At 46.2% G+C, this 288,358-nt stretch overlaps 2 protein-coding genes and 1 long non-coding RNA gene across 3 annotated transcripts; 1 reads left to right on the forward strand and 2 right to left on the reverse strand.

Annotated features, from left to right (window-relative positions):
- Positions 1 to 16,052: 16,052 nt before the first annotated feature.
- Positions 16,053 to 127,140, forward strand: UGGT1 (UDP-glucose glycoprotein glucosyltransferase 1). Its single transcript, XM_059927720.1, has 41 exons — positions 16,053 to 16,271; positions 21,278 to 21,413; positions 26,449 to 26,531; positions 28,691 to 28,821; positions 32,976 to 33,088; positions 34,766 to 34,940; positions 36,877 to 36,973; positions 37,884 to 37,962; positions 40,061 to 40,161; positions 40,865 to 40,964; positions 42,076 to 42,136; positions 45,264 to 45,355; positions 46,682 to 46,832; positions 48,833 to 48,952; positions 50,259 to 50,344; positions 53,760 to 53,895; positions 55,867 to 55,998; positions 72,000 to 72,164; positions 83,295 to 83,415; positions 86,747 to 86,845; positions 87,781 to 87,804; positions 88,318 to 88,412; positions 90,330 to 90,536; positions 91,388 to 91,519; positions 92,307 to 92,437; positions 95,263 to 95,358; positions 99,401 to 99,503; positions 100,561 to 100,640; positions 102,027 to 102,216; positions 106,191 to 106,349; positions 107,214 to 107,299; positions 109,046 to 109,130; positions 110,268 to 110,356; positions 110,865 to 110,969; positions 112,215 to 112,299; positions 113,341 to 113,523; positions 114,926 to 115,086; positions 116,139 to 116,253; positions 120,351 to 120,467; positions 120,914 to 121,082; positions 122,840 to 127,140. Exons 1-41 carry the CDS (start codon positions 16,214 to 16,216, stop codon positions 122,863 to 122,865), a joined length of 4,674 nt encoding a protein of 1,557 aa, XP_059783703.1. The 5' UTR covers positions 16,053 to 16,213; the 3' UTR covers positions 122,866 to 127,140.
- Positions 116,680 to 157,026, reverse strand: LOC132368907 (uncharacterized). Its single transcript, XR_009504182.1, has 3 exons — positions 156,940 to 157,026; positions 121,928 to 122,092; positions 116,680 to 121,132 (listed from the first exon to the last, which is right to left on the reverse strand). It is a non-coding gene; the product is annotated as an uncharacterized LOC132368907 (long non-coding RNA).
- A 15,759-nt stretch (positions 157,027 to 172,785) lies between these two features.
- HS6ST1 (heparan sulfate 6-O-sulfotransferase 1) lies at positions 172,786 to 215,899 on the reverse strand. Its single transcript, XM_059927721.1, has 2 exons — positions 215,308 to 215,899; positions 172,786 to 176,187 (listed from the first exon to the last, which is right to left on the reverse strand). Exons 1-2 carry the CDS (start codon positions 215,832 to 215,834, stop codon positions 175,479 to 175,481), a joined length of 1,236 nt encoding a protein of 411 aa, XP_059783704.1. The 5' UTR covers positions 215,835 to 215,899; the 3' UTR covers positions 172,786 to 175,478.
- Positions 215,900 to 288,358: the final 72,459 nt, after the last annotated feature.

Raw genomic sequence — 288,358 nt, forward strand, 5'->3', positions numbered from 1 at the left:
GAGAAATGCCTATTTAGGTCTTCTGCTCATTTTTTGATTGGGTCGTTTGTTTTTTTGTTACTGAGTTGTATGAGTAGTTTGTTTAATTTGGAAAATAGGCCTTGTTTGTCACATCATTTGCAAATATTTCCTCCCAGTCTTAAGTTGTCTTTTTGTTTTGTTTATGGTGTCCTTTGCTGTGTAAAAGCTTATAAGTTTGATTACAACCCATTTGTTTATTTTTGCTTTTCTTTCTATTGCCTTGGGAAACCTAACAAAACATTGCTATGATTTATGTCAGAGAATGCTCTGCTTATGTTCTCTTCTAGAATTTTTATGGTGTCATGTTTTATATTTAAGTCTTTATGCCATTTTGAGTTTATTTTTGCATATGGTGTGAGGGTGTGTTCTAACTTCATCAATTTACATGTGGATGTCCAGCTTTCCCAACACCACTTTCTGAGGAAACTGCCTTTTCTCCATTGTATATTCTTGCCTACTTTGTCGAAGGTTAATTGACCAAAAGTATATGCGTTTATTTCTGGGCTCTCTATTCTGTTCCGTTGATCCATATGTCTGTTTTTGTGCCAATACCATGCTGTTTTGATTACTGTAGCTTTGTAGTATTGTATGAAGTCTAGAAGGGTTATGCCTCCAGCTTTGTTTTTTTTCCTCAGAATTGATTTGGCACTTCTGGCTCGTTTATGGTTTCATATAAATTTTAGCATTATATGTTCTAATTCTGTGAAAAATCTCATGGGCAATTTGATAGGGATCACATTAAATTTGTAGATTGTTTTGGGTAGTATGGTCATTTAAACCATATTAATTCTTCCAATCCAAGAGCATGGGATATCTTTCCATTGCTTTGAATCATCTTCAATTTCCTTTATCAATGTTTTACAGTTCTCAGCATATAAGTCTTTCATCTCCTTGGTGAACTTTATTCCTAAGTACATTTTTTGCATGTGATTTTATAAGGGATTTTAAAAAAAACCTTTCCCTTTCTGATATTTTTTTGCTAGTGTGAAGGAATGCAACAGATTTCTGTATGTTAACCTTGTATTCTGCTACCTTACTGAATTCATTTATCAGTTCTAGTAGCTTTTGTGTGGAGTCTTCAGGGATTTCTATACATAGTATCATGTCATCTGCCTATAATGACAATTTTACCTCTTTCCTTCCAATCTGGATACTTTTTATTTCTTTTTCTTGTCTGATTGCTGTGGCTAGGACTTCCAATACTATGTTGAATAAGTGTGGTGAGGGTGGGCGTCCTTCCAGATTTTAGCAGGAAGGCTTTCAGCTTTTAACCGTTGAGTATTTTTTTTTTTAATAATGTGAGTTGTTTTGTTTTTGTTTTTTTTTTAATTTTTATTTATTTATTTATTTATTTTTGGCTGTGTTGGGTCTTCGTTTCTGTGCGAGGGCTTTCTCTAGTTGCGGCAAGTGGGGGCCACTCTTCATCGCGGTGCGCGGGCCTCTCACTGTCGCGGCCTCTCTTGTTGCGGAGCACAGGCTCCAGACACGCAGGCTCAGTAGTTGTGGCTCATGGGCCTAGTTGCTCCGCGGCATGTGGGATCTTCCCAGACCAGGGCTCGAACCCGTGTCCCCTGCATCAGCAGGCAGATTCTCAACCACTGCGCCACCAAGGAAGCCCTACCGTTGAGTATTATGTTGGCTGTGGGTTTTTCATAAATAGCTTTTATTATATAGAGACATGTTCCCTCTTTGCCCATTTTGGAAAGAGTTTTTAATCATGAATGAATTTTATCAATGTTTTTTCTGCATCTATTGAGGTGATCATGTGGTTTTTGTCTTTTCTTTTGTTGATGTGGTATATCACATTAATTGATTTGCATGTGTTAAGCCATCCTTGTGACCCTGGGATGAATCCAACTTGATCGTGGTGTATGATCTTTTTTTTTCTTTTTTTTGCCATGCCATGTGGCTTGTGGGATCTTAGTTCCCTGACTGGGGTTGAACCTGGGCCCTCCACAGTGAAAGCGTGGAGTCCTAACCACTGGACCACCAGCAAATTCCCTGTATGATCTTTTTTATGTGCTGTTGCATTTGGTTTGCTAATATTTTTTTCAGAATTTTTGCATGTGTATTCATCAATGATATTAGCCTGTAATTTTCTTTTTTGGTAGTGTCTTTGTCTGGTTTTGCTATTAGGGTGATGGTAGCTTCATAGAATGTCTTTGGTTAATTTATTCTTTAAAAAAAATTTATTTATTTATTTATTTATTTATTTGGCTGCACCAGGTCTTAGTTTCAGCATGCGGGATCTTTTAGTTGTGGCATGTGGGCTCTCAGTTGCATCATGCGGGATCTAGTTCTTTGACCAGGGATTGAACCTGGGCCCCCTGCATTGGGAGTGCTAAGTCTTAACCACTGGACCACCAGGGAAGTCCCATAGAATGTCTTTAGGACTGTTCTCTTCCCTTCAGTCTTTTGGAAGAGTTTGAGAAGGGTCAGGGTAAGTTCTTTGTATGTTTGGTAGAATTCCCCAGTGAAGCCATCTGGTCCTGAACTTCTGTTTGCAGGGAGTTTTTTTGTTTTCTGTTGTGTTTTAATTAAAGATTCTTTTTCACTTCTAGTGATTGGTCTGTTCAAATTATTTCTTCTTGACTTATCTATTTCTTCTTGGCAGGCTGTATGTTTCTAGAAAGTTGTGCATTTCCTTTAGATTGTCCAATTTGTTGGCATATAATTGTTCATAGTATTCTCTTATGGATTTTTGCATTTCTGCAGTATCCATTGTTATCTCTCTTCTATCATATCTTACTTTGTTTACTTGGGTCCTCTCCCTTTTCTTCCTGGTGAGCCTGGCCAGAAGTCTGTTGACTTTGTTTATTGTTTCAAAAAGCCAGCTCTTGATTTTATTGATTTTTTTCTATTGTTTTTATCTCTATTTTACTTATTTCCTCTCTGATATTTATTATTTCCTTCCTTCTGCTGACTTTAGGTTTTGTTTGTTCTTCCTTTTCTAATTTTTAAAGTGGTAGGTTAGGTTGTTTGAGTTTTTTCTTGTTTTTTTGAGGAAGACCTGTATTGCTATGAACTTCCCTCTAAGGACTGCTTTTGTTGCATCCCATAGATTTTGTATGGTTGTGTTTTCATTGTCACTTGTCTCAACGTATTTTTAATTATTCTCTTTGATTTAATCATTAATCTATTGGTTTTTTAGTAGCATGTTGTTTAATCTCCATGTAATCATTTTTTTCTCATTTCTCTTTCTGTGGCTGATTTCTAGTTTCATGCTGTTGTGGTCAGAAGAGATACTTGAAATAATTTCTATCCTCTTAAATTTGTTGAGGCTTCTCTTGTGTCCTAGAGTGTGGTCTATCCTAGAGAGTGTTCCATGAGCACTTGAAAAGAATGTGTATTCTGTTTCTTGTGTGTTTTTTTTTTTTTGATGTAATGTCCTGAAAGTATCAATGAAGTCTAACTCTTCTATTGTGTCATCTGGGATCTCTCTTGCTTTATTGAGTTTCTATCTGGAAGATCTGTCTATTGATGTCAGTAGGGTGCTACAGTCTCCTACTATTATTGTACTCCCATCAATTTCTCCCTTTGTATCTCTTAGTATTTGTTTTATGCATTAAGGTGTTCCTACATTGGGTGCATATATTTTAATGAGTGTAGTATCCACTTCTTGTACTGATCCTTTTATCATTATATAGTATCCTTCTTTATCTTTCTTTATGGCCTTTGTTTTAAAGTCTCTTTTGTCTGATGTGAGTATTACCACCCTGCTTTCTTGTTACTTCTGCTTGCACAAAATATCTTTTTCCATTCCCTCACTTTCAATATATGTGTGTCCTTGGCCCTGAAGTGGGTCTCTTGTCAGCAGCATATTGTAGGCCCTTTTATTATCCACTTTGCCACTCTACTTCTCTTGATCAGAGCATTTAGTCTCTTGACATTTAAGGTGATTATTGATAGATATGTATTCATTGCCATTTTAAAAAATAAATTTATTTATTAATTTTTTTGGCTGCGTTGGGTCTTCGTTGCTGCACATGGGCTTTCTCTAGTTGCTGTGAGCGGGGCCTACTCTTTGTTGTGGTGCACCGGCTTCTCATTGTGGTGGCTTCTCTTGTTGTTGAACAGGGGCTCTAGGCACACGGGCTTCAGTAGTTGCAGGACACGGGCTCAGTAGTTGTGGCTCATGGGCTTAGTTGTTCCAAGGCATGTGGGATCTTCCCGGACCAGGGATTGAACCCATGTCCCCTGCATTGGCAAGCAGATTCTTAACCACTGGACCACCAGGGAAGTCCTTTCATTGCCATTTTAAATCATGTTTTCCAGTTGATTTTGTATTTCTTCTTTCCTTTCTTTTTTGTTTTTGTTTTTTTCTTTTTTAGTTTGATTGTTTTCTTTTGTATTAGGTAGCGTTTAACTTTAACATAAGTCACATCTGTGAAATGTAGGAGAATTTTATCTATAGTTAGCAAATATGAGACTTACCACTGAGTTTTTATTATGAACGTCCACATAAGTCTCAACCAGATATGTGCATAATAGCTTTGTCCTTGAGTGTTCTGGGTTAAAATACACTCAAGAACAGGCATTGAACAAAGTCCTTCCAATTTTTTTGTTTTGTATTGTTTATTTTTTCCTGCATTATATATACATATGAATAGAATAATATTCGATATCAATTTTGTAATGTTTTTATATGATCAAATGTATAAAGTATTGTCTCATGAAATATTTTTCAGTTTTATAGACATGTTTATGAGCATTATGTCACAATATGATATATGTTACTGTTTGTTGCAGTCTAAACACTGTTCTAGATTTATCATTAACATGCAGCTGCTATGGATAAACCTCATCTCAAGTTCAAACAATCTGGGGTGTTGGACTTTTTTTTCCTACAAGACTGTTTACAAAGACACAATATTGAGAAAAAAATGATTCCCAGTGAATACAGGGTTTCTTTTCTAGGCATCATTGAGCTACATGCCTCAGGATACCACATGGAGCAGGGATTCCTCAGAAATTGCATGAAACAAGCATGGACTACTCCTTAGCAAAACTCTATATCTGGTCAGAGTAATGAAGATACAATTTACAGCTGCTGCCTGTACTCCCAGCATGGGTACCCCTTGCCCATCCAACTTCAGTTCTCCCTGGGCTGATGTGCCCCAGGCCATTCTGTGTGCACTGGCACAGGGCCACACTGCTTTGTGGCTTTGAGATATGTAACAAATTATACCAAAACATAGTGGCATTAAAAAACAAGAACCATTATCTCACATAGTTCCTGTGAGTTGGGGCCAGTGATTGGCTTAACTGAGTGGATCTGCCTTGGTGTCTTTCACTAGGTGCAATTAAGATATGGGCAGAGATTGCAGCCATTGGACAGTGGGAACATCCAACTCCAAGATAATTCACATACACGGCCACAAAGTTGATGCCGGCATTTAGCTTGGGGCTCATGTCCTGCTCACGTAGACCTCTCCGTGGGGCTGCTTGAGTCTCAACACTAGCACGGCAGTTGGCTTATTCCAGAGCAAGTGATGCAAGAGAGAGCAAGAGGGAAGTACCAATGTCTTTTATGACTTAATCTCGAAAGATGTTCTCCATAATTTCCACAATAATCTGTTGGTTACCTAGGTCATCCATGTTCACTGTGGGAGGGGACCTAAAACTGTCCAGATCCCAATTCCAGTTCGTGGTGGGGAGTGATTTGCTACACAACAGCAAGCAATTCTTGGATAGTAGCTGGGTGTCCTAGAATTCAAGTCAATTCTACATGGAGATAGTGTCAGATCCCACAGGTTAAGGGTTCAGTCCTACAAGACTGACTCCCCACCCCCTCTTCAAACACTAATCACACAACCAGGTTGTTACCAGTGGTACTGACAGATGGGCTACAGATCGGAGGATCCCATAACCCCTTCCCTGGACTTCAAATGCCAGTTGCAAGACTATTGGCTATAAATCAAAAGTTCCCCCGACCTCCTACTTGGGTTCGATTAATTTGCTAGAACAGCTCATAGAACACAGAGAAACATTTTATTTACTAGATTACCTTTTTATTATAAAAGGATATAACTCATGAAGGGCCAGATGGAAGAGATGCATAGGGCAAGGTACATGGGAAGGGACACGGAGCTTCCATGCCCTCTCAGAGAGCGCCGTTTCCCCCAAATCTCCATGTATTCACCAACATGGAAGCTCTCCAAACCCCTCCCTTTTGGGTTTTTTGTAGGCTTCATTATATAGGCATAATTGATTAAATCATTAGCCACTGGCAATTGATTCAATCTCCAGCCTCTCTCACCTCCTCGGGGGTGTGTGTGGGGCGACTGAAAGTTCCAACCTTCTAATCATACGGTTGGTTCTGGCAAATAGCCCTCACCTTTAGGTGCTTTTCAAAAGTCATCTCACTAATATAACCTAAGAGACATCTTTAAGCTCTCATCACTCAGGAAATTCGAAGCATTTTGGAGCTGTGAGCCAGGAACTGTAGATGATGACCAAATATTTATGAGAGATATATTTTGGTCATCTGAATGACCAAATACATATATTTCTTTTTTTTTTCTTTTTTTAAAAAAATATTTATTTATTTATTTAGGCTGCCCCAGTTCTTAGTTGCAGCATGCATGTGGGATCTAGTTCCCTGACCAGGGATTGAACCCAGGCCCCCTGCATTGGGAGCATGGAGTCTTACCCATTGGGCCACCAGGGAAGTCCCTATATATTTCTCATAAATTACAATATCGCAGGACCATGCAAGGGTGTGAATACTAGGAGGCAAGAATCTTTGGAGGCCATCTTCAAACCTCCCCACAACCTCCTAAAGCAATCTTAAAAAAATAGCCTAAAAAAGGTGTATTTTACTTTATTTTAGCAGAATAAATATCTAAATTATAGTCACCAACAGGTGATTATTCAAGTTTCTTTAAGAATATAATTGAAAGCAGCCCAGGAATGAGAGGATGAACCCATATTAAACAGAATCTACATTAAAAGAACAGTAAGAAATTATTATGATGTGAACACCTTATTAACCAAAGAATCCTGGGGTATAGAAGTGCTTAGAGAAAATCAAGACTTGGAAACCACCCCTCCATTCCAAACGAGAAAGTTTTAGGGGGTGAGAGTTGGGAATTATGTCTCCAGTTGCCATCTGATAAAACATCAAGTGATGACCTCTGAGTCTAACTCTTGTACATGTGTGCACATGAAAGAGGTGGTTTGGCCAAGATGGACCAAGGGCAGGCAGTCTCCCAGGGAATCAGTAGTGTCTCCTCAGTTTGGGTAGCATTCAACTGAGATAGGAAGGAAGAGGGCAGGGCACAACCTGTAAAAGAATGACACAGCCATTGAGGATACGACAAAAAATGGTTAGAACCAACTAGGTCCAAGATGGCAGAAGATTCGACTTGCAGTAGAACTTGAGCCTCATTATACACTCATTGTAATACATTAGCTAACCTCCATGTAGAGAAGCCTGAGAAATGGTACAGCTGGCCCATCCCCGAGCCATGAATAACCTAAAGGTCAGGCTTCTAAATCCTAAGGGGTCCATGGCTAGTTGGTCTGTGGAATTAGGGCTTCTTGTTTAGGGGAGAAAGTATAACTTGTGGAACACGTGAAACTCATTGCTCACATCACTGACTCGCAAACCAGTCAAGCCAGCGCTCCTGTCCACAGGTGGGGAGAGGTTTTAGGTGTTGCCTGCTCTTTCCCTTGGAACCTCCATCTGTGTATTCTTTCTGCCTCTTCCCCTTTCCCTCTATTTTATTTGGCTGCATGTTTGAAATATGTTTTGAAAATAAGTTCATTTACTTTATTTAGACAGGTAATATTCACATATTTTACAATTCAAAGGCTACAAAAGTATGTGCAGTGAAAGTTTCCTTTCCTTCTAATGGTGGTAAATGTATAACAACTTGCCCTTAAAAAAATGCCTCTTTCTCCAGCAGGGTACCTTGAGCTTCTCTACTTGGAGGTTGGGCCCTGAGTGCAAAGGCAGAAACTGCCAGGCTCCTTAGGGTTTTGGCTTGGAAGTTCCAGAAAGACACACATCCACAGCATTCTCTTGGTCAAAGCAAGTCATGATGCCTGCCCAGATTTGAGGGGTAAGGAGATAGATTCCACTTCTTGATGGAAAGAGTGGCAAAATCACACTGTAATAGAAAGGCGTGAGTCACTGGGGGCCACGCCACGCAAACTGGATGATCCTAGGTGTCTCTGTTGCTACTCTCTTGCCCAAGACAAAATACACAGTACACCTGACATTGGAAATGCACTTTGGGGTGGGTGAGTGAGATTTTCTAGGAAATCAGATCATCCTATTTGCTGGAAGGTATATGGATCTTCTAAGGGAACTCACTTTGCTGAGACAGCTTATTTGCCAGCAGTCATCTCTCACCTCCCCCAAATTTTAGGAACTGGAGGGAATCTGACCCCACAAAATCTCAGGGAGCCACTATCTTGACCTCAGTGATTCCTCATCCCCCAGACCTCCCTGATGGAATCATCTTCCCCTCTGGAGTAGCCTCTGTTTCTCATGGCTGGACAATCTTCCTTTGGGATGGCCTTCTGCAGTGATGGCCTTCTAACCTGACCACCTTTTCAACTCTGCAGTGTGCCACTATAAGCATCTGTTGTCTTGCACTCCTTTTCTATGTAGAAAACAAACAAACAAACATTAAATCAACTTTGCTTTCCGCAACCAATTTCTTCTCAGATTCCTACAGTTCCTAGCAAGTTTCATATGCTACATTCAAGTTTATCCAAAGGTGTACGTAGAGCCCCCTTAACAGTGAATTCAGTTTTCTGAAGATTTGCTTTGAAGGTTCTACATAGTCCCCATTGCCAACCTTATAAAAGCTGTCTCTCGTTTATATAACTTGTGTTTCCCACCTATGTCTCCCTTTAGAACCTGTTTTTCTTTAAATTTATTTTTTTGAAATATAGTTGATTTACAATGTTGTGTTAATTTCTACTGCACAGCAAAGTGATTCAGTTATATATATATATATATATATATATATATATATATATATATATATATACATTCTTTTTCATATTCTTTTCCATTATGGTTTATCACAGGATATTGAATATAGTTCCCTGTGCTATACAGTAGGACATTGTTGTTTATCCATTTTATATATAATAGCTTGCATCTGCTAATTCCAAACTCCCAATTCACCCTTCCACCCCTCCCTCACCCCCTTGGCAACCACGAGTCTTAGAACCTGGTTTCTGGCCATAAGATGCTTTCTGAGTGTTGTTCCCCTCTCTTTCTCTGAGCATATTCTTTTCCCCCCTCCCTTTTCCTTTGGCAGTTCAAAGTTTAATTCCTTCCTCTTTTTTAACCAATCTTACATGCTCCTCCAACAATTTAGCATGATTGAGGGGCTATGTGGCACTGTTTAGAAGTAGCTAAATAAGTGGTAGAGACAGTAAGTGCTAAGAGTTCCGAGGACAAATGTAGACTAGACTTCCTTACAATAAATAGGCACCTCACTGCAGGAGCATGGGAACATTATATAAATGGACATGCACATTCACACAAAGAACCAGAGCTTAGGAAAGGCGGAGACACAAGGGCCAACAGAGGCCTATCATAAAGCAGAGCGGGGACCAGTGATACAGAACCAGACACTGCCCAGCAAGTTCTCTGAAGTGATAAAGTGAACAACTGAAAAGTCCCCACGGAGCTTCAGTTCCTTTTTATAAATTAGTGGAGCCGTTATGGGGCCAATCAATAAAGAGGAGAGAATAAGGAGACAGGAGATGTAAAATAAGAATTGATTTGACAGAATAATACAATTAGAAGAAAGACACGTAAATGTAATCACAGATAAAACAGTGTAAAATATTTATAGGTAGGCATTTACAGTTAACTCATGGCTATTTTTAGATATCCTGTTTTTACTATGTTTATTAACTTACTTTTGGGCAATTTCTTTTGCCAGGCAATTCCTTTTCTTCATTGGGCACTCTAGTAAGGTAACTCTGTAAATGTAAAATGCATACTAGATTTCAAACACTTAGTACAGAAAATAGAAAAATATCTTAATAACTTAAAAAATAACTACACATTTAAATGATAATTTATCTGGTTGGCTTACAGGGTCAGGTGGTGTGGGTCTGACTGTAGGGCCAGCACCCCTGCAGGACATAACTCTCCCATTGGGTCCCCTGAACCCCCTGTTAAGAGAAAAAGCACATGGAGCCAACAGTACGATTTAGTTTTCTGAGTGACAAACAGAGCTTAAAACCTGGAGGATTCTATGCTATGTCTCTTAAGCAGCTCCAGGGGACTCACTGATCTCAAGGCAGGTCCTTTGCCCACAAGCTGACTGGGTGAGAATAATAGCAAGGGCAGAACGTCTCCTCCGTTGAGTATGTCCTCACGGACAGAGGGGGGTGGTGTGGCTGGAACTCATCATTGGATGTTGCATGAGCACTGCCCTGGGGCTGAGGACATAGCACGGAACTAAGTAATGTCCCTTTCCTCATGGGGTGACATCTAACAGGGGACAGCAGACTATAAACAAATACAGAATGGAAAAAATAAAGTAGGTGAAGGAGAGAGAGGGTAACAGTTTGGGGGATGGATTTTAGGTGGGGTAGTCAGGAAAGTCCCTCTGAAGAGGTGATGTTCACAGTGACCTAGGGGAAGAGTATGAGCAAACCTTGTGGAGAAAGGGGAAGAAGGCAATCCAGGCAGGGGGGATAAGCAGAGCAGTGTGCCTGTGTGTTCAAGGAACAGTCCTGGTAAGGATGTGCTCAGTTCACTCTTGCTATTAATTTTTTATGATGACTGATGGGGTGTAGCAGAGTCTGTGGCTCTTGAGCACTTAAAATGACTGGATTGAGGGACTTCCCTGGTGGTCCAGTGGTTAAGACTCCGTGCTCCCAATGCAGGGGGCCTGGGCTCGGTCCCTGGTCAGGGAACTAGATCCCGTGTGCTGCAACTAAGACCCGGCACAGCCAAATAAATAAATAAATATTTAAAAAGACGACTGAATTGAGATATGCTGTAAATGCAAAATGCATGCTAGATTTCAAACACAGTACAAAAAATAGTAAAATATCTTAATAACTCTTAATATAACTACACATTTAAATGATAATGTAGTAGATATATTGGGTTAAATAAAATATGTTATTAAGATTAATCTCACCTATTTCTTTGTACTTTTTACGTTTTTTAAATGTAAGTATAGTTGATTTACAATGTTGTGTTTAATTTCTGCTGTACAGTGAAGTGACTCATTATACATATATATATTCTTTATTATATTCTTTTCCATTATGCTTTAGCACAGGATGTTGAATATAGTTCCCTGTGTCTTTGTACTTTTTTAATGTGGTTACTAGAAAATTTTAAACCACATATGTGGTTCACATTTTATTTCTATCAGATAGCACTGATCTAGAGACCTGGGTTCTGTCACCAACTCCTTGCCAAGTGGTCTGTCTGGGACTTCTGGTTTCTGCTCTACGAGTAGTGTCTGGGAGTCATCTTTCCTGTCCTCACAACAAGAAAAAACTGAATGAGCTGAAAATCAAGAGAGAATTAAGTCAGAGGACAAACTGCCACCCCCAAAACTGGAGAGATGGACAAACACAGAGAATACAGAGCAGGTTACCTGCAGTAGGAGCGGCTGCAACTAGTAACTGGTAGGAACACTGAACAGGCAATTTGGGTGAATTTTTAGAGGCTGAGTCTAGACTAACTTGAGAGTTAAATATCCCTGAGGACCCAGAGTAAGGTGAGAGGGCTCCCACACTTTTGTGGGATTTGCCTCAGGAGACTTACCAGGTTCTCACAGTGGGTACCCTAGAAAAATCCCTTCATGCTCAGCCAGGGGGAGGGGAAAAGTAATCATTTTGAAACAAGCCCAGAGAATTCTCCAGAAAAACATCCTACCCAGCAAGGATAAAGCCATTACCATAGCTTTTTCTGACTTGGAGGGGAAGAAATTACCCAACTCCAGCCCCCTCTGGCTACCCTATCTCATACAAATGGGAAAAGCACTTATGAAGGTCACAGCCCAGGGGCACAGGCCTCCTAAAAGCTGAGAGCTAATCATAGGGTTGCAGAGCTTTCCCTCTCATCAACCTCACCACCATATCAACAGGGCTCCTGTATAATAAGGTGGATTACAGCTGAAAGAACTACAATGTCAGGACTCTATTTAAGAAGCAGCTTCTTGGGAAACCCAAATACAAAAGAGGAGACAAAAGCAAGGACAGTGGAAGAAATTTAGGTCTCTGACATATACAGCTACAGCAAACAGTAAACACAGCCTAACTCCTAGCCAAAAACACATAAAACTTCATACTATGGTCTATTTACCTCAGTTCCTTTTACCCAGTACATCATGTCTGGGTTTCAAGCAAAAATTACAGCCATCCTGAAATTCAAGAAAAAATATAATCTGGAGAGATAAAGCACCAGATCAGACTCAAATATGGCTGAGATTTTGGAAACATCAGACTAGAATTTTAAAGTAACTTTGTGTAATATGCTAAAGACTTTAATGGACAAAGTGGACCACAGGCAAGAACTTCTCTTTGTGTCCTCAGATGGGAGAAAGGCAAGGGAGCTCTCTGGGGTCTTTTCTATAAGGGCACTAACCCCATTCACAAGGGCTCCACCCTCATGATCTAGCACCTTCCAAAGGCTCCACCTCCAAAGATTATCACATTGAAGGATTCAACATATGAATTTAGGGACATGACACAAACATTCAGTCTATAGCAGATGGTGATAAGATCAGTGGTTGCCAGGATTTCGGGGCAGAGGTGAATAGGTGAAGCCCAGGGGATTATTAGAGGGGTGAAACTATTCTGCATGAAGCTGTAATGATAATTATGTATGCATTTGTGAAAAACCCATAAAACTGTACAATGCTAAGAGTGAACTGTGATGTAAACTATAGACCTTAGTTAATAATAATATATCAGTATTATTTCCACAATATTGAGTTTTGAGAGTCCTTTATGTATTTTAGATTCAATTCCTTTGTCAGATATGTGGCTTGGAAATTATTCCGTTTGAAAATTATTCCAAATATTCCATTATATATACGTAACTCTAATGTACCACACTAGTGCAAGATGTTAATATTAGGGGAAACTGGTATTGGGTGTTAGGTGTTGGGGTGGGATGGATATATGGAACTGTATGTACTATCTGCTCAATTATTCTGTAACATTAAAACTGTACTAAAGGAGCTTGGGATGAACATACACCCACTACTATATATAAGATAGATAACGAACAGGGACCTACTGTATAACACAGGGAACTCTACTCAATATTCTGTGATAACCTATATGAGAAAAGAATCTAGAAAGGAATGAATATATGTATATGTATAACTGAATCACTGTGTTGTACACCTGAAACTAACATAACATTGTAAATCAACTATACTCCTATAAAATTAAAAAAAATATATAAAACTACTAAAAATAAAAAGTCTATCAATTATTTTTAAAAGTTTGAGTCTCACTTTTACTCATTTTTTTCAACGAGAATAGAGGATTAGGTTACTTCTTATATTCCTTCCATCTTTAACATTTATGATTTTCACTTTTAAAAAGACTTCATATTTTGGACTTTGGAGCAGTTTTAGAGCCATAGCAAAATGAGCAGAAAGTGCAGAGAGTTCTCAGATACCCCCAACGCCACACATGCCCAGCCGCTTCTGGTATTAACATCCACAGTGATACATTTGCTACAGTTGATGAACCTACATTGGCACATCCTTACCACTCAAAGTCCATAGTTTACATTAGGGTTCCTGGTGTACATTCTGTGGGTTTGACAAGGGTGTAACTACATGTATCCATTCCTAGAATATCATAAAGAATAGTTTCACAGCCCTAAAAATCCTCTGTGCTCCACCTACTTGTCCTTCCTTCCCCCTAACCCACTGGAAATATTTGTGGTGCTGGAATAGTTCTTGATTTTGGTGGTGGTTACACAAATCTACACAAGTGATACAATGACAAAACTATACAAACACATTGTACCAATGTCAATTTTCTGGTTTTGAGACTGTACTATACTTATTTGAGATGTAACCATTGGGAGAACCAGGTACATGGGACCTCACTGTACTATCTTTGCAACTTCCTGGGATTCTGTAATTATTTCAAAATAAAAAGTTAAAACAATAAAAAAATCTGCATTTAGTCAAATAAAATAGCACTGAATTTTCTGAGAAAATTTTAGAAAAAGAGAAACCCAACTTTCTTAGAAGTTCTGCACTATCACTTGATTGTATGCTATAACTAAGCAAATGTTGGTGCTATTCATGCATCAGTAGTAGAAGACCAAGTTAAAACAGAGAGTGAAAAACTAACTCTGTAATTCGGTGAATTAAACAACAATTCCTTTTTTATGGAAGCATCACCTGAAGTGATTTTAAAAGGGATACAAAACACACAATGGAAATCTACTAACACAAAATCTCCCTTAAGAAATAAATTTTAAAACAGTCATTTCCATTCCTTAAAATTATTTGAACTCCTTTTAGTCCAGCAAGGAACAGAAAGCCCAGTAATCAGCTACAGAAGTTCTTAAGCACAGTAGAGACATACAGTTACCAGATTAAGGCAAGTATTTTTAGTCTTGTTCTGCCATTCTCAAGCGAAGGACTGTTTGTGTCATATAATCAAAAGTCAGTTAAAATTTTACACCTTCTATGTACTTTTTAATGTATTTTTGGTTTTTAGTTCACTTTATGAGTTAAAAACATACCCTCCAAAGACGTATTCATTTCCGGGTGGCTAAAATGATCTGTCCAGTGTCACATATTCTAAAATAATTTTAGATAGTAATTTATATTTGCAAAAAAAATAATTTAAAGGACAAAGTAACCTTTGCAGATTAAGTTTCCACTGCCCGTATAAAATAAGCAAAATCGTCTCATAAAAATAAAAAAAACTTTCCTTTCCCCTGCTCCCTGTGAAACTGCTAGGTGGCATTTTGGGGCGGGGGGGGGGCTCTGAAGAGTTCCAGTCCTTTACGTCTCAATGCAGAAAGAATTCAGCAAGAGGCAAAGTGATTTATTAGAATAAGAAGTGATTTATTAGAATACAACGTTTGTGAGGCTTACAAGCCTGCGGGCGAGAGGGTGTCGCTCCCTGAGAACTTAGTGGGCTACAGTTTTATAATCAAAGGAAAAGTGGGGAGGGGGAAAAGACCACTTTCCTCCTCATTCTTGAGTAGACATCATGCTTCCATCATCAGCTCCTCCTCCAGGTTGGGCAGGGGAGTTTTCTTGTCCCTACATGGTCAAGCTAGGACTATCATGGCACTATCGAAAAATTATTTCAGGTCTCTGAACAATGAGCATCTTTCATTGTGAAATGTTACCTTTCCATAAATTATTGTTTTTTATGTGTTCTAGGGGTCATTAACTTACTGAGCTCACTGGGCAGGATGTGGGTCTCATGCCACCATTGTTCTCTTGTTTTGGGGCATGTCTTGTGCTTCCATTGCACGGTTTTGTTGCTAAGCAAGCCTGCTTGGTTTTGTGGTTAAGTAAACCTGCTTTCTTGAGGGATCACTAACTTACAGGGGTTTCCCATACTTTTTTCTACCTACAATCCCCTAGTGGGATTAACTATTTAATCACCTACTTTGTCCCTTTACTCTGTCCCTATCACCTGGAACGGAAGCTATCAAAACTTAACGGTTTAAGATGGAAGTCTAACGTGCTCAGAAACAGTGAGTCATTTTGTCCTATACTGTGCAACAGTGCTTTTAATAGAAGGGTTTAAGGAAGTAGACTCTGAAGCTCCCCCAAACAGAAAAAAGTATGAAACCCCAACCCAGCTTCACCATGTGCTAAAGCTTCTGGGTCTCAGCTGTCCCCCTATACGTGCCCCCACGACCTCGAAGACCGACGCCTGCCTAATCACACTGAACTGCACAGAGCAAGGCGAGAGGCGGGGCCTCATCGGATGTAAGATGGCGGCCGAGAGGCGCTCTGGGCGGCTCCGGCCGCGACTCGGTAGCCGGAAGTCCTCCGTCTCTAGCCAGTAGGAAGCGGAAGTAAAGGGCGGTCGGCGGCTGGGCTGTATCTTTGCGAGGCCGGCTTGCGAGCGGAGCCGCGGGAAAGGCGCGTGTCGGCCGCTCACTGGCGCAGCTGCTGCCGCCCTGCCGCTGCCCCGCCCCGCCCCGGCGTTGTCGCAGGTGCCGTCGCGGACGAAGCGCGACCCCAGCATGGACTGGAAAGGGGCTGCGGGCGGCGCCTGTGCTGCCGCTCCGTGGCCGGTGACAGGTACCCCTGGGGGGGAGCGTGGGGAGTTCTCGCGGGCGGAGAGAGGGTCTGGGGAGCGAGGCCACCTTATGTCCCGGTCACCTTGAGCTTCCGGTTCTTCCCTGACTCAGTTTCCCCTCCTGTATCCCAGCCCTCCCCTTCTTTGCGAGTCCCCCGAGTTGTCCCTCGGTGTCCTCTGGGCGCATATACCGTCTCTGCGAGGGTGGTCGCGGGCTCTGTTTAGCCGTTTTGAGCCTTCATTGAAGAGCTTGGGGACCCGTGTGCCCAAGTGCAGACGGAGGTGGGGGAAGTGCCCTAACGTGAATTTCGACCAAACCTGACCCCAAGTAGGCTTAGAACCAGCAGTTTGCAGGACTCCGGTTGGAGAACGAATGGATCGTTTTATAAATTTCTCTTTTCCCTAAAATGAATTCGGGTGATGAATATTGGTTCCGTTTTCATTTAATACGAGGATCTGGTGGCTGAAAATTGGATGATCTGGTTTCACTTTTAGTGTGGGACCTGCCAGAAGAGAAACATCTGCGTACATCGCCAATAAGTTATGGGTGTGAGCTCTTCGTGTTCCTTGGCCAGAATCTCTAGGTCGTTTTGCATTTCTTGCCCGATTTGAGAACTAGCATATTTTGTTCATTCAAAGTCCTGGGGTCTTATGTCTTACTGTGTTACACTATATTGGAAACATTCATTCATCGTGTACTTGGCCAGCCAACTTTACTGTGTGATGTTTGAAGACATTTTAAATAGCTACATGACAACAACACAACATTTGGGTTGATTGTAGCCTTTCCATTTGACTTGCTTTTGTTAAACTTAGCTGAAACTCATTTTTATTGAAGGAAATAAACGTTGCTTTGTACAGTAGTAGGGCATCTTCACAGTGCATATTTAACTTGAGGTGAATAAATTGAACTATGGAGAAAATCCTATTAGACTTTTTGTCCAGTTACTTGCGATCATTTTCATATTAGATGTATAGTATCTACTTTTAATACGAAATTGGATGTGTGTGGTTCACAGCAAATGGGTTTTGCTAATAGGTATAAGTGTATATTAAGTTTAATTTTTTCAGAAGTAAATTTATTTATCAAGAAGGGTACTTCCTGATATTTTTCCTCGCTGTTATCATATATGTTGAAACTCAGATGGCTACTTATTAACTTGCACCCTGCAAGGTTTTTCTTGAGTTTGTTAGCTATTTTCTTCAGTTTAAAAATGGAAAAAGAAAAAGTTGATGATGATTTATAATTTTATGCCTCTTCTGTTTTCCAAAAGTGAAAAACATTTGCCATAATATAATTTTGATAAATATTTTTGATAACTGAGCAAGAGATAGTGTCTTTAAACTAAAGAAACCGGGCCACACACTAGATCTTACGGATGAATCTTTTGGGCGTAGAACCTATTAAAGACTTTTTAATTTATCCATCATGCTGGAAACGTGATGCCTGTAGTCATGCAGTGCCACGCTGCAGATTCTGACAGCTGTTATTTCACAGCTTCTAAGGGTTGCTTTTAAGGTCAGAGGGTCAGAGTGATAAGGGATCTCGTAGAATGAAGCCATCCTCAAACAAAAGGCCACTCAGTGATGTTCTTATTTCTACTTCTCTGGACAACCTTTTCCTCTGGTGTTACCTGTGGTGTCAAGGATGTGGGGTCTGGGGGTGGGAAAGCTCTTCTTTAATGTGTAGCTTTCCTCTCTTTCCCATCTCTACTGATGCTGTACTGTGCCCCAGAAACTCTGTGTCTCTTTAAAAGAGGGCTGGGGGATCTCTGGGTGAGTCATGGTACGTAGAGTTTTCATTTTCACCCTTCTTAAGTCTTAGGCTTTTTGTAGCGCCTTTGCTCTTGGTGTCACATCCCTTCCTTCCAGTGGCTTTCATTCATCCCTTAATGAACAAAGTCTGTGTTTATTTTGTTTTGAGCGCCTCCTGTGTTCCAGGCATTATGCTAGGCATGTGACTGTGACCGACAAAACTCCCTGCGCTCGAGGAGCTCACATTCAGTCCCCAGAGCCAGCCCAAGTTATGGATCTGTTCAGGCTGGTTGCTTGGTTTGGTTTGCTCCCAACTTCAGGCTCACACCCTTGGTTTCAAGTTGAAGCTCTGCCTCTCTCAGCCACCTGGGTCCCGAGGACTCTGCCCCTAGAAAATCCCTGGACTTGCCTTGAGTCTTGTAATAAAGTCCTTTGCTCAGTCTGGGTCTACATAGTGTGGATTCTTACCCCTTCTTAAAGCCAGAGGACCGGGGCAGAGAGCATGGTATTGTGGAACTTTTGAAAACAGGCAGATGTGGGTTCCAAACATTGCTATTTATTAGTCGGGCAAGTTACTTAGCCTCTCTGAGCTTCATTTTCTTATTTTTCAAGTAGGGATGATAGTGTTTCACGCGTTATACAGCGTATTTATGGACTGCCTGCTGTTGGCCAGGCCCTGCGCTGTTGGCTCTGGTGGGCAAAGTGGGCGAGGCTGCCCCGCTCGGGAACTGCAGTCTCCTGGGGCCTTGCGTGGAAGGGCTGGGCAACGCGTTTGCAGAGCGCTTGGCAGTGGCGCTGTCCAGAGCGATTCGCCCGGAGTAATTGCTCTGTAAATGCGGGTGTTTCCTGGGGCCTTCTGTCCCTCCGTGTCCCCTCCCCACTCTGTGCATGCCCTCGGCCTGGGAGTACTGTGCCGCAGCATCTAATTTCTCACCTGGAATCACCACTGTTGTGGGATGACACGTCTAGGTCCCTTCAGGAAGAATGGTGAACATAGCTGTAGCATTAATACTGCTTGAACATAGTTCATATGCGCTGTCTCCGCTTTAGAAACTTCGTGACTTTGGGGGAGGATATTTTTGATTTTTTTTTTCCTAGCCACAGAGGATATATTTCCAAGGCATATTTTTGAGGTCTTGTAATAACGATGAGTTATTATTCTATAATTTAGAAGACAGTTTCTAGTTTCTCTTCCTTACATATTTTAACTAGAGCAGTTAGTTCTGGTGTAGTAGTTGACACTTTACAAAGTGACTTTCATGTTGCCTTCTCAGTTCGCCTGGTGGCGCATGTTGTGGCAGATACTGTTATTCCTGTTTTAGAGAGTGGGAGACTAAGGGCGAGCGAATTATCAGGTAAGATGCCTGTGGTGAAACTGCTAGTAAGTAGCAAACTCAGGAATTGATCACAGGTGCCTGACTCTAAAGGCTTTTTCTTCTTGCTAACCCATGTTTGTTCTGTCATGAGGGGCAGGTTTCCGAGGCCACCGTCCGTGGGCCTCTGGGGAGAGTGTCGGAGAGAGTTGAGTGGGCTGAAATTGTATGTAAAAGTTTGGGTCCTCGCTTGCTGCTCTGCGGGAAATGTCAGTAACTTTTGCTACATTCCGAGAGGGGCCTGCATCGTCTCCGACCTCTCCTCTCCCGCCCCCCGCCCCCAAGCCAGGAATCACTGCCAGCAGGTTTCATTGTCAGAGGTCTAGTTTGGTTAGCCCTAGTCTTTATCGATGTTGATTTTTTTTAGTGTTTATTTATAAGTGGGATGTTCATATTAATTTTTTTTTGTTTCCAAAGAAGCTGGCAGTGCCTGAACTTCAGACTCTTTTAAAAGCAACTTTTCTATTTGGTAGAATTCATTTAGCTTCGGACCATTGTTCTTTAGAGGTATTGTGTGTCATACGAAGCAGGATGTTGGCACAAATGATAAGGCTTTTTGTAAAAGGAAGATACTGACTGGTTGCTCCGGTATATGGGCCGTCTCCCCCAGCACTGTATATTATAACTGGCGGCGAGGAATTGGGGTGAGCTTTACCAGACCATAACATTCAGAAGCACCAGTTTGGTTTAGTGTTTCCCACATATTCATGTCCCCTTTGGGTTCCCATTCAAATGGGGGGAACTTGGATGCTGACTATTTATATCACAGTGGAAGTCTGATTAGGGTTCTGTTAGGCAGACTTCCAGGGATGAAAAAACAGATCAAAGACGTCTGCAGCCGGAGACCTTTCCTGAAATGATGTGGACGCCAAGGATCTCGGCATGCTTGGTGAGGCTGCCGCTGGGAGTGTAGGAGGCCTGCATTCTGTGGCCCTGCTGATTCACTAGTGACCCCAACTTTCTGATTTTATAGATGGGGATCTGTTGAGTTCTTACATTTCCTCATTCCAGAACCCATATTTGATTTTACATTCGAGACCCACCCTATTAGCTTCCTAAGGCTGCCATAACAAAGTACCACAAACTGGGTGGCTTAGAACAGCAGTTTATTGTCTCACAAATTTTTGGAGGCTAGAAGTTCTGAATTAAGGTGTCACAGGACCATGTTCCTTCTGAAATCTGTAGAGGAGGATCTTTCTTTGCCCCTTCCAGCTTCTGGTAGCCCTAGGTGTTCGTGGCTTGCAGTATAATTCCAATGTCTGCCCCCGTCTTTACCAGGCATTCTCCCTGTGTCTCTTCATGTAGTCTTCCCTCTGCATGCCTGTCTCTCTGCCCACATTCCCCCTCCCCCACCCCGCCCCTTTCTTTTAATAACACCAGTCATTGGACCAGGGCCTACCCTGGTGACCTCATTTTAACATGATTACCTCTGTAAAGACTGTATTTCCAAGCAAGTTCACATTCCGAGGTACTGGGGTGGGGTAGGACTTCACTCTATCTTTTTGGGGGAATACAGTTCAACCTGTAACACCTTTCATTTGTGTTTTCATCTGTCTCAGCTTTATTTACTCTCCTGCTTCATAAAGTATGATTGTGTGCAACCTGCTGGGCCACCAGCTGACTTTTATATCTCTGTGTGGTATAGGCACCCAGGAGATGAAGTGCAGCCTTTGTAGGAGAGAGTGTAATGAACGACACACCTTTAGTTGTGTGTCAGTCATCAGCAAACATCTGCTGAACTATCTAGATAGTAGGTGCTGTTACATTTCGGAAGCATTTTTATGTCTGTGATAGTCATGTTACTTTGTATCTCTAATTATTAAGATTCCAGTTTAAACATTGCCTTGCAGCGAAACTTTTTTTTTTTCTTCCCTTTTTAGGGTTTTGCCGTAAAATGGGCCTTCTGACTGCACTCACGGGACTATGGCTGTTTTCCTCGGTAAAGGCAGACTCAAAAGCCATTACAACCTCTCTTACAGCAAAGTGGTTTTCCACTCCGTTGTTGTTAGAGACCAGGTAAGAGGACATTTCTTTTTTCTTTCACATGTTTGAGTGAAAATGTAGGCTCTGCTAGTGAATATGCAGGAGCTTTTTAGGGAGTGAGATTCTCATCACATGCATTTAGTAAGAGCTTCTTTCAGTGTGCACTGTGCTTGTGTGCTGCTCACAGGCTGTTAGAACACAGACCATCTGTCAGCAGGCTAGGACTGAATTGATGATAGAGATCTTTAGGGATTTCTTTAGACAAATATATTGAATTGGTTAAATTATTATGTTATCTTCCAGGAAAAGTGTAAATGTGGTAATAAGGGAAGAGAGAGTTGTACTTAAAAGAAATTTTCTATTTATTTGAAGAAGGTGTTAAGAGGTGTTTAATAAAAGGAAGAGAAGAGAGCTTGGCAAGGTGGGGGAAGAGGACATGCCCCTCCCAAGAACTTGGAAGGAGACCCCAAAATAAGAGAGTGCAGGGGGAAGCTGAGAAAGTGGCCACATTTTATCCGATTGTAGCATCTCCAAAATCAGGATGCATTTAATCAAATCAAGATGTTATCTTAAAATTGGTGGCATCTTTCACTCAGTGTTTCATAAAACAATGGTATGTCTTAAAATTGACAGTGTCTTTGGGCAGCATTTCATCCTGCTATTCCTGGAGCATACTGGACCCCAGTCTCCTACCCCATCTCTACCTTAGTGCTCCTCTGCTGGGACTGTACCATCTGGGGCTACAGGAAACTCTAGAAGATGATTCGTGCCTGTCTGCCTGATCCCCTGCATAGCCATTTCTGTCCCGCTTTGTTCCTAGGGTCTTGGTGCAGAAAATGAGTTTCAAAGGCCTAGGCCTTGAAGGGATTTAGAGCATAGCAAATATGCAGTAAATCACATCAAGCTTCCCACTGTTATCTCTCAAACTAGAAGAGATTCCCTGGTCTGGGGAATACAGAAGAAAATCAAAGTTGAAGGAAACTTGACAACAGCTCAAATGAACCCTAAGAAGGAGTTAGTAGACGGATCGTAGAAACCACACATAGGTTTTTAGGAAAAAAAGAAAACATACATCTCAGTTTCTCAATGAAGAAGATCTCCCAGGGACTTTCCTGGCAACCCAGTGGTTAAGACTCTGTGCCTTCGATGCAGGGGGTCCTGGTTTGATCCCTGGTCAGGGAACTAAGATCCCGCATGCCACGTGGCGCGGCCAAAAAAAAAAAAGATCTCCCAAACTTGGAAAAAAGAATTGACAGTGTCTTAAAATTGATAAAATGCAATATAGTCAATGATTTCTTGGGAGATTATAACCCATGTACAATTTAGTTAGTGTTTGTAATATAAATATAACCAGATACCTCTCTTTTAGTCGGTTTTTTGTTTATAGAGGGAAACTTATTTTTATTGTATCTCAAATAACATATAGCTAGGACCTGTAGATAATCTTTCTAAAGCATACATTTAGGTAGGTGAACCGTAAGCATTGGGTAAATTTCAGAATTTGATAGAGCTGGAAATTTGAACTGTTGTGTTACATCAGTTAACTTTGTGGTCTAATTGTATCTGCTGCCATCTTCCCCTTGATCCCTGGGAAGACGTGAATGGAGAGTCTTGTTGTGTTGACAGTGTGTACGGATAGTTGTGCCTTCTAAGGCAAAGCCTCGTTTGGTGCAGTATTGAGGAGAGGCCAGTGGGAACGTTGGACGTGTGGGAGCTGGTCTGACTGGCTGAGGAGCCTCCCCGACTTTCTGCTGACCAGACTTTCTCCCATCACTTCTCTGTGCCTCCCTTTCCTCAGCAATAAAATGGCAAACCCCCTCCCCCCGCAAAACTCCAACAACCCCGTCTCACCCCCAGAAACCCCCAAACTCCACTGCATGTATTTCATAGTGATGTCAAAATAACTAATTTGATAAATAGGTCGAGCCCCCCAAATGGCCGCGCTTTATTAGATCTTGGTGGTGGTAACAGTGAAGTGTCTGAAGGTCGTGTGAGGTCCTGGACCGCCTGAGCCAGGACTCTTGTAGCTGAACATTTTTTCTTCCTTTCTGCTAATCTTATTTTGGATGATTTATCTGGTGTCAATCTAAGTCATTGAGATTTACTATCACTTTCTAAATAATTTTGTGCAACTAACCGTAACAGATGTTTTACAATATTCTGCTTAACATTCTTCACTGGATTACATCCCATTACTCTCACTTACACTAACAAATTTCTTGGTGTTTGTATATTGTCTTAGAAGAGTCTTATGGCATATACTTACAGACTTTTGAGAAAGTATGCTAAAATTGTCAGCCTTAGTTGATCAATTTTTTTTCAGTTTCTTTGATCTCTGTGAAGTGAGTATTGTAAACTGTTTCCTTCACTGCAACTTACCCATAACAAACATAGCCCCTTTTCATGATATCCTGGCCATTTGCCATTTTGGTTCATTATTTTTACTTCTCTTCTGTGGCTATTTGCAAACAGTTTGCCAAGGAAATGGGACGTGTAGGCAACTCAAAAACACTGCTGTGCTTTTTTGAAACTACTCTATATTCACCTCCAGAGCTAGCTGAGGCCACTATCCTTCCCTCCTGGGTCCGTGGCAGACACTGATGGTGGGTCACAGCACTGTCCATTGGGGGGAGGGTGAAGGGACAGAATCTTTTTCCACACATCGAGGCATGTAGCTAATACAGACATTTTGTCTTCCTTGCTTCTGGCCCTTAGGAACTAAAACTATTCTTGTGTGTATTTTTATTTTTAAAATTTTTAATAAATTTATTTGTTTTATTTATTTGACTTCTGGCTGCGTTGGGTCTTTGTTGCTGTGTGCAGGTTTTCTCTAGTTGTGCCGCGTGGGCTCCTCATTGCAGTGGCTTCTCTCGTTGCGGAGACGGGCTCTAGGCGCACGGGCTTCAGTGGTTGTGGCTTGCGGGCTCAGTAGTTGTGGCTTGTGGGCTCTAGAGCGCAGGCTCAGTAGTTGTGGCACATGGGCTTAGTTGCTCCGCGGCATGTGGGATCTTCCCGGACTAGAGATCGAACCCGTGTCCCCTGCATCGACAGGCGGATTCTTAACCACTGCGCCACCAGGGAAGTCCCCTGTGTGTATTTTTAGGTTGGACCTGATGCTAATGAAGGGTTTGTAGCTTTCTGGTTGTCCATGAAGTGATATATATTTAATTGAAGTAGAGCTCTGAGTATGTTTTGAGCAGCTATAGTTACTAACAGAAATATTGTGTAAATAACGTTCTACTTTTGAAGTTGAAGCAATCATTTATTGAGTGCTTATACAATCATTTATTGAGCTATTATAATGGCCTGAGAATGCAGCATGATAGATTTGAGTGATTGAGATTGGAATGTAAATTCCAGACTTTTCATTTACTAACTCTGTGCCCTTAAGAAAGTTAATAAGTTTATAAGTGGAGAGAATGGTATATATAATGTGCTCTCCCTCTACCTGTCACCCAGTTTTAGTGATTGTCAACTCAAGTCCAATAACCGTCACCACCACCACCCTCCTACCTTCTCCCGCTAAAATATTTTAAAGCAAATCCCAGACATCGTATCATGTCATCTGGAAAACTATCAATATTTTACTCAGTGGAAGTTTTATCGATATTTTACTCAGGTATCAGAAGCTAAAAAACAATTTAAAACAAAAAGCAAGCAAACTTAAGCATACTATAAACAAATGGCAGCATTCCTTTTAATAATATCTTGTATTGTTCCTGTCTTCCATGGATTACTTCAGTGGATCTGGTAATTAATTTTCTTAAGGCTGTTTGACACTTAGACGTTGTAAGACTTATTTATGCAGTGGAGTGAAAAAGAATGTATGTTTAAGAAGTTTTCCTGTAATTATATGAAAAGTATATATTTATGTGCATATGGCCTCTGTAGGAATCTAAGCTAAGATTCATTTTGTATTCTTACAAAGAATACAAAGCATTTACTTGCATATCATAATCTATCTGTTTTAGTACCTGTTTTCTTAGACTATAAGCTATTATAAGGTTGGTATAATGTCTATGTCAGTTACTCGAAAGCCTAGAAAATGCCACACTCAAGGAGGCACTAAATAATTTAATACATTATGATAATGGGTATTTTCAGAAACCTATTTTTAGAGAAGCTGTGCATTACCAGGAAATGTTTCTTATTTTGCCGTATTTCTGTGTCTAGCTGTGGAGTAGAGTGAGAGTTGTACAGCCCAGTGTTGACAAGTAATGGGAAAGTCTTCCTTTGGCTAGGTAAGCTGAGATCCAGATCTGTAGTTTGCTTTCAGACAGGGAAAGACCACCACTACATTGGTATGCCTTGGAGGAGAAGATTACCAATTTACATGAATCATTCAATTAGTACACGCATTTTCTTTTAAGGGATTTTAGGCTCTTGAATGCAGGGAAATGTAGAATAGCCATTTTATTTTAGGTCAGTACAGTAGTGTAAAGTCAGGGAAAAAATTAAGATGGCATTAAGTTCTAAGACCTGATTTTATTAAATCAGTGCTAACTTTAAACTAATATTTGGTGATTTTGAAAATTTGGATTTGTGGATGTAAAAAGATTACGACATGCTGCCTTTAGTCTCCTAGAAATTTTTCTAGGGTTCATGTTTTCCTCGGGAGAAACTTAGGCAAAAACATATTTTTTTGTTCTTTGCAAGGTATTTCAGAAAATGAGTGAGCAGAACTAGTACTAGAATTATCAATTCCTAATTCTGCTTCTACTACTGACAGCATTTTCACAAATGAGATTTCATAACCTTTCTTTATATTGGGACTTCCCTGTTGTTACAACGTTTCTATTATTCTAGGTTTCTTTAGGGATACCTATTAAACTATTCAGTGAATAAACTACTAAGCTAATTATTAATAGCTAATAAGCTAGTAAGACTTGCTTATCATTAGAAAATATATGTTATACATGTTCGTGTATAATATATATTATCAAATAAAAGCCAAGCTTTGGACATTTGGTAATTTAAAAATCGATTTTTACTCCCCTTAGTAATAGAGCTTATATTAGAAGATTTTATTAAGTTGTTTTATTTCTGATATTTCCCCCTTTTCTCTCAGTGAGTTTATAGCAGAAGACAGTCAAGAGAAATTTTGGAATTTTGTAGAAGCCAGTCAAAATATTGGATCATCAGATCATCACGGTAAAATTGAAGCAAATGCTTCTTTGACTTCGGTGTCTGGGAATATATTAGAAAAATTGATCTCTTTCAGAGTATGTGTGGCATGGCAGTTAATGGAAAACATTTTTATCTTTAATGACTAGAGTTGTGATGGTAGCCAGCAGAGTCAACACAAACTAGTAACTATTTTTGAAAAAATTTGTAACTTTGGTGATAAGAGCTACCTTTGATTTTTTTTTTGTTTCTCCCCTTGTTTTTGTTCTTTTGTGTTCTTTTATTGAAAGTGCTACATGAATATTTTGTGGAAGTCAAATTCATTTAAAATCATTCAGCATTTACTTAATAACCATCAGATTTGATTCACTTTCTTTTGTTATGAACTAATTATACAGCTGATCTGTTATCTGTTAAGTTTGTTATCATTAAGGTAGTGCCATCCGGAATGTTTTCCATTATGCATGCCAGCCACACACAACTGGAGTGTCAAGGTGTCAAATTAATGACAAGGTAAACTGTATCGCTTGTTTACAGTTTTTGATGAGCTTTCACAAACATTTTCCAATTCAATGTAAGCTATATAGAGTATGAACATTAATAGTCAAAGATGCTGATACGTGAGTAGTTAAAACCTGGAGCATTACATTGACAGGCATAATAAGTCCTTGTTGAAGAGAAAATGTGTAAGAATTATGTGACTGCTGTGAATATTTGACTAATGGATTTTTAACTTCATGATATTTAAAAATTAATACATATTTAAAAGGTCAAGTCTGAATCTTTTTTGGTGATTTAAGTGCATAAAAGTTTTGAACAAGCTTTAGTTACATAATTTGTAAGCTTTAGTTACATAATTTGTAAGCTTTAGTTACATAATTTAGAGTCAGCTAGAACTGTTTGAGTTATCAAAAAAAATCATTTTAGTTTATGATTTCATAAAACAAATTTATCGAAGTGAGTTTTGTAATGAATTTTGAACTCTGACATTTAAAATGAAATTTCTTCAGTATAAATGCTAATGTGTTCCTGGTTAAAATTAGGGGAGTGTGAATTCTTGGAAGTGACCATAAAACTATGTTAAACATTTTATTTGAAATACTACTCCTAGTCCCACCACCCAGAGACAGTCACCATTAACATTGTGGCAACATTTTAAGATATTTCTTTCTGATCTCTTTTTCTACTTAGAAGGTGCTAATGCCATATAGACCTTTTACATTTTGATTTTTTAAATGTTAAATATTTTTCTTAAATTTCTTTTTGGGATAGTTAATAGTGGTTTAAAAGTCAAAGCTATACAAAAGGCTATACACAGAAAAATCTTGTTCCTCCTGTTTCTCTTGGCTTTTTATAACCATTTAAATTAATTTGTTTAGCCTTCAGTGTTTTTTTTCTTTTTTACAATAAATACATAAGTATGTATTCCTATTTCTTATTCTTTCTAAGAGTAAGAAAAAATTGCATACTGTATACATTGTTTTGTACCTTGTGCTTTTCGTTTAATATATCCTGGGGATTTTTTCATACTGGTACGTGCGTTTTTTTTCCCCTCAGATAATTTGTTCCAGTTGTTTTAATGCTTCTCCCCAAACTGCAGTTTCATTATATCCTTTCATACCTTGTACTTCCTCACCACACTGCTCCATCTTGCTGGGTTATTTGAATAGATAACATATGCAGACACTGTGGATACAAAGACAAGTCATAGTTTCGGGCTTTGGGGGCCCAAAGGCTCTTTGGGAGGGGCAGTTAGTAAATAGGTAAATGAGTAAATGATGTGCTAAGTGAAAGAGGTAAGTGAAGAAATATTATGGGAGCAAAGAAGAGATGAACTTGGTCCAGTGAGGCAGGGGGTAGGGATAGGCGGTGCCTCCCTGGAATAGGTGCTCTCACAGCTGAATTCTTCCTGAGGAAGAAAGTAGGAGTTAGTCATCCAGGTAAGTGGGAGAATTGCAGTCCAGCAGTCCAGGGAGAGGGAATAGTCTGAACAAAGGGAAGAAAAGTCCAATTGCATGGTGTACTCCAAGGAATTCTAAGCATTTGACAAGCAGTTCAGGACAGTATAGTGGTAACATTTTGCAATCAATATGCTTTTGTAACACATAGCTTTATACTTTATGAACTATCTTATTTGGATACCTCTAGTCATATAGAATTATTTTGGTTAATGTTCTTCCTGACAGGTACTGATTATTCCTATTATCATGCAATATTGGAAGTTGCATTTCAGTTTCTGTCACCACTACAGCAGAATCTGTTGAAATTTTGTCTGTCTCTTCACTCCTACTCAGCGACAATTCAAGCCTTCCAGCAGGTGAGTTCAGTGCTTACACGTGACAGTATTTTTTAGTGGTTGCATATCTTGATCGGCTGTATTGCAGTTGTCCTGTCATTGTGTTACAGAACTATACCTTTTCTACCTGAAATTGTCTAGGATTTACAATTTGTTTATAAATAATAAGCAAAATTGATGATGTTAAATCTTCAAATAACATATTATAAAAAATATAATTTGCACTTATTTTCATTTAAGGAAAAATAAAATATCTACACAAAAAACTACCAGACTTTATTTATACAACACAGCTGAAGAGAGAGGCGATATAGTTTTTGCTAAACCAGTTAACTCTGAGTGTGATCATAGCCTGTAGATCTAAAAGCAGTTCACGGGAAATATAGCAGATAGGAAATGTGAAACAATATCACAGGAATACAGTCAGGAAAAGCTAGAATGAGGAAAGCTTTGTAGTAAAATGATGTGATTTTGTCAACAAATAAGTTTAAAGGAAAAGAAAAGAGGGAAGGAGGAGCTTCAAGAGAGACTTTAAAAAGGTGTCAACTTAATGCAACGTGTGGGTCTTGTTGGATTTTTTAAAAAATTTATTTATTTATTTTTATTTTTGGCTGTGTTGGGTCTTTGTTGCTGCGCACGGGCTCTTTCCCAGTTGTGGTGAGCAGGGGCTACTCTTCGTTGTGCTGTGCGGGCCTCTCATTGGGTGGCCTCTCTTGTTGCAGAGCACGGGCTCTAGGTGCGTGGGCCTCAGCAGCTGTGGCACTCGGGCTCAGCAGTTGCTGTTCGATGGCTCTAGAGCACAGGCTCAGTAGTTGTGGCTCATGGACCCAGTTGCTCCGCGGCATGTGGGATCCTCCTGGACCAGGGCTCGAACCCGTGTCCCCTGCATTGGCAGGCGGATTCTTAACTGCTGCACCACCAGGGAAGCCCCTTGTTGGATTTTGAGTTGAACAAACTCGTAAAAAAATAGAGAGCAAGAGAATCAAAGGTGTGTATGCTGATTGTATGTTTGGCATAAAAGAAATGTTAATTTTAAAACCTTTTTTCTTATTCTGAAATAAAACCAGCGTAGAAAATGACTCACAAGAAATATGTAGTATAAAGAATGATTACGAAGTGAACACTTGTAGTTTTCACCCTGGTCAGGAAATTGAGTTTAGCCGGGCACCACGGAAGCCCTTCCTGCTGTGTCGCCATCACAGCTGACTTCTGCCCTTCAGAAGGAATCACTTTCTTCTGTTGGAATCATTTGCTGTTTTGTTTTTTTAAAAACACCATTTCATTGCCCAAGAGTTCATCTCCAAACAATAGAGTTTAGTCTTGCCCAGTTTTAAAAAATTTATTAATTTTTTTGGGGGGTGGGTGGTCTCTTAATTTATAGGTTCTCCCTCTATCCCTTTCTTTTCTGTTGAATAACTTACACTGTTTGCCCTATACATTTTTTTTTTTTCTTTGGCCCCAGCAAGGGCCTTGCTGGATCTCAGTTCCCTGACCAGGGATTGAACCCAGAGCCCCGGCAGTGAAAGTGCTGAGTCCTTAACCACTGGACCACCAGGGAATTCCCAGTAGACTGCTATCATTACAGAAATTTCTCTTGTACAGCACTCGTCTATAAGAATAAGGGTGTTACTCTGTTCTTCCCCTCTCCCCTTTTCTTGCAATAGCTTTGTATGGGATTTGACACAGACTTCTTCTGCTCAATTTGATGTGAAATTAGTTTTCCTTAACTTTTGGAGGTCGGCGTGGCTCGCTATTCTGTTGATTTTATGTTATGTTAAAATAGGGTGGCTTTAAAAGAAAGGGAGCTTGCTTTTTGAAATTTCCTGGCTCTGTTCCCCTCTTGCACTTTTATTTGGACTTTTTCTTTTATTGGCTTTTATCTCTGTCCTACTTGAGTTTTATTCTGCCCTCAACAGTTTCTCCTTAGAGTGGAGCCCTTTCCTAGAAGGGAGTCCTAGCCTGTGAGTTATGAGTTCACAGTGGTCAGACTGCCTTGTGCTTACCTGTACTAGGTGAAACAAAACCCGTTGGCCCACCATACTTTCCAGTGAAAACCTTTTGGCTGTTTTGGGGTTTTCTTGTTTTCAGGATCATCAGAATCTCTGTAGTTTCCCTCTGCTTCCATGGCCTCTGATAACCGCAGGTCATTTTTGTGTTTTGTATCATGGGGATTTCCTTCCACCTAGTTTTGTCATAAATGTGGTCCACTGGTTTTTGTTTTCATTTTTGCTTTGTTTTTATGGGAGCACTTGGGAAGATTGAAAAACTATGCTGCCGGTGGCCATCAATGCAGAATTGTTTTACTTTTTTTAAAAGTGTGATAATGGTAGTATGTTTTTAAAAAAAATCTCTGTGTTTTGGGAGTTCCCAGGTGGCCTAGTGGTTAGGATTCTGGGCTTTCACTGCCGTGGCCTGGATTCAAACCCTGGTCGGGGAACTGAGATCCTGCAAGCCGTGCGGCCGGCCAGAAAAAAAAAAAACAACCCTCTGTGTTTTATTGAGACATAGTGAAACATTATAAATGAAATGCTGTTTGGAGCTTGTGTCAAAATGATCCAATGGAATGTGGTAGGAAGGTGGAAGAAATGAGATTGGCCATGAATTGATAATTACTGAAGCTGGGTCATGGGTACATAGGGGTTTACTGTACTATTCTTTCTTCTTACAAACACAAGTTTGTAAGTTTTGTAATAATTTACAAAAAAGAAGAAAAATGTAATGGAAAGTTTTAATATTAATTTTTCATAGCAAGCTTTCCATTTCTCCTCATCTTTTCTTAATTATTTGTATTCCAGGAGTAGAAAAGGTCATTCAGTAGGAATATATCACATAAATGACATCAGTGCATACCCAGACCTTGTCATTATGTCCTTTCCTTTCCCTGTCTCTATACACTCATGCTTCTCAGTGTGCTTCTCATTTAAGTTGCAGGTGAACTTATCTCATTGTGCCTGGGCGTTAGTGCATTTCACTCTAAACATACCCCACGTCTCATTCAGCCTTTCCTTTAAATATCTTAGCATGCTCCTTGGATAATTTTACCTTTCCATCTGTACTCTTTTTTTAGGCCCCGTTGGTTTTGTAGTTTCAGTGTCATTCTTCCTGTTTCAGGAGGGGCTTCACATTAATCTGCGTATTATACTTAATTAGGACTGCATTGTTATACTTTGACACTTACAATTGACATTTGTAAGCTTAGTTTTCTACAAGGTACATACTGTGTTCCCTGGATATCTTTTTTTTTTTTTTTTAACATTTTAAAAAAAATTAATCATTTATTTTTGGCTGCATTGGGTCTTCGTTGCTGCGTGTGCGCAGGCTTTTCTCTAGTTGCAGCGAGCGGGGGCTACCCTTCGTTGCGGTGCGCGGGCTTCTCATTGCGGTGGCTTGTCTTGTTGTGGAGCACGGGATTTAGGTGCACGGGCTCAGTAGTTGTGGCGTACGGACTTAGTTGCTCCGCGGCATGTGGGATCTTCCCGGGCCAGGGCTCGAACCTGTGTCCCCTGCATTGGCAGGCGGATTCTTAACCACTGTGCCAGCAGGGAAGTCCCCCCCTGGATATCTTTTGATATCTTCTGAGATAGAATTTTAAAGTTCTATTTTGGGGATAATAATAACACCTACCTCATGGAATGATATTGGGAGGAACTAGATGAAATAATACAAAGAAAGCAGTGAAACATAAAGCTCTTTCTGTCACATAATGGGTGTTCGGTAGATGTTAATTTTTTGCTTTTACTGATGTTGTTTTGTTTTGCTTTGTTTTGTTTTTTTTTAATAAATTTATTTATTTATTTATTATTTTTAGCTGTGTTGGGTCTTCGTTTCTGTGTGGGGGCTTTCTCTAGTTGCGGCGAGCGGGGACCACTCTTCATTGCGGTGCGCGGGCCTCTCACTATCGCGGCCTCTCTTGTTGCGGAGCACAGGCTCCAGACGCGCAGGCTCAGTAGTTGTGGCTCACGGCCCCAGTTGCTCTGCGGCATGTGGGATCTTCCCAGACCAGGGCTCGAACCCGTGTCCCCTGCATTGGCAGGCAGATTCTCAACCACTGCGCCACCAGGGAAGTCCCTGATGTTGTTTTATTATCATTTTATTACCTATTTAGAATACTCATGTTTTCATCTTGTTTTTGGTTAGAAATTATTTTTAAAAATGTCTTGTGTCTTAAATGACAGATAGCAGCTGATGAACCTCCACCAGAAGGATGTAATTCATTTTTTTCAGTGCATGGAAAGAGGACTTGTGATTTTGATACCCTTGAGACTCTTCTACTAACAGCTTCTGAAAGGTAGATTGTGTGTTTCTTTATTTAAATGTCATGCATTCGTTGTGCTTTCTTCTATATCAAGTCCACCGTCTGATTTTTCTTACGGGTTTTTTGGTCCGTAGGTATAGTGGTTTAGAATGTGAATTCTGGAACCAGACCAACTAGATTTAAATCCCAGCTCCATCACTTACAATAGTTTTGTGAATTTAGGCAAATTGCATAACCTTTCTTTCCTCATCTTGTTTCGAAATAGAGATAATAAGAGTACTTACTATTATTGTTACTTAGTAATGACTGTATCAGAGAGATTACATAGGCTTTGTCTTTAGCTTAGTAAAGAATATTCTGTGTATTAAAGCCAGTGCCTGGAGTAATGATATTAATGATAATGATCTCTCAGGAGAGTATTAGTTTCAGACAAAGGAGACTATTTAAGATAATTGCAAGCTTAATTTGAATATTAAATTGGTAATCAGTGGGCTGACTTTTTTGCTTAAAGGTAGGTTTCCTGTGGTGGACAAATAACAATAGGTACCTCTTGCTGTCTGCCTAGGGCAGTAACCCCTCTGTACATCCTCTAATGCTGTTATAAATTGTATAACGGTTATCTCTCTCTGTGATATTGCCCTGCTCTACCAGAAGTGCCAGGGGGTGTTTTAGGTGGGGAAATTCCTCTTTAGTGAGATGATCTGCTCAGCACCTGTCCTCTGCCCACCAAATGGTATGAGTGCTTTTTCCTCAGGGTGATCACCAGAAACTCAGTGAGCGTTCAGCTCTCTCGGGGTGAGGTATGGACATTCAAAATTGGCTGCATGGTAAAGTGCTGTTCCCTTGGGGAAAACAAAATTGACTGACTTGAAAAATTCTTTCTTTAATTTGTTACAATAATGCAGACCTTTATAAAGAAAAGAGTGATAATGTCTCCTCTTCTGGGAGGTGGTAACTATTTTTAATGGATTGGCATATATCCTTTTATACTTTTTTCTGTGGTTATAAATTTATACAGGTAGGTAGGTTTATTTTTGTAAGGGGCATTTTCCACTTAGTACGTGTAGGTGTACCTCCTTAAGAAGGATTGGTAGGTCATAAAGTCTGTGCATTAAGATCTGTTAATATCTTGATGTCATTCTTAGAGAAGTTTTCTTGAGGGGGGAGTTTTAAAATTTATGAGGAAAACCTAAATTTTAGATGCAGTAGTAGGATGATCATAATAGTAAAAATGATAGAGGAGGGAGATGCTGTAATTGGGAAGTTATATGCTTAAATTTATCCTCTGCTTTTTTGCATTATTTGCACTTAGGTTTTCAGATTAAAAGGTAATTACATTCTATTTATATGGTAGAATAATTTACTAAAGTTTTAGTACTATGAAGGCTGGATGTGTATCCTTTTTCTGGTTTTTTACCCCATGCTCTAGAAATTGGTAACAATTATTAGTCAAAGTCTACATTTTAAGGTTAGTATTTATATAATGTACATTCGTTAATTTTAATTATGAACAAATAAGACTCATACCTGTTTTATTTGTTTTCAGTATTCTTACTAACTGAAAACTATTTAAGATTGTGATACTCTTTATATTAAGATGCTTATAATGTTTGCTTAAATTATCATTGCTGTAGCTTCATTTTGTATTGTTTTTAATGTTTAAAAGCTTTTTTAAGTTAACAATTTTAAGCTTTTAATATTTATTTTCAGACCAAAACCTTTATTGTTCAAAGGAGATCACAGATATCCCTCATCTCATCCTGAAAGCTCTGTGGTTATTTTCTACTCTGAGATTGGCTCTGAGGAGTTTTATAAGTTTCACCGACAACTTGTATCAAAAAACAATGCAGGCAAAATCAATTACGTATTCAGACATTATATATCTGTAAGTATTGACTTATTTTATAACTGTTTTAAATATTAGTTTGCCCACCACAACCTTAGCACTTAAGCTAATAATTTCCCCCTTTATAAAATGATTTGAACTACTTTTTTGGGAAGTGTAGTACTTTCATCAAATCTGTTATTTGCACATAGGAGGTACTTTGCTTGCCTTTCTGAAGAAATGTAAAACAATATGCCTAAAAAATGGCTGTATAAAATTGACATTCTATTTCAGTTTTGATTTTTTTTTTTTTTTTTTTTTTTTGGCTATGCCATGCGGCTCCTGGGATCCTAGTTCCCCGATCAGGGATTGAACCCGGGGCCCTGGGCAGTGAAAGCGCAGAGTCCTAACTACTGGACCGCCAGGGAATTCCCTACATTCTATTTCAAAACGAACCATGTAAATTATATTTAATTTGGTCCAGATTTAATATGGTCATCATACTATGGAACTGATTCTTGAATTCACTTCCTTTCCAAACCCGTTTTTTTCCCTTTCTGGCATCTTTTTATTTGATAGAAAAAGGAGGATTTCTAAAGAGGTAAAATCAGGCAGAATTGATTTAAAATTAAGCTTTCGAAACCTTGTGTGGCATTTAGCATTTAAAATATTTATATGTAAAGATCGTTGGCCTTTAAAGTTTCTGTGTTGTATTAAGCTCAGTAAATATCGGATGTTAAGTCCATGGGAAAGTAAAATAAAAATTTTAAATGAAAATTTATGTGAGCAGAAACAGATTTATCAATATCCAGTTTTGGACCCCCCCCCGCCCCCAGAGCCACCTTGCTCTGTTGCTGGTTATTTGTTTTTTTAAAAATATTTATTAAAAAAAAATTTATTTATTTATTTGGCTGTGTCAGGTCTTAGTTGCGGCACGCAGGATCTTTTGTTGCAGCACGCGGGCTCTTCGTTGGGGCATGTGGGCTTCTCTCTAGTTGTGGCGTATGGGCTCTAGAGTGCGCTGGCTTAGTTGCCCCGTGGCATGTGGGATCTTAGTTGCCTGACCACGGATCAAACCTGCGTCCCCTGCATTGGAAGGTGGATTCTTAACCACTGGACCACCAGGGAAGTCCCTATTGCTGGTATTTAAAGGGCCATCCTCATTCGGGATGATGGTAAGCCTGTGACATTAGGTCAGCCCAAACCCTGCCTGAAGACATTTAAAGTAAGTAAAAAAATGTACACACACACACATACACACACACACACGCACACATTTACACACACGGTCTCAACAAAGCACTTCTAGGTTTGAAACCTCACCAGTTTTCAACGCTGTGTAGATCCTGGAACTGCTTTTTTGTTTTCTCCATTTCTTCACATGGTTTGGTGACCTTTGCCCTTTCCACTATCCCTTCATCTGTTTTTTTTTTTTTTTTTTTTAATTTTTTTTTTTAATTTACTTTTGGCTGCCTTGGGTCTTTGTTGCTGCATGCGGGCTTTCTCTAGTTGTGACGAGTTGGGGCTACTCTTTTTTGTGGTTAGTGGACTTCTCATTGTGATGGCTTGTCTTGTTGCGGAGCGCCGGCTCTAGGGCACGCGGGCTTCAGTAGTTGTGGCTTGCAGGCTCTAGAGCGCAGGCTCAGTAGTTGTGGCGCACGGGCTTAGCTGCTCTGCGGCGTGTGGGATCTTCCTGGACCAGGGATCGAACCCGTGTCCCCTGCATTGGCAGGCGGATTCTTAACCACTGTGCCACCAGAGAAGCCCCCTTCGTCTGGTTTTGTTTCTACCTTGGAATTCCCATTCTCACACTTGTGGCAGGATCCACAATCTAAGGATTCCCATGGAAGTTCAAGCATGTTTTGAGTGTGTAATCCTAGGTGATGGCTATGTGACGTTAACATGATCGGGCTCTGTATGCTGTGATGCATAAAGAGCTAGGTGGGAGTGCGTGGAGAGCTGAGTGGTGATGGTGGAATACTTGCTCTGCTTGCAGAATCCCAGGAAGGAGCCTGTTTACCTCTCTGGCTATGGTGTGGAGTTGGCCATTAAGAGCACTGAGTACAAGGCCAAGGATGATACTCAGGTGAAAGGTGAATTTGTAAATTAAGACCAATGTGTTTTGTTTTCTTTAAATATGAGTTAAAGGGGAATTTGTTTCTTTAATGAAAAAGAATAGATTTAGGAGTATTATGAACCTATGTTTGAATCTTGGTTCTGTTATGTCTAAGTTGGGTAACAAATTCTTTAGGTCCTAATTTTTTCCTCTGTAGAGTTCAGATAATGATATATGCCTCTTAAAGTATTTTTGAGGAGAAAATAAGATGTATAGGTAAAGAATTTAACAAAGTTTTTTTCACAAAAGAGTTCAGTAAGTAGTAGCTATTGTTATTGATGATAGGTAGTTCACAAATAGTAATTAATTTGTGACCCAATGTGAAATCTTAAGCCATCGTATAATTAACAAACAGTTTCATGTTTTTATATTATTTTCTGCACTTTACTGTGGATACTTCCTGTTGTAATATTCTAGGGTTTTGAATTCATTATTTCCACAAGTTTTATGCGTACTCTTTTTATGTCTTTTGAGCTTGTTGTAAAAGTAAAAATGATTGGTTTTGGCACATGGAAGATAGCCTAGTACTTCATCATCCTGTCCTCGGTAATTATATTTAGGATTAAGTTGCCTAGTTGCAAATTCCTCAGAATTTTGATATTGAAAAATCCGTTATTCATAATTTTAAAGGTATTAATTTTGAAATAGTTAACATGTAAATATTTCCAAAGTTTAAGGAAAAACATTCTTTCTTTATGCAGGAACACAGGATATGTCAAAAACACATTTATTCTGTTTGTTTGTTAACCACTCTGTTAGTTGAGGTATTCAACAGTTTAAATGCTATTATAGTTTCAGGTGTTTCAAATTTTTTTCAGATTTTATGAAGTTAATATTTTTATTTCTAATCTGAGTGATTAGACATGTTATTTGCTGTGCTTTTGTAGGAACTGAAGTTAACACCACAGTGATTGGTGAAAATGATCCTATTGATGAAGTTCAAGGATTTCTCTTTGGAAGATTAAGGTATGTGTATTCTTTTGGGAAAGGGGTCTTATTCTCTTCAAACCTCCAGGCTTCCTCATATTGTAAGCATCATCTTTCTCTTTACTGCCTGAGTACAGACCTCCCAACAATACTTTATGTATGTAATCTGATATGGGGAGATGAGTTACAGATCTCCCAACAATACTTTATGTATGTAATCTGATACGAGGAGATGACCAGTTAGTTTGTAGTACAGTTTATGATTTCTGGTAATTCTGAAGCACATTATTCTTACATGATACTATGGCTGCCTGCTTATGGCTTAAATTGATTTCCTTTTCTGGACCTTGCAGTTGATAGCATAAAGTTACATGCCATTTTTTTGATTCACATAATAGGAGAAATCTAATTGTTTTATGCAATCTTTTCCTGAGGAAAACCAAATGTATTTTACGTTAGAGAGGTCATAGCTATTATTATTATTTTTTTGGCTTGTTTGTTTCTTATCTCTTTTTTAAAAAATTTTATTTTATTGAATTATAGTTGATTTACAATGTTGTATTTATAGCTATTTACTTATGCTAAACATAGTTTGAAAAATTGCAAAAGAGTTGTAGTAGGAGGTGTGGTAGATTTTATATATGTTCAGTTGAAATACATTTTATTACAATTTACTTTATATGAAAGAGGATAGGAAGTGGCTTTTTGAAGAAAATTCCATAACTATTTTATGAAAGCATAATAGAATTTTATAGCTGAAAAATGTTCTTAGCTGTTATTTTAAATGTTGTAGTTATTTCTGATATGATTTGATCATTGTTCAGAGCCCTGAATTCTGCTTTATCTGGAAATCTTAATTAGGACATCTATGGTGTGCTTTTTTTTTTTTTTTTTTTTCAATAGAAATAGTATGTATAGGTGCAGTTTCATATATTTTAGCTTTAACATTTGACCCAGTGAAGTGACAGCTAGACTAACAGTTTAGTAGAGATGACTTTGTTGATGTTGAGTGACTGTGCATATGTTGAGTTCATCCTGTGCAAATGCACATTTCTTTGTGTTGAACATCAGTTATGGCTTTATTAATATGCAGTCAGGTTCCATTTTTACTGCATCCAGGTTTCCAGAATCCCTTTTCATATTCATGTTTTATATGTTTGTTTTTTGGATAGCATTATGATTTCATGTGTTTATAGCACAAAGGTAGTATGTAGAATATTGAAGACAATTTCCTTTTTGGACATTCAGAATAGTTATTTAGCTATCTAAAGTAAGTGACCCATTTTAAGGTATTTTTATCATGAAGAAAAGTAAAGTAACTGGAATGGGTTGATGGGATGGTGAAGGATCTGAGTAAATATTTTACTTTCGGCAGGTTGCATTTAAGAAATTTTGAGTTTTTAGTGTTAAAAACAGAATTACTCTGTTCCATCTGTCTGTCTGATCTAAATGATCTATCTCTGCCTCTGAAAACTTCTGTTTTACTAACTTTAAATAGAAGGCACTGTATTTCAAGATAAAACTAAACAAAACGCAATAGTCTTGGTTAGCTTGAATTATATTCATGTGACTAAAGGACTTACGAGCATGTAGCTGAAAGAAACTCATTTTGGGATTGGAAGCAGGGTATTTCCTATTTTATTTTGAGAAATTAAAAAGATTCAGGAAATGATGGAGAATAATATAACATACCCCTGTACTCACCACCCAGGATTGACTGTTTCTATCGTACTTGCTTTTCTGTACCAAAGAATTGTTTATCGAGGTTTTTTTTCCTGCAACATAACACCTTCTTTTACTTGAAGAAAGAAAGAACCAAGGTGAGTAAAACACAGCAGATAGAGTTGAGGTCCCCTCTGTTCCCTACTCTCAGTCCCACTCCTCTCCCTCCCCCAACTTAGAGAGTTGCTGTTGTAGTGATTCATTTTTTAATCTGTAAATTTTATGGTTTTTAAATTAACTCATACTTTTCTATATTAACTTGTTTTTTAAGAAAAATTTAATATTTTTCCTATATTGTAAGAATTTTCCTGTTACTAAGTGGGGAGAGCTGTGAAGATAAATTTGGGGTCAACTTCTAAATGTGCTTTGGGAAAGAAAGAACACCTGAAAAGGATTGATTTTATGTTTCCTTCAGAGACCTGCACCCTGACCTGAAGGGAGAGTTGAAAGAACTCAGAAAGCATCTCGTTGAGAGCACCAATGAAATGGCACCTTTAAAAGTTTGGCAATTGCAAGGTAATAAAAACGTAGAGGAATCATTCTAAATTTTATGGTATTTAAAAAAACAGAATTTGAATTTAATTGTATTTATTCACAGATTTTAAGGATCATGTGATTAATCCTGATTTATTAGAAAGGAAAGGAAGAAAGTCCTTTGTAGACAAATAACACTCTGCAGAGTAATATATATTTATAGATGAGTACCAGATCTTTCTTTGTGTGACCAGGTGCATAAGCTTGTAATACTAGAAACAAGTTTGTCTTAATCTTTGTGTTTCTATATGTATACATTTATTACACAGTTGGATGTTAAAGGCATGTCAGTATGGCAGGATATATGTGTGCTTTTCTGGTCCAAAGAACTATATATCAAGGTTTTCTTTCCCAGCATAATTTACTAAAGTCTTTTGCTGTACTTTGTGTTAATGTTGTAAATCCAGAAGAAGGAAAAGAATTTGGGGTGGATTAATCCTGTGCTAAATGTGTTGGTATATGCCTTAGTGTTTATGCAGGCAGATCAAGGAACGGCTACAGTAAACACTCTAGGGGCCTATGAAGTGAGTAAAACCTTCAATTCAACCATGGGCATGCTTTGAAATGTCATTCTAGGGCATTCTTAATTACCAAGAAAATAGTGGGAAATCAATGTGCTTTTTTCCTATTTCTTTCTCATTGCTATAGATGAATACACTTTAACTTACGTTTGATGTTGTTGCAGATCTAAGTTTTCAGACTGCTGCCCGAATCTTGGCTGCTCCTATTGAGTTAGCTCTGGTGATTATGAAGGATCTTAGTCAAAATTTTCCTACCAAAGCCAGGTAACGTAGAGTAATAAGGCTTTGAGACATTCTTCTTTTTAACATATGCCTAATTATCTTCATGTTTATGCATAAAATGAAGCCATTAAAATATGAAAATGCTTAGGAAATTAAAGTTCTCTTACTACCAGCACTGTACTACTAATGGCCCGTCTTCCCGAGAAGGCGACAAGCCCCTGTGTTGTGTGGTTGAAGAGAGCAGTCTAGGTTGTGTTCCTGGCACTGCCTCTTGCTAGTTGTGTGAACTTTGTAAATAATCACGTTCCTCAGCAGTAAAACAGAAATAACAACACCTACCTTTCAGGATTAGATGAGTTAACAAAATTTAATGTATGCAGATGTAACTAACTTAGGGTCTGGCATGGACTCTGGTGTTTTTCTTCCTGAAGAGTTTCTTATATATCATCTTACTCATTCTTGATGAAGGAAATGAATCATAGAGGCTGACTTGTTCATAGTGACAGATTAAGATTTTGAATGCAGCTTTTCTCCTATTGCTTTCAATTGTATAATGGTCCTCCACATCTCATAAATACAAGGCAAACCTGTTTTAAAAGCCACATTTTCAGAAACTTAAATAATTGTCAGTCCTCTTCTTGAGTCACTGAATGAGGTGTTTTGACTTCTGATATGAGATGTTTTGTAAATAAATTTGTTTATTTTATTAGTCTTGGGAAAATACTTCTTAGACAGGACTTAAGAATCATATAGTACATTATCATTTAGTCAAGCATGCTATTGAAAATATACATGTGCTTAAATAGCTTGAACAGTCTGCTGCCTTAACTTATTGAACATTATCCTTAGCCTGTGAGCTGTAGAGATCATATACAGGAATAGAGTTACATATATTTAACTAAGATCTTGGAAATAACTGCACTCGCATTAAAGTGCAACTATTACTGTTACTTTTCCTTGGTTTTATATCTTGTGGTAATGAACAAACACACACATCTGAGAGGAGGAATATATTTATCAATTGTAAAGGTTTAAGGTTTTTTCCATTTAGTTTTTTGTAATTTATGGAGCAATGTGTTGTTTCATATAGGGAAATTGAAGTCTTTTATATCAAATACTAAACCAAGCACTGATAATGTTTTTATTTCCTTAGAGCAATAACAAAAACAGCCGTGAGTTCAGAACTTAGAACCGAAGTAGAAGAGAATCAGAAGGTATTAACCAATGGAAAATAGTGGCTTTTCTGTTTTGTATTGTATCTTTAAAGATGCGGAAATGTGAGTTAAATCAGTGACATTTAATAGTTTTACTCTTCTTTTATTAAAGACGATGGTATTTTGATTCATTTCTGTAATCTTTTTTATACTTTCCGTAGTTAATCAAAGTTGAATATGAATATATAATTCAAAGCATCAAATGGTGCTACCTGTTTCTTTAGAAAAAAGCACCCCCGCCAACATGTCTCACTCCCTGTGTGTCCCCCTTCCCAGAAGCATCTGCTTTCAACTCCTAGTTGATTCTTTGGATATTTATCTCCAGATTCCAGCAAGCTTAAATTGGTACTTTCTCAGTTTCCAATCTTATGTATTGGCCTTCTGTTACAAGGATGAGGTCTGACTTTCTTTCACTGCTCTCCCCACTTCTCCCACTGTCTACCAGTACTCCATATTGGCACTTTCCCCATCTCTCTACCATCCCTGTGTTTTTGTCATGGTTTTATCAATTTTTGATCTGCTTCACTATGGACTGGTTGTTCTTTATGTCTAGTACATACCAGTTGTCCTGGGACCTTCCTTTAACCTCTTTTTTAGGATCTCCTATTTCTTGGATTCCATGTCTTCTTTGTTTTTGGTTTACTCCTTTATTTTGGTGCAGCAAATCATTCTTCATGAGAAAGGTTGCATGTGAGGGAAATTTCAGACTCTGAGAAGTCAGTTTTCCATTTTGTTTTTTTGTTTGTTTGTTTGTTTTTGGCTGCGCTGAGCGGCAAGAAGGATCTTAATTCCCCAGCTGGGGATCGAACCCACGCCCCCTGCAATGGAAACATGGAGTCTTAACCACTGGACTGCCAGAGAAGTCCCTTCCATTTCTGTTTTTATTGATAGCTTGGCTGGGTATAGAATTCTAGGTTGGAAGTCATTTAGAAGTTTGAAGTCATTGCTCCTTGGAATTTTGGTTTCCATTATGGCTTTTGAGAAGTCTGAAGCCTTTGTATGAGACCTCGTTTTTCTTTCTGGAATCATGTTGGGTCTTTTCCTTGACCCTAGTAATCTGAAATTCCATAGTGATAATGCCTTTTTAAAAAGTCTTTGTACTCTTGGGTGGTTAGTGGGCCCTTTAAATCTGGAAAATCCTTTCCTTTAGTATTGGGAAATTTTCTGGACATATTTCTTTGCATTTCTTCTTTTTGGTTTGTCTTTTCTGTTTTCCTAGAATTCCTATTTATTCTTAAGATGTTATATCTCCTTGACTAGTTTGGCCTGATTAAAAATCTTTTATTTCCTGTTTTCCAGTTCTTTTGTCTTTTATTTTTAAACTTTCTGGGAAGGATTTTTAGACAACTTGTTGAGATTTCTTTCTTTAGTTGTCAGATTTTTAATTTACAAGGGTTATTCTTGAATTCTTCCTTGTTATGGTGTTGTCTTATCCTTCTGAAGATATCGATGGTTCATGTATGTGTTTTCTTTTCTCTGCATAGTCTGTTCCCTCTTAAGTTGCCTTTCTTTTTGTCTTGATCTCTTGTGTTTAATGTTAGAGGCTTTCCTTAGATGTCTGGTGATCTCTCGCTAACTGCTCATATTAGAGAGTGAGGCAATAAAAAACTGATTGAAAGCCCGAAGGATGCGTCTTTGTGACTGTAAGCTGTGGTGGTATGGCTGTTTCCCAGGGAACTCCAGTGACAGAATCTTTAAACCTTTCCTCTTGAGCTGTTTAGTATCCCGAAAAGGATCTTCCGATCTTCTGCCGGGAGCGTGAGGTCTGGCTGCCAGAGTTGTAGAAGCCCAGTAGGGCAGAGCATTTGGTAACTTCCGTGCAGTCCCCTGTTTTCAGAATGGGATCCCCATCCTCTGTTGTGTTTCCTTTCACGTAGTTCCCAGTCAGTCTTTCCCACAGTCACAGGGTGCTGTATTCGCAGCCTGGGAATGAGTGGACGTGGAGTTTTTCTTTCCCTTGTAAGAAATTGCTGATTCTCATTGATGCAAATTTCTATTATCCCCTTAACTTCCTTGCCATTTTATCCTGGCAGGGCAGAGACGCAAAAGCCGTGGCTTCTGCATTGTTTTGTGTTTTTCCCATGCAGTCCTAGATCTTAGAGTTCATTTCTCTCTGTCCACTGAGTGAGGGGGAGTGAAGGGAGCTCAGCGATCCCTGCCTCTCTCCCCCAGCCCTGGGAGAGCTAAGGGATCCATGTTCTGTCCCTAGTATCTGATACGTTTCTTCCCTTCTCTGCTGTGTGGTGTTGAATATATGATCAACCCTTCCAGTTTCCTTGGAGAGAAAGAGGAATTGATTGGAAAGTATATAAGCCAACAGAAGCTGTGTATGATATGGCATCAAAGTCCAGTGGATCAAGCGGGTCTGAGGGCTGAAGGGGCTGCACGGTCACATGCGTTCCACTGCGTCAGAGAGCAGCAGCTGGAGGGCCCCATGGAGGTGGTCTTGGAGAGCTCGGGTGTATGTAGGTGCTGTCCTTAGCTCAGCAACTCAAAGTTTCTTGGCGTGCCTTAGATTGAAAGCTTAAGGGAGGTGTGGGGTTTTGAAACCCTTTTATTTTTTATTTATTTATTTTTAAAAATTGATTATTTTTGGCTGTGTTGGGTCTTCGTTTCTGTGCGAGGGCTTTCTCTAGTTGCGGCGAGCGGGGGCCACTTCATCGCGGTGTGCGGGCCTCTCACTGTCGCGGCCCCTCTTGTTGCGGAGCACAGGCTCCAGATGCGCAGGCTCAGTAGTTGTGGCTCACGGGCCCAGTTGCTCCGTGGCATGTGGGATCCTCCCAGACCAGGGCTCGAACCCGTGTCCCCTGCATTGGCAGGCAGACTCTCAACCACTGCGCCACCAGGGAAGCCCTGAAACCCTTTTAAGTCGGATCCCTGGACTTCATCCAGAAGGCCCAGCTGTCAGTGACTGCTAGCACAACCTTGGCTGGCATCACAGACAGGGAAGGGCAGCTGAAAAGTAATTCTCTGTGCTTGGCTTATTTAACACCCTCCCTATCCCCAGTATTGTAGGAAACAGTTGTATTAATCATTGTCAACATTTGTACATATAATAAAACCAGAAACTTGGAAATTTTTGTTAAATATTCTCTTTCTGCTCCTTAATAAGTTTTTAATATTTCAGTATTTCAAGGGAACTTTAGGATTACAGCCTGGAGATTCAGCCCTGTTCATCAATGGACTTCATATTGATTTAGAGACGCAGGATATATTCAGGTATGGATAATATTTTTCACCCTGAAAAGTTTTTATAATGTGTGGCTCCTTATGACATGTCCAGACTGTTGTTCCTCCTTGATGTGACAGGTTGCAAAGCCTGACGACTTATCAGGCCCAGTGCGTGCACTTAGGTAGGCCCATGCTCTGGCTGGGATGGGCAGGAGGATACTTGGCCATTTTTTATCATAATGTACATCTGATGCCTTGGACATTTAAGGCCCAGGTGTCTTTTGAGGGTGCCCTTTTAGAGCCTTAGTTTTCCTGTTAACCATAGAAACAGAAGAGAGCAGGTTCTTTTGTTTCTGAGAACAGTATGAAGTAGGTTTATGCAAAATGCGGCCTCTGGTGTCTCAGAAGGTGATCTGTCTTACATATATTATTTGATACCTTTTTGTTTTGTTAAAATGTGGTTTAGGACTAAATTGCTCTTAAATTTTCCTTATGAACTTTGGAGGGGTTGGGTGCAGAAGACAGTCAGGTAGAATTCTGATTTTATCTTTGATATTAAAATTGACACAGTTGATACTGTGGCTTCATAATAGTGAAAACAAAAGCTGTGGTTGGTTAATGCTTTAAAAGAAGCAGTTTCCACAGTAAGATACTTTTCACATTATGTTAATTGAGCTTTTATGTCCATATACTGCTTTCAGAGCTAGTAAAAAATTAGTAAAGGACACATTAAAAATTGCCCTTTTATTTTTTATTAAAAAAAATCTCTTTAATTTTCCAGAGTATTGCAAACTGTGTACTTGCTTATTGTAAACAGTTTTAAATAATGCAGCATCTTCTTATTTCTTCTTCCTTACCCAGAAAACCTCTTAAGTTGGGTGTGAATTCCTCCAGAGGGTTTTCTGTGATCATATGTGTGTGTACCTGTGGGAATTGATGCTGATATTGAAACATATATTAAACATATATTATTTAGTATATTTTTGGTGTTTTTTAAATAAACTATTTTCAGATAATTTTAGATTCATGTGCAGTTGTAAGAAATATCACAGGGAGATTACTTTAGTGTTTTTAAAAACATGCAATGTAAAATCCACATTTAGGATTATTTCATCCTCAAATTGTGTGTTTATACTTAGAGATAATTTCTATACACAGTGTATATGTTGATAAGTATAAGTAAACATCAGCCAAGAAGCAACTCCTCCCTACTTGGTTCTGCATATTTGGACAAAAGGAAGCAAGGGAAGAGCTCCCTCTTTTGATTTCTCAACTTGTTTGATAGGGCATTGAGTTTGAACTGATATATTTTTCTCATGGTGAGAATTTTTTTTTAAAGCCCTTTCTCCTAAATACCTATTTGTTCTTTTTCAGTCTGTTTGATATATTGAGGAATGAAGCTCGGGTGATGGAGGGTCTGCATAGATTGGGAATAGAAGGCCTTTCTCTGCATAATGTTTTGAAACTGAACATCCAGCCCTCTGAGGCCGACTATGCCGTAGACATCAGGAGCCCTGCTATTTCGGTAGGTATTCCGTGAGCGTGTCCAGGGAGTGGCCTGGCCAAGTATTTTATTATGGTTTTCGCATTTGTCTTTTAGCAGAGGTAAGTTATTCCTATTATCTCTTTTGTTGGCAACAAAGATTTACAACAACTGCTTATATGGGGCTATGTGTATATAATAAAGTAGGCTCTTAAATGCTCCAGAAAGTTGAGCTATTAGGTTTGCTGTGGTTAAGACCGTGATTTTTCCACTTTTGTACCTCTTTAGGAATTCGGCTGAGCATCTCTTGGGAAAGTGTTTAGTTTGTATATTCTCAGTTGCACACAAGTCTTGTGTGATTTTGTTTAAAAATATCAGTTTGTAGCTACCAACCTCCTTTAACAGGACTTTGATATTTTATATTGAAGGATTTATGTAGATTAATATCGCTCTGTGATGTCGCTGGGCTTTTGTCTCCTCGTCTGTGAAGAGACTAGGGGGAGCAGAGCTGTCTCGGGCAGTTGTGGAGAAAGTGAGGTCGGTGATGGAGACGTGCCTGGCACCCTCAGCTCTCCAGTCCCCTTTTCTTGGTGTCTGTCCTGCACCGATTTTAGGGAAATTTTTTGGAAAGGGGAATAATATAGAATGTAGATGTTCACTACTTGACTTCTCACTTGGTGGTGTAACTGTTATTTTGATGAATACTGTTATGTCATTTTTTTTCTGTTAAAAATTTTTTCATTATGAAGAGTAAGGAGACTAACATAATTAGCAATCATAGGACCCATCGCCATACTTAATAAATGCTAACATTTAATCATTTCATGTTTTCTTGGAAGAAAAAAATGTTTCAGTCAAAGCCCTCTTTATATCTCTTCCCAGTTCCACGCCTCTCCTCCCTGCAGGTAATTCCTCTTCTGAAGTGGGCGTGTATCCCTCCTGTCCCTTACTTGATCATTTTCTTCCCTATTGTATGTTTTAAAATTTTGAAAAATGCCATATCAGTATCCTTCATCAATTTTTTTTATTACTCAATAATTTTTTCAAGGCTTATGTAGGTTGATACATATAGATCTAGTTTATCACATCATGTTTTATATTTTACTTATTTTTAAAAATATCTTTTATAAATTCACAGTTTAGAATTTAAGACATACAAAAGAGTGTGTAGTGACAAAACTCTTCACCCAGCTGTCCAGTTTTTCACCCTGGAAGCAACAAGCATTGTCAATTCGTTGTATATCCTTCCAGAAATACTCTATTTACATGAGCAAGGTAATATACACATACTTTCCCACCCTGCTCTTTTTGTACAAATATTATATACTATTTATCCGTTCCTTTTTTATGGATATTTAGTTGTTTCTAATCTTTTGCTGTTATAAGCAGTACTGTTACGGCTCTTTTTGTACCTCTCTCTTCATGCATACATGTGAGAATATATTTGGGGTAGACACCTAGAGCTGTAGTACTTAGTGGTAGGGTAGTAATAAAGGCTTCAACTTTATTAGGTCATCTTCTCTAAAGTGACTGTTCCCAGACACCAGAATTGGGTGAGAATTCCCATTGTTCTATATTTTTGCCTATTCATGGATATTGACAAACTTAAAATTTTTTTTTTTGCAGTTTAGTTAGTGTGAAATTTCATTGTGCTTTTAGTTTATATTTCTTGGATTACTAGTGAAGGTGTACATTTTTCCTTGTGTTAATTGCCCATTTAAATTTCCTCTGTAAATTTCTTATTTATATTCTTGACTCATTTCCATTTCTCATATGTTGCTTGCCTTTTTTAAATTGATATATTAGATTTGTATAGATATTCTTGACACTAGTCCTTTATTGATTTCGTAGGTTGCAAATACCTTCTCCTATTCTGTGGCTTGTGTTTTAGTCACTCGTTTTTCTACTTGATCTTTATATTTTCAAAAATGGTCTTTCCCATGTGATTCTTCTTGAAATAATTTAAAGTCTTATTGTTATTTCTGCAAATTTCACTAGCGGTGACTAAAGTGTATGCACAATATTGTGGTTTTTATTTGTAGTGGATCAACAACCTGGAGGTTGATAGCAGATATAATTCATGGCCTTCTAGTCTACAGGAGTTGCTTCGCCCCACTTTTCCTGGTGTTATCCGACAGATCAGGAAAAACTTGCACAACATGGTAAGTAAAACTCCTTATTGCTGGGCTGTGATCTCTATTTCTCCCTTGCCTTCTCCCCTCCTTTCTGTCATATCTAGAATGTTCACTTCTCTCCTTTACTAGCTGCTTCTCCCCACCACCACCACTAGATATGCTCTTTTTCTAGCTCCATATTCAAACTGAAAGGGTTGGGAAGTGTACTGATTGTTTGTAGGGCTGTGAAATGTCAGTGTATAAGGAAATGCTCCTCATCCTTAACCTCACAGTTTAGACTGTGTTGAGTTTTAAGATAGTTCTTTTTTTACTCAGAAGATGAATGTATTATTACCGTTTTTCTTGAATATCTTAATCCCTAAAATTTAATAGTTCAATTTATTCCCTTAAGTAAGTCTTTGTCAGCTCCTGCTTTTTAATCCTTATTCCACTGCTTTAGAGAGATAGAGGAAGAGGGTTTTTAGTTGACGCTCTTTTCCCCTCTCATGTCTTTCTTTTACCTCATGTAGTTCCTAAAGAGACGGGACAGGTTATGGCCAAGGTTGGCTTCCTCAGAACTTTCAAGGGAAACGATCCTCTATACTTTCCTCACTCTTGAAACCACTTTTTTCCTTCCCAGTCAAAATTTCAATCTCTTTTACTCTTACCATATGAGATAATTTATTAAACTTTATTAAATGAGAACTTTATTTGATTAAATGAGATTAAATGGGATAATTATTATTTTTTAAAGTACATCATGAAAACTTAATACATAATAGCTACTGTTGTGGTCTAAAAATTGGGTTCTAAATGAATTCTTAATTCAGAGATCCTTCGAAATGAATACACAGGAAGCTAATCTCCATTTTCTAAGGTGGGAGAGTTAATAAAATTTGGGTTTTGTTGGGTGTAGTGAAGAATATGTATTAGCCATCTGGATACAATTCCCATGTTGTTAGCGTAAGATCATGAGAAAATCACTTAGCCTTTCAGTACCACATTCTTTGAAGACAGAGGGAGGGTAACTGCTCTTTGTATAACTCCTTTTTTATGTGGTTCAAAAGTAGCTGGAAAAAGGTGGCCTTCAAGTGTAAAGACTAAGGCATTTAAAAATTTTTTTTAACATCTTTATTGGAGTATAATTGCTTTACAATGGTGTGTTAGTTTCTGCTTTATAACAAAGTGAATCAGTTATACATATACATATGTTCCCATATCTCTTCCCTCTTGCATCTCCCTCCCTCCCACCCTCCATATCCCACCCCTCTAGGTGGTCACAAAGCACATTTTTATTGGCCCAGTGACATTTGAATAAAGGTCGTTTCATGTTTTCCTTTCCCTTCCCCTACAGGTTTTCATAGTTGACCCTGCTCATGAGAGCACTGCAGAGTTGGTTAACACAGCTGAGATGTTCCTCAGTAATCATATACCACTAAGGTAACACTGTTATCGATATGATGGTATATCTCATTTAGCTGAGGTTTTGTTTGTCATTCTTAACAAGTCTGGTGTTACTGAATTGTAGGATAATTAATCGTGGGGATCGTTAAGGGCAGTTTTATCTTTTGCTCAGTATGAAGCCGGTATCTTTTGGGGGAGAGAATTTGATTCTCAATGAATAGAATCTTACCGTCATTGAGTTATTAATAAATAGCCTGTGTAAAAATAGCATGTGATCTCAGCTTGCTTAGGGAATTTTCCTAAGTAAGTGTTCACATCACAAAGCCTACCTTCAGCAGAGATAAGGAGCTTTGCCAAGAACTTTTGTCAGACTGTCAAGGACTAAATGTATACACAGCTTTTTATAGATGCAAACAGACACATTTATTTCACTTGTGTTACCAAATCTGCCAATGGGGTACTTAAATGGCTGGGGTTTCCACTGTACCTTTTCAGAACAATGTTTGAAGGTTTTACGTAGGATTAAGATTTTCCCACATTCTGAATAGTATGTGGTAATTTTACATGTTGATAAAATTTGAATTCTTAGAAAACATGAAAATAAAGAAGAAGAGAGCTCTTTAGCTAACAAATGGTCTTGTGTGTTCCATACTCAGCGCTGAGCTAAATGCTGAGTGGAACATAAGCCACATTTCTACCCTCTTGGAAAAAATACTGTGCCTACTTTCAGTAAGATATTCAATCAAGTGCTAGGTTATGTCCTTACTAGTTCTAAGTGCTTTAGAATTTCAGGGAAAAAGAAGATTATAGACAGATATTTGGGAAGGACAAAGGTTTCATGGCAAAGTTGGATTTAAGATAGACTTTGAAGAAAATGGCGAGTTTTCATTGATGGAAAAGCAGAGATTTTGAGTTGAATGAAATTTTTAATGTAAACATGAATACCGCATGGTTAGGTGGAGGATCACAGCCAGAGCTCTGTCTTGATGAAACGGGAATAGAAGAACACAGAAGCAGTTGGCTCATGGTACACAGTGGGCATTAGGTAAAGATCTACTGCATCGCACTGAGGGACAGGAAGAGGGCATGGGCTCCTCAGATTGCAAAGGTAGGTGAGAGGAAGGCACTTAACTCACAGGCATGTCGTGAACAGTGCGTGGAAAGACCAAGGCAGACCAGCGGTTGTTTTCCTTTGTATGAGTTGCTGTGGTACACGGAGTTGTTGGCAGGGACCGAGGAGAGGAGGGGACAAATCTGAGAGCCTCCCTGCTGGTACTTGGTGAGGGACTGGTCCTGGGAGAAACAGAAGTCTGGATTTGGGGGCTTAGCTAACAGAACAGCTCTGTTGCCCTTTTCAAAAATTGAATACTTGGGAAAGGGAAGTACTTTGTGAGGAGATAATTAGGTTCTAGACCTTATTTTTATTTTCATAAGAATAATATTTAGGTCATTTCTGCCTGGCGCTTACTCATTTGATTTCTGTCATAAGAAGGGTTTTAAAAAGACAAAGACAATTTTTAATCTAAAAGCAAGCCCTCTCAACTACCTCATCCATGCATACACAAATTCTACACATACCTCCTGAGAGCGTGATGTTTGATATATGTTTATCATATATGTTTAGGCTGCACTTTTTAAAAAAAATTAATAGACTTTGTATTTTTTTAGAGCAATGCTGATTAATTAACTGGTATTGCTACATTATATTTAACTAAAGTCCATAGTTTACATTAGGGTTCATTGTTTGTGCTGTACATTTTGTGGATTTTGACAAACGTATAACGACATGTTTCCACCATTATAGTATCATATAGCTTAGCTTCACTGCCCTAAAAATGCCCTGTGCTCCACCTGTTTGTCCCTCCCTCTCTCCCAGCTCCTGGCAACAACTGATCTTGTTACTGTCTCCATAGTTTTTGTCTTTTCCAGAATCATGATGTATGTAACATTTTCAGATTGACTTCTTTCACTTAGCAGTACAGTATGCTTTTAAGCTTTGTCCATGTCTTTTTGTGGCTTAATACCTCATTTCTTTTTATCACTGAATAATATTCCATTATATGGATGTCCTATAGTTTTTTTAATTCATTCACTTGTTAACAACATCTTGGTTGCTTCCAGATTAGGGCAGTTATGAGTAAAGCTGCTACAAACATTTGTATGCAGGTTTTTGTATGGATATAAGTTTTCAGCACATTTGAGTAAATACTGCTAAGTGTGATTACTTTATCTTATGGTAAAAATGTGTTTAGTTTTTTGAGAAACTGCCACACTGTGTTCCAAGTGGTTGTACTTTTGTACATTCTCACCAGCAATGAAAGAGGGTGCCTATAGCTCCCCATCCTCTCCAGAGTTTGGTGTTGTCAGTACTTTGGATTTTAGCCATTCTCATAGGTGTATGGCGGTATCTCATTATGGTTTTAATTTGAAATTTCCTAATGACATATGATTTTGAGCATCTTTTAACGTGCTCATTTGCCAGCTGTATGCCTTGTTTGGTGAGGTGCCTGTTTAGATCTTTTGCCCATTTTTAACTGGTTTTTTTTTTTTTTTTGATTGTTAGTTTTAAGAGTTCTTAGCATATTTTGCATATCGGTCCTTTATCAGGTATGTGTTTTGCACACATTTTCTGCTCATCTTGGCTTGTCTTCCTTCTCTTAACAGTTTCTTTTGCAGAACAGAAATTCTTAATTTAAATGAAGTCCAGCTTATCAGTTCTTTTTGTTGTCGGTTGTGCTTTTGGTGTTAGATCTAAGAAGTTGTTGCCAAACCCAGGATCACCTAACTTTATCCTGTGTTTTTTTCTAGGAATTTTACAACTTTGTGTTTTACGTTTATGTCTGTGATCCATTTGAGTTAAAGACTGTCCTTTTTTTCATTGCTTTTGCTCTAAGATGGAGGCTAGTGGCCTGTGTAATGGCCAGTGCAAGTTTTTTTGGCCAGTCTGTAGATGTGTAATGGTAGCTCTTTGTGGTTTATTCCTTTAAGTTTTAAAATGTAATAAACTTTAACTTTGGGTGTAGCTTTTTGCCTAAGGACAGTAGTAAATATTTTTATGCTTTCCATTTACCTATGATGCCCATATTGCTGGTATGAAATCTCAAAATCCACCCGCCCCCTTCTATATGTTTTCACATTCTGAGAATTTTCACTTCCCCTAATTTTTATTTAAAAACAGAACAAAATCTCCATCTAAAACTATGGCAATGCCTTAAACGTCAGTAATGGCCTCATTTCATGATATTGAAACAGCTTGCTTTAATAGTTAAAAAGTCTAAGCCACCTTTGGGAACCTGCTTTTTTATTCTGCAGGTGATGAATGCCTTTGCCAACCATGTTAGAGTATGGTGTGAACTGTGTTTTTCAAGAGAGGATGCCTTTCCTTTTGTAACTGGTTGCATTCTTCGAGATGTTTCTTTTTCTTCTTTTTGCCCTTCCCTTTCTCCCCTAGACTTGGTTTAATCTTTGTGGTTGATGACTCTGAAGATGTTGATGGGATGCAGGATGCTGGAGTGGCTATTCTGAGAGCGTATAATTATGTTGCCCAAGAAGTGGATGATTATCATGCCTTCCAAACTCTGACACACGTATGTTTTTGTTCAAAATGGCGAATAATTTTTAAAAATCTAACTTACTCTAAGAAACAGTGTGTGGTAAGGAGATTCTATATTTCTGGAAAGAGAAAAAGGTAAATTAGTCACACAAACTTTATGCATTTTGTATTTCCGGAGTTGCCTTTACTGATACACTAATGTTAATAATAGATTGTTGTGATTTCAGCTAAGATTCCTTGGATACTAATACATTAATGTATCTTAGTTTTCTGCCTTTTGGCGATTTGAAATCACTGATTAATGCCTTTAGGTAAATGTGATGTTCTCTACTTGTTTAAAAAAACTTTGCTTTCTTCCCTTTTAAGACCGTCATGATATTTTTGTTAGGAATCAGTTTAATATTCAAGTCATAAAATTCTTATTATCTGTTTTCTCCATTTTAACTGGAAACTGTGAAATACCCTGATTTTTATATATATATTTTAAGATACTTGCTCAAGTTCAAACAGAGAACTCTCCTTGTTTTTTTTTTTTTTTCTATTTTTGAGTATAAAATGTTTACCAGTAATAGTTCTTTTGCTTACAGATTAGTGTTAATTATTGAAAAACTTATCTTTAAAGCAGTTATGTTCACAACTTTTATTTTACCCATAAACATGATTTCAGCCTGCTGTTTATTATGTTTGTTATGTTTACTGTTTAGAGATTCAGTCAGGGGCATTTTTTATTAATTGAAATGTCATTTATTTATTTGGCCAGCTTGTATTAAAGATGCACCCTTTGCCAGGCCCGTACCAGCTGCTAGGGATACAAAGAAGCGTAAGATTTTCCCCCGTCCTCAAACACGTTACAGTCTAGTGGGGGACGCCTCCACACAGGTGATCTGGTACAGTGCGGGAAGCACCGCTGGCTACAGCAGCAGTAGGCCCTCACTCCACTAGGGCTGGCCACGGGCATTTCTGTGGAGCGGGAAGTCGTCCCAGCTGAGCGTAGGAGGGAGAACAGGAGTCAGTTGAACAGTGGCTGCAAATCAGAGGTAGTGACTCCAAGTTGTTAGTGTGACTTGAGCAGAGTATTGTGAGAGCAGAGTGGAGAGGGGAACCTCAGTGCTCATTGAGGCCATTAGGCTGGGTAATAGGTGTCCAGAGCACAGAGGTAAACTCCAGTTAGAACCTCATCGTGATGCGTGTATGGAGGTGGATGTGGTGAAGGGCAGAGAAAGCGGCAGGGGTGCCAGTCGGTGAGCTGTCGCTGTGGGCTCTGCGAGAGATGGTGGCGGGACCTGAGCTAGCAGCAGCCTCTGCGGGGTGAGGTACGTTCCAGTGACACTGCTGAGGATAGTAAGGGTTCTTAAGTCTGCTTTTTAAAGTTCTTTCCCCTCACAGCTGTGTCGACGAAGGAAAGGATAAAGAGTTTTCATTTCTTTTTCTTTATTTTTAGTTGCAAAAGTAAAAAGAAATTATGTTCATTATTAAAACTTTTAAAAAATAATATTAAAGTGTGTTGATTAAAAACTCTGTCTCTGCCCTCCTTAGTCCTGCCCCTTCCAGGCAGCCACTGTTAAAAGCTTGCAGCCTTCCAGACGCTTAACTGGACGTGTACAGACACAGTTTTGTTGTTCTCTTACATCTGCCTTTTAAAAACAAGGATTATGCCATACGTAGTTGGAAACTTTTTTTTCCCCTTAAACTTCATGGACATGAGTTCTTATTTCAAGGATTACTTATAAGTATTCGGATTTTTAAAAAATTAACACATTTTTGCGTTTGGGACTTAATGTGAATATGAACTGATTGAGTCATTTTAAGAATATGTAGTTTCTAACCTAAGAAGGCGTAAGGAAGTATATGGAAAAGGGAGAATTGCTAATATGGCCCATTTGCTCTTTTTAAGAGAATTAGCTATTGTTTTCATTTTTCCTCTACATTCTGAAATCTTTTGTAATAAATACTCCAAAATTTACATGTGAAAGTGTAGTTGGTTACCTGGTTTTTCTTTCTTCAGATATATAACAAAGTAAGGACTGGAGAAAAAGTTAAAGTTGAACATGTGGTCAGTGTCCTGGAGAAGAAATATCCATATGTGGAAGTGAATAGCATTTTGGGGATTGACTCTGCTTACGATCAGAATCGGAAGGTAAACATTCTCTGGCACTTCTCATTTGACTGCACCACTATACTTTCCTTATCTCTCCTTATTATTGGGGGTTACTGTTAATAAAGGTGGTGATGGTGAAATATTTAGGTACTTAGCATTCAAAAATTTAGAAACTTGGTCACTTTTCTGTCTCTGCAAATATAGTTTATATTTCAATTCTGTGAAGATATCGTTGATTCTTAGCTGGCCTATTAACTATTCAATTGAAAAATAATTTCACTTTATAATGCATTGGTAGTACTTGAGTGATATATGTTCTGGATAAAATCTGTTGGAAGTATATGATGTATGCTTGTCAGGTATGATGTGTGTGCCTAATGTGTGTCATGTATTTAATTGTTTAAGCTAAAGATGGAAATGCAATAGGAAATGTAATAAACAGAATGGCAAAGTCTCATAATAAGGATATAGGGAAATATTTTAAAATCTTTATTTAAAGATAATAGTGAGACATTAAATATAGTGAAGGACCTTTATTGTAAGCAGGAACAAGGTGGTCAGTTTATTGAAAACAAATGTTAAGGCAAGGAATCAAAATACATTTCTGAAACAATTTAAAACAATAAAAAAGTGTATTTATTTACCAGCTTTTTTTCATGTTTTTGAATGAAGGACAAGGCCTTTGGTTCATCTGTTTGAGATCTGAGCCATCATTTCATTAGAAACCATACTGATAATGCATTGTTTATACTTTCTCTTTTATCTGAGTACAGAATCCTAGATTTTATAATCTCCCTCTCAAGTCTTACCCACACCCAATTCAACACCAGTTGTTTTTTAGCCTTTCACTTTTTTGTTTTTCTAGTCATTCAGTTTGTTTTTGTTTCCTTCCTTCCTTCCACTTATTTTAACTTAATATAATTTTATTATGGTAACATTGATTTGTAACATTATATGTTTCATGTGTATAACATTATATTTCTACTTCTGTATCCCCTACAGCTTGCCCACCACCAAAAATTTAGTTTCCATTCATCACTGTACAGTTGATCCCGTTTACTCATTTCCCCACCCCCAGTATCCACCACTTTGTTACATGTTTGTTTTTGTTTGATTTGGTTTGTTCATTTATCTTGTTTTGTTTGTTTATTAGTTTTTTATATTCCACGTGTAAGTGAAATCCTATGGTATTTGTCCTTCTCTGTCTGACTTATTTCACTAGCATAATACCCTCAAGGTCCATCCATGTTGTCACAGATGGCAAGATTTCATCTTCTTTTTATGACTGAGAAGTGTTCTATTGTGTGTATGTGTGTTTGTGTGTGTGTATGTATATCTCACATCTTCTTTATCCATTCACCTGTTGATGGACACTTGGGTTGTTTCTGTATCTTGGCTATTGTAAACAATGCTATGATGAACATAGGAATGCATATAATTTTTTGGATTAGTGTTTTCACTTTCTTTGGATAAATAACCAGAAGTGGAATTACTGGATCATATTCTATTCTTAATTTTTTTTGAGGAATCTCCATACTGTTTTCCATAGTGGCTGTACCAATTTACATTCCAACAGTGCAAGAGGATTCTCTTTTCTCCACATACTTACCAACATTTGTTATTGTCTGTGTTTTTGATAATAGTCATTTTGGCAAGCGTGAGGTGATATCTCATGTGGTTTTGATTTGCATTTCCAAGATGAGTAGTGATGTTGAACACCTTTCATGTGCCTGTTGGCCATCTGTATGTCTTCTTTGAAAAAATGTCGATTCAGGTCCTCTGCCCATTTTTTAATCAGGTTGTTTTTGTTGTTGTTGTTCTTGAGCTGTATGAGATCTTTATATATTTTGCACGTTAACCTCTTATTGGGTATATTATTTGCAAATATATTCTCTCATTGGGTAGGTTGTCTTTTCATTTTATTGATGGTTTTCTTTGCTGTGCAGAAGCTTTTTTCAGTTGATATAATTACATCTGTTTATTTATGCTTTTGTTTTCCTTGCCTGAAGAGACATATCTAGAAAGATATTGCTAAGATGGATGTCAGAGAGGATACTGCCTTTTTTTTCTTGGACTTTTATGGTTTCAGGTCTTACATTAAAGTTTTTAAATTCATTTTGAGTTAATTTTTGTGTATGGTGTGGGGTAGTGGTCTAGTTTCTTTTTTTTTCTTTTTTTTTTTTTTTGCATGTGGCTGTCCGGTTTTCCCAATGCCATTTATTGAAGAGATATCATTTCTCCATTGTATGTTCTTTGCTCCTTTGTCATAAATTGTCCATATATGTTTGGTTTTATTTCTAGGCTCTCATTCTGTTCCATTGATCTATGTATCTGTTTTCCTGCCAATACCATGCTGTTTGGATTAGTATGGCTTTGTAATATAGTTTGAAGTCAGGAAATATGATACCTCCAGCTTTGTTCTTTTTCTCAGGATTGTTTTGGTTATTCAGGATCTTTTCTGTTTCTGTATAAATTTCAGAATTTTTGTTCTACTTCTGTGAAAAATGTCCTTGGTATTTTGATAGGGATTACATTGAATCTGTAATGTAAATTGTCTTAGGTAATATGGACATTTTGTTTATTTATTTTTGGCTGCACCATGCACGATGGGGGATCCCTGACCAGGGATCGAATCCGCACCCCTTGCAGTGGGAGTGTGGAGTCTTGGCCACTGGACCGCCAGGGAAATCCCTTTTGTTGTTGTTGTTGTGTGTGTGTGTGTGTGTGTGTGTGTGTGTTTAATTGGCTTTATTTATTTTTTTCTTGGCCATGAGGCATGGCTTGCAGGATCTTTGTTCTCCAACCAGTGATTGAACCAGGGTCCACAGCTCTGAAAGTGCAGAGTGCTAACCACTGGACTGCCAAGGAAGTCCCTTAATATGGACATTTTAACAATGTTAAATTTTCCAATCCATGAGCATGAAATATCTTTCCATTTATTTGTGTCTTCTTTGGTTTCTTTCAACAGTCTTTCTTACAGGTTTCAGGGTACGTCTTTCACCTCTCTGGTTAAATTTATCGTGATTATAAATGGGATTGTTTTCTTAATTTCTCTTTCTGCCTAGCGTATAGAAATGCAACAGATTTTTGTATATTGATTTTATATCTTGCAACTTTATTGTATTTGTTTATTACTTCCAATAATTTTTTGGTGGAGTCTTTAGGGTTTTCTGCACATAAAATCATGTCATCTGCAAATAGTAACAGTTTTACTTCTTTCCAATTTGGGTGTGTTTTATTTCTTTTTCTTACCTCATTGCTCTGGCTAGGACTTTAAATACTGTGTTGAAAATGAGTGGCGAGAGTGGGCATCCTTGTCTTGTTCCTGATCTTAGAGTGGTAGCTTTCAGTTTTTCACCATTGAGTATGATGTTAGCTGTGGATTTGTTGTATGTGGCCCTTATTACATTGAGGTATGTCCCTTCTATGCCCACTTCACTGAGAGTTTATATCATAAATGGGTGTTGAATCTTCTCAAATGGTTTTTCTGCATCTACTGAGATGATCATGTGGTTTTTATCATTCATTTTTAAAATGTGGTGTATCACGTTGATTGATGTGGGGATGTTGAATCATCCTTTCATCCCTAGAATATATTTCACTTGATCATGGTGTATGATCCTTATTTTTTTTTGAAGATCATCTTTTTAAAAAAATTTTATTTATTTATTTTTGGCTGCCTTGGGTCGTCGTTGCTGTGTGCGGGCTTTCTCTAGCTGTGGCGAGCAGGGGCTACTCTTCATTGCAGTGCATGGGCTTCTCATGGCGGTGGCTTCTCTTGTTGTGGAGCACAGGCTCCAGGCGCGCAGGCTTCAGTAGTTGTGGCATGCAGGCTCAGTAGTTGTGGTTCATGGGCTCTAGAGCGTGGGCTCAGTAGTTGTGGTGAACAGGCTTAGTTGCTCCACAGCATGTGGGATCTTCCCGGACCAGGGCTCCAACTCGTGTCCCCTGCAATGGCACGCGGATTCTTTCCTTTTTTTTTTTTTTTTTGATGTGGACCATTTTTAAAGTCTTTATTGAATTTGTTACAATATTGTTTCTGTTTTGGTTTTTTGGCCACGAGGCATGTGGAATCTTAGATGCCTGACCAGGGATTGAACCCACACCCTCTGTATTGGAAGGCAAAGTCTTAACCACTGGACCGCCAGGGAAGTCCCTGTATGATCCTTTTGATGTATTGTTGAATTCAGTTTGCTAATATTTTGTTGGGGATTTTTACATCTGTGTTCATCAGAGATATTGGCCTGTAATTTTCTTTTCTGTGTGTTGTCTTTGTTTGGTTTTGTTATTAGGGTAACTCTGGTCACATAAAATATGTTCTGTTTGCTTCAGTTTTTTGGAAGAGTTTGAGAAGGACTGGTTTTAATTCCTTTTTAAATGTTTTGTAGCACTCACTAAGGAAACCATATGGTCCTAGGCTTTTCTTTGTTGGGAGGATATTCATTACTGATTCAGACTCCTTACTTACTATTGGTCTGTCCAGATTTTCTATTTCTTCATGATTCAGTCTTGGTAGGTTTTATGTTTCTAGGAATTTATCCATTTCTTCTAGGTTATCGCAGAAGATATATATTATGTATATATAATATACATCTTTTTTTTTTTCACACACACACTGTATTTTTTTTTTTTAATTAATTATTTATTTATTTATTTATTTATGGCTGTGTTGAGTCTTCGTTTCTGTGCGAGGGCTTTCTCTAGTTGCGGCAAGTGGGGGCCACGCTTCATCGCGGTGCACGGGCCTCTCACTATCGCGGCCTCTCTTGTTGTGGAGCACAGGCTCCAGACGCGCAGGCTCAGTAATTGTGGCTCGCGGGTCTAGTTGCTCCGTGGCATGTGGGATCTTCCCAGACCAGGGCTCGAACCTGTGTCCCCTGCATTGGCAGGCAGATTCTCAACCACTGCGCCACCAGGGAAGCCCTGTATTTTATTTTTACAAGAGATAAATAGACTGACACCAAGCATTGTACATGGATGACCACAACAAAAGCAACAATGATTGCAATTACCAAACATGAAACACACTCATACTATGTCATAATATTGACATTCAGTCCAGTAATCCTCCACTGTAACAGCTCCTTTACTTTGCAGTGAAAATTGATTTGTATATTCTTTGCCTCTGAGTCCTTGTGGGATTTTTTTTTTTTAATTCAAACAGAAAGTCACAAAAATTATACTCATCCATATCAGTTCCCCTACAGCTTGCCCACCACCAAAAATTTAGTTTCCATTCATCACTGTACAGTTGCTCCCATTTACTCATTTCCCCACCCCCAGTATCCACTACTTTGTTACATGTTTGTTTTCTTTATTTTAAAGTCTATTTTATCTGATATGAGTATAGCTACTCCAGCTTTCTTTTGATTTCCATTTGCATGGAATATCTTTTTCCATCCCCTCACTTTCAGTCTGTATGTGTCCCTAGGTCTAAAGTGGGTCTCTTGTAGACAGCATATATATGGGTCTTGTTTTGTATCCATTCAGCAAGCCAGTGTCTTTTGGTTGGAGCATTTAATCCATTCACGTTTAAGGTAATTATCGATATGTATGTACTTATGACCATTTTCTTAATTGTTTTGGGTTTGTTTTTGTAGGTCCTTTTCTTCTCTTGTGTTTCCCACTTAGAGAAGTTCCTTTAGCATTTGTTGTAGAGCTGGTTTGGTGGTGCTGAATTCTCTTAGCTTTTGCTTGTCTGTAAAGCTTTTGATTTCTCCATCAAATCTGAATGAGATCCTTGCCGGGTAGAGTAATCTTGGTTGTAGGCTCTTCCCTTTCATCACTTTAAGTATATCATGCCACTCCCTTCTGGCTTGTAGAGTTTCTGCTGAGAAATCAGCTGTTAACCTTATGGGAGTTCCCTTGTATGTTATTTGTCGTTTTTCCCTTGCTGCTTTCAATAATTTTTCTTTGTCTTTAATTTTTGCCACTTTGATTACTATGTGTCTCAGTGTGTTTCTCCTTGGGTTTATCCTGTATGGGACTCTCTGCGCTTCCTGGACTTGGGTGGCTATTTCCTTTCCCATGTTAGGGAAGTTTTCGACTATAATCTCTTCAAATATTTTCTCTGGTCCTTTCTCTCTCTCTTCTCCTTCTGGGGCCCCTATAATGCGAATGTTGTTGTGTTTAATGTTGTCCCAGAGGTCTCTTAGGCTGTCTTCATTTCTTTTCATTATTTTTTCTTTAGTCTGTTCCGCAGCAGTGAATTCCACCATTCTGTCTTCCAGGTCACTTATCCGTTCTTCTGCCTCAGCTATTCTGCTATTGATTCCTTCTACTGTAGTTTTTATTTCAGTTTTTGTATTGGTCATCTCTGTTTGTTTGTTCTTTAATTCTTCTAGGTCTTTGTTAATCATTTCTTGCATCTTCTCAATCTTTGCCTCCATTCTTATTCCGAGGTCCTGGATCATCTTCACTATCATTATTCTGTATTCTTTTTCTGGAAGGTTGCCTATCTCCACTTCATTTAGTTGTTTTTCTGGGGTTTTTTCTTGTTCCTTCATCTGGTATATAGCCCTCTGCCTTTTCATCTTGTCTATCTTCCTGTAAATGCGGTTTTTGTTCCACAGGCTGCAGGATTGTAGTTTTTCTTGCTTCTGCTGTCTGCCCTCTGGTGGTTGAGGCTATCTAAGAGGCTTGATGGGAGGCTCTGGTGGTGGGTAGAGCTGACTGTTGCTGTGGCGCTCAGAGCTCTGTAAAACTTTAAAACTTTAATCCAGTTGACTGTTGATGGGTGGGGCTGGGTTCCCTCCCTGTTGGTTGTTTTGCCTGAGGCAACCCAACACTGGAGCCTACCTGGGTTCTTTGGTGGGGCTAATGGCAGACTCTGGGAGGGCTCACGCCAAGGAGTACTTCCCAGAATCTCCGCTGCCAGTGTCCTTGTCCCCACCGTGAAACAGAGCCAGCCCCCACCTCTGCTGGAGACCCTCCAACACTAGCAGGTAGGTCTGGTTCAGTCTCCCCCAGGGTCACTGCTCCTTCCCCCTGGTCCCGATGTGCACACTATTCCGTGTGCGCCCTCCAAGAGTGGGGTCTCTGTTTCCCCAGTCCTGTCGAAGTCCTGCAATCAACTCCCACTAGGCTTCAAAGTCTGATTCTCTACGAATTCCTCCTCCCGTTGCCGGACCCCCAGGTTGGGAAGCCTGACGTGGAGCTCAGAACCTTCACTCTAGTGGGTGGACTTCTGTGGTATAAGTGTTCGCCAGTCTGTGAGTCACCCACCCAGCAGTTACGGGATTTGATTTTACTGTGATTGCGCCCCTCCTACCGTCTCACTGTGGCTTCTCCTTTGTCCTTGGATGTGGGGTATCCTCCTTGGTGAAGTCCAGTGTCTTCCTGTCGATGATTGTCCAGCAGCCAGTTGTGATTCTGGTGCTCTTGCAAGAGGGAGTGAGAGCACGTCCTTCTACTCCGCCATCTTGGTTAATCCCCCTCCCAATCAGCTTTTTAATCCTCTATCAACATACATCTTTTTAAAAAATTTATTTACAGTTTTAAAGAAAATAAATTCATTTATTTATTTATTTTTGGCTGCATTGGGTCCTTGTTGCTGCCCATGGCTTTCTCTAGTTGGCGGTGAGCAGGGGCTACTCTTCTTCGCGGCGCGCGGGCTTCTCATTGCAGTGACATCTCTTGTTGCAGAGCAGAGGCTCTAGGCGCGCGGGCTTCAGTAGTTGTGGCACACGGGCTCAGTAGTTGTGGCTCGCGCACTCTAGAGTGCAGGCTCAGTAGTTGTGGCACACGGGCTTAGTTGCTCTGCGGCATGTGGGATCCTCCTCGACCAGGGCTTGAACCCTTGTCCCCTGCATTGGCAGGTGGATTCTTAACCACTGCACTACGAGGGAAGTCCCCATAATATACATCTTAATCCTCTATATTTATCTTGTCCCTCCCCCCTTCACTCTCCCCCACTGGTAACCACTAATTTGTTCTCTATATCTGTGAGTCTGTTTTTTGTTGTTGTTGTTATATTCACTAGTTTGCTGTATTTTATAGATTCCACATGTGAGTGAAATCATACAGGATTTGTCTTTCTCTGTCTGACTTATTTCACTTGGCATAATGCCCTCCAAGTCCATCCATGTTGTTGCAAATGGCAAAATTTCATTCTTTTTTATGGCTGAGTAGGAGTCCATTGTGTATGTAAACTACATCTTCTTTATCCATTCATCTCTTGATGGACACTTAGGTTGCTTCCATATCTTTGTTTTTATTTTATTTTTTTTTAACATCTTTATTGGAGTATAATTGCTTTGCAGTGTTTTGTTAGTTTCTGCCGTATAACAAAGTGAATCAGCTATACATACACATACATCCCCATATCTCCTCCCTTTTGCGTCTCCCTCCCACCATTCCTGTCCCACCCCTCTAGGTGGTCACAAAGCACCGAGCTGATCTCCCGGTGCTATGCAGCTGCTTCCCACTAGCTATCTATTTTACATTTGGTAGTGTATATATGTCAGTGCTACTCTTTCACTTCATCCCAGCTTACCCTTCCCCCTCCTCATGTCCTCAAGTCCATTCTCTACCTCTGTGTCTTTATTCCTGTCCTGCCCCTAGGTTCATCAGAACCATTTTTTTTTTTTTTTTAGATTCCATATATATGTGTTAGCATATGGTATTTGTTTTTCTCTTTCTGACTTAACTTCAGTCTGTATGACAGACTCTAGGTCCATCCATCTCACTACAGATAACTCAATTTCATTTCTTTTTATGACTGACTGATATTCCATTGTATATATGTGCTGCATCTTCTTTATCCATTCATCTGTTGATGGACACTTAGGTTGCTTCCATGTCCTGGCTATTGTAAATAGTGCTGCAGTGAACATTGTGGTACATGTCTCTTTTTGAATTATGGTCTTCTGCTTCCATATCTTTAATTCCCCTATTAAAATTGTATAGTTGTCTTTTTCTCCCTTGAGATCTGTTAGTATTCGTTTCATATATTTAGGTGTTCTGATGTTGAGTGCATATATATTTAGAATTGTTAAATCTTCTCAATGAATTGAGCCCATTATCATTATATAATGACCTTTTTATCTCTTGTTATAGTTTTTGGCTTAAACTCTGATTTGTCTGATAGAAATATAGCTACTCCTGCTCTCTTCTGGTTTCCACTTACGTAAGTGGATCTTTTTCTGTCCCTTCACTTTGAGTCTGTTTGTGTCTTTAAAGCTGCAAGGAACTGTAGGCTCATATAGTTGGGTCTTACTTTTTAATTCATCCAGCGTTCTATGCCTTTTGATTGAGGAATTTAATACAGGAATATTTAGAGTAGTTATTGATAGGTAAGGGACATAGTAATGCCATTTTATTAGTTATTTGAGGCTGATTTATATTTCCCTTGTTCCTTTTTTCCTCTCTTGCTGCCTCCCTTTGTGAACTGATGATTTTCCATAATGGTATGCTTTGGTTCCTTTCTCTTTATCTTTTGTGAATCTATTGTAGATTTTTGTTTTGTGGTTACTATGAGTCTTACATAAAATATTTTATAGATAAAACAATCTCTTTTATGTTGATGACTTAACTTTGATCAAATATAAAAACTACCCTTTTATTCCCTCCCCTTTTTTGTTTTGGACATCACAATTTAACTCTTTATATTGTGTATTCAATAACAAATTATTATATCTATAGTTACTTTTAGTACTCTTGTCTTTCTTTTTTTGCTTCTCATCAGCATATTCTTTATATTGAAAAACAGCAAGATGGGGTTTTCTGCATGAACAGCATCATCATTAGAGGGCAGTTCAGGCAACTGTCATCCATCCCACATTCCCTTTGAGCATGGAGGGCACTGCTTCAAAATTCATGGTTGGGGGCCCTCTCTTGCTTCATCTGAATACTCTTGTCTTTTAACCTTTATAGAGTTAAATGGTTAATACACCATCATATTACAGTGTTAGGGTATTCTGAATTTGACTATATACTTACCTTTACTAGTGTGTTGTATGTTTTCATACGTTTTCATGTTACTAATTAACGTCCGTTCATTTCAGCTTGAAGGACTCCTTTCAGCATTTCTTGTAAGGCAGGTTTGGTGATGATGAACTCTCTTAGCTTTTGTTTGTCTGGGAATGTCTTTATTTCTCCTCCATTTCTAGATGATAACTTTGCCAGGTAGAGTATTCTTGGTTGGCAGTTTTTTCTTTTAGCAGTTTGAATATATCATCCCACTCACTCCTTGCCTGCAGCTTTTTTACTGAGACGTCCATTTTTAGCCTTCCCTGGTAAGTTACAAGCTTCTTCTTCTCTTGCTGCTCTTAAGAGTGTCTAGTTTTGACTTTTGATAGTTTTATTATAATGTATCTTGGAGAGGTGCTCTTTAAATTTATTTTCTCTGGTGAACTATGATCTTCAGGAACTTGGATATCCAAATCTCTCTCCAGATTTGGGAAGTTCCTATCCATTATTTCTTTAAATAAGCTTTCTGCTCCCTTCTCTATCTCATCTTCTCTGGAGCTCCAGTAATTTGAAAATTATCCATATACCATTTCTTTAATTCTTCGGTTGCTGTTGTTATTATTGTTGTCCTCTGACTGGATAATTGCAAAGTTCCTGTCTTCTAACTTGTAGATTTTTTCTTTTGCTTGATTTCACTCTGATGTTAATGCTATATCATTTTTAAAATTTCATTCATTATATTCTTCAGCTCCAGAATTTCTGTTTGGTTCTTTTTTATGCTCTCTCTCTTTGTTAAAATTCTGATTTTGTTTGTGTATTGTTTTCTTGATTTTGTTGAATTGTCCTTCTGTCCTTTTGTTGAATTGTCTTCTTGTAGCTCATTGAGTCTCCCCAAAACAGCTATTTTGAATTCTTCATTGGGTAAATTGCAGATCTCCCTGTCTTCGGGATTGGTTACTGGAAGATTAGTGCAATCGTTAGGTGATGTTATGCTTTCTTGATTTTTCATGTTCCTTGCAATTTTAAGTAGCAGTCACTTCTACCAGTCTCTACTCTCTGCTTTGGGAGAGAAATACCTTCCATTTCAGCCTTGCTAGGAATTTTGAGGCTTTCTCAGGATGTCTGTGGGTACACCTGCTCCATGCTGTTGTTCCCTCTTGTGCAGAATTCTGAAGCTTGTTTAACTCCTCTTGATTCTACATTGCCCCCAGGCTGGGTGCTAACAGGCCACCTCCTTTTTGCTTTCCCCAAAGTGGCACTAAAGCTCAAGTTTTTTGTCTCTTTCTGGCCTACTGATGTGGACTGGCTGTCTGTACGTCCTCACTATCCGTCTGGCAAAGCTCACTCTTGCTGCCCTTGTCAGGACTGTGCACTGGGAGCCAGCCACAGGGTGTGGGTATGTGGGGGTAAGGTGTGTGCAGAGCACTGCGGGGTGCCCATGAGCCATCTGGGGGCATCTGTGGATGAGGTGTCCTGGGTGTATAGGTGGGCTTGTTGATGCAGTAAGTAGGATCTGCCTTCCTTAAATGCCCTATGAGCGCACTGTCTGCTGTCCTCTCAGCCTCTTCCCACATGGTGATGCCACTCACAAATCAGCATTCTGGATGGACCGGGAGAGAAATGAGCCTCTTTGGCAGCATCCCACACAGCTGGGGAAGTTGAGTGCTCAACCCTTGCTCTTATGTCCCTTGTAGGAGAAATCATAGGCTCAGAAGATCTCTTGTGGCCCTAAGCTGTACTGCCTTGGGAGAGGGGTGACGTGAATAAAGTCAGACTGTTGCTCTTACCCTCTCCAGTGTGTCCAAATTCATATTTTTTTGCTCCAGTGGTGTCCTGGAACTTCTTGCTGGAAACCTGGACTTGCACAGAGGCTGTCTTGTCTGTGGGTGATTGCTGGAAACCTGGACTTGCGCAGAGGCTGTCTCGTCTGTGGGTGGTTGATTGAAACCTGGACTTGCGCAGAGGCTGTCTCGTCTGTGGGTGGTTGATTGAAACCTGGACTTGCGCAGAGGCTGTCTCGTCTGTGGGTGGTTGATTGAAACCTGGACTTGCGCAGAGGCTGTCTCGTCTGTGGGTGGTTGATTGAAACCTGGACTTGCGCAGAGGCTGTCTCGTCGGTGGGTGGTTGATTGAAACCTGGACTTGCGCAGAGGCTGTCTCGTCTGTGGGTGGTTGATTGAAACCTGGACTTGCGCAGAGGCTGTCTCGTCTGTGGGTGGTTGCTGGAAACCTGGACTTGCGCAGAGGCTGTCTCGTCTGTGGGTGGTTGATTGAAACCTGGACTTGCGCAGAGGCTGTCTCGTCTGTGGGTGGTTGCTGGAAACCTGGACTTGCGCAGAGGCTGTCTCGTCTGTGGGTGGTTGATTGAAACCTGGACTTGCGCAGAGGCTGTCTCGTCTGTGGGTGGTTGCTGGAAACCTGGACTTGCGCAGAGGCTGTCTTGTCTGTGGGTGATTGATTGAAACCTGGACTTGCGCAGAGGCTGTCTCGTCTGTGGGTGGTTGATTAAGATAGTTTTTCCCAGGAGTTCCCTGGAACCAGCTCATGCGTCAAGGCGGAGCCCGCAGCCAGGGTCAGAGTCCGTCTGCATGTTACCTGCTGCACGGGCGGGCAACACTTCTCCCGGCCTCTTGGCATATGGTGCTGGATTCCAAAGCTCCCACAAAGACCCTTTTGTCCGTGGATAGATGCCAAGCTGTTGTTTTTCTGTGGAGGAGACACTCATGAGGGAAGTCTTATTCAGCCACGATACTGACATCACTCCTGCCTCAGTGTTAAATCTCCTTGGTTTAAGGTTTGGAGTTGAAGCTGGTCATGAGAGCTACTCAGTTTAGACTGAACATGTTTCCATTATTGTATTGCAACCTTCTGTTCAGTCACTTACCTTCTTTTTTTTTTTTTAAATAAAATAATATTGATATGGGCACCTAGTGATTTTTCACATTTTCACAAACAACCTGAGTAGTACTCTGTAGAAAAAGAAAAGGTGAAATAAAAGGAAAGAAGGGCCACTTCGGGAATATTTGAGAAAATTAATGGAATTTTCTTATATTTCACTTTTGGAAAATGTTTAACTCTGGTTTTCTATCATCCTATTGAAGAAAAGGTACATGTTGCCTTTTTTATTGTGGATGATTGCTATATCAAAAGGATTTGCTTGAACTGTAGTGGACAAATTGGGGAAAAGGGTATTTTTACACGTTGTCTTTTATGCATTGAAATCTTGATTTTGCTGAAGAATCAAGTGGGAGTATCACAGACCTAGCTCCTCAATAGTTTCCCAGATTTGGCCATTTTCCTCATCTCTACTGGTTAGAGGCCCTTCCCATATAAACAGATCGTAATTACCTAGCTATTTAAGTAGGCATATACTCCCAAGAGAAGGATGTTGTGAGATTCCCAGAGGTCCTAAGAATCTAATGATCAATAAGATTTTTTAAGTTGCAGGAGCTGTACCCCTCATATGAAAAAGCTCAAGAAAAATAGATTTTTTTGAAAAGGAGGAATGACTGCATTTTTTTTTTTTTTAATTTTATTTTTGGCTGCGTTGGGTCTTCATTGCTGCGCACAGGCTTTCTCTAGTTGCAGTGAGCGGGGGCTACTCTGTGTTGCGGTGCGCGGGCTTCTCATTGCGTTGGCTTCTCTTGTTGTGGAGCATGGGCTCTAGGCATACGGGCTTCAGTAGTTGTGGAGCATGGGCTCTAGGCATACGGGCTTCAGTAGTTGTGGCACATGGGCTCAGTAGTTGTGGCTCGCGGGTTCTAGAGTGCAGGCTCAGTAGTTGTGGTGCACGGGCTTAGTTGCTCCGTGACGTGTGGGATCTTCCTGGACCAGGGATCGAACCCGTGTCCCCTGCATTGGCAGGCAGATTCTTATCCACTGTGCCACCAGGGAAGCCCGAGTGCCTTTTTTTTTTTAAAGGAGGAATGAGTGCGGTTAGCAAATGTTATTACACTTAGGAATGTCTGTACCTTTTGTATAAATCTGAAGCTGTGTTATCTTCTATGCCTGGTATTTGAAAGAAGTAATCATTTCTAAAACTACGTAGTACAATTAAAGTAGATCTTTTGAACTGAAGAGAATATAGTCTGATAGGTGCATATTTATATGTTTCAAAGCCAAAGTAAGAAAAAAGTTCTAACTTGTTCGTGCGAACATTTTACATTTGGCATATTAACTCTGAGTCTTTATTAATCTCAGTTATCATTTATGAATGGCTCATTCGTGACTTTGTAGTCAGTGTTTCAAAATTATGTGTAATTAACATTTTTAGTGATCAGTTGGTAGAAATTCTCACATGTAATTTTTAAGCGTGACTCTGATAATTAGCCTGCATTCTGTTAATTTTTAGTCTGATAATCTATTTGCAAGTTACAAAAATGGAAAGTTTGTAGTCAAAACATTTCCCTTCCACTCTTGCCTTTTACTCAGTTGCCACGTTCAGAGAAAACCAATGTTACTTACTTCTTATTGTCACTGAGAGTTATAATGTGGATTTTGTTTTGTTTTCCTGGGGTATTGATTTTCAAAGCTCAAAGTATATTAAAATTGAGTTTTTATGAACTTCTTTGAGATAGGTGAGATGTCAAAGAACAGAATTAATGTAACAGTTTTGGAAGTGTACATTTTAAAAGTTTTAACCATGATATACAGAGACGGCAGAAATCAACCTGGAAGGCCTTTCTCATTGTGCCATGTTAGTCCATCAGATAAGTCTGTACTATCAGTTATCACTGTGGCTAGATCTGAAACTAAGCTGTTGACTGGTATTAGTTACCGAATTGAGGTACTTTTCTATTTGTGCTATCTAAAAAGGTCATATATTTTAAAATTCTGCTATTTTCAGAAGATAGCAGTTACAAGATGTTTAGCAAGAATGCTTTAAGGACCTTTTTTTATATCTTGGGTAGTAATATCGTTTTTACTCTAAAATCTTAGTCTTGGGTGTGTGGTTGATACCTGGGGGAATGTACCTATGTCGATTGTTGGAAAAGTCTCAGATATATTTGTTAGCCTGGTACTTCCCTGCCAAGGAACCTCTTTTGTCCTGGAGAAGGCAAAAGATTGAGCTTAGTACATTATAGAGCAATTTTTGAGCACTGTTTTCCCACCAACCTTGTTTTGTTTTCTGTAGGTGTAACTTCTTGTTTAGTGATACGGACCCTTTTAAATTTAGAATTGGGTGTAAATATTTCATCTCAAGTTACCTGCCCAGGAACACTAATAATTTATGACAGTCTATAGTTGTGCTGCCCATTATGGTAGCCTCTGGCCACATGAGCTTTTAAAATGGAAATTAATTAATTTCATGTGCTCAATAGCTACATGTGGTTAGTGGTTAGTGGTTACTGCATTGGACAGTGAAGATAGAATATCTCCATCATTGCAGAAAAGTCTGTTGTATAGTTTGGGCTGTAGTATATGTAATTCAGGTCTGGTAGCCTGGGCTGCTTAAAATTACCCTCATCCCCATCTTCAACCACTTCCTGATTTATAAGGTTTTGTGGTTTTATTAAAACTCAGTAATTTAAACTCAGATTTACCTAGTAGGATATTAACTATGATGTTCTTCATATATTTTTTAAATTAATTTTTATTGGAGTGTAGTTGATTTACAATGTTGTGTTAGTTCTTTATATATATATATTTTTTTTTTTTTTTTTTAAAGAAATTCACGTTCTTTTATTTATTTATTTATTTATGACTGTGTTGAGTCTTCGTTTCTGTGCGAGGGCTTTCTCTAGTTGCGGCAAGTGGGGACCACTCTTCATCGCGGTGCGCGGGCCTCTCACCATCACGGCCTCTCTTGTTGCGGAGCACAGGCTCCAGACGCGCAGGCTCAGTAATTGTGGCTCACGGGCCCAGTTGCTCCGTGGCATGTGGGATCTTCCCAGACCAGGGCTCGAACCCGTGTCCCCTGCATTGGCAGGCAGATTCTCAACCACTGCGCCACCAGGGAAGCCCTCTTTATATATTTTTAAAAGAATTTTTCTTTAGTTATTTCTTGGTTTCCGTATTTCTGTTGTTTTTTTTTTTTTTCTTTTTAGAACATGTATATGTGAAAAATATGCTTTGTTCCATTTGTCTCAGGAAGGACAAAAATATGCTGTTTGTGGTCCCATGTGTTTCAGGAAGCAAGAGACTACTATGAGCAGACTGGAGTTGGTCCACTGCCTGTTGTCCTGTTCAATGGAATGCCCTTTGAAAAGGAGCAGCTAGACCCTGATGAGCTGGAAACCATCACAATGCACAAAATCCTGGAGACTACAACCTTCTTTCAAAGAGCAGTGTACTTGGTAAGTACTGTTTCAAGGCCGATTTTGAAAGAGAATGGTTTGCTTACATTTTTGTAGTCTCTGTAGTAGGCAGTAAAATTCTTTAAGTATCACTGTTTTCTATACACCACTCATAATTGACTTGCAGACTCCCAGCAGGTTCTGCTGTAGTGAAAATATCCCTGAGACTTTCTGTACGTTGTTTTTGAAATAACTAATTTTATTGGCTTCAAGATTAAATTTTATTTTAAAAATTCTTAAGAATTTAGCCATTCTAAGAGACATTTGTTCTACTTGTAAGGAATTTTGACTCAGAAAAATTCAAATATTTTATATATATATATATAGTTATTGTTGAGATATAACTTACATGCCGTAAGACTCAGCCTTTTAAGGTGGACTCTGCAGTGGGTTTTAGTGTTTACACAGAATTACGCAACTATCACCACTGTCTAATTTCAGAGCATTATCCTCACCCCTAAAATAAACCTGACACCCAGCAGCAATCACTCCCCATTTTCCCCTACCCCACCCCCTGGCACCCATGAATCTGTTTTCAGTTGCCTGTTTGGGACATTTTATATAAAGGGATTCATATAATATATGGTATTTTGTGACTGATTTCTTTTACTTAGCATAATGTTTTCAAGGTTTATCCTTGTTGGAGCATGTGTCAGTACTTCATTCCTTTTTATGGCCAAATACTAGTTCCTCCAATGGATATACCACAGTTTGTTTATCCATTCATATTTAGGTTATTGCCACTTTTTTGGCTACTATGAATAATGCTGCTGCTATAAGCAATCATGTAAAAGTTTTAATATAGACATATGTTCTCAGTTGTCTTGTGTATATACCTAGGAGTGGAATTGCCTGCTCATGTAGTTATTCTATTTTTAATAGTAATTCCATTTTTAACAGAACTGCCAGGCTGTTTTCCAAAGCACCTGCACCCTTATACATTCCTCTCAGCAATGTATGCAGGTTCCATTTTCTATAAATTCTAGCCAATTCTTGGTATTGTCTGTCTCTTCGATTATAGCCTAGTGGGTGTGAAGTGGTATCTCATTGTGGTTTTGATTTGCATTACTCAACCATGAATGATGTTGAGCATTGTTTCCTATGCTTATTGACCATTTATTTCTCTTTGGAGAAGTGTCTATTGAGATTATTTGCCTGTGATTAACTGGGTTATTTGTTTTATTACTGTTGAGTTATAAGAGTTCTTTGTATGTTCTAGACATGAATTCCATATTATTTATGATTTTCAAATATTTTCTGTCATTTTCTGGTTTGTCTTTTTACTTTCTTGGTAGTGTCTTTTAAAGCTCAAATGTTTTAAATTTTGATTAAGTTCAATTTACTTTTTTTGTTGTTGTTGTTTCTTGTATTATTTGTATCATATATAAGAAACTCTTGCTTAATCCTAGGTCATGAAGATTTCTGTGTTTTCTTCTGAGTATTTTATAGTTTTTTCTCTTAGCATTTAGTTCTTTGATCCATCTTCAGTTAATTTTTGTATATGGAGTGAGGTAGGATTCCAACTCTTTTTCCCTGTTCAATTTGAGACATGCAACTTGGGTATCTTTTTGAATATTCAGTTGCCCCAGCACCATTTATTGAAAAGAGTAGTCTTTCCCCATTAAATTGTCATGGTACCATTGTCAAAAATAAATTGCCCACTAATGTATAGGTTTATTTTTGGACTGTCTCTTGTTTTCCATTAACCTATATATCTTTTTCTGTGTAAGGACCTCACAGTCTTGATTATTGTCATAATCAAGTGTGAGTTTTCCAACTTTGAGCTTTTCTTTTTTAAGAATGTTTGGCTCTTCTGTGAATATTAAATACATAAACATATATGAATATGAAATATATAAATGTACAGTGAAGCAGTCATTATGATAGCAAATAATTAGAAATAATTTAAATATCCAACAATATGATGGAGCACAATGTAGCCATTAAAAAGATGTTAACTAAGAATATCTAAAGATATGTTTATAACATGTTGCCAAGTTCTGGCAAGTGGATTATGAAGTAGTGTGGCCAGGCTGATCCTGTTACTGTGTATATGTGAGTGTGTCTGGGTAGGTGTGTTCATATGTAAGTATGTCTGTATGTGTATATGTGTATGTCTGTGTGTGTGTTAGGCTGGAAATAAATACCTCAAATGAGAAGCTTTTTCATGAACAGCATGGCGAGATTATGGATGATTGTTTTTCTTTGGGCTCTTCTGTATTATATTTTCATCAATGAATATGTATTATATTGCTAATATGAAATAAAAAAGTTTTTAAAAAAGCACTAGCCTGTTTACCACCTCACAGATGGGAAACTACTCAAGCACAGAGAAAAACAATTGATTTAAAGTTTGAAGATTAAAATGAATATTTTTAAAAAGTCATATTTGAGTTCAAAGAGTGAGCTACAGACAAGATAATTACGTGCCCTGTGGTTTCAAAACTCATTGTGTAGTTTTAAATAAACATCACAAATTTCAACTCACTCTTTGCTAAAATGAATGTTTTTAGAAAGGAGCTCTTCTGATTCCAAATCCCATTGATTTAAATGAACACCTCCGCTTTTTAGTCTCCTCTTTCCACCGGGCTCTTCTCTGTGGTCAGACAGCCCCATCTGCCATTTTGCATCTGATCGGCTTACAGACAGTTGTTTATAAAATTTGTAAAATCCCTAGTGAAATTTGATTAACTGAAACCTTAATGAATCAGACATGTGGGGCTTTGTTTTTTAGGAGAAAGATCAAGGAAAAAGAAAATAAAATATTAGGGGCTTAAAACCAACAAAAAGCCTGTAAAGCTCAGCTTTGCATGTGTGCTTTGTGCTTGTTCCACCTTCAGACGAATTGTAAAAATCCAAGCAAAAAGAAACCCAGTTGTGGTCATCCATGTACAATGCTTGGTGTCAGTCGATTTATCTCTTGTAAAAATAAAATACAGTGTGTGTGTGAAAAAAAAAAAACAAAAAAAAAAAAAAAAAAAAAAAAGAAACCCAAAAAAGCAAATAAAAGAAAATTAACATAGCCCACAGTCTCTTAGATTTAGCCACCATTTGTGATTCTGTACATGTTACCAGTCTTTAATGCGTACACAAAACGCATGCACGTGCACACAAGCGTGTACGTACACACTCATACATGTGGTAATAAGGTGATGGCTGGGGACGCTCCCTTCCTCGTGGACGTTTGTAACTGCAATGTTAATATTTGCAATGTGTTGACAATTTTTAGTTTGTGGAGGTGGAGACGTCATTTCTCCTTTGGAGCAGACTTCTAACGTTTTTAGAAAAAGTCCCAGTCTGGGCTCTTTAGTTAAAAAAGTATAAAGGACTTAGCTAGGATACTGAGAGAAAATGTCAAGCTCACCATAAATATGACCATGGCTGTGTAGTGTGACATGGCTACGAATGAAAACAAGGCTATTCTTTAGCCTGACTATGCCCTTAAAGCAATGGAGAAATGATTTTTATCTAAATGAAAGTTTGGGTTGGACTGTTGGTGTTCCTTTAAAAAAAAAAAAAAAAAAAGGTTTGGCTCTTCTGTGTCCCTTTCAATTCCATAAGAATCTTAAGATCAGCTTGCCAGTTTCTGCAAGAAAGGGGCCATTGGGATTTTGATAGGAATTGTGTTGAATCTGTTGATCAATTTGGGGACTATTGACATCTTAATAATATTGAATCTTCTAACCCATGAACACAGGATGTTTTCCCATTTATTTAGGTCTTGTTACTTTCTTTTAATGATGTTTTATCGTTTTCAGTGAAGAAGTCTTACACTTCTTTTGTTAAATTTATTCCTTAGTATTTTATATTTTACTCTTTTTGATGCTGTTGTAAAGGTAGTTGTTTCCTTAATTTAATTTTTGGATAGTTCATTGATAGTGAATAGAAATGCAATGGATTTTTATATATTGATCTTATATGCTGTAACCATGTTGACATTGTTTATTAGCTCTAAGAGTTTTTTTGTGGATTCTTTAACATTTTCTGTATAGAAAATATTGTCATCTTTCAGATGACAAGGGCATGTCTAGGTGTGGAACTCTGGACTATAAGAAAGTTAATATAAGTAACTTTCTTACTTATAGTACTTTACATTTCTTTCTTGCTTATTTGTTTTTTACAACAAGCTACAGTATTTCCACTCCCTTAGTTTTCCACTTTTCAAGACATCAAAATATGACTCACTGTACAGATGTTTCAGGGGCCCAAACCAATGTATAGGCAAAGAAAATCTCAGTACACTTGAGGATTCTCAGTAGTAGCTTGAGAGGGAAATCAAGGTCTGGCACCCTTATAAGTGATGATTATTAAGACAGAGCTAATGGAAAGACTCAAATGATTTGTCAGTTTTGATCAATGTATTTAATTATTTAAAAATTCCCATGATTATTAAATCATCATAAAAAATAAAATTAAAAAATCTCCCTCTGTATATAGCCATTCATCTACCCACCTTCCAATAATAGGTAATTGCTGTTTTAAGTTTCCTCTGAGTTCTTCCAAAGCATTTTTGTATCTGTATGCTAGCAATGAATATTTACTCCTTCCCAACCTTTATTCAAAAGTGGTAGCAAATTACATAACTATTCTACACCTTGGTTTTTTTCACTTAACAAAATGCACGTTATGAGTCTTTCTAATTCAGTGCATAGCGTATTCTCAGTTTTTGAAGACAGCTGTGTAGTATTCCATCACATAAGTGGGTCTCAGTAAGAAGGAACAATTTTACCCCACTTGGCGGCACATTTGTCAATGTCCGGAGACATTTTTGGTTGTCATAACTGGGGGAAGGGAGGGGTGCTACTGGCATCTAGTGGGCAGGAGTCAGGGATGCTGCTAAACCTCTTAAATGCTCAGGTCAGCCCCTCCCCCTTCCAAAGAAGCAGGACAGCACCTCCCTTTCCAAAGAGTTATCTAGTCCAAAATGTCAATAGTGCTGAGATTGAAGAACATACATTATATGGATATACCCACATTACATTTCTTAGATACGTAAATTACCATTTTCCATCACATCTGGGAACTTTTTACCCTGTATTTCTTCTAACAGTCTTTTGGCCTGTAATGACTTCTGATACCACACTACTCAGAGTTAGGCCATAGTCCTAACAGATTAAGGACATAGTTCTCCACAAGATTGTCTCCACTTTAGACATCAGCCCCAAGTTCAGAGGTCCTCAGGCCACTGTTACTTACGATCAACTGGCTACAAATGCTGGCGTTCCCTCAGTTTTGATAATTTGCTAGAATGGCTTGCAGAACTCAGGACAGTGCTATCTTTACAGTTAGCATCGTTATAGTAATAGAATATGTATCAGAACCAGCCAAAGAGTAAGGTGCACACAGCAAAGCTTGGGAAGGTTCCAGATGTAAAAATGCTGTGTCTTTTCCCCATGAAGTCAGGATGTATTATCCTCCCAGCTCACTGATGTGTGATAACATGTGGCGTGTTGCCAACCAGGGAAGTTCAGCCAAGTTTTGGTGTCCAGAGTTTTTATTGGGGCTTCATTGCATAGCCACTATATATATATATATATATATATATATATATATATATATATATATAATTAAAAAAATTTTTTTGGCTGCGTTGGGTCTTCGTTGCTGTGCACGGGCTTTCTCTAGTTGCAGTGAGCAGGGGCTACTCTTTGTTGTGGTGCGTGGGCTTCTCATTCCGGTGACTTCTCTCGTTGTGGAGCATGGGCTCTAGGTGCGCAGGCTTCAGTAGTTGCAGCATGTGGGCTCAGTAGTTGTGGCTTGTGGGCTCTAGAGCGCAGGCTCAGTAGTTGTGGTGCACGGGCTTAGTTGCTCCGCGGCACTTGGGATCTTCCCGGTCCAGGGCTCAAACCCATGTCCCCTGCATTGGCAGGTGGATTCTTTTTTTTTTTTTTCTTGGCTGTGTTGGGTCTTTGTTGCTGCGCGCAGGCTTTCTCTAGTTGTGGCAAGTGGGGGCTACTCTTTGTCGTGGTGCACGGTCTTCTCATTTCAGTGGCTTCTCTTGTTGCGGAACACGGGCTCTAGGCGAGTGGGCTTTAGTAGTTGTGGCACACGAGCTCAGTAGTTGTGGTTCACAGGCTCTAGAGCCCAGGCTCAGTAGTTGTGGCTCACGGGCTTAGTTGCTCTGTGGCATGTGGGATCTTCCCGGACCAGGGATCAAACCTGTGTCCCCTGCATTGGCAGGTGGATTCTTAACCACTGAGCCACCAGGGAAGTCCCTGCATAGCCACTGTTGATTGAATCGTTGGGCATGTGACTAAACTCAGTCTCTAGCCCCCCTCCTATTTCTGCAGGTCATGCTGCTCAAAACACCAATCCTCTAAACACATGATTTGTCTTTCTGGCCTAGGCAGCCTGCATTCTGAGTCATCTTGTTAGCATAAACTACCTGAGGGCCCACCACCACGAATCACCTCTTTAGTATAAACTATCAGGTGTGGTCTGAGGGGCCCTGCATAAATAACAAAGACACCACTCCTATCATTCAGGAAATTTCAGGATTAAGAGGTTACCTTCCAGGAACCAGGGAGCTAGCCAAATTCTTTATTACACACTGTCCTTTCTTTCCCTCTCCTCCTTCTTGATGTATACATATATTGATACTGTTTACTGTCCCACAGGTTTCTTTTTTTCTGTTCCTTACACTGGATAATCTCAGTTGGTGTATCTTAAAGTTCACTGATTCTTTTTACTGTCAGCTGAAATATTCTGCTGTGTTCTTCTAGTGAATATTTCATTTCAGTTATTATATTTTTTAACTCCAGTTTTTCTATTTGGTTCTTTTCCATAATTTTTCTTTTTATTGATATTGTCTATTTGGTGAGACACGAGTCTCAAACTTACCTTTAGTTTGCTAGATAGAATTTCCTTTAGTTCTTTGAATATATTTAAATAGCTGATTTTAAAACTTTGTGTATTAAGTCCAATGCTTGGACTGTCTCGGGAACAGTATGTACTAACTGCTGCTTTTCCTGATTATGGGTCACACTTTTGTTTCTTTGCATGTCTTTAAAATTTGTTGATAACTGGACGTTTTAATTAATGTAATGTGACACCTTCATAAATCAGGGTCTTTGCCCTACCAAGGTTTGTTGTTGCAGCTGTTGTTTGTTTAGTGAGTTTACTGTATTGATTCTTTAAAGTCTGTGTTCTTTATCGCATGTAGCCTCTTAAGTCTCTGTTTGTTAGCTTATTGGTCGACTAATGAATAAACAGAGATTTTCTTAAATGCATGAATCCAAGAAAGTGTCCAAGTTTTTCCCAAGGGTGTCTGTGTACATGCTGGAGTATGCCTTCGGCGCTCAGCCAGGCAGTTTACAACTCTGCCTTAGCCTCTTCAGTTCTTGCTTGCTCGAGTGTCAAGGTTAGTTAGAGCCAAGAGTTTAGGGCCTTCAAAGATTTTTCCTGGGCATGTACACACCCCTGGCCACCATGCACGTGGCCTTTTAGATTCCAAGGAATATGAGAACTTTTCAAAATCCCTCATAGACATCTCATTCCCTAGCTTTTTCTTCTGCTCTTTTTGGCCAGCTTTATGTTAACCCAACTGCTGTCACCAAACAACTGAGACATTAAACAGTTACTTCTGATTGTTTTTGACAAACCCCTCCAGGAAAAAGGCACTTGGCACTGATTCCGCTCAATAAAAGAGAATGCCTGGGGACTTTCCTAGTCTGCTGGTTTTCACCTTTATTGCAGGGCTGTTGGTTTTCAAGGCTCCTGCATAGCTGGGGACAAGTAGATAGTGATAGGGCAAGTTAAAATGTCATAAAGGTAACTTTTCCTACTGCGATTCCACTATTCTACTTTCTGTGTCTATGCGTTTGCCTATTCCAGGTATTTCATGTAAGTGGCGTCATACAGTGTTTGTCACTTTTGTGTTTTGCTTATTTTAAGGTTCATACATGTTGCAGCATGTATCAGAATTTCCTTCCTGTTAAGATTAAATGATGTATATACCACATTTGGTTTATTCATTCAAATGTTGATGGACATTTGGGTTGTTTCCCCCTTTTGGCTATTGTGAATAATGCTGCTGTGAACATTGGTGTACAATTATCTGCTCAAGTCCTTGCTTTCAATTCTTTTTGATATATACGTAGAAGTGGAATTGTTGGATCATACAGTAAGTCTGTGTTTAGCATTTTGAGGAACCACCAAAGTGTTTTCCATAGCCCATCCTTGCCACCACCTCTTAGTTTCTGTCATTTTGATTATAGCCATTCTGGTTGGTGTGAAGTGGTATCCCATTATGGTTTTGATTTGCAATTCCCTAAGGACTAATGAGACTGAACGAACATCTTTTCAGGTGCTTATTAGCCATTTGTATATCTTCTTTGGAGAAATGTCTGCTCGGGTCCTTTGCCCATTTTCAAAATGGGTTTTTTTTAATTGATGTTGAAGTGTAGGAGTTCTTTATATATTTTGGATATTTATCCCTTATCAGACATGATTTGCAAATATTTTCTTCCATTCTGTCAGTTCTCTTTTCACTTTCTTGATGGTGTCCTTTGATTCACGAAAGTTTCTACAAGTAACGTCCAACATTAGAGGATGAAATAAATGTTACTGTTCATTTGTAAAAAGGAATATTATGCAGCATTCTCAAAGTATTGAGATAGAGTTATTATGTTCAGAAATGCAGAGCTAAGGTATATTCAATTAGAAACATAGGCTGAAAAATGCACATATACCTATGTATAAATCAATATGGGACTTCCCTGGCGGTCCAGTGGATAAGACTCTGAGCTTCCACTGCAGGGGGCGTGGGTTCAATCCTTGGTCGGGGAACTAAGATCCCGCATGCTGCGTGGCATGGCCAAAAAGTTAAAAAAAAATAAAATCAATATACATGGAGACCACAGAAATATTCCTCTAGAGATTGGAATGAGGGGAAGAACTTTCATTTTTACTTTATACAATTTAATATCCAAAGTTTAGTATTTTCTAAATATGTGTAGAAGCACAAATAACTTTTGTCATAATATTTTAAATATTAATATTAAAGTATTAAAATTAGTTTTTGATGAAGTCCTATTTACCTCTTTTTTCTTTTTGTTGCCTGTGATTTTGGTGTCATATCAGAAAAATCATAGTCAAATTCAGTGTCATGAAGATTTTCCCTAATGTTTACTTCTAAAAGTTTCATACTTTAGCTCTTATGTTGATGTCTTTGATATATTTTGAGTTAGTTTTTGTGTGTGCTGTGAGGTAATGGGCTCACTTTATTCTTTTGCATGTGGATGTCCAATTTTCCTAGCCTCATTTGTTTAAAAAAAAAAAACAAGCAGTATTTTTGAAAGAAGCTATTTCTTGTGCTGACTGTTAAGGCATTTATACACACACAAAAAAATGTTGGACAAATTTGGTTGCATGTCTCCTCATGAATAAGAATAGGTCCCAGTAGTTTTGTTAAGGAATTTGTTCTTCATGGAGCTCCAGGAATGAAACATGAAATGAATGGGTTTGGCTAGATAAGAATTTAAATATTATGATAAAAGTTATATGTGCTTCCACACATATTTAGAAAATACTAAATTTGGGAAATACTAAATTGTATAACGTAAAAATGAAAGTTCTTACCCTCATCCCTAGAGAAATATTTCTGTGTGTCTCTATGTATATTGATTTATATATATGTATATGTGCATTTTTCAGCTTTTTAGCTTACTTTTCTAATTGAATATATCTTAGCACTGCATTTCTGAACATAACAACTCTGTCTTAAAACTTTTAGATTGCTGCTATTCCTTTTTAAGAATGAACAATCATTTATTTTATCCCTTAATGTTGGACGTTGCTTGTAGATGTACACTTTTATAAATAATGCTCAGTGAATCTTCTAATATGTATATCTTTGTACTTTATAATTTTTTGAGAAATACCAATTATTGGAATTGTGTCAAAGGGTAATAATGTACATTTTAAATTTTGCACTAAATTCACTATATATAAAAGCATATGATATGCAGATAGTGTGAGATTCAAAATGTGTATAGAGGTATAAATGAAGAGAAACTGTCACTTATTCATTCCTCTTCCCCTGCCATTCATCTTTTCTTTCTGCAAACAACCACTGTGTGTGCGTGTGTATGTGTGTGTAGGTGAGCTGCATTAAAAGGTATGTACATGTAAAATTTTGATAGATTTGCCAGATTGCCTCCTTGAGTTAGGCTTTTTATTGGAATCAGTTCAGGTTTATGATAGAGACCAAAGTTTTATACATGAGCTTACATCTATAGCAAGTCATCGATTACCTTTGTAAGTCTTTTGAATTATGTGGTTGGTGCATATGCTTATTATTGGCTTATAGTTTGAGAATTTGTGAGTTATTGCTCTTGAGATAAGTAGCCACAGAAGATGCCTGAGTGGAATTTTTAAGACTTGATTGTGTATATTTGATTCACATCTATTCCCCCTGAAAATTATGTTGAAATATGGTTTTGTATGAAATATATTAAGTGTGAAAAACTTGCAAGTTTCCACAGCCATTTACATTAGATCACCCTCATGCAGTACAAGTATTTCTATAATATGAGAAGTATAAAGGGAAGAATTAATGATTCTTTAATTAATTCTTTAATTAATGATTTCTTCTCCCCCAGTGTAATTGTGACTCTGGAAATGTAGGATTACTTGGATGCCTGAGATTGAAAAAGGGGTGATTTTTTTTTTTTTTTTTTACAATGTATATTGACTGCCTGAGAGAAGTAATTTGGCTTTCTTCTTTAGAGAGAAGCTAACTGTGAGTAGATCTCAGGATGGATTTTTGCTTGTATGAACTCTTCAACTAGTCTCTAGAGCTTGCTTGTTTCTGTGGTGAGATCAAATAAACATGGGTTTGCGTTTCATACTCACTTCTCATTAGCTCTGTGACTTTGAGTAAGTTATTTAACCTTTCTATACCACATCTTCCTCACATTGTTGAACAGATTAGAGATACTGTACATAAAGTGCCTTGCTTGGCAATGACAGGAACCTATAACGTGGTAACTTTTATTTTTAGCTGTTACCAGTACATAAGAAGATACTATAAAGTTAATGATTTTTTAGGTCCTAATAAATTATTATTGATCATATTTGTTTAATGTGCATCTCACCCACACCCTGTTTTCTTTTTTTTTTTTCCTCTAGGGTGAACTGTCCCATGATCAAGATGTGGTAGAATATATCATGAATCAGCCAAATGTTGTTCCACGAATCAACTCTAGGATTTTGACAGCTGAACGAGAATACCTGGATTTAACAGCAACCAGTACGGAGTATTTCGGGAACAATTTTGGGCCTTTTTAATTTGTCTTTCAGAATCTTTGCATTTATTGGATTGTAATGTTCAGAATTTCTGATAACCCAAGATTGTGACACAGTTTCGTTCACCTTGAGTTCATTATATGAGCTTCTAAATTCACAAGTTTCCTCCAAAAGGAGAGAAATTCTTCCTGGATAAATCTTTGTAAACTTTGAAAGATATTCAGTGCCTTTTAAATGCCAACTAAACATAGGCATTAGATGGTAAGAGTGGACCTAGATTGTTGACTTTCTTACAGTCCTAAAGCTCTTAAGCAGCTATCTTCTTCCTCATTATGCAGTCAGTCAGTGATATTGTCGACAAATATCTCAGGTAGCTATACTCTGAGAACTTAAGAATGCCTTTTTAACAAATAAAGCTTCATTGAGAAATAGTGTACATCAGCGGTCCTCAACCTTTTTGGCACCAGGGACCAGTTTCGTGGAAGACAATTTTTCCATGGACTGGGTTTGGGGAGGGGGAGTGGTTTCGGGATGATTCAGGTGCATTACATTTATTATGCACTTTATTTCTATTATTATTACATTGTAATATATAATGAAATAATTATACAACTCACCATAATGCAGAATCAGTGGGAGCCCTGAGCTTGGGGCTCAGGTGTGGGTTGGGCTACACATGGACTAAAATAAGTGTCGGATTCTGACTTAAAGCCTGCCACCAGATGCAGCTGTACAGTTGAAGTCCATCAACTCACTTGCCTCTATAAAGCCTGCCACCAGATGCAGCTTAATTGTCACTTGCCACTCACTGATAGGGTTTTGATATGAGTCTGCAAGCAATTGACTTATTATAGTCTCTGTGCAGTCAAACCTCTCAGCTAATGATGATCTGTATTTGCAGCCGCTCCCCAGTGCTGGCATCACCACCTCAGCTCCACCTCAGATCATCAGGCATTAGATTCTCATAAGGAGTGCGCTACCTAGATCCCTCGCATGCGCAGTCCACAGTAGGGTTTGTGCTCCCATGAGAATCTAATGCCACCGCTGATCTGACAGGAGGTGGAGTTCAGGCGGTAATGCGAGCGATGGGGAGCGGCTGTAAATACAGATGAAGCTTCACTCGCTCACCTGCCGCTCACCTCCTGTTGTGCGGCCCGGTTCCTAACAGGCCACAGACCGGTACTGGCCCATGGCCCGGGGATTGGCGACCCCTGGTGTACCTGCCATAAAACTCAACCTTTCAAAGTGCACAGTTGTAAAGTGCACAGTTTTTAGTATGCTCGCAGAGTTGGGTGAGCATCACACTGACTTTAGAACATTATCACCCCCCCCAAAAGAAATGATGTAGTCACTCTCCATTTCCCCCTTGTCCTGTCCTTCAGCAGCCACTAATTAAGTTTCTGTTTCTATGGATTTTTCTGTTCTGGATATTTCATGTAATTGGAAGTTTTTTGTGACTGGCTTCTTTCACTTAGCATAAAGTTTTTAAGGTTCATCCATGTCGTAGCCTGTCTCAGAACTTCATTCCTTTTTTTTTTTTCAGGTAACAAATATCTTAAATCACAAACATAAGTATAACTTCATTGTCTGACAGTTCTGGAGGACTTCATTCCTTTTTATGACTGATTCATATTCCGTAGTGTAGATAGGCCACACTTTGCTTATCTGTTCCTCAGTTGATGAGTATTTAGGTTGTTTCCACAAGAATACCTTTTTTAAGAGGTTAAGCCCAGGTATAATTTGTTCCTTTTGCTTTCCCTGGAGACTCTTAAGGCCACTTTAACAAACTGCTGGAAATACAGTAGAGTCACCACTTGCTCAGGAAATCTCACTGGGGAAGAAAGGATATGTGTAATGGTGAAGTCAAAACCAAGTGTATTTGTTGTTGTAGTTGAATACAGTGAATGTATAGGTCTGTTTATGGTTGTTACTTTATTGCAACTACCCCTGTTCTACTTGAAACTAAATTCCTTTCCTTTCAGGCAGAAGGAAATGTTTAAATATAGGCAGAGGAAAAATGCACATGTATGCTTATATTTGAAAAAGAAAGTAGTAAGAAAGTGCTTTTTACCAGAAGTATTAGTAGAGCAAGGCAAGCAGTATTATGAATTTTGTCCTGAGTTTTTGTTGTTTCCATCATTTTAAATTAAATTACAAAGAGTTATCTTTGGAGTACCCATGAATAAGGACCATGAAAATAGTTGTGTTTGGGGGTATCGTTCTCCACTGAGCGTTACAGCCCTCAGCTGTGAAGCGATGCTAGTCCGCAGTGGCAAGGATGCAGTTTGCTTGGTGAGCATTTTGGAGCCCCCAGTGAAAGAGCAGCTGGCATCCTCCTAACCCAGTTGTCATAGCTCCATCATCGACGCTGCTCTTGGCCTTTGCTGTCCGGCAACTCGGTTTTAAGGCCATGGTGCTTCCTCCCCTCTGCTACATGAAGTCATGGGTGGTGTCTGTCTTACTTACCATTGCTTACCTTTGCCTAGACTATTGACTGAACAGATAGTAGGCCCTTGGTGTGCTTTGTTGAATGACAGGATAGATGGGTGAGTGGGTGGACAGACAAATACATGGGAGGGTGGGCAAGCAAGATGTGCTTGGAGGACATTGCAAGAAACGGGGCATTTGTATTGGGGAGTAAATAATGCAAAGGCCTGGGAAGATTGCTGGAGATGGAGAAGGGGTTTATGATACCAGGCTGGAGACCAGTTTGTAGGTAGGAAGAAATTACAAAGTATTGAGAGCAAGGGAATGACTTGATGAAACTGGAATTTTAGCAAGAGTTATCTGAGAGGGAAATAATTAATAAGAGCATTGCCCATAGGCACTAATCGGAAAAGATACATATCTGAAAATGACTTTTTGTTTCTGTTAAGGTTAAAAATGTTACTTTGATAGATGTGAAATAACTAAGAGTTTTTTTTTAAAATATTTTCTCTCCCATTCATCCCCTCTTACCCCCAAATAGGATAGGGAAGAGTCTACTATGGGGATGGACTGTGGAAAGAAAGGAGAGATGAAGTTAAGGGGGTCTCTTTAAAAGATCATCCTGTAGGTATAAAGTGAAAAGAGTGGGAATAGAATAAATTTAAACCATCAAACTGACAAACACATATCTGAGAGTTATGTGTGAGATGTGTACATTTTCTATTTGTGTCTTAAAATGTGATTAATGGGGTGGGTCATGTTGTGAACTTGTTCAGTAAACGTGAAACAATATATTTCGCTCATGCATTTTATTAAAATGTATATTATGGTCAAATGAGATTATCAATTGAATATTAACATTAGATTGAATTTAGGCATACTAATTATAAATCTAATTTTTCTTTCAGATAACTTTTTTGTGGATGATTATGCTAGATTTACCGTCTTGGATTCCCAAGGCAGGACTGCCGCTATAGCCAATAGTATGAATTATCTGACCAAGAAAGGTAACACATTTTAGGCTTACCTTGGATTCAACTTGTTTTTCCTTTTTTTTAGTATTTACAAAAACCTTAATTTTTAGTGTCTGTTGGGAAAGAGATTCCATAATTTCTTTTATTATTTTGTATAATTACTTGAGTCTAGAAAATATCTGTTTAAAATTTAATTTTTTATATATATTTGAAAATTCAGATGTTGTCTTTATAAATTTTATATTAGACATTAAAGGCAAAAGGAAAAATTTTTTCATGGTTCAAAATAGAAAAAGAATTATGATGTAAAAATGGGTTAATGGATTGAAAATTGGTTTGACTTGTCTCTTCAATGACAGTATTGGGTTAAATGTTTTTAGGATTTGTAAGATCAAATTTCTTGGTACAAGAAATCCTTGTGCATGTTTTTAAACTGATTTTGATGCAGAGTTATTTATTCAGATTAAAATTGTGTAAAATGATATCCTCTTAATGGCAGACAGGTGCTTTTCCCCTCTGGTCACACTTATTACCCTTTCAGAGCACTGACTGTCATGTAAGGCAGCTATTTTTTTTTTTTTTTTGGCTGCGCCATGTGGCATAGGGGATCTTAGTTCCCTGACCAGGGATCAAACCCGTGTCCCCTGCATTGGGAGCGTGGAGTCTTAACCACTGGACCGCCAGGGAAGTCCCTAAGGCAGCTATTTTTATCCACTGTGGTCTTCTCCCAGAGAGAATTTCTAGTTTCCCAGATGTATGTTTAAGTACAGGCAATTGCTCCATTTGTTTCCTCAAAGAAGTTGGTTCTGAGGGGTCCTGGAACAGTGCTGTAACCCTAGTGGGACTAAGGAGCAAAAAGAAGCATAGGTGATGTTGGGCATTATTTAAAATTTGACTCTTACAGTTGGCATTAATTAGAGAAATGACATTTTCTTTTCTTCTACTCTTTTTCCTTTACTTTTGTCCAGGAATGTCCTCCAAGGAAATCTATGGTAACTTTAAATTTCAGAATGTTCTATTCCTTTTGTTAATTAATTATCTTATGTGGTTTCAGGCACCACTGTAATTCAGAATTTATTGACACTTTATTGGGATGTCTCTGTAACCTGTGGGTAACAGATAATTTATCAATGCAGATAAATTCTGTGTGTAAATGTTTGCCAAGAATTATATTTCAGAAAGTTAATAAATGAATATGGTTAAAGACTATAATATGTTATCCACACGTTCAAAGACTCTTTTTCATTTTACATGCTAACAGATACCCAAATCAAAATAGAATTAATAAGTGCATGTTCTTAGTTTTTAATTAAGCCACGTGGAAGGTTACCCTGCTTTCATTCTAGTACCAAAGTTTCAATACTTTTGCTTTGTATCTTTATTAAGCTTGTCATTTTCTTATTTTTTGCATGGTTTTCAGAAATTACTTGGCTTAATAGCAATATTGAAGCATAGGATGTACTTTTTCCCCTCCCACTCAATATGTTGTTTTTGTTTTTCTATAGATGATTCTTTTATTAGGCCAGTAACTTTTTGGATTGTTGGGGATTTTGATAGCCCTGCTGGAAGGCAATTATTGTATGATGCTATTAAACATCAGGCAAGTATCTACGACTTCATTCTGTATCTTTGTTTGAGGCTGCAGTTATCTTCATTGGCATATGTGTGCTGATAATGTTCTGGTGGGGAGGCTGGATCCTGCTTTTTTGGTGCTTGAGGGAAAGAAGCATTGTTTTTTCAGAGGTCTGGCAGCTAGTGAGAAAACAGAGAAGACTGCAATATTCTGGCTTTATGTAAGGGAATAGATTTTTTTTTTTTGGCTGTGCCGTGCAGCTTGCAGGATCTTAGTTCCCTGACCAGGGATTGAACCCGGGCTCCCTGCAGTGGAAGCACAGAGTCCTAACCACTGGACCGCCAGGGAAGTCCCAGGAAGAGATTCTTTTAGAGGAAAAAATAATAAGATCGTCATCATAGACAAGTTTTTATTGTATGACTGTTCATGTTCTTGCTGCAGAGATGCTGCAAAGTTTGTGTTGTATATTGTATGGGAGAGACAGGGTCCTTATATTGAGAGAGGTCCAGATATGGGAGAAATACCACGGAGGCACATTAGCACGTGTATAATAGAAGTAGGTGTAGGCATGCAGAGGGATGCACATACGGGTGGTCTGAAAGCTGTGCAGCATATAAACCGTAGAAGTGGAGTGAATGGGCAGTGGTGAACGGCTGAAAAATAATCAACCCTTCTAGAGATTGTCATTGTCAGAGAGAGAGATGTTACATTTCCTTTTCCTGAGTGGTTTCAGATTGGATCTTCATCCAAGTTTCACACCCCTCCTGTGTCCCCTAGCCACTCTGCGTCCCAAGGAGGCTTACTGAAATATCCAGGTGATTTCAGCTTCACTGAGTGCCTTTATTGTCTAAGGGAACAGACTAGACGGTGCGGTCAGTTGTGTCAGGAGTAGTCCAGGTGAAGGACGATGTACGTATAACGCACTCTAACTCAAATTGACAAATGCTCAAGTGGTGAAAAGTGGGAGAACAGGGAGGGAGTAATTGAAGTAAAATATAGGTTCAAAAGACATGCACAAATCAGTAGGATGTAGTGTCACAGAGTGAACACACCCATATGACCACCACACAGGTACAGAAACAGAATTACCGAAGTCCTGAAAGCACGCCCCTGCCTGTGGCCGCATCACTAGCCCTCCCCTGTCCCTCTTCTCACATCCGAGGTTTGCCTGCTTTTTACTTTAGTTAAATGGACTCTTATAATACGTATTTGTTTGTGTTTGGTTTCTTTACTCAACATTTTGGAGATTTACCCCTGATATTACAGGTAGTGGTAGTTAGTTCTTTTTCATTGTGCAGTATTGTATCATATGGCTGTACCACAAAGTTTTGTTTGTTTAGTCTGTTTGATGGACAATTGGGTTGTTTCTAGATTGGGGCTAGAAGAATGCTGCAGTGAATACTCTTGTACATGTTTTTAGGTACACATGAATATGAATTTCTGTTGCTTATGGCCTTTTTTGGTTTTGTGGGCCCCAGATATCTTCTCCCACATGGATTCTTGACTTTTGACCCAAGGAGAGATTAATTTTTACTAGAAACCTGGAAAGGCCATGTGAATGAAGGTTCTGAGCAGAGCCCTTCAAGAGGGTTGGGACTTAAGGAAATGAAGATGGGTGTAGCTGGGGTTCACATACCAATGAGAGGTATAACATGCATTAGAAGAACGCAAAATGTGTTGGGGAAATACAGGACTCTGACGGTCTGTAATGTATGCTGTATTTACAGGGATGGTAAGAAATGAAGTTGGAAAGGTAGGCTGGGGGCCAATTCATGTAGGGGTTTGAATGCCTGATTATAGCATTTTAATTTTACTCTGTATGCAGAGGAGAACTACCAAAGGCTTAAGTGTTATTTGCTACTTATGGGATATGACTAATGTTAATGCTGCTTTTTAAATTCAAGACATCTACCGTATAACTCTTATTTCCCTTTTTGTAAATAGAAATCCAGTAACAATGTTAGAGTAAGCATGATCAATAATCCTAGTGAAGATATAAGTTATGAGAAAACTCAGGTCTCCAGAGCAATCTGGGCAGCTCTCCAAACACAGACCTCCAACGCTGCTAAGAACTTCATTACAAAAATGGCCAAGGAGGAGACTGCAGAGGCCCTGGCTGCAGGAGCTGACATTGGGGAGTTCTCCGTTGGGGTAAGTCTGTGCGTGGCACGAGGCTGCCTTGTATTGTGATTTCAGAAGTTCATTCCCATGGGCTGATGTGTCCTGTTCCTGTTGATGATCAGGATTTGTGATTGTAGCTCAGATGATTTTTTTTTTTTTAATTGGAATAGGTAGCATTTTTTTTCCCAAAAAAAAATTTTTTTTTAATTTTATAAATTTAAAAAAATTTTTTTTAATTCTTCGTCTTACCAAGAAATAACAATTCTGCCATATTCCCTTTATTACTTTTAAACTTGCTAGGCTTTAAGATGTGCATGATATAAGCTTATATATGTATTAAGCACAAAGCCATTGGTTTTGTAAGTTTTTAAAAGACAGATAATATTTGATTTGTTTGTAGAACAAAGAAAAATATTTGTTTATAGAGATTTAGGCTACTTAATGAGTTAGAGGTTTATGTGTTCTTGATGTGTTTCCGATATAAGCCCATTTTATTAATTTATGTTACATACGTCTGACTGTTTTGTAGTTTTAAGATTTCTTATAAAATGATGAATGTACTTGATATTTCAGTTAGAAAAAAGACTCTTACTTGAAATTAGCAAGATTTTAAAATGCAGAATAAAGGTATCATGAATTATAGTTTGCCAATTGAACGATTACATAAAGGAACAGGAAAAGGAAATAAGCATTACTTGATAAGTGGGAGGTTGGGAAAAAATGGGAGGGAGAGTGGGGAACGGAGACATCGTAGTGTTAATTACTAAAATTAGTCACTACGTTCCACTAAAAGAGCATTTTATGATTTATTCGTATGATTATTCATTTTTATGGTTTTCTTAATAACAATTACTTTTCCTTAATAACAATTACTTTCCTAGGGCATGGATTTCAGTCTTTTTAAAGAGGTCTTTGAGTCTTCCAAAATGGATTTCATTTTGTCTCATGCCATGTACTGCAGGGATGTTCTGAAGCTGAAGAAGGGACAGAGGGCAGTGATCAGCAATGGAAGGGTGAGAGCTTTGTCCTGAGACAAGGTTGACTTCAAATTAGATCAGTGAACAGTCTTGGCCGCATTCTCCTCTGAAGCTAGTAAGCTCTTCAAGCAGAGCCACTTTTTCCCAAGGTGATTAGGGCTTGTGCAGTGCTGATGATCATTCCTGCTCCCTTGTTTTAAAGGAAGTTTGCTCATTTTGACAGAAACGTCCTTATGTGAAACCTTCCTCCTGTTTAATTTTGTCCTGCCATTGTGTAAGGCGGTGAGAGTGTGGTGGTTCTCAGAACCCAAATCCATAAGACCTGTGATTCGTAAAGTATTCGTCCCATGTGGGGACCATGTTTATGGTTTGTGCAGTCTATATGAACTTAATTGGTTTATGCTTAGACTATTTCATAAATATCTGCAGCCACGGAAATGAGACTATGGCGGACATACCAAACTTTAAACTCTTAGCCCTTAGGGTGAAATCTCTGATATCTACCACTGCATTTCTATTTTGGCTTTCTTATTTCTATTCAGTGAGAATTAATGAAAATGATACTGCTATTTTATTTCTGAGTTTGCTTACTGTAAAAAAAGTATTCAAGTCTACATACACTCTGTGTAGTTGAGGAATTGATAAGTGAATAACCGTATGAGTTGATATGGGTTTTGTTTTCACTTTTTTCATTGATTTGACTTAGATGTAAACGTGTTTCGGGTCTGTAAAGTGATTTGGTTTGTAAGGTAGCCTGAGGACAACCAAGGACTTCTCTGCAGCCCGCTGATTCCAGCACTGACCACCCTGCTCTTCTTCACAGATCATTGGGCCACTGGAGGACAGTGAACTCTTTAATCAAGATGATTTCCACCTCCTAGAAAATATCATCTTAAAAACTTCAGGACAGAAAATCAAATCTCATATTCAACAGCTTCGGGTAGAAGAAGATGTGTAAGTTTTGCCATAGAAGAAATGAATCAGTTCATGTCACAGGGGCTATATTAATTGGACTTTCCTCATGCTACCTATGCCAAGATGTTTTATCTCCAGCTTTAAAATATAATAATGTTCTTCAATTCCAGTGTTTATTTATACTTCTGTTGAAACGAGTTAATTTATTTTGTAGCCAGCTGTTTAAAGAACTGGGTTAGTTCTCTCCATTTTGATTCTTTTTTTTTTTAACTTTTGATTGTGGAAAATTTCAAAGATATGCAGAAGTAGAGAGGTGATTTTATTTATTTCCTTGGAATACTTATGTAAAGAAATACTTTCCCTCATTATCTCTTTAATTACCTTTCAGTTTTATTTTGTTCAGGAAAAAAAAAGACAAGTTAAATGTTTCTTTTTCTTTATTTGCTAGTATGGAATAATGAGTTTTTTTTCTTGCATATTCCAAAAGTGATGATGAGTTGGTTATTGTTGGTTCTTTATTGTTATTTTAATTCTTTCAGTGTTATTATTAGCGTTTATATTTTAATGAGTTATTTCTCAATGGAAAAAAATAAATATTTGACTGATCTGTGTACCTGCTGTGTAACCGAAGCTCATAGTCATATTCACATGGTTTCTGCATTAAATATCAAATGAATGTGTAGCTGGAGGATGTATGGTTATGTTTAGTTTTTGAGGAAACATTATACCTTTTTCCACAGAGGCTGTACCATTTTTCTTTCCCATCAGTCATGCATAAGGGTTCTAATTTCTCCACATCCTCACCAACACTTACTATTTTCTGTTCTCTTGATAATACCCATTCCAATGGGTGTGAAGTGGTATCTCCTTGTGGTTTGATTTGTACATCCCTGATGATTAGTGATGTTGAGCATCTTTTTGTGTGCTTATTGACCATTTGTATATCTGTGGGAAAATATCTATCCAAGTCCTTTGCTCATTTTTAATTATTTATTTTGTTGTTGTTGAGTTGTAGGAGTTCATTTATATTCTGGATATCAGTCCTTATAGCTGTATGATATGCAGGTATTTTTTCCCACTCCATGGGTTGACTTTTCACTCTCTTGATAGTGTTCTTTGATGCATCGTTTGAGGATATAGAATTTTAAAGTTCTTTTGTTTTATTTCTTCATCTATTTCATACACCATGATGCTGCAGAGTTCAAGATGCATGTCTTAGTGAAGTGTTGACTTTGATAGCTGCGAAAGTAGTCTCTTTGCCAAGTTTTGTGTGATACGGAAAGGAATCTTTTTTCATCTCACCCAAACTGGGGCTACAGATAAAGAGGTTTCCTTCCACCTCATTGGTTGTTGAGTGATGCCCCTTGTTTTAGCCTAGGAAACACTTCCCTGATGCAGACCAGGAGGTACCCCCTGATTTGAAGCCACTGTGTCATAGGCATAGGTTTGGTGTGGTGTCCCTTGGACCACTCCCTGTCTCTGTGGAGGCTTTAGGGGGGCCCCTGGGAGTCCTTGTGGACGATATAGTTGCCAGACTATGCACAGAAGACTTGCCTTTTACCAACCAGAGATGGCTCTGGGTCTGTCCTGGTTGAATTTAGGGAAATAAGGTAGTCATGGGGCTGCCAGAAGATTGATGCTAAAACTGTTCGGGTTCTCAGAGTGACCTTGCTGGCCTCGGGTTTTCGTTAGTGCCAGGGCCGCTCCACCTTGGTTGTGCGTGCCAGCCACAGCTTTCACGCGTGACCCAGGCCTGCAGCCGGGAGGCCGTGCTCAGCCGTCCGAAGCTCACCTGCGGGCTCTGTGCTCATGGTGCCCGTCCCAGTCCGCAGAACCAAGTATCCCTTGACGTATTTTGTGGCAGTGTTGACACCTCACAGGAAGCAAATGGCCTGTTTCATATGTATTCAGAGTTAGTACTGACACGTACCAAAAGATGTAATTTGATACAGTTGTTTGGTTCGATGAGAGATACGTCAAGCCTATACATAGGCTTGATTCCAGTTCGAATATATTCACGAATATATTCAAATATATTTCAGCATTCTTAGAATTTAGTCCTCAATTCAACAGATTAGAGCATTTTTTCAGTCTCATGATTTAGTTTAAGATCTTCCTTGGTTAGAAATCAAGTTAGGAGGGGCCGGGAAAGCGGAAATGCTTTTCTAAGTTGTTTACTGTGATGTTGATTGTAATAGTGAAATAGATTATGATGTATCCATAAATATAATATTATGCAGTCATTGAAAATATTGATGTACCCCTATACTTATTATCCAACAAAATGTTTATGATATATTATTAAATGAAAAATCAGGTTACCAAATAATATAGTACCACTTTTGTGTGTGTAGGTATATATATTTTAAAATATGGAAGAAAAAAAATATGGAAGAATGATGAACTAAAATGTTATCAATACTTATTTCTTGAATTTGCTATTATTGTGTGTATCTCCATTTTCTCCTTATATTTTTTTCCTGAATTTTTTTTGGTAAATTATTACTCTAATGATCATAAAAAGTAATAAAGTTATTTAGAAGAGGGTGAGGGAGAGTTATGGGCAAGGCCCTGAGCTGCGTGCTTTATTTTCTCTGTTTCACCAGTGCAGTATTTACAAGAGCCATGCAAAGTAGGCATTATCTCCATTTCACATATGGAAAAATCAGCACCTACCCCAGGGCTATAAAACTTACCAGTGACAAAATCTGTACTTTTTTCTCATGCCAGTTGATACAAAGTTTATATTTTCTTTAGACCAGCTTGTTGACATTCAGTACTTAGGTTGATTATATTATGTTCAGCAACAATTGGAAAACCTTCAGTAAAAGAGATGCTAAATTTTCACCAACCACGTCTTTCAGGGCGAGTGACTTGGTAATGAAGGTGGATGCTCTCCTGTCAGCTCAACCAAAAGGAGATGCAAGAATCGAGTACCAGTTTTTCGAAGACAGACACAGGTATAGAATCAATGTTGAATTTGTGCGTATTTACCTTTACCTCAGCTCCTTTTTTTTTCCATATAAAGTGTGTATATAAGCTCTTACAGGAATGGAAAATTTGGCATGTGGTTTTTATATATATTCATATTCGTATATAAAACTCATGTAACAGATTTCAGTTGCATAAAAGTTGACATTTATTTCTACATAAATCTGAAATAGTTCTGAATATACCCTTTAAGAAAACAGAAAGCATTTAATGAAACCGATCAGTTGTCATTTTCTGATATTAAAGAATAAACAGGTTGTTAGAGCACTTGTCTCATCTTTTATTGAAAACTGTCTTGTTTTCAGTAAAACAAAAATAAATATACCATTATAAGGAAGTCCTTGTCTTTTGTTTTCCAGTTTTTTATTTTGGAAAGTTTCAAACCTAGAAAATAGCTGAAAGTCTATTATAGGGAATACCCAAATATCTTTAATCTGGCTTCACCAGTTGTAGACAGTGTGACACAGTTACCTGTGTGTGTGTATAGTATATGCTTGCATACAGACATACATGCACTCACATTTTTGGGGAACCATTTGAAAGTACGTTGCAGACGTCATTATATATCATGCCTAAATTCTTCGGCATATATCTCCTGAGTACTGGGAGTATCTCCATAGTACTGTTAAGCATACCTCAGCAGTCTAACCTTGATAAAGTAATATTATGTAATACCGGTCCATTTTCAAATTTCTCCGATGCCCAGTAATGACTTTTTACAGCTGTTTGCTTGTTTGGTCCAGATCACACATTGCAGTCAGTTGTTGTGTCTCTAGTCTCTTCTAAGCTAGAACAGTTTTGGGGTTTTATTTTTGTTTTGGGGGTTTTTTGGGTCTTTTATGACATTGACGTTTTTAAGCGTCCAGGCCAGTTGTCTTGTGGAATGTCCCACAGTCTGGGTTGTTCTCTCTTGATTAGATTTAAGGTTAACTTGTCTTGAGGAAGAATGTCTACAGTTGATGTATCCAGGAAAGTGTATATCCTGATTGCACCTTAGGATCACCAGGGAGGCTTTAGATGCAGAAGCCTGCATCCTGCTCCTCTATGATTCTGATTTAATTAGTCTGGAGTAAATTGGACTTTGGTTTAATTGACCTGTGCTTTCTCACAGCCAGTCCTTGTGGGGATAAAATTTGAAGTGATGATTCCAGGCTGGAATGGAGATCCTCTCCTTTCTCACTGGCTGTGGCTCCTTGCTAATAATCACCCTGGTTGGATTTTGCCCCCTAGCACCATCCTCTCTTTACTCTGTATGGTTTCAGGAAGTGACATGGTCTGGTTACTACCACAGGAAACATTCCTAATTGACCTGCCGTCTTGTTTGCCTATCATAGCCAAGACCTGAGCAAGACCTCTTCCCTGTTCAGCACATCGTTTTCTCCATGAGTCATATATAATTAAAATGTCCTAATTACAAATTCTATTATGATACAAATTTCAATTAGAGAAGTTATTTTTATTGGGGTCGTGTTAGTTAAATGAGTGTTTGTTATACTTAAGTCAGAAGTTTCTTATTTACGCAAGAAACAAGAAGTCTGAATTACTGGTTATGTATACCCTTTCCCTGAAAGTGTGGTCCATGGAACAGGGCACTGTCTGTGAGCTTGTTGGAAAGGCAGAGTCTCTGGCCGCCGCCCAGACCTCCCGAATCAGAATCTTTGTTGTAACAGGATCCCCCAGGTGACTCCTGCGTACCTTAAGATTGGCGAAGCGCTGGGTTCCTTGACGTTTGCTCTACTCACCTCTCAAAAATGTGGGTGATTCCCCTAATGTTGCTTCTGTGTCTGTCACTTTCAGCCTTATTCTGGTCTTTTCTCTGATGAATACAGCAAGTGTATTTAAACATCGTGTTGTCAGTTTATATTGTTCTCCATTTCCACACCAATATTCCTCTTTTCTTGGTGTTTGTCTTGCCCTCTTTTTTACTGCAGAGATGCGGGGGTGGTTAAAAGACCTTACAGGGTCAGTTTCTGAGGATGTCTGTTGTGGGTCACCTAGAGCACTGGCTCAGGACATGGGTATGCCGTACAGAGCTCTACCCCAAACCAGCCAGGCTTAGGGGCCTGACCCACACTCTGTGCTCTAGAGGACTGTTTGGGACCCCTCTTCTCGTTTCCTTTGGGAGAGTTTGTATAATGCTGTTCTCTAATGCACTATTCCTTCTAGATTCTAGAGTACCACAGAGGTCCAAGTTATCTGACGGCAGCGGCTCTTATACTTTGGCTTTTACTTAGAGAGTCTGTTGAAACGCAGATTGCTGGACCTACCCCCAGAGTTGCTGGTTCAGCAAGTCTGGGTTGGGGCCTGACAATTTGTTTGTTTACAGATTCCTGGGTAAAGCTCATGCTGCTAGTCTGGAGCCATACTTTGAGAACAGCTGTATTAGAGTAAAAAAAATGTATTGGAATAATTATTGGTAGCTGGAATTATTAATATCAAATTGAAAGCATGTGTTGCAGTACAGTCACAAAGCTATTCTGATGGTTATTTCCAAAACAGTTAAGATTTGAAATAACCTTCATTCCCATTTAAACTGTGTTTACCCAGTTTTATTAGTTATTATGTTCTGTTTTGAACTTTTGTTTTCATCCCACTGGGTAAATGTTTTTGCATAAAAGTGGTGATTAATTTCAAAACCACATTAAAATAGTGTTACAAAGATAAGCATTGATTAAGCAATTAATGTTTGGGGAAAATTGGATGTATTTTTAAATCCTTTCAAGTTTATTCCTTTTTAAAATGTATCAGAGGCTCCTGCTTCTCTTAAGCCACCTAAGTCAAAGTGGCTTTAGAAGGAGGCCATGTAACTAGAAATTGCATGTGGGGAAATGCGTGTTCTCCCCAGAAATCCTAGGAGTTGTCCTTTTTCACTTAACTATGAACAGACAGAAAAATTGTATAACGTAATGCTGACAAGATGTAGTGAAGTTCATTTCTTGGCTTTGTAAAATTGTTTAGTTCTTCAGGAAATGTGGTTGACGAGACATATTAGCCACAAAAATATTTGTGTCATTATGACTCAGTAATCCCATGTCTAGGACTATGTTAATTCTCAAGAAATTTCCAAGTGTGAAAAAAACTGGATGTGAGAAGTTCTTTACAGGTTGAAAGGCATCTAAATGTCCAGCAATATGGACATATATACACTACCAAATGTAAAATAGATAGCTAGTGGGAAGCAGCCGCATAGCACAGGGAGATCAGCTCGGTGCTTTGTGTCCACCTAGAGGGGTGGAATAGGGAGGGTGGGTGGGAGACGCAAGAGGGAGGAGATATGGGGATATATGTATACGTATAGCTGATTCACTTTGGTATACAGCAGAAACTAACACACCATTGTAAAGCAATTATACTCCAATAAAGATGTTAAAAATAAATAAGTAAGTAAGTAAATGTCCAGCAATAAGGAATAGCTTGAGTAAACGACAGCAGGTTCACTTGGTAAATCGAAGATTATTTCTTATTCAGGATATTGATGTGTAACAACATGGAAAAATCTTTATAAGAAACTTTTGGGGGAAGGAATGAAATCATTATAAAATTGCTGATATCCTGTAGGTGCATCTCATCTTTACATAGGCATTTAAGGAAGACTATGTAGAAATATGCCACAAAGTGGTTGAGTTGGGATGGTGAGATTTTATGATTATTTATTTCCTTTTTCACTCTTTTGCAAGTTTTTGTAACATTCTTATGTTCCTTTTACTATTTAAAAAAGTCAATTTCTTCTCTCCTCATAACCTTCTTGCCAAGAAATAAAAATTGGCATAATGTAACTGTCAAAAACAAACATCAGAAGCTTTTAGAGGGTTTTTAAACTTTGTGGTAGAGGTAATCACATAGTTGACCACCATGTAACCTTGTTGTTTTAGATCTAAAGTTTTTTTGAAATGTTAAGAGGGCTGATTGGTTGTGTTGGATGTGTCGTCTCCCCACTCCATCCCCCCCCAAAGAAATCAACTGTTTCCTGTTTGCCTCCAGATTAATGTTTTATCTTTTTGATCTCTGTAGTGCAATTAAACTGAGGCCAAAGGAAGGGGAGACGTACTTTGATGTCGTGGCCGTCGTTGACCCTGTCACCAGAGAAGCGCAGAGACTTGCCCCGTTGCTTTTGGTAGGGACAACTGCAGAGGCAGTTTCCGTCATCTGTGTCACATCGTATTTGCTGGAAGTGGTCCCATACCCTGAGATTCTCTGCGAGCATTGTTTTCCCTTAGTTATCTTTAAAGGGCATTGGAAAGTGCTATAGGGCATCTTGGGCAGAGCAGATGTTTTCATAAAGATTAGTAATGGCTCTGAAAACAACTTTATAACCTCTGAAAGTAGGTACAAGTTTGGTTGATTACTTCATGTAATTAAGAAAAAAAATTATCTTTATTCAGAGCAAAATGTCTTTGAATTAAATTTATTTTTGCCATACTTTATAGTGGCGAAGAGTAAAAAAGGTAAAAGCATTCTGCTTTATCATTTTCCTTTCTTATAACTAGCATTGTTTTTTGTAATGTGTCTTTTTTTTTGGGGCTGCGTCGCACGGCTTGTGGGATCTTAGTTCCCTGACCAGGGATTGCACCCGGGCCCTCAGCAATGAAAGCACCAAGTCCTAACCACTGGACCACCAGGGAATTCCCTGCAGAATGTCTTTTAGATATAAGATATTGCAATTTAAAAAAAATTAAAAGAACTCTGCCAAAAATATAGTTGCCTCAATTTTTTTTTTGAGTTGTGTTTTGTTTTTTTTTTAAGTTTTATTGAAGTATAATCAGTTAACCTTTTTTGTGGGTACTTGTATGTGTTTTGTCCTATGATAGTCTGTAAGCTGCACTGATGAACCTTTAAACTCTTCCTTGTGTAGACAGCTATATCCATTGCCTGTCTTGCTTCCCCACATATGTGGGGAGCAGTTATTTGCAATGACCTATTTCCCATGTTTTTGTCCACGTGATATGTATGTGTGATTTAGATTGTGCACTAGAGCTGTGATTTCTAGGGATTTATCCAGTGCAGACTTTATAACATTTATTATCTTTGTATTTTTGCTTGAGATATTAAGAAATGTTCTCTCTCCTAACTTAGTGTCGATACATTTCTGAAGAGACAATGTAGATATTGTATCTCAAATGTCACTTTGTAGGGAAAATTTTTATGTTTTGTCATCTGCTTTGCTCTTTTAGGTTTTAACTCAGCTGATCAACATGAATCTAAGAGTATTTATGAACTGCCAATCTAAACTTTCCGACATGCCTTTAAAAAGGTAAAACAAACTGGTTAAGAAATCAACCACTGGAAAAAATTACACTCAATCTGAAAGCTGAAATTGAATGTCAAGGATCAAATGGGTTTATATATGGACCTCATGTTTGAAACAAATCACTTATTTTGAAGTTCAGTTTTCCTAAATTTCTAAGAACTAATCAAAAGTTCTAAGAACTTAGTGTGAGCGTGGGAGCATTTAAAGGTGGAATTAGGGACTTCCCTGGTGGCGCAGTGGTTAAGAATCTGCCTGCCAACGCAGGGGTCACAGGTTCGAGCCCTGGTCCGGGAATATCCCACATGCCGTGGAGCAGCTAAGCCCGTGAGCCACAACTACTGAGCCCGCGTGCCTAGAGTCCGTGCTCTGCAACAAGAGAAGCCACTGCAATGAGAAGCCTGAGCACCGCAAGGAAGAGCAGCCCCTGCTCGCCGCAACTAGAGAAAGCCGGCGCACAGCAACGAAGACCTGATGCAGACAAAAATAAATTAAAAAAAAAAAAAAATGGAATTAACCCAGGCCACTTGCACCTGTGGTTTGTTTACTTTCCTTTTTTTTTGTTTTGGTCAGAATTACATAATTCTCTAAAAACATTTGAATCAATGTAGCTATTAAATTTACGTTAAAATGCGCTGTGGTGTAGAAAGACACTTGTCTATACTTCTTCTTCTTAGAAGAGCAGTCATTTCTAAGTTGGAATGTATGTGGCTCATTTGCATGTATCTTGAAAGGAAGGCAGGCTTATCTGCATACTCTCTGAGCTTTGGAATGGTCATTTGTGAAACAGGTCGCCTGGAAAGCAGTCAGTAGTAATAGTGTAGCACATCTGGGGACTGTGGTAAATTGCCACCTTGCGAATGCGCTGGCTTCTATAGGTTAGATTCTGAGTGAATTGAAGCTGTGTTTGAAAGTGACGGAAGGGTTCCAGCTTTCACCATTATCCTCGGATAGGAGCAATGTTTAAATGATTGCATACAGTGTTTTCAGGGCGCGCCCGAGAACTCAGCCACCACTTAGGACTTTGTTTTTGAGAGAGCGGAAAGTGAGTTTCTTTCACCAAGGGGAGGCAAGTGCTCAGGGGAGGCAAGTGCTCAGGACATGCTTGTGACTCCAGTAGTGGCTGCCCCCATCCCCCCACCCCCCAACAGGGCAGGAAGGAAGGACCTCCCCTCCCAGCCCCACCTCCCCTGCTCTCCTCTCCCGTCTGCAAGAACCACAGGACGTACAGTTAGGTCAAGAGGTAGTTTTGGAAACACTTTTCTCAGTCTGGAAGGAAGCCCTTCCAAATCCAGTTTGTCTTAAGCCAGTTGTTTACCTGTGTGGATGCATATAAGCTCAAGGACTGTGGTTGCATTGAAAGAAAATTCACATCTTTCTTTTCCATTTCAGCTTTTACCGTTATGTCTTGGAAGCAGAGATTTCTTTTACTTCAGACAATAGCTTTGCTAAGGGTCCAATAGCAAAATTTTTGGATATGCCACAGTCTCCTCTGTTCACTCTGAACTTGAACACACCTGAGAGTTGGATGGTAGAGTCTGTCAGAACGCCGTATGACCTTGATAACATTTACTTAGAAGAGGTAAGAATATCTTTGCTTCCCAGTGTCTAACCACATGCAAAGCCTGTTGAAGATGTAGTGGTGGTAGTCTCTGACTGAACAGACTGGACCACAGTCTAGGTGGGCTTCTGAGACAGTAGTGTTCGGGTATAATTGTATTTTTACAAATAACAGCCTAGTAGATCTAATTCACATACCATAAAATTCACCCTTTTAAAGTGTACAGTTCAGTAGTTATAGTATATTTACAGAGTTGTGCATCCATCACCACTGTCTAATTTTAGAATATTTTCATCACCCCTAAAAAAAACTCCATACCCATAAGTAACCACTCCCCATTCCCCTTGCCCCTGGCAACCACTAATCTACTTTCTTTCTCTATGGATTTGCCTGTTCTATTACATTTACCTAAATAGAGTCATATATTTTGTGACTGGCTTCTTTCACGTAAATTATTTTCAAGGTTCATTCATGTTTTGGCATGTATTAGTACTTCACTCCTTTTTATTGCCAGATAGTACTCCATTGTATGGATACACACATTTTATTTATTATTTATTTATTTATATTTCACTGATAAACATTTGGGTTGTTTCTACTTTTTTACTAGTATGAATAATGCTGTTATGAGCATATGTGTACAAGTTTTTGTAGATACACTTTTATTTCTCTTGGGTATATACTTAGGAGTGGGATTGCTGGATCATATGGTAATTTTATGTTTAACTTTTTGAGGGATTATCAAGCTGTTTTCCAAAGTGACTGCATCATTTTTCATTCCTGTCCTAATGACAAATGATGTTGAACATTTTTTTATGTGTTTATTGGCCATTTGTGTATCTTCTTTGGAGAAATGTCTATTCAGATCCTTTGCCTGTTTTTAAAAATTGGCTTGTCTTTTAATTGTTGAATTGTAAGAGTTCTTTATATATTCTGGATGCAAGTCTCTTGTCAGATACATGCTTTACAAATATCTTCTCCCATTTTACAGGTTGTCTTTTCACTTTTTTGATGGCGTCCTTTGAAGCACAAAAGTTTCTAATCTTCATGAAGTCTAATTTACCTATTTTTTGTTGCTTGTGCTTTTGGAGTTATAGCTAAGAAACTGTTGCTTAATCCTAGGTCACAAGGATTTACTCCGGTGTTTTCTTCTAGGTCTTTCACAGTTTAAAACTCCTACATTTTACTTCTTAGATTCATTTTGAGTTAGTCTTTGTATATGGTGTGAGGCAGAGTTCCAGCTTTATTCTTTGCATGTGGATATCCAGTTGCCCCAGCACCATTTGTTTTAGAAACCTATTGTTTCCCCCGTTGAATGGTCTTTACATCTTTTTCAGAAATCAGTTAACCCTAAATGTGAAGGTTTAATTCTGGGCTCTGAATTCTATTCCATTGGTCTCTGTGTCTGTCCTTAGGCCAGTACCATACTGTCTTATTTACTGTAGCTTTGTAGTAAGTTTTGAAATTAGGAAGTGTGAGTTTTCCAGTTGTGTTCTTCTTTTTCAATACAGTTTTGGCTATTCAGGGTTCTTTGCATTTTGGAATTGGCTTGTTAATATCTGCAGAAGAGGCTGCTGGGATTTCAATAGGGATTGCATTAAATCCCTAGATGAATTTGGAGAGATTGCCATCTTAACAATATTAAGTGTTCTGAACCATGAAAATGGGATGTCTTTCCATTTATATAGGTCTTTAATTTCTTCGAACAGTGTTTTGTAGTTCTTAGTGTACAAGCCTGTATAAGATCGTGTCATCTGCAAATAGAGTTTTGCTTTTTCTTTACAATCTGGATGCCTTTTATATACTTTTCTTGCCTGATTGGAAAATTTTTAAATTACTGATTCAATCTCTTGTTGTAGGTCTGTTTAGATTTTCTATTTTGTCTTGAGTCAGTTTTCAAAGTTTGCGTCTCTTAGGAATTTATCCATTCTATCTAGGTTATCTAATTTGTTGGCATATAGTTATTCATAGCATTTTCTTATAGTCTTTTTTATTGAATAGTGATGTTTCCTTTATCCTTGCTGATTTCAGTAAGTTGGTTCTTCTCTCTTTTTTTTCCTGGTCAGTCTAGCTAAAAGTTTGTCTCCATTTGTTGATATTTGCGAAGAACCAGCCTTTGGTTTCATTGGTTTTTCTTTATTGTTTTTCTGTTCTCTGTTTCATTTATTTCCATATAACTGTATTTGAAGTCTCTAAGGTAAGTGGTCCTTTTCCCCTAATCCATTTTCAAAGATAGTGCAATTTCATTTCACTGATGTCTCTTCCCAGCCCTCACTCTACACCTAGCTCAGAGTGTATTAACAAAGGAATTAAAAGACATGGTCTTTACTTCCAGGGAGCTTATGGTGCCTCAGAGCCTTCTTCCTTTTTAAAAACATTTGTCTCTGTGTCTGCCTTAAATATCTCTTATTACAATTGAAGCCTGTTTTCTGGTTCTCTCTTCTTGGGAATTGGGAGACTGGAAACTTGAAGATAGTTACCAAAGTAATTAGCAGCCCTCTTATCATGAGATTGAATAACTCTAGTTTCTTTAAGTAGAAACCCTTAGGTACTAAGTTGGTGGCAGGGAGAGAGAGAGAAAGAGAGTGTGCACGCACGTGTGTGTGTATGTGTACATACGTACACACCATATTTTTAACAAATAGGGAACCCTTGAGGAACCAACTCTTGTTGAAGAGACCACACAAAGCACTAAAGAACAGTGCACAGAAGTATAGATCAAATGCAAAGCAGGTTTCCTGCAGGGCCTTCCCTGGTGGTCCAGTGGTTAAGACTCCGTGCTCCCAGTGCAGGGGGCCTGGGTTTGATCCTTGGTCAGGGAACTAGATCCTGCATGCCGCAACTAAAAAAAAAAAGATCCCGCCTGCTGCAACTGAAGTTACCACACGCTGCAACGAAGATCTTGCATGCTGCAACTAAGACCAGGTGCAGCCAAATAAATAATAAATATTTGTTAAAAACCCAAAACAAAAAAACAAAAGCAAAGTAGGTTTCTTCCGTATCTCCCAGAGTTTTTACTCCTCTTTCTTAGGCTTCCTCCAGTTTCTCTGCATTCCACTGAAAATACAGAGCCTGAGACTTGTGAGCATGTGGAGGTTTCCCTCTTAGCTCTTATTATTATACTTTTGGAATTTAGTATTGCAATAACATGTTAAGCTCCAAGTAGTTCACTGTTAGGATTAGGTAGGGTTATAAAACCAAGCCTGAACTAGCCTGGGATAGAAACTCTTTAATTAGCTAAAGCCAAGCTGCCCTAAGACTTTGTAGTTGTATCCTATTTTCTGCAAGAAATTAGCAATAATTTAGGCAGTCGGTGCAGAACGTGAATGGTTTTATGCCATTATGGAGCCATTAAATTCATCTTGGACACTTGCATTTAGAATAGCAATATTTTCAGCTACGTTCCAAAGGCCAAGATGAATTTGCATTGCTCTCTGATGTTTCTCTCTTTTCTCGTATGAGCTAATCCTTGTAGGATTGTTTAATCTGTCTTCTCCATTATTTGCTTTTAGATCTGTTCACTCATTTGGCAGTTTCATCTTACATGCTTTTTTCCCAGTACTACTCTTGTAGATGAGCATCTTATCCTCTCTGTACTTTAGGAGTAATCTCCTTATTGTTTTTTTCTGTGTCCTTTTTCCTGACTCTCCTTCCACCCCACCGTAGTTTCTAAAGTTGTGTACTCTTGTTAACTACCAGCACAATCAAGATACAGAGCATGTCCATCACTCCAAAAGGTTCTCTCATGCCCCTTTGCAGGTAACCCCTCCTCCTCCCCCTGGCCCCAGGCAACAGCTGATCTGCTTTTTATCCCTATAGTTTTGCCTCTTATTGAATTTTTTATAAATGTGATCATACGGTATGTTGCCCTTTATGTCTGGTTTCATTCACTTTGCATAATGCATTTCAGATTCATCCATGTTGTTGCATGTATCAGTAGTTTGTTTCTTTTTATTGCTGAGTGGTCTTCAAGTGATTTAATTTTGATATTGCAGGTGGACAGCGTAGTGGCTGCTGAGTACGAGCTGGAGTACCTGTTACTGGAAGGTCACTGCTATGACGTCACCACTGGCCAGCCCCCACGGGGACTGCAGTTTACCTTAGGAACTTCAGCCAAGCCAGTCATCGTGGACACTATTGTTATGGCTAATCTGGTAAACAATCAGTACATCCGGTGGTGATACTCAGTCATGTTAATTTGGGCACTGCAATTTATGATAGAGCAATTAGCATTCTGAACATGAGGGAGATTAAAATTCAGGATGGACTGAATTTGGTCAATATAAAAATCAGCAGTTTAGGGCTTCCCTGGTGGCGCAGTGGTTTAGAACCTGCCTGCTCATGCAGGGGACGCGGGTTCGAGCCCTGGTCCGGGAAGATCCCACATGCCGCGGAGCAACTAAGCCCGCGAGCCACAACTACTGAGCCCGCATGCTACAACTACTGAAGCCCACACACCTAGGCCTGTGCTGCACAACAAGAGAAGCCACCACAATGAGAAGCCTGCACACCGCAACGAAGAGTAGCCCCCACTCACCGCAACTAGAGAAAGCCTGTGTGCCGCAACAAAGACCCAACGCAGCCAAAAATAAATAAATAAATTTGTTAAAAAAAAAAAAATCAGCAGTTTAGTTAAACTTGTAGATTGGAATTACATGACAACTTAAAAGAAAACATGCTAGAATATTCTACTCTAACCAGATTGGCTCCTGAAAAAGTATTGCTTGTGAGCCGACAGCGTTTTTCCCTTCTTTCTCTTTTTCTTTTTGGGATTTGAAGCTTATTCACACATCATGCATTGCTTCTTCACTGAAGTACAGCTAAAGGGCAGGCTTCTTGGCTTGACGGGCCAGTATTTTGCTAGTGTTTCTAATATGTAGATTTTAAGAGTTGCATTCGTTTGTTAACCATCTTATTTAAAATAAAGGTGACTGATATTTCAGAAAAAGAAATAACTGTCCCTCAGAAACAGCATTTTGATGTTTTTAAGAGCACTAAAATTTGTCTTCTTGTCCTAGGGCTACTTTCAGTTAAAAGCCAACCCAGGAGCTTGGATTCTCAGACTAAGGAAGGGACGTTCTGAAGACATTTATAGAATCTACAGGTAGGATTAAGTGATGCAGGTACATTTTTTTTAGAACATTCTGCAATGAGAATCAGCTTGAATTGAATACTGCACTGGCAATTACCCAGGCAATAAGAATTTAATTTGCAATTGTATGTGTGATGAAATGGTGCTTTTCTAGGAAATTAAATGTGGGAGACTTGTCAGGGTATAATTGGATAACAAGCAGTGTAAATACTAACAGTATATACAGTCAAGTTTGACTCTTTGGTCATTCTTTCGTGCTAACAGTATCCCAGGATCAAATCATTCTGTCACTGTGATGAAAACCATAGGCAGATGAGAAAGTGAGTCATTTCAAGAAAGGAGAAAAGAAATGAAGAACAGTCAGACTTTTCAACCCTGGATAGTATATTTCTCTACCCTGAGTGAGCTGCAGATTGACAAGACATGTGAGCTTTGGCCATGGAACCTTGGTGCGAGCACTTGTCTTTCCAGGCCTGAGGTGCTGCAGAAGTACTCCCAGAGCATCATCGGTAGCCTGCTTTTTGCTTTAAGGTTTGCTACAAGTGACTGTTAGTTTAAAAAAATTGTACTGCCTTTTAAAAAGGTGTGATCTAAATTCTGCTTAACACAGTTTAAATTAGCCTTAAGCTATGTGAGAAGACTTCATGCCAGTTCATTTCGGGAATGATTTCCATGAGAGTTTATTTGAAAACATCATCCTGTTATGTCTTCATCGTAGCTTCATAGTCTTTTCTGACCCACATGAGAGCTATGTGGATTTCTGCATATTTCTTACCAAGAAAGTAGAAGATTTTTGTATTATAGTAAAATTTTCACTGTACATAGTAGGGTTTTCGTCTATTAATGTTTTCCCCAAAAGCTTATGTGTTGTCTTTCTGAACTCCGTCCCTGCTGTGTGCCCTTTTCCTGGCCAGTCCTCCTACGGTGGCCAGCACCTCACGGTTGCGGGCTCTCTTCCTCCTGTGCGTCCCAGGCTCTGGAATGTTTCATGCTCCCTGTCAGGAGCTCGCCTTTGCCCGAGAACTTTGCTCTCTGCTGGATGACAGTGAATCCAGTGAATTCATGTTCTGTCGTGGCTTTCTGTAGTTATCACCTTAAAATTTGGTGACTGGTAATTTTAGGCATTACAGTTGATTAGTAGGGAAGTACTATTTTCAGTTTTTCCTCCTCTGCCCTGTCTGCTTGCAGACAGAGCTCGTTAGAGTTCTTCCTCCAGAGGAGGGGCGCCAGATTGAGTGCAGGGCCTAGGCTTGGCTGTGTGCCCCCAGGAAGGACAGAGCAGAAGCGTTTACAAAACTCTGAAGTAGAGCCATGTCTTGCGACTTGCCCACTACAGAGCAGTAGTGATGCGTCTCCGGTGACGGTGCAGGGGCCCAGGCCGTCAGGTGCTCCTTTATCGAAGGGCGCCGTGCTTGGCTCAGACCTTGTGAACACAGACAGTGGTTCCGTGCTCATCGTGTGCTTGCCAGCACTGGGAGCCTCTCACTCTGTGGAAGGTCGTTGCAAGAGGAACTCAGGAAGGAAGTTCGGGCTGTGACCGATTGGCATACTCAACGTGTACGGATAGAGATTTTGACAAGTGCTTCTGCGTAGCTTGAAGGGGTTTCCTGCGGATTGTGAGAAGATAATTTGTTCAGAAAAATCTCCTTTATGATAAAGATGATGGACAAATATGGGGGGTTGATATCAGACCACTTACTGCATGTTGAGACCTGTGATCTGTGATACCTGTCTTCCTCTCTTCCTTTCTTTTCTCAGTCACGACGGTACAGACTCTCCACCTGATGCTGATGAAGTGGTCGTTGTCCTCAACAACTTCAAGAGCAAAATTATTAAAGTGAAGGTGAGTTTGGAATATTAAGGCAGCCACTCTATTAAAGTTGGTAAAAGCAGCAGTAACTTGGTATTTCGTAGCTATTATGTAAAAATACGTATCTTGAAACCAGCCCCAAACCACGTGAGGTGATGGAATGTGTTAACTCCAGAAATAGTGCCGTTATTGTGCTGATCCTTTCACAATATATACCCATACCACGTCATCGCGTTGTATACCTTACATTTACAAGTGTTATTTGTTAATTACCTCTCAGTAAAGCTGAAGGAAAAAGAAACCAGCCCAAGACTTTAATTCACCTTTGGAATTCTACTGTAGCGTTTATAGGAACGCGCTTGAAATGCAAAATGTCTTCTGTAAGTATGAGTTTGTGGCTTTCTTCACCTGAGAGATTGCCCCTTTTGGGTTATCTCAGTGAGCAGTACAAGTCTCGTTTTACGTAAGATGTTTTCATAGATACTGCTTTGCTTGTACAGCCACAGTTCACATTGTTATTCATGATTTTATTCTCAGAAGATTGGAAAGAATGCCAATGAGAATTTCAACACCAATAATAAATGGTAGCCTTATTTAATTTATTTTCACTTCTGCTTTCTGTTCTCAGAATTTTGAAGTTCCTAGTGCCTTAAATTCAAGTAAAAGGTATTATGGGATAAATAATCATTATACACAGTAAAATCGAAAGCAGATGACACACGGTTGAGCAGAAAAATGATCCCTGTGCTGTCGAGAAGATTCGACCCCTGTTTGTACTAGTCAGCCCTGATGCAAGGCTGTCACATGAGATGACTCTTCCTGACAGTTAGAGCTCGTGTGTGCTGCCCTCTTTCCCTAGAACTAGCGGTTAGCTTGCTGAATTGTGCTTCTGATTTTACTCAGACCATAAGGTTCTCTGCCCGTTTTTCAAACCGAAAACAGTTATTGTCTAATTAAAAGAGGTTGCTATCTCCTCACTTAAGACTTTAATGTGATATGATGAGCGCAGTTTGTTGAATACGTCTGGACTCGGGGCGGATTGTACCTGCTGGCAGGATCATTCCCTCCCTGGTGTTGACAGTATTCACAGTATGCGTCTGGTGAAGATCTGTCTAATGCCTATTAGACCCAGTAGGGGGAATCAGATCCATCACGTGTGACTGATTGCAGGTTCAGAAGAAGGCAGACATGGTGAATGAAGACTTGCTGAGCGACGGAACTAATGAGAATGAATCTGGATTTTGGGACTCCTTCAAATGGTAAACTGGCATCATAAAGAAGTAATGTTTTTACGGAAAAACTGATATATAAGCACCATCCCTCCCTTTTGAGTATAATAATCCTGTTTGGGCTTTTCAGATTCTGCTCTGTGCAACCAAATGTTGCACTTGTGCTTAGAGTAGATGAGTGTTTCCCACTGATTAACTGAAAGAGGTCAGCGTCCCCTCATGGTGGGGTGACTTCTGTGCCCTGGTTCTTGACTGCTGTTGGATTTTGCCTGCTGTTCGGAGGGCTGAGTGGTAATTGCTCAGTTAACCTTCCATTGCATGTCTTGCGTTGGGTGGCCTAGCCTGCGTCCAGTCTTCTCCTGAAGCTACACGAGGCCCTGTGGGCAGCCTCCCTCTCGTTGGGCAGCTGCTTTTGCCGGCCTTGCGCTCTCGGGAGGGAACAGGGATGGGAAGCAGCGTCTCCTTCCCTCTCCCCTTAAAGGGCAGTGTGTCTGCACCAGCGCTTCAAGTGTTCTTGTTCTTACCTTTCTTGTTATAGGGGCTTTACAGGAGGACAGAAGACTGAGGAAGTGAAACAGGAGAAAGATGACATAATTAATATTTTCTCTGTCGCATCTGGTCATCTCTATGAAAGATTTCTTCGGTTAGTCATGTTATTTCAGAATATATGCATGAATTTGTTACAGGATTCTTATTTAGGGAGTACGTGTTTCATGGGATTCTGCCTGTTATACTTCTGTGTATTTGACACACTCTAAGGATTGTGACTGGATTACCACATTTAATTGTATTTGTTTTGATCCAGCCAGACTCATGAAGGGGAGATAAATGCATCTGTGTACCTATTACAAGGCTGTAAACATACTTCAGTATCACTGTGCACACATCATAAAGAATGGTGTTTAACTGTCCACCAAGCATCGCTTAAACCAGAAATTAGGAGGTTAACATAGAGAATAGAGGTGGAATAGGGCCATGGACCTGCCTTCTGAAGATTCATAGGATGTTAGAGCCAGGAGGGATCTTAATTCCGTTCTGTAGACAGTCTGAGATTCAGAGGTTGGAAGGATTCGCCTGAGGTCACAGAGCCAGAGCAGAGGAGAGGCACAGGCTTGGGCTGGTTGACACAGCGGTCGCCAGGGGGACGGCCCTCAGGGCGCCTGTTGTCAGTGGTCGGGAAGGCCTTTGCCTGAGAGTAACTTCCTAATGCCAAGGTTCTTTTTCCTTGTAATTTTCCACTACAAATCTAGTATAGCAGCTAATCAAGATGTCATTTTACTCATGTTTAGCCCTCATATTCCCAAGAAATAATATCTGACCTAGAATAGTAATGTCAGATGTCAATAACAACTGAATTTAATTAAATTCCTTGACTCAAAATTTGCTTTCGTTTGTTTCCAAAGTAGGGAATCCTGAAGCTGTAACCACTTGCTGTCCCCTTACCTCGCCCCGCTCTCCTCCCTGGCAGGCCCTGTCCAGGCCGTGGGGGGCAGTGCCCTGACACAGAGCCGCCGGGCTTTTCCAGCTTCTTTTTAGCGTGATGTTGTCAGCTAAGCACAGCCTCCAGGATTCATTTGTACCCTAACTAACGTGTCAGTTCATGAAGCAGTTTATTTAAAGCTGTAACGTAATTAAAACATGTGCCTTTATCAGTTCGGTATATTACTATAGGTAATAAGTAGTCCTTCTTTCCCATCCAGTGATAACGCTGTAAAAATGAATAAGGGCAGTTTTCCATTGTCCCCTACTCAGGGTCTCTCTTTGCCTAATTGACCCATCGGTTAGCTCTGCCACAAAGAACACTGAGTGGTCTCTTGATGGACTCTCCTTGGTTTTGTTGAGATTGAAAAGATTTGGACAATTATTATTATTTGCTTTTGTTTGACAGCATAATGATGCTATCAGTACTGAAGAATACCAAGACTCCTGTGAAATTCTGGTTCTTGAAGAATTATTTGTCCCCCACGTTTAAGGTTTGTTCCTCAGGCTTTGAAAAGGAAAATATTCTTATTAAGGAGATATGTACAGTGTAATATACTTTTTGCTACTTCTACGTTATCTGTATAATTTAAAAATTTTCCTTGTATTTGGTTACCCTAATTCACCCGCATAATTCTATGTTGATTATTCTTCCAGACTGGTCTGTTTGGGGGGAGTAGTTGTTATAAAACTGAACACAAAATTGTGACTTGTTTGAAGCTTGGATAACATAGGAGGAGAGTCTGTATCTTTTGTTTTGATGGAGTAACATTCCTCCTCTGAGTGTGCATGTCCTTGTTTAATTAGAAAGCACAGTGCAGGTTTCCAGTGAGAAGGATGGTTAGTTCTGTCATGAACAACTATCCAGTGATCTGTGGAAGTAAAGGATCATCTGTGCAAAACAAAAACACGCTTGGAAAGTTTTCCGCTTTATATCAGTTAGTGTTTGTCATCTAAATTGATTTATTTGCATCTTTGTTGTTGTTGTTCTTCTTCTTCAAGCAGCTTTTAATGTACTCAGTAATATCTCTCCGAGAGAAGTGATTCACTTCTGGTCCCCTGAAAGTACTTACATGTAGAATCTGAAAGACTTAATGGCAGCAACCTTGTTCAGAGTACTTGGGTTTGCTGTGTCATTCCCCGGGCTAGACCTAGTGGTGAGAGAGGCTTAAAATCAAGCTCAAAAAAATGTTTTACTGAAATCAAGTTTCGACAGATAAAGTCCATTTCCCTTAAATACACACACACACACACACACACACACACACACACACACACACACATAAATTATCTAAAAGCCTTCACTTAAAGATTTCTGTCATCTCACGTGGTGATGAGAAGCCATAAAAAAATGGGGATTTGACAAAAGTTTATATGTATTGTTTTATGTAGTCACGAGTGAGTCAGGGTCACATTTCCTCGTTAGACCACTGATATGGTAAATGTGTTGTACTTGTGCCATAATCGTGGATGGTTGACTTACTTGTTTTTCTTAATCAAAGTAAATGATTGTTGTTCCCTGTGTCTAATAATAGGAGTTTATACCTTATATGGCAAACAAGTACAGTTTTCAATATGAGCTTGTTCAGTACAAATGGCCCCGGTGGCTTCATCAGCAGACTGAGAAACAGCGTATCATCTGGGGTTACAAGATCCTCTTCCTGGATGTGCTCTTCCCGCTGGTTGTTGACAAGTTCCTGTTTGTGGATGCCGATCAGGTAAGCTCTGGAAGACTGGGCTTCAGCAGTTTGTATGAAAGGCATTGGGCTTCCTTTCCTTTTTTAAATGATTTTATCTTTCCAATTATGGAAAAATACATGCTTAGTTTACATTATTTAGAGTATATGGAAATGTATCACCCAGATGTGATCACTTTTAGAATTTGCATTTGACATATCTCCTTTTCATCTTTTTTCCTGTTGCCTCTTTTACATAGTTGTGATTGCATTGTGTATGCAGTTTTGTATCTTAAATTTAGTTCATTTAACATACAAACTGACAGTTGGAAAATTCATCAGTTTAACACAGTGCTTGCCATCATCGCCAATTATTTGCCCCAAAGCTAGAAGTTACTGACAAGGGTAAGAGAGAGGAAGTGCAAGTAGGTGGCCTTGAGAACGTGGAACTCTTCAGGAGGTCATCCTGCTGTCAAGATTTGACTTAATTAAAAGGAACACAATTTTAGAAAATTACAATTTTTTTTTTTTTTTTAATTTATTTATGGCTGTGTTGGGTCTTCGTTTCTGTGCGAGGGCTTTCTCCAGTTGTGGCAAGCGGGGGCCACTCTTCATCGCGGTGCGCGGGCCTCTCACTATCGCGGCCTCTCTTGTTGCGGGGCACAGGCTCCAGACGCGCAGGCTCAGTAGTTGCGGCTCACGGGCCCAGTTGCTCCGCAGCATGTGGGATCTTCCCAGACCAGGGTTCGAACCCATGTCCCCTGCATTAGCGGGCAGATTCTCAACCACTGCACCACCAGGGAAGCCCCTAAAATTTCTAATTTTAGAAATTTTAGAGCATACAAACTCAAAAAGTGTAAATATACTTCTACCCTACAGCCTTTCTCCTTATCCTGAGCTGGCTGAAACCTGAGTTCCTCATCTGAATGGAAGTGATGTAATGTGTGCAAGTCACTTGGACAAAGCTTTGTCCAACTCTTGGGAATTCTGCCCCCTCTGGCTCACTTATATCACAACTGGCTCAACCTGAAGCACGCTTTCCTAGTTCTAATATAATCACACTTAATCCTTGCTGAGCACTTACTGTGTGCCAGGCGTCATTCCCCATCATTCCCCGTTAGTTTGTGTAATCCTCCCAGCAACCCTGTGAGATCTCCATTTTAGATGAAACTGAGTCACAGAGAGGCTGTGCAATGTATCAATTATTCATTTGTTTTATTTCTGCTTTTTTTTTTTTTTTTGAATGCTTATAATACTCTGTGCCAAGCACTAGGCTAAGCGTCTTACCATGCTAGTGAGGGCAGTCAGCCTAATCAGTGGAGGAAGCGAGGCTCGAGCGGGGTCTCCTGCCTGTGCCGCTGACCCCTGAGCTCCCCTCCGTATTTTCAGGAACCTGCTGTCTGCATGGTTGTTGAACGAATGACTGTGATCCTCTCTTCTTCAGATTGTACGGACAGACTTGAAAGAGTTAAGAGACTTCAATTTGGACGGTGCTCCTTACGGCTATACTCCTTTCTGTGATAGCCGCAGGGAAATGGACGGCTACAGGTTCTGGAAGTCAGGGTACTGGGCCAGTCACTTATCCGGGCGAAAGTATCACATCAGGTACTGAAAAAGGAGTACCTCTAATGCTGTTGTTTGATTGTCTTTAAAATTAATTTTGTATATTTAAAGTTGTGAATAGGTAATACATTAATGTGTTTCAAAAATAAAAATTATAGACGATACACAGTGAAAAGAAATCTTCCCCGTCTGTCTCTCTTCTTCCCAGTTCCCACTCCCACAACAGATAAAATCCTCTATTAATTTACTGTGTGTCCTTCCAGACTTTCTTAATTCTTAGGTAAACAACTGTGACTTCTTTTTTACACAAAATATATACTATCTTATTTATAGTTTTGTGCCTTGCTTTTTTTTACTTGATGTCTCTAGTAGACTTTATGTCCACATGTGGAGAGAGACCTTTTTCCTTTTTACATCAACATATTATTCCAGTATATATATTATTTATGGTCTTCCTATGACATACAATGTTGTAGTGAATAATTAAATATGTAATTGTGTATATTTCAAGTGTATCTGTAGGATAAATTCCTAGAACTCCTAGGTTAAGCAGTGAACGAATCTGTTGGGCATTTGTTGCTTTTCTACATTATCTTCTCTGGGCAGAGTGTGATTTGGAGAGTAGAGGGATATGTAGGAAGCAGCATGTGTAGAGAAAAATGTTGGGGTGTGGTGATTTCAGTATTGTACTTTATGTTCTTGGTCCAAAAGAACTGTAACACTTGGTTGGTTTTTTTTTTTTCCTCTAACATTTAAGACATCATCAGGATATCTTTGGCTAATGGTTATCAGTCTTTATTACCAAACCTGCTGACATTTGCTAGGAATCTTTTGTCAGAGATGATTTCCTTTGGAAGGCAATTACTTAAAGAACAGTGACAAAGTGAGCTTGTGGTACCAGAATATGGGTTTTGTAATAACTTCCTTAGCCATCTTTGAAGTAGCACAGACTGACTCTGAGCTCCACTGTAGACCTCAGCTTACCTTTTCAAAGAGAAGCCAGAATGTTTGCCTAGTGATCTGTTCCATTAATCAGTGCAGTTACTTTTCCTGCCATAATCCATGGTTATAACAAATGGATTTTCTCTGTCCAGTGCATTGTATGTCGTGGATCTGAAGAAGTTTAGGAAAATAGCTGCTGGTGACAGACTCAGGGGACAGTACCAAGGTCTGAGCCAGGATCCTAACAGCCTTTCAAATCTTGATCAAGTAAGTGGCCATTTTTTTGGTTAACCGGTTCAGTGATGGGTATACAATGTTGTGTCGGAAAGTGAAGTAGTATTTGCTTCTCAGTTTTCTCCTCTGTTGGGACAATGTTTTGTGTCTTCATGGAAAGGAATTTGTGTGTGTGTGTGTGTGTGTAACATTTTTATCTGTCCTCAAGAGAGGACATAGTGGTGAAAAATGTCATGGGCCTGAGGTTGGTTTGGGGAGGAAGATAGAAGGAGGACACTGCCACTCAGAACCATTACCCTATCTTTTCATTTTGTACCCGGCTAATCTGATAAATTTGTTTCTCTGCCTACTAGGGTCAGTGTATTTCTCTTCTTTAGGAACTAACTAGCTCAGGATTCACAGCATAGAATATAGTATCATAATTTCCCTTTTTTTCCCATATCAGAAACCATGGTGTTTTTTAAGAAGTTTAGGTGAGTCACTGTTTATTAATGCTAAACATTTTTTAGAGGTGAGATTATAGTTTGTGTTTTAGATACATAGTTTCACATATTTTGTTTTGCTTAAGTCTGCCTTAAACATTTTTAAGCATTTGTGATATATAGCACCCATAAAGAAAAGTGAGTGTACAAAACAAAAATTTATAAATATATACATATTCATATGCACCAAGGAATTACCACAAAGCACATGCCCATGTACTACCACCCAGTTTTAGAAATACAACATTACTAGCATCCCAGAAGCCACCCTCTTAACAGAAGTATCCAGCATCCTGACTTTTGTGGTAATCACTCCATTGCTTTTCTGTATTGAATTACTACTTACACATGTATCCTTAAACACTATAGTTTTACCTGTTTTTTTCTGCCTGTCTCAGTGGGATTATACACGATGTACTCTTTTGAGTCTAACTTCTTCTGCTTAATGTTATGTTAGTGAGATTCATCTGTGTTGTTGTGTGAAGTGGTAGTATGTTTTGTTTATTGTACATTTGGGTTGTTTTCCATTTTTGTCTTCTACAGATAATGCTGCTGTGATCATCGTTTATGCACATGTGTTGGTTGATGCACATGTATACGTATTTCAATTGTGTGTGCAACTACAAGTTGAATTGCTGGGTCATCAGATTGGTCCATCTTTATCTTTACTAGATAATTCCAAACAGTTTTCCAAAGTAGTTCTGATTTATACTCCCATCAGCAGTGTAAGAATTCCTGACGCTCTTTGTAATTTTGAGTAATACTTATTGTTAATCTGTTAAATTGATAGATGTGAGCTGGCAGCCCATGTGGCTTTCAGTTAGAGAGTTTAATCCCTTTACATTTAATGTAATTATTAGTGTGGTAGGATTTACATCTGCCAATTTCCTACTTGTTTTCTATATGTCTTTTGTGTTTCTCAGTTCCTCCATTACTGCCTTCATTAATAGATATTTTAATTCCCCTCCTGTTTCTTTCACTATATACCTGGAGATTTTCCAGGGGTTTTTTTTGTTCTAGCCCAGTTGCTCTAGTCTGAGAAAGTATTGTGTATGATCTCAGCCATTTGAAGTTTGTTGAGCTTTGCTTGTTGAGCTGACCCAGGTATGATTAGTTTTGGTAAACATTTCAACTGGTTTTATATTCTGCAGATGTTAGGTGTAATGTTTTTCTATGTATGTCCATTAGGTGAGGTTTAGTGATATGTTGTTATGTGTGTTTTGTCTGTCTGTTTTTCTATTAGTTACTGAGAGAATTGTGCTAAAATCTCTTTCCATGTTGTGAAATCTTTCTTTGTCTTTGGTTTTGTCAAATTTTGCTTGATGTGCTTAGAGACTGTATCATTCAGTACCTAAAAACTTAGAAGTCATATATATGTCTGACAAATTAACCTTTTATTATCTCTATGAATGCTTTTTGGGCAGGGGCTTAAAGTGTGCATCATCTAGTATTAGTGCAGCTACGCTGGTTTTCCTTTTAGTTAGTGTTACATGGTATATTTTTTTAATCCTTCTGTTCTCAATCATTCTTTATCCTTATGTTTTAGTTCTGTTTCTTATAAATAGCTTATATCAGTTTGTTTTTTCACGTGGTTGTGACAGTCATTTAATTTGAACATTAGTCCATTTATAGTTAATGTAATCACCAGCAAGTTTGGCTTCTCCATAGTCCTCCTGCTTATTCCATATGTCCTGTATTTCTTTTTTCTCCTTAGTCAGTTTCTTTCAGATTGATTGAGGATTTTTTCATAATTCCACTTTCTTTCTATTAAACTATACATATAAAATAATTTTTTAATGATTAGCCTAAAGATTACAGTATGCATTTCTGACTTTGCAAAGGCTAATGTTAATTAGTGTATTTTACTCATCTACCAGACAGTGCAAAAACATCAGAACAGTTCTTCTCAAATTTTAGCATATATAAAAAAATCACCTGAAGAACTTATTAAAGCCTTAATCCCTGGGCCCCATCCCCCACAGGCTGATTCCGTAGGTATATGGTTGGGCCTTAGAATCTGCATTCCTAGCAAACTCTGTGCTGCCAGTCCACAGACTACATGTTGAGTATCAGTGTCTTAGAACTCATTACTCCATTTATCCTTATCTCAACCTAAATATCTTGTTGCCATGTATTTTAGATCTGTCTATATTTTAAACCCCAGAAGAAGTTATTCTTCTTGTTTAATATAGTCAGTATCTATTTAAATTTGAACTAACTCACATAGTTACCCTTTTGGTTACTCTGCATTCTTCCCTGCATTTCTGGGCTTCCATATTGGATCGTTTTCCTTCGGCCTGAAGAAGGTCCTTTACTTAGTGTTCACTAGTAACAAATTCAGTTTTTGTTGTCCGAAAGTACCTGTATTTTACCTTGATTATTTTTTACTGTGGTAAAATATACATAAAATTTACCATTTTAACTATTTTTAAATGTTCAGTGGCATTAAGTACATTCACAGTGTGCAGCTGTCCATCTCCAGAACTGTTTCATCGTCCCAAACAGAAACTCTGTACCCATTAAACACTTAACTCCCCTTTTCTCCTGCCCCCAGCCCCTGGTAACCTCTATTCTATTTTCTGTCAGTATGCATTTGCTTATTCCAGGTATTTTTGGAATCATACAATATTTTTCCTTTTGTGTTTGTTTTATTTCACTTAGCATAATGTTTTCAAGATTCATCCATGCTGTAGCATGTATCTAACTTTTCTTCCTGTTAAGATCAAGTAATATTTCATTGTATGTATATACATTTTGTTTGGATATTCATCTGTTGATGGACATTTGGCTTATTTCCATCTTTTGACTTGTGAATAATGCCTCTATGAACATCGGTGTACAAGTATCCGTTTGAGTCTCTGCTTTCAGTTCTTTTGTGTATATACCCAGAAGTGAAATTATTGGATCGTATTGGTTGTTTGTGTCTTTGGACAATGGAACGTTTTATTGTGTCAAACGCACAAGTTTTCCTGAGAGAAAAGCTTCAAAGCATAGAGTACAGCTGGCTAGAAAGCACGTGGGCTTCATCTACTTGGGATCAAGCCTCAGTAGACAAGGTGGATTCAGAGCTTCCTTTAAGCAAAACCTTGAAGTACAAGAGCCACACTCGATGCTTAACTGGCTTTTAGAAGGCGGTACTGTTTTTCTTAGAATTGCCCTCATGCAGGGAATCTAGGTGCAGGCTATTTGTGAGTTTTAAGCTAAAGTTTTTCAGATGCTTATTATGGGTAGATGTTTTATGGATCCTCTGAACTTCGTGGTTTTTAAAAACACCGTAAATAAATATTTTAGTTTCTCTAAGGTTTTTGGTACGGACCCTTTCTGTTTTAAAAATTTGTGATTGACATGTGATATGTAATGAGCAGCTAATTTGCTGTGCCATTTATTTAAATTTCCCCTAGGACTTTATTTCTAAACATTTTCTTTTATATTTTATTGAAGTATAGTTGATTTATAATGTTGTGTTAATTTCTGCTGTACATCAAAGTGATTCAGTTATACATATGTATATTTTTTCTTTTTCATATTCTTTTCCATTATGGTTTATCACAGGATATGGAATATAGTTCCCTCTGCTCTACAGTAGGACCTTGTTGTTTATTCCCCTAGAACTTTAGATTGTTGTGTTTTATCTTCTCTTCCGAACAGGATTTGCCCAATAACATGATCCACCAGGTGCCAATTAAATCACTCCCTCAAGAATGGCTTTGGTGTGAAACATGGTGTGACGATGCCTCTAAGAAAAGGGCGAAAACAATCGATTTGGTAAGTTGTCGGTGGCTCTTTCCTGCTTCTTCGTCCAGTCTGATGGATGACTAGATAATGTAGTCTTTCTCTTTAACTGTGCAGTTCAGGGACTGCAGAACTGCTTACAGCAACCTCAGCAGGAAGCCAAATCCTCCAGTGTGTGACGGGGTTGTTTTCACTACTTAGAATCGGTGAAGTTACCGCTGGTCTTCCAGATCACTCTGTGCCTTGTAACGTTTCCAGCGTTTCTTCTCCTGCCTTCCAGGAGCGCCCCACCCCTTCTTTGCAGAAGCTTTGCACAGCCCACTCACCACCACACTGCTTCTGCTGATACCGTCTGCTTCCTCAGTGTTGTTCTTTTCGTCCAGTAAGGACTTGTAACCCAAGAACAGAAACACCTCGGAATTCTCTGTAACATACCCTTCCTTCAGCTCAGTTGAAGTATGTTATTTTGGTTTTCACAGTGTAATAATCCAATGACCAAAGAGCCCAAGCTGGAGGCCGCTGTCCGAATCGTCCCAGAGTGGCAGGACTATGACCAGGAGATCAAACAGCTACAGACGCGCTTCCAGGAGGAGAAGGAAGCGGGGGTGCTTCACAAAGGCGCACCGGCACAGGAGCTGGGCCGACAAGGTACGCACAGGCTCGTGGCTTCAGGCAAGTCCTTCTCGGGCTGTCTCATTCTGTTTGTTGCAAAAGCAGAATAATGAGTAAAAGGACTAGAAGAAAGAGTTATTTAATCCTTCCATCCTGACACCTGCTAGTGTATATTGTTCACTTTCCTCATTCAGTTGGGTTCTAAACAGTATTTATTAATGCAGTTGCTGCCCTTTTTTTCTTCTTTCTTTCTCTTTCTTTCTTTTTTTGAAGAAAGACTGCTTTCTTTGTGATTATTGTTATTTAGGTTCATGAGTTTTGTGATACATCAGCCAAACCTGCCATTATTTGGGGGATCTCTTGTCAGATTCCTTGGTTTTTAATTAAATCTGTCCAGGCACTAGTGAATGAACACATTTAGGATCAAGACAGAGAACATATTGATTTGAAAAAAAGTATTCTAAGGACTAAATCTTCATATAATGTTTTCCCTACTATATGTACATCTTGAATGGTAGCCAATCTAAAATAATCATTAGAATACAAAAGTGACCTTGTGTAAACCCATTAATAAGCTGGGCTCTGGATTTTAATTTATTCAGCTCAAAACGAATTCTCAAAAAGCAACTATAGAACATGGATCTTGAGTGATTCTGAAGACTATGGCATGATATTAAAATCACAGCTAAAAGGTTGGATATTCACCATAAAAATAATTAGGTTCATGAGTAAAACCTCAAGGATTTTCATAGATAAATGGGCAAAGAATGTAGGCATACTGTTTAAATAAGAGGAAAACACAAATATAAATGAATTTGAGGAAACAGTAATCAAATTAAAGGAATCTATCATTAATACATACTGCATAGAAAAAAACGTACCTATTGATAATGCCATTTGTTGGGGGAGATGGTGATTAAACTGTTCTGGGTGGGCCTTGCTGAAGCTTTGTGCACTAGAACACTCCTTGTTAAACGGCAGTCAGTTGGTCGTCAGGAGCCGTTAAAATGTTTACATCCTCAGTAATTTCTCTCTCGAGAATTTACCTTGAAAGAAATAATTCAATACAAGAAAAAAGTTATATACATGGAGAAATTTATTTTATTATTACTTGTAAACCAAAGGCTTTAAAAAACAGTTTTAAACACCCCAAAATAGAAAATAGTAAATGAGCTACACTGCTACGTAGGAAAATGTTTACATGTTATTAAGTGAAAAAAGAAGAATCTTGACTAAAAATATGTGCATTGTTACTAGAAGTAAATATTGTACTTGTGAAAACAATATTTAGATGGAGTTAGGGGTATGCAGCTAGTTTCCATGTCCTTAAAAATTAAAATGTCTTTTTTACTTTGTCTTTGCTTTCAAAATATAACACAAACACACTAAACCAAAGCTCCTAAATATTTAAAAAGAGAGATACAGTGGAGGTAGGGACACAAATAATAGGTTTCGTACCAGAAAATGCCTAGTCTGTACTTTTTTTTTTTTGGCTGTGTTGGGTCCTTCGTTGCAACACTCGGGATCTTTCATTTCAGCGTGTGGGCTCTTAGTTGTGACGCGTAGGCTCCAGGGCTCATGGGCTCTGTAGTTAGCGGCACGCAGGCTCAGGCACGCGGGCTTAGTTGCCCCGTGGCGTGTGGGATCTTAGTTCCCCGACCAGGGAGCGAACCCGTGTCCCCTGCGTTGGAAGGCGGATTCTTCACCACTGGACCGCCAGAGAAGTCCCTAGTCTGTACTTTTATAACTTGACAATAATTCCTTTTCTTTTCATTTGTTCTCCTTTTCCGTAGGACCTCAGAAACATGAAGAATTATGATCTCCAGGGGAGGATAGGGAATTACACCATTTGAAGAACACTTTTTATATTAAATGCTAGTTTTTTCCAATCTGTCTATACAACTGCTGATGAACCGGCCGGGCAGGTGTGCCGCACCGTTCATTCTGACTCCTGCACGCTGGCGGCTCTGGATCTCTGGAGTCAAGGCTCCACTGGATTCATACCTCAGAGGAAGACAAGGGGCTGATCTTTGGGGGACGCTATAAAGAACAGGCTTCTAACCAGAAGGGAGGATGCAGAGGCGACTGGAAGAAAGCGAGCCCTGTGGTGCTCACACCCGGGAGCCCACACATGCCACAGCGTCTCGGGAAGCCGCCGGCCAGAGCCACCGTGTCCTTCCTTACCTCAGCCTACGGGCAGCGGAGCTCCGTCTGCAGCCTGGGCCGCAGGGCAGGTGCCGCCCACATCGGCCATCAGGAGCTTTGCCCCAGGTCTGCGCACCTCGGGGTTGGCGCCAGCGTTCCCCTGTGCCCTTCCCCAGCATCAGGTTCACTGTCAAATTGAAACCCAACCAACAATCATGTGTCTTCAGGCTCGGCTCGGGGCAGATTAATTGGGGGTTAGGATGGGGGTGGGTTGGGCTGAGGGTAGGGAAAATGTCAGGAGTCGGAGGCTCTGGAATGCTGGGGTGAGGGCGAGGAGGACCGGAAATCGGCCGTTCTCTTTTATAAACCGTCGGTACCATCGTGACTAATTTGAAATGAAGACGTTATCCTTATTCTCCACCCAGCCCCAGTGAACTTTTTAAGTAATTGCTTTGTAAGCAGTTTTTTAATTTGTGAAAGTCTTTGCTTTTCTCTTCCCACTTTCTTAAAAAAGAAGTCTGTTATTTCCTTACTGGATACAGCCATAGTAAGCCCCTCTAGTGATCCATCCTGAAGGGCTCAGGGCTCCTTCAGGAAGGTCACCGCGTCACTCACCCTCTTCTTCTCCGCAGGATTTTCGTCTCTCAGACCCAGGGGAAGTTGGCTTTGACTTTTCTCTACGGAAGACTCCCAGATCTGAGATCGGGAGAGATTCTGATTGTGTAATTCACTTTTTTCTATACACTGTTCTGTATTCCTTTTAGTTTAGTGCGGTGGGCTGCCTTTGACTTGCAGAAATTGCCAGTGTTCCCCCCCGTTCTGACTCCACAGAGTTGCATCTTGAAGCAGGTTTGGCCCTTTGGTCATGGCTTTTCGTGTCTTCACTCCAGCAGCCCAGAAGGGCCCTTCCGCGGCAGCCTTTCCTGCTGGGTGGGCAGAGCCGGGAGGCGCCCGCGAGGAGTCTTGCCGGTGCTGTCGGCCCGCGTGGCTGTAAGGCTGCAGGTCCTGCCCCCCGGCTGCCCAGGCTGCGGGGCACGGCAGCAGAGCGCTCCGTGGACCGTGCCCCCTTCCGAAGTCTTAGGACAAATATCGAGGAATTAATTTTTTCCATATTCACACGCCAGAGTTAGCTCAGGAGTCTCTTAGTCCGAGGGAGCTTTTGAGCGTGCTTTTGTAGGTCCATTAAAAAACTGGGGAGGAGGGAGCCCGAAAGATTTTTAGATCAATCGATCCAAGACTCAAAAGGTCCCTCAGAGGTGTTGCTGTTGACAGAGGCTGTAGCATGAGTTCCCCCACGCTGCTCCTCGCCTGGTCAGAGCAGCTGAAGGGGTAGAATCAGTGAGAGTGGAGAACATTCACTCAGGTCCCTCTGAGGGTTAATTAAGCCTTCAGAGAGGCTGCCGCCGCCGCCGCCACTTCTGTCTACAGCCACGGGCGCAGTTGTGCGTTTTCCCACTTCATTTTCTGGGAGGTTGAGCGGGAAATAACAAAAGTCACTGGGATGTGCTTTCTAGATGCTGGTTCCCTTGGGACATGGAACAGGCCACCTCTGCACGTCGTTCTGCCTGGGCTCTTATGCGTATCGTACGTGAGGAAGGTGAAATCTGTGCTCTGTGTAGTGTGTGTGTGTCCTCATTGCCCCTTATTTGTCAGCACCCTAAATTTAAGTCTTATTAACAGTTGAATCTAAACATGCGAGACCCCGCTTGCTTCTGAAACGGCCTAGGGCCCTCCTCCTCGTGCCAGGAATATCTTGGTTCGTGTGGCATGAGCAACTTCCGAAACGAACCTCTAGCGCCCTGGGAAATGATACCGCCACTAAAATTCGGTCTTGGTCAGCTTTGCCTGTTCTCTCTACCGTATGAAAGCAAATTGTGACTGGAAAGATAGGAGAGATTTTTCACAAGAAACATGAACTGATTTCACCGAGAAGTGCAAGCTTCTGGAAACTACTCAAAGCATGTTGTTTTCAACCATCTTTTCATACGTAATGGATTTTTTCCCCCTTCTTCATGCCATAGTGGAAACTTTTTCTTTCTGAATCAGTGCCAGAGTGATGTGACACATCAGAACGACATGCAACAGTGTGGGTTTTTATGTCCTGCGAACAGTGGTATTTGATGGCGGTCAGAACGGGTGCACGCGGCCTGCTCTCGGAGCTGCGGGGACATGCCTGTGTTTCGTTTAAAAGCGTCCTGAATACTTGCCACGCTGAGAGCGCTGGTGCGGCAGTTTTCCACACGCCTGAGAGAGTGCTGAACCTGTCAAAATGGCACTGCAAATTGAAACGTAGAGCTGTTTGCCTGCCTGCCAAGCGCACGCGCGTGTGGTAGGCCCACGTACTGTGTGAGCTCAGCTCGGGGGTGGGGGGAGCAAAGGTTTCATAAAAATCAGGTAGTAGTTTCCAAGAAAGGAGCTTAATCGACTCTGCTGTCCTCACGCCCGCATAGCATGAGCCTTGTGAAAGGTCTGATGGAACGAACAACGTCTGTCTGGTTGCAGGGTTACTGAATGAAGGGCTGACGGCCAGGGACAGCAGTGCGGTTTCCAGAAGAGACTGGAAGGGAAATGAAAATCCCAGTTTCCTTCGGCTGGGAATTCCACTTTACTGACTTCGTAACTTGGAACGGGTCAGAACCCGCCCTCACAGCAATGAGTGTAAGATGATTCCTCCTCCCCGACACCCCCCTTGGGAGTAAATCTGGCTACTTGAAAGCAGTTTTGTTTTGTTTTTTTCCTGAAATTGCCATGGATGATTAAAAGAAATAATTCAACTGAAGAGTTTCAAGAGGACATCTCGTACATTTTTCTGAGTAAAATGTTAGTGCTGTGGTATCAAATATCATGGAAATGGAAATGTTTTGGTGAAGCTTTCTCTTGGTAACAACGAATGGAGGGTGTGTTGTGTGCAAAGTTATTTAAATATATTCCATTGTGTAATTTTAATAATTTTTTAAGCATTTGATTTTATGGGGACACTTTTGTGGGATGATTAGGGTTAACCAACTTGAATATCGCTGTTTTGTGTCTAGTCTGGTGGGATAACCTTTTTAATTTAAATTCCTATTTTCCCAGTCTTGCTAGAGTGAGGAAGGATCTTTATCAGGACTTTGGTAATAACCTGACTGAATTCCACAAATTCAACATCATTAACTCAGGTCTTTGTTGGTACTTCAGAGTATCTGGAGGATACCAATTTCTCTTTCATTATTTGGTCTTTGATCTCTCAATCTAATACAGAAATGACGCTTCTGGGTGGCGGTGAGTCAGGGCACTGAGTAGAGGATCTCTCCCTCTCAGGGTGTCACTGAGTGTTGACAGCTTATAAAAACAAACCACGAAATCAGCTTCAGGCAGCTGCATGCTCCCCAGAAGCAGTCCGAAAGTGAGGCCATCTCCTGAGTCTTTTCCAATTACCTAGCAACACAGGGGCCAAATGTGGCAGATTTAAGTAGGACAGACACAAGTTAGGGTTTGAGCCAAGGCCTTCACCCCACCTGTAATTTATGCATTGCCTTACGTGTCATCTTTTAGATTTCCAGAGAAATGGACATAATTCCTCTTCAGAATAAAAATAGCAAAATACATTAACCTAAGGTCAGCAATTTGAGAAAAGATTATCAAGTACGGTGGTTTCCAACCAGTTGTTTTTGCTAATAATAAGGTAAACATGGAAAAACAAAGAAAAATATTAGAATTTTTAAAGAAACTGTGTACTTAAAAAAAAAAAAAACAAAACCACCTTTGTAACTCTTCTATTTTACTGTAATCCTGTTCCATTAAATGCAACATAGGTCCAGGTGCTGCCCCTTGCTCGGGAACAAGCACCGGGGCACTAAATGTCTACAGAGCCCTCTGCGCCTGAAATGGATTGAGAATGAATTTCCTGGTACTGTAATGAAAATAAGGTCTGCTCAACACAATAAACTTTTCCTTCTCTTCTTTAAAACCGTCTGGTCCGTCATTCAGCTTTTATGCTTAGGAAAGGTAAATGGTTAGAGCTCGAAGTTCCACCCCTCCATCTGGCAGAAGCAGCAGGCCTGGACAGGAGGAAGAGCTTTACCTGAACAGCTTGTCTGGTGAGGAGCTAGGTCCAGGCGCAGCCAATTCTCTAGATTCTCAGGGGAGCACCCAGGCCTCTTCTGGGTCCCCAACTTCGGGGAACTGCCCCAGAAGCACTAACCATAACAGGGAGGATGGCATGGACTTCGTTCATTTTGCAAATTCTCTGAGCTCCTACGCTGGGGCTGGATTTGAGGTTGAAGATATGGTTCCCGCCATTCAGGTGCTCACTGGACACCGCAAGCTGGTGTAGTGGGAGCGCTTGCAGAGGTGGAGGTTGGGCAGAGGGACCTTGTGGCTGTGAGAACATGACAGAGGGCACCTACGGTGGAGGAGGGAAGGAGGGATTTGGTCTGGTGGTCAGGAAAAGCTTCTACAAGGAGAGGATGCTTAAACTGAAGTTTGGGGAATCAGTAGGCATTATCTATGTAGAATGAGGGAGGTGGGGATACAGGGAGGATGGAGAGCTGGTGTATCTCATTTAAGGAGCTGCAAGTGAACCTCTGGGGCTGGAGTCATGGCCAGGAGCAAGGTGCTGGAGTGGGGATCTGAATTGATCCAGAGCCACCAGAAAGCCCCTGAGGGGTTTTAAACTGGGTGCCCACATGAAATCACTTTTTTCTTGTAAAAAAATTACTATTGATGTATAGCACTTGAAGGTACAAGTACACAAACATACACCTTGATTTTCAAAGTAAACACACTTGTATAACCATCAACCAGATAGAGGTAAAAAGCTGGATTATAGTCTGGCTTCCATCAGTGGCAAGAGCATTGTATCAGACCAACCAATAACTATATACACTGTTGAAATGCACTGGAAAGTGACAAGAGACAGGCAAAAACTGGAGGGGACTCAACCACTGAAAGAAGAGAAACACACTGGATAAGATCCACATTTAAGCGACTATTCCTCATGTGGCCCACAGGGAATAAAACAAAAAGTGGCTGTTTTACAGGGCTGAGGAGCCAAGTCAGAGTTCAGAGGCTGCCCAAGCAGCTAGAAATTGAAGGCGGAAAATCCCAGAAAGGAGGAAGCCACAGAGCTTTGAATTTGCCTTGCATACTCCCCTCAAATCCTTGGCTGACTCCTAAATTATGCTTGAACAAAGCAGGATTCCAAGAGGGCCAAACAAAGCAACAGCTGGAAGGCCGGAAAAGCTCAGCAGAGATGTCAGCAGATGTCTGGTGCTGGGGAGGAAAAGTTTGGCATTTATGTCCCACCAAGTTGGAGAGGCTCAGTAAATATTTGGGACTTTCCGTTGAACTCGGGTCTAGGCCCTAGGACTAAGGGCAAAACTAAAATAGAACCACTCTAATAAAGTGTAAAGTCAAGCCTTCGAAGCATCAAGGTGATCCAATAGTAACTTAACTCCCTACTAAAACTCAACAGTTTTCATGGGAAACTTAATGAATCCAGAGTCTCTACAATATATCACTCAGAATGTGCAGTATACAATCACAAATCAGACGTAAGAAACAGGAATATAGGACGCATAAACAAGGGGAAAAAAATCGAGATCTGCAGGCAACCAAGATGTTGAAATTATTGAATAAGAATTTTAAAATAATTATAGGGACTTCCCTAGTGGTGCAGTGGTTAAGAACCCCCCTGCTAATGCAGGGGACACGGGTTCAATGCCTGGTCCAGGAAGATCCCACATGCCGTGGAACAACTAAGCCCGTGCGCCAGAACTACTGAGCCTGCGCTCTAGAGCCCGCGAGCCACAACCACTGAAGCCCGCGCACCTAGAGCCTGTGCTCCGCAACAAGAGAAGCCACCGCAGTGAGCAGCCCACGCGCCGCAATGAAGAGTAGCCCCTGCTCGCTGCAACTGGAGAAAGCCTGTGCACATCAACGAAGACCCAACTGCAGCCAATAAATAAATAAATAAATAAAATTTATTAAAAAATGAAGTAATTATAAATATGTTAAAGAAACAATAGGAATGGATATATACAAAGGATGAAGATGTGGGGAATTTTAGGAGAGAGATGAAATTTTTAAAAACCAATTTCATGGGTAGGCTTAAGATTAAACACTGCAGAAAAAAAAGGATCAGAGAACTTGAAGACAGATTAATGGAAATTATCCAAATTGAAGAGCAAAGAGGGAAAAACGATTGAGAAAAATAATGAATATATGTAATAACCTGTGAGGCAGTATCAAGCAGTTTAACAAATATGTTTGGAGAAATATTGGCCAAGTCAAGGTGTGATTAAAAATATCAACTCATGGATCCAAGAGCCTTAGTGACTCCAGAAATAAGTTTCTTAAAAATGCTCTCTTGACCCAGTTTTGGCCCTGGCTAAAGGCCAGTCAGTTCTCTTGAACAGCCAATCTAGTCCACACCCTCAACCACTTCACTTATTGGATTCTTCAACTCTGGGCCACTATATACCCACCCTAATCACCCAAGGCCAGATATAAGACATGCAGCTCCTATGCTCCAGAGCTTATTGAAATATTCAAATTAGCCAGTCTTACCCTGCCTCACCCATTCATTCCTGGGGAAACCACAATTAAAGCTCTTGCCCACAGTTCCTGCCTTGCCTTCTTCCTAGTGACCAACCCTAGTGCTTCCCCCGAGTGGTCCTGCATGGTGTGAACTGTGATATAACAAAACTGTAAAACTCTTCTAGCTTTTCTCTTGATCTTTGTCCAGCCACACCGTGTGTTACGCCCCACCCCCCCAAACCAGCGCACACACATGCACACGCACACGCGCACACACACACACGCAGGATACATACAAAGGTCACACTGAGGCACGTCATAGTCAAATGCTGAAAACCCAAGATAATCTTTAAAAAGTAGTCAGGAAAACAAGAAAGACATACCATACACAGAAATAACAATAAGAGTGATAGCTGAGGACTTCCCTGGTGGCGCAGTGGTTAAGAATCCGCCTGCCAATGCAGGGGACACAGGTTCGAGCCCTGGTCCGGGAAGATCCCATGTGCCACAGAGCAACTAAGTCTGTGCGCCACAACTACTGAGCCTGCGCTCTAGAGCCCGCGAGCCACAACTACTGAGTCCATGTGCCACAACTACTGAAGCCCACACACCTAGAGCCCGTGCTCCGCAACAAGAGGAGCCACCGCAATGAGAAGCCCGTGCACCACAACGAAGAGTAGCCCCCATGCGCCACAACTAGAGAAAGCCTGTGTGCAGCAATGAAGACCCAACACAGCCAAAAATAAATAAATTTATTAAAAAAAAAAAGAATGATAGCTGACTTTTTATCAGGAAAAAAGAACATGACAGTGGAATAACATTTTTAAAGTGCTGAAAGAAAATCTGTCTTAACATTATGTGGGGGAAGTATTTTTCAAAAGTGAAAATGAAATAAAATTATTTCAGGATAACTGAATGTCGAGAGAATACATTGCTTGTAGACCTGTACTATAAAAAAAAAATGGTAAAAGTTCTTCAGGCTAAAAGGAAAATTATGCCAGATAGAAATTCATGTCTACAGGAAGGAATGAAGAGCGCTGGAAACAGTAAATATGTGGGTAAATATACTATTTTTCCTTTAAGAGACTATTGATTGCTTAAAGCAAAAATGTTACCTATATTTTGGGTATATAACATGTAGAAGTAAAATACATGACAATTGCACAAAGGATGGGAGTTATAATGTTCTTACATTATTATGAATTGGTATGACAGTAATGCAAGATAAACTGAGAAGCTGAGAAAGCATATTGTTTTCCCTAGGGCAACCATTTGAAAAAATATAGTTATACCAAAAATCAAAACAAAACAAACAAAAAACAAAACAAGAGGAGACAGGAAAATTTTAATTTTCAATTAAAAAAAAAAATGTAAAACTCAATCAACCCAAAAGAGGCAGGAAAGGAGAAGCAAAGGAACAAGTAGAGGAGATAAATAGTAAAACAAATTAAACAGTAGGCTTTAAACTGAAAAAGTCAATATTTGCATTATATATTAATGGTCTTAAACACTCTAAATAGAAGTCTGAGATTTTCAGATTGTATTTTAAAAAGCAATTTATAGAGATGCACATTAAATAGAAATAGGTTGACATTAAGAACTGCCTCACACAAACACTAATAATAAGAAAACTGGTGTGGCTATATTCATATTAAACAGAGTGAACTTCAAGACAATGAGAATTACCAGAGGAAAAAGAAGGATATTCTATGATGATACAAGTCAACTAATCAAGGAGACATTAACAATCCTAAATAGGTATGCACCTAATGACATTACTTAAAAATACAGAGTAGGTGTGACAACAAGCAAAATGACAGGCTACAAAGATCTGGGGTCAGTCACTCTGCTGAGTCAACCATTAAGCTGGAAAGATCAATTACAATAAACTATTTTGGAACTCTGGAACATGTTTGGACACTTATAACAACCAGCACTTCATGTGCTGGTTGGGAGCACTTCATGAAGGGAGAGGCTTCTGATCTTTTGTAAGTTAGGGGCAGGCACAAGCCAACTACCATTCCTGATTCCTCAGCACCATCTTGGCTGAGTTCTTGGAGCAGCTGGCTGGTGCCAGGGTGGGTAGTGGTGACCTTGTCCTCAAAACATTTGGATTTATGCATTTGGGCTGGTCTAGTGATGCCTGAGGAACTGGCATAGAAACTTGCCTTGGTTATGGCCCTCAGTAGCAGTGGCTTACCCTGGGGTTATCTATCAGAAGATTTAAAGAGACTTCCCTGGTGGTGCAGTGGCTAAGAATCCGCCTGCCAATGCAGGGGACAATGGGTTCAAGCCCTGGTCCGGCAAGATCCCACATGCCTCGGAGGAACTAAGCCCGTGTGCCACAACTACTGAGCCTGCACTCTAGAGCCCATGAGCCACAACTGCTGAGCCCATGTGCCACAACTACTGAAGCCCGTGCGCCTATAGCCCATGCTCCACAAGAGAAGCCACTGCAATGAGAAGCTCGTGCACCGCAATGAAGAGTAGCCCCTGCTCGCTGCAACTAGAGAAAGCCCGCGTGCAGCAATGAAGACCCAACACAGCCCTAAATAAATAAATAAATAAATAAATTTAATTTTTTTTTTTAAAAAAGAAGATTTAAAGAGACAGGAGCGTTTTTTTTTCCTTGTTGGAGACAGACAAATTGTTCTCAAGTCACTGGTTGACTGCAGAGATAATGGAACAGAAACTTCAGGTACCACACACAAGGAATGCATACCTTGCAAAAATTGTTTGGAAAAGTCACAGATGGTGCCACCCTCAACAAGCAAAATTTATCAATCCCAGAGGAGTGGGAGAATCAGGTTTCCAAAGCTAACATAATACCCTCTGGGTATTATATGTCCATTTCTCAAAAAAAGTTTAAAAACTTACAAGGGAACAGGAAAGTATGGCCCAGTTTCAGGAAAAAAGGAATTTGATAGAAACTATACTTGAGAAATCCCAGACATTGTAACTATTAGACAAAGATATTGAGTTGACTGATTTAATATGCTCAATGAGCTAAAGGAAGTCATGGGCCAAGAACTAATAGGAATCAGGAAAATGACATGAACAAAATGAAAATATTTTTTTAAAAAGAGAGAAATTATAAAAAGGAACCAAACAAATTCTGGAGCTGAAAAGTATACTAACTGGCATGAAACATTCACTAGAATTGTTCAACAGCAGATTTGAGAAGGCCGAAAAAAAGGATGAGAGAATTGAAGATTAAAGACAATTGAAATTATCTAGTCTGAGGAGCAGAAAGAAAAACAGGGTCTGAGGGACCTCTGGGACACCATCAAATGTACCAACATATGCATCATTGGAGTTCTGGAAGGAGAAGAAAGAAGTGCAGAAAATGTATTTGAGGAAATAATGGCCAAAATCTTCCCAAATCTGTTGAAGGACATGAATCTACACTTCCAAGAAGCTTAATGAATTAAAAGCAGGATAAATTCAAAGAAATCTACACCAAGATACATAGTCTAATTGTTGAAACCCAAAGACAGAATTTTGAAAGCAGCAAGAGAGAAGCAGTTCATCATGTACAAGGGATCCTCATAAGATTAACAGCCAAATTCTCAACAGAAACCATGTAAATCAGAAGGCAGTAATATGACATATTTATGTCCTTAAAAAAATAAAAATAAACTTTCAAACAAGAATTCTATATCTGGCAAAACTATCTTTGAAGAATAAAGGAGAAATTAAGATACTTCTAGATAAACAAAAGCCAAGGGAGTTCATTATTGGTAGACCTACCCTACAAGAAATGCTAGAGAGAATAAATATTTCAGGCTGAAATGAAAAGAAAGAAGACAGTAACTTAAAGTCATAAGAAGAAACACTGGTAAAGGTAACTACCTAGGTAAATATAAAAACAAGTATCATTTACTTTTACTTTATAACTCTTCCTTTATTCCTATATGATTTAAAAGGCAAATACATAAAATAAAGTAAAAATTTTGTTAGTGAGCACAGCATGTATAAAAATATAATTTGCGACAAAACAGTGGGGGAGGAACAGAGATATACAGGAGCAGAGTGTACACTACTGAAACTAAGTTGGTATTATTCAAACCAGGTTTTTATATAAGTTTATGATGTTAATTGTAATTCCTAAGGTAACCACTAGGAAAGTAATTTAAAAATATATAGAAAAGGAAAGAAGGGAATCAAACTGGTACACTTCAAAAGTTCAAATAAATACCCCCCTGCCAAATCAGTAAGTGAGGAATTGAGAAACAAAATGTATGACACACAGAAAACAAAAAGCCAAATGGCAGAAGTAAATATTTTTATCAGTATTAAATTCAAATGTAAATGGGTTAAACTCTCCTGTTAAAAGGCAAAGATTGGGAAAAAATTTTTTTCAAAAACATGATCTATATGTTGTCAACAAGTGACTCATTTCAGATACAAAGACAAAGAGCTTGAACGTAAAAGGATAGGAAAAGATAATCCATGCAAATAGCAACCAAAAGAGAGCTGGAGTGACTATATTATTGTCTGATAAAATAGACTTTAATTCAAAAAAGTTATAACAGACAAAGAAGGACATTATATATTGATAAAGGGTTCAATCCAGTAAGAAGATATAATAATGACAAACTTGTACACACCTAACAATAGAGCCCTAAAATATATGAAGCAAAAATGGACAGAATTGAAGGGAGAAATAGTTCTATAATAATAGTTGGACTCTTCAGTACCCACTTTCAAAAAGGATAGATCAGTCCGACAGAAGATTAATAACAGTAGAGGACCTGAACAACACTGTAAACCAATTAGATCTAACAGACATAAACAGAACACTCCACGAAACAGCAGAATATGTATTCTTCTCAATTCCACATGAAACATCCTCCAGGACACATGGTATGTTAGGCTACAGAACAATTCTTAATGAATTTTGTAAGGCTGAAATAATACAAAGTAACTTCTGATCACAATGGAATGAAACTAGATATCAATAATAGAAGAGAAACTGGAAATTTCACAATAATGAAATTCACAAAAATTAAACAACACACTCTTAAATAAGCAATGGGTCAAAGAAAAAAAGTCACAAAGAAAAAATTTAAAACCTTGAGATAGATAATAATAAAAACACAATATTGCAAAACTGATGGGATGGAGTGCTAAGAGGGAAACTTATAGCAATAAATGCCTACATTAGAAAGGAAGAAAAATTCAAATTAATAATCTAAATGTAAATCTTAAGGAGCTAAAAAAAGAAGAGCAAACTAAACCCAAACAAGCAGAGGGAAGGAAACAACAAAGATTAGAGCAGAGATAAATGAATTAGAGAGTAGAAAAACAATAGAGAAAAATCAATGACATCAAAAGTTGGTTCTTTGAAAATATTAACAAAATTTACAAACCTTTAGGTTGATGAGGGTGGGGAGGAGGGAGAGAGACTCAGTCAAAATTAGAAATGAAAGTGGGGACATTACTACTGATTTTACCAAAATAAAGTGGATTATGAGAGAATACTATAAACAATTGTTTGCCAACAAGAGGGAAAATTCCTATAAACACACAAATTATCAAAGCTGACTGACTCAAGAAGGAATAGAAAATCAGACTAGACCTATAACAAGGGGATTGAATCTGTAATTAAAAAAACCTCTCAGCAAAGAAAAGTCCAAGACCAGATGGTTTCACTGGTGAACTCTACCAAATATTTAAGATGGATGAAAATCAATCCTTCTCAAACTCTTCCCAAAAAAATGAAGAGGAGGGAACACTTCCTAACTCATTCCATAGGCTAGCTTCTTGACATCAAAGCCAGACACAGACTACAAAAAAACTAGAGGCCAATATCCCTAACGAATACAGATGCCAAAACCCTCAACAAAATACTACCAAATAGAATTCTAGCATATTAAGAGGATTATACACCATGAGCAAGTGGGACGTAGCCCCAGAGCAAGTGTGGTTCAACATATGAAAATTATTCACTGTAATATACCACATTAATAGAATGAAGGAAAAATACCACATGATCATCTCAATCAATGCAAAAATAAAAAAAAAGAATTTGATAAAGTCCAACGTCCTTTCATGATTTAAAAAAACATTCAATAAACTAGGTATAGAAGGGAATGTTCTCTACATGATAAAGGCCATATATGAAAAACCCAACTGAGCTAATAAACTCGGTGTTGGAAGACTGAAAACTTTCCTCCTAAGATCAGGAACAAGATTAGGATGCCTACTTTTGTCAGTATTCAACATAGTACTGCAGTTATAGCCAGAGCAATTAGGCAAGAAAAACAAAGTAACAGTTACTCAAATTGGAAAAGAAGAGGTAATTATCTCTGTTTGCAGAAGGCACGATATGTATTGGGTTGGCCAAAAAGTTCGTTCGGGTTTTCATGAACTTTTCGGCCAGGGAATCTACAAAGAAAGTTGAATTTAGCAATGCTATAGGATACAAAATCAACACACACAAAATCAACTATATTTCTATACACTAGCAATGAACAATCCAAAAAGGAATTAAGAAAACAATTCCATTTGCACAGTTTCAGGAATAATAATTTTCTTAGGTATAAACTTAACCAAGGAGGAGAAAGACTGTACACTGAAAACTAGAAAACATTGCTGAAAGAAATTAAAGAATACCTAAATAAATGGAAAGACATACTGTATTCATGGATTGGAAGACTTACTATGGTTAAAATGACAGTACTTCTTAAATTTATGTACAAATTCAATGCAATTCTTATGAAAATCCCACAGGCATTTTCTGCAGAAATAGAAAAACTAATCCTAAAGTTCATATGGAATTTCAAGGGACTCCGAATAGCCATAGCAATCGTGATATAGAAGAACAAAGTTGGAGGACTCACACTTCCCAATTTTAAAAACTTACTGCAAAGCTATAGTAATCAAAAGAGTGTGGCACTAGCATAAAGATAGAGATATGGACTGATAGAATAGGGAGCCTAGAAATAAACTCTCACATATATGGTTAATTGATTTTCAACAAGAGTCCCAAGACAATTTGTTGGGGTAAAGGCTTTGTTTTGAAAAAATGGTGCTGAGACAACTGTATAGCCACATGCAAAAGAATGTGGTTGAACCCTACCAAGTTAGCAATGGTTTCTTAATTATGACACTAAAAGCACACATAGTAAAAGAAAAAGTAAATTGGAATTCATCAAAAAAATTTTAAGTTTGTGTATCAAAGGACACTATCAAGACAGTGAAAAGACAAGCCACAGAACAAGAATAATATTTGTAAATCATATCTGATAAGAGAGTAATATCCAGAATATATAGAGACTCCTATGACTCAACAGCACAAACAAAACAAAAAACAAGCAAACAAAAAACCCACTCAATTAAAAAACTGGGCAATGACTTGAATAGACATTTCTCCAAAGAAGATATACAAATGACCAATAAGCACATGAAAATATCCTCAAATATCCTAATTAATCATAAGGAAAATGCAAATCAAAACCTCAATTTAAAATGACACAAATGAACTTATATACAAAACAGAAATAGACCCACAGACATAGAAAACAAACTTATGGTTACCAAAGGGGTAAGGGGAGGGGGAGGGATAAATTAGGAGTTTGGGATTAAATTATACACACTACTATATATAAAATAGATAACCAACAAGAACCTACTGTATAGCACAGGGAACTATACTCAATATTTTGTAATAGCCTATATATATATATATATATATATATATATATATATATATGTATATATGTATATATATATACACACACACATATATATATTCTTTTTCAGATTCTTTTCATATATATATCTGAATATATATATAATATATATATTCTTTTTCAGATTCTTATATATATATATCTGAATCACTTTGCTGTACACCTGAAACTAACACATTGTAAATCAACTATACTTCAATTAAAAAAAAGAAATGATTGTTGCTATTTTTAAAAAAATCTCCAACTCTAATAATGTAGTAACCTATTCCTTCTTTCAGTGTGTCAAATCCATGGGTTTTTTTTGCACTTTATTGTGGTAAGATATACATAACATAAAATTTACCACTTTAACCATTTTTTTAAAGTATAAAATTCAGTGGCATTAAGTACATTTGCAGTATTGTACAACCATCACCACTATCCATCTCCAGAACGTTTTTATCAGCTCATGCTGAAACTGTACCCATTAAACAACTCCCCCCAGCACCTGATAACCACTATTCCACTTTCTGTCTCCATGAATTTCACTCTTTTAGGTACATCATATAGGTGGAATCATACAATGGTCATCTTTTTCTGTGTGGCTTATTTCACTTAACATAATGTCCTCAATGTTCATCCATGCTGTGGCATGACATAGTTGTCTCAAGGTGCCATAACTAAATACCAAAGACTGGGTGGCTTAAACAACAGAAATTTACTTTTCATAGTTCTGGAGGCTTAAAGTCTGAGATCAGAGTGCTAGAATGGTCAGGTTCTCTTCCTGGCTTGCAGATGGCCACCTTCTTGTTGTGTCCTCATATGGCAGAGAGAGAGCTCTTGTGTCTCTTTTTCTTCTTATAAGGGCACTAATCCCATCATGAGGTCCTCACCCTCATGACCTCATCTAAACGTAATTATCTCTCAGAGACCCTATCTGTAACTACCATCACGCTGGGGGTTAGGGGTTCAACATACACATTTGGGGGGTGGGGACACAACTTAGCCCACAGCAGAGCATGTATCAGAATTTAATTCCTTTTCAAGGCTGTATAACATTCCATTTCATGTACACACAGCCTTTTGTTTATTCATTCATCTAAATGGACTTTTGGGTTGTTTCTGTCTTTTGGCTATTATGAATAATGCTGCTATGAGCACTGGAGTACAAGTATCTGGTTGAGTCCCTGCTCTCAATTTTTTGGGTAAATATGTATGAGTGGAATTGCTGGATCATATGGTCATTCTATATTTAATTTTTAAGGAACTTCCATACTATTTTTCACAACAGTTGCATCATTTTACATTCCCGCTAGCAATGTACAAGTTTTCCAATTTTTCCACATCTTCACCAACACTTATTTTCCTTTTTAAAAAAGAGCCATCCTATTAGATGTGAAGTGGTATCTCATTGTGGTTTTGATTTGTATTTCCCTAATGATAAATAATGTTGAGTCTCTTTTCATGTACTTACTGGCCATTTGAGTATCTTCCTTGGAAAAGATGCCTTTGCCCATTTTTTAAATTGCGTTTTTTTTAACATTATTGAAAGAGGTATTTATATATTCAAGATACAAGGCTCTCATCAGATATATGATTTGCAAATATTTTCTCCAATTCTGTGGGTTTTCTTTTCACTTTTGACAGTGTCTTTTGAAGCAAAAACTTTTAATTTTGATGTTGTCAAATTTATCTATTTTTTTCTTTTGTTGCTCACACATTTTGTCATATCCAAGAATTCACTGCCAAATTCAAGAACATGAAGATATACTTCTATGCTTTCTTCTAGGAGCTTTATAGTTTTTAGCTCTTACATTTAGGTCTTTTATCCACTTTGTGTTAATTTTTGTCTATGGTGTGGGGTAAGGGATTAACTTCATTATTTTGCATGTTGCTTTCCAGTTGTCCCAGCACCATGTGAGGGTTTATGTCTGGACTCTCCATTCTATCCCATTGGTCTTTATGTCTGTCTTTATGGCAGTACCACACTATTTTGGTTACTGTAACTTCATAAATTTTGAAAATAAGAATGTTCTACTTTGTTCTTCTTTTTCAAAATTGTTTTGACTACTCTGAGTCTTATGAAATTCTACACAAATTTTAGAATAAGCTTGTTAATTTCTACAAAAAAAAAAAACCACCCAGCTGGGATTCTGATAGGGATTGTGTTGAGTCTTTATATCCATTTGTGGGGTATTGCTATCTTAACAATATTAGTTCTTCCAATCCATGAACAATGGGTGTCTTTCCATTTATTTAGATTTTAAGTTCTTTTAACTATGTTTTGTAGTTTAAAGAGTATAATTTTTTCACTTCTTTTGTTAAATTTACTCCTAAGTATTTTATTCTTTTGGATGCTTTTGTAAATGAAATTATTTTCTTTCATTTTTGGATTGTTCATCGCAAATGTCTAGAAATACAATTGATTTTGTACACTGAGCTTGTATCCTGCAACTTTGCTGAACTTGTTCAGTAGTTTAATAGTTGTTTAGTAGTTTAATAGTTTTTAGTGGATTTCTTTAGGATTTTCTATATACAAGAGCATGTCACCTGTGAATAGGTACAGTTTTACTTCTTCCTTTCCAATTGGGATTTCTTTATTCATTTTTCTTGCCTAATTTCACAGACTAGAACATTCAGTACAACTTTGAATAGAACTGGTGGCAGTGGACATCCTTGTCTTGTTCCTGGTCTTGGTAGGGAAAACATTCTTTCAACATTAAGTATGATGTTAGCTGTTGGTTTTTCATAGATACCCTTTATCAAGTTGAGGAAGTTCCCTTATTGTCCCAGTTTGTTGAGTGTTTTTATCATGAAGTTTGTTGAATTTTGTCAGTTTTTTTCTATGTTTATTGAGATGAGCATGTGCTTTTTGTTTTTTATTCTATTGATATGATGTGTTACATTAATTGATTTTTAAAACAAACGTTGCATTCCTGAGATAAATCCCACATAGTCATGGAGTATAGTTCTTTTTAGATATTGCTGAATTCAGTTTGCTCATATTTTGTTGGGGATTTTTCCATCTGTATTCATAAGAGATATTGACCTGTAGTTGTTTTTCTCTTGCAATGTCTTTGCTTGGTTTCGATATAAGGGTAATACTGGCATCATATTGAATGAGATTTAGCAGTATTTACTATGAGTAAATAAAGCCACATTTACAATGTCCTTACCAAATAATATGAAATATATTTTTAATAAAACTTAAAACAAAAGAAGTTTGACCATCAGCAAATCAAGGGAAGAATGTAGTAAAATTATCCAGTTGCACAAGTAATACTTGTTATTGAATAAAACCTGATGGATACAGAAAAAAGAAAAAATTCTATTACCAGAGATTACTACTATTAACATTTTCATGTATTTGCATATATATATTTACATATATGTACATATCAAAATATGACCATACTGTATGTACTACATTTTAAAATACCATTTTACTTTCAGCAATTTTATACATGAATGGAGTTGTATCTCTTAGGATGCTTTAAGGTACATATAAGAGGAAATCCTCCTTGGGCTGGCACACCTAATAAGAAAACATATTAGTTCACATGTCAGAAGTCAGAGTGAGGACAGTCTTCCAGCTGAGTGATTCAGGTGTTCAAAGATGTCCCTAAGGTCCTAGGTTCTTCCTGTTTCTCTGCTCTGGCAGCCACAGCATCAGCTTTGGACTAAGATAGCCACCCATGGCATTGGGTGCTGCCTGTTTCTTTGTCCACATGGTGGGAGAAACTGACTTCCCACGGTGGCAACCCCATCTTTCATGTCAGGAAGGACCTTCTCAGAAGACTGGGAAAGCCTTTCCTGTTCTGGAGCCAGCCACTGGGTATCAGTCAAGCTCACCCCTTGAGCTGAGGTCAATTCTCCCAACCTCCCTCAGCTGCTTTTTCAGGGGGCTGGGTGAGTTGAGGATTAGCTTTTGGCAAGTACATCACAGTGTCTACCACAAAAGTTTAAAAAAATCAAATAGTGCTTAAAAATGTACGTGGAAAAACCAGCAAGTTGCTGCTCCATCCAGAGGCAAATATTTTTCAACTCTTTAAGCTATTTCTTCCAGTATTCCCCTCCAAACGTCTCGAGAATATCCTTCTATATTACTATTTCTTTTTTTTTTTTTTAAAGATTCAGAATATTTTCCTTTGGTCGTTTATTCATTCATTCGTTCAATACGTTTGGTTTTTTTTTAATTTTTATTTTTTAGCACCTTTAATTATTATTTATTTATTTATTTATTAGGCTGTGTTGGGTCTTCGTTTCTGTGCGAGGGCTTCCTCTAGCTGCGGCGAGCGGGGGCCACTCTTCATCGCGGTGCGTGGGCCTCTCACCATCGCGGCCTCCCCTATTGCGGAGCACAGGCTCCAGACGCGCAGTCTCAGCAGTTGTGGCTCACGGGCCCAGTTGCTCCGCGGCATGTGGGATCTTCCCAGACCAGGGCTCGAACCCGTGTCCCCTGCATTAGCAGGCAGATTCTCAACCACTGCGCCACCAGGGAAGCCCCTATATTACTATTTCTTGATACTCATGTTAACTGAGGATTTGGCTCCCCTACAGAAATATCTCCTGCCTGGTCACTTCCCCTCCCACACCACTGAGTAGAGTAGCTGTAGTGGACTAAATTGTGTGCCCCCAAAATTCATATGTTGAAACTCTAACCCTTGATGTGACTGTATTTGGAGATGAGGCCTTAAAGAGGTAATTAAGGTTACATGAGGTCGTTAAGAGTCGGCTCTAATCCAATGAGACCGGTGTCCTTACAAGAAGAGTGAAAGACACAAGGGATGTGCACCCACGGAGAAAATGCCAAGTGAGGACACAGCAAGAAGGCAGCTGTCTACAAGCCATGAATTGGGTGTTACCAGAACCCGACCGTGCCAGCAGTTTGCTCTTGGACTTCTAGCCTTCAGAACTGTGAGAAAATAAATATCTATTGTTTAAGCCACCCCATATGTGGTATTTTGTTATGATAGCCCTAGCAGATGAACACAGTAGCTTAACTATTTGGCTAAATCAAGAGTTTGCTTCTGAAACAAGCTATGTGTTACAACTTTTTTCCTTGTTGAAATAACCTCTTTTAACTAGATTAACTCTCTCTCTCACTCTCACTTGTTTAGTTTTCTATGCATTAATTGTCCCCCAAGTGGTCCAACAGGTCTATCAAATGCCTTTCTATCATCTTCCACAATACACATCCACCTCATTGTCTGGACGTGTGAGTTTTGCCCTGCATCCTTCCATCCTTGAGTCTGGGCTCCATCCTGGTTGAGGGGGCTCAAGACCAGAGCCACCCACCAGTCTCCATCACATGAGACCCCTCTTTGCCTCTCTGCTGCTGGAGCCCCATGTCCTGGATTCCAGGGCTTCCTCTCTCTTGGATTCCTACCCTGTTTTGCCAAAGGACATCCTTCCTAAGAAAGAATACGTGGGAGGTATTTTTGAGTCCCTATGTGCCTGAAGATGTTTTAATTTTGCCATGACACTTGATGATATCTGGTTTAATATGGAATTTGAGGCTGGGAGTAATTTTTCTGTATTTTGTTGAACATGTTATAATTGTTTCCACTTTTTCATATTGTAAATACTTCACTGAGTGCTAAATTTTTTTTTTTTAACAGCTAAACTTGTTTCTCTAGGATAAATTCCTAAAATGGTCAAAAGGTGTGAACATTTTTAAGGTTTAAAAGCAATATATGCGGGGCTTCCCTGGTGGCTCAGTGGTTAAGAATCTGCCTGCCAACGCAGGGGACACAAGTTCGAGCCCTGGTCTGGGAAGATCCCACATGCTGCGGAGCAACTAAGCCCGTGCGCCACAACTACTGAGCCTGCGCTCTAGAGCCCGCGAGCCACAACCACTGAGCCCGCGAGCCACAACTACTGAAGCCCACGCACCCAGAGCCTGTGCTCCACAACAAGAGAAGCCACCGCAATGAGAAGCCCGCGCACCGCAATGAAGAGTAGCCCCCACTCGCTGCAACTAGAGAAAGCCCGCACGCAGCAACGAAGACCCAATGCAGCCAAAAATAAATAAATAAATTTATTTAAAAAACAAAAAAGCAACATATGCCTGCCAGAACCAGCAGTATATGAGTGAGCATGTGTGTGTGTGATTTTTTTTTTTTTGCATTGTCAGCAGCCCTTTAAAAAATTGCTTGCTAGTTTGATAAAGGAAATAAGGAAATGATGTTTTAGAGAGGTGGCCCTGGGAGGGTGGGGCTGGAGATGGGAGGTGCGTGAAGGTGTATGGCAGGATGCTGGGTCTCCTTTCACCTTCCTTGCCTACAGTGGGAACCACTTGAGAGAGCTGCTTATGAGGGCTGGAGTGGCTGGACAAAGATGTGAATTCTCTAGGACGAGGGGGTGGACTGGTGAACTGACATCTCTGCTGCCCTGGGTTTTGCCTGCCCACAATCCTTTGTGCAGGTATAAATACCCATGAGAGTATGGGAATAAAACTGAGCTCTAAACACGGAGGAATTCCAGTGTATAAATTTGCCCTCTGCCCCTCACTGGCTGTGATGTCCTGGCTAAGTCAATGTTGTGGCAGCTACCAAAAAGAAAGCTGCTCTGAACATTTACAGGTAAGCCTTTGTATGAACATAGGTATCCATTCCCCTTGGGTACATACTTAGGACTGGAAAGACTGGATCACATGGAAGGTGTATGTTTAACTTTGGAGGATACTGTCAAACTGGTTTCCAAAATGATTTTCCCATGTTTTAGTTCCACCAGCAGGGTATAAACTTCCAGTTTCACTGTATCTTTGCAAACACCTGGTATGGTCAGTCTTTTAAAATTTCAGCCATTCTAGTGGGTGTGTAGTGGTCTCATTGAGGTTTTTTTTTTTTTTTTTTAGAAATTCACGTTCTTATTTATTTATTTATTTATTTATTTATTTATTTATTTATGACTGTGTTGAGTCTTCATTTCTGTGCGAGGGCTTTCTCTAGTTGTGGCAAGTGGGGACCACTCTTCATCGCGGTGCGCGGGCCTCTCACCATCCCGGCCTCTCTTGCTGTGGAGCACAGGTTCCAGACGCGCAGGCTCAGTAATTGTGGCTCACGGGCCCAGTTGCTCCGCAGCATGTGGGATCTTCCCAGACCAGGGCTCGAACCCGTGTCCCCTGCATTGGCAGGCAGATTCTCAACCACTGCGCCACCAGGGAAGCCCCCTCATTGAGGTTTTAATCTTCATTTCCCTAATACTAGTGATGTTGAATATTTTTTCATGTGCTCGTTTGTCATCTGTATATCTTCTATGGTGAAGTGTCTGTTCAAATATTTTGTCCTTTTTTAAAAAAAAATTGTGCTGTTTGTATTCTTATTAAGTTTTAAGACTTATTTATGGATTCTGGACACAAATCCTTTGACAAATATATGTTTTGCAAATATTTTATCCCCACTTGTGTCTTACCTTTTCATTTTTGCAACTGTTTTTTAGCTTTTAAAAAACTTTAGAAAAAAATTTTATTTATTTATTTTTGGCTGCGTTGGGTCTTCGTTGCTGCGTGGGCTTTCTCTAGTTGCGGCGAGTGGGAGCTACTCTTTGTTGCAGTGTGCGGGCTTCTCATTGCGGTGGCTTCTCTTGCTGCAGAGCATGGGCTCTAGGCACTCAGCCTTCAGTAGTTGCAGCATGTGGGCTCAGTAGTTGTGGCACGTGGGCTCTACAGCGTGGGCTTCAGTAGTTGTGGCGCATGAGCTCATAGTTGTGGCTCACAGGCTCTAGAGCGCAGGCTCAGTAGTTGTGATGCACGGGCTTAGTTGTTCCACAGCATGTGGGATCTTCTTGGACCAGGGCTCGAACCCATGTGTCCTGCATTGGTAGGCGGATTCTTAACCACTGCGCCACCAGGGAAGTCCTTTAAAAAACTTTTAATTAAAAAATAACTACAGACTCAACAGAAAGTTGCAAAAATAGTACTGAGTCCCATTTACCCTTCCCCTACCTTCCCCATGTGTGTGTATGTGTGTGTGTGTGTGTATGTAGTTCTCTGCAATTTGATCTATATCATATACAGGTTTATATAACCACAACCACAATCAAGATTATGAAAAAATGCCCTTGTACTATCTTTTAGGTTTGCTCTCACTTCCAGCATCCTGCCCCATCCTTCAGCAACCTTTAATCTGTACTTCATTTCTATAGTTTGATTATTTCCAAAACGTTATACAATGTCATATAGAAAGTGGAATCATACAGTATGTAACCTTTGATTACTGACTCTTTTTCACTAAGCATAACTCCCTTGAGATCCATCTAAGTTTTTGTGTACTTTAGTAGTTTGTTATTTTTTAATTGCTGAATAGTATTCCATTGTATGGATGCACTAGAGATTTTTTTTTAACCATTCACCGATTGAAGGAAATTTTGGTTGTTTTCAGGTTTGGGCTATTATGAATAAAGTTGGATGACCATTTATATATAGGTTTTTGTGTGAACATGTTTTCATTTCTTTGGGATAAATGTCCAAGAGGGTAATTACTAGATTGTTTTGCAAGTAACTGTTTAGGCTTATAAAAAAATCAAACTATTTCCCAGACTGGCTGTACCATTTTACATCCCCATCAGAAATGTGTAACAGATCCAGAGTCTGCTTCCTCACTAGTTTTTGGTGTTGTCACTATTTTTACCTTTAGTCATTTAAATAGATGTATATTGATATTTCATTGTGGTCTTAATTTGCATTTCCCCAACGGTTAATATGTCAAACATCTTTTTGCATGATTTTCCATTTGTATCTCCCCTGTTCATGTTATCTGTCCATTTTCTAATTGGACTGTTGTTCTTTGTTTGTTTTTTACTGTTGAATTTCAAATTAGTTATATATTCTTTTTGTTTTTTTTTTTACTTATTTTATTTAATTAATTAATTAATTTATGGCTGTGTTGGGTCTTCGTCTCTGTGCGAGGGCTTTCTCTCTAGTTGCGGCAAGTGGGGCCACTCTTCATCACGGTGCGCGGGCCTCTCATTATCGCGGCCTCTCCCGCTGCGGAGCACAGGCTCCAGACGCGCAGGCTCAGCAGTTGTGGCTCACGGGCCTAGTTTCTCCGCGGCATGCGGGATCTTCCCAGACCAGGGCTCGAACCCATGTTCCCTGCATTGGCAGGCGGATTCTCAACCACTGCGCCACCAGGGAAGCCCAGTTATATATTCTTGATACAAGTCCTTTGTAGGATAAGTGGTTTGCAAATGTTTTCTCTCAGTCTATAGTTTGTCTTTTCATCCTCTTAACAGCTTCTTTTATGGAGCAAAAGTTTTAATTTTGATGAAGTTCAATTTATCCAGTTTTTCTTTGTCTAGGAACTCTTTGCTTAGCTCTAGGTCCTGAAGATTTTCTCCTATGTTTCTTCATAAATTTTTAAAACAGTTTAACATTTTATATTTAAATCCACATCCATTTAGAATTAAACGTTTATAAGTTGTGCGACTTGGGTTGAGGTTCATGTTTGTGCCAATGAATGTCCAATATTTCCAGCACCCCTTGCTGAAGAAAGCTTCCTTCCTCCGTTGAACTGCTTTTGCATTTTTGTCAAAAATCACGTGGGAGAATTTGCGTGTGTCTGTTTGTGGATTCCATATTTCTGGAACAGTCTACGCTGTTCCACTGCTCTCTGTGTCTGTCCCTCTGCCAACACTACTCAGTCTGGATTACTGTCACTGTACAGTTGTAACAACAAGTAGGTGGTTCCTCCCTCTTCTTCTTTTTCAAAATGGTTTTAGCTATTCTAGTTGTTTTGACTTTCCATGTAAATTTAGAAATAATCTTCTCTATAGCTACCAAAAATCTTTCTGGCATTTACGTTAATCCTGTTTGGGGATAAATTTGGGGAGAATTGACATTTTTACTATGTGAATCCTCTAATTCATGAACATGGATTGTCTCTCCATCTACTTAAAGCTTCTTTGACATCTGTCATCAGTGTTTTGTAATTTTCAGCATACAAGTCCTGTATGTGTTTTGCTACATTTATAACATATTTAATTTTTTGAAGGAATTGTCAATGGCTTTTTTAAACTCTGGTTTTCACCTGTGTGTTGCTAGTGTATAAAAATACAACTGATTTATGACTGTTCATCTTGTATTCTGCAACCTTGTTAAACTCATTTATTAGTTCTAGGAATTTTATTTTTAATAAGATTTCTATCTAGATAACCATACTGTCTGCAAATTGGGACACTTTTATTTCTTCCTTTCCAATATGTATGCCTTTTATTTTCTTTCTTGCTTTATTGTTCTGGTTAGAACTTCCCGTACTATGTGGCATAAGATTTGTGAGAGCAGATGTCCCTGATTTAAGGACAAAGGTCTATTTTATTATTAAATATGATGTTAGCTGTAGGGTTTTTTTGTAGATTTGTTTTTATCAAGTTGAGGATGTTTCCCTTTATTTCTAGTTTCTGAGAGTTTTTTTTTTTTTTTATCATGAATGGGTGTTGAATTATGTAAAATTCTTTTTCTGCGTCAATTGATATGATCGTGTGAGTTTTCTTTTTTAGCCTATTGATATGTTGGATTATACTGATTGATTTTCAAACATTGAACAGACTTGTATCCCTGGAATAAATCCCATTTGTCGATGGTGCATAATTATTTTAAAATATTGCTCAACTGAATTTTCTAATATTTTGTTGAGGAATTTTGTATCTAGGTTCATGAGGATATTAGTCTGTAGTTTTTGTTTTTGTTTTTTCTTTCTTAGTATGGTCTTTGTCTGGTTTTGGTTTCAGGGCCTCATAAAATGCGTTGGGAAATGTTCCCTCCTCTTCTTTTTTCTGGAAGAGATTGTATAGAATTAAAGTTAGTTCTTTAAATGTTTGATAAACTTTTCCAGGGAAACTATCGAAGCATAAAGATTCTCTTTGGGGAAGCTTTTAAATTATAGATTCCATGTCTTTAACAGATAATAGAATTTATTTAGGTTATCTATTTCATTTTGGGTATGTTTTGATAGTTTGTGACTCTCTAGGAATTGGTGCAGTTCATCTAGGTTGTTGAATTTATGTGTGTAGAGTTTTTATAATATTCCCTTTTTATCCTTTTAATGGCTACAGGATCTGTACTGATATCCCCTCCTTCATCCCTGATATTGGTAACTTGTATTTTTTCTTTTTCTTTTTATCAATTTAAGTCAAGATTTATCAATTTTATTAATCTTTTCAAGACTTGCTTTTTGCTTCATTGATTTTTTCTCTTCAATTTCACTGATTTCTGCTCTTATTATTTCCTTCCTTCCTTCTTGCTTTGGGTTTATTTTGCTCTTCTTTTCCTAGTTTCTTGAGGTGGAAACTAAGATTACTGATATGAACTTTTCCTCTTTTCTAATGTAAGCATTTAGTAGTATAAATTTCCCTCTCACCACTGCTTTAGCCATATCTCACCAATTTTTACATGTTGTGTTTTCATTTTCATTCAGTTCTATGTTTTTAATTTCATTGAGGCTTCTTCTTTTTATTTAATTTTATCTCCTGTTTTAATTTCAGGGGAACTACTGTTTGGGAAAGCTGTTAGGTAACTGTTTTATAAATTACTGTCTCCCATTTTCAGTCATATCCTAATGATCCCAGCAAGCAAATGTCCTGTCTTCTAAGATACGCATGGTACATACTAAATCCCATAAAGTCCTGGATAGTTTTCATTTAATTATTCATTAAAGAAGCATTTATGTTCATATTGTAAGTGTGAAGTTTTTTTGAAAGGAATTAAAGTGTATTTTAACAAAATGTCCAACGAGCAAATTTGTTTCAACAAAAGGTAGAGATTTGTGCTGACTACAGTACAGACACTATTATAGTATATCTAGTCCTTGGCTATTCTGCACCTAGTAGCAGATCACACGCCCCATGGCTTAGCATGTTTACAAAAAACTGTTCCCAGTGGAAGGACTTCACACATTACCTCTGTGTGGCTCAGTCATTCATATCCCCAACACTGCTTACACAGCCCCAGCTGGCATCGCTGCCTAGAGAATGGCTCTGTAGTGTCACCGCTTCTGAGGGGCAGCTGGCTCCTCCCTCACAGCCATGCTAGTGATCTCTCCCGCCTCCTGGCATTGCAGTGGTGGGGGCTAGCGCTGGTGACCAGAATCTGTTAACCATCACAAAAGAGTGGATAGTTCAATTCCAAAGTGTTTGGAGATTTTCCTGTTGTCTTTCCATTATTGATTTCTAGCTTAATTCCATTACTGTAAGGGGATATATGCTATATGATTTCAGTTCATTTAGGTTTGTTAAGATTTCCTGTATGACCCAGGATATACACTTGAAAAAAATGTGCACTCTGCTGCTCTTGGCTAGAGTGTTCTATAAATGTCAGTTACATCCTGCTTGATAGTGTTGCCCAGTTCTTCTCTGTCTTTACTGTCTAGTTGTTTTATCAGTTGCTGAGAGTAGGGTGTAAAAGTCCCCAACTATGGTTGTGGATTTGTCTACTTCTTCTTTCAGCTTCATATATTTCAAGATTCTGATGTCTGGTGCATACATACTTAGAATCATTATGTCTTCCTGGTGAATTGATTCCTTTATCATATATTAATATTTCTCTTTGTCCCTAGTAATTTTTTCTCTGAAGTCTACTTTATTAATATATATCCACTCCTGCTTTTTGTTTTTTAATTTTATGTTTGCCTGATGTATCATTTTCCATCCTTTAACTTTCAACCTACCTATGTTGTCATGTTTGAAATGAGTGTCTGGTAGATAGCATATAGTTGGATTGTGTTTTTTTATAATCCACTTTGTCGACCTCTGTCTCCTAATTGGTAAGACTTCAACCATTTCCATTTAAAGTAATTATTAATATGTTAGGGTTTAAATTTGCCATGTTATTATTTGTTTTGTGTTTGTTTCTGTGTTTCTCATTCCTTTGTTTCTCTTTTCTTGCCTTCTTTGGGCTGCCTGGGCATTTTTTAGGATTCCATCTTGATTTGTTTAAATAAATATGATTTTAGAGCTTACTTTAATAATCAAAAGGCTTGGCTCAAAGGAGGTGATTATTATGTACATATCCAAGTAAGAGATTTAGGGATCATCAATATTTCTATATTTCTAATATTTTTCTGTTTGTTTCTTCTGTTTCTTATTCCTCTGTTCCCTTTTTCATGTATTCCTCTGGGTTATCTGAACATTTGGGGGGACCTAAATTATGATTTTCTCACAGTTTTATGTCTCTATGTATACTTTTCTTAGTGGTTACTTTAGGTATGACAGTACGCACACACAACTTATCACAGACCACTGGTACTTACACTTTACTGCTGCAAGAAAAGTGTAGAAACCTTATTTCCATTTGGGTCCTTTTACCTTCTCCACTTTTAAAATATAGTTGCCTTAAGTGTTTCCTTTAAATATATTAAGCATCACATCAGATCATGTTATAATTTGTACTTCAACCATCAAACATAATTTTAAAAACTTATGAGAATGATAACATTATATTTACTCCTATATTTTTTTACCCATTTCACTCTCTCTCTCTTTTTTTTTTTTTCTTTTTCTTTTTGATGTTCCAAGATTCCTTCTGTTATCATTTCCTTTCTGTGTAGAGAATGTTTTTAGCCAGTTTTCAGGAGTAGATCTGCTGGTGACAAAGTCTCTTAGTGTTTCTCTGCCTAAGCAAGACTTCATTTCTCATTTCTAAAGGATATTTTCACAGGATATAGTTTGGCATTGACAGCTCTTTTCTTTCAGCATTTGAAAATGTTGTGCCACTTACTCTGGCCTCCCTGGATTCAGATAGGAAATCTGCTATCATTTGAATTGTTTTTCTATAGGCAACACATTATTTCTTTCTAGCTGCTTTCAGAACTTTTTCCTTTGTCTTTAGTTTTCATAAGTTTGATTATAATATGTCTTGGGGTGGATTTCTTTAGGTTTGTCCTTTTGGGGTTTGCTCAACATCTTAAATGTATAGGTTTATGCTTTTCACCAAATTTTGGAAGTATTCAGCCATTATTTCTTCAATTCTTTTTTCTGTTCCACACTTTGTCCTCTCCTTCTGGGACTTCAGTGACACAAATGTTAGATCTTTTGTTGTTGTCCCACAGGTCTCTGAAGTCGGTTTATTTTTTTCCCATCTATTTTCTTTTTGTTGGTAAGATTGGATAAGTTCTATTGATCTATCTTCACTATTCTTTCATATCTCTTCTCCAGTCTGTTATTGAGCCCATCCAGTGAGTTTTAATCTTGATTAGTGAATTTTTTAATTCTTTAATTCTCACTTGTTTCTTTTTATATCTTCTATTTCTTTACTCAGATTTTCTATTTTTGTGTTTCAAGAGTATTCATAATTGCTCACTGAAGCATTTTTATGATGCCTGCTTCAAAATCTTTGTTAGATAACTCCAATATCTGAGCCATATCAGTGTTGGCATTTGTTGTCTTTTCCCCTTCCAGTTGTGATTTTCCTGGTTCTTGGTGATTTTTTTTTTTTTTACCTGTATCCTGGACATTGTGGATATTACATTATAAGACTCTGGATCCTATTTAAATAGTCTATTCTAGCAGTCATCCTGTTTAGGATGCATGCTGGTCCTGGCCTACTTTTGTGGACTGTGGTTCCAATGACAATTTGTTTCTGAGTTCTTGCAATGCTATTCTGGTCTGCTTTGTGTGCTATTCAGAGGCTGCCGTGAAGGCCTACGTCTCAAACCTTTTGGTGAGTTCATTCTGGCCAGTTTCTCATGTGGGTCAATCAGCTGTCTGCCCAGAATAGCCTACACAGGTTAGAAAATCCCTTTCTCCAGTTCTCTTCTCTCCAAATTCCTCCCACCATTCCCTAGTTTGGAGGGCGAGGGGCACTGCCTGCCATTGCTGGGTCAGGAGAAGTCCAAACTTCCCACTCGTTTTCCAGTGATGCTACCCACATGGAAGGAAAGCTCTGCAGTCTCAGAGGCTGCTGGGTGGTGGTGTAAGTCCAGACTCCAGCCTGGCTAAGACAGCAGGCAGCGGGGAAGAAAGTGCCCCAGGTCCTCTGGTCTTGCTGTGCTGCCATAGGCTTTCTGCTACCACTGCGTGGGGGGCTAGAGTCAGGAATCACCACTTGGTCTCTGCTGGCACCATGGCTAGAGGGAAAGCAATCCAGTCTGGGCCATCTGCTGCTCCTGGGTGCCGGGGAACTCTCTCTATTCATTCTCCTCCGACCACATGTTGGCCAAAGTGCCATATCTGGGCTGCCCTGAGTTGTCTGCTACCATCAAATAGCCAGTCTGCCTTCCATCTTTAAGTCCTTGTTTTGGACTAAATGTTTGAGTCATCCCAAAATTCATATGTTGAAGTCCTAATCCCCAATATGATGGTATTTGGAGGTGGGGCTTTTGGGAGGTGATTAGGTTTAGATGAGATCATGAGGGTGGGTCTCCCATAATGGGATTAGTGCCCTTATAAGACCAGGAGGAGGGACTTCCCTGGTGGTCCAGTGGTTGGGACTCCATGCTCCCAATGCAGGGGGCCTGGGTTTGATCCCTGGTTGGGGAACTAGATCCCGCATGCTGCAACTAAGAGCCCTCATGCCTCAACTAAAAATCCCGCATGCCACAACGAAGATCCCGTGTGCCTCAACGAAGATCTGGCACAGCCAAATAAATAAATTAAATAAATAGTTAAAAAAAAAAAAAAAAAAGACCAGGAGAAGGTAACAGAGCTTGCTCTCGCTCTCTCATTCTCATTCTCTCTCTTTTTCTCTCTCTCTCTCCCTCTCCACCAGCTCTCACCAGACACTGAATCTGTCAGTACCTTGATCTTGGACTTCCCAGCCTCCAGAACCGTGACAAATAAATGTCTGTTGTTTAAGCCACCCCATGTATGGTATTCTGTTATAAGAGCCCAAGCTAAGACAGTCCTCTTATGATTGTCAATTGTATTATGTTCAGGGTTTTAGTTGTACTTAGTGGAAGGAACAGGGAAAAATGGTGTCTACATCATCTTGTTTGGAACCCTGTTGAGCTTCTTTAAAAGAGCAGAAGTTTTTGCTTTTTATAAAATCTGATTTATGGATTTTTTTTTCCATTATAGTTCATGTTCTTTGTGTTATTTTAAAGGCATTTTTGCCAAACTGAAGATCACTGTATTAGTTATCTATTGCTGCATAATAAATTATCCCCAAATTTAGCAGCTTAAAAAACAAACATTTGTTATTTTCACATGAGTCAGGAATTTGGGAGCAGCTTGGCTGGATAGTTCTAGCTCAGTCTCTTATGAGGCTGCAGACATCTTAAGACTCGAAATGAGTATCTGCTTCAGAGGTCACACATGATTGATGGCAGGCCTTCTGTTCCTCACCATATGGGCCTCTCCTAATAACATAGCAGCTGGCTGCCCCCAAAGTGAATAATGAGAGGGAGGGAGGGAGGATGGGAGGGAGAGTAAGCAAACCAGCCCAAGGTGGAAGCTGCAGTCTTTTAATAGCTTAATCTTGGAAGTGATAGCCCATTACTTCTGCCAAATTCTATTTGCTAGAGCTGAATCATTAAGTCTGTCCCACATTCAGGGGGAGGGAAATTAAGCTCCACATCTTGAAAGAAGGACTATCAGAGAATTTGTGAACATCTCTTTAAAAACCACCACAGTCACTTAGTTTTCCTCCTATGTTTTCTTCTAGAAGTTTTATACTTTAAGCTCTTACATCTACGATCCATTCCAAGTTAATTTTTTTTATATGATGTGAGGTAAAGATCAAGATGTTTTGTTTTGTTTTGCATATTGCTATTTGTTGAAAAGATTACCTTTTCTCCATTGAATTGCCTTGGCACCTTTACTGATAATTAATTGACCATATATATGTGGGTCTATTTCTGTACTCTCTGTTTTGTTCCATTCATCGATATGTCCACCCATATCACTCTGTGTTGATTTCTGTGGCTTTCTAATGTCTTGAAATCAAGTAACATAAGTCTTTTCTTCAGAGTTATTTTGGCTATTTTAGGTTCTTTGCATTTCCATATACATTTTAGAGTCAACATGTCAATTTCTACAAAAAAGCTTGCTGGGATTTTGATTAGGACAGCATTCACCTTTGATCAATTTGGGGAGAACCGACATCTTAACAATACTGTGTCTTCCAACCAATGAACACAGTTTCTCTCCATTTATTTAGGTCTTCTTTAATTTAGCTCAGCAATGTTTTGTACCTTACGGTGTGTGGGTCCTGCAAATCTTTTCATATCAGTGGGGACTGGAGGCACCAAGAGGCAGGGCTGGAGAGCCAGGTGTGCCTCTTGAGGATGGAGGTTTGGGCTGTAAAAATTCTTTCCCTCTCTGGTCCAGCCCAATGGTGGGTGTTTAACAATGGATATGAATGGACCAACACATAGAAAATGTGCTGTAGTACATATCTGTATGGTGTTTTACATTACATCCTTCTTAAATTTTAATTTTGAAATATGTCCTATACAAATGAGTGTATAAAAAACACATCTGTTCAGTTTAAAGATTCAAAATAAAATATATCTCACCTAGGTTGAGAAGGAAAACATTACAGGTACTTTAGAAGCAACTCCTCCCCTCCCCCCCATCCCACATGCCTCTCTCTAATCACAGTCCCCTCTCTTCCTATTAGAGGTTATTGTATTTCTAAAATTTGTATTAATCATTCCCTTACTTTTCTTAATAGTTTTCCCTCCTGCATATTTAATTTAAAGCAATGTATTAGGTCAGACCATATTAAATTGAGTATAGGCTATCCACTCCCTCTCCAGTAAGGCCATTTGGGTTGTTTTCAGGTTTTTTACTATTACAAACATCGCTACCACAAACATTCTTTTACATGGGTCCTGGTGCACATGTGATTGCATTCCATTTGGGTACCTATATGAGGAGTGGAATCCTGGGCAGTGGGGAGGCACCTTTGTTATACGTCCACCTTTATTAGATGCCAAGCTGTATTCCAAAGTGATTGCTCCATTTCACAATTCCACTAGCTGTGCATGAAAGTTCTTTTTATCCTAAGTCTTTCCTAACACTCTATATTGACAGAAATTTTAATTTTTGCTAATCTAATGAGTGTGATATTGAATACCATTGTTTTAATTTATGTTTCTTTGAAAATAAATGAGGCTGGACATCTTCTCACACATTTACTGGCCCTCCTGGTTCCTTTCCTAGGAAGTAGGAAATATTAAGATTTAAGCTGTTGAGTTGTATCTTTTTCTTCTTGGTTCATAGACTTAAATACACACACACACACACACACACACACTGGGTTTAAATCATTTTTCAAGTATATGTATTGCAAATATCTTTTTCTTTTTTCCAGTTTGCCGCTTTCTTTTCATTTTCTTTACAGTGTCTTTTAAGGACCAGAACTTCTTAATTTTAATGTAGACAAGCTTTAAATATCAATCTCTTCCTTTTTGTTTACACTCTTTTTTGTCTTGTTTAAGAAATCTTTCCCTGCCCCAAGGTCGTGAAGATTCTCCTGTGTACACCCTTTTAAGTTTCATTGGTATGCTTTCCATATTGATATTTGGAGATCTGCACACCCTTCAAGTGTTTCCACTGCCCCCTCACCCCTCTTACAACACCTCTGCGTGGTCGGACAGACGGCTTTGCTGTGCGGGTGAAATGCGGCCAGGGAGCAGCCCCCAGTCCCTCCCCCATGGGCCAGAGGCTCTGCAGCAGGCTGGGCCACAGACGTGGCGTGGGAAGGCGCAACCACATGGACCGGCAGGTGGCGCCCGCGCCCCTGCACCACCCGCCCCCTCCCACGAGCGCCCTGCAGCAGCTTCTTGCTTTGCCTTCTTGGGCTCAGCCTCCCCTTTTCCTTATCTTCAAAATGGGCCTGCCCTCGGCTTTTATGAAGATTAAAGATGATCTGGAGCTGGAGGAGCCTTCTTCCTTCAGAGCAGCTGGTTCTCTGCAGTCCCCGCCACTCCCTACTGCCTTATGCTCAGCTCTGTCCTCGTTTACCCAACTCACCAGGCACCTGGATGCATCTGAGTTTGCGATCCCCTTTCCAGACTTTAGCGCTCCTAGATGGAGAGGAGTGCACGACTTTGTGAGCAAACCTCTGCTTTAAAAAGTTTATTCTGGTGATACCTATGTAGTTTAGAAAGTCTGAAAGGTGCAGAAAAACAAGAAAAGCAGTCTATATTCTAACTTCAAAAGTAAACACTGTGAATATTGCTTGTGTATCTTGGGTCTTCATTCTGTGTAGTCCGTTTTTTCAAAAGCCTTTATAGAGCATCTTCTGTGTCCCCAGCTGTGTCCGAGGCCGGGTCTCCAGCCCTGGATGGCTCCCGAGACTGCAGAGGCCGCAGACAGACCCGGGGCCGGTCCTGGCTTGTGGGGACGCCGCAGTGGACCACACCTGGCTCGCTGCCAGAGAGAGTCCGGTCTTGGTTTCTGTGTCACGTGGCCCAGGATGGGCTGCCCGCGTTCCCCGCGGTCCGTCAGGGTCCGCCCCCGGCGGTGTCCGAGGACGGTCGTGTTCCCACCACCCGGACCCCTTCTGACCCCAGCGCGCGCGGGGACAAGCCGCGCACAGATGGGGTCCTCGGGAGCAGGGGCCCCGGCGCCTGTGCTCTATGCTAGCGACGTTCCCCGACCCAGGCTCCTACCTGGATAGCCGACGTCCCAGCTCAGGACCCGCCTCTGTTTCCTGACCTTACCTGATTCTTGCGGGCGCTGGCGGATGGGCGAGCGGCGGGGAGTCCAGAGCCGGCGGGAGGCAGGAGCCGCTGGGCCGCGCATGCTCAGTTCCGGTCGCACGCAGCGCCCTCTGGTGGACACGGGGGGAGCTGCTAGCTCGAGGTCTCCACACCAGGTGATGCCGCGGCGCTTTCCGGGACCCTGTCTTCGCGAAGATAGGTTTTAGTACCCACGCAATAGATGGGTTTTAGAAGTCACCGTGGGCCAGGCGGCGTACAATCTGATTGCGAGGATTGGGAAGCTGGGCAGCGCCCAGCAAGCCCACATACCCAGTCAGTAACTAATGGCAGTTATGTAAAAATGAACTAAAAATAGTCTCTTTTAAAATTCATGTGTACAGCTTTCAGACAGCTACTAAGTTATTAGCATATACATACTTCTTAAGTGTTTGGACCTGACTACTTAATAAATGGACCCCTTAGGTGTTTCTGAGACGCCAAGGGCTGTCTGATCTGAGAGGGTTTAGGGACACCTGTTTTAGATGGTTCTGCCTCTAACAATTAACACCTGCCCTCAGGCCGGGTGGCTACAGGTGTGTGTATGTTTGGCAGCTCCCTCTGGACAAGCAGGACATCAGAGGGGCCTGGATATGGGGAGAGGGGAAGGGCAGGGCTGGAGGCCCAAGCTGCCCTTGTCCCCTGGACCACTGATGGGCAGTGTTTCTTCTCTGAGAGCAAAACCCTACAGGGGAATTTGGGCGTGATTTTTATCTACACCTAGAGGTGTTGATCAGCTAATGAAGTTTAGCTGGACCTGAGGAAAGTTGGAGAAACAATGGGACGTGGTTTTGCAGAAGGCTTTGCACAAAGCTATGTGGAGCATGTGGGGGGGCTGGGGCAGGCTGGTCCCCAGGCAGCCGTGACAGCCCTGCACACTGCGGGCCTGTGTCCACAGCAAGAAAAAGCACAGGTCTTCCTGGACATCAGGCCTCCTGGAAAGCAGTTGAGCAGCATCTATTAAAATTTAAAATACATCAGGCCCAGGACTTCCCTGGCAGTCCACCGGTTAAGACTTCCCCTTCTAATGTAGGGGGTGCGGGTTCGATCCCTGGTTGAGGAGCTAAGATCCCACATACCTCTTGGCCAAAAACCCAAAACATGAAACAGAAGCAATGTTGTAACAAATTCAATAAAGACTTTAAATGGTCCACATCAAAAAATCTTTAAAAAGAAAAAAAATGCACCAGGCCCAGCAGCCACTCTGGGCCATTGTAATAGAAATAAACACAGTGCGTGAGGCCGTGCCCACAGGGAAGGTAGGCTCATACACCTATGGAACATGAGGCAGCCACAACGAAGACCCGGCGAATGCTTGAGCAGAAGGTTTTATGGGGGTTTCTACGAGATATCACTGAGTGAGAACATCAGGATGCAGAAAAGCGTGAAACGGGATCCCTCTTTGTAAAGCCAACTGGCCAACACCCTTTATCCATATAGATGCATAGATGTACGTATGTATTAAAATGCATATATATGCTTGATTATTATTACATACGAATGTGGAGGGACATACGGAGAATGTATGGAAGCTAATATATGGAAATTAGGTTATAATATAGGATATGTGGGAGACAGGATGGGAGAGGAGGGCTGTATGTGGAGCCAAGCAAAGAAGAAAAAAAAAAAGGATTAAAATAAAAGAAACCCATTCTCACGCATTTCTATAAAGTGTTACACACACATAAATATATTTACCCACATACACATACATACAGACGTTTTTATGTAATGAAAGGTGTGCTTGCCATATGAACACGGCAGAATGGCACTATCAGCAGGCCTGATGCAAGTGGCGTAAAACAACCGCATATTGTGCTCATAGAATCTGTGGGTCAGGCGCTTGGGAAAGGCTCAGCTGGGCAGTTTCCACTTGGTGTCAGAGGTCATAGGTCAGCTGGGGCCACAGTCATCTACAGGCTCGCTGGGCTGGAGGATCCCCATTCCACGTGGTGCCCTCATATGGCTGGCAGTGCAGGCCTGGCTGTTGGCTGGGGGCCTTGGTCTTTCTAAGTGGGCCGCTCCACGGGGCTACTTGGGTGTCTTCATGGCAACATCTAGGCGGGTCGCAGATGGACCCTTGCAGCAGGAAAGCAGCCATAGATAATAGTGAATGAATGTGTGTGATCGTGTTCCAATACACTGTATTGAACTAATAGGCTGTGGGCCAGATTTGGCCTGTGGGCTATAGTTTGCTGACCCCTGACATGCGGCCTTGTAGGCCGTGCTTAATACTTGGGCTTTTCCCCAGACGGAGCCACCAGAGGATCTTGAGCAGGGACGTAAACTGGTATGGCTCAGTTTGCTGCTGTGTGGAGGACACGTGGAGGGTCCAGAGGGAAGCCAGAAGCCCAGGGCGGAGGCTCTTGCTGTGATCAAGGGGACCGGGGTGGCGGTGACGGGGATGAGAAGGGATTAGATGTGCTTAGACACAAATCAGTTGATTGATTAACCCACTTAGAAAGAAACACAAATCAAGAGGCCTCGTTAGCACTTGGCCCCGTGTGGCCATCCTGAGCTCGGGGCTGCTGGCCAGGAAGCTCGTGGGCCAAGGTTGAGTTGGCCGCTCTGGGGTGTGACAGGGCAGCTGTGGCAGGAGGTGCAGTGCGTCCCTCCTTCAGAAGTGGAGCCATTTCTGCCCAAGAGGGAGGCCGAGTGTGCGTGCGGGGAGGGGCCCCAGGACACTTGAGCGCCCAGCACTGGCCTCCCAGGAAGCTGTCTGGCTGCCAGTTGAATGTATGGAAATGCATAGAGCCAGGAAGCTGGGTGGCCACTCCTGCAGGGACCGGCTGTCGGTGGCCCCCTGGAGCACAGTGGCAGGGCTGTGCACAGCTGGCTGATCCCTAACCCTCGGGCCCTGTGCCGTGAAAGGAAATACGTAAACACATAACTAAAAATGAAGTTGTGGGTTTTTCGATTCAAGCTAGTGATTCATGTTCTACAATCGTCGGTCAGTGTTATGCTTAAACAAAACTGCCGATCCAACATTTTTTCCCAGCTTCTTCTTCCGAAAGTTTTCTAACATGTATAAAAGTTGAAAAAGTAGTTAGATAAACACCCATACACCTACTACCTAGATTCAACACTTAGCTTTTGCTCCACTCAGGGCACACCTGACCTGTCATTTTTTTCCATAATAAATCTTTCTCACTCCTCCGTCTGCCTTTGAGTCTTTACCAAAACGCACCTGATGGTGACTAATTCCTCTGCTACCTCTGACTAAATGAACTTCACCTGTTCTCATTTGAATGGTCTCTGTTTACTTCCACAGTGGGATTATAATTTCTTTCTGGGTGAAATTTATTAGGTAAATCTACCTTTTAAAACCAGAGAAGAAATGGTGGTCCCCAAATTGGACCCAGGGGCCTGAAAGATGAACGGATATTGTGGTGGGAGGCTTGATTTGGGGCTGGCAGTGCTGGTGGGACCCCGCTGTGCCAGGCCAGCAGGCAGGAGGGGCGGCCCCACCGGGAGGAGCGTGACCGAGGCTGTGCCCTGGGGACACCTCACTCACCGCCAGGCCAGCCACCCCAGCTGTGCAGAGCTCAGGCTGCACAGGCACAGTCTCAGTCTGCTAGGGCTGCGAACAAAAATGCCACAGACTGGGTGCGGCTTAAGCAGCAGAAATTTCTTTCTCACAGTTGTGGAGGCTGGAAGTCCAAGATCAAGGGGTCTGCAGGTTTGGTTTCTCCTGAGGCCTCTCTCCTTGGCTTACAGATGGCCACCTTCTTGCTGTGTCCTCACTTGGCCTTTTCTCTGTGGGTGCACATCCGTGGCGTCTCTTCCTCTTCCTATAAGGACACCAGTCCTATTGGATTAGGCCCCTACCTGTATGACCTCATAACCTCCTTAAGGGCTGTTTTCCAAATACAGTCAGTTTGGGGGTTAGAGTTTCAACATATAAATTTGGGCAGGGTTGGGGGGGCAACACCATTTGTTCTATAACAGGTGCCAAGGGTGGAGAGCTGCCTTCTGTTAGAGGTGAGGGTTGGAGACACTTGCCCTGTTTGGAGTCTTGTCACTCACTGGTTTATTCTCTGCCACATCCTAGTTAGCAGGCTATCCCACTGCCTGGAGTGGTTGCCTCCTCCCTCTGGTCCTGAGTGGAGGTGACATGCTGTACAACACGTATTCTTACTTTAAGTTCCTGGTGAGCTTCCTGGAGACAGCAAATCCCTGAGGTTTATGCACATTTTGTGTGTATGTGTGTCTGTGACTTTTGCGTTTTCCAGGGAGAAGATCAACAGCTTTCACTTGATTCCCTGGGGCGTCTGGGTCCAAAAGCTGATAAAGACTCTGGCTCCAGGCGTTAGGGGGCCGGGGCCTTGATCTGGGCTCAGTGTGAAGCTCTGAGGGGCAAGGCTGTGCACATGGTCTTCAGGACGCTGTGGGCTGGACAGAACCTCCGTGCTATGCTGCAGCAACGCCGGAAACTTGGCGGGATGTGACGGACAAGACCCTTCGAAGTCCGTGGTCTTGTTTGATCCTCACAACAATTTGGGGATCAGGCAGGTGTTATTTCTAATAGACATATTTCAGAGGAGAAAACCAAGGCTCTCAGAGGTTGTAACTGGTCCAGGAGCCAAGATCCATGTCCCACACTGTACATCACTCTAAAGAACAAATCTGTTTTGCTGGCTGGCAGGTGTAGCCTAGATTTCAAGGCATGAGTTAGAACTCATGAGTGCAATTCTATTGTATCTCTTAAGTCTCTTTGCGTTGGTCCATTTCTCACCAGAGTCCAAAGCTCAGCCACCTAGACCATTATGCCCACACTTTCAAGCCAAGAAAAAAGCACCAATTCTCAACCTTGACAGCCCTGGGGGGATTACATCTTTTTTTTTTTTTAACATCTTTATTGGAGTATAATTGCTTTACAATGGTGTGTTAGTTTCTGCTGTATAACAAAGTGAACCAGCTATACATATACATATATCCCCATATCACCTCCCTCTGGGATTACACCTTATTTGAAGAACAGGGTGCTGGGGCCCAGCCTAAACCCTGGGCACCCCCACTTTTATAAGGTCATTAGGTGACTCTGATGGGCAATGAGAATTAGACCTGATGATTTAGAGAAATTTTGAAATGAAATGAAAAACACAAGGGTAATTAGTGAGTTTGCTAACTGATCTTTATATATCAGTTAGGATTCAGCCATGAACGATGGAGGCTTATACAAGATGGAAGTTTATTTCTGTCTTATACAGAAGAAGTCTGGAAGTAGACAGTTTTAGGGCCAGTATGGTGCCCTCATGATGTTTCAGGCTCCTTCTCTCTGTGGCTTCTGTTCCCAAGATCACTTCATTGTCTGAGATGGCTGCTAGGGCGCCAACCATCATGTCTGTGTTCTATGCACAACCCTTCTAGAGGAAAGAAAGGTGAAGGGCATGCTCTGTCCTTTTTAAGGAGGCTTCCTGGAAGCCTTATATATAACATTTATTTGTCTGAAAGTCTCAAAAAAAAAAAAAAGCACTAACCACAAAACAAACAAAAAATTAATAATTTAGACTTTATTAAAATTGAGAACTTGTCTTCATCAAAAGAGTAAACAGTCAAGCCAAAGGCTGGGAGAAGATATCCAGGATACATACGTTTGACAAAGGATTCCTGTCAAGAAGACATAAATAATTTCTACAAATTAATAAGAAAGAGACAACCCAATTTTAAAAAATGAGCAAAAGAGACATTTTACAAAAGAAGATTTCCAAATGACCCATAAGCACACGAAAAGGTACACCACATCATTACGTATCTGGGTAATAAAAATTAAAAACCACAGGAGATGTCACTACTCAACTGCTAAAATGATGAAAATTGAAAAGATTGACATCAACAAAGGTTGGCAAGGAGGTGGAGCCTGTGGGGGAAATTAGTTCAAACACATTGAAAAACTGGAAGTTTGTTATAAAGTTAAAATGCACTTCTTTTACATGACTCAGAAATTCCACTCTTTGGTATTTACCCAAGAGAAATAAAAACATCTCCACGTAAGTAATTTGATAGCAAGTGTATTTATAAACAGTTAAAACTTAGAAACAACCCAATAACCCACAACAGGAGAATGGATAAAGGAATTATGTACATTCATCTGTCGCTGATCTAAAAGCACAGAAGTGCCTTGCCGTAGGCCAGGCTCTCACCAAGCCCCGCTAGGAGCACAGGCTGCCTCTGTGGGCCTGACCTGGCATCTGGTGGCAGCACCCTGGCCGGCAGAGTTGGGAGTAAAGGGAGCTCAGAACTGGGGAGGACGCAGCCTGCAGCAGCCAGTGACCCCTCCTCCTGGGAAACTGGACTCAACCGCCAGTGTCTGTGAGGAGTTGCACGTTAACACACATGGTGTATAGCGGGCATTGCACGCAGCACACATAACGTGTAATACGCAGTGCAAAACATGCATAACAGCACATGCACATGTATGACATAACACGTAACATGCCACTACTATATATAAAATAGATAACTAATAAAGACCTACCATAAAGCAGAGGGAACTCTACTCAATACTCTGTAATCACCTCCATGAGAAAAGAATCTAAAAAAGAGTGGATATATGTCTATGTATAACTGAGTCACTTTGCTGTACACCTGAAACTAACATGACATTGTAAATCAACTATACTTCAATAAAAATTTAAAAAAACATAGCATGCAACACATACTGTAAACATGCATAATGTGCAATACAGCATGTGCATGTGTATAGTACACACACATAACATGTAACATAGAGAGTATAACATAGAGCATGTACTATATAGCACGTAGCACGGTGAACAATATTACAGCATGAAACATACATAGCAATAATGTGTATATAACATGCAATATATATAACACACAACGCATAGCATATAACACATAATACAGTACCTGCTGCGCAGTACACACAGTGTATAACATGCCTAGTTTGTAACACATGCCCTGCAACATACACCACACATAGCATGCAACAAACATACCATGCACACACGTTTAACATGTAATGCAGAGAGAGTCTAACATATATAGCACATGACACATACAGCACGAAGCACAGGGCAAGGCACCTCTCCCGGGGGTCTGGCCTTAGTGGGAATCACTTTGCTGGTGGGGTAACTAGGCTTGTTTTGCCCCGCCCCGCACCCTCTACCCATTATTTCCTTCTTCTGCCCCGGCCGGAATAAGCTGGGATAAAGAAGAGGGCCTTTGTAACGTGGCTACAACCAGAGGACGCTCTTCTGTACTAGTCCCTGGAGCCGCGTGAAGCGGTCACTCTCAGCAATGCCAGACCTCCAGCTGCCTTGCAGGCCCGACCCCCAGGCTGGCCCCCTTCCCTCCGTCCCCTTGTGGCTCCATGAAGGGAGAAGCAACGTGGAGAGAGGCCTTCTGGTGGCGGCCCTGGAAGCAGGGTCTCTGGGCTCGTGTTCCCCAGAAGCAGGCCTGGAGCAAGAGTTCGGCGGCGAGCAGCGTGGCCAGGAGGTGTTTCCAGGCCGCTCCAGGACGTGAATGAGGAGGTGGAGGGGACAGCAGATGGCGCTTATGGAGCAGGGCCCGATGGGCAAGGCGGTCCATCCCCGGGACCCCTGGAGACTTATCCTCTCTGTCCTGGAGCCATTTGTTGTCCAGCTGCAAAGAGCATCTCACAGGGAGCCCCGGGCAGACACCGCCGGCCTGCATCTCAGAGCAAATCTGACCCCTCATCTTACAGTAGAGGCACATGCACAGTGAGAAGCAGCGTTCTGCCCCAAAGCTGGCAAGCAGAGGATCTGGGGGTAGAAATTCCACACTGGTCCCTAGGCTGGTGAGTTCAGGACCGGAGTGATGGTCAAGGGTGGGTATGGAAGGGAGCATGTGAGGACTGGCTGGGGGCTGGGGGACCACACCCATTGGGGCCCCCTCCCTCCCAACCCATTAGCACGTGAGCTGAGATGGAGCTGAGGGGTGAGCCCGTGGTGTCCACATCCTGTCTCAATGACCCCTCCTGTCACTTGACCCCATAGGGCGAGGCCCCAGAGTGGGCCGGGGCCCACGCAGGGAAGCCAGCCGCGTGCAGCTCACACAGCCCGCCCAGGGACGGACGCCCAGCAAGCTGAAAGAAGAACCAGAGAGGTGACTGACGAGGAAAGGATGGTGCCGGTTCTGCTTCTGGCCTGGGCCCGCGGACGGGCGGAGCTGGCCGTGGGAGGGAGTCAGGTCTCTCTCGTGCTCGGGGAAGTCAGAAATACTCAGTCCAGGAGGGCCTGGGCCAAGCTTGCTGGGGGCGCCGTCCTGAGTCGGGGGCAGCAAGGACGCCGGATGGTCATTGCTCTGTCCTCACGTCCACTTTCTCAGTGACTGTGCCTGAGGTCTTTCTGCGTGGAGCCCCCCTGACGTTGACCGGAGGAAACACTGACGCCTGTTCTAAGAATTACCGCATCCAAAGGCAGCTTGGTTACAACAGGAGAGTTTTAGACAGGAAGCTTCTGCTCCTGGGAATACAGAGTAGACGTACTTTTCCCTATTCCTCCTGCTAAATTAAACCACCTCTCTCTCTATGTATCTATACAGAAGACTTATCTACATAGTATATATAACATGTATTATCTATCTTCTATCTATTATCTATCATCCGTCTATCTATCATCCATCATCTTTCTATCTATCAACTCTCTATTGTCTATCTTCTATCTATTGTCTATCATCTATCTATCTATCATCTATCATCTATCTATTATCTATCTATTATCTATCAACTATTGTCTATCTATCTTCTATCTATTGTCTGTCATCTATTTATCTATCTATCATCTATCTATTATCTATCTATTTATCTATCTCTCTATCATCTATCTATTATCTATCATCTATCAATCATCTATCATCTATCTAATCTATCATCTATCTAATCTATCATCTATTATCTATCATCTATCTATCATCTGTCTATCATATCTATCATCTATCTATCTAATCCATCTATCTATCATCTATGTATCTATCTATCATCTATCTACTCTATCATCTATCTAATCTATCTATCATCTATCTACTCTATCTATCTACCTATCATCTATCTATCTAATCTATCTATCTATCATCTATGTATCATCTATCATCTATCTATCTACTCTATCTAATCTATCTATCATCTATCTACTCTATATCTATCATCTGTCTACTCTATCATCTATCTAATCTATCATCTATCTACTCTATCTACCTATCATCTATCTATCTATCATCTATCATCTATCTATCTACTCTATCTAATCTTCATCTATCTACTCTATATCTATCATCTATCTACTCTATCTATCATCTATCTACTCTATCATCTATCTAATCTATCATCTATCTACTCTATCTACCTATCATCTATCTATCTAATCTATCTATCTATCTATCATCTATCTATCATCTATCTATCTATCATCTGTATCTACCTAGGCTCTAGAAAGCAAAGAAGAAACACACCAACTAGGGACTTTGAGACCAAAGGAATGACATGGCGGTAAGTTCCTGAGTTTCCTTTTTGCCTCACGTATCCCAGAGCTGGAGCAGAGGCAGCCCTGAACCCAGGAACGCCAATGGGCGTAGACAGCAAAGCCCCAGGGAAGCCTGCTGTCTTAGCCAAAAGACTAGGAAGGGGGCAGCCTAGCAGAGTGGAAAACGCCTAGGCCATAACCACCCTGCTCCAGCCAATCAGCACAGAAAAACCTGTGGCCCTGCTCCCACCCCCAGTGGCAAAGGCCCAGTGAGGGTCCTAGACTACCCGTGGTCCCAGCATCCCTGCTGGGGGTGGAGGTGCCAGGGAAGGCCTTTACCCCCGTTGGCTGGTAATAAGCCCCCCACGAGGGTCAGTAGCGAGGAGCCCCACTGCGGGTGACGAGAGAGGCCAACGGGGAACCTGATTTCTACCTCCACCTGGGCTCCAGTGAAGGGGACAAACAGACGCGTGGGAAGGCTGGGTCCACACTGGGGACCGTCACGAATGCTCCATATTCATCCAGCAAAATGACATGAAGCCAAAGCTCCAAGCCCCGCATCCCTCAGCCCCGCGTCTCCGCCAGGAGCTCTTCCTGGGCCTGGCTGTCTCCCTGGGCCCCTTCCTGCACCGGGAGCCTGAAGCCCAAGCTCCAAGCCCCGCATCCCTCAGCCCCGCGTCTCCGCCAGGAGCTCTTCCTGGGCCTGGCTGTCTCCCTGGGCCCCTTCCTGCACCGGGAGCCTGAAGCCCAAGCTCCAAGCCCCGCATCCCTCAGCCCCGCGTCTCCGCCAGGAGCTCTTCCTGGGCCTGGCTGTCTCCCTGGGCCCCTTCCTGCACCGGGAGCCTGAAGCCCGAGTTCCCGAGCTTCTTTGCCTGCCTTGCATGCGGGCTTTTCACAATGATGATTTTGTTCTGAGAGACAGAAAACCATGCAGAAAGTACAGCAAATAACATGACAACCTCCGCCCCCGTACCCACCACCCAGAAGTGACAGTTGTTGTTACTCTTTGATGTGCCTTGTTTTCTAACTATAACACGTAAAGTGTTACAGATAAAGTTGAAATCCCCTTATTCCTTTAGCCAAAGTCCCACCCGCTCCCTGCTCTGCCAACTCTGAGAAAAATCGCTGTTGTGAATTGAACATTTATCTTCCATTTCACTTTTGTTTTTATCTTCAGCCACCTATGTTTTAAAAAGGTAATTCATTCACATGTTTCAAAATTCAAAAGGTACAAAAGGGGGAATTCCCTGGTGGTCTAGTGGTTAAGACTCTGTCAGCCAGTTTCGTGGGGTAGCCATGTGTCATTGTGGGGGGCGGGGAAGTGTGGTCTTGACCCTGGCTGGTTATGTGCCCACTGACCCGTGGAGGCTCTCTTGCTAAGGAAGGAGTTGGGGACAACTATCAGGGGACAACCAGCAGCCTCTGCTGCAATGCCAGAGGTTTAAAACCCTTTGATGGGGACAAATCACTTCCTGTGTGGAGTGCCGGCTGGAAATGGGCAGAGAGTCCGGGCCAGGTCCAGTGCAGGACCTCTCCGTGCGCTCTGGAATCACGAGGGCAGACTGGGCGTTAAACATCTTTCCTAGAGAACAATGTGTGAGCTGTACAACACGGCCTCTGCTGCACAGGAAGCCCTCTGGCCAGAGTCCCTTAGAGCACGCTGTGTGAGGCGCCCCCCTCCTCGACGGCACTGCGAAAACCCCAGGCTGACCTGTTCAGCGCACAATATGGTCTGGAGCCCCCGGGGCCTGAATACCGGCCTTGCGGCTTCTGGGGAAGGGCAGGTGTGACACAGGACAAAACAGCCTGTGGAGCCCCAGCTGCAAGGCTCCAGGCCGGCTCTCTTGAGTCTTGGAGAGCCTGTGTCTTGAATGCTTAGCTTTTTTTTTGCGAAAGAAGTGTTTTCCACAGTCCCTAGGCTTCCTTTTACAGAGAAATCCCAGGGTTTCGATGAGCCACAGAGTGGGAGGATGGGGTCAGCGAGAACAGGCCCTTTCAGAGGGAGAAGCTGCTGGGGCCGGGGTTCGGGGGACTCGCAGGCAGAGATGAAGGGCAGGTCTCAGTGCTTCATGCCAGTGGCCTTGGCCAGGGTCAGACACTGGAAACGGCGTGGCTGGGCTGAGAGGGAAGCAGAAGGAAAGGGGACCGCGTGTGGCCCGTTTGGGGCCTTGGAGCTGTTTGTTTGCAGGACGGGTCAGCTGCAGCAGAGTGGCAGGCCAACCGAGGCAGAGAGCTGGCCTCCTATGGCTGGTGGGCTGGGGGCACCTGTCTGGGGGGAGGTTAAGAACCTGCCGGTGTGTGTGGGGTTCCCCGTGGCAGTGAGACGGGCAGGGACCTGGGATCTGGGACACTTTGCTGCAGTGCTTGTACCTAGACAAATGTCTCCGAGCAACAAAATGCAAAGAAACTACAAGGGACTAAAAATAACCGCATGCACGTGCAGTTGGGGCAAATTCTGGACAATAAGATACAGAAAGACCAAAAAACCCCCAACTGCCACTTCTAAAGAGACAGGAGCAAAAGCAGGGGGTCGGGAGCAAAAGCAGGGTCCTGTGCAAGCCCCCTGCATGCAACACCACCAAAGGGGTGGGCAGACCACCTCAGCCACCCTTCCCGCCGACCCCTGGACACACCCCTACCCTCACCCCATATAAGGAACCAGCTCGCCCCTCACTCGGGGAGCAAGCGAGCAAGGGAAACTGTTGTGTGTTCTCGCTCCCCACCTGCTGCAGCAGGGGCCCCAGTAAAGCCTCGCCTGAATTTCTTGTCTGGTCTCTTGACAATTTCTATTGATTGAGGAAGCCAAGAACCCTGGTTGGTAACAGCAGGAGGAGGTGCTGGAGGGCCAGCCCCCGGGGGAGATGTCGGTGCCGCATCCAAGCCAAGAGGATGATCCCAGGTTCTGACTGTCCTGGACACCCTGCAGTGGAGTCGGTGAGGACAGAGGCCGGGGGTCCTGGCCGGAGGCCTGATGGCCTTCTTGACAAGGTGGCAGGGGGACGAGGTGGGGGGGGGGGGCGTGTGAGCGCCCTGCCACCCATCACTGGGGGATAGGAATGTCCCATATGCCCAGATGCCACCCAGAGGGGAGGGGAATCAGAGGAGAACTCCTAACACACTGGTTCTAACCAGGAGAGACTGTCAACTTGAAGGGACATATTTTAAAAATTCAATCACACTTCAGAGGGAATGGAAATTTAATCAGGATATGAGCAATTTCTCTAAAAAGGGCATGTTTGGGGGCAAGTCTGGGCAGTGCTGTGTATTCAGACCCCTCCTCCGGGCCCGCCAGGAATTGCGGTCCCACCTGAAGCCTGGGCCATGGGAGATGCCCCGAGACTGGGTGGGCTGGGCTGGGGGTGCAGGGAAGCGGGAGGCCCAGCGGGCGTGGAGCCAGGAGGGTCTTGTCTTTGGCAGAGAGACAGAAGGCAGGTGGGTGACCCACCCGACTCCTAGGGGCGGGAAACCGGATGGTGCTGACCGGGGCCGGGGGGATGGACGGGGCTGGCAGGCGGGGGACCTGGGAATCTGTCACGGTCCTTCGAGGGGAAGAAAGGAAGAGGACAGTCCTTAGCTGTTTCCACAGGGGAGGCTGCGGCCCACGTGGCTTGGCGCCTCGGGGGGCAGGGCGGTGGGTGAGGCTGAGCTGGTCGCGGGGAGCATCAGGACTCCCCAGTGGCGGCTCGGTGGTCGGGGCTGGAGACGAGATGAAGGCGTGGCTCGCTGTGGCCCGTGTGGCCCCGCCTTGTCCTCCGGAAGCGGGTGAACGCTTACAGCAGCCCTCCCGTTTCACAGAGAAGGGCCGACCCGGGACCGTGGGCCGGCTGGATTCCGAACGTGGCCTGACAACAGGCTGTACTCCCGGAGGCTCTGCCCGCTGCTGCGGCGTGGAGGGGAGCCCAGACCAGCCGCCCACGCCAAGGGCGAAGCCCTCGCCCATCCCCGCCCACCGGGGCAGGAGTCTGGGGGCAGGGGGCCTGGTCAGCCGGGGGTGCTGGGCCAAGGCTCCCAGGACCTGCACCCCGAGTTCTCCCCGAGGCCTCCGGGGAGGAGGTCCCTGGGACCAGGTGCGTGTTCCGGAAGGAGACTCTTGGATGGGTGATGGCCCCCAGGGATCTCCCGTGCTCTGGGCTGGGGGCATGCTGTGTCCCTGCCAAGGGCACCTGCCTGGGTGGGTGGGCAAGTCGGGACTGCCTTCCCTAGGAGGGAGCTGGCGTGGAGCACTGAGGGGTCCCGAGCTCGCCTGAAGGTTGGGGCTGAGGATCCAGGGAAGGCACGCAGGTGGCAGGCCCGCCCCCTGGGGCACGGCTGGTGCGAAGAGGAAACAGCAGGGGATGCAGGGGTGGGAGGCTGGGCTTCGGGGCAGCTGGTGGGGGAAGAGGAGGTGGGGTGGCGGGGAGAGACCAAGGAGAAGCAAGGTCAGGCGGGAGGCGCGGGGGGGTCAGAAGGGGTGGAGGGGCTGACAGGCTGGGCCGACGCAGGGGAGGCCGCAGCCAGTGCAGAAGACTCCGAAGTGACCCTCAGCTTTAAACAGGAGAAGGCGGGCGAAACCCCCCATTTTGGGGGGAGGTGTTTTCACACACTGGCTCTGCGGGGCTGAACGGAGCCACTGCAGCGGGAGGACACATTCCCCCTGGGTTTGCTGAGCGGGGAGCAGGCTGAGGCCCCACGTGTGATGTCCAGGAGGGGCTGAGGCTGGGTCTGCACGGGGCGCCCGCTCCCCATCCCTGCAAGGCTCCGCTCCGAAAAGAGAGAGGACGCTTCCTCACAGACCCGGAGGGTCAAGAGCACACTGGGCGGGGAAGCTCTGGTGACTAGGAAGTGGCCACCTCTGCCCCCGGGCACGCCGTGGCCCCGGCTGTGACTGCCCTTCCTCCTCTCTGCGGGCAGGGGATGGGGAGGGATGGGGAGGGATGGGGAGGGATGGGGAGGGATGGGGAGGGATGGGGAGGAGGCCTGGATGCAGGAGCATCCAGATCGAGACCGTGGGAAGAGGAGGAAGAGACCCTCACACCTTAGGGTCTGAACACAGCCTTTCCAGAGTCTTGTGTGCGACAGCGCCCACTGGCGGAACTGCAGGGGCCGGTACCCGAGGCCCCCGGCCCTCCACTTGTCCAGCAACGGCCAGCCCTACCCGCAAGCACAACAGATCCGTTCCCATGAAGAAAAAGCAGTGAGACCCGTGATCACATCAGGACCCAGACATCAAGTAAGGGCCTCCCTCCCCGTCCCGTGGGACAGAGGACCACCTCATCTGCGCAGCATTTACCCCCCAAACCTTTAACTGAATCTGACCGTGAGAAAACACACGCGGGCCTTAAGAGAGACAACCGGCCTATACTAAAATGCCAACGCTAAGACAGACGAAGGAAAGGGGCGGGTGGGGCTCTGTCTAGCTAAAGGACACAGTAGAGGCGTGACAGCTGAGTGCCGCAAGTGTCACAGGAACATTCTGAGGACACTGTACGGACCATTGGAAAATTTGGATGCGGACCGTACATCAGCTAATATTATCTTTTGTTAAATTTCAGGAATATGATAATGGTTTTGTGTGTGTGTGTGTATGTGGCAGAATGTCATTCCTAGGAGGTACATGCTGAAGTATTTTGAAGTATTCTGGGGACTGCAACTTCCAATGTTTCAGAAAAATGTGCGTGTGTCCACATGCACGTGTGTGATGCGTGTGCGCAGAGACAGAAAACGAGTGGGAGTGCAGGATAACAAAACGTGACACATGTTAATCCAGGGGAATCTCAGCTAAGGGTTTATGGTGCCCACGACCTACTCTTTCAACCTGTCATTTGCAATGTTTCAAAATTTGCAATGTTTCAAAATTTGCAATGTTTCAAAATTAAAGTTGAGGGGAAGGAGGCTCAGAAAGTCAGCACACGCTGTCTGCATTGTTCTGTCTTCCCTTAAGCGGGCCTCATCTTTTCAAGTCCTATAATTAATGACTGGTAAGTTATTCTTTTTTTGGTCACGCCGCGCGGCTTGTGGGATCTTAGTTCCCTGACCAGGGATGGATTCTGGACCCTCGGCAGTGAAAGCGCCGAGTCCTAGCCGCTGGACCGCCAGGGAAGTCCCCAAGTTATTCTTTGCGGCGATGACAGTCACATTTCTTACTTTCGCAAAGCAAGGCTGAGTGACACAGTGTGTTAACTCCTCTCTCGCTGGGCCACCGCCTGCTCCTGAGGGAAGCCCGTCTGCTCCTGTGTGATTCCTGCGAGCTCACAGATGCTCATTTCGAAAATCAAACCGGGACGGCGCCACGCCAGGCGCGTTGCTATGTGACCACAGACCACACACACCAGCGTTCCTTTTCAGGGTTTATTTCATCTGCTAACATTCATCTTGACCTAGACAAAAACAATTAGATGATTATGACTTGTGTTTCCATCATCAACTCATTTTTTTGTATGAGTCACCAAAAGGTTTCTTCTCAACACTTTTTTTTTTTTTTAATAAGAAGCTATAAATAAATAAAGCTTTAAACGCTCCTGGGTTCAAGTTAAACTCTTCCAGTTCCCAAAACGTTCACAGACTCATTGTTTGGACAGTTCTCTCGTCCCTCACGCCTCCTCCAAGAGAGGCCACCGGAGGCCGGGGGTGGTGGGAGCGGGGAGCTGTCTGCTCACGGCATGTCTGCTCCTGTCCCTCGGCCCTGGGAAGAGCCCTGGGGAGGCCATCCCTTCCCGGGAGCCCCAGCCCGTGGTGCTGGAGGAGATGCTGCAGGCTCAAGAAGCCTTTACCTCAGAGCAGGCGTCCTGAGCCGGCAGTGCTGGACGGGAGACCCGAGTGGCCGAGGGGCACTGCCAGCCGGTGCTGTCACTGGCACCCCTGCCTGGATGCTGGCCGGAGCCAGGACCTCCTTCCAGATGCAGTGAAGAAACCGAGGAGACCGTGTGACTTGGGACAACGGGCCATGAGTTAAAACACTCCATTATGTACAAAACACATCCTGCACTCAGGCCCACACCCCCAGGAGCGCACCTTGGGGAGGGCTGCTTGAGCCAGGCCACTGGCCGGGTGCCCGGGGGGGCTCACGCAGAACGGCCTTCCTCCCGGTGGGAGGCCACAGCAAGCCCCTAGCGTCGCAGGTGCTCGTGCGAGACCCCAGAGCTCTCGTGAACGTGTCCCACCCTCCTCCCTGGAGCACGCCCGCCCCAGATGAGTATCGGAGCAGACCCCCATGCTGACCTTCACACCCCTTTAAAAGAGCCACCTGAGCGCTCACCTCCGCAGCACGACGTGTCCGCTCTCGGGGGCCTGCTGACTGCGCTGTCCTTGGACTGCAGGGTGAAGTGGCCAGCGCAGGCAGCTGGAAGGGGGGGCCCTCAGGCCAGACAAGCAGAGACTACAGCTGCTGGCTCCTGGGTAGCCTCCTCATGCGACAACACCCCAACCCTTCCGGCGCTTACGGAAGGGTCTCGGCTCCCACCCCCTCATTCCACAGGAGGGCAGCTAGGGTGGCCAAGGGGAACCTGGGGCAGGGAACCCTGGCAGAATCTGCCCAGGAGGCTGCCGGGGGCCCGGGGCCCTCACCACCCTCCTTGAGTCGGGCCTGCAGCCGCCGGGCACGCGTGCTTCCTCTCCTGGGGAGACGGGGTGCCCTTCCACCTCGGGCGTGGGGCTCACACTCAGCTCCCCAGAACCAGGTCTCGGGTCTCATGTCGGGGGGTGCACGTCCAGAGGCGACGCTGGCCTGGCCTCCTCGAGCACAGGAGGGACGGGCGTGGGGCAAGTGTCTACAATGGACTGAACATGGCTTCTCCAATCTGCAGGGCTGCGGGGAACAGGCCTGACCAGCTGGTAGGGGCAAGGGCGCAGGAAAACGCGGGGAGAGCCCAGGGTCGTGGGGCTGTGTGTCTGGGTACTAGGGGAGCCACCCAGAGCTGTTTCTTCCAATCCTGGAGGAGAATCTGAAAGCCCGAGTACCCTTTCCTGGCTGTCCTGAACCACCATGGCCCCAAAGTATGGCTCGTGGGCAGTGGCTGTGGTCTGCAGCGTTCCAGCCAACGGAGGCTTGGCTGAAGTTTATACACGGGGCTGTGGGGGGAACGGGTCTAAGTCCCACCTAAATGTCCAAGTCATGGGCTTGGGGCTGGGGGCAGCCCACTAACAAAGCCCAGAGGGTCAGAAAGGACAATGCGGGCAGGGAGAGCTCTTGATTTCTGTCCCCCTTCCTGTCTGAGCTGGTCTGGCTGGGAGGTCTGCCTGGACCCAGGTGGAAGCATCCTCACCTACGGCCTTCCTACTCCTGGGATGCCCTCCGCCCATGCAAGGGGGCAGTGCAGCATGGGGCCCATCTCCCCACAGCGCCCCTCGGTCTGGGGACTGAGGAAAACGGGGTGGGGGACCCCAGGTGATGTGCTTTGATCTCTTGACCCGAAGCATGAAGCCACACTGTGGGTTTTGACCTTGGGCTAGAGAGGGGAGTGGGCTTCCCAGGGGCTGGACTAGAGTCTTCTTGGCTTCAGACGGGGTGGGCCCTGACCCTGAAGATGGGTGAGCTGGGAGCTCCATTCCTGAGGCTACCTCAGAGGGCTGCTGTGTCTCCACGCAGGCCTTGGGGCCAGGGGTTCCCTGGAGGCTGAGCTACCTGCAGGGGGTGGGGTGGGGCAGCGGGCGTGTGCCTGGTGGGCGTGACCACACACCTGGCCTGGCAGGTCCGCCTTCCACTGCACTGGATTTTTCTAGTCTTCAAACCTGTGGCCGTTGTGACCATGAGGACGGGAGAGCGGGGACATACCTGCTCCCAGCCCTGCAGGCCTGGTCGGGGGGGTCCTCCAAGCACCCTTCCCTCTGACCCAGAGGGTTCCCACGTTGATTTCTCAGAGCCCCGGCCTGGGAGGGTGGGAAGAACTGACCCACCAGGCCCACCCCTTCCCCTCCCTCAACCGTTTGTCCGTCTTCTGGCGAGCAGACGGGGGTCCTCTTCCCACGGAGTTCTGGGGGCCGTGTGTGTCGGTCAGTCTGTCTGGTCCCACCTGCCCCCGCTGGCCGCCACTACCACTTCTCGATGATGTGGCTCATGTAGTCCTCGGTGGGCACGCGGCCGGGCTCCTCGGTGTCCCCCCGCGGCGGCGCCTCCTTGGCCCGGTGCAGCAGGCGCTCCTCGCGGCTCCGGAGGCGCTGCTGCCGGCGCTCCAGCTGCCGCCTGTACTGGTAGCGCTGCTGGAAGAGGTCCCTGGCGTAGTCGTAGAGCTGCATGTCCAGGTCGTTGAGCTCCTCGATGCGCCGGATGGTGTCCTCGCCCACCTCCACGCCGCCCGCCCGCGTGCTGTTGTACTGCATGAAGGGACGGATGAACTTGAGGTTGAACGTCCGCTCGAACAGGTACTGCGTCTTGCGCTGGAACTCGGTCAGGCCGAAGAAGGCCATGCCCCGCAGGTTCTTCTTGGCGCTGTCCAGCAGCAGCTGGGCCCGCTTGCCCTCGGGGATGAAGGACAGGTTGTAGCAGCCCACCAGGCTCAGGTCGGCCAGCATGCGCACCTGGCGGTTGCTGGCCAGGTTGTAGGGGCAGTCCATGAACTCCTGCAGCGTGCAGCCCGACCAGTCGGTGCCCTCGTAGCAGGGCGGCAGCTCCTCGGGCGTGGGCGTGCGCCCGTCGCACATGTGCAGCGATGTCTTCCACGTGGCCCCCCGCTGCACGTGCCGCCACTCGCTCAGGTAGCGGGACACGGGGTCTCGCAGCAGGGTGATGTAGTAGAACTTCCTGCAACGAGACGGGAGCGGGGGGGAGGTGAGGCCGGGGCGCCAGGCAGGGATGGGGCACGCAGGGACCACTGGGGGGTGAAGGAGGCCCTGAGTCGGATGGCTCTGCTCAGCGTCTATGCTATGGGACCCCCGGGGAGTGGCTTCACCTCTGAGATCAGCCATCACATCTCAGGTCTTCAAAGGGCCACTGCTGAATGAGAAACCCAGGTGTGAGATGTGATGTAACCTGCAAAGGTCTCAGGCCACCACCACAATGCCGAGTGTGACCGCTGCAGTCTCCTGCAGGGCCCAGCCCTGGTGCCCTCCTGAACCCTGGCCCAGGGTCTCCTCTGGGGCCCTCCCCCGAGCCCCAGGCGTGCCCTCCTGCCTGCTCGCACCTTGGGAGGGACAACCTGACTTTGCCCTGCAGGGGGTGGAGGAGAGTGGCCCCAGAGTCCACACCACCTGGAACCAGATGTTTTCAGAGCTGTCACAGTGGCAGGCTTGGTGCAGCCCAAGGGGCCACTGAGAAGTCACTCAGTCCCAGGTTGCACGGCAGGTCTGGGTCAGGGCCTCCCGCTGGGCCCACTCCACCCCAGGCTCCTGCAGAGGTCCAGTGGGGGAGGGGCACCAGGAGACCACCCAGCCCCCGGGGTGAGCCGTAACTCATAATGTTTATCGTCTCCCAGGAACTGTTCCAACCCCCAAGGAGCTGGGCACCATGCCACCTCCCCACGCTGTGGGTAAGGGGCACCCATCCGTACCATGGGAGAGCTGACTCAAGGAGGGCTGTGCCCCCTTCTCCCCGCTCCCTCGGGGTGAGAGGCAGCCGGGATGATTCAGGTCCCTGCAGGGTGTGCTGTGATGATCGGCCCCAGTGCCAGGAACTGTGACGGGCCTGGTGGGTGTGTGTCGCCCCAGGGGGGGTTTGCGGCTCTTCTCGGAGCCCCACCTCCAGGGCTGGAGAGCAGCTGCCTGAGCAGGTGGGGCAGGTCCCAGGCTGAGGGGAACCAGGGCCTGGGGCGAGCAGCCTAGAGTGTCCTCAGAAGTGGGCAGCAGGACCCCACTGGGTCCCACACACCACTCCTGGGGGGGATCCCTCCCCCCTTCCCCGGCCCCTGCCCGATGGCAACATGGAAGCTGCACCCACACTGCCCCCTCCTCACAGAGGCCCAACAAGAGCAGCCCTCACACTGCCCTCTGGGAAGCCACGGGGGCACAAGACACCTCGCAGGGTCTGGCAGTGCCCTGATCTGACCGCATCTCCCAGGGGGCAAGGGGGCCCTGGGGTGCGGGCATGATAACTAGCAAGGGCGAAGGTGACGGGGTACCACTGGGGGTCACCCCAGCCTAAGGGGGGGCCCATTCAGAAAACCGCAGGAATGGCAGACAGCGGCAGAAGGCCTGGGCAGAGGGCACCCAGGGGGCTGGGGGAGGGAGTCCGCAGGGAGGAGAGAGCAGGACGGGCATCCTGACTCCTGAGCCCTCCGCGAAGCCGGGGTTCTCCCGTTTGTGCCTCGGGCCCCGTCAGCTCTCACACGCCCTGCCCCAGCCCAGGTGCTGACAGCGCGCTCCTGGCCTCTGCAGGCGGCTCACGTCCCAGCCCCTGGGGTGGGGTCGGGGTGGCTGGCAGCCCCAATGTGACCCCCTCCCCCCAGCTCCTGTGGAACGTGCCCTGGTGGCTCTGGCTGCCCCTGGGAGAAGAACAAAGGCCCACTTGTGCCCTCCCAGCTCCTCTCTGACCACTGGGATCACGCCCCCCTTGCTGGCTCCCAAGAAGACACCCCAGGGCCTTTGCACGAACTGTGTCCTCCCTCTGTTTCATCAGCTGACTCTGACTCATACCCTAGACCTCAGCCAGAGCCACTTCCCAGGGAAGCCTCGTCCTGCAGACACGGCTCTCTCTTGGGCTTCTGTCACAGTGGTAGCTTTCCACTGAGCTCTCAGCTCACCCCGCGGTAGGGAGGGGGCGGCGGGGAGCTGGTTCCTGTGTGTGCGCTAAGCAGGGCCATGGTGCCCCCCTGGGGACAAGACTGGGAGGGGCCAGATGGTCCAAGACAGAAGGTGCCTCGGGGCAGGCCCCTCACACGGCACCTTCAGCCCCCAGCGGAGGAAATCAAGCCTTGAGAGGTTAGGCAGCTACCTGGAGGCCCCCAGTGGCTTCAGCACTGGGGTAGGGCGGGCGGCCCCGCTCTGCAGACCCTGGTTAGGGGGACTGGGACCGGTGACAAAGACCTTCAGTGTAGCCAGGGCGAGGAGGTCAGCTCATCCCAGGGCCAGCCTTCTAGAGACCTAGTATATGACATTTATAAGCCCTGACCACGACAACTGCTTCTAAAGAGGCCACGACAGACAGGCAGACACAGAGATACACCTAGAAACACATGTGGGCAAACACAGTGCTGCGTGCAGGCTGCTGGCACACACCGCGTCCACTGCTGAGCCCGGCTGGTCCCGTGTCCTGTCCTCGGCCCTCCCCACCCCGTGTGCACACGGGCTGGCCAGCGCGGTGGAGTCTCCTGGACACAGAAAACCAGGGTACGACGTGTCAACGGACAAAGATTTGTCTACGTGGCCCCATCGAAGCCACTCGGGGTTCAACCTGGTTGCAAGGTGACCTCTGAGGGCAAGAACTCACGGTGCACAGCGGGGCACCAGCGCCCGCCCCAGCGTCTGCGTCCCCGCAGGCCTCTGCAGTCACGTAGGCCTGGAGTCCTGCGTCAGCACTTGCCACCGCCCGCCACGAGGGCAGGCTTGGAGAAGTCCAGCTGCCCCCCAGACCCTCACAGATCTCAGTGCACCCTTGAGAGGGGGACGGGGCCGCTCGCCCTCCTGCGGCGTGCTGGAGCCAGAGCCGACTGAGCCCCGAGGCCCCGGGCTCACGCTGACCCCCACGGCTCCCCTGCGCACCACACGGGTGCTGAGCGCGGCGGCCTTGCTCCCTGCTGCATCCCCGGATGCCGGCCTGGCTGGACAGGAGCAGGGCCTCGCCCACGGTGACCGGGGCGGGCGGTGTTAGGATGGGGCGTGCTGAGCCTTCTCTGTTCAGGACGGTGCCAGGCCCTGGGCCCCCGATTCTGTCCTCCCAACACGGCCTGTGGTGGAGACTAAGGGTCCAGGCAGACCCTAGACCCTGTGCGCGGGGCCAGCCGCCCCTGGTCACTGCCCAGCCCCCGCGCCGTTCCTGACTGGACGGCACGGGAGCCCCTGTGGGCGCGCACTCCTGTACTTGCTTGGCCTCAGGAGCGCATACGCCTGACCCCCCACCTCCGCGTCCCGGTCCACCCCGGCCCTTGCTTGCTCTGCTGTCGTGACACAGCAGGCACCCGTGGCCACAGGCCTGTGCCCTGGCCACCCTCTGTTCAGCACTCCTGCTCCCGTCTCACTCGCTCTGCCCTCCCTTGCCCGTTAGGCACATCAGCAGACAGGGCAGCTTTACCGGCTACTGAAGGGGGAGCGAGGGCACTGATCAAAAGTGAGCAGAGGGCAGGTGTGGCGGGGGCAGAAGACCCCCCAGACGACCGACCGTCCACGTCCAGGCAGCTCCCTGCCCAGGACGAAACCAGATGTGTGTTCTCTGGAGGCGCTCAGGGCTCAGAGACACGAGGAACTGGGCAGGGGGCCAAACAACGGCCTGCACGCTCATGGGGGACCCAGCCCCTGCCCCAGCCGCACCCCAGAGGAAACTGCAGGGTTTCTGCCCCAGAGCGAAGTTCCCCCTGCACTCACATCTGGGGTCCCCCACAAACAGGGGGTCTTCTGCCTCTCACCCTCCAGCAGGATCTGCCCATCCAGGCCGTCCAACTGCTAACCAGCAAGGGTTCCAGAAGGAGGACCGAGAGGACATGGCGGAGGAGATGATAAAAGAAACAATGAGGAGCCAAGCACCTAATTCATTTAGCGTGAAATGGCTCGCCCACTGCCCAGCAAAGGAACGTGGAGACCAGACCCAGGATTACAGACATGACCCAGGAAGCGCGTGGACAGAAAACCAGGACACGTAAAGAGTGGGACTCAACTTCTCTATGGAACACCATACGCTAAGAATCGATGGAGCGATGGCTTCAAAATGCTGATGGGAAATAGACCAACTGTATCTCATACCCAGCCAAGCTTCACACCCGTGAAGGCTTGGGAAATTTATTTTCTGTGAATCCTGGTCTAGGAAGATACTGGAGTATGTATCTCATATAGTAGATGAGAGAAAAAAAAAAAGTGTGGGACACAGGAGCTCGAACCCAGGAGAGATCCCAGATGTCCACGGGGCATCCCGCTGGGTCTGCCAGGAGCAGAGGGACAGGGCTTCCAGAAAAAGGGGCACAGACAGATTACCTGACAAAACACAGCACTGGTGGGAAAAACGAATGGTAGGTACATGGCAGATCTTCGGAATCACCTGGAAAAAACTGAGTCTCTGAAGATGGAAGACAAAGCAAGTAAAAAGTAGGGCAATCGTTAATTCTAGGGAAAACGAAAAGTTACATAAAAAAAAAAAAATGAAGTATGCTACTAGGCTCAGAAGAAAACAGTGGTTTTAGAGACATCATGATATAAACAGTGGTAAGTGATTGAATAAAAACTTGAGCTTTAACTCTCCTTGGAGAATGGGTGGGGTGTGGAGAAGGATAAGGGCATAAGAACACTTCATCTGTCAAAACAGAAAGTACACAGATAGCATTTAAATCAGTGAAATAGCACTATACACGACTCAGAAACACGAAAGTCAATACATGAAGACTACCAAAAAGAGCTGCAAGAGGGTCTTTGGGGAAGCCGGAAAGGAAAAGGAGATCTGTTGGTTTTTATCATAAACCGCTTGGAGCTATTTGTCTTTAAGCATGTGTGCATTCTTGTAACTAAAAACACTAAAACAATGTGGAAACTGGCTTAAAAAAAACATACGGAGAGACGCTCCCCTTCATTAGTCATCGAGGGAACAGCACACTCAGCCACAACGTGATACCCACTGGAGCAGCAAAACAAAGTGGGGCAAGGCCAACTTGTGACAGATGCTTACTGGGACAGCTGTTGCGGAGTGACTTCACGGGAAGGCGGAAGGCGCACACACACTCACCCCGTGACCCTCACACTCACCCCCCCCCCCCCGAGTCCTCTCCTAGGCACACATCCTGGGGAAGCCTCGTCCACGCGCCCTGGGAGGTGTGGACAAGACACTCTGCTGGTGACAGCCCCAAACATCCGCCGCAGAGGCATGCGTACACAAACGGGGTGTATTCTTCCAACAGAACGCTGCTCAGCAACAAACAGGAACAAACTGCAGCTACTCACGGCAACTCGGGTAAATATGATGAATAAGACGTTGCAGAAAGAATGCAAATTAAGAAAATGTATCAGAGTGCAACAATATGGTTTATCAAGTTTCTAAAAATAAAACCAAAGAAAATGCTATTTAGTGGTACGTACGTATGTACTGAAAACAGTGAAAAGAAAAAGGTGATGAGGTGATACACAGGAGCCCTCCAGTCAGAGCTTAGCCTTGGCGTCTTGCGGGGTGGCGGCGGGGGCGGCAGGGACCGCGCTAGTCCGTGGCGGCGTCCATGGCACTGATCACGCCCTTGTGCTTAAGGCAGGAGCGAGGGTGCAGGTGTGCATCCTGTGCTTTATTCCCTAGGTACGTTCACGCAACTTCTTCTGTATTTCCCAAACACGTGTGATCAGGAAAGCAGTTTTAAAACCAACGTTCTCCAGGGCAGCCTGCGAGGCCCCCTGCTGGCCTTGCAGGTGGACAGCATTCCTGCCAGACCTGGAGCCTCAGTTCCTCAAAGCGTCTGGTTTCCCCTCCCACCTCTGTGCCAGCCAATTCCAGGTGTCTGCAGCCCTTTCCTTACCCCTGACCCCTTCCTACATGCCAATGTGAGTAGGGAGAGGCTCCACGGGGGAGGGGAGGACCCCTTGGGGGCATCACCTCTGGGGACCGTGAGGGTGGCCAGTCTTCTGGGTCAGTCGGGGCCGCCCTGTGGCTTGTGAACTAACCACATGATAGCGAGTCAGCTGCTCCTGCCTCCGGGAAGGAACCACAGCTCCTCCGGAGCTGGAGCGCCCAGCTGATGGCCGGCTTCCCATCCAGGAGGGCCTTGGGGTGCAAACAGGGCCAGCAAACAGTGCGCCCCACCCCCTGGGGCTCCCCTTTCCTGCTGCCAATCCCAACGCGGGAGACCAGGGACCCTGTTTAGTGACTTGTCGGCAAGTTATGCTCTGTCAGGGTGGGAGGCTTCTGGCACCTTCTGCAAGCACAGCCCTAACCCACATCCTGGCCTAAGTGGGAGCCCATTGCACCCCAACTTCCAGGGCAGGTCTCCGTGGAGCAGGGCTACCCGCTACGTCCCAGGACGGACCCAGGGAGCGGCGCAGACACGCCCCGGCCCAGACCGTCCTGCCTGTGAGTTGGGGGCAGGATTCACAGCGCTGTCACCCTAGCGGGGCACACACTGGGACCGGAGGGGTGACAAGGAGGCCCTGCTCACACCTCTTCCCCTGAAGCTTCCACCACTGGCTGCTCACCACCATCTAGCCAGCCAGCCGGCACCCCACACGGTCCACTGCTGGCGGCAGGAAGTGGCATGAGGTCGTCCCTCTGCAGCCGTGTGCAAGGTCCCTCGGGCCGCCACCATGTGCCATCCCTCTCCCCAGGGTCTTCACCCACCCTCTCACCCCAATGCGGGCAAGCCCTTGGAAGGCAGGCCTGTGTACTGGGGACACCGCAGTGCCCTGCTCAGCGTGGAGAAAGCCCACGGTATCCAGGGCCGCGGACGCACCGCAAAGGACATAAACCAGCAATGCCCCCAGGGCCCTGACAGCGGCACCAGTGGCCACAGCCAACAGGCTTGCGACGTGCCAGGCAGAGCCCGGGACCCAGGCACTTCTCCCCTTTCACAGAGGATAAGCCCAGGCTCAGAGGCGGGCAGGGCTCTTAGAGCGCTCTGGGCTGGGTGGGGCGGAACCAACAAGGGCAGTAGGAGGTGATGAATGGCACCGCTCACCAACCGGGCAGGTCAGGAAGGCTTCTCAGAGACGGTGGGGACACAGCCCTTCGTGACCTGAGAAGGGGGCAGTGCAGGCTTGAGGTGCAGGCGGGGCCGGACAGAGAAGGGTCTTGTTCATTTACAGGAAAACAAGCTCCGATGGGAAGTGGCACAGAGTGCAAAATTCACATGGATTCAAAGACAGAACATAGGACTTCAAAGAAACTTCATGCCGTGAAACAATTCTAGCCTGCCCGGTCTACAACCACTCCCAAGAGCCCACATGTGAACCGACCGCGTCATGCTTCCTTGCATTTAATTATGCTCTGTTTAATGCTTTCTGCGACCGTGGCTGTTCTGACATTTTTGTGTGCCCTGGTTCGGTGCATCCCACAATCGTGTACATCCTAGTGAACAAGGAATGTGTTTTGTTCTTGGGTGCAAACACTGCTGTCAGGGAGCGGCCTGCTCTAAAGTTTTAAGAGTTCCCGTGAGTTCTCACGGGACCAGCAGCCCGGAAGCCCTGCTTTATTGATGACAAACACTCAGACGGCCTCTGGGAAAATTCTGCAAGGTGCAGCTCTGCACTCCTTCCTTGGAAGGTGACAGCTGCGAGGTGGCTGAGTGGCAGGGGCTGGGGGGCCTGCCCTGCCGCAGGGCTGGGATCAGGGAGAGGGCCCTTCTCACTGTCCTCAGAAGCCCCTCCCCCTCCTGCCTGCTGTTGTGGGCATCGGGCGAGTAGGAGGCCACAGTCCCGACTGGGAGGTCCGCTCTGTATCCCGCGGACTTTATCAGTGATGAGGAAACCGGGCTCGCAGAGGCGGGCGGCTGATGCAAGCCTCGGAAGCAGAAACGGCCCCTCCCCTCCCTCGGGTCACACCCATGGCTGGAGGAGCTTCCCTCTTCCGCCCCAAACCCCACTCCTGACCCTCCTCCTGGGAGCCGGGAGCCCGGAGCCCAGAGCCGGGGTGGGTGCACAATTCTGTGGCTGGGTGAGGGGCTGGATCAGCAATCACGCTTCCAGAAGGAGTCTGCTCTAAAGAGCAGGGCTGAGATGTGGCAAGTCTGCTGCAGGATGCTGGTGGCACGCCGGCCATTACAGGAGACACGGACGCAGAAGTCAGTGGCAGACACACACGGCAGACGGTCCTGCAGCCAAGGGCGCAGATGGTCGCAAGCCTGCTGGTGCACAGAAGGGCCTGTGCCTGCCGGTGCGGAGACAGAAGGCACTACTAAGTGGCTCTCAGAAGAGCGAAACTATGGATTTTCCCCAACATTTTATTATGAAAAACTCAAACTTAAAGAAAAATTGAAAGGTCAGTGAACACTCATATGCCCAAATGGGTGACTTTAACATTTTTTGGGATTTCCCGGGTGGTCCAGTGGTTAAGAATCCGCCTTCCAACAATGCAGGGGACGTGGTTTTGATCCCTGGTCAGGGAACTAAGATCCCACACGCCACGGGGCAACTAAGCCCACGCACCACAACCACTGAGCCCACACGCCACAACTAGGGAGCCTGTGTGCCACAACTTCTGAGCCTGTGCACCACAACTAGAGAGCCCACACGCTGCAACTACTGAGCCCGCGTGCCACAACTAGAAAGCCCACACGCCGCAACTTCTGAGCCCATGTGCCACAACTAGAGAAGCCTGTGTGCCTCAATGAAGACCCAGTGTGGCCAAAAAAAAACAAAAAAAACCCAGAAAAACAAAAAAACCCGTTTTCTTCTTTATATACTCTGTATTGCCCGCAGTGAGCACACGTCATTTACGTAACTGATGTCAAGTAATAAAGGTCATAAAACATCCCTGTTGCTTGGGGTGCAAAGAGGCCATCAGAAAGGGCCAGCTTTGCAAGCTCTGTGCTCACGTGTCCTCTGTGATAGGACGCCAGCTGCCCCCTCCGCTCTGGGGGATCCAAGGGCAGGGCTTTTGTGAACAAGGTTCTAACTCACAGGAACAAACTCAGACCCTGAGACGAAGCTGGATTTTTCTACCAGTGCTAGCAGAGCTGCAGCTCCCTAATTGCGGGTGAGGACTGTTATTTAGGATTAGAATTACAACCTTTTCTTTTTTTTTTTTAAAGAAATACTGTTGTATTACTTCCAGATATACAGTCACTGAAAAAAAATTAATGCCACAGGGGGATTGGCTTCACTGCCACTTTCTCCCCAAGGACGAGCTTTGGGGTCCCAGAGCAGCAAGGGAAACTCTGTGAGGGGTACCTGAGGCCCCCCTCTACCCCAACTCTGTACTGTGGTCTCCCAGGGCCCAGGAGTCCCTTCATGAGGACAAAGGCCACACCGTGAAGCCAGTATCCAGACGGTTAATTTTCAAAAAACCATACTCTGAGAGGTCTCCGGAACTTCAGAGGGAGGACCCCGGGCAGAACTTGCCATGGGGCCTGCTCAGGTGTGCAGGAGCCTCCCAAAGCCTTGCTCTGATGCCTGTCCCACCCCAGGGCCTGGGGAGTATCCCAGGGCGGGGGTGCCGGCTCGCTCACCAAGGTCCGGGTCCCCCTCCCAGCAAGAAGCTGACACCCTTCGGGAGGTCATGGCGTGAACCACCTTGGTCATTAGGTCACTGAGCTGGGCCCTCGTCAGCACTGCGTGCTGCTGACCTCAGGCCAGGTGCCCCCCGGAGCCCATGGCCTGGAAGCGCCTGCTGCCCCCGACGGCCCCCTGGCCTTGGACAGTGCTGCGGGCGGGTCAGGCCAGCTCCGGGAGCGCGGCTCACGCCACAGAACAACGCAGCACAGAACCCAGATGAGGGATTTGAGGCCTTCGAGGAAACCCAAGCCTGATCTGGCTCTGACTCCCACGGTGAGGTGGAAGCAGCTGAGTGCCCGTGTGGGCTGGCTGTGTCCTCCCCTTCCTGTGACAGGAAGGCACAGCTCCCCAGGGCAGGGCCCAGCAGCTGTCAGCTGTGTCACCTCCCTCTCCTCACCACGGCTGAGTGAGCAGCGCGGGCCCATGCGAGGGGAGCCGGGTCGGAGGAGAGGCGGGCCCCGCTCTGAGCGGCATGGGTGGGGAGCCGGACCACCCCCGGCAGCACAGGAGGGAACCAGCTGATGGAACGGACAGCCTCTACCGGCTCTGGCCAGCACTCACCTCCCTGCACCAAAGCACGGCGCCCCTCCCGGGCACCTGCGGGAAAAACCCAGATCCGCAAGTGCTGAGATGACACTGCAGGCTGGGGGGCCCCTCTCCAGATGCAGGTAGGAGACGCTGGCCTCAGGCCTTTCTTCCTGGGCAACGTGTCCGCAGAGCAGCTGTGAACTCATAGCTGTGATTTTTGTCGATTAACTGACTCTGCTTCCCAAAATACCCGGGCTGGGAGAGCAGCCCCGCGGCATCAGTGGTCGGGTGCTGTGTGCACACAGGTGGGCCAGTCCTCCCAGAGCCCCTGCGCCCCGGACGCCCAGGGCAGGCAGAGCCTAAAGCTGACACAATCCTTGGCAGGACCAGAATGGAAGCTCTGGGGCGGGCGCAGGCCCCTCGCTGGTCGTCCCAGCTGGACGGGTGGCGAGGAGAATGCCGGCCCAAGGCCACCTGGGCACGGGAGCCCTGTCGTCCTTCCCCAGCAGGGGGCACGCCCGGAGGCATGTGCCCTCCGCAGGCTGGGGCCCAGCTGGCCTCACAACTCTGCTCCCTGCCCCGCCCACCTCTAACAAGGTGGGAAGGCCCTTCCTGGCTCACCCAGGGAGCTGAATTCTTACAGACAGCGGGGAGAGAGTCCAGCTACTGGGAGTGGCGCTCACGTGGGCCCCCAGGTGGCTCCACAGGTTTAGGAAACAGCATGGAAATCTCTGAGGAGGAAGAAGCCCAGGAAGTGTCTTGTAGCCAGGTGTGGCTGTGTGACTAAGCCTGGCCATCAGGATGTCTTTAGAGACACCTCCCCCCACCCCCACCATTCTCTTCCTGTTGGCTGGAACATGCATGTGACTACAGAGGGCCAGCAGTCGTCTTGGACCATGAAGCAGAAGCCTTGCTTTCTGGGGATGGTAGGGCCAGAGAAAGAGCCTGGGTTCCTGGTGCGTCTTGCGGCTGCACCACCTGCCTGGCCTGCCTACGCTGGGCTCCTTTTCAAAGAGAGAGGAATAAATTTCCACCCTATCTTGGTCTCTGAACCTAATCCATCTACTCCAGGACCAATGCACGAGGACCCAGGCACGATCAGTGGTGAGGCCAGCCAGGTCTGGGGCGAGGCCTGGGGTATCAGAAGTTCAGTAATAACTGCATTAATTCAGTGAACCCTCAAGGCTTTACCCTGGTCATCCTGGACACTGCCAGACACCCTACAGGAAGAAAATGTTCCCATTTTGCAGATAAGGAAACTGAGGTCCAGAAAGGTTAAACAGCAAAACTGGCCACAGAGCTGGCTGGTGGCAGTGCTGGGATTGGAGCTCAGGCCCCCGGAGCCTGTAACCGCCTGGGGAGAACTGGTCACCTGCTGAGCCACAGGCCCCAGAAGGCACATGAACACGTCACCTGGCAAGGTTGGCCCTGGCCACCTGCTGACCACTTGCCAAACAACAGTCAGGAGTGGTGGTATTTTTAACTAAACTATGGACACAATTTACGATCCACTTCCTTTAAAGTACAGTGAGTTAATTAAGAGTCAGAGTGGTCTGCATGAAGAAAAAAACACATCCAGACCTGCAGTGAGGACGAACCAGCCCTGAGATGAACCACTTTACCCAGCAGCTGTGACCGTCTTCCTGATGGCCGTCCCGGGAGGGGAAGAGCCAAAGTCCTGGACTTTGCCCGGCCCTGGACTTGGGCACCTTGGCTGTGGGATGCGGGGTGGGCCTCCTGGACAGGTTCTCCTCTGGTCCCAGCCCCGCTCCAGCCCTGCCTCCTGCTGGCTGATGACACTAATGCAGACGCAGAGCTTGGGGGAGGGCTTGACTCTCACGGGCCCCGTGTCCCTGCCAAGGCAGGAGCGGCAGGGCTGAGAGCTGGGCTGCCGTGAGCCCACACTGAGCCCGATGCCTCCGCGGCCCTGCCCCTATGCCCTTGCCCCCACCCCAGGGGGAAGCCCGTGCCCCCAGGAGCTTCCAGCTGAAGGAGGAGGGCCTGGCTGGAGGCCTACGGGCCACGTGGGCCCCCAGCTCCAGATGCAGGCCTTCCTGACCACCTGCTTCCAGGGCCTCCGGGATTCTGCGCCTGGAGGGATGGACACGGCTCGCAGGGGATGCTGGCCTGGCCCCCGCACGCAGTGTGCCCACTGCCCCCAGGGCCGGTCTGTACAAGCCGTTGGGAGGGGGCCGTCAGAGTTGCGTGGAGGTGCCAGCAGGACCCAAAAAGGGAGTGGGTGAGGGTGAGGGGGGCTGCCTGCCCCCGGGCTGGGGGACCCGGGGACGGGACCTTCCGGCAAGGCCTCCACAGCAGAAGGCCCCTCCCCAGGCATCCTGCACCCGCACATCTCCTGCCAGGAGGCTCACACGCTGTCCCCCTACCCACTGGGCGCCCTGGCTGGCCATCACTGCCTAGTGCTGGCTCAGAGGGGCGCTGCTGGGAGCTGAGAGCCCCCATCCCTCCCCTGGGCCAGCAGGGACACACGGGCGCTGCCTGTCTCAGTAAGGAGGCTGAGCACGTACGAGACAGTAGGACGAGGACGACGGAGCTTTGCACCCTGTCCCTGTGACGTGAGGCATCCTCGCAGAGGGGGCGGGTCAAGTGGCAGACTCTGCTGCCCCTCCCCCCGTCCCCGCCTCCACGCCGGCCCCTCGGGGCCCGTTACCACCTCCTGTGCCTCCCAGGCTCCTGCAAGGATCGGGTGAAAGGAAATGTGTCAAGCAGCCCTGCAGCCCAGGGGATCCACCAAGGTGAGGGACTCGCAGCCCGGGCAGGTCCAGAGGCGCGGAGCTGGGGGACCACATCCCTCTGCGTCCGGGATCAGCACCCTGCCGGGGACCCCACGTCCCCCTCCCGTTGGACTTTTCCTTTCCTCCGTCACAGGAGCGCGTGCTGTGTGTGGGACTGATGCAGCCCTGCCCTCCTGCAGCATCTGAAGGGCTGGACCTGTGACCGTGAGACACCCAGATGGACAAGTGCCAGGAGATCGGGTGCCTGATGCCGGGTCGGGGTCCGGCAGGGCCTCTAAGGTGTGACATCTGACCTCAGCTCTGAAGGACAGGGAGGAGGCGGAGGCCTGGCAGAGGGCAGGGGTGGGGCTGAGGCAGCATTCCTGCAGAGGAGGCCCAGGCCAGGCGGGGGGCGGCACACCACGGCACAGGCTAGTTCATCTAAGTGCACAGGTCGGTGAGAGGCAGAAAGGAGGGCTTGGTTTCAACGAGGAAAGGACGTTGTTATCAAACCGTGGGAAAAAAGGAATTTCCGTCCTTGTTTCAGAATTCCAAGTGGCTGAAAACATCCATAAGAAGGAAAATCAGCGCTCCTAGTTCAGGCTTAGGAAGCACCTCTGCAGTTGGCTTCCCCCTCCCCTGACAGCACCTAGAGTTCCGTGGGCGGATGAAAATCTTCCCTTGATTTATACACAACGTTAGCAAAATTTCAGGGAAGCAGAGCAGACTACCTCAGCCCCTGGCTCCGCGACCCAGAGAATCCGAGGCATTGCCGACTGGGCGGGGGACGGCAAGGGGGTCCCCAAGGCAGGAGGGCCCCCCGAGTGCATTCCAGGGGCCTGCAGCCCCTGCCTCCCCCTCAAGGCAAGGACCCCACGTCTGCAGGAAGCTTGAGCTTTTCCTCCCCAGCCCCCTGACCTTCGTGATCCCACTGGACCCTCACAAGGTCCCCCAGGACAGCCATGAGGTGAGGGGGGGGCATGTGACTTAACCACCAGGCCAACACACGCTGGGGGGAGCTGTGCGCACCGAAGGGAGGAAAGGCCCAAAGCCAGAGCTGGGTACCACGAGGGGCAGAGCTGGTGGCCGCAGGTGTGGCTGCAGACTGGTCCCACCTGGGCCTCCAGCCAGGCCCCCAGCACGTCTGTCCTCCTGGCTCCAGCCTGCGTGCCGGTCACGGTCACTCTCCATTCCTGACCAGGGGTGATCGCCCTGCAAGAACCTCTCAGTGGACACGTCCAGCACTGGGGGCTCGGGTGCCCCGCCCACGAAGGGGCAGGTGAGGTCTCCTTCCCAGATGCACGCAGGGACAGACCGCACTGTGTCTGGCAATGGCGCCCAGACCCACGACAGACCTCCCACAGCACCGAGGGATGCCGAGGGACCCAGGATGGACGCCAGGCCCCTGACCACCCCTCCTGGCAGGTGACCAGAAAGGCTGCGGCTGCCGGGGGTTCTGGGAGCGCTGCCCAGGGTCGGGGCCACAGGAGGATATACTGGCAATGTCCTCCCGGCTGAGGCCAGGCTTACTCTCCACCCACCCAAGCACGGGCCTTTCCAGAGGTGTTCCCTCCAATGGGCAAAGGATGGCTTTCTGGGAGCTTGTCTGCTGTTCCCAAACTCTGAGGTTGGCCTCAGCCTTGGACTCTCGACCGAGTGGCACAAGCGGTGCCCCTCCGGGCTGTCCGAAGGCAGTAGGGGGCCTCCCTCCGCCCCCCAACTCCACCAGGCTCCCGCCTCGGCTCCCGGGCAGTGCTCCAGCTAAGCGGGCGCTGCTCGGGAGGTGACCCAGCCCGGCACCTGCGGGGCCCCGCGGGGCTGCCGTTCACATTTCGTGCCTGCCCGCCTGGGCTTTCTGGCTTCCGACACCGGCGGGGAGGCTTCACTTCCACCTGAACACGCACGCTCCCGCCCCGGGGCAGAGGGAAGGTGACCGAGCCCTGCTCCGTCCCCGGGTGGGGACGTGCGCTCGCCGACTGGGCCTGAGACCTGCCTCCAGGCCTCTGCTGGCGCTCGTCCCCCTCGTCCTCCCAGCCTGTAACCGCAGACCCGCCGGGGCCCGAGGAGGGGGACGCCGAGGACCGGGAGCGCCGCCCCGGGCACACAGCACGCACGCCCGGCTCCCCCTCCTCCCGCCGTCCGCCGGGCCCCGCCAGCCTCTGGGTCTCCGTGCCGGGGACGCATCCTACGGCAGTCAAGACCCAGCACAGAAGGCCCACGCAGCAGGGCACAGCTCAGTGGACACTGCCCCCGCCAGGTCCCGAACAGTTCAGGGCCTAAAACGAGCTCAGGGAACTCGAAACCTGCGCCCGGTGACTCCACGGCGACAGGGAGAGCCCTTCTGGGGACTCTGCAGTGACACAGGAACACACGTACGTACGTGTGATGAGCCGAAGCGCCACGTCAAAGCTCACGTTACAACCTGATGCCAGCTCTGGAAAACACAGACACTGGGCACAGGGGAAAGACGGGGCAGAAACACAACACACGCCAAACGAGGAGGGGGCTCGTCCCCGGGCCTGGAGCTCTGGGCAACCTTTTCTTCTGCTTTCAGTTTTTTGTATTTTTCCAATTTTATACAACCAAGCCTGTATTACAAAACAAACAGATTAAAGGCCTTCTGAGTACCTGATCTAACCTGATTTTCTCACTAGAGGTTCGGAGTCAGAGGCCTGGGAGGCCCTGGGCCTCCCCCGTGGCTGTGCAGATGTCTCCAAAGCCCCGAGACCAGCAGTGATCCGCCTGTTTGGGGGTCAGGAGGGCCTGAGCTGGTCTGGGGACCACTGGGGGCATCCGTGGTATCCCCTCCAGGCTCAGCCTGCTGACCCCACGGCTGGGGGCTGGCTTCACACCCCACAACACGCTCGCTCCCACGAGCGAACCCCTGCGAATCCCCCTGGTTCCCTCTCTCGCGGCCGCACGGAGCCTGTGAACAGAGAGGAGGGGGGCTGGCACGTGCCCCCCGCTCTGCGCACACACGTGCTCCCACACAAGCAGAGTCAGCCAGGGGATGATGGCCTCACAAGCTCTTTGAACAGAAACTATTTTTCCCCAGACACAGAAATCCGGAGCCGAAACGGCACACCCCAGGCAGAAGCCACGTGACGCCCAGATTGACCGCAGTGCCCTGCCTTCTCCCGGCCTGCGGGCCCTGCGCTCCGGGAGGAACAGCCACCCCGTGAGCTGGGAGGGCAGTCACCTCACCAGTGACCCTTGGTCCTGGGGGCCAGAGAGATGGACCCTTCCAGAACCAGGAACCGCCAGGCCACCTCAGGGGCCCCTCCACCAAGTGCTTCTGTGGCTGGCGGTGGGGCGTAGCTGGCGCACACTCGCTTTACTCCTGCGACCTCTGGGGCGGGCACCGCTGTCAGATGCCCTCTGCAGACGGGCAAACTTCCGCCGCTGAAGTTCCCCAGTTATCAGGGGTGTCCACCCCCGGTGCGTGTGTCTGCCGCTGACTGACCCCAGACACAGGGTCTCTAGGAGGAGCTGGGGCAGGACGCACCGGGAATGGGGCTCCCTACCTGCCACGAGCTCGGCCACTTAGCTGCTGTGTGGCCCTGATGGGTAACCCAAGGAATGTCTCTGCATCTGTTTCCTCACCACATGATACAGACACCATGCCCCCCACACGAGGGAGGCCATCCCGGGACCTCCAGCCCAGCCAGAGGGAAGGAGAGGAGGGCCAGGAGGGACGGAAACAGCCAGAACGAACTCATCTGCTCTCGCCAAGCGTGGGTAGGGGCACCGGGAGAACGTGCAAGAGAGAGAGAGGGAGAGAGAGGAAGAGAGAGGGAGAGAGAGGGAGAGAGACGGAAGCTGTCAGTCAAATATAAAAACCACAAGTAGCCCCATAAACTTAAAAACAAAACAAAACAAAAAAACAAAGCAGTCGTTAAAAATCTTCCTACATGTTAGAACAAGAGACAGCATATACCTACCGGCACGTATGCCAAGATGACAGATGTTAACAAGCAGTGTGTCTAAGTGAAAGCGCTAAAGTTTTACTACTATTTCAACTGCTTTGTAGGTTTGACATTTTTTCAAAATAAAAAGTGGGGGGGGGGGACGATTCCTACAAAAAACATTTCTACCCAATTTTAAAAGAACAGATTATGCAAACTCTCCTAGATACCAGCAAAGAAATGCACATCCTCACCCCCAACTCATTCTATGAGGCCAACAAAATCAAACACGTGAGAAGAAAGGAAAATTACAGCTCTTTTCATTCTCAATATAGACGTAAAAAACTGCAAACAGAAATCTTATCAAATCAAATCCAGCAGAACATATAAAAGCTAAGACACTATGACCAAGTCACGTAATCCCAGGTATGCAAGGATGGTTTAATATGAGAAAATCCGTGTATCTGATTCATCACGTCCACGGATTACAGACGTCAACAGATGTGTAAGAAGTGCTTGCTAAAGTTAAATAATTATTCATGATTGCAAGAGGAGTCCCTTAACCTGATAAAAGTATCCAAAAGAACCCAGAACCAACATGGTCTTCGTGGGGAAGAGTCAGATGCATTTCCTCTAAGACGAGGAATGGGGCAAAGATGCCCACTCCCCGGGCCGCGACTCTCCACTCCTGCGATAAAATGACAACGAGGAGCCTGTCTGTCCCCCTCGTCTCTGCTGAGCACCTGCATGCAGGCTCCGGGCTGGGGCTTCACCCTCAGGACCTGGAGGCGGGAGGGGGCTGCTTCGCAGGCCCTGTGCTCTCTGCTGGGTCCCGGAGCGCCTGGTGCTAAGGGTCTGGGTTGCTCTTGGAGGGCTGAGGGCTCTGGGCGTTTGGGCCAGCCACGCAACCGGAGCAGCAGTGGCCGTACTGGCCTGCATCCTCTCCGTGCTCAGCCTCCCGGGGCCTGGGCCTTGGGCAGGGGGGGCCCCAGGCCCCAGGTGAGCTCAGCAGGTGCGTCAGCCAGAGTGCCCGCTTCTGAGCGAGCTCAGCGGGCTAGCTTCTGGTCCCCCGAGGGAGAGGCCCTGGCCGCATGATCTGGGGTCTCCAGAGGCCGATGCCCCATCTGGAGCAAGTGGAGTGGGTGCGCTCACAGGGTGGCAGGATGGGGGCCACGCCTCTCCAAGCCTGTTTCCTGTTTCCTGGCACCGGCCTTCGCTGCCTTCATCAGCTGGCCCCTCCTCCGTCTGTGGGAGATGTGGGCGTGCTCAGGAAACAGAGCAGGCCCTTGGACAGACCCGGAGGGGAACAGCCCCTGCAAGGATGAGTTCTAACAGCTCTGCCCTGAGCGCAAAAGGCCCTGGGCCCAGAGCCTGCTCACGCTTCATCTGATTTGGCCGAGGGGCCCATGGGTGCGTTTCTGCCCAGGCAGAACTGTGCCTCCCAGTAAACGGTTCTCAGCCCTCCCTTTCCTGCGTCCAACTCCCTCATGGCCCAGGATCATCCGAATGTACACTCCTCCCTTGGCCTTCCCTGGGCGAACCATCCCCCTGCCGACCTCCTTGACCCCAGGGTGGCCGCGGGGAGAGGGTCTGGCCCAGGAGAGGGCCTCTGCGTGCCCGGCAGAGGAGCCCGGGCCTGTCTGGGGGTGGAGGGAGCCAGGTGGGGGAGGCTGAGCTGGGCAGCGGTGAGCACAAAGGCCTGGGCAGAAAGAGCTGGGGCAGGAGGCCAGTGGGCCGGGGCTGAGTAGGCACCAGGCCCTCCTACTGTCACGGGGACCAACTTGGGTGAAAGGAGTGTGACCTGAGAGGGGCCATCCCCAGCTAGCCATGCCCGTCCCTTCCCGGAGCCCAAGTCTGGCAGGACAGTGGCTTGGACGGGATCCCGGCCCATCTAGCACCACACACTCAGGCCTGGCATTCGAAGTAGGGACGCCCACACCACATGCAGACGAGGAAGCAGCGGGCCCAGGCCTATACCAGCCCGGACACAGAAACACTCAGGGCTTGAGCCTTGCACTAAAGGGGAAAGTGTGTTCGGTGCCCAGGGGCTCAGGGACCTGCTTCCCAGGAGAAGCCGGCAGAGAGTACCCATCAGCAGGGCTCCCCAGGCCTGGGTGAGGGGAGACGACAGGGGAGGACGCCAGCGTCCAGGCGAGCACCCTATCGCTGGGGGAACGCTGACAGTCTAGCTGGGAACCCCGGGCATGACGCCAGCGTGAACGGGCGGTGCCAGCACAGGAGGCCAGAGCTCCCCTGGCTGTGGGCGCTGAGCAGAGGCCCGGGCTGTCCTGCAACGGGTGTCCCGGCGCTCAGGTGGGCACAGTGGTGTCCTGAAGCAGAGGGAACAGCGTTTGAGGAAGTGAGTGCGGCCCTACACGCGGGGCGCTCTGCGGGCTGCAGGCCAGGGCACGAGGTGTGACTCACCGGGAGCGTGGGGGCGGAGTAGGGGGGCGGGCGGGGTGCAGTCAGCTGGCAGGCTCCGTCTTGAAAAGACGGCCTGATTCACAAGGGAGGATGCCCGAGACACAGGAGATCCCGAAAAAGGCCACGCAAGGGGCTGCGGCCGGGCCTCTGCCTGGGCACACCTACGCCTCTGGTCACTAGCGCTCCTCCCCTGGGGCAGCAGACAGGCCCCAGCACCGACAGGCCGCTCACCCTCCCACCGCGGCAGCAGGCAGAACCCGGGGGCCCCCCTCCCGGCTGGCTCAGAGGCAGGGCGTGGCCAGCGTGCAGGAACCTGGGGGAGGGAGGGGAGTAGCCCAGGCTTAGAGATCAGGGTACCTCGGGACCCTGACTGTGGGCGTCAACCCCCTCAGGGCATCTCTAGGCAAGTCCAAGGGGCTGCAGCACAGGGTTATCCCCCCACTGCAGGGCAGGCCCCCCGCATCTCTTTCCCCCAGACACACAGGGTCATGCCAACGCTCCCACCTGGACACATCTGCCTCCCCAAGGTTCAGGGCGGGCAAAACCCACGGCCAAGGCCTGTCTGTGGGGTTCCTGGTGGGCCTGGCCCGCTGGGAGCTCAGGGCGGGTCTATGGAGAGCCACCCCACTGCCGCTGACCCCTGCGCCTGGCACAGCTGAACCTGGGCCCGCCCCAGCCCGGGTCCTCCCAGCACGCCTGAGGGACTCTGGAGGCCCTTGGAGTTATCTGGAGACACAGGCCCTTTTCAGGACCGAGGCCCCCGTGCCACAGGAGCCCACTTGGGCTCACCACCGCCTTGGGAGCAAGGGCTGACAGGTCAAGGGAGGACCGCATGCCTGCCACGACCAGGTGTGGCCCATGGCTGCCCGCTGCGTGCCAGCCCCCGGGGGAGGGGGCTCCCTTGGGGATCTGAGTCCAGGCTGGCCTCCCTCCCGTCCGGCCCCGTGCGCGTCACCCACTGTGCCAGCGCCTGCCCCTCCCTCCCACTCCTGCTCTGAGCCCGCTCCTGCTGCAAAGGGGTCCTGGAGGCCACCCTGGGTGTACCCGGGCCCACGTCTGGGGTCCTCTGTGTGGCTGCAGGCCCCTCGGCTGGCCAGGACCGGAAAGCTGCTGTCTCAGGGACGCCGGCGGAGCTGCTCCCCTACTCGACAGCCCTCCATGCTGCGCTCTCCTGCCCCAACAGCCAAGCCCTCGGTGTGGGCCGGGGCCCCCAGGTGGACCAGGCACCCCGGTGCCCGACGGCACGTCCGCCTCCTTGCCGAGGCGCGCTGCTCCCCAGTCCTGTTCCGGGGACCCTCCTCCTCCCCTTCTTCCCCTCGGACCCTCTCCACCCTGGCCCACCTCTCAACCGTGGCGTGGCACACAACGTGGGGCTCTTCTCCTCTCCTGGCCTGTCTCCCACTAGCCTGGCCCGTCTGCGCAGGTCCCCAGGGCCGGCACGGGGCCTGAGCGAGGACTCAGAGAACAACTCGGGCTCGGAGGCTGGGAACGCACTGACCAGGGAGCGTGACGCTCCCTCCCGGAGACGTCGAGCAGAAGCCGTCCGTGGTGGTGACCTCGGCCACCATCGCCCACCCACCGGGCAACTGCCTGGCGCAGGGTGGGGAGGTCAGGAGAGCAGCTTCCGGACTTCCCAGAAACCGCGGCTCCCCGACCCCTAGGGAGGACGGGGCCCTCCAGGTTGAAGCAGCAGCTGCAGTAGCAAACCATGGGCCCCCACAGACCTGGGGATGGACCCCCTGCTGGCTGAGGCCACACCTCAGGGTGTGTGCAGCCCGCACGGAGAAGCAGGGTGGGCCTGGGCGCGGATGGCACCCCAGGACCCAGAAGAGGAAGGTGACGCAAGATGGGGTCTGCGTGCGTCCTGGAGGGCAGGACAAAGACCCACACCTTCTGTGCCCCAGGGCCGATCCTGCCTGGGGCTCTGGGGTGAGGCGTGAGGGTACACGAGGAGGGGGCCTCACTGCCAGGCCCCAGGAGGACTCAGAAGTGGGGACACACGCACCTAAAACGTCTCACAAGGAAGAAGAAAAACATGGCCCAAACTGCGTCTGGAGACTTAGCCGAAGGGCCGTGGCCTCCAGCCCTCCAGGGCGCTGCCGCGGCCCTTCCTGCCGGATGAGAAGGCTTCCCACTGTGCGTCCGGGGCCTGGGCTGCTGAGCGACGGCCTCAGAGGCAAAGGCCCCTGTACTGTCCCTGATGTGACGCCAATCTTGGTGGGAATCAGGAAACAGGAACGTGAAGGCGACAAGCCTGCCAGTGGCGCCAGCTGGGCCGTAAATATCCTGCCTGTCGTCCAGAGCCCTGCGCCCAGGAGGGGAGCGGTAAGTCCACTACGGCCTGAGACCCGGGAGCCTCCAGAGCCACAGACGACCCTGTGCAGGGATCCTTCATAAACCCCGGGTGCCCGAGGCCACGAGAGCTCGGCACACGCTCCCAGCACCCCGCAGCCCGGCCAGCATGGGGCCCCGGGGACGGACAGGCAGAGAGGACACGGGGGCGGCCTGGCACACAGAGCCCACGCGTGCGCGGCGGCCTCAGGCAGCACAGACGTGGCTGCCTCCCGGCTGCCCACGGGGGGCTGAGGAATTAAGAACCAACCTGCGAGGTGCGGAGGGATTTGCGTGCCACACGGGGCAGCGGTCTGTGGCCACGACGAGACCCAGTCAGTCTCCCAGCTGGCCTCGGACCATGAAATGGCCACACTGAACGAGGCAGAAGCTGAACTGACGGTGCTGGGGTTCCCCGGCTGTGGGCCTGGCCCCGGTCGTGGGTCCAGGCTGAGACCACCGCAGGGCCAAGCACACCGCACAGCCGCCGTTCCTCAGCTCAGCTCTGGAGCCAGTGGCGGGGGGACTGCCCTCTCCTCTCCGCACCTATCCGGCCCCTCTGCTGGACCCCTGCCCCAAACTCCACATAGCGCTGTCCCACACCCCAGCCGTCCCCAACTTCTGGGCCCACGGAGTCTGAACTTGGCCTTGCCAGACTCCTCCCGAGACCCCAAGCAACTCCCACCCCAGCGCTTCTGCACCACATTCTGGACCGTCCTGCCCTAGGCCGTGACAAGTCACCAACCAGAAAAGACGACGTGTTGGTACGGATGCGGAGAAACTGGAACCCTTATGTGCATTCTTGATGGGAAAGTAAAGTAGCATGGCGGTTTCCTGAAAAAATTAGAACGTATGATTACCACGTGATTCAGCAATTCCACTTCTAGATAGATACCAAAAGAAAGGAAAGCAGGGACGCGAACAGCTATTTGCAGGCCCATTCACAGCAGTGTTATTCAAAGGAACAAGAGGTGGAAGTAACCCGAGTGTCCATCGAAGGAAAAATGGAAAAGCTGAATGACGTATGTGCGTACAATGGCGTGTTGTTCAGCCTTAAACAGGAAAGGAATTCTGTCACATGCTACAGCATGGACGAACCTTGAGGACATTATGCTAAGTGAAATAAGCCAGTCACAAAAGGACAAATTCTGCATGAATCCACTTATATGAGGTCCCTAGAGGAGTCAAATTCATCGAAGCAGAGAGTAGAAGGATGGTTGTAATGCGCTGGGTGGGAGGGTGTTTAATGGGTACAGAGGTTCAGCTGTGGGAGATGGAAAAGTTCTGGAGACGGATGGTGGTGATGGTTGCACAACAATGTGAACGCACCTAATGCTACTGAGCTGTACGCTTAAAAATGGTTAAAACGGTAAATTTTATGTTATGTACACGTTAGCACAATCAAAAAAAAAGTCTCTCCTACAACGGAGCGTCTGCAGCCAGCCCTGGGCTGAGCAAGTCTTGGGCAAAACCACAGCAAGCTTCTCAGGAAAGGAGGCCCTCCTCTGGGTACAGCCGCTCCAGGGGACCCGCAGTGATGGGGTGACAAACGGAGCCTGCCCAGTCTAAACCGGCCCCCACCACGGTGGGTGGGGAACTCCCTCAGCTCTCTCGGGGGGGCGGGGGCGGTGACAGGACCGAAGACCAGACCAGGGCACCAGCCTCAGGCGTGACCTGGCCGAGAACCCCGCTTCTGTTCTTTGGCCAGACAGAGCAGAGGCGCAGCAAGCACCTGCCTCGCCCGGTGGGGACAGGGGCACACAGCCGCCCCCCACACTCCACGCCGATGCTGGGGACCCTCGCCCCAACCGCCCGTGAGGTGGGGCTGCCGCAGCCAGGCCTCTGCCCCGCCGGCCCCCGCAGCGCTCTCAACAAACACACGAAGTCCACGCGACAAAGACCGTGAGCCCAGGGCGACGGGGAAACCACGGGTGGTCCTTTTAGGATTCCCTGATCCCAAACCTGGGACACGAGGGTGGACAGAAGGGACAGCGGCAGTGCCCTCTCCTCCGGGGCCCTCCCTGGGCGCCAGGCACCCCAGCAGGCCGCACTTCCCACCCCCAGGGGAATCGGAGAGAGCAGCACGGACCCCATTTTACAGATGGGGAAACCGAGGCACAGACTGGTCACACTTGCCCGAGGCCACAACACAGGGGGCCTGAGCTAGTCTGTCTCTGAAGGTCACGACCTACTCTGGGTCAGGTCCTCTCAGCAAAGAGTCACGGTGGCCCAAGCCTGTCTTGAGGGACCCCGGCTGTCGGTGGGACAGAGTCCAACAGGGCGGGGGCTATGGTGGACAGAAGCTCGCGGCCTCTCACCTGGCCCTGCAAACACTGCCCAACTGCCAGGCAGAGGCTGGGGCGGGGGCTACGGTGCACAGAAGCTCACGGCCTCTCACCCGCCCCTGGCCCTGCAAACACTGCCCAACTGCCAGGCAGAGGCTGGGGCTGGAGGGCTCGGCCAGGGGTCCTGCTGGCCTCTTCCTAGCCACACCCAACACCCAGGTTTCCCTTTCGGGGCCCAGGCTGGGGCAGCACAGGACATCAGACCCCAGCCAGGTGAGCTCTGCCCGGCTCTGCCTGGCAAACGGACTCCAGGACCCCCTCCTTTTACACCTTCCACAAAATGGGGGGACTTCTCCAGGGACCCCCTCAAGGAAGATTTTGACCCCGAGTTCCCGCGGCTAATTCCAAGGCCTGCTGCTACCTCGTGTCCCGCGCCGTCACGCTTGCCCAAGAAACCAGGACTGCTGTCACTGTCATCAGCCAGGGTCCCTCCTCCTGGGAGGCCAGGAGGAAGAAGGCAGGGAGCCAAGGTCCAGTTGTCCTGGGGGTCTGGTCTTCCAGCCCATGACAGCCTCCTGCAAAGCCCAGGGCCCGGCCCTCCCGGCTCTCTGCGGGCAGGGGGCTGAGGGCTCAGCCCCAGGCTGCCCCCTGCCCGCACTTCTAAAACAACAGCGAATTTCCCATGAACACACGTCTCCTTAGTATCCTGGCCCGTTCGGAGGTGGCAGGGATGAAGGGGTGGCCCAGCCACAGGTGGAAAAACCACTCGGCTCTTAAAGGGGGCTAGCGGGAAGGAATTTCACAGGGGAGGAAATGTCTCAAAGTGCCAACCACTTGTAAGGAAGAAAGGATTCTCGTTCCAGGACGTTTCTGGGTCACCGCTGCCCCACAGCGCGAGCTGCTGCCGGGGGTGTGCGCGGGCGTGTGACCGGGAACGGGTGGGGTAGCTGTGTGGCAGCGTGGGTGCCTCGCGCGGCCCGGGGTCAGCCCCGGGGGGCCCCCGGCCCCGCACCCCGCCCTCTCCCTGGGGAGGGGACCCCGTGCCCCTGAGGAAGTCCAGCCCCAGCCCGAGGCCGCCGCTCTGGGCGGTGGAGGATGGCCTGTGGCTGGCCTGACGTGGACCAGACACCTCAAAAAAGGCCTCCAAACTAGAGCTGGGGCCAAGGCACGCTCCCCGTGGCGGCGGCCTGTCAGCTTTGCCCTGGTGGTGTGCACGGCAGGCGTCGGGGCAGGAGGGGCTGGGAGCCGGGTGGAGACTCAGCGGGCGTCGGACCAGGAGCTGCCGGTCGTGTGCACCGTCTGTGCGCGGGACCGAGGTGGAGGGGCTCGTTCCCACCTCGGGGACACGTGTGCAGGTTCAAGGCCGTGGCCCTGCCCGCCAGAGCCTGGCCCCCATGGCATCCTCCAACGCCAGTGGAAACCATGGCCGAGTGAGTCCTCGGGGCTCAGCTGGCCACGGCCTCCCCAGCCAGAACCACTCAGAGGTCCCAGCTGGGCCTGAGGGCGGGGCGGGGCGGGGGGCAGAATGCCAGCCCCTCCACGTGCCCACCATCCTCTCCCTGGATAAAGTCGAGCCCCAGTCGACCGGAAAACACTCCGCCCGACCCACGAAGGCAATCCTGTCTCTCACCCAGCACCCGGGAACCCAGAGGGCTGCCAGACCGCACGGCCCCTCGCCGCGCACAGTGGGGCCGCAGCACGGAGGCTTCCAGCCAGGCCCGCGCTCTAGGCTGGCGCTGCTGCTTCCAAGCGAGGCCTCCCCAGAGAGGCGCAGCAAGAGGAGGACGCCCCGTCTGGGCCCCATGACTCCTGGGCCGGCTCCCGAGCTACGGTATGTGCTTCTGTTGTAGGAAGAAAGAACGGAAGGCAAATATTTAAAAAACAGTTTTCAGCTCTGGCACTAAATTTCCCACAACCCTGAGCTTCCTTTTTGCTGCACGTGGGACCGACCGGGCTGCCTCTGGGCGCCCTCTGACTCTGCCAGGATGCTGGCTGCATTCCCGTGATGGCCCTCCCTCAGTAAGTCGCTGCTCCCTGGGGCAGGACTGGCGGCCAACCAGGGCATCGCCCCCTCTCTGAGGACTGGCTCCAGAATGACAACTGCCAAGCAGCTGCAGCCAGGGGTGTGGGTGGTACAGACGGGGCTCCAGGACACTCGGGTCTGCTGCCCGAGCCACGGGACCTCTGGCAAGTCGCCTGACCTCTCCGTACCTCTGCTTCCCCACCGGTAACAGGAGAGGAGTGGAGCCACCTCTCTGCGCACCTGGGACAGTACCTGTGCCCACTGGTCCCCGCAAGCCAGGGCCAAGTACCCAGAGGCCGGCAGAGTGACTGGGGGTCCAGGGTGCACTGAGACTGGGGCAGAGCAGGGCGTGTGTGAAGGGACCCCGACCTGATGTCACTTGGAGAAAACCAGAGTGAGGCCTGGCCGACGGATGGCGGAGTCACCACCCGAGGGGCCAAGGCCCTTACACTGCCCTGGGAACTCGAGGGGGGCCGCAAGCACAACCCAAGGGGGATGCTGGATGCTGCGACCCCCAGGCCCTCCCACACCTGGCTGCCCGTCGGATACAGCTGGGCACCCGTTGCAGACACGGCTGGGCGGCCCTGGAAGGGAGGGCTGGGGGCCAGGATCCCACGCCAGTGTCCTTCTGGAGACTGCACAGAGCGAGGGCTCCATCGAAACCCACTAAACGAATTTAAAAAGACTCAGAGGGGTCCATGCACAGAGCCCCGGGCGGTCAAGGCTGGGGTTTTCTGTGCTAGCTCAGCAGGCAACAGCTGCCGGCCCCCAAGGCTCAGGCTCGTGTGCCAGCTGTGGCCAGGGCTCAGGGCTGGGGGAGGCCACCGCCCCCAGGCTCTGCGCTAACACACCGACCCTCTGAAGGGCACTTCCTCTGGCAGAGACCCGGAGCAGCTCGCGTGATGCGCCGGCCGCCAGGCTCTGCAGGAGGCCACCACCCCTGCCCGCCAGCCCGTCTCCGGCCCACCTTGGGGCCAGTCAGCGCCCCCAGCAGCTCCGGGACAGCCCCTCCACGGCCGACACCACCTCAGGCCTCCGCTGACCTGACCAGCAGAGGGACAGGTGACCAAAGACAGCAGGGCTCAGGCTGGGGGAGGGCGAGAGGGACTGCTGGGGCTCCCTCAGCCTTGCCGGGCGAGCACGGCCCCCACCCCGCTGCCGGGGGTGGCCCTCAGCCCTCAACGCCTCGCAACTGCTCTGCGCCCAGAGAGGGTCTCGTGGGAAGTGCTGGCCCCGAGGACGGCTACTGTGGGGTGAGGGGTCCAAGGCGCCAGCTGTCGGCCTCGGCTGCCCGAGTGCTCTGTGGCTCGGGCGGGCCAAGGGGGTGAGGGTCCTCCCCTGCGCGTGTGTCCTGGGCCCCTGCGGGCCTGGCGTGGGTTCCGTGCCCCGTGGCGAGTCCCGCCTGACGCCCGCCGGGCCCCCTTTCGACCCGATGCTTGAGGACAGGGGTCTGCTCCTGCTCGGGGCGGGGGGGACCACCATCAATCCCACTGCCTGCCTTTGACCCACTTGGCTGAAACGTGACTGCCTCCGATTTGACAGACGATGTTTCCCGCTGGGCGCTCTGCCAGCCAAGCTTCCAGGAAAGCAAAGGGACAGAGCTCTCCTCCCAGGCCTGGGCTTTCTGACAGCGGGATGCTGGTTTGGAAGCAGGGCTCGGTAGGCCCTCAACTTCTGCAGGGTCCGCACCGTGGGCCACCAAGCAGCCTCCCGTCTGGACCTGTCTGAGCAAGACACGGCGCCCGGACCTGCTGGCCTGCCGACCCGCTCGCTGAGGGAACGGAGGGTGCTGGCATGTGCCCGAGCTGAGGCCTCTCCTGCGGGACAGAGGCTGGGGGGCAGGGGTGCAGTGGCTAGGGGAAGGGCACCGTGGCAAGGCCGTGAGGCTGGGCAGGCGAGGCCGTGGTGCCCCGGGCGGGCGGGAAGCGTGCTCTCACTCCACGGCCCCCCTGCTCCCCAGCTCCGCGCCTGCCCAGCAGGGCCCCTCCTCACGGGTGACATCAGAAACCTCCAAACCCCTGGGAGACCAACTGCTCCGCCTGCCCTGGTTCCACCTGCCTCGATCCCCTCCCCCCCCCGGGGAGTGACACGTCAGACCTAATGGCTCGGCTGTTTCCGGCGGGCGGCCACTCATGCGGCGGGGCCCCAAGGAGGAGGGGGTCGGCGGTCACTCGGGGCCTCCCTCCGGGACCCTGTATCATCTTAGGCTGCCGGGAAAGCCCACCCTCCAAGCAGCCACGGCACCCTCCCGTGCAGGCAGGCAGCGTGGCGAGCTTGAACCCTACGCCTGGGTGACACCTGGCTCTCCCCTCCTGGGGGACCCTGCCCGCTCCCTGTTATGAGGAGGGCTTAACAGGAAACCCTGGGACCACAGGCCAAGTATGAATCCCAGCTCTGCCACGTGTGACCGTGGTGACAAGTTACTTAGGCTCTCAGAGCCTCGGTTTCCTCATCTGCAAAGCGGGGCCCTGACAGTGAGGCGGGAGTGAGCAAGGCCTGGCACCCGGTGTGGCTGTTGGTCACGGCCACTTATTGCTCCCAGACTGTGTCCTCCGGGCGAGGACACCTGCTCACCCCGCCCCCAGCACGGTGCACAGCACCCTGTCAGTGGGGCGCACAGAGATCGGAGCCTTCCCCAGCCCCTCCCTCCCCGGCCGTGGTCAGGTTCCCTGACAGGGAACGTGACCCAGGACTCACAGGAAACCCTCGCTGCTCTGGGACGACACCCGACCCCGCTTCCTGTCGCACTGATGCAAACACAGAACCTCTGCGTTTGCAGGTCCTCGTTTTCCAAGGACACCAGCACCCCAGGGAAGTAAATATTTACAAGTGAGCCTTTAAAGCTCGTAAGGCAGAGGGGGGATGCTCAGCCACCGCTCAAGGGCCACAAATGCGTGCCGTGTTTGTCCCTGGGGCCCTGGGAACCCCGGCAGGAGCTGCCTCTCAGATGGACGGCGATTTGCGGGCCACCCCTCCCAGGCCGGGCTGCGGACGTGGTCTAGGAGCAAGTGCTGCAAATATGGGCTGGGGCCAAGTGGGGCCTGGCGGGGGCGTTTGCTGCGTTCCAAGGCTGCCCTGCCCCCACTTGCCTTTCCAGGAGGATGCAGGAAGCTCTGTTCCAGAGGAGGGCCATGCAGGGCTAAGCCCGGGGGGGCGACCGCTGCAGATGGGGAACCAGGCACCCGGCTGGGGCGTGACACAGGCAGGCCTCACTCTGGGAAAGCCCTGCCCAGATTTCCATCAGGAGGGGAAGGGAGGGCCCATGACTTTACAGCAGTGGGCTGCAGGCTCTGGTTTTGGCCGCAGGATCCTTTCTTCCAACTCAACAAACCAGGGCTGATGGGGAGTGAGATGCAGCAGGAGGACTGCCTACGGTTTGGCTTTCTGGGCTTGTGCAGTTGCGGCCCCGGGCACTGCTCAGGACTCCTGAGGAAGGCCTTGGGGGTGCTCCTGCTGCAGGGAGGACGGCCGGTCAGCTGGCCACCTGTCCGCTCATTCAACCTTCCGGGCTTCTGGCTGATCCCCCAGCACAAGGGCGTCCCGGAGGGGTTCAGGGGTCAGCAGGCACGCTCCCTTTCCTCCCCTGCACGTGCACTTGGCCGAAGGGCAAGGGCATGCCTGGCCCACCCAGCCCGTGCCAGTACAGGCGCCGGTAAACCAAATGCCCAGACCCACAGGCAGGGGAAGGACAGTCAAGAGGAGATGCCTGTCAAGCACACCACGCACAGAACTTCATACCAGGACACACAAAGCGGACAAGCCACCTCTCGGGGAGAAACAGCCCCAAGATGCGAGCAGGTAAGCAGCTGGAGGAAACTTCAGCAGCCAGTAACCACACAGCAGGGTGCCCGTCTCACTCAGTTAGGGGAAAAGAAACGTGTGCTAAGACCGTAGCGGACCAGCTCATGGCTGCTGGCTCGGCAGAAATGGCAGCACCTGACAGGCCGAATGGTGGGGACCTCAGGCACGGCTGGGGCGGGGTGTGTGCGTGTGTGTGTATGTGTGTGTGTGTGTGTGTGTGTGTGTCAGTGGAGCCTGTCTGGGGAGCGCTGGCAGAGCTGAGCACGGGGGGGAGGATGGGCAAGCCTGGTCACTATCACCTGGTCTGTGAAACATGCCTCCCATCTGCTCTCAGAACAAAGCCCAGGAAAAAAGATGTGTCTAGACAAACCCAGCAGTCAATGAATTAAATATGCGTGTCATGGACCAACACAGATAAATCTCAACAACAAGGCCTAGTGAAGGAAGCGAGGAACAGAAGGTCAAGTACAGTGTGTAACACGCAACGGTGCCGTGTGCTGTGCAAGGGATACATGTGTTTGCAGTGAGTGAAAGCATAAAAGAGGATGCAAGGAACATGGTGGTGGGGGGGGGGCAGAGGTGCTGGCGGCTCAGCTCACGGTGATCACCACGTGAACACACGAGCCTGCCTGCCGCTCCCCTCCCGTCGATGCCCGTGGGTGGGTGACCGCAGCCCAGGGCCAGGGCAGACGGGGGCCCAGGGAGGGGAGAGGAGGAAGGCCGTGGGACCCACCTGGCCCTTCTGCCCCTCCCTCCCCTCACCACTGAGCTCTTCTTGGTTGGGTCTCCAGGTCCTCAGCGGGGTAGGCGGGCAAGCTGCCCGCACAGCAGGACCAACCTGCACTGTCCCCACAGGCCATGCTTACAGGAAGGCAGGGGCCTTCTGGAGACCCAGGGAGCGAACAAGCCCTTTCGTCAAGTGGGCACAGGCAGGAAGGAACAGGGGGTTCCCAATGCCACAGCCTGGGGTGAGCAGGAGAACCCCATGGCCGAAACCCAGCTAAGTGCCTAGACTTCAGCTGCTGCCAGGGAAGTGCCCTGCTGACCCCTGAGCTGACCAGCTCAGAGTGGGGACAGGAGCCGAGCTCCCAGCTGGCTCTGAAGGGCTCTGCCCTGTCCCCGGAGAGAGGGGAGGCACTGTAGCCTCTTGTAAAAAAAAGAGTCCCCAGCAACAAGGCATAATTGCAAGCTCCTACCTATGAGACAGGCACTGTCACTATGCCCATTTCACAAATGGGAAAATCGAGGCACAGAAGTCACAGAGCTCGCAGGTGGCAGAACAGGGATTCAAGCCGGCTGGTGTGGCTCCAAGTCTGGGCCCCCTCCCCTGCTCTGCCACCACCCCTGGTACAGAGACAGGGTTCCCGGGCTGAGGCAGGTCCCGGCCGCCCGCTGTTCCTGCTCCCTCGCTGCTGGGGGGCCCAGAGATGCCCTCTGTCCTTCCTTATCATCGAGGGTGGAGAGACCCTCACGGAGCTGACCACCTGCTGGGGTCCGGCATGTCCCCCGAGTCCTCCCACGGCTCTACAGGCAGGTGGAGAAAACGTGGCTCAGAGTGTCACGTGTACACAGGTGGGGAGCAGGGAACCCAGACGGCTCTGACTCAGGAGCTCAGGTGTCCACCCTGGTGCATCAGGCGAGCACAACTTCTGTGGAGGAACCTGGCCTGCAGAGAGGCTGGGGCCCCAGCTCCTGCCTGTGACCAAGGCGGGTGGGTCCCCCGCACCACTGATTTCCTTCAACTCTACAGCTTTGTAAACAATTAACTCCAGAGTTTTAATGTCTCTAGTTACTACCCTTCCAGATGATTACTGATTTGCTCTCATGCCCCACCCCTACCCCGACCCTGGGACCTTTAACCCATGTAACAGAGGCTCATGGGCGGCCAGGAGGCCAGACTTTCTCACAGTGCCCCAGGCCCACCCCGTCCCTCACTCTGCGCTGAGGGAAGCTGCTGACAGCCGCCCCATACAGGTGAGGACCTGGGCCCCACCCCTGGGCAGTGAGGCCTGCGCTCACGCCTGGATTGCAGAATTCTACGGGGTTACGAGTGGCCACGGCTCCAAGAGGACATGGACACAAACTGGGGCTGGAGGGCCCAGGAAGTCACAGGAGGTCATGGGTAACAGGACACTGGGTTCCTCCACTGAACCAAACGACAAGCTCCATATCCCCATTTTAGAGATGGGGAAACTGAGGCTCAGGGGGCTGTTTCTCTGTGCCCACGAGACCCACCGGCTCCAGACACAAGGTGAGAGAGGCTGCCAGGGGCTCCTCTCTCCTCCTCTGGTTCCCAGTCGGGCCTGCTGGGGCCCAGAGCTGCTGCCTGGGCTTCTCGGAAGGAACCCAAGAGCCAAGTCCCCACGCGCCTCCGCCCTGCCCCGGAGCCTGAGCCCCGGGCACCCAGAGAGGGCCCAGGAGCTCCCGTGGAGGCCTTGCAGAACTCGGGGTGTGTCAGTCCCTGCCGGCAGCGCCTGGTAAGCCGAGGCCCCAGACCCTGGGCGCTCGGCGGAGCGCGTGAACAGAGCAACAGCTAGGGCGGGGCGGGGCCTCCAAACAGCCCAGCTGTCCTGGAGGAGCCTCGGGAGACACGGACGCAGGCAGCGCTGCAGGGAAAGGCCGCCGCCAGCCGCGGGGCTGCGTGTCCGCAGCAAAGCTGCCAGCACCCACAGAGCCGGCCGGGAGCCTGGCCGGGGGCCTCGCTGGCAGTGGGATAGCAGGGCCGCCCTGGCTGGTTTCTGCTCCCCCATCGAGGAAGAGAGACCCCAGGTCTAAACCAAGGCTGGGGCAGGATGTGTGCGGTCTCCAGCGGCTGGACACCTCCTCCCTGGGCCCAGCCCCCCCACTGACCCTGATGTCCTCCAACAGTGCCCACCCGGGTCAGGCGGCCTGGGAGCAGCTTGTTAGCTCTCTGGTGTGTGGATGTGGCCACGCAATGCTTTTCCAAAATAACAGGGCCTGGAAGCTGGGGGCTTGGGACAACACCACACCAGGAAGGGGACATTTTACCCCGGGAGGAACAGAGTTAGGCCACAAGTCCCACAGCCAGAAAGTGACAGGCCTGCCTTCGGAGACAGACTGGACACCCTGGCCTCTGGGAGGGCCCCTGTCCACGCACACTGCCTCCCTGTCCCCACTGCTCTCTTGTTACCATTTGTCCCTGTGACTGGCTGTGGGTCTCAGACGACGTGAGTCACCGTGGTTCCAGAGCACTGCTTCCCGTCTCTACTCCTAATGATCCTGTAAAACCCCATGCGGAGGTGCCTCCTCCAAATCCCTCCGATGCCACAGGTCACACCTCCTTCTGTCACCACTCGTGTGCCTGCCTATTTTTGTGCTTAGGACCTTTTTTCTGCATAATATTACCCCCCCCACCCAAAAAAAAACCCAAACCAAACTGACAGCAAAAATGTAACAGGAAGAGAAAGAGCCTGCTGAGTTCTGGAAAAAGCAGGAGTAAGAGTGTTGAGAGATGGAGACCCTGCAAACGTGCCTGCCCACCTGTGAGTGCCGGCCGGCGAGGCCAAAGGACGGGCCCGAGAAGACGAGAGCGGGTCGGCCACGAGACGCATCCACACGGCTGTAAGTGCCCACCAGGGAGATCACCTTGTCAGGAGGGCCTGTGCCCCCTTCCCTTCCCGTCCTCCCCGCAGACCAGCTGAATCACGTCCTGGCCTGAATTCCACAGCCCTTCCGGCAGGGCTGGGGGTGGGGCTGGCAGCTACAGGACCAGGACCACCTGAGAAGGACACGGTCACCCAGGAGGGGCGGCAGGAGGCGCCGGCCCCACTGTGCCGGCAGCCCCCGCTGCGCCGGCAGCCCCTGCTGCGCCGGCAGCCCCCGAGCCTCGCCTGCTCTCGGCTGTCAGTAGTGCCGACGCCCCCCACAGCCCCTCCGCGCTGCCCTGCCAGAGCCGGGAGGGTGTGGCCTGAGTCCCGTCTTGCTACTGCAGGGGCGAAGACTGCCAGATGTTCTCCAATGCACCGACTACCCAGGTCTGCACGTGAAACCGCCCGTGTCCGCCCGGGGTCTCGGGAGCCCTTCGGCCCCGGGGCGGGACAGACGTGACGGCTGGTGGCTGGTGGCGGTTCTCACCGAGGTTGGTCTCCCCAGCTGGGGGCACCAAGGGGGAGGCCTGCACGGGGCACACGGGCCATAGGACAGACAGACGTCAGATGGCAGCTTCCTAACTTTTCTGGGCCTTGACTTCCTTGTGGGGAAAATGGGGACAACTGTCACACGTGCTTTGTGGGAGTGGGGAGGGGGAAATGAGATAGCCCATTCCAAGTACCCGCGGAGCACTCGGGACAAGAGCCAACCTTCTGTCTGCACCCTTCCCTTTGTGACCCTGGCTCCCCCAACTCAGGCCCCCACGGCCGCTCACCCCTCCCCTTTGGCCCCAGATGGCAGAGAACTGCACCTCCGCTCTGGGCAGGGGTGAAATGCACACATCTGTGACCAGACGGGCCGGCATTCAGGGTGGCTGGGTACAGCCCTGTTCCCCCCCCCACAAAGTGATGGGCCACCCTCAAGGGTGCACTTGTCAGGTGGGACTTTTCAATAAAAACCAGATACAGACAGTTTGCTCACTGAAGAAAGTAAACTCTTTAAACCCAGAACAATATTGAATACCAAGGAGATGAGTACTCAAATACCATACTTGGCTACAAAATAAGGTGTAAAGTAATTTAATATTTACATTGAGAGCATTTAAACATTCAGACTATTCCACTCAGAAATTCCACACCTAGGAATTTCCAAAGGAAGCCAGGGGTATGCAAAAATACTTTATGTACAAGGATGTCCACTGCACTGTTACTTACAGGAACCAGAAATGGGAAACCTGCACATTCAACACCAGAGGAGAACCAACTATGGTGCACCCAGAGGTGAGTCACCTGTAGCCACTAAATTATTGTTTTTAATGACACAGAATAACATCTGTAGACTATTTACGTTATAGTTCCAATTATAATAAAAAAAAAGGTATGCATAGAGAATACAGTAACTTTCCTTTTTCATACTTTACTGCCGATTATCTACTACAGTCATTACTTTGTAACAAAAACGAGAAGCATATGAAACGAAAAGACTCAGTGTCCCTTAAGGATGACAAAGCCAGGCCCCCGCTGATGGCCTGCCACTCTCCCAGGGCAGCAGCCCCACCTCTCAGTCCTGCCACTGAGAAAGAGACCCTGACTGATTCCACGAAGACCAGCCGGGCTTCACCAGCCCCCGGGCCCCAGGGCTGGGAGCTGCACCCACCGGGAAGGCTCTCTGACCCGGGGTGGGGGCACGCAAGCCCCTGCACCGTGTCCAGCCCACTCTGCACGGCCCCGGGTTTTACAAGGGAAGCGCCTAGGAGGGCAGGAAGCCCTGGTCTTGCAAGTTCTGTGGTGCTTTGAGGAGAACACGAGTTGTAGAGCCTGATGATTTCACAAGCCAGGGCTTCATTTAAAATGATCGCCGGTCAATCATTTGAAAGTTCGTCTTCTCACGCATTTGCTTAAAAAGAAGAGGTTTTTTGGTTGTGTGTTCATTTTTAAAGAAAATCTAACTCTGAATTTCTTGACCTTAGATTCCTTCCGTCTCAACCCAAGACCTCTCCGGGCGATTCCTTCAGGTGGCCGGGCCCTGTTCACTGGTCTCTGTCATGTGCTCTGGGTAACATCTGCCCCACTGCAGGTAAATGCAGGTTTTGTCCCTTAGTTGCACGTAAGGATGTGATTGTGAAGCCAAGTCGTCCGGTGCCGTAGAAATGCTCCAAGCTAAGCTGGCTGGGCCCACTGAGAAGCCCCTGAGGTTCTCTGGGACCAGCACTGCACTCAAGACTGTCTCCTTGAACCTGACTCACCACAGGACGCATGGGGGAAGGGCACGCTGACTGCAGCTCCCGGAGAGGCTGCAAGACCAAGAGGTGAACGTTCTTGTTGGTGCCACATATAGGCAGCACCCGTTCGGCCTCTGGCCAGTGCCAACATGCCATGGACACGCCAGGATGGCAGATGGAGAGTGGCCAAGGGCACCTAAGGCAACGGGGCGCTATCTGGGAAGGCTTCCTGAAGGAAGGGGCGGCAAAGCTGAGGCTGAAGGGAGAGGAGGAGCTTGGTGAGCAGTGGTAGGCAGGAGGGCGTGCTGCACCGAGGGTGGCACAGGCTCAGCTGGCGGCACCAGCAGATTTCTGAAACCAGACAGGACTCAGGATGGTGACGGGAGGGTGTGCGACCAGAGTGAGGCTGCAGGACTGACACTAAGACTCCTTCCTCCTACAAGGAAGCACGGCCTCTGCCGGCTAAGATCAAGGATGCTGGGAGCCCACCTGCAGAGAGGACCCCATGAAGGTGGTCTGGAAGCCATACTCGGGTCCCAAATGCCCTCTGTGGCTCCAAATGAAGCCTACACGATTTTAGGGGCATTTCCAGGGCACCGAGGCAAGACCCTAACCGTGTCTCCTCTTCCGTCTCCTTCAGGCCGACGGGAAGAGGAAGGAGGGACGTTTTGGACCTTAGGAGCGCCATCCCGACCCTACGAGGTGAATGGCAGCATGGGGCACTGACACACTCTAACCAAAGTGGCCCTTGGCAACAGTTGGCCACCTGCCTGAGGCCAGGCCTCCCTGGGGGCCTTACAAGCGTTCCTGGCAGATGCCAGCAGGTGTGGCAGCTCCCTTGCAGGACACAGGACAAAACAGGGACCTGCCAGCGCTTTATCACACACCTGCTCCTCTCTTCCACACCAGGAAGCGCTCACAGATGCTGGAAGTTCCAAACCATATTCCAGCAAAACGCTGGAAACCTGTCCATCTCCATTTGTCACCTCGATGCACGCCCATCTCAGAACTACCCCGGCTGACGGCGTTTGGCGGGGAGGCGCGGGAGCCATGAAAACCCTCACTTCTCCGCACCGCAGGCCCCAGAGCCCCGCGGACGCCGGCACCAGGAGCTGGGAGAGGCTCGGTGGAGAGATTCTAGAAGCATATCTCACAGCGGGAAGACATTCGCCCCCCACCCCGACCCCCCAAGGTGGTTGGTCCTGGGGACCGGAGAGGAGGAAGACAGGGCTCTCGCCCAGGCCCAGACCCCAAAGTGCCATGTCACTCCTCAGTTCACCAGCCAGGCGGTCGCTCCAACACCACAGGGCCGTGGGGAGGGCGGGAAGGAGGGCAAGGGCGACACCCGAGTCACCCAACATCAGGCATCCCATGGGGGCTGGGCACTGCCACCGTCCCTCTGGGTGCTGGGTCCCTGGGCAGTGGGGGAGCTGCCTCATGAACCCCCAGCGCTCTGGCCCAGCCCCAGACCAGGGGAGCACTCAGGCTTGTAAACACAGAAAGCCAAGACTACCCTGGCCCCTCCAGGAAGCTCATTAAAAACGCCATCAACCTAGCGCCTGGACCAGAACTGAAGGGAGAGGCAGGGAGAGTGACACGGAAGGCCAGCAGGGCTCTGTCACCTGCCTGGTGGCACAGCCCACTCCTCCAGCGGACGGCAGAGGGCGGGCCTCCTGAGAGCCCTGGAAACCCCTCCTCCACGGCCAGCAGCTGCTGAGCTCAGCAACTTCCCCACCGCGGCAGGAGGGAGCCACGGCTGACCACGCACGTGGACCACGCGGACTGCGCACGGAGTCTTCCACCCCTGCCACACGCACCCACCCTCGTGCAGCACCCGGAGGCCCTGGCCGCTTCCCCATTTCCTCCGTGCCTGTCTGTAGGGGCAGCGGGGCCTTCTGCTCTGGAGAACAGACTCTGGAGAAGGGACGCCAGGAGCCTTTCACCCTGGTGACCCAAAGAGAAAATCAGCCTCGGGAGATGGGGTTGTAGGACGAGTGTCCAGGTGGCAAACGAGGGTCGAGGCCACGTCTGGTGGCAAGCCTGACTCAGGCCCCTCGGCAGTGCCTAGAGCGAGGTCTGCACTCTCTCCCCTCCGGGCTCTCGCGACCTAATTGCCTTTGGCAGACAGGACGGTTCCGCCCTCCACACCCGCACTCCTGCAGGCAGAGAGGTGCCCACCTGGGCTTATGTGGGTTGCTTAGTGCCCAGTGCCGGGGGCTTGCAGCCCTGGTGGGCAGAAGGCTAGATGGGCAAGTGGCTGCAAGCCCCCAGGCCCAGCTCAGTCTAGCACAGAGTGGCAGGACCCTGGGGAGCGAGGGGGTGAGGGGATGGTACGAGGCCTGGAAAGTGCATCTATGCAGATCAGACCAAGTGCTGGGCGGGAAGCAATGCTTCAAGGGCCCCTGAACAGGCCGCGTCTGGCTACTGGTAGCCATGTAGCCTTAAGGCACCCAGCACATCACCTCTCAGGCTGGGAGCTGCTGTTGGTGGGGGGACAGCCGAGGGAAAGTGGGAAGACACTGCCCCCCCCCGCAGCTCCATGGCCCCAATTTCCTAACCATCTGGGAAAGACAACAGGAGGACTGCAGGGCTGAGCAGGGAGAGCTCCGAGCTGGCCGGATACCAAGGCTTCATCATCCAAGCACACCGAGACCTTGCACCTTCAACCCAGGAGTGCTGACGAACTCAGCTACACGGGTCACGCAGCTCCCCAACGCCCATCCTGCCCGCAAACGCACTCTTAAGGCAAACGAGGAAGATAAACAAAAGGCCGGCAAGAAGACCTCCTTTCTGGACCTTCCCAGCCCAGGCATCTCGGGGAGAAGGCCCCGCAGGGCACCCACGTGAAGAGAAGAAGATTGCCAAGTTTAACCCTTAGAAACCCAGCACCGTGGGGAGAGAGAGAGAGAGTGTTTCTGGCTACAAAGCGCTTCCCTGGAGAGCTGTCCCCCAACACAGGTCAGCCCTGTGCTTCCAACCTCCACAGTAACGGGGGCCCCCAGGGAAGGCGCCTGGCTGCGCAGGTGCCCCCCGCCAGCTCAGCTCCCCCCAACCTGGCCTAGGCCTCCTGCTCTTTCAGAGCGAGCTTGCGCCTGGTTCTGGCCCAACTCGCAGGGGCCGGCGGCACTGCCTTCCCCCTGCCCCCAGCCCCAGGGGACACTCGGGCCTTTGTTCTACCTGCACACTTGGGCACGGCGGAGCCAGCCCCCTTCGCTGGCAGCTCCTCCCCAGCCCTCTCGAGGCAGGCTGGCGGGCCGGGGGCCCCGCAGGTGCAGGGGGAGAGGCACCTCACTTCTCTCACTTCCGATTTGGGCGTGAGAGCAGCGCAGGAAAGCGAGCACTCCAGGTGGGTTACACTCGCACAGGAACCCGTCTTCCCGCCCGACGACACAGGCCAGCCTGGACCCAGAGCTGGGTCACGACAGGTGACGGGCGGCGGGCAGGGGACGGTGACTCCGGGAAGCCCAGGCTCCGCGCAGCCCGCCGGGTGGTGGGAAAAAGTAAAGAGGCACAGAGGAGGTGAGAGCGGGATTCGAGCGGCGGACCAACTGGGGACTCGGGCGCCCTGAGATCAGGAGGGGGTCCAGAAGGGCCGCGGCGAGTGGGGTCCCCAAGAGGGCAGGAGAAGAGGGTAGGGAGCGAGGGTGGGCGCAGGTCCGCCCGGCGAGGGCCGGGCCCGGGGGAGCGGCGGCGAGCAGGCACCCCGCCGTCCCGGGCCGACGGCGCGGCCGGCTGCGGGCGCTCACCTGGGCGTGCGCAGCGCGGCGGGGTCGCGGCGGTCCAGCACGCCGGGCACGCAGTTGGTGAGCTCGGTCCAGTCGGCGTGCAGCCCGCAGCTCCAGCCCGTGGAGAAGCGGGAGAAGAGCCAGGTCTCGCGGCGGTTGGGCCGGTAGCAGGTGCACTTTTTCTGGCCGGGCCGGCAGTCGCAGGGCACCTCGAGGCGCACGTTCTGCACGAGGTGGCGGCCGAAGGTGGTGCCGCCCGTTTTCTGGATGTGCAGGAAGACGATCACGTCGTCGCCCTTCATGTCGAAGTGCAGCGAGCGCTCCAGCTCGCGCACCGGGAAGTAGTACTTCTTCTCGTAGTGCGGGTCGGGCGTGGGGAAGAGGTCCAGGTCGTCGGGCGGCGCGCGGCCGCCGGGCGCGCCCAGGCTCAGTCCCGGGCCCGCGTACTGGTAGAGGATGAGCATAAAGCACGCCGAGCCCGCCACCACCAGCACGAACTTGCTGGCGCGCTCAACCATGGTCCTGCCGCCGGCGCGCCGCCGCCGCATGTGTCACCATCGCCGGCGGCCCGGGCGCGGGGCGCGGGGCCTGGAGAGCGGGGGGCACGGGCGCAGCTGCCTCCGCCGCCGCCGCCGCCGCGGCCGCCCGCGCTCCGGCCCGGCTACTCGGCACCCAGGCCGCCCTGCGCGGCGCGGGCCCCGGCCCTGCGCGGCGCCATGGCTGCTCCCCGCCCGGGCCCCGCTCCGCGGCCCGACCCCGGCTCAGCTCCGGCTCGGCTCCGGCCCGGTCCGCTCCCGCTGCGGCCCCTCGCCCGCAGGTCAGCTCCGCTCCGCGCCGCGCCGAGAATGCTCTGCGCCGCCCCGCGCGCCGCCGCGTCTCCGCAGTCTGCCGCCGCCCCGCCCCGGCCCGCCCCCGGCCCGCCCCCGCCGCGCCTCTTGCCGTCGCCGCCCGCGTCGATCCGCGGCCCCGCCCCCAGAGCCCCGGGGCTGCAGGCCGGTACCTGGCGTCCGGACGGAGGTCTCCGGCCTTGGGGAGGCCGCTCCGAGGCGGGCAGCGAGGACTGGGAACTGATCTCTGTCCTCAGAGGCGTGGGGAGAGACTGGAGAAACGTGTGGTGGGGCGCGGACGGCCCTTCTGTGCTGGAGGGGGCTCGCGGTGGTGGGTGCTTTGGGGCCTGGGTTCCCCTCACCGCTTCACGGGAGGGAAAGCCTTGGCTTTGCACGCTGGGCACTCTGAAGATCGAACGCGAGGGGGCCCGGGCTGGATGGACTTGGTGGGATCTGGGGGCGGTGGGGCGGGGAGCGGGTCGGGAAGGAACAAGGGAGGGTTGAGGGTGGTGAGCCTGGGACCCACGGCAGTGGTGGGACCTTCCTCCCCCTCCCCTCCCCTCCCCCTCTCCTCCTCCTTTCCCCCCTCCCCTCCTCCCCCTCCTCTCCCCCCTCCCCTCCTCCCCCTCCTCTCCCCCTCCCCTCCTCCCCTCCCCTCCTCCCCCTCCCCTCCTCCCTCTCCTCTCCTCCCTCCCCTCCTCCCCCTCCTCTCCCCCCTCCCCTCCCCTCCACCCCCTCCCCTCTCCTCCACCCCCTCCCCTCCTCCCCTTCTTCTCCCCCCTCCCGTCCCCTCCTCCCTTCCCCCCTCCTCCCCCCTCCCCCCTCGTGGAGAGATGCTAAAGTGTCCGCAGGGGCCGGCTTTATGTAGTCCTTCGTTATTTGAAAGGAATTTCAGTCAGTGTGCGCTTTTCCCTCCAAGTTTATTATAATCCCAATGAAAAAGTTATAAAAAGTTGAACCAATATTTAAAATTTTGATGGTCCACAAAAACATTAACTTTTGGCTTTGGTAGATGGGTCAGAGGGTCTAGCGGCCCTGGGCCTCTCCTATCCGCGGTGGTGCCTCTGGGCCCTGCGGGCCTCCCTCCCCATTAGCCCAGCCTGCCCCCCGCCTGCCAGCTTGGGCCCTGAGCCAGACTCCCCGCACTAGCCCCGGAACCCACACCGCCTGGCCCTGACTGGGCTCAGAAGCTGTGTCACCTCCGTGGAATGGGGTGGGCCAGGGTGAGAAATGACCTGCTGAGAATCTCAGTGTCCCGCATCGCTGGGTTGGGTCCTAGTTTTTGGACTCAGGCGGCTGCCAGGCCTGGGTTCAAATGCCCACGTCATCCCATGTCAGGAGCTCCCCTGGTTTCTGTTCTGTCATGGGTCCTGCAAGCATGGGGGCGGGGGGAGGGTTTGTGAGGGTTTATATTGTCAATTATACTTCAACTAAACTGTTGAAAATATATAAAATCATGCCAGAAATCCCTTCTGGTAGCAAACCCGGAGAACTGGAAAACCAACCACCGACACCCCAAAATCCAACTAAGAGGGGAGCATGCAATTTTCAGAAGGAGCCTAAGGCACATCCATTCTGATGCAGCACACTGAGCACTATACAGGGTGACCTAAGGCCCGCTGGGGGCGGGGTAGGGTGGCCAGTCCCCAGTGTGACCCAGGGCCCCAAAGCCCCCGCCTATCCTCTAGCTGCCTGAAAACTGGACCTGGCCCAGGAGGCCTGTGGGTAGCTTGCTCAGACTTCTCCAGCCATGATTTCTTGCCAGGAGTGGAGGCTGGCACAGTGGGGAGCCTGGATCCACCTGCCTGTCTGCAGTCACTTGACCCCGTTTTTGGCTGAGGCCTGGGGAGGCTTCCTTTATGGCCCTGGAGGCAGCAGCTCAGACCTGGAGGGCAGAGCTCTCCAGGGTCAACCCAATGGGCATCCTTCCCCAGATGACAATCCTCTATCAAGTGGTGAATTGTAATTAAGGCTGCTCTTTACCCAGAACTCCTGGGTACCAATCACTGTAGATGTGTCATATCTGAGCCCATCAGCAAATCTGCGGAGGAGACTATAATACCCATCTTACAGAAGAGAAAACTGAGAGCAGGGTGAACAAAGCCTGAGCAAAAGCCTCCCCTGCGGGCACCCCATCCCCTCAGCTCTGGGTGTCTGGGCCCAGCGTGGAGACCCCAGGTGGCCCCCAGGCCTGGCAGAGCTCCTCTTACTCTTGTGAAGTCAGCAGAGCTGGGATTCTGATCCTGGCCCATCTGGCCCTTACTCACCCCTGCACTCCACTCAGTTCCCCCAGGCCAGGGGCCAAGGCTGGAGCAGGGCACAGCGAGAGGGTCCAGAGGGACCATTCCTCACAGCTCCTGGCGATGGTCTCTGCTGCCAGATGGGAATGTGGTCCAGAATGTTCAGGAGAAACCTGGAGTGTTACCGAAAGGCCACCAAAACCATCTGTGCTTGACCTGCGGCCCCATCTTGTGACAGTCTGACTGTCCCAAAGGGGAAACTAAGGCCCAGAGAGGGTAGAGGGTCTAGTACAGGGTCTGCAGTGGGGGGCTGCCCCTCCCAGGAGCCGTAATGGGAGCCAGAGCTGCCTGACCCTCGGATTAGCAGCTCTTCCAGGGAAGCTGTTTAATCCAGCTTTGTGCCTGCCAGAATGGCTCATAGCGAACCTCCTATTTAGCTCAGAAGCCCTTTCTTCCTAGAATTCTCTTAGGGGGAAGAAAATCTTTCTAGATGGCTATAGGATTTTACTCAGTTATCCCCTTTAAGTGCTGCGCACACACTGTGAGACCCCAAGGCCATAGGTGAGTTTATCGCAAAGTCAAGTCAGAGGAGCCACGGATGGACTCAAGTTGCTTCAGTGAATCAGTGGACCTTTGGGAGAAGGATGGAATACAGACTCTCCCCTTCCCCGACTGGCAGCCTCATCAACCTACTGCCTGCTGAGCCTTCACTGTCATCCCGACAACCGGCAGAAACACACACATCAAAGGGCAGTGTGGATCTCAAGTGAGGTCACAGCGTCGCCAAGCGCCTGGCACTCAGTGGGTCCTCCTCACACGCTGTTTCCTTCCTCTCCCTACCTGATCGGCCTGGTAGCCAAGGTTCCCCACGGTCCTAAGACCGTGTATGAATATAAGGAGGGCTAATAGTTTGCTGGATGCAGCGCCCAGCTTTGAGTGTTTGCAAAGTTCAGGAAAAAGCAATCACCGCTCTTCTGCTCCGTGACTGTCTTTGTCCCCTGACTATTCACTTCATAAAGTCTTTAATGTATGGTCTCTGGCTTAAATATCGAAGAAAGAGAAAAAAACACGGCTAGTTGTAGGATGTGATCATCAAATAAAAACAAGTCGTTGTACTTCTGCTTCGGGAAAGTGCAAGCAGTGAGAAGATTTCGGCTTTAGGAATGAAATGCAATTTCCTTTGAGCCTAAAATAGCCATAAGAACCCCAAAGCAAGCTTTCCCTCCCTACCTGCCCTGCGTCCTCAGAGTCTGAGAACCAGAAGATCAACCCGTGGCACCCCCTCCTCCCGGGCTGCAGTCCCGCGGAAGGGCGCGTGGAGGCAGCACCGCGGCCGCCCGCCCGCCGCGCGCCCATCATTGACATTGCAGGATTGGGGGATTTTCCACGCGTGATTCCCTCGTCCTCTTTCGGTCGGTCGCCCATTGTTGTTTCCGAGGGGGTGGAGGAGGGCACCCCAGTCCGTCCTCAGAGCCTCCTCCGGGGATGGTCCCGCTTCCCACGGCGGGTCAGAGAGAGAGAGAGGGGTTTCTCTGGGGACAAACTTTTAAAGGGGACTCTGGATCGCGGCGGAATCGGCGTCGCGGCGATTGGACCCGCCTGGGGGGCCGCGAGCGGCCTGCCGTGACCCCAGGGGCTGGCCCAGTGGGACCTGGGAGGGTGGGGTCGCCAGGGGGCCGAGCCGGGAGACTTAGGGCCGCTCTGGTTTAACCAGCGCGTCCTCCCCTCTATGGAGGCCTCTCTCTCCAGGGGTCCCCACGCTTCCCCCTCGTGCCTCCTGCCTTTGCCGCGGTCTCCTGGGGAGTCCTACCCGCCTATCTAAGGCCTCCTCCTCCAGGGAGCCTTCCCACCCGCCCCTCCCACCGCAGAGCCGTCCCGGTGTCCAGGGCTGGCTTGCCCCGCAGGCTATGCGCGGTACCCGGTTCCTTCCGCCTCGGCCCAGCACGGAGGCCTGCGCAGTGTCTTCCCAGGGCGCGGTCTTGTGGGTCGAAGGGCTGTCCCCACCTCCACCTGAACTTTGGAAGGGCCGGGGCCGGCCCGGCCTGGGGGAGGGGCGCCCCAGAGCAGCGGTCTCTAACTCTCTCTGCCTGCCCTGACCGCCGAGTGGCCAGCGGCCAGTGGCTGGTTTTTGTGTTCTCTCCTGCTGGATTTTAAGGCATCCTTAAATCCTTTCGGGGCGGGGGGCGGGGTGAGGAGGAGGTGGGAGTATAAATAGCTTAATGAGAATCTGAGCAATTCAGATGGAAATAACAGTCCACATCTAATACGCGCCCCCAAAAGCTGAGGTTTGTGACCCAGTTGTGGCCCAGAGGGGAAACCGGTGTGAGTGGCTCTTCGGCAGCCCTTGCCCGGCTAGGCCCGGGTGACTGCCCACCCTGGCCAACCGATCACACCTGGGAGCTTGGCCCTGCACCCCTCTACCCGGTGCCTGCTGTGTAGAGGGGACCGGGAGGTGGGCGAGGCAGGGGCCCACGTGGCCTGCTGCCTGGTGGGGATTCCCCGCCCAGCCCTGGAGGCCCTGTTCTGGGTCTCCCTCCCCTCCTGGACCACAGAGAGGGCAGTGAGGCCCGCCTTCCTCCCAGGTGCGTCCCTGCTGACCGGGTTGTTGACAGGGCAGTGGCTGAACTAGGCAGGGCCAGGTTCTGCCAGCTCCGTGAGGCCTGGATGGGCATAATGTTGTCCCGAGGGCATTGTCCTCATACGTGGAAACTTCTCATACAGGGACACGCCTTTGGAAATCCCAGGGCTAACTTCTCATACAGGGACACACCTTTGGAAATCCCAGGGCTAATGAAGGGTGAGGTGAGAGGTGAGACGTGTCTCGTTGGCGTGTCCAGCTCCCAGCAGGACCTCATCCCACATTTATATCATAGTTTTTTCTGCCAAGAAGGGATCGCAACCTAGCCGGGGTTGGGGGAGCCATCTGGGAGGCCAGTGGGGGCACAGTGGAAAGATGCACGGGTAGGAATATTCCCTGGGGGGTTAGCGCCCTTGCGAGGGCTGAATGGAATAGAGGGAGATGAGCCACCAGGACAGGGGTGCCTGCTGCCACTGCCCCCACCAGGGCCAGGGCACGGGGTGGCGGGGGAGGGTCTTCCGGGGACCCGACGCCTTGCAGAGCTGGCGAGGGGAGAGGGCGTGTGAGGTCAGCGCCCTCCACTCCATGTGAGGCTTGTGACCAGCTCGTGTCTCTCTACCTCCGGGCTTAGCCGCTCGCCTCTCACTGAGGGTCTGGCCCCTCCACCGACTTCTCTGTGGATCTCACTGGGGTGCGTTTCCCCCTTTTGTGACAGCTGCCCTTCCTGCAAGATAACGGCCTGCCCCTCCCTTCTCTTCCTGGCTCTTTTTAACAGATTCCTCTGTCATTTTAGGCTGTTATTTAAGACTCACCCTCCTGATAGATTCGAGTTGGTGTGACACCTGGTTGATTTTTCTGATGGAAGCTTCTCTCCTGGGCGGGGTCAGAGGGCCTTTAGTGGGCTCCAGTTGGGGGCACAAAGGTGGGGATACGGGCGGCTTATGGAGAGGGCTGGGTGTCAAAGAGGGTCCCCGGGCTGCTGCCCGAGTGGTCTGCCTGCCCCAGCAGCCCTGTGGGCAGGGGCTGATCTGTCCTGGAGACCAGGCCCCAGGAGGCACTGGCCCTGTGTCCCCCAGCTGTGACCTGACTGGCCATGTCACTTTCTCCCAGCTCTGCAGTGACCACCTGTCTCTCCAAATGGGAATGTTCTTGCCTTTCATTTTTCTCCCTTCCTCTTTTTAACCCCCCTCCTTCACAGAGGAGCCTTTTGTGACACAGTCCCAGCTGGGCCCTGGCCCAGGGGTTCTGAGCAGCTAATGGGAGGAGGGCGGCATCCCCTCTGGGTACCACAAGAAGGATGGGGAGGGCTAGCCCCCAGCTATAGCATCTACTTCAGTTCTGCAGCTGCAGGGGACAGGGGTCACACCGTGGGCGGGGAGAACCAGGACACCTGCCTGGCTGAGGTCTGGGCTGGGCCCAGTTCCCTGCGATGGCTGCACATGGCTGGTGGTCAGGAAGGGGTCTGCTTCTGGCGCAGGTGGGCAACAGGGCCGGTGAGCACAGCTCGGACCCACTCGCCCGGGGCAGTCAGGCTGCCTCTGTGCCGGTAACCAGCCTTACCAGCCTCTCAGGCATCATCTCATTTAATCTGCACACACAGCAACTTTTCAGGTAAGTCCGGTTGTCGCCCCGTCTTTACAGATGAGGAAGCTGAGACTCGGGGAGGCCAGGCCAAGGCCACAGGGCCAGCAGAGGAGGAAGCAGGCAGGGAATGGAGGCCTCTGCTTCATGGCTGAGGCCTGCAAGGCAGGGAGAGGCTGCACCGCAGATGAGGAGGCCCAGGGATGGGGGCCTGCACTACAACGCCTGCCTGCACCTCCCGGCCACCCTGGGGCTGGACGAGAGCCTCCTTGTGGGACTTTGGCTTTTGGGTGACTGAGGCCTGGGACACTCCTTCCCTCCTCAGGCTGGTCCCTTGAGGCCATGTGGGGCAGGGGCCCAAGGAGGAGGGTCTCGGCCTCAGCTATATAAGAACAAAGTCAAGTGGGGCTGTAAGGAATCAGGGTGCTGTGTTCACTTCCCAGCTCTGTCTAACCAGCTATGTAACCCAGAGCAGGTTACTTGAGCTCCCTGGGCCTCCGTTTTCTCATCTGTAAAATGAGGATAGACTACTTCATAGGGTCATTGTAAGGAATAGGTGAGTCACCATACATCACACACTAAAGATCCGTAGTAAGCACTCTATCGAATACAGACGACCAACTCCTCCCATGTGCCGGCCCTTGGACTGGCCTCCTCTGGGCATGATTTTATTCAGTTCTCTCAGCTGCCCTATGGGCATCATTCCTCTGTTTCACAGATGGGGACGTTAAGGCTGAACAAATGGAAGTGACTTGGACAAGGTGACACTATCCCATGCCTGGTGAGAGCCGGGCCAAGGGTCCTCTCACCTTCACACTTCCGGGCAGCTGAGCCCTGGGGGGATCCAAGAACCAGGTTCTGGGTGGGGTCCAGCCTTTGCCTCCCCCTGGGCTGTCCCAACTCTTCTTGGCTTGGCATTTCCCACCCAGGGACCCTACTGAGTGTGCCTCTGGGCCCTTGTTTTCCTCACACAGCCTTCATCACTTTTTCACGGGAATAACATGTTTTGAATATGTTAATACACCCATCTCATTTGCATCCCCTGGTCCTGACGTCTCCCTCTTTCTCTGGAGGCATCCTCTTGCCTCGGGCAGTTTGGGCATGCAGGAGCCATCTTCAGCTTCAGAATTCCAAAATGAGACTTTCTGAGTTTGCACCTGGCCTGTAGGCTCGAAAGGCAGACTTCGTTGCGAGGTAAAGATTTTCGACAACTTTCATCTCTTAACAGTTCAAGATGAAAGTAGGTGTCCGTGAATACAGAGGTGGGTGTGTGTGGGGGGCCCAGTCCCTTGGGAGCTGCTCGGTGGTGTCGTCCACTCTGCAGGGCAGCCCGTGCCAACAGGGGGAAGCCCCGAAGGGCTACGCGTGGCGGGCAGGCTGGATTTGTTCTCCCAAGCAGCCTTCGGTTTCTTTGTGGCTGAGGTGGGGCCTGGAGGCTTCTGACGCCCCAACTAGGGATTCAGAACTTGGCTGCGTCCCAGGGCAGGGTGGCTTCCCGTGGGCCATGGGGCCAGGTCTGGGGTTGCAGTAAAGCCCGTGCCCATGCGTGCGGGCGGCTCCACCAGCCTCCCCGCATGGGACAGTGGCCAGATCAATCCCAGCAGCGAGCCCGCTTCCCATGAATCTCACCTGCCCTCTTGCTCTGGGCCCTCTTGGACTCCTAAGAATTCAGAGTTCTGAAAGAATTTACTTGAGCCGTGCAAGTAGAGACCAGGCTGTCCAAAGGGAGGATTTGAGGATCACAATCTGATGAGAGACACAATCTGAAGCACTTACGGAATTTGCTTTAAAATGCTCCCGTGGGGCGGCGTGCCTATGAAACGTGATGGGCGTCAGTGGGTTCATTATGCTGTGCTCTCTACTTCTCCGTGGATTCCAACTTTTCATAAACAAAAGCTAAGAAAGAAAATAAAAAAAGGAAGAAAATAAAGCCTTAACAATGATTGGACCTGTCTAGAATGACTGGATGGGGCTAAATCAGGTGTTCTCTGTTGTGACCCTGGGATGGGGCTGTCAAGCAGGTGGAGCAGATGGAGAAATAAAAAGCCATGTTTTGGGGCTTCCCTGGTGGTCCAGTGGTTAAGAATCTGCCTTCCAATGCAAGGGACGCGGGTTCCATCCCTGGTCTGGGAAATAAGATCCCATGTGCCGCGGAGCAGCTATAAGACCGCACGCCGCAACTACTGAGCCTGTGTGCCCTGGAGCCCGTGCGCCACAACGAAGAGCCTGTGTGCCGCAACTAAGACTCGACACAGCCAAATAAATAAATATTAAAAAAAAAAAACAAAAACGAAAAATAGAAAGCAATGTTTCAACTTCTGGTCTGGACAAGGTGGGGAAGACCTGTTTCTGCCTCCTCCTCCTTGCTACAAACCCTAGAAATGGCACAGGAGACAACCAGCGGAGGATTCTGGAAGGTAGAAGAGGAGGGCGAGCTAGTTCGAGACCCCAGGACTGGAGAAACAGCACAGGGGCAGGACTACATACAGACCCCAAGTGACAGAAGAAGGACCTGGGCCTGGCATTTTCCGCCCCCTCGTCTGGCAACGTAAGGAGCCTGGATGGGCTCGTTCCTCCCCCAGTGGATTGGCAGTGCTGCTGAAATCACAGGTGAGCCAGGCAGCACCAGCAGGAGGGTCAGTGGGGAGGTCCCTGACAGTGAGTGGCCAGGTGGGATGCTCTCCTTCCCTGCTGGGCCTCAACCCCACAGCAAGGGGGAGCTCCACCTCCACCCCTAAGTGGCCCTACCCAGGAAGCCCCTTCATCCCTGTGGGTTGGAGAATCCCTTCACCCACCTAGAGGCCCCAGATGGCTGGGCCTGGGGAAACCCCATCTACCACTCTGGCACCAGCAGGGACCAGTGGGAGACCCAGCACGCACAGGATCAACCAACAGACCAAAATAGTGCCGTAAGTCTCTGGAAATTAGATTCTCATTGGAAACTCAGTCCATAAAGTTAGGCCAGAACATCCAGGCTAAACCTAAACTGGCAACTGACTGCTAAAATGAAATGTAGGATCGTACAGTCACCAAATGTAGTAAGGAAAATGTCAAGAATACCATAAAAAGTCAGCCATCATTCAATGAATCAGGAAAATCACAACTTGAATATGAAAAAAAAAATCAATTAATGCCAACCTGAATGAATCAGACATTGGAATTATCTGTCAAGGATTTTAAAGTAGCCACCATAAAAATGCTTCAGTAAGCAATTACAAATTCTCTTGAAACAAATGAAAAAAATAGAAAATCTCAGCAAAGAAATTGGTTATAAAAGCTATACCTGAAAAGTACAATTACAGAGATTTTAAAAAAGCCCACTGCATGGACTCAATACTAGAGTGTTGATGACAGAGGATAGAAAATCAGTGAACTTGAGGACAGAACAATAGAATTCATCCAATCTGAGCAAAAGAGGGAAAATAGACTAAAAACAAACAACCCCCCCCCACCCCCCGAACAAAAATCTCCAGGGATCCATGGGACAATAACAAGAGATCCCACCTTTGTATCATGTGTTGTTGGAGTCCAGCTGGAGAAGGAGAGTGGGCTGAAAGAGTACTTGGAGAAATAATGACTGAAAACATCTCATATGTGGCAAAATACATAAACCCACAGACTCATGAAGCTGAGCGAGCCCCAAATAGGATAAATCCAAAGACATTCAGGTCGACACATCATAATTAAACTTGTGAAAATGAAAGACAATAAAATCTTTATAGTGGTCAAAGAGAACCTTGCTTTCTTTTTCTTTGCAGTTCCCCGAGACTCATCTTTTAAAAACACTTTCCCTTATCATATTGGTGTGTCATTTGATTTTGAAACATTCCTTCTAGCTTACATAAGTAATACATGGTGATCGCAAGAAAATTAAGCATGTTATTTATTTATTTATTTTAAAATCAATCAATTAATTAATTAATTTTTGGCTGCGTTGGGTCTTTGTTGCTGCATGCAGGCTTTCTCTAGTTGCTCTGAGCAGGGGCTACTCTTCGTTTGCTGGCTTCTCATTGTGGTGGCTTCTCTTGTTGTGGAGCACGAGCTCTAGGCGCAGGGGCTTCAGTAGTTGTGGCTCGCGGGCTCTAGAGTGCAGGCTCCGTCGTTGTGGCGCACAGGCTTAGTTGCTCTGTGGCATGTGGGATCTTCTAGGACTAGGGCTTGAATCCATGTCCCCTGCATTGGCAGGTGGATTCTTAACCACTGTGCCACCAGGGAAGTCCCATAAGCATGTTATTTATTAAAGATATAAAAATTACTGCAATCCCACCACTCAGCAGACAACAACATTCATGTTTTGATATTTGTATTTCCAGACTTTTTTCTATGTATGCAAATGCATATGAAAAAACATTTTAGCTAAAATGGAATCATAAAATACATATCATTCTGTGATCTGCTTTTTCATTTTAAAAACGTATTGTGAACATCTTTCCTTGTCAAGAAATGTGCAAGTATATTATTGTGCTTAATAACAATGTAGAATTCCATTGTATGAATATACACAATTTCAATAACCACAAATGTTGAAAATTTAGGTTACCCTGTTTTCAATAGTAAATAATACTGTGATGAACATTTTTCTATGTATACCTTGGTACACTCATCTGGTTATTGCTTCAGGATAAATTCAGAAGTTTTGAATTTTGGAGTCAAAGGATATGTGTGGTTTAAGGTTTTTGATAACTCTTGTCAAGGTGTCCTTCAGAAATGTTTGCCAATGGATATTTCTGCCAACAGTGTATGAGAAAACTAGCTTCCAGGAATTCAAGGTCTCTGTATCCATCATTCATGCTCGCCTTTGTTTCCAGACAGGATCACTTTCCTGCTGTCATCCTGAGTGTTCCTAGCACGTCCTGCCCTCAGGGGCTGGTCCCTGACTTGACCTGCTGCTCCCTCTGCCTGAAATATTTTTTCCCAGACATCCAAACGGCCCTCACTTTCTTCAGGTCTCTGCTCAGATGCCATTTGATTAGAATTGCCTTTCCCATTCATCTTATGTAAAAGAGACATCCCCTTTCCCCATTATTTCCTAGCCCCCTTTCTTTCCCTTATCTTTCTCCCTTACGCTTATCACCTTGTCTTGCCCACACTAGGCCCTAAGTGCAGAGACTGTCAATTCACTTCTGGATTCCAGCTCCCAGGGATACATACAGATGGTGCATGTAGAAGATGCTGAACTGATATTTACTGAATGAAGGACTCTTACTATTTTCAGACTGTCGTAGGTTGATAGGTGAAAGATGGTATCTCACTGTTTTAATTTGCATTTATTCAATTACTGATAACAGTGAACTGTTTTCATTCTTTTCGGCCATTTATTTTCTTCTTTTGCAAATTACCCACTCATTTTCTTAGTTTGTTTTTCTATTGGGGTGTTTATTTTTTATTTTTATTAGTTTTTAAAATATTAATAGTGTTAATCCCATGTCTATTACAGATTTTAGAAATAATTTCTCAAAGACTTTCATTTGTCTTTTAATTCATATTTTTTTGTCATATAGAAGTTCTAATTTTCTGTTTAGTTAAATACACCAGGGCTTCCCTGGTGGCGCAGTGGTTAAGAATCCACCTGCCAATGCAGGGGACATGGATTCAAGCCCTGGTCCAGGAAGATCCCCCATGCTGTGGAGCAACTAAGCCCGTGTGCCACAACTACTGAGCCTGTGCTCTAGAGCCCGTGAGCCACAACTACTGAAGACTGCGTGCTCAGAGCCTGTGCTCCGCAACAAGAGAAGCCACCGCAGTGAGAAACGAAGACTAGCCCCCGCTTACTGCAACTAGAGAAAGCCCGCGTGCAGCAATGAAGACCCAATGCAGCCAAAAATAAGTAAATAAAATAAATTAATTAATAAAAAGCCTTTAGGGCTTCCCTGGTGGCGCAGTGGTTGGGAGTCTGCCTGCTAATGCAGGGAACACGCGTTCGCGCCCTGGTCTGGGAGGATCCCACGTGCCGCGGAGCGACTGGGCCCGTGAGCCACGGCTGCTGAGCCTGCGCGTCTGGAGCCTGTGCTCCGCAACAAGAGAGGCCGCGATGGTGGGAGGCCCGCGCACCGCGATGAGGAGTGGCCCCCACTTGCCACAACTGGAGAAAGCCCTGGCACAGAAACGAAGACCCAACATAGCAATCAATCAATCAATCAATAAATAAATCTTTAAAAAAAAAAAAAAAAAAAAAAAATAAAAAGCCTTTAAAAGAAGAAAAAGAACAAAATGGAAATTCTATAAATGAAAAATACTTTATCAGAAACACAAAATTTATTTGCTAATGAACAACAGAAGAAAACATCAGTGAACTGGAAGATAGGTCAAGAGAAAATCTCCAAACTGAGATACAAAAGAAAAGAATATTAAAAAAAGAAGGGATTATCCGAAATCTGTGGGACAATACCACATGGTCCAATAAATGTGTAAGTGGAGCATCGGAAGGGGAGGCTAGAGAGATTGGGGCAGAAGAAATATTTAGCAGAGATGATACAGAATTTAACAAGATTGATGAAAGACAATAACCCCACTGATGCACGAATCTCAGTGACCCTCAAGCAGAGTAAAAACAAATAAAACCACACCTTGGCATGTCATAGTCAAATTACTGAAGCCCAAAGATAAAGATAAAATCTTAAAAGCAGCCAGAGAAAAAAAGGCATTATATACAGAGGAACAGTAGAAAGAATTACGCTGACTTTTCATCAGAGTAAATGGAGGGCAGGGGACTTCCCTCGTAGTCCAGTGGTTGGGAATCCGCCTTCCAATGCAGGGGATGTGGGTTCAATCCCTGGTCAGGGAACTAAGATCCCACATGTCACGGGGCAACTAAGCCCGCGTACTCTAGAGCCTATGCAGCACAACTAGAGAGAAGCCCACACGCTGCAATGAAGAACCCACGTGCCACAACAAAAGATCCCGTGTGCCACAAGGAAGATCTCAGTTGCTGCAACTAAGACCTGATGCAGCCAAAATAAATAAATAAATTAATATTAAAAAAAAAAAAGAATAAATGGTGGGTGGATGACAGTGGAACAACACTAAATGCTGGGGGGAAAAAAAAGAAAAACAACAAAAAACAAAAATAAAAAACCTTTCCACCCCAGATCAGGCAGATGTTAAAGTGGTAATGAGAGACTATTGTGAACAACGCTATGCCAGGAAATTCAACAACTTAGATGAAGCTGACAAATTCCTTGAAAATTGCAAATTACTAAAAGTCACACAAGAATAGAAAGTCTCAATAGCCTTATGTCTATCAAAGTTATTAAACTTATAATTAAAAACTTTCCTACCATGAAAACTCCAGGCCCAATGACTCCTTCAGGAAATTCTATCAAATATTTATGGACAAACTAATGCCAATCTGACAAAATCCTTTGGAGGAAATAAAGGAGGAGGGAATACTTCTCAACTCATTTTATGAGGCCACCATAACCCTGATACCAAAACTCGACAAGATAATTATAATTAGATTAATATTCCTCATAAACATACATGAAAAAATTCTTAAAATGTTAACAAATCAAATTCAGCAAACATAGAAAGAAAGAATAATATATAATGATCAAGTGGGATTTATGCCAAGGATAAAAAAGTTTATCTGATATTCAAAAATAAATCAATGTAATTAACCACCATAAAGTGGTGACTAAAGGAAACTAAATGACTAAAGGAGAAAAAAAATGTATCATTATTTTTAAAAATGCAGAAAAAGAATTTGATAAAATTCAACACATATTCATTATAAAAAATCTCAGCTAACTAAAAATAGAAGAGAATATCTTCAATCTTATGAAGGAGACAAACAAAAACCTACAAAAGTGAGATTAAAAATACTTAAAAATAACATTGAAATACCTATGAATAGATCTGATGAAAGACAAGCAAGACTTTCATACTGAAAATTGCACAAGCATTTTTGAGAGAAATTAAATAAGGGCCAACTTAATGGAGGGATATACCATGTTCATGGATTGGAGTTCACAACATTAAGAAGATGCCCATTTTCTCCAAATTGGCTTATGGACTCAACACAGTGCCAAACAAACTTCCACACAGCCTTTTTGAAGAAAGCTGATTCTAAAATTTATATGAAAAAGTAAAGGATATAAAAGAGCCAAAATATTTCATAAAAGAATAAAATGAATGAGGTGCATTACCTGATTTTAAGACTTCCAACCAAGCTACAGTAATCAAGGTGGTAAAGGATGCCATAACGATAGACATTGGATATGTGGAACAGAAATACACCTACATAATATGGTCAGTTGATTTTTTTTTTAAAACATCTACTCCTTTCCCCCATGCCCGAGACCTTGGTAATCACTATTCCATTCTCTATTACTATGAGTTTGGCTTTTTAAAAGAATATGCCACATGTAAGTGAGATCATACACTATTTGTATTTATGTGTATGGTTTATTTCACTTAGCATAATGTCCTCCAGTTTCATACATGTTGTCACAAATGACAGGATTTCCTTCTTTTTTAAGGTTGAATAATATTCCATTTTAAATGTGTACCACATTTTCCTTATCCTTTTATCTGTGGACAGATATTTAGGTTGTTTCCATATCTTGGTTGTTGTGAATGATACTGCAGTGAGCTTAGGAGGTCAGATGCCTCTTCCTTTCAGTTGATTTTTGATCAAGGAATCAAGTTAATTCAAAGGGGAAAGGAAAACTTGTTAAACAAATGATGCCGAAACAAACTGGATATCTGTGTAAAAAATAAACAATACCACACAGAAAATAATTCAAAAATTCATCTAAATATGGACCTAGAACCACTGATCTTTTTGAAGAAAACATAGGAGAATATTTACAATTTTGAGGAAGACAAAGACACTGACCAAATTTGCACAAAAACCATGAACCATAAATCAAAAAATAATAACTGGACATCATCAAGAGCATCAAATGATGCTATTAAGAGAAAACATGCAGGCAAGCCACAAATGAGGAAAACATATTCATAATATGGATAAAGGATTCATATTTATAATATGTACTGAAGAATTCCTAAAAATCATTAATATTCAGACAACCCAATTTAAAACGGGCAAAGACTTGTTGTCAATTCACAAAAGAAGATGTATACATGGCTAATAAGTGCATGAAAAGATGCTCAACATTAATAGTCATCAAGTAAAAGCAAATTAAAACTGCAAGGAGTTACCACTATATACCTACTAGAGTAGCAAAAATTAAGACAACTGACAATATCAAACATGGAGCAACTGAAACTCTCATACATTGTTGGTGGGCATGTAAAATAGGATGGCAGTTCCTTACGAAGCTAAACTTACACATATCCTATGACCCAGCAATTCCACTCCTAGGAAACTACACCAGAGTCCGAAAAAAAATGCTTGCACATGAATGTGCATTAAAGCTCTATTCAAATTACCAAACGCTGGAAACATCCCAAATCATCCATAGGGGAATGAATTAAACAATTTTGGTAGACAATTTTGGAATACTACTTACCAATAAAATGAACTATCGATGCACACAGCTATGGGGTTGAATCTCAAAAATATTACGCTGTGTGAAAGAAACCAGACACAAAAAAGTTCATATGGTATGTTTCATTTACATGAATTTCTAGAACAAGCAAAACCAGCCTCTGGTGATAGAAATCATAATGGTGATTGATTCTGAAAGTGTGTGTCGGGTATTGGCAGAAAAAGAGCATGAGGAAGTGTCTGGGGTGATGGAAGTATTCTGGATCTTTTTTTAAAAAAATAATTTATTTATTTCATTAAAAAAAATTTGGCTCTGTTGGTTCTTCATTGCTGTTCACGGGCTTTCTCTAGTTGCGGCGAGCAGGGGCTACTCTTTGTTGCAGTGTGTGGGCTTCTCATTGTGGTGGCTTCTCTTGTTGCGGAGCACGGGCTCTAGGCATGTGGGCTTCAGCAGTTGTGGCACGTGGGCTCAGTAGTCGTGGCGCACGGGCTTTGTTGCTCTGCGGCACTTGGGATCTTCCCGGACCAGGGCTCGAATCTGTGTCCCCTGCATTGGCAGGCAGATTCTAAACCGCTGCACCACCAGGGAAACCCCAATATTCTGGATCTTGATTTGGTTGTTTGCAACTGTCAAAATTCTTGAACTGAAAGGTGAAGATCTTTGCATTTTGTTGTATGTAAAAGATACATCAATTAAAAAGAACAGTACGGTGGAGAGAAATTTATATCTAGATACTTATTTTGTATTGCTATTATAAATATAATACTTTTTTCTATTGTAATTTCTCATTGGTGCAAGCAATTTTATAGTCAAAGTCTACCAAACTTTAGGTAAGTAATTCCCATAGGATTTCCTTGATGTCAAAACTTGATTAAGTCAGCACCCACGTGTGCACACGCACACACACGCACACACACGGATGCATGCGAGCTCACAACTCTAGACCAAGTTCACTTTTGTATATAAGTGTAAAAACACTAAATAGGGGAAAATTAAATCCAGTAACACTACACCATGACAAAATAGGATTTATTCTAGGAATACAGCAAGAAAAAGCACATGATTCTCTTAAAACACACACAAAAACCTTGTGCAGAGGACATGACATAGGATGGTTAGGAGCTGTGTTTAACATTTTTTATTTTTTTTAAATAATTTTTTTTTGGTATTTAAAAAAAATTTATTTATTTATTTATTGTTATTTTTGGCTGCGTTGGGTCTTTGTTGCTGCACACAGGCTTTCTCTAGTTGCGGCGAGCGGGGGCTAAACTTCGTTGCAGTGCGCAGGCTTCTCATTTCGGTGGTTTATCTTGTTGCGGAGCACGGGCTCTAGGCACGCGGGCTCAGTAGTTGTGGCTCGCGGGCTTAGTTGCTCCGCAGTATATGGGATCTTCCTGGTCCAGGGCTCAAACCCGTGTCCCCTGTATTGGCAGGTGGATTCTTAAGCACTGCGCCAACAGAAAAGTCCCTGTGCTTAACATTTTGAGGTGGGTGAGTCATACTGCCCTGGGACATCGGCCCTGAGGGCATGGTCTCTCTGCTCGCAGGGCAGGCTCCGTAGGGCAGGACCTGGCATGTAGTAGACACTCCATCAGCACTGATCGGACAAAGAGATGAAGTCAGCAGTCATCTTACTGTGACCACCAGTCACGCTGGGCCTCCGCAGCCTTTGTCCTCCCCCTGGGTCATCTCTGTAACCACATCCTCCTTCTCCTCATTCCTTTCCTTTTAAGAAAACCCTTAATCTCAGCCAACATCGTCTGAGGTATGTAAAGCAAGGGTTTTCCATGGTTCAGCTCACTAAATCCAGGCATGTGCCGTCCCGTTTCCCCTCTTCTGGCTGCTGGAGGTTCGGGGCAATGCCTAGATGGTCAGGGATGTTGTGGTCGCTCACCCTGGCCACGTCTTCTTCACTGGTTGGAGGCGTTTGGTGGAAACCCTGCCCGCTGAATGGTGGGGAAACCTGTCCAGAGGAGAACCAGGGAAATGCACGTAAGTATTCTAGGTGATGAGACAGGCCATGGAGACCTCGTCCGGGTGGGGTCTGCGCTTGGCAGCTCGAGGAGCACCAGCTTCCACCATCCTCACAGCGGTGGCGCTTCTGTGGTCCAGCTTAGAGAGGAGAACACTGCGGCCCTGGATGACGGGTCCACCCGCGCAGCTGTGACCACAGTGCGGTCACGAGGTGTCGGTTGTGTGTGAGGACGTGGGCTTGGGTGGATGAGGACCTTGGGGTGAGGGGAGCGAGGGGTCTGGAGGAGTGGCACCTCCTGGGCCAGCGCCTGGGGTCAGGATGTCAGGACGTGTGGCGCCACAGCCACCGAGCCTGCCCGCTCACCCCGCCCGTGCGCCCCCCCGCGCACCCTCCGCGGATGAGCCTGGGGCGGCAGGGAAGCGGGGCTCCCCGGGCCCACGAGAGAGCCCTGCCTGTGCTTCTGCCACGGGGCAAGCGGCACACGGGCAGGGTTAAGCACTGGTCCACCCCTGGCCAGCTGGGTGGCCTTGGAGACATCACTTCACCTCCTCTGTAAATGGGGAAGAGTAACAATCTAGCTAACACATTTGGTGCTCACATGTGCCAGGTGACGTTCTAAGTCTGCGAAGTGGTTAGGAATGCTTCTGGCCTCCTTTACGGATAAGGAAACTGAGACTCAAGAAGTCATGGTCCCTGGCCAAGGTCACCCAGCTCAGCCGTGCCGGGACTCTCTGGGTCCCTGTCTCTGTCTCCATGCCTGTCCCTCAGCCCCTCCTACAGATTGGGAGGGGGTAGGTGGGAGGATAGGACAGGTTGCCTGGGGAAAGTGGGCTGGGACACAGAGGAGGGCGTTCTCCATCCTGCCCACCACGCTTACCACCTGAGCACGCTGCCCATCCCTCCAGGCCTCTGATGACTACCTGGGTACCTGGGGTCACACCTAAGACCAGTCTAACCCCAGGGAGGCGAGTGTCTGCACTTCTGCCCACACCTGGTCCTTCTCTCCTTGCTGCCTCTGCTTCCCTCTACCAACCCCTCTCTGGAGGCATGACCCCTCTCTCGCCATCAGCGCAGAGCTGCCTCTGCATCTCTTGTTCCTTCCCCAGTGGGTGGGGCCCTTCCGTGCCCACCAGCCCTGGCACTACCTGCTCTGGAAGAAAAGCCTCCAGCCCTTGCAGTTCCCAAGGCATCCAGACTTGTAGCCACGGCCCCGAATAACTGTGGTAATTGCTCTCAGTTGTTGAAAGTAAATTCAACTCATCACCAACTTGAATAGCATGAAATTTATGTTAAAAAATGGAAATAGTAAGGAATTGGAATGTTAGTGGATATAAGCATGCGAATATATTTAAGTTCTAACATCTTTTTTAACACAGACTTTTAGCATTTTCAGCAAGTGAATTTTTCTCCTTGAACTTCATTTGCTCTGTCTTGCCTTTGATAGAGTTTGTTCTGTTCCTTGTAAAAAAAAAATCACACTACTCTGTAATGACCCAATGGCTTCATCACTTAATTCTATGCAAATTCCTTGCTCTCACACGTCTCAAAATAGCCTTGGGCTTTATAGTCAAATTTTACCAGGGGCTGTGACCTGGACACAAGGTCAGTGTGGACAACTGTTCCTACCACCAGCGATGCTTATGGATCAGCTTCTGGAACTTTCTCATGGTGGTTTTTAATATCAAACCCAGAATCAGCAAAACCTTGTGACTTTGAGCCAATTCTGGCGGAATTTTTGACAAGCCTGAAGTATTAACTTTCTATCAAATTTTATTACTTTCAAATAAGGACAACTTCCTTATGTAAGCTGATGGCCAACAGTAGACTTCTTCCCAGAAATTTTATATTAAGTTCACCTTTCTATTAATTGTATAAATATTACATATGGTTCATGGTTTCATGGTGATTGTGAACATGATTAAAGGGTGTGCTTTCTTGAGCTGGTTAAAACCTCTTGCAGGTAACACTTTTTATTTCTTTAGCAGGTCCCTAAATTCACCCTTAGTCAAGAAACTTCCTGGCCCAACCTCTGTTGCCACACAAGAGTCTTCTGGAAGGAAATGTCCCTGAGATGAGAAGGGTACCTGTAAGAGTCAGAGGGAGTGAACCGTGTGAGGATTGCAGGGGACCTGTGGACAGCCAGGAAAACTAGACCTTACTTCGCCTCCAGGGCTGGTCATCACAGGGTGTGGCTTTATTTTTATTTTTATTTTTTTTAAACTTTTAATTTTATATTGGAGTACAGTTGATTAACAAGGTTGTGTTAGTTTCAGGTGTACAGCAAAGTGATTCAGTTACACACATGCATGTATCCCTTCTTTTTCAAATTCTTTTCCTGTTTAGGTTATTACATAACACTGAGCAGAGTTCTCTGTGCTATATAGCAAGTCCTTGCTGGTTATCCATTTTAAATATAGTGGTACGTACATGTCAATCCCAAACTCTCTAACTATCCCTTCCCCCTACCCTTCCCCTTTAAACTTGAAACTTCATGCCAGCCCTGGCACATCTGAGGGGCGCCTCACGTTCCGTATGTCAGTGATTCAATGTATAGGCCATAGGGCTTGGAGACCACACCTCAGGGGACATTGTGGAAGCTTGGGTGTTGAGGGGGTGAGGACACTAGTTTGAAAAATTCCCCCTAAAGGTATGATATAGTCCCCATGCCTCTTCCCTCCATCTAGATAACCGGAAGAAACAATGGTGTGTGTGGTTGGGGGTCAGAACTGAGGGCTGTGGGAGTACATCAGTTGCCTACTCAGCAGCATTCCTCCCTTTCATCTTTCCCTGCTAAGAGAATCTCAGTGTTGTTGGGGTCCGTGATATGCCAGCCTCAGGTGACATACTCTTTTTCCCAGCGTCCCTGGAAGCTAGTGGTGAACATGAGTCATGGTTCCTGCCAGTGAGACACAAATTATGACTTTTGTAGGGGTGGAGGTGATGGTGGTGGAGATGGTGATGGTAGTGGTGGTGGAGGTGATGGTAGTGGTGGTGGTGGTGGTGGAGGTGGTGATGGTGGTGGTGGTGGAGGTGATGGTAGTGATGGTGGTGGAGGTGGTGATGGTGGTGGTGGTGATGGTGGTGGTGGTGGAGGTGATGGTGGTGATGGTGATGGTGGAGGTGGTGATGGTGGTGGTGGTGGAGGTGATGGTGGTGGTGGAGGTGGTGATGGTGGTGGTGGTGGAGGTGATGGTGGTGGTGGAGGTGATGGTGGTGATGGTGGTGGTGGAGGTGGTGATGGTGGTGGTGGTGGAGGTGATGGTGGTGATGGTGGTGGTGGTGGAGGTGATGGTGGTGGTGGTGGAGGTGATGGTGGTGGTGGTGGAAGTGATGGTGGTGGTGGTGAAGGTGGTGATGGTGGTGGTGGTGGAGGTGGTGGTAGTGATGGTGGTGGTGGAGGTGGTGATGGTGGTGGAGATGGTGGTGGTGGTGGTGCAGGTGGTGATGGTGGTGGTGGTGGAGGTGATGGTGGTGGTGGTGGAGGTGATGGTAGTGTTGGTGGAGGTGATGGTAGTGATGGTGGTGGTGGTGGAGGTGATGGTAGTGATGGTGGTAGTGGAGATGGTGATGGTAGTGGTGGTGGTAATGGTGGTGGTCGCATTTCTGAGGAAGCAGGGACAGATGTAGCTGGATTTTCACCCTTACTGATTACCCCCTTTCGTGACATATTTGGAGTGGCAGCTCCATCTTATAGCCATGAGGCAGCAAGGATGAGGAAAACATTGGTTTACTAAGGGAGGCAAGTGGAGAGATGGGAGCCTGGGCCCGAGATGCCACAGGTGAGCAGTTGAGGCAGCACCAACAGAAGCCTTCCTCTGAGGTTAATACTTCAGGCATGTCAAATTTCCACCAGAACTGGCTCAAAGTGACAAAGTTTTGCTGATTATATGAGAAATATCCTGGTTTGACCAACCACTGTTGGTCATTTGGGCTTTCTATTCCTTGCAGTCAAACACAATATTGACAGAAGAATCCTCCTGGGAAATGAGGAATACCTGATGTCAACGCATGTAGCAGCCAACATTTTGTCTGAGCACCTGCCCTCTCTAATTATGTAATACTCTGCTCTTATAATTTTCATCTCTTCCTTCATATGTTTACTAATTTTACACATTTTATAGTACTTATCAGCTTACCCCATTATATGAAGTATTTGGAGGCTGATTCTCTGTGGTACCTTTTGACTCTTGCTCCTGATGGCTCACTTCCTGTTTTGCAGTGTTGGTGAGTGAGCTAGGGCTTTTTCTGTGGTACTTATTTGTGACCCGGATAGCCAGGATAGCAATTAAAATTATTTAATTTTGCCAGGTATCCATGGGTTGTTACCAGCCCAAGAACACCTTTCATGTGATTTCTGGTATGTGTGGTACCTAGGTTATGAGGTGCAATAAATCTGAACCCTAAACCTATGTGAGGTGAGCCTTGAGTTTACGAATTCTGAGGAATCATTTTCCCTACCTTTGAGCTAAAATAGATAAGTGTCTTTGTTACCCCTTCTTGCAAGGCGCGATCTTCCCTTTCACCAGGTATGGTTAATCAGCTGCCCTGAGAGGCAGGGGATCCTCCCTGAGAAGCCAGCCTCCTGAGAGTGTCAGGCAAACCAGGGCGCTGCCCCATTGGCCCCCATCCACTCGTTCTTCAAGCGAGAAAGATAATTAATAATGCTGACTATACAACTACCCTCCCCTTGCTCAGGCTGCCGTGCTGGGCGGTGTCCGCATGTACAGAGCCCTGCGGAGGGTCTGGTCTAGGTAAAGCCCACAGTGCCTTCTCGCTGGGGGTGGCCTCACAGGCCAGCAGCTGTGCCCATGCGACACTCTCAGCACTGGACCCTGTCTGCCGTGGTCCAGCGGGGAAGGGGCTGCTGGAATCAATGCCAGACCTCTCTTTGCCTGCTCTGCTGGTGCCTCTTACTGGCTGGTGGTGACATAGGGCCAGAGGGCAAGGGAGCCTTCCAACACCATCCAGTGGGCGGCGGAGGGTGCCCAGGTGGGCAGACAGAAGAGGCTGGCACATGGCTAATATGTCTGGGGTCGGGGCTCTGTACTCAAGCCCCTGTTTGGTCCTTTTCTCCTGCAGACCTGCTTTTTCTCAGTGTAGGGCCCTTGGGTTGGACTCCTGGCTTCTGTCTTTACACATTCGAGGCCAGAAGGAGGGAGGGTTGGAAGCAGTGGTTCTGGCCAGGTGTCCGGCCTGCCCCATCCTGGGGAGGGGCAGGATCCCATGCTTGCTGTGTTTGGGTGGAGCCCCTCTCAGAGGGCCTTCTGTGGGCTTAGCACAAATACCAGTCATCCTTGGCAGGTCTGGACAAATCCAGGGGGCATCACCTGGGCCGTTGTCCCCTCACCCTGGTGCCTCTCCACCTGCCCCATGCCAGGCCCTGCCCTGGTCCCTGGGCCACAAGCCCTGGCCTTGGCTGGCCTGTGGGGAAAGCCATGTACTTTTAGGACCAGAAATATCCACCAGTGGGATCCAGAGTCAAAGCCGGAAAAAAAAGGCCCAAACGCTCAGTGCCAGGCTGTGGCTGCCAATTTGCCGCCTCTTCCTTGACATCTTGTTTTTGTTTCTCCCCGGGAATATCGTGACATGAACCTGCCGTGTACTTGGATCACCTCTGGCCTCTGTGTCAAGGCCTACTTCCTCTGTCGGGGTGGGCCTCCCAGGGGCCCACGTCTCTGGCGTGGGGTGTGAGGCGGGGTCTGCGGGATGTGAAGCAGAGGTCGGGGCCGGAGGCTGCATTTGTTCAGTGTCTGTGTCGCCAAAGTGTGCGGGGCACTTCACACAAACTACATCTTGAGTCCTCACCACTGCCCCTTGTTATAGATAAAGCAACTAAAGTTAAGCACTAACAGAATTTTCTAGAGATCCGGCAAGCAAGTGGTGAAGCAGGTGCTGGACTCCGCAGATGGATCATATCACACCTGCCTCAAGCCCACAGGGAGGGCCCCCAGACGTGTGCCCCGCTGCAGGGCAAGGCTTCTCTGACATTCCCTGGGCCTGGTCTGCATGCACGCGTGTACCCAGATGTGCACACACGTGCACGCACACTCACCTAGACCTCTTGCAAGTGCCCGTACACGTACGCCCACGACTCTCCATCCTGGCCCACCTCCCCCGGGTCTCTGAACGTCTGTGCCCACTTCCAGCTGCCACCCCCCCCTCAGGTGTTGGCCCGGCAGCCCCAGTGCCCTTCCCCGGAGCCCGCTCCTTGCTCTGCCCCTTGGTGCCCAGCTTGGCTGCGGCAGGGAGTGGGGGTTTGGAGCACAGAGGTAAAGAGATTTTTCCCAATTCGAACCACGTCCAAGCCATTGTCTGCAGATGCAGCCCTGTGGCCACCACATTTTTCACAAAGAGTGCCTTGCCAAGAAAAAGAGGTGCCTTGCCAGCAGCTGTGAGGGAGGAGGAGTACCAGGGAGGTTGGGCAGGCTGGCAGGCCTGGCTGCTGCAGCCTCCGACGAGGGCTCCTGCCAGAGCAGCGTCTGCAAGGGCGGAGCTGGCGGATGTGGCAGCCTGGGCTGGCGGGGCTGGTGGGTGACGGTCCCCTCCCAGAGCGGGCAAGCCTACTCCTCAGGGCCTCTGGTCCTGGCCCGGCTCGGGGAGCTGCACCCCTTCAGGACTTCAACGCCTCACTCCTTCTTTTCTTTCTTTCTTACAACAATTGTTTTGATTTTGTGAACAGGCAGAGCATTCACCGGCTCAAATGCCAAGAGCTGTGAAAGGCTCCTGGTGAAGGGTCACCTTCCTCCCTATAGCAGCTGATATCACACATTTCTGCGCGTCCTTCGAGAGATATTCTCTGCCTAGTCAAGCAAATATTACATAAATTCCCCCTTTTCCCAATTTTTTCAGAAAAGGCAGCACACTCCACACACTGCTTTCCGCATTGCTTTTGTCCTTCAGCAACGCTAGAGCGGGGCCTGCTCTGTGTCAGAGCACAACGTGGAGAGTCCTGATTAGTTTTGCACTTCCGTCATCGTTCACAGTGTGGAGGAATCATGATGAACTTAACCAGGGTTGCACCTGGTTTTCCAAACTCCTGTGTGCAGCTCCCACCAGCCCTGAGGAGTTTGGCTTTAATGCAGGTGCAGAGAGTGTCCAGCGCTGTGGCCGGTCCAGAAGGAGGAGGGAACCCACAAGCCATTGGTGATCATGTTTGGTGAAGAAGCGCGGGGCTCGCTGCTGTGTGTCGGCCCTAAGGACGCTGCGTGGGAAAGACCCCACATTCACACGGACACAGGAAAGATGAGAAGCAGCGCTGGGTTAGGTTGGGGGTGGTTTTTACCCATTTTCTAAAGAGCAATGTTGTCATGATGGCAAAGGAGTGTTTCCGAAGGATGTTTATAATTTAAACAAATTACATTTACAAATATAAGGCCTATGTTTAATGCCCACCCTCTTGACTACCTCTGTCCCTGTGGGATGGGGACTGTCCCTGCCCAGCCCCCCATGCCCAGATCTGTGTGCTGTGCTTCTCTGCTAGGTCTCTCCATGCTCAGACTTTCACTCCATTACCTGCCCTCTACCATCAGCATCATCGGGGCTTTCAGGACCATTTCAGCACCCTTGTGCCCCTCACGAAAACCAGCCATAGTGTAGGTCAGTTCTAGGGCTCTGTTTTCCAAAGCAGGGGAAAGGGAGGAAACCAAGATTTAATGAGCATCTAACTGTGCACCAGCGTGAAGGGAAAATAAGGACTGAATTATAGGGTGAAGTCAGTGGTAAATTGGTGTCAGAAATCATGTCATAAAGTCTGATACATTATTGAAAGTGGGTAGCAAATTTGAAACTGAATTTCTTTCTGGCCAAAGCAGATTAGCTTAGAAAACACGGACCTGTGAATATATGCATTCTTGATTTGTAAAAGAGCTGGCAAAGCAGTAGTAAAGGAAGGTTTTTTTTAAAATAAACAGTGCTGGTTATTGAGTATCTAATTGGAAAACAAACAAACAAATAAAACCTTGACCCCCATCTTGCACCAGACACACAAAAATCAACTCTATGTGGATTTAGATTTAAATGGGAAAGGCAAAGTAATCTAGGTGTGTCAGTCAGGGTTCAACCAGAGAAGCAGAACCAGCAAAGGATCATATATGTGTGTGTGTATAGATTTATTACACAGCTTACACAATCATGGAGACATATAGCTGACAGGGGCTCATATCCAGCATATATAAAGAACTCTTACAAGTCAGCAAGAAAACACAAATACCACAATAGGAAATTGGGAAAAAGACTTGACTAGGTACTTTGAAAAAAAAGTAAATCCAAATGGCCAGTAAGAACATGAAAAGGTATTCAACCTCATTAGTCAGATAAATGCAGATTAAAACTACAATGAAATACCTCTGGTAGCTTTAAAATCTGCCCACAAATTCTTGAATAGTCAGCTTTTCAATAGGTAGAACTTGACGCCCCTGTCCTTGAGTGTGGGCTGGACTTAAGCGACTCACTTTTTAAAAAAAATTATTTTTTAAATTTACTTATTTATTTTAATTTTATTGAAGTATAGTTGATTTACGATGTGTTAATTACTGCTGTACAGCAAAGTGATTCATTTATACATATGTACATTCTTTTTTATATTCTTTTCCATTATGGTGACTCACTTTAAATGAAAGGATATGGCAAAGGTAATGGTGTGTCACCTCCAACACCAGGTTGTAAAAGACACTATGGCCTCTCCCCGCTCACCCCACCTCGGTTCACTTGCTGGGGAAACCTGATGTCTTGTTGTGAGGACAGTCAGGCAGCCCTATGGAGAGGCACAGGTGGTGAGTAACCGAGGCCTCCTGCCCTGATGTGAGTGGGCATCTTAGAAGCAGTTCCTCCAGCCCCAGTCAGGCCTTTGATGACCACAGCCCTGGCTGACGTCTCGACTGCAATCTCCTGAGACACTCTGAACCAGAGCTACACAGATAAGCCACGCCTGACATCCTGACCCACAGAAACGTTGAAGTCATAAGCTTGCTGTTTTAGGGTACTTTTTTATGTGGCAGTAGCTAACTAATACAGCACCTTCACTCACCAGAATGGTTAACATTACAAAGACTGACATTACCAAGTGTCGGTGAGAATGTGGAGCAACAGGAACACACAAACTGCTGGTGGGAGTGTAAATGGGTACAATCATTTTGGAAAACACTTTTGGCATTATTTCTATTTCTATTATTTTCACGTAATTGAAGGCGTCCATTTTCAATAACCCAGCAATTCCACTTATAGGAATATACCCAACAGAAACGTATATATATATGTGGACTTCAGGATGCAGGTCCAGAACATTATTGAGAGCATTATTTGTAATAGCCCCAAATGGGAAATGGACCCACAAGTCAATTCACAGTTCATTCTTACACTGGAATACTTAAGCAATGAAAATTCATGAATTATGGCTGCATGCAGTAACATGAATAGGTCTCACAAACATAACTTTGGGTGAAAGTAGCCTGACACAAAAGTACAAATTGTACGTTCCACTTAAATGAAGTTATCTTGGGTGAGGTGGGGGCCCCAGGGGCTTCCGGGGAGTTGGCAATGTTTTCTTTCTCTGGGTGGTGGTTACATGGGTGTTTACTTCACTGCATGTTTTTTGTTCTGTGCCTTTTTCTGTGTGAATGCATACTTTAAAAAAGATTTTTTAAAACCCCAACAAATCAACAGCATAATAACAACAGAACCCTGGTTTCCTGGGCCTGTCTTAACAGCCCTCAGCAGACAATCCTGATGGGCCAAACCACTCAGCCGGGCCCGCGGCTCTCGGGTGGGTGTGATCTCCAAGAGTCCAAGGGATGTGTGTTCTCCAGGCATTCCTCCACGAACGACGCTCCTTTGACTGAAGCTGGAGAACGGAGAGTTTGAGGCCTGTCCTGATGTGCTGCCCCTCAGCGTGGCAGACCAGGGGTATGGCGATGGAATGGACATCACCCCAAGGAGGCAGGGAGCCTCAGCTGCTTCTCATCTGAATCCACGTGACTTCCCGCCCATGATGGGAGCTGCCCAGCGTGTCCCTGGTGATGGGACACGTTCCCAGGTTGTGCACTCCCACACTGTGGGCAGGGGACCTGAAAGCTGGCCACCACGGGGCATGGCTGTGGGAGAGTTAGGCTGGGCATTTCCAAAGCTGGAGTTACACACACACACACACACACACACACACACACACCTCGTATTATGTGCTTAACAGAGTAACTGGCCGTCTTCAGGACAAGATTGAAGAATGGGCTGAGGTGACTTACGGTGTGTGTTAGTCATTGCTCCTGTCACCTCGCCTGTCCCTCTGCTCAAGGAAGCAGTGCAGGCTGCTCTGGCCCAGGGGAGGCCATTGTGGTACCATGCGGGCGTCTGACCACGTGGGCTGGCCAGCGACCTGCAGAAGGGGGGTTGGTGGTTCATGAGCCAATGTGATGGGGTCGCGTTTTGGTCCCTGCTCCTCCAGAGCCCTGAGGCAGCAACACCCATGAAATGTGCGCCAGAGGGTCGGGCTTTGTTCCTTCTTAAAAGTTGGGGGACGCCTCCACTCCTACACCCAGCTCTTCCAGGCCATCCCTGGTCCCAGTGGCCCAGGCAATCACAGCCAGGCCTCAGCGCCATCCACATTCAAGAGAAAGCAGACTGCCTTCCTGGCAGAGGAATAAGACAGGAAGCAGAGTAGGGCAGCCCCACCGAGTATCAGAGAAGAGTCTTTTGCGTTTGTTGGCAAGAAGCAGAAAATCTACCTTAAATTGGCTTATACAATAAGGATCACTTTTAAAAAATAAAGATGTAATTCACATACCATTAAATTAGCCATCTTAAAGTGTACATTTTGGTGGTTTTTAGTATATTCACAGAATTGTGCATCCTTAACACTAAGTGCAGAAATTTTCATCATTCCCCCCCCAAAAAGAAACGCTGTACCCATTAGCAGTCACTCTCCCCCACCCCACCAATTCCTTTCTTCCTCCAGACCGTGGCAAGTATGAACCTACTTTCTGTTTCTTTGGATTTCGTGTAAAATGGAAGTCTTCTGTATCTGGCTTCATTCACTTAGTATTAGATCTTCAAGGTTCATACATGTCATAGAGTGTATCAGTACTTCGTTCATATTTATTGCTGAATAATATTCCATTGCATGGATATGCCACATTTTGTTCATTCATTCATCAGTTGATGGACATTTGGGTTGTTTCCACTTTTCAGCTATTATGAATAATGCTGCCATGAACGTTTTTGTACAAATGTTTGTGTAGACAAATTTTCATTTTTCCATTCATAGATACAAACTATGAGTGGAATTTCTGGATCAAATGGTGACCCTGTGTTTAACTTTTTGAGGAACTGTCAGACTGTTTTCCAAAGTGGCTGCACCATTTTACACTTCCACCAGCAGTTCATGAAGGTTACAATTTCTTCACATTCTCACCAACACTTGCTATTGTCTGTCTGATTAGAGTCATCCTTGTGGGTGTGAAGTGATATTTCATTGTGATTTTGGTTTGCATTTCCCTTATGACTAGTGATGTTGAGCATCTTTCTGTGTACTTATTGGCCATTTGTATATCTTCTTTGGAGAAATGTCTATTTAAATCTTTTGCCCATTTTAAAATTAGTATTTTTTTTATATTCTGGATATAAACTTTTACCTGTTATATGAGTTATAAATATTTTCCCCATTCTGTGGTTTGTCTTTTCACTCTCTTGACAGTGTCCTTTGATGCACAAAAGCTTTCATTTTGAGGAAGTCCAATGTACCTATTTTTAACTTTGGTCACTTGTGCTTTAGGTGTCATATCTAAGAAACTGGTGCCTAAGGTCATGAAGATGTACACCTGTTTACTTCTAAGACTTTTATAATTTTAGCTCTACCATTTAGGACTTTGATCCACTTTGAGTTAATTTTTATATATGGTGTGAGGTAGGGTATCAAATTAATTCTTTTTCCATGTGGATATTCAGTTGTTCAAGTACCATTTGTTGAATTGACTTGGCACCCTTATTGAAACTCCATTAATCATATCTGTATGAGTTTATTTCTGAAATCTCAATTCTGTTATATCTATTTATCTATCTATCTATCTATCTATCTATCTATCTATCTATCTATCATCTATCTATCTATCAAACCTTATGCCAGTACCATACAGTCTTGATTACTGTAGCTTTGTAGTTAGTTTTGAGATTGGGAATTGTGAGTCATCCAGATTTGTCCTTTTTTTCATGACTGTTTTGGCTATTCTAAGTCTCTTGCATTTCCATGTGAATTTTAGGATCAAATTGTCCATTTCTGTGAAAAAGGTAGTTGGGCTTTTGGTAGGGACTGCATTGAATTTGTGGAGCAATTTAGGGAGTATTCACATTTTAATGATATTAAGTCTTCCAATCCATGTATGCCAGGTGTCTCTACATTTACTTAGGTCTTCTTTAATTTCTTTCAACAATGTTTTGTAGTTTTCAATGCACAAGTCTTACACTTTTGTTAAATTTATTCCTAAGTATTTTATTTTGTTTTTGCAGCTGTTGTCAATAGAATTGTTTTCTTTCATTTTTGGATTGTTCATCACTAGTATATAGAAATAAACTGACTTTTGTATGTTGATCTTGTATCCTGTAACTTTGCTGAACTGGCTTGAATAGGTTTTTTTTTTTGGTGTGTATTTCTCAGGGTGTGTACAAGATCATGTCATCTGCAAGTAGATAGTTTTACTTCTTCCTTTCCAATCTGGATACGTTTTATTTCATTTTCTTGCCTAGTCGTCCTGCCTAGAACCTTCAGTAAACTGTTGACTGGAAGGGCTTCCTTTTGAAAGAATCCTTTCTGGAAACCCTGTCTGAGAACTTCTACCTGTGTACCATTGGCCAGAATTAGTCACATGTCTCCTCTGTTGCAAGGGAGTCTGGGAAATGTAATTTTTCTCTTGGGCACATTGCTGTGAAAAATCAAATTTCTGTTTCTAAGAATAATAGAGGAAAGAATGGATATTTTTGCAGGCACCCAGTGGTCCCTGCCCCATAGTCTCCTATAAGTAAAATTAAAAAACTCTGCCTTCATTTCTCTGTGATTCTCCTTCTGTACTCAATTATATGGCCAGTCTCTTCTCAGGCTGATTTCTGTCATGGTAGCAAATGTCTGTTGCAATTCCAGGCCTCACTCCTGCACAGTTACATGATCTAGAACTAGAGAAAGCCCCGTGTTTTAGAATTCTTGCCAAAGTGCGATTCCCTCTAATCAAATGAGCTTGGGTCACATGCTCACACCTGAAGTGATAACTGGGGCCCAGTGGGTGGGACGTGCTGTTTGCATCAGCCTAGGTCACATGCTTCACCTCCTGGAGCTGGGGGCAAGCAGAGATGTAGGTCCCCCTATGTTCACTCCACCCCTGCGGGTCTGGCATTGGGATTGAGAACCTGGGAGCTGACCGTGCATAAGAGCATAGCTGCATTCTCTTTCCTGGCTGTTAAAGTTGGTGGGCTTAGACCCATTGCCCAGTGGACCCTCACCTCCACCTCCACCAGACAGGGGTCTGGCAGTCCTTCTGACTGCCCCAGCCATCCTGCAGCTCTGGGACGATTGTGAAGGTTTCCAAAGTTTGGTGTGAGTGAGACAAGCTTCGGTGGCAATGCCTTATTTTACTCAAGGAGTAAAATATGCATGTAAATCGAGTATTTGAAACCCACACTCTATTTTTCCCTCTTTCAGCTTTTACAGACGTGCATTAGTGTTGTTTCTGACTGTGTATCTGAGGCTTGTAGGTTCTCACACTTGAACTCCAGGTCTTGGTGGCTGAGAGCTGTGGGGTCAGGCAGGCCTGGGGCGAATCCTGGCCCCGCTGTACCAGCTGGCAACTTTGGGCATGTTACTTGGCGTTTCTAAGCCTTTGTTTTCTCACTTATTTTATATATATATATATATATATATATATATATATATATATATATGGGAGTGGGTCCTGCTTATCTTGCGGGGGTTGGGAACAGCAAATGGGATGGTTTGTGTAAAAGGCATTTGACACATTTTAAAGTCAGTACAGGGGGGAGTGGTGACAAAGACGAAGTGATGCTACGGCAGACATGTACTGTTTGCTCATTCATGCTCAGCCCTGAGAGCTGCTAATTCCTCCTGTTCAATGGTCTGATTCTTCATTTCCCCATTGCTGACTATGTTCCTGCAAATGAAAATCTGACTTTTAATTACTGATCACTAAAACCAAACCACCTTCACACTGCTTGGGCCAAAAGGGCATTTATTGGCATTTGCCTGGGACACCCGGTGAGAGGGAGGGGAGGATGGCAGGGAAGAGGGATCTGGAGCAGGGGGTGGGGTACGCCCACCCCAGTGGTACTAGACATGGGGGGTAGGGGAACTTTCTGGGCAGAGCACGTGAAAAAAACAGGGACCAGGTCATCTGGCCCCTCTGGGACACAGGAAACCTCGCAGCTTGGAGTTTTTAGCTGGATGATCAAAAGGAATTTACACTCTGTAGCCATTGTTTCCTGCACAGGGTGCCCCTCAGGGCAAGCCCGGGACCGTGGTTTCACCCTCAGTGTCTTCTGTGCGCTGGGGGCCCCCAAGGCCCTCTCTGCCGGTCCCAGGGCTGGCTCACACCTGTGCACTGGCTTTCCAACCCCGGGACACTTGGCCATCCTCACAGGCACCAGGCATTCCTGCTGCTCTTTCTCAACCTGGCACGTGGTCCTTCCTGGAGGCCCCTCCTCCCCCCACCGACCAGTGCACTGGATGATGCCTCCCCTGGGCCAGGCTGCTGTCTGTACCCTGAGGTCCCTCCGCCCTCGGGGTTTCCCTGCCCATCCCCCACTAGGGAGGGCAGAGCAGCCTTAATCTTCTTGGGGCTCCCAACTCCCAGACCAGAGCTGGGTTGTGGAGGCGCTGGGTAAAAGCATTGGTGAGCTGGCTGGGTCGGGTGGTCACGAACCAGCTGGGCTTTGGCCTGGCAGCTCCTCTCCTGCTACAGGTTGGTCTCAGGGTCAGTGCATAACCTCACGTCTAGCCTATCTGGCTTAGCTGGTGGCCTTCCAGAGAGATCTTCCCCTGTAGATCATTCTTCAAACTTCCAGCCTCCCTCTGCTCCATTGTGGTGCTCTGGGGTCTTCCGGGAGGAGTGTGCCTCAGAGCAGACCAGGGTGGCCGGGTCAACGGGCTGATCACAGCCGCTTCCATCAGACACCAGGTCCCCTGACAGCAGAGCCCGAGCTCTCCGGCTTCCAGCCCCTTGCAGAGGGCCTGCTCCTCCCGCCTCTCCAGACCTGTGGTCACTGCCCCTTCAGCCCTCCTGCTGCACATTCTGTCTGACCATCCAGTGGACTCTCCCCTTGCTTGAGTCTCCACCAGGGACTTCCCTGTCAGGCTGGCGCTCTGGAAACCAGGCCCTCGGCTTCCTGTGTTCTGACTGTACCCAGGGCTGTCCTTTGCACATTTTTTGGTCAGGGGTGATATAGAGCAGTGGTTCTCAAACCTTCTGATCTCAGGACCCCTTTACATTCTTAAAAATTATTGCGGACCCCAAAGAGCTCCTGTTTATGTGTGTTCTATCCAGGGCTGCGCTGTACTGGAGCTGTCGCTCACCAGTTGGCTGGAGGTGATTGTGAGCTCTTTTTAAGACTCTGTTCAGGGACATTACCTTGGTGGCTTAAAATCGGCCATGGTAAGAATATTTACAATATGGAAACTGGCAAATGCTACATATCAGGACTTTACTGTTTGGATACCTGGTTGTTTAACACTTACCAGCAACATGGTTACATCTATCTGCGTTCACTATCTCACAATTTAAAATTGGGAAATTTGTAAAACATAGGAAGACACAGTATACATTTCACTAGCTATCAGAGTGAGGATGTATTACATGTCATCAGCCTCTGAAAAACGCCTGGGCTTATTCGTGAGAGAATGACAGTGAAAAAGGCAAATAATGTCTCAGTATTATTATGAAAATAATTTTGATATTTCAACCCCCTTGGAAAGGTCAGCCCGGGCCTCCCCAGACAGCATCATAAAGTTTACAGTATCATGGATATCTATCTCTTTTATGAATTGAATGTTTGTGTTCCTCCAAATTCATATGTTGAAATACTAACCTTCAATGTGACGGTATTAGGAGGTGGAGTCTTTGGGAGATGATTAGGGCATAAGGGTGGAGCCCTCATGAACAGGATTAGTGCCCTTATAAGAGGATGCAGGAGAGAGAGAGATGACACCTCCCCCACCACCTCCCACCCTGCCTGCTCCCACCCAGCCATGTGAGGATACAGTGAGGAGACAGTCATCAATAAACAGGAACAGGAGCTGCCCGTGAGGAGTGCCCTGGGAGGGGAAGAGGGTCCTTCCTGGAACTTAGAGGGCCCTTTAGGTGGGACATGGTCCTTCCAGGGCTTGGCCAAGCAGGCCAAGCTTAGTGCTGTGGCCCAAGCTTCGCTAAGCAGGGAGAGGACTAAAGAGGGGCCAGCCTCTGGACGCTGCCCATCCTGTGAGTCACTGTGCCCCACATGCGTGGTGGTTTTGAGCCCTGTGGTAGACTCCCATCAGGAGGGCTGGGCTCCGCCTAGGAGACCGCAAGAGCAGATGGGGCACACACGGGCAGGGGCCCCTAGGACCACTTCCCTGACGAGCGCCCACATACACCAGCAAGGGGCCTTGCCTGGGTACCTCCTTAGAAGGGGAGGACACACCTTGCCAGGGAGGCTCTTTCCCTCAGCCCTAATCCTCCAGCCAGCCCAGGTGAGGAGAGCATGGATAGTAGAATGAGTTTTAATGAGACTGGATACATGGACACTTTTCTTTGGGGCTGGATTTTCTTGGTACTTGAACGTGTGCCCAGAGGGAGATTTGACACACATGCCTGAAAGTAGTGATTGGAGGAGAAATAAACGCGATTTGTAGTCAAACCACTGACACCAGACTCATCGGTCGGCTCCATGCAAGAACTTCCCCTCCTACCTCACCAGGCACCGACGAAGAATGCAAGGAGGGTCTCTAGTATAGGCAGATGTGCCAGAAAGAAAGCAGTTGTCCAGTCGGCTGTCTCCTATCTGCCACCCCGTCTGCCGTGTCCTGTCTGCTTTTCCCCGTCTGCCGTGTCCTGGCTGCTGTGTGCTCCCTGCTGTACCTGCCTTCCCTCCCTTGTCTGCTGTGGAGAGCACACACCTACTTGCGGGAGGTAGTCCAGCCCAGTCTCAGGGACATAATCTATGCTTAATGCCAGACCAGTTTCTGGGGGTTCATCAGGGACATGGATCTTTTGGTGGGTGTGCCCTCTCTTTCCACCAGCCCCTGACTTCTCAGGGCCAATGACAGGGAGGGTCTTCTGGATGAGCTGAATTCAGGAGAGCTCTTAAGGAAAAACAGGAGTTTGTCAGGTGTCAGGAGGAGGGCGTCTGACTAGGGTTTCTGCCATGCCCCCTTGTTTCTACTTTTTGGATCAGGAGGATGACCTGGGTGGGGGTCCCTCCTGGAGATCATGCCCTGGGGTGCGGTGGGGTGACTGAAAACTGCATTATTGGGGTGACAGGGCCAGCATTCACCCTTGGAGCTGGCCCACTGGGCACACAGGCAGCTTTGGGGTGTGCACAGGAAATCCCAAGGCTGGACTCCGTGGGGATGGGGTGGGGTGGTGGTGGGGTGAGTTCCACCCTGTCTCTGGGAGGGGAGAGGGTTGGGCTTGCTTTCCAGGCCCCACTCCCCACTCTCTCACAGTCCCAGGAGGCCGGGGAAGGCAGGCAGAGGCCTGAGACGGGTGCATTTTTGGAATTCCAAGCATGTCTGCTTCCTATCCAGGCCCCACTCTGCCTGGAAGTCAAGAGCTGTGCAAGCCTTGGCTCCAGGCTCCTGGTTAGTCCCACCCCAAGGGTCGGGGCAGGGGGCGGTTATTGCAAAATTGCCTGGTGGAATCTGCCCAGCCAGGCCTTCCCAGACCACCCACCAGCCTCTGCTCGGGTACAGGGCTGTGCTTCTCCCTGGCCTCTCCAGCGCTGGGGATGGTGGCAGGGGACTCTGCCCCAGGGCACACGGTCCGAGAAAAAGGCCACAGAAAATGATATCACATAATTTAGGCACCAAAATATCATTGTTTTTAAAAGAGGTTTACATGGGACATCACATTGAGATGTTTAATGTAAACATTTTTTAAAAAGCTCGACTTTATCTTAGTCTTAAATTTTGGTTACGATTATTCTTAGGCAAAGATGATGGAGTTGATGACGATGTGTGTGTGTGTATGTGTGTGATGACACGGACAAAGCTGGACAACTGGCTCTGTGATATGATCCCAGAAAGGGTCACTTCTGAAAGGAAAGTCTGCCCGCTCATCAATTTCCCTGGGCACCCTGTGAGGCTGGATGCAGGGTGGTGGCCTGGGGCCCCTCCTTCTTGTTATGGGGGAGGGGGTTCTTCTTCTTCAGCTGATCACCTGCCCACCCTGCTGACCCCTCTTTACGAGGGATTCGGGTGTGAGAACAGCAGCTCTTTCCTTGACTTTACCACATCCCGCCTTTTTCTTGCCAGATTTGCCACTACCATCTGCAAAGTCTCTGTAGGATGTGCACATGGCTGAGACGGGCAGAGAGAGGCTGGGGTTTAGACAGCGTGGACACCTGCACATGGTCAGTAAGGGTCCTCTTGTGTGAGGGTTTTCCTGAAATGTTACCTTGGCTTTCCCACCCACCTAGGGGGAAGAGGGGGCCAGAGACTTGGATGAAGAGGGCCTGGGACCTGCAGTTCCCCTAAGACTCCATGATCTCTGCCCGCTGTTACTGGCGAGGCTGGCGTCCGGCTGGAATTCAGCTCCAAGGCCCTCCTCCTCCTCCCTCCAGGTCAGCCAGGGAGTGGAGTCTTGCCGGCCCAGTCCCAGCTTAATGGGGCTGCACTCAGGTCAGCTGTCCCTGACAGCACCCTCGTGTGGGAACTCTGATGTCCCCCTCCCTGCCGGCAGATCTGGGAATGGCTGTCTGCGGCTGAAATTGACCTTGCATTCCTGGCCAGGTGCACGTCCTCTCGGAAGCCATTCCGAGTTCCCTGCAGAGGGGCAGGCCTGCCATCTAGCCTGCCACCGGGCTTCAGACTCTGCCGGTGTGAGCCTGCCTTGCTGCAGCCCCACCTGTCCTGGGTTCCCAGACTCTGGGTGATGGCTCACTCCTACTCTTTTGTGGGAGCTCAGCCTGGTACCTGTGGGACACCGCATGGCCACTCCTTCCTGGCTGGGTCCATGAGTTCTTCCTACTAGCCTCAGCCTGGGGGTGGTGGACCGGGGCCCCTCAGATTCATCCCTTCACTGGGAAGGGACCTTTGGGAATTGTATTGTTTATCTACCACCAATCTTGGGGTAACAAGCCACCCCAAGATTGAGTAGTTTAAAAATAACAATAATCTATCTTCCTCATAAATATTCAAATTGGGCTGCTCACGGCACCAGCTGAGGCGGCCCGTCCAAGATGGCGCATGTGCATGGCACGTTGGTGCTGGCCGTCAGCTGGGAGCTTGGCTTGGGCTGTGGGCCTGGGGTCTTGATGCCTCTCCACAGGCTGCTTGGGGGGGCAGGACAGTTGGGCTCCAAGAGTGAGTGTCTCTAGAAAACAAGGTGGAAGCCTTAGAAGTCACCTCCCATCACTTCTGCCACTTGCTATGGATTGAAAGCCTCAAAGTTTGACCCAGGTGCACAGAGTGAGGACATTGGCTCCGCCTCTTGGTGGTGAATGGCAAGGTTCTAGAAGAGCATGTGGGATGGGAGATACTGTTGCAGGAAACTAAGATCTGCCACAGGGATGAAAGTGCGGTAGGCAGCCTCTGAGATGGTCCCAAGAATCCCCTCCTCCTGGGATCTGTAACCTTGTGTAATGTCCTCCTCTTGAATGTGGGTGGGATTTCATGGCTCACTTCTAATGAACAGGACATGGTCAAAGGGATGGGATGTCACTCTGAGATTTGATTACAGAAGGCTGTAGCTTGTGTCTTGGGTGCCTTCTCTTGTTCTCTGTTGGGTCACTTATCCTGGGGATATGGGCTGTCATGTCAAGGAGCAGCCCTGTGGAGAAGCCCACGTTGCAAGGGACCACGTGTGTCAAAAACCACGTGAGAGAGCTTGAGAGCAGAGCCCCCAGTCAAACCCCTGGATGAGACTGTAGCCCCAGCTGAGAGCTTGACTGTGTCCTCATGAAAGACCCTTCACCAGAGGCTAGGCTGAGTCCAGATTCTGACCCATGGAAACTGTGGGATAATAAATGTAAAATACATTTTAAACTCTTAGTTTTCATGTAATTTGTTACATAGCAGTAGATAACAAAAATTTTGCCTGGCCCGTGGCTCCAAATAAACCATGGGTCATAGTGACAACTATGTCGTCATAAAAAAAAAAATTGTTTGAATGAAGAGTGAGGGAAGGGAAGAAGAACACAGTATTTTGGGGATAAGGTTTCTGCATCTGGAAGGCGGTGTTTTTGCCAAGCTCCCGGCTCTCCACCAGTTCCCTAGTTCATTCCCTAGTTCATAGCATCTGCTGGGCACCGTCCCTCGGCCGTGCAGTGCTGGGGACAGACCCACGTTTCTCCAGTGCTGGTGGTGAGACAGGTGGATGAGCATCCTGTGTGGGGCAGGCAAGGTTGTGGGAGAGAGGGCGTTGGAAGTCCTGCCCGGGGAAAGTCCCCGGAAGGGGGACGTCTCGGGGGGTCTGCAAGGAGGCACAGTTGTGTGCAGAGTTTGGGGGAGGAGGGTCAGGCTTGGGGGTAGGGGTTGGGAGAAAGACTCGCCACTCGCTGCTCGGCTGGGACAGGTGGCTGAGACTTTCCCCCAGAGCTACTTTCCCTTTGCAGAGGAGAAGCTGGTGGGAGCTGGAAGCACACCTTCTGGTCTGCAGTAGAGGTGATGATTTTGGAGAGTTTTGGCAGCCGGACCTGGGCACTGTGTCAGAGGTTGTCGTGGATGAGCGAGGGTGCAGCAGGTGCCAGGGCTGCAGCTCCTCTTCATGGGCCGGAGGACGCTTTCCATGTTTTGGGGTGAGGGGACGGTGAGGGGAGGGCCAGTTCTGGAATCCCTCCCTGTAAGGGGAAGCCCTGACTCCCCACCGCGTGCTGGTCCCTCCCCAGCCTCCAACACTGGTTGACCCACCAGTCACCCTGAAACGCCTGCAGTTCTTGGAGTGGCCAGGCTGTTCCAGGTGCTCTTTGCAGATGCTTCCCTGTTCCCTGGGATGCTCCTTCCCCAATTGTCATTGTGATCTGTTCAGGTGTCTCCTCCCTTCTGAGGTAGAGGGGATCCCACCCCATTCCTCCCTGCCTGGCAGCATCTCTACTTACCCCACATTGCTAGGTCCTCCTTCCAGACCCAGGGCTACTCAGCTGGTGCCTAGTGGACCTGGGCCTCCTTAGCCAACTTCCCTGTATCCGGATGTCCTACCTCTGCTGTGCAGACACCCCAACCTGAGAGCCTACCACTGGCTCATTTTGAGGCCCTTCTTTGCATGAACACAGAGTGTTCTGGAAATGGAAGCTGGCAGGAACCGAGACAGGTCTCTGGTCTCCTGACCCCCACCCCACTCTCCCTGGAAGACACGCTCCCCTCTACCTTTGACACGTTTTCTTTGCTCCTCCCCTTTCGTGGTTTGGACCTTGAACCAATGTCCTCACACTTCTGTATCCGAGTCACACCTATTCTGCTGATGGAGACTCCAAATTTTGTCAGTCACTGAAGTTCACAGGCCTGGGACCTCCCGAAGGGACGTTAATTCACATTTGGAAAGATTCCAGGGGCCCCTTGTGGAAAGGTGCTACGTGTAGGAGATACTCTTTGAAAAACTGATTATAGACCTCCCCTCCTGAGACCTTATAATTAGGCAACTGTTGCTGAACTTGAGTAGCTGCAACTTTAATATCCAACTAGACTGTAATTAAGTCGGGCCTCCTGGAACCTGAGGCCCACTGCTTTTGCAGTTGAGGAGAGGAGAATTCTACTCATTACAGGAATGTACTTGGATTCCAGGAACTTTGCCAATTATTTTTTCCTGTAATTTAAATGTGGTTTTAATCTCCCTCCTTGCAATTTCTTCTTAGGTGAATTGAAATGTCTTCCTGTCTCTTTACACTTCTCTGGTTTTTAATTGATCAAACATCCTGTAGCTAAATCCACATGTAGGTGTTCAGTTTGGACAGTCTTGGTTCAGCCCCTGTCCCAGAAGCAGACTCCGAGAGGACGTGTGTGGGGAGCCCCAGTGGGAGGATGGGTGGTAGCATGAGTGGAGCCAGGCCCGGGCATCTAACCTGGGGCTGCCAGGAGCTGGCCTGATGCCCCAGCCCCAGTTCCTCTTCCTGGGCACACCTGGACTATGTTTCCCAGCCTCCCTGGCTGGAAAGCTGGGGTGATGTGACTGTGCTTTGGTCAATGGGACGTGGGTTGAGGCCAGGGGCATGCCCACCTTCAGGCCTGGCTGAACCACATCCTGTGTGGTTCTCCACACTTTCAGGGATTGACCAGCAGAATGCAGGGGGTCCAAGGGAAGACCCCAAAGACCCCCAATGACACTGCCCTCCCAGAACGGCAGGAGCTGGCCAGGAGAGTCACAGACTAGAGCATCTGCACTGGGTTTGAATAAATAAGGAATGAGCATTTTTTTTTGTATTAAGCAAGACTTTTCAGTTGTTACAGCATCCAGCAGTAATAACCCTGACTCATACCTGGAGACTCCATTGTCTCACCTGCAAAATGACACTTTCTCCAAACCACCTTACAGGGCTGTTGAAAAGGCAGACAGTAGATGAGAAAACCCTCCAAGGAGGAACTGCGTTGAACTCTTAAAGTTCATATTTACATGCTATGCTTTATGTTCAGAATGGTGCTTCACGTGTGGTTCACAGACTGGCCAGACAGATATCCGGGGCCTGAGGTAGTGGGTGGGTGTGGGCAGAAGTCTGAGCAGCTGAAGCCCTAGGATGTGTGGAGATGGAAGTGATGGTCACATGTCCCTTGGGGGCAGGAGGCCTGGGCCCTTCCTCTCCCCCGCTGTCTTCCCTCTCTCAGTCCTGGCCGTCCTGAGGCAGGAGGTAGATGGGCCCCAGGCTGAGCAGCTGGAGTCTGTCCCCTGTGGACCAGATGCTCCAAGATAAAGATGATGGCGGAGGCAGAGAGGAGCTGAGTCCTGCCCAGATAAGAGAGAAAAGACCACATATTCCTCATTCTCGGTCAAGGAGACCTTCCCGACTACATGTGTGCAGAAAGGCTCCTTGGGGGTCAAAAAGGGAGGGGGCGCCACCCCATAGTAGGTGATGTCAACCTTCCCACAGGCCTTTGCACTGGAATCCATCTTGGCTTAGAGATGCGCGCACTCACAGGGGAGGACCCTGAGATAAACCAAATACGGACTCAGAGCCAGGCAAAGCAAGATGATTGGCTAGAGGAAACCCGGAAGAAATGCCCCATAAAAGTGATTCAAACTACCACGAGGGCGTGACTCTCTCTGAGCTCACCCGTGTGAGTCCATTCACACATACTCTTTTTCCTCCTAATGGACACTTTGTTTCACTACTTTCCGTCTCTTTGTGGAAATTCATCTCTGCAAAGCCAGCAGGCCAGGGGCCTTTTCACTGGCCACTGGCCCTCGTGGTCTAGAGGCTAGGATTCAGCGCTCTCACTGCTGTGGCCTGACTTCAGCCTCTGGCCAGGAAACTGAAATCCTGCTTCAAGCCGCTGCAGGCTGAGGCCACCTTCAGCTGCTTGGGGAGGTCTGGCTCCCTCATCTCCGGAAGGGTCTGGAAGACTGGTGGTCAGCACTCCTGGCAGCGGGCAGCACCTCGGAGCCCCTGGGTCAGGGGAGAGCTCAGCCCTGCTGCCGACAGTCGTGGTCCTGATTGGCAGGCTGTGTGGTATCTTTGTCGAGGAGAATGTGAGAAGCGTCTGGTACCCGAGAGCCAGGGAAACGCATGCTCATCTCTCTTCCCTCTCTGTGCTCCTGCCCAGGGGCTCCAAGTGAGTGATGAGGGCTGGTTCTTGGCCCAGCACCCTCCTCAGCCAGGCGCCCAGATTCTCTGTAAGGGACACTTCCCTGGCTCCTAATCCTCACCGCGTCCCTCCTTTGCTCCTGTTCGGCCCTGGCCACATTCCCTTCCCTGGGGCCCTGGGTAGCACACACACTGACTGTCAGGGTGCAGTGAGGTTGGATCCCGCAGTTGCTGTCCCACTCCTGCCCCCCACACCATCTGGGAGTGCTGCCCACTGGGCTCTGGAAATGGGGGTTCATTCCTGGTTCCCAGACTGCCTGCATGGCCTCAGCTTCCTGGAGTCCCAGTTTCCTCACTTCCTGGGTTAATGATACCACCTTGCAGAGTTTGAAACCGAGCAGGACGTTGTGGGGTCCTCCTGGGTACAAATCCTTTCTGTGTCCCCTGTTTCTTGTCTGTAGGAAAAAGGCTTCAGCCTCCTAGACCTTCCCTGAGTACCAAAGGGTAGGTTCAAACAGTTGTTAATTAGGGAAGTAAGGGAATGCAGAAACAGGGGAGGAGCAGTCAAGAAACAGTAGAGCAGGGTTAAAGCAGGATCCTGGTTCCCCCTCAAGGGATACACATAACAATATCTTTGAGTTCTTCTGCAGGCAGGAGGTGGCCTTAGCCCCCACCCAGGTGTAGGACGGTAACTACATGCTGAGACCACAGACGGGCTGAAATCATAAGGCAGATGATGGAGACTCCTGGAAACACCACCCTGTCACCTCACTACCAACCAATCAGAAGAAAGTTACACACCCTGCAGCCCTCACCCCAAATGTTGCCTATGAAAACTTCTCCCCCAAAACCATTGGGGATTTCGGGTTTTTTGAGCACAAGCTACCCATTCTCCTTGCTTGGCCCTGCAATAAACTTTTCTTGGCTCCAAACTCCGACGTTTCAGTTTGTTTGGCCTCACTGTGCATCGGGCACATGAATTTGCATTTGGCGACAGGATAGGAGCATTCAGTGAGGCCATATGTGAAAAGTGCCTGGTACAAGAGCAACATGACAAGCACAATAACAGCTAACACCACGGAGTGCCCACCTGCCCTGGCACTGTCCTGTGTGTGTGCTTTATATCCTCTGTGACCCGTGAATAGGGCCCACCACCTCTGGCCCCATTCCAGACAGGGAATGAGCCCTGAGAGGTGCAGCAGGCAGGGACCCGCAGGCACAGAGTGGCAGTCACCAAGCTGGCATGAGTCATCCTGACTCAGTGATTGCTGTTGGATGAAGGGGTGAGGGTTGGTCACAGTCAGTACTTTATACACTATGGCTGACCCACCAGGGAGATGCACAGGACTGGGGCCTTCACTGGTGCCACCAATCTTCTCAATCTTCTCACCCACCAAGGAGGCTGAGATCTCTGTCTCTCTGTGGTGGGAAAGAGATGGGTGCTTTCAGGATTGATGGTTCTTCTGAGGACCGGACGTGGGCAGTGGGAGATGGGCCTGGGTTTGGAGCCCAAGGGGCTGCTCTGAGGATGCAGAGGTGAACTGGGGGCTATTCTGAAGCCTCTGAGCATCTCTTACTTCTTTGTAGATTCTCATGCTGAGGAAGGTCATGGACAGGAGGAGGAGGCATGGGGTGGGGCTGGGACTTCCCTTGGCTTCCCAGAAAGGAAGTGACTGCTCACGTTTGTGGGGAGGTTAGAATCAGCAGTAGGAACAGAGCTGCAGATGTGGGGAATCCATTCCACGGTTCTGATTGCTCAGCAATAGTGTAGAAATGGTGTGTTCTTCTACCCTACTCAGGCTGCCATAACCAAACACCATAGACTGGGTGTCTTAAACAACAGTCATTTACTTTCTCACAGTTCTGGGGTAGCAAAGTCTAAGATCAGGGTGCCAGCATGGTAGGGTTCTGTGAGGTGTGTCTTCCCTGCTTGCAGATGGCTGCTTTCTTACTGTGTCCTCAGGTAGCAGGAGAGAATGGAAGAGAGGGAGAATGGGAGAATTCCCTGGTGGTCCAGTGGTTAGGACTCAGCACATTCATTGCCGGGGCCTGGGTTTGATCCCTGGTCAGGGAACTAAGATCCCGCAAGCCCTGTGGCGTGGCCAAAAATAAAAAAGAAAAGAAAAGAAAAGAGAGAGGGAGAGGGAGGGATGGAGAGACAGAGAGAGACAGAGACCCCTTTGGTGTCTCTTCTTATAAGGGCACTAATCCTATCAGACTAGGGCCTCACCCTAATAACCTCATTTAACCCTAATTAACCTTCTTATAGGCTCTATGCACAAATATAGTCACATTGGGGGTTAGAGCTTCAACACACAAATTTTGGGAGGATACAATTTAGTCCATAGTAAATGGTGACATTCTCATTAAAATGGGAAATGAAAACTTTACACATAATTTCTAGGCACTTTGGTGGCGCCATGCCTGTGATCACTACATTGAGGTCAAGACATCTGGGTTCTAATTCTGACTCCATCATAAATCACTGCCTGTGTCTGACTCACTACTCCAGGCCCCTCCTGTGCCCATGGCAGGCATCACTAATCCACTACGGAGCACTTTTAGTCTGAACTGACAGGTAACGTCCAAGTGCTGTTCCAGGGAGCTCTGACTAACCAGCTGCAGGTGGCCAGTGACTTAAAAACAACTGATTTTTCTTGCATTAAAGTATGAGGTTGCTCAGCGCAGGGCAGGGTCTAGCACTCTTCCTGGCGTGGCGCAGGCCCTGCAGAGGCTCTGGTGAATGACAAGCTGGGGCAGAGTGGATGGGTACAGTCAGGTTTCTTACCTTTCACGTGGTGAGGGTAATTCTTGTCTTGCCGCACCAAATTGTGGGTAGAATCTAAGGTGGCAGAGAAGGAGCAAGTGTTCATTGTGGTAGCTGCTTCGAGCAAAGACTCAGATGGCACTCAATACCTGTTTGCTGCAGGGTAAAATGAGAATATTGAGAGCAGTGACAGTGAACGCATGGGTGCTTACCACGAGACAGTTGCTGATTAAGCACTTTCCTCCTTCACTCCTTTCTACGAGAGGGGTGCTCTCGGTACCCTATTTAGAGTTTGGGATACTGAGGCATGGCGAGGCCAGGAACTTGCCAAGGTCATGCAGGCAGGTAAGAGGGCCGGCAGATAGGCGGAGTTGTGTGGGGAGTGCCATCCTCCCAGGCCATCAAGGCCTCTCCCAAGTACCCAGACTTTTCTGACCAAAATGGTACAGACGTTGGCCGGTCCACCTAGGCCAGAGCCCAGGGGCCAGGCCCAGATTGTCTGGAGCTTCGTGGGGCAGGGGAGATCGGGAAAGGTTGCAGCCCTGGGAATTGAGGGATTGGCAGCGGGAGGCCGGGTGAATGGGGGCAGCCAGCCGGGCGGCATTCAGGGCTGTGATTGGAATACCGCTTGGGTTTCTCTAGGGGAGGTTTGTGCCTGTTCTCAGCACAGCATTTGTTCCCGGAATGAGAAGGGCTTTTGATGTGGGTTCCCTGGGAAATCAGACACGTTTAGGCTCCCTGCCGCGGGTCCATGTTCCCTGCAGGCTGGCGGGAGATGCCTGTCGGGTTTTAGCACTTGAGAACAGCTCTCTTACAAACAAACAAAACAAAACAACCTATTTTCTTTCCTCCCTTGATTTAAACAGTAATGCGCACTTTTTGCAGGGACTTTGGACACATACAGAAGAGAATAAAAAGCAAGTGAAGCCACTGGTAAGCCCACGAGACTGAGGTGCCTGTGCTGGCCTTTCTGACCCTTCCATCAGGACAGCAGCGCCGACCGTGGGAAGAGGCTGCTGGCTGGGGGCCCGGACGGGGTAGCATTGTCCTGTGTCCTTCCCACCCCGTAAATCCTCCTCTGCCGGAGCCTGAACCGTCTTGTGGGAAGATTGATGGGGACTCCATGACTGTCAGCCATCCCTGCCCTGGGACTCTTGTAATTTAAGCCCGGCAGAGCCTCTGAAACTGTCCCTTGCACAACCGATGACATTCCTGACCTGGAGAGGGAGGAATGTGGAGGATTTGGGGTCACCGCCAAGGTGACCTGTGAGGTCAGGGGTGGTCAGAACCCAGAGCCAGCCCTGGATCTGCCTTGGCAGGAGGCACCTCTGAATAATGAAACATTTATCTTCTCGCAGCTGTGAGAAGGTCAAGGGGCACAGAGGGACACCCCCCCCAGAAATGTCCAAGGGGGATGAATTCCTCTTTCTCAGCCTGGCCACATCGCATCCTGGCCTCCTGGCCTCCTGTATGTGCTGCTGCAGTTTTGGAAAAATTTCCCAGAGTTTCAAGGAATGAAAATTTGGAGATTAATAATGACCCCACTTCTTATCTCTGCAGGGGGAGATTTGAGGAACAGATTTATGCTGAAGAAGTGACTGCTGTAAGAGAAAGAGCGGTGTCTTTGGAGCCCGGAGACCTGCTTTGTGGGCCTGTCACTTTCTAGCTCTGTGGGTTTGTCTGGTGCCTTCTCTCTCTGAGCCTCAGTGTCTGACCTGTAAAATGGGAATAACTGTCATGCCGCATGCAGGCAGGAGGCCATCAGAGAAGGCCTTTAGTAACCAGGGGTTGCAGTATTATCCGTGTCTCACGTGTGAACACAGGATCTGGCTTCCCCCCACCAGTGTTTCTGCCAGACAGGAATTCTCAGTCATACCAGACGGATGGGGAAAACCAGTCTCGGGGAGGTTGAGCAGCCTGCCTGAGGTTCCGTGGTCAGGCTTGAACAGGGCTCTGGTCACTCAGGGCTCCTCTGGCCTCCTCACAATGTAATCTCACTTCTCTGACTTCAGGTCTAGAACCCGGCCTGCCTGTGCTTGGAGCAGCAGCTGCCTCTGGCCAGGCTGGCCTCCAAGACCTCCAGGGATGCCCCCTCCAGTCTGACCCTGAGGACCTCTCCCTGCTCAGCTACTCCCAGCTGCCCGGACTCCCAGGACAGCCCAGCGGCCATGCCACTGGGCGGATGCTCTAGATCAAGCCTACTGGCCCTGATCTCTTCTCCCTCCTCCCGCCCCGTTGGCTCCTAAACTGTCCGTGTCCTCGACTGTCCTCAGAGCAGCTCCCAGGACGGGCGGGCTGCCTGCTTCCTCCACATCGGTAACTCTGGTGACCTCCATTGGTCACCCTCTTTCCTCTCTGAGATGGCTTCTCATCCTAACAGTGAGAAGGCTGCAGGAGTTGTGTTGTCTGGAAATAATAGAGTCTTAGCAGATCACAGCTCCTCGGGGCAGGGAACCCTACTGGAGGTGGTGCCCCAGTGGGAGAGGCCCAGGCACTGCTGTGTCTGCTTCCCTGGCCCCATGGTGTCTTTGCTGGCGATGGTTGGGGCCCCTTCTCGCCGGCTCCACACCTGTCTGAGCGCTGGCGCTGGAAAGCATCCGCGAAGCTGGTGGCCAGGGGCCGTGGACAAGCTCACAGCCTGCCCTGCTGAGATTCCTCCTCAGGCCTTTGGCTGAGCGTGGCAGCCTGTCCGTGTGAAGAGTGCACAGAGAGGAACCCTCTGCTTTCTGCTGGCTCTGAGACCTTTCCTTTATTATCTTTTAAAGTAAAGTATTTGGCATGTGCGATGGAATAGACAAGGCGTGACCGTGACACAAACACTTTGCCAAGAGCCGTTGCCTGATTGGCGCCCGGTGTAGGGGCAAGCAGCTGGTGGAGAAAGTGGGTGTTAGACCATCAGGGATGGATCTGAAACTCATCTTGACCACTTACCACCCGTGTGAACTTGGAAAGGTCACGGCCGCCCAGACCTCAGGGTGTTCAGCTGAAAATGGGGAGGGAAACGGCCAGGGTCCTGGAGGACCGTGTTCTGAGATGCTTGCAGACCTTTGCTTTTATGTTTCCCCCAACTTCCTGCACCAAGGCTGACTGTGGATTCCCTTTTGGGGCCGACCCGCACAAAGACGAACTCTTGACCTGCATACTCTGTGAGTGAGCCCCGCGGTGAAGCAGGCGGGGGAGCTGGGTCACCCAGGTATCCACGGCTGCCCTGGGCCATCAGCCCAGCTTTGGTGACGTCCCTGCCTCGGGGCCCCTTAGGTTTCTGCTGCAGCAAGAAGGGCCATGCTGAATCCCAGGGGCTCCTGTGGGCTGGGCGCTGTCACTCACTCCGTGGCCCCTGGGGCTGCATGGCGTCCCGAGGCCCCACCCGTGCAGGTGCGTGTGTGTGAGGCTCACAGACATCCTGGCACAGGAACTGAACGAAGTGCCACCTCTGCGCGTCCCTCCCACCTCTGCCCCTGGGCCCACGTCCCTGTGGCCAGTCCCTCCCCACCGTCCTTCAGAGCCCGTGGCGGCACGGCCGCCACCTCTCAGCTCCTTGCGGGCTTGACGCGTCTCGCCTTGGCCATAAATTACAGACATCTGGTAATTTGGGGAAAATTTATGAACTCTTCTGGCTGTGAACACGTAACTTCATTTTTCCTCCTTTGGAGCTGCCGGTCCGACGGGCTGTGGGGGGGCTGCGTGAATCCCCGGGGTGACGTCAGCAGAACCTGTCGAGATAATCGAAGACCCAAACAGGCAGAGGAAACCTGGGGGAGGTGCTGCCAAGGTGTGTTTGGTGGCACTTCTCTGGGAGGCAGCGTGTGGGGAGGTGGAGGTGAAGCGGGCCTGGGAGACGCCTGCTGCACACGCCGCGGGGGAAGCCGAGGGCAGAGTGGGGGGGTGGGGGGGTGGGGGGGCGAGTGGGCGGGGCGGGGTGCGGAGCGGGGAGCTGGCCGGACACCGCAGTCCCCGGCTGTGTGCCCTCCCACAGGCGCCTCGCCCCTCTGGGCGTCTTCCCTCACACGCAAGGCTGTCATGAGAATGATGTGGGGTGACGATGACCCTGGCGGGATGCTGTGTCCTCTGGTGGCAGGGTTGGGCGAGCCGCTTGGCGATGACTCCAGGACCAGGGCCCGCAGGACTCCGCCCTCTCTGCCCACCTGAATCTCTCACACCCGCCGTGGCCTCCAGGCACCACGATCCTCTTTGGCTGCATCCCTGGAGTTGTCACCTGCGTCATGTAATTGTCCCATTCCTGTGCGAGGGGAGCTCTGGCCAGACCGGCAGGACGGCAGTTCTCTCCCCACGTGCCTGCACGCGGCAGCTGCCCAACGAACAGTTATGGCAAGGGATGGGGTGGCAGACCTTGCTTGAACCCAGGTCCTCACTGACAGCTCCGGCCAAGGGCTCCCCGACTCTGCTGGGGCCCCTCCTGGGTCAGAGAGCTCCCTCCCCCCTGCCAGCCTGCGCGGTGCTGGCTGGCTATCTCTGCCTGCTTGAGGCCCTGCTCCTGGCGCCACACAGACTAAAGGCGCACGACAGGCCTTTGTTTGGAGAGAGCCTTTGAGGCCCTTCCTGAGTCTGCTCTCTCCCACTCGCCTTAGCCTCTCCTCCTAGGCGGGGTCCCTCCAGCTCTCCACGGCTGCCCCAGGGATGTGTCTCAGATTCAAGTGGGAGCATGTCCCTCCCCCAGGCTGAAACCAGCCTTGGCTCCCCGTTGCCCGCAGGCTAACGTCTGGGCTTTCCTCCCAGTCGTAGGTCTCGGCCTTCCACGTTGACCCCGTCTCACACCTTCTGTCCAGTCGAGCGAGCTGTCCAGTCCCCTGACCCTTCCCTCACTCCATCCTCTCCTCCTGGATCCCATGTAACCTGCAGGCCCCTCTCCTTCTCTTGGGAGCGTCTCCTGTCCTCTGAGGAGGCCGGCCAGAGCACGGACTCCACTGCAGCGCCCGGCGAACAGAGGCGCCTCTCCTCCCTTGCTGGCCCGTCTCCCCGTGGGGCCCCGGGCACCCTGAAGCGTCTGGTATCCCTGGAGCGAGTCGTGGGGCTGACTTGCCTGCTGGCTGGACAAACGAACGGCCTGGGCTTCCGTCCCCTCCAGACTCTTCTCAGGGCTGAGCTCCTGGATGGCGGCCCCTCCGCTTTCCAGCTGGGTCTTCAGTGGAAGACGCTAACGGGTACCCAGGCTGCTGGAGCCTGGTGGGGGGCCGAGGGGAGCAGGCAGGGAGAAGACTGAGGGGGCTGGAGCTGCGCGGCCGGACACGTGCACGGGGAGCTTTGCGGCTGCCTTGGCTCGGCGGGGTGGCACAGGAAGTACTGTAAGTATGCGTGCCTTGTAAACGCCAGGTACATTCAAGCACACTGGCAGGTGTGCGAGTGCCCGGCGGGGCTGCCTGGCCTCCCTCTCTGGTCCCCCCACCTGGGGGACGTCCAACCTGTACCCCTGGCTCAGAGGGCAGTGGCTCAGGCGACAGCCTTCCCTCTGAGATGCTGGGCATCTGGCAACTGGGGCCATGTTGCCACGGCCTCGCGGGCCCCCGTTATGGGCCGGACAGACATATCTTGAGCCCCACAGGGAACCCCATCTCTCACTCCAATGAAAGGGGCGGTGCCACGCTCCACAGCTCTCGAATCGAGGGACCAAGATTTGAAGCCGGCTCCGTCCTCTGTCCTGCCTGAGGACTTGCCTTCAGGCCATGCTGCGCCCGCCTCATGGGGAGGTGCCCTCAGAGCTGGGGTTCCAGCCTCACCCCCAATGCTGAAGCAGACCCTTGGGAGGAAGGTGCGGTCAGGGCTCTGAGCTGTTGGCCCGGTCAGACCCTGCCTCTGTGACGACCCCAGGGCCAGCTGTGCACAGCGCAGGAGGAGGGGTCTCCAGCCCAGGGGCAGGGCTGGGAGGGGTGGGGCGGGGATGGGGAGCAGCGGTCAGTGCTCCGAGGACATCAGAGGGCTCTGGCTTGGGGCCGGGGGCAGGGAACAGCGAGCTTTTAGATTTCAGCCAGGCTCACCCCATCTCTGTCTGCTATGTAGATTTTCTCGTTTCCGCTCCAGGCCATTTCCTCCTTTCCCTCTCACCCTGTGACCAGCTCCGGAGCGTTCTATCCAGCAGCCCTGGCTCAGGGACTGGGAGAGGGCTGAGAGCAGACGCCACGGGCCCAGGCAGGCTCATAAATAAATGATGGCAGCACACCCTCCATCTTGAGGAATTCGGAGGAAAGACAGATGGTTGTAGCTGGGCGACATTTACTTTACTCTCTGTCAATATTTGAGGGGTTTTATTACTTTGCAGTGCCAGGTTTTAGAATAAATTAAATGGCTAATGGAAATATTAAAATAGAATTAATTTAACTAAACAAATAAAACTGGGTGGGTTGGTGTGCTTTGTTTAGAAGTTACTAAATATATTTTCAGAATGAAGCCTCAGGGAAGGGCGTAATTCCTTACGTATCTGGTAGGATCCCAGCCACTAGACTACTCCCCCAGCACTTTCTGGGTACCAGGACCTGGGCTGGGGTTGCCACAGAAGCCAGGCTGGCCTGGGCACGCCGGCCCCCGAGAGCTCCCAGCCCGCAGACCCCGGTGCAGGACACAGACGTGGGCCGTGGCAACCGCACGCCGTGATTATGTTGTGTCCTCCGGGCTGGGAGGGAGGCCCGGAGGCGCTGGACCCCACCTGCTATTTCTGTCCCTTCATCCAGGCCCGGGGCGCCTGTTCAGTGCTTGGTTGGAGGTTAAAGTCCAGAGAGTGATCGGTCGTACAGCTGCCCTGAGCAAGCTCCCAGTTAGGAAGGGGCGCAGGAAAGGTAGCAGGAAACACCGGTCTCTCCACGGCTCCCAGGGAGCCTGCTTCTATAGCAGCATCTCCTGCTGTCAGGCCTGTGTAGACAGCCAGCACTGAGCTCCTCGGGGCTGCTGGGGCCGCTCACCATCCCAGTAAGATGCTTTTAAATAACACGGTGCTAGAGATATGCACAGGGTGTCAGGAGAGTGTAAGGCCAAAGTTTCCCCCCTCCCAGATGTTGATTTAGTGCTCATTGAAAGAAATATGGAAGCAATTCTTTGCCCAACAGCACCTGACTGCCTCGTGGCTCTGCCTTTTTGCCTGAAGTTCACCATTAGAAAGTCTTTTCTTGGACTACGACATTGCCTTCCCTCTATGTTTTTACAATGCGGAGGTGACTATCGATGTCCACACCCTAACAGCTTTCCTCAGAAACAGAGAAGTGGGCCTTGGAGGCTTTGGTTCTTGAGAAGGAGAAGGAAGCAGAGAGGAAAGGGCCAGTTCAGGAAGTGGAAGAGAATTGGCCTTTATCGAGGACAGTTCTTGGCAGCAGGGAGGGCTTGGAGAGAAAAGACAGGGGCGTGGAGAACACGCTGGGGCCCCCAGCACTTGGAGCTGGAGACCAATAGGCCAGTGCAGGGATGCTGTGCACCCCGTGTGAGCCGCGCGGGGCTGGGACTCTGCTGACGGCTGGTCCCTGCACACCCCACTCTGACAGGGGGACACATTCCTAGAAGCCACGTCTAACGATCCCAGAGGCCCTGGCATTCCCATCTCCCCAGCACGTGCTTACCCAGGTGAATGGCTGTAGGCCCCCTGGGGAAGGACAGAGGAAGACAGCTGGCCATCCTTGCCGTGGGCTTGGGGACCTTCCTTCTGGAGGCGCAATCTCTCCTCCAGTCAGTGGTTCTGGCTTAGGACCTGACCCTGGGCATGGGATTGGAGCTTTCTAGTGGAGCCTTTGTCCTCAGTCTTTGATCTTCCAACCCTGATTTATTCTGATTGTATAAACTGAGCGGTTGCCATCTGGGCCCGCCCCTCTAGCCCCGGGAACTCCGTGTCCTCTGTCTCCGTAGCTCTCTGCCGTCCCGGTGCCGTGGGCCACCACTTGGATCTCGTGGCGCCAGCGTGCACACCTGGCTTCTGATGCTGGGTGCTGCCTCCTGCCTCTGCCGAGTGGACTCCGGTCTCTCCACGGCTCCCAGGGAGCGTGGTGCTGCAGCAACACCTCGTGCTGTCAGGCCGTGTGGACAGCCAGCCCTGAGCTCCTCAAGGCCCTGGTCCTCCTCAGCCACGGGCGGGGTGCCCACGCCCTCCCGGTGACATGGGCCCCCGGCAGATTCCTTCTGGCGGGGGGTGGGGGGGGAGCACAGGGAGAGCGGTTGGAGGGAGGCGCTGGCTGAAGCGAGGCTGCAGCGGAGGCCTCGGCCCGCCCTGTGGGGGTTGCAGGGCGGGGCGGCCCTCGTTCCCGCGTGGAGGCTAGAGGCTGAGCCTCTGCGCCTCGCCTCCAGGCGGCCCGTGGCAGGAGTGCAGCCTGGGTGAGGTGGGTCTCTGGGCCTGGGGGCAGCGGCTGGTGGGGGTGCAGCTCCGAGCCCGTCTTCCCAGCAGCTGGCTGGGCGCGCTGGCTCTGAGGAGGAGATCTGCTCTCCAGATGCTGGGAGAGCTGTGCTCTTCCAGAAGGAGGAAAGGATCTGTTTTGTTTAATGCTGCTGAGCGTCAACTAGGATGTGGGCAGGGAACTGTCCCTTGTCGCAGAGGAGTGGTGGGACCAGGCTCCTGAGTGAGAGGAGGGCAGACTTGCCTTTTGAGTAAAAACCCCACTGGAGTTTGGGGGTAACCATCCCAGGCCCTGGGAAGAGTGGCCTGGACCAGAGGGCGGCGGGAAGGCTGGCTGTGGGGCGTGTCCACTGTGCCTTTTGGGGGGCCTTTCCTGGAGCTTGGGTTCCAGGGAACAGGGCTGCTGTGCCCTTTCGTCTCTGTGCCCCTCTTTCTCTACCCCAACGTGCTCCAAGAAGGTGGGGGAGGAGAAAGGGAAGCGCGAAACCACAGCGCCGAGGGACAGCTTGGTGTAAGCTTCGTCACAGCCCGCCGGGAGGTGCCATCTGGGGGGGGAGACGGAGGGTCCGTGGCCTGGTCTGTGGGTGCAGGCAGCTTGCCCTCCCTTCATGGAGCTGAGTCCCAGCCTCTCTAGCAAGGATGGCACTGCTCCAGCTTTTATTAAATCAAGAGAGGAAAACATTTTTGCAAGAGGCTATGTAGAACTTAATGGGCCATGTGGTTGAAATTAACAGCGGACACTTCCCACCAGCCTTTGAAGGCTTTGGTGGTGGACGAGGCCTGGCTCTCTCCACCGTGGGCCTCAGCTTGGTTCAAAGCCTCGACACTGAGGTCTGTGGACGGTCCCTGACTGAACTGGAGCCCACAAGCCCATCCTGGGTAAATGCACGACTTCAGTGGCTGCACCGAGGTCTCTGTGGAACCCTGGAGAGACTTCTCCTTCTCAGTCCCTCCTGAAACCCAGTGGAGGGCTGTCCTGGGGTTACGTTCCAGGGGTCCAGGGCAAGGCGGGGGCTGGCTAGAGGGACTCGCGGGGGGCTCAGCCAGCTTCTCTGGTCCCCTCCTCCACATCCTCAGGTCTTGTCCCCAGATACCCAGTAGCCATGTACCATAGAGTTTATGGCGTGGAGAAGGCGCACACTTGATGGAGAGCATTGGGCTGGCATGAAAATTCATTAAGTAATATTTTAAAGCTGCATGGTACTTCCCCTAGGGATGTACTATAACACACTGATCGACCTCTATTGTTGGGCGTTCTTGTTGTTTCAGTACCTGAGCATCTTGTCAACTCTCAGGCAAAGTCCCTGCTGGGGGTGGGCGCGAGGGTCGTCCCCTGTGCGGCCTCACGCCCTGCGCTTTGCTCTCTCCACCGTGGCTGCGGGGACCCGCCCCCAGCCTTCCCTTCTGCAGCACCCCCGCCACCTACAGGAGCTCCCTGGGACCTCTTTTGCACGTGTGCAGGTCCCATTCCTCTCCCTCCCACACAAGTGCTGCTGGCACAGGCTGTGCGGTGAACTGCGGACCCCATAGCGTGGGTGCCACCAGCAAATTCCCCCAGCCGACTCTGTCACAGAGGAGAGCCACGCCGTGCCTCTGGGGTGCAGCTGTCCTGGGGAGGGGTCTCTGTGAGCCCCAGAGTCGTGATAGCTGGCGTCTTCATGGTGAAGATGCCACGCCAGCACAGCCAGACATGGGAGCCCCTGCCAGGACAGAGCTTCTCACTCTGGCTTTAAGAGCTCAGCCGTTTAGTTCCTCATCTGTAAAATGGGACTGAGACTCACAGGGGAATTGAACTACAGGGGACGGTGTGCGTTCCCCTCACTCCTCCCTGCGGTGACTGCTGTCAGTCCTTGGAAGGCCCCGTGTTCCCTTCGCCCCTGCCTGGTACCCGGGGCTCTCATGCAGCTGCTGCCCTGTCCTGCAGAGCCTGTGCTTCCTGATGGCTGTGCCCAAGGGTCCCTGATGGCTCTGAGCACGTGGGCCTCTCTGGGTGGGGGGTGAAAGCCTCTTAGACACAGATGACAGCTCCTGTTTGAAAACGGTAAGGACCACTCTAGATAACCCTGCATTCATTAAACACCTGCTGTGTGCAGCACCGGCTGACTAATTTAATGCATGGCCTTGTCTGACTCAGTTCCCACAGTGATTTGACCAGGTACCTATTATTCTCCCCATTTTGTGGATGAGGAAACCAAAGTCCAGAGAGGTTGAGGGACTTGTCCAAGGCTGCACAGCTACTCACAGGTGGAGACGAAGTTTAAACAGAGCTCACTGTTGTTGACCAGGACGCTCCATGGTGAGGTTCTGGAGCTCCTGGGAGCACGTCTCCCTCATATTTCACTTACTAACGCAACTTTGAGCTTCATTTGTCATCACGATGCTGACCGGTGACCGGCTACCTTCAGAGTGTGGGCCTTAGGCTGGGCCAGGGTTTGGAGCTGGGTTGGCCTTGCACTAGCTGTGTGCTCTCGGGCACATTACTTAACCTTTCTGTGCCTCAATTTCCTCCATCAAGGACTATGTGAATTAGTACATGTGAAGTGTTTATAAGAGGACCTGGAAAGCCATTGTTAATATTAGTCCTTCTAATGTTTATCCTTTAGCCCAACAATCTCATGATTTTTTTCTATAAACAAAAGGGCTCCTGGCTATACTAACGGAGCCCCCATTTGTGTTCAGCAAACAGGTGGGCAAAGCTGGTAACAGGTGTGCTCGGTGGGTGGCTGGCCACGTGTGGGGCGGTTTAGGTGCAGGGTCCCCGTGGGCTGGTTGGAGGCACTTCCAGATGTGGGCCAGGAGGGCCAGATGTGGGGAAGCCTTCTCTTCAGTTGTGCCCTTTATTCTATTTTTAAAATGTTTGACTTGCTTTACTGAACAATGTGTCATGCAGGTTCCTCATTGGATAAATTTTTTTTACTGTTGAAAAAATTCTGTTGACAAAAAATATTTTTATACATTCTATATGTTTATATTAAAAGCTCTTTTTGCTTAAAAATATTGTTTTAAAAATTGTTTTCACTCAATTCAATATCCTGTGATAAACCGTAATGGAAAAGAATATGAAAACGAATGTACATATATGCATAACCGAATGAGTTTGCTGTACAGTAGAAAGTAACACAACATTGTACATCAACTCTACTTCAAAAACATAAACTAAAAAACATTTACTTGTTTTGTTTTGAACAGCGAATACCTAGACATGGTGAAAACAATTGCATGGCAGTCAGAAGGTGGATGAGAAGTCGCCCTCTCACCCCGACCCGCAATTCACTCCCATCTGAGGTGTCTCTATCGCCGACTTCCGCGTCCTTCCGGAAGTGTTCCATTCCTGTACGAGCTAATGTGCTCTTCTTGCCCGTTTTCCATACGCAAGGGGCTGCGCCTTGCTTTTTTCACTCCTCAGTACGTCCTGGGGACAGACACAGATCAGCAGCCAAGGGGTGACTCCTACTGTAGTGGCTGCCAGCATCCCCGTGTCGAGACGACCACATAATTCAACTCACCTGCCCCTTGTGATGCTGTTTGGATTGATGACTAGTTAAGGAAACACTCGCGGTGATAGAGGTGTTAATACATCCCGGATCGCAGTGGCCTCATCCAGGGACAATCATTTCTCAGTCACAGAGGGTCCCAGATGGCATTTTGATAGGCCGTCGGCTCCTCTCCGAGGGAGGGGCTTGGGGCCTTCCGCCAGCGCTCTGCCGTCGTGTCCACGCAGCAGCTTCCGTGACAGCCACGGGGGGATGGAGTGTGCAGGGGTGTTTCAGGGCTGCCCACGTGGCCCCCTCAGGGTTTGCTGCCTACTTGAGTCTGGCCGCATGTGCAGAGCAAAGGGAGAGGTGTTTGGCAATCCGAACACTGTCTCTCCCACCGGGGGTCCTTATTCTTTGCTCAAAACCCGAGGCCACAGAGTAAGATGGGAGCATCCCAACTTCACAAAAATATGTCACCACCATGTTCCTTACACTGAGGCCACGGCGTGGGCCTGAGCTGTGAACGTCTGCACCCCTCCGCTGGGGGCCTGGGAGGAAAGCACTGCAGACCCCTCTGTGAACATCCTTTGCTGCCAGGGCTCGCTGGCCGCATCGAGGAAGGATGCCACGCTCAGGCCCATTCGCACTGGGGTCCGAGGGTAGGTGCATAGACTTCCGAGAGCCCGGGAAGCCCAGTGTTAAGCAGTGCCTGACCCACAAGAAATCAAGGTGCACCCCCAACATAGGGGAGTTGGGAAGGTCTCTTTCTGCTCTGCTCTGACCTGACCTCATCTCAACTACTATTTTTATATGCAGTGCAAAAGCTTTCGCCTAGGTGTGGAGGCCCTGAGGGTGAATAAAATATGTAACTGCGCTCCACAGGTGCATACTTTAGGGCCACTTTGGGGGCACATTAAAATCACTTGGGTGTTTTTTAAACACCCCTTTGGACACGCTGACTCCCTTGATCTGGGTGGGCCTGGGTCCTGGCATTGTTAAAAGTCCCCCAGTGACTCTAACACGGTCCCAGGCTGAAAACCACTCTAGGGAGAGAGGTGGACGCCAGCAGCTCCACGTCAAAGCAGGTGATGGTGCCTGTCATAATGGCAAGTCCTCTGGAAAGCCCACAGGGACCTGCAAGATGGGGAGGGGACCCTGATACCTGCCAGACGTCCTCTCCGTGCCGGGAGGTTTATGCATCATCTCATTTGACGGGCATCCCAAGAGGCTCATCCCAGTGTACAGACAAGCCGAGTGAGGCCCCGAGAAGCCTAAGGACACGCAGATCACGTGGAGAAGTCGGTTCCGAGCTTAAACTGGCCTGACTTCAGGCTTGGGCTGTCACCACCCCTCCCTGTCCCAGGTGAACTCCTTGGTCTGGCTGTTTGGCCCATTGCAGGTGGCCCTAGTGCAGTGGGATTTCGACACAGCTGAGCCCACCTGGCTTTGGGTGGAGGGTAGACTGCAGATTGCAGAAGAGTCAGTGTGTGTGCGTGTGCGCGCATATGCGCCGGAATCCTGTGGAAAATACAGACTCCTGGGCCCTCCCGTGGTTCTGATTCTGATCTGGGCAGGAAAATCTGTATTCGGAAGCAGATGGTCTGTTGACCTGCATGGAGATCCCTGAGATCTTTCTGTCTCTGAAAGACAAAGGTTTATTATGAACCAGACTAGGGCAGAACAGTCTGCAACTTGTCCTAGGACAAAATCTGTCTTCAGGCAAGCCTGATGGAGCACAGGGGCGGCAGGGCACAGGAGTCCTGGGGTGCAGGGGTGCAGGTGGGGACACATGTTTGCTGAGCACTTGCCAGGAGCCAGGTGCTGGGCTCGGCACTTACCACACCTTACCTCACGGACCCTCATAGCAACCCTATGCGGAGGGTATTATTATTTCTTCCTAATTTCCTGAGGAGGACTATCATCCTAGTTATAGTTTGCTACTTAACAAACCATTCCAAACCTTAGTGGCTGAAGCAGAACAGTTGTGTATTTTACTCAGGAATCTGCCGCTTGGGCAGGGCTCAGCTGGGGCCGCTCATCTCTGCTCCACGTGGCTCCAGCTGGAGGGGTTCGGCTTGGGGCTACTTGCAGGGGGCTCAGCTGTATGACTGGTGAGGTCGGTGCTGGCGCTTGATTGGGGTGAGGATCAGTGGCCCCGCTTCTTCTCCATGTGGGCCTCTCCCTACAGCATGGTGGCTGGGTTCCCAGAGGGAAGAGGACCTGAGAGAACAGGCACTTCTAGTGCCTGGCATTTTCATGACACAGCCTTGGACATTACACAGTGTCAGGTCCACAGTCCAACATTGCTTGAGGTGGTCCCACGGATCCGCCTGGAGTTTATTGGAGGGAGATGGAGACCCACCATGATCTGATGGGAGGAGTGTCAGGATCCCAAGCCAAGACGAGCACGTGCGACCAGAGACAGTGTTGCAGCATCTTGGAAAATGCAACCTACCACAGATGAGAAAATCTGGAGGAGTTCCTGGTCGTCTAAAGCCACTGGCTTAGAGAAGGAAGGTCCAACGAGATGGGAAGATTTCCCTGCTGGGCTCCTTGGTAGAGGAGGCCCCAGATGCGTCAGAATTCATGTTTTATAATCCATTTCTATCCCACAACATGCCTGCACTTCTAAAGTTAATATTCTCATTGGAAAATGGGTTGATAATGCCTGTTCTTCTCAAATGTTTAACTTTCCTAGAAAAGCAAAGGCATGAGGGAAGGCGCAGCATGATGGGGGGCTATCTGTTGTATAATTTGCAGCGTTTGGCAATTTCTGAATTCAACTGTGACTGATTTCAAGGCTTGCAAACATCACCAATGAACCGCTGGCTTTTATCGCTGTAAGATGAGGATAAGACAGCAACGGGATACGGGTGGGAGCTGCCCCTGAGCAGGCTGTGTCCTCTGGGCTTTGCCCTTCCTGTTCTCTCCGCCTGGAAGGCCTCCCCCTCTTGTCCCAGCTCACGGGCCACCTCCGCGGGAGGCTGGCCCGGGCCTCGCTCCGCACATTCGCATGCCCTTCCCTTGGAGAACCGAGGGCGCCCTCCCGAGTGCCTGCAGCACCCTGGGTGGAGTGTGTTCTTGTGCGTCCAGCTGCACTTGTTGAGCGTTTACTGTATGCAGGGCTGTGCCGGGTTCTGGGAAACACTGTAATCCTTGGGTGCGTATTTACGGAGCACATGTTGGATGCCAGGCGTCATCTACTGCCGGCTGGGCCGTGGCAGCGTTACCTGCAAAGGACAGGTCCTCACTGATCCTGCGGGGCCTCTGCAGGTCCTGAGGGTCAGCCAGCAGAACAGGGAAGCTCCTTGTGGGGGATGAAGCTGGGAAGCCGGAGGAGCTGGAGCCCCAAGGGCACGAGGAGGGCACGGCTGAGGGCCAGGAGAGGACACAGGGGGCTTGGATCAGCTTGGGCTGCAGTGGGAGGTCTCTGCACCTCTGAGCAGGGGAGTCTTGGCTCCGATGCTTGTGGTGAGAGAGCCCCTTGCTCAGGCTCGGGATGCGGATGGATGGGGTGGGGGAGCAGGCGTGGGCATCCAGCGTGGAGGCAGATGCAGCTGTCAGGGGAGGGGCAGGTCTGGGGGAAGGGGCTGTAGGCAGGCGTCCTGACACGTGTCCCCACACTGTGGCTCCCCAGTGCCCTCAGGCCCTGGCGTCTCCCTGGGATTATCACTCATGCTTTTTCTGGCCTATTTAAAAATAAGAATAACAAACAATTGTTCGGATGTTGTGTCCCCACCGAGCAGTGCCGCTGACCAGTCTCCTTTTTCCTCTGGTGGAGGCCGCCCATCAGGAAGGTCTGGATCTCCAGGGCCTCCTGGCGGGGCTGCCTCACTCCGGGCTCCAGCTAGTGTCCCCCACTTTTGATCAATTCCCACTTTGCCTCTGTCTGATCCCATATTATTTTGTCTTTTTGTGAACTGACTTAAAACCCTTTAGGGTGGGCTTCCCTGGTGGCGCAGTGGTTGAGAATCTGCCTGCCAATGCGGGGCACACGGGTTCGAGCCCTGGTCTGGGAAGATCCCACATGCCGCGGAACTACTATAGTCCGTGAGCCACAATTACTGAGCCTGCGCGTCTGGAGCCTGTGCTCCGCAACAAGAGAGGCCGCGATAGTGAGAGGCCCGCGCACCGCGATGAAGAGTGGCCCCCACTTGCCGCAACTAGAGAAAGCCCTCGCACAGAAATGAAGACCCAACACAGCCATAAATAAATAAATAAAATTAAAAAAAAAAACCCTTTAGGGTATAAGACGATGAAATAAAATCAGTGAAATGTCAGCTGTTTGTACTGACTTGTACTGGGAAGTACTAATGTGTGTGTGTGCACGTGTCCACTCATGCACATACATGTGCTGGGGTCTCCCTCCTGGCTCCAGGGTGTCAAAAGGCAGAGGAAACAAGGCTCTGTCCTCAGCGGCCCCTGGATTGGGTGGTAGTAAGAATCTAGGTCACAGAAGGTCCAGGCGCAGGGCAGTGGCTATCTTTCTGGGACCAGGCTATCAGACATGGCACCACTCCCCCAGGCATGCGGAAAGCAGGGGTAGGGATGGCCCATGGCAGTCCTCCACCCCCTGCCTGAGAACAAGCCACAAACATAGAGCCTTACGTTCCACATCACTTCCTCCATCCCACACGCTGCAATGGACAAGAGAAATACTTTGCATTTAATATGATAAGACGCATATGACAGTACTTGGGATCAACTAGGGATAACACATTTGCATTTTACAAAGTGCTTGCATATGTCTTATCTCTAAATTTAGTCTGTTTTGGGCTAAGTCTCCCTGGGGAAAGAATTTCCAACTTGTGTTTCAAAATGGTGGACTGAGAATAAGCATCACCCTCAAGAAATTATAAAAAAAGATATTTTAAAAGGAGGTTAACTAAATATGCAGTTATGTTCAAAAGAAAGAAAGAAAGGAAGGAAGGAAGAAAGAAAGAAAGAAGGAAAGAAAGAAAGAAAGAAGGGAAGGAAGAAAAGAATGAGAACTCTCAGGGGACCAGAAATTGTGAGGAATCCCTGCAAAGAGGAACCAGACAGCACTGGATTGAGTAGGACCCATCAGCCTGTGGGCTGTTGATTCCAGTGTGCAGTCAGGGCTGAGGGAAAGTGCTGGTCATGGGTAAACGTGATGGGGGACCGGGATCAGTGCAACCTCTAAGGAATCATGAAGCACCTTACTGGGAACAGCCAGGAGGGTCCAGGCAACAATGATGGGTGTGGGGGGGTCTGTCTCCAACTGGGAACAGGGAATGTGGGGTCTTGGTTTAGAGACAAGTTGTGTCCCAGGTGCACGAAGGGGCCTGGGTAGAACAGTATATTAGTCTGCTCGGGCTGCCCTAATAAAGGGCCAAAGATTGGGTGGCTCAGACAACAGAAATGTCTTGGCTCACAGTTCTGGAGACTGGAAGTCTTAGATCAAGTTGTCAGCAGAGTTGGTGAGAGAGATTATGTTCCATGCCTCTTTCCTGGCTTCTGATGGTTTGCTGGCAATCTTTGGCATTCCTTGGCCTGTAGAAACATCACCTGATTTCTACTTTCACCTTCACATGGCTCTCTCCTTGTGTGTGTGTCTGTGTTTAAATTTCCCCTTTTCAAAAGGACACCAGTCATATTGAATTAGGGGCCTACCCAACTCTAGTATGACCCCATCTTAACTAATTACATGTGTAAAAATTCTATTTCCAAATAAGGTCACATTCTCAGGTACTGGGGGTTAGGACTTCAACATACAAATTTTGGCGGGGGGACAAAATTTAACCCATAACAAACAGGGTTACCCAAATTTAGAGAATGAGCTGTAGAGATATCTCCACCTGATAGTACTTCTTGCCCCTCCCCCCTCACTGCAAAACCTCTATATCTGCTCCCAGGCAGGTTCTCAAACTATGAAGCAGACAGTGTAATTGTGCATCAACTACAAGCTAAACACACCATTAAGAATCATTAAATACCAGAGATACATTAGCATCAGAAATGAGCACATGAATGGAAAAACTTACACCCAGGAAAATGAAATAGTAAAGAAATTAGAACTTTAAAAGACATAGTAGATAAGAGAGACTATCACATCCATAAAACAAGAACAGGTGGTTATGAAAAAGAATAAATTAAGAGATTTTGGCAATGAGAAATTCAGTATATGGTTGGATGATAGAATAGGCAGAGCTGAAGAGTGTCTTGTGATTAGAAGACTAAGTGGAGAAAATGTGCTAGAACCTTGCTGCTCAAAGTGTGGTCCACAGGCTGGCAGCATCAGCATCACCAGGAGATGATGCTGTTAGAGATGCAGTCAGTCTCAGAATCAGAATCTGCATTGAACACGATTCCCAGGCAATGTGTATGGATATTACATTTTAAGAAGCACTGGACTAGAACACAAAGGGATAATGAGATGGAAAATGAAAGAAAAGTTGACATATGGAGATAGGTTCTGAAATTCAAGTATTCCTCTATACAGATGTCCCAGAGGGAAAGAATAGAGAGAAATGAGGGGAGGCAATATGGGACAGCTAAGAAAGTCCCATAGTTGGTCACCAATATCGAAATTTCCGAAATGAGTCATAAAAGCTCCTAGAAAAAGCAAAACCAAAACAAAGAAAACAATAAACTTTTTGTCTACAAAGGAATGAGAATCAGATGACATCTGTCTTCTTATTAACACAACTGGTATAAGAAATAGAGCAAAGCCTTCAAAAATAAAAACAGTAAAATAATAACTCCAAGTCTAGGATTTTATACCCAGCTAATATATCAATTTTGTGTGATAGAAGAATAAGGACATTTTTGGACATAGAAGGACCCAGGAAATCTATTGTGCACAGTGCATCTCTGGAAGAATTAGTAAAGGGTTACTTCCAGCAAGAAGAAGAATGCATCCAGGATTCCCTTTTTCTTAATGTAATGTAGGTGTGAAGAAAACAAGGTTCGGCAAATTTGTGTAAACTGCCTAAGGTCCCAGAGCTCATAAGTGGCTGGTCTGGGACTCAAAGTCAGGTCTGTGTGGTTCTAAAGGCTTCTACCTCATCAGCAGTTCCTCACCAGAAACCTCTGTGGCCCTTGCTTCAAATTCAGATTCCCATAGCTACAGAATCAGCCTTCCGGGAGTAAGTCCAGCCCTCGTGCTGTTAGAGTTCCAGAGGACATTCTAAAGGAACCTCCAGTTACAGTCTGGGGAAGCCCTCTGTCATGCTGAAAAGAGACCAGGTGGCTTGGGTTCCTGGGAGATGCTGTGTGAAGGTGCAGGGACCTTGTGTCCTGGGTAGGCTGAGCCGGGGAAGGGGGAGACATGCTTGCTGAAACAGCAACACAGGCAGGATGACAAGCAGATTGCAAACCTGCTGTGGACAGGGACAGAATCACCTGTCCACTCTGCAGCCTTATGCTCAGCGTGGTTGGTAGTTTTCATTCTTGGGTCCTAGCAGCTTGCTTGCAAACTCTAGGACTTGCAGGGAGTAAAACTCTCTGACTAAGTGTCTGGTCTGCTCGGGCTGCCATACCAAGATACCACAGACTGGGAGGCTTAAGGAACAGAAATTTATTTTCTCACAGTCTGGAGGCTGGGAGTCCGAGATCAGGGTGCCAGTGTAGTGGGGTTGTGGTGATGGCCCTCCTCCTGGCCTGCAGACAGCTGCTTTCTCACTGTGTGCTCACATGGCCTTTCCTCAGGGTGTGCTTAGAGAGAGATTGAGTGAGCTCTGTGGGGGGATCTCTTCTCATAAGGGCACTGATCCCACTATGGGGGCCCCACCCTCATGACCTCATCTAACCCCAATTACCTCACCAAAGCCCCATCTCCAAATACCATCACATGGGGGTTAGAGCTTCACCACATGAATTTTTGGGGGGACACTAACATTCAGTTCATAACACTAAGTGTGCACAAATCAGGGACAATTTCAGTTCAGTAATCGCTACAGGGTTATGACACCCATCTGCACCAGCAAAATTGCCCACCTTTCTTCCACCTACCCTTTGGTGGTCCTTTGGTGCTGGCTCTCTGGGTGCGTGGTCTACTGCATGGCCAAGCTCTCTTGTCTGTGCACAAAGCAGAGTTCTCCTTGTTCCACACATGCGTAGTCTTCCTTTGTTACCAGCTTGGCACCACGCTGCCTGCCACCTCCTACAGCACTCGGAGAGCCCAGGTTCCATTGACCAGCACTGCCTGTCTGTACATGCTCCATCTCCCATGGAGGGGCTTGCAGCTCTCCAGGGTGTGAGGTGCCTCAGCTGAAAATCTCCATCTAGATTCCCGAGGATGGCTCTACTGGTGGAAGGGGGCCAATCCCCCCTGTAGAAGCCTATCCAGTCTTTATTCCTCAGTTCTGTTTGGCTCTGTGTGTCCATGTGTGAAAATCCTGCTGCTTACAATCTTGGGCTATTATTTGGAGCCTTGGGGCTGGGGGAGAATCTCCTTTCTCAGCCTGTCCAAGACCTGTTGGGAGTTTATGAGCCTGAGACTAAATGCTGAACCAAAATTAAAGCGAGGACTTTATTCTTGGCAAAAATACATTTGCCTCTTCCTCGAGAAAGGAGTACTAAATGACTTATAAGGGGTTAAAAAGAGAGATTTGTGGATGCTAAAAGTTCTTGTAAAACCTGTTTTTAATGGTTTGAGTGTAAATTAATAAGAAACAAATGCATAATATTTTCTTTCCTAGACTATGAAAATAAAAAAAACTGTAAGAAGGGTCTATGGGGAAATCACGTGTCGGGGGCTGGCCCTTATCTGTATGGATGGGGACCCCTGAGGGTGTCCCGCCCACCCTGAATCCAAGTCAGTCGGGATCTGGCAAGGCTCCGGGGCCCTGCCCCAGGCTGCTCTTGGCTGGATCTCTGGGCAGAGGCTTGTAGAACGGCTGCTAAGGCTCCCCTCCCGGGGTAGCAGGGCTTGCTGGTTTTCACCCCCTCCTGCGTTCAGTAGCCTTTGTTGCTTGTCTGTGCCAGAGATGACCCCGGACACGTGTCCTCCACGGACTTACAGGAAGTCACTTTTCCAAGGAGATGTGCTATCTTCATGTGCCCCAAACTTGAAACCTGGACTCAGACAACCGGTGAAGGCCCTATCAGGAGACTTTCCCTCCCTGTGAATCGGGAGTCAGAGACATTCCTGATGTTTTCCCTCCGGGCCTGGCAGTGTGTGCCGTTCACCCCATCTTCCTGCGGGGTGATTGCTCCCTCTCTCTGAGACCCCCCAGACTTCCCCCAGGGTTTGAAGCCTTCTGAGTCGGCCTCTCTCTGGTTTTCTGACCTGGTCTTCCCCTTGCCTGCTTGCCTTGAGTTCCCGGATATCTGTTGAGTGCAGCTTACCTGAAAAGGAGACCTGCAGGGGATCCCCACGCTGACCTTGGGCCAGATCAGCAATTAGCAAAAGAGATTCACCTGAGGGTCCCTTTTCACAAGCTGTCAGCACGCTCATGAGACTAATCAGAAGTGAGGATTGGACCTTGTAAATGAGGCTCTCCTTTGCTCTTTGCAACCTAGAATTTGGGAGCCTGAAACCCAACGTTTAGTTTAGTTTAGCTTTTTAAAAATTTTAATTTTTTTTTGAAATATAGTTGATTTACAATGTGGTGTTAATTTTTTCTGTACAGCAAAGTGATTCAGTTATACATATATATACATTCTTTTTAAAAAATATTCTTTTCCATTATAGTTTGGTTTAATTTTGATTTTTGTTCTCTCTGTGGCAGTCAGGGCTCCCTTACCTGTTATTAACTGAACTGAAATCTTGGCCTGCCAGCTGCCCACTCAGAAAGAAAGCAGCTGGTGCTGAGGACAGGATGTTAAGGCCCTGGGTAGGGGCAGGCCTTACTTGTGGCAGTGGGACCAGCACCGCATGGAGGCAGATGTGGGTCCAAAGGCTGCTACTTTGCTGTGTGATCTTGGACATTTCCCTTAACCTCTCTGAGCCTTGGTACCCTCTTGTCAGGGAGGCTTCATAATACCTGCCTCACAAGGTTAACAGTCAAATAAGGTAACACACAAGAAAGAGGTTTTTTGGGGGGACCAGTTTTTATACTGCAAAATGTAAAAGACTATAAGGGAACCTGATTCAATTTGAGGTTTTGGAATGACAACAGTTTCAGCAAAGGAGAGAGATGACAAATGATCGGTCTGTGTCAGGCTTTTCTCCGGAGCCTGGTGCCCCTGGTCTTGAGCGTTTCTGTCCTTTTCTACGGGAGAGATTTTAAGCAGCTGAATTTCAGTTGCAGATGTTCCCAAGGTGCACTGGATACGTTTCAACTAAGCTGAGAGAGTAAACGATCATCCCCTCCCTTTGCTGGGAATTGAGCGTGGCTGACGCCGTCCCCCTGCAGGCAACAGGCTCAAGAGAGCCAGGCTGGGTTTGACTGTCCGGGAAGTTAGGGTTTCTCTAGGGGTAACAAGCGCCAGAGAGGGCTCTTGATCGGATCCTTGCTGGGAGTCCTCCACGCTGGGGTCTCAGGAGAGGGGCAGCTGGACAGAACTCCTCGCAGGGCCTACAGTCTTGGATCACACAAGCTTTTGGAGAGCTTGGCCCAAAAAATAAGAATTTAGGACATTGGCTCAAAGTGTAAGTGCATTAGAGGAGGACCTTTGTTACAAAAAGAATTTTGAAAGCAAAGAACCCTTTTATGCTGCCAGGGATGATTTCATTAAAGGTTTTGGTTGGAAAGTGCGTATCTTCATCTTTTGAATATTCTTAAATGGGTCCTCACAAGGGTTGGAGTTGACAAGCTTTCCTGTAGAGCAGAAAGTGCTGGGGCATTTTGCAGGGACCTGGGAGTGGGTAGGTCCTGACTCTGTCCATCCTTCCTTGCTTTTTTCTCCGAGGCTAAGGCCACTGGATAGGCCTTGGGGGGCTGAGGATCTGGCTTCCAGTACTGCCTTCCTCTAGCCCTGGGATAAACTGGCGGCTTATGCTCTCTGACCCCAGTATTCTCATCTTCAAAACCACGGGATTAAAATACCAGACAGAGGGGGTGCCTCAGTGCCTGACAAATGCTATTGAATGAAAAGAATGCAGAAGTACATTCCAGGAAGTTTTCACTGCCTGTCCTCGACCACCTCCAGCTTGTGTCTTGTGTCGGTGCAGCTAACAGCTTGTGTCTTGTGTCGGTGCAGCTAAGTGCAAGGGTCTTTCGTCATGGCTGCTTCCCAGGAAGGAAGAAAGGACCCCCAGGTCACATGGCAGCGAAACCTCTCTGCCAGAATCTGGGCTCAGACGTCTCCTGCTCCTCCCACCAGGCTCGCCGGGGGTGGCTCTGGGCCTCTGTCTGTCCGAGCACCAACTCCCCCATTCCTTCCCACTTCCAGTGGGGCCGGCTGCACATCTGGCCCAGTTCTGGCCCATTTCTCTCTAGGTAGGAAGCACAGCATCTCCTGCCAAGCATCCTTACGACAGCACATTCAGCACTTGAAACTTGCGCTTTGGACTTCCCTGGCGGTCCAGTGGTTAGGACTCTGCGCTTCCACTGCAGGGGGCATGGGTTCCATCCCCGGTCGGGGAACTAAGATTCCACATGCCAGAGCCATGTGGCCAAAAAAAAAAAAAAGAAAAAAGAAAAGAAAAGGAACTTGTGTTTTTGTTCTTGTTTTTTTTTCTGGGGCCAGGTTATTAATTTGCTTTAAAAAACAGTCATGGAAAAAGATTAGGCATGCTGGGAGGCTGCCAGCCAGGACGGGAGAGCTGCTGGCACCCAGCCCTGCCCGCGTGGTAAAAATGTAAATGGATGGAAGGGCATTGCTGGTCCTGCGGCAGGGCTTGGACTGGCTTCCTTGGTCCCTGGTGTTTTCTCCCGCCCACTATGATGATGGTCACAGAGGGCCTCTTCATTCCCTTCATTTCTACTTTCCAGTGGGTGGGCAACTGCGACCTTGTGGTCGGGGTGGGGGGGAGACCATGCAGGGGGTGACTAGCTGTCCTGGTCTTGACTGAGTCTCCCCAAGGGTGAGTGTCCTGAACATCTTTTCTATGCTTATTTGCTGTCTGTATATCCTGTTCTGTGAAATGTGTCTTCATGTTTTTTGCCCATTTTTGAATTGGATTGTTATTTTTACTACTGAAATTATATACATAATTTCTATATATTTATACCTATATAACTTATATACTTAAAAAGTTTTTAAACTTAACGTTTTATAAATTATATATGAATAGCATTCTTTAGCCTTTCTTTATTCTTTCATATCACTTTTAAAATTTTTTCTTTATTTATTTACTTGATTTTTGTTGACATCCCTCCCAACCCCCATGTCAACTCTATTGAAAAAAAGTGTTCATTATATAGTCTAGAAGCAAGATATTTGTCAGATATGGGGTTTGCAAATATTTTCTCTCAGTCTAGCTCGTTTTTGTCATTCACAGAGCAAAAGTTTTAAAATCTGATGAAGTAGGGTTTATCATGTTTTCTCTGTTATGAATGGTGCTTTTGGGGACAAGTCTAACTGTTCCCCAAGTCCTAGGTCCTGAAGATTTTCTCCTATGGTATCTTCTAAAAGTTTTATAGTTTTATGTTTACATTTAAATCTGTTTCGAGTTAAGCAGGAGGTATAGGTCAAGGTGTTTTTCTTTTTCTTTCTGTGGTTATGGATATGTAATTTCTCCAGCACCGTTTGTTGAAAGACGCTTTCATCCATTACTTTTGTACTTTTGTCAGAAATCATTTATCTGTTATTGTGTGGGTGTATTTTGGAGTTCTCTATTCTGTTCACCTGTTTTGTGTCTGTCCCTGTGCCCATACTACACGGTCTTGATGCCTGTAGAGTGTTTCCTTCCACAGTATTCTTCTTTTCAAAACTGTTTTAGCTATTCTGATTCCTTTGCCTTTCCAAATAAAATTTAGAATAATCTTGTCTATGTCTTCAAAAATTCTTGCTGGGATTTTGATAGGAGTTGCATTAAACCTATAGATCAATTTGGGGAGAATTGACATCTTTACTCAATTGACTTAATCTATGAACACTGTATGTCTCTTCATTTCAGATTTTGATTTCTTTCATCAGTGTTTTGTATTTTTCAGTTACAAATCAAGTACCTGTTTTATAGATTTACACATATTTCATTTTTTTGCACAGTTGTAAACGGTATTGTATTTTTAGTTTTGATTTCCATGTGTTCATTACCAGTATCTAGAAATACAGTTGGTTTTTGTAGGTTGAGCTTATATCCTGCAACCTTGCTGAAATCACTTATGAGTTCTAGCAGTGGTTCTGTACATTCCTTGAGCTTTTCTGCCTAGACCATTATGGTACTTGTAAATAACTTACTTCTTCTTTTCTGATCTGCATCCCTTCCCCTCCTTTCCCTTCCCTTCCCTTCCTTTTCCTTCCCTTCCCTTCCTTTCCCTTCCCTTCCCTTCCCTTCCCTTCCCTTCCCTTCCCTTCCCTTCCCTTGTCGCACTGGCTACAACTTACAGTATGATGTTGAATAGCAGTGGTGAGTGACCATCCTTGCTTTGTTCCAATTTTAGGGGGAAAGCATTTAGTCTTTCACCATTAGGTTTAATGTTAGCTACAGGGTTTTTATAGATAATTTTTTTCAAGTTGAGGAAATTTCCCTCTGGTCTTGGTTTTTTGAGAGTTTTTATCATTAGTTGGTATTGGATTTTGACAAGGTCTTTTTCTGTATCAACTGATACATGATCATGTGATTTTTCTTCTTTAGTCTATTAATATGGTAAATTAATATTGATTGGTTTTCAAATATTGACCAGCCTTGCATACCTGGAATAACCCCCCTTTGATCATGGTGTAGAATTCTTTTTATTGGGTTTATTTATGAATTCTATTAGTTAATATTGTGTTAAGGATTTTTGTATCTATGTTCATGAGGAATATCGGACTGTAATTATTTTTGTGTACTCTTTTTGTCTTATTTTGTTAATACCGGCCTCGAAATTAGTTGGGAAATATTCCTTCCTCTTCTATTTTCTGGAAAAGATTGTGTGGAATTGGTGTTAATTCTTTAAGTATTTGGTAGAATTCTCCAGTGAAACCATCTAGGAAAGCAGATTTCTTTTTTGGGAGTTTTAACTTAAAAATTCAATTTCTTTAAGGATTACACAGCTATTCAAATTATCTACTTCATGTTAAGTGAGTTGGGGCACTTTGTGGCTTTTTGAGGAAGTGGTCTGTGCCACCTACATTGTATATTTATGTGTGGAGAGTTTTCCACTGTATTCCTTTATTATACTTTTGATGGCTACAGTTTCTGGTCCTGGTGGTGATAGCTCCTGTAACATTCCTGATAGTGGTAATTTTTCTCTTTTCTCTTTTTGTTTTTGGTCAGTCTTGGTAAAGCTTTGTCAATTTTATTGATCTTTTCAAAGAACTGGCTTTTTGGTTCATTGATTTTCTCTACTGTTTTGTTTTCAGTTTCATTGACTTCTGCTCTTACCTTTGGTATTTCCTTCCTTCTGCTTGCTTGGGTTTATTTTGCTCTTTTAAAATTTTTTCTAGTTTCTAGGGCTGGGAGCTTAGTTTATTGAGTTGAGTCTTTTTCTCTTTTCTAATGTAAGCATTTAGTGCTACAAATTTCAGTCTACTGTATCAACACTTTACTAGTGTAAATGAAATGTACCAAACTTTCTTCCTTTCAAGCCCCTTTATCCTCCCCCATTTATAACATAATTTAAAAATATTTCCTCTGCATACATTGATAACCATATCAGACCATGATGGAGGTCTTGTTTTAACCATCAAACATTGATGAAACTCTGGGCTTCCCTGGTGGCGCAGTGGTTGAGAGTCTGCCTGCCAATGCAGGGTACACGGGTTCGAGCCCTGGTCTGGGAAGATCCCACATGCCGCGGAGCAACTGGGCCCGTGAGCCATAATTACTGAGCCTGCGTGTCTGGAGCCTGTGCTCCGCAGCAAGAGAGGCCGCGATAGTGAGAGGCTCGCGCACTGCGATGAAGAGTGGCCCCCGCTTGCCGCAACTAGAGAGAGCCCTCGCACAGAAACGAAGACCCAACACAACCATAAATAAATAAATTAAAAAAAAAGAAAAATGATCAAGTCCTTAAAAAAAAAAATTGATGAAACTCAAGAGAAGAAGGGAAGTTATTGTATTTACACATATTTTTATTTTGTCTGTTGTTCTTTCTTCTTTCCTGATTTTCCAAGATTCTCTCTTTTATCATGTTGTTGTCTGTTTCAAGAACTTTATTCAGTCTTTTCTTTAGGGTGAGTCTGCTGGCACAAATTCTCTTGATTTTCCTTCATTTGAGAATATCTTGCTTTTCCATAAAGCTTTTTTTTTTTCCTGAATCTAGGATTCTTGTTGACAGTTCTTTTCCTTCAGCACTTGAATTATGTTGTGTTACTTCTTTCTCACCTCCATGCTTTCTGAGGAGAAATCTGCTCTCATTTGAATCACTTATTCCTTAGGGTAAGTTGTCGTTTCTCTCTTGATGCTTTTAAGATTTTTTATTTGTCTTTAGTTTTTGGAATTTGATTATGATATGCTTGACGTGGTTTCTTTGGGTTTATTCTGTTCGTTTAGCTTCTTGAATCTGTAGATTTACATATTTTGCCAAATTTGTGGAAATTTCAGCCATTATTTCTTTCAATACTTTTTCAGTCCAACCCTCTATCTCTTCTCCCTCTGGGACTCAGATGACACAGATGTCAGACCTTTGGTGTATTCCCACAGGCCCCCGAGCACTCTTTGTTTTTTTCACTCTATTTTCTCTCTGTTAAATTGTATAATTTCTATTTTATCTTCAAGTTCACCAAGTCTTTCTCTGCCCTCTCCATTCTACTTTTGAGTCCATTCATTGAGATTTGTTCTTCAGTGATTGTATTTTTCAGTTCTAAAATTTCCATTTGGTTCTTCTTTGGGTATTCTCTTTCTTTGCTGGGATTTTCTATTTTTTCATTTATTTCAAATATGTTCATAACTGCATTTCTGTAGCATCATTGTAGCATGTTTATCATGGCTATTTAAAAATTCTTC

Source organism: Balaenoptera ricei, chromosome 7, assembly GCF_028023285.1.
Source record: "Balaenoptera ricei isolate mBalRic1 chromosome 7, mBalRic1.hap2, whole genome shotgun sequence".
NCBI lineage: Eukaryota > Metazoa > Chordata > Mammalia > Artiodactyla > Balaenopteridae > Balaenoptera > Balaenoptera ricei.

Coding starts and splice junctions, on each gene's coding strand:
- UGGT1 (XM_059927720.1), top strand. CDS start 16,214: ATGGACTGGAAAGGGGCTGCGGGCGGCGCCTGTGCTGCCGCTCCGTGG. Junction 88,413..90,329: donor ATGATGCTATTAAACATCAG/GCAAGTATCTAC, acceptor TTTTGTAAATAG/AAATCCAGTAACAATGTTAG. Junction 109,131..110,267: donor GCAAAATTATTAAAGTGAAG/GTGAGTTTGGAA, acceptor GACTGATTGCAG/GTTCAGAAGAAGGCAGACAT.
- HS6ST1 (XM_059927721.1), bottom strand. CDS start 215,834: ATGCGGCGGCGGCGCGCCGGCGGCAGGACCATGGTTGAGCGCGCCAGC. Junction 176,188..215,307: donor GCCGCGCTGCGCACGCCCAG/GTGAGCGCCCGC, acceptor GTCTCGTTGCAG/GAAGTTCTACTACATCACCC.